The sequence below is a fragment of the Hordeum vulgare genome, chromosome 1H, assembly GCF_904849725.1.
Source record: "Hordeum vulgare subsp. vulgare chromosome 1H, MorexV3_pseudomolecules_assembly, whole genome shotgun sequence".
Lineage (NCBI taxonomy): Eukaryota > Viridiplantae > Streptophyta > Magnoliopsida > Poales > Poaceae > Hordeum > Hordeum vulgare.
Window position 1 is genome coordinate 190,626,126 of NC_058518.1, and position 288,358 is coordinate 190,914,483.

The window sequence follows — 288,358 nt, forward strand, 5'->3', positions numbered from 1 at the left end:
GAACCTTGGTAAGATCATAAATGTTAGGTTGGTTTCCTCTAAAATGTAATAATTAGGTTAGTTAGGTCAAGAATGGCATAAGAACATTTGTTACATCATAAATGTCACAAAGTTAGCTTGTTTTCATCCAAAATGACATAATTAACTTAGTTAGGTCAAAAATGGCATAATAACCTTGGTTAGCTCAAAAAGGTCATATACTTTGCTTATTTTCCTCCAAAATGACATAATAAGCTCAAAAATGTCATATATTGTTCTTCTTCTTCTAACTTTCTTATTCCCATTTTGCAGATTAGATTTACTACATGGAAGCTGGCATTGATGGGTTGCTTTAGTTTTTGTTTTCATTTGAGTTGATGAATAATGTGGAACTATATGTATGTATATATGGAGGAACAATGTAAAACTTTGTATGTTGGTTCTTTCGATGTATGTGCTGTGATTGATGAAGAAATGGCATTGATGAACTTTATACATATATATCATATATGTGTTGTGAACTATATATATGTGTTGTGAACTATATATAATATATGTGCTGTGAAATATATGTATATCATATAAGTGTTGTGAAATAACATAAAATAGACAAAACCGTGATAATATGGGCTCTTTCCCGTCTGCCAGCTGACGGCAAAGGTCTTTGACATCAGCTGGCGGACGACAAAGGGGCCACGTGGCAGATAGCTGTGCAAACTGGGCAACACGTGCCTGGCCCATATGGGTACTTTGTCGTCTGCTGCCCCAAAAAGCAGACGACGAAGGGTTTAACAAAGCAGATGACAAAGGTTTTAAAGAGGCAGACGGTAGATAGCTTTGCAAACTGGGCAGCAGGCGGTTGGCCCATATGGGTACTTTGCCATCCGCTGCCCCAGAAAGCAAACGACAAAGGGGTTAACAAAGCAAACGGCAAAGAGCTTAAAGAAGGCAGACGACAAAGAGCTTCATGAAGGCAGGCGACTAATGTTCCGTTAGCCACCTAATGGAGTAGGTGCCTATCGGCTGCCGTCTGCTTGCACCTCTAACTGACGGCAAACCCCTTTGTCGTCCGGTTTAACTAGTCAGACGGCAAAGAAAGACATTTACCAACGATAGTAGTTGTAGAAGTTTTGCCGACAGGTGGCTGACGGCAAAGGCCTTTGCCGACAGTGGAACACCCCTTTGCTGCCTGCTTTGGCAGACGACAAAGAAGTTGATTCCTGTAGTGAGGGTTGGAAACATACTTAACTTCAACTCCCCGACTATTGGTCATAGTGAAGGCCCTCTTGGTATAGTCCAACAAGCCTTGATGCTTGGTCAACCAATCCATGCAAAGGATGACATCTAAGCCTTGCGACTTCAGGATGATAAGATCTGCCAAGAAGTCTACCCCATTGATATTAATCCCAACTCCTTTACATCCTATCTTAAATCTTAATAACGCACCCAGGGTTTGTACCATTACCAGAATACCCAAAGGTGTGGGCTCCATAATACTCTTTTGTGCAAACTTGATAGTAAAAATAAAATGTGAAGCACCACAATCAAACATAAATGTTGCTGGAGTTGAGTTGACAAGGAACATTCCTAGTTGGGGTTCCTAGGCGGCGACATTATTCACACGAGCCTTTCCGTAGTTGGGGTTGTTGTAGGGACCGGGGTTCTTGGGTTGTGCTCCATGACCTTGTCCTTGATTTGGCGCATTGGGGCACGGTGCATTGGGCTTCTTGTTGGGGCACGTCCTCGAAAAGTGCCAAGGTTGTCCACATCCAAAACAAATGACCTGTTCTGAGTTGCTGTTGTTGGCACCATTGTTGTTGGGATTTTTGTATGCCGACCTGGGGTTGGCATACTTCTGAGGCTCATAGCTCGGACGAGGAGTAGGGGGCCTGACTTGCTGAGGCTGATAAGTGGGTTTTGCTGGGTCCGGTTGCCAAGGGCGAGGCTTCTGGTTGCTAGAGCTGCCCTTGTTGATCATCTTGCATTTCCAAGTGTCTTCCATGGCACGACACTTGTATTCGAGCATAAGAGCCTTGTTCACTAGGTAAAGAAGGTTCAGCAGTCACAAACACCAAGTTGATACGGTAGGGCTTGCTCTAGCCCTTCCATGAAGCGTTCTATCTTGGTTGCGTGAGTGTTGACGTCTTCACTTGCATACCTTGACAAAATATTGAACATCTGTAGTTATTCCTTGATAGAGCCACTTCCTTGCTTCGGCGCTCGGAATTCCCGTTTCTTGATTGCCATACAAGGCGAGTAGCATTTCCTCGACCATAGCATTCAAGGGACAAGGATTTCTGCTCAAGGCATCAGCTACCACATTGGCCTTTCCGGGGTGGTATTGAATAGTGAGGTCATAATATTTGAACAGCTCCAACCATCTTCGCTGCCTCATGTTCAATTCCTTTTGAGTGAAAATGTACTTCAAACTCTTGTGGTGTGTGTATATCTCACATCGTGTCCCCAAAAGGTAATGTCGCCATGTCTTCAAGGCATGAACTACAACTGCCATCTCCAAATCATGAGTGCTGTAGTTCTCTTCGTGAGGGCATAGCTCTCTGGACAGATAAGTTACAACTGTGCCTTCTTGCATTAGGACACCACCAAGCCCGGTCCTCGATGTGTCACAATCTAACACAAATTCCTTATGAATTTCGGGGGTGGCCAAAATTGAGGCCATTGTCAATCTGTTCTTGAGGTCATTGAAGCACTCTTCACACTTCAGACTCCACTTGAACTTCTTGTCCTTCTTCAAGAACCGCGTCATTGGTCGGGCGATGCTTGAGAAACCTTTGACAAACTTGCGGTAATATCCTGCGAGTCCGAGGAAGCTTCTGACTTCTTTCACATTGGTCGGAGATAGCCAATTCATCACAGCTTCTATCTTCATAGGGTTCACCGACAATCCTTGTGTTGTCATCACATGACCCAAGAATCCAACTTCATATAGTCAGAATTTACACTTGTTGAATTTGGCATAAAGCTGGTGCTCTCAAAGCTTGTCCGAGACCATCCTCAAGTGTTGCTCATGTTCTTCATTAGACTTGGAGAAGACGAGTATGTTATCGGTGAAGACAACGAAAAACTTGTGCAGATACTCCATGAATACTTTGTTCATGAGGTACATGACATAGGCTGGGGCATTGGTTAACCCAAATGACATGAACTTGCCCTCGTACATGTCATATCTGGTGACAAATGCCGTATTCAGAATATCTTCAGGTCTAATCTTTAGTTGGTAGTACCCAGACATGTTGTCAATCTTGTAGAACACTTTGGCACCATTCAACTGATCGAATAGGTCCCCAATCTTGTGGAGTGGATACTTGTTCTTTATCGTGACTTCGTTGAGGGAATGGTAGTCAATACAGAGTCTGATAGTTCAATCTTTTTTGGACACAAATAGAATATGTGATCCCCAAGGAGAGGCACTAGGGAAAATAAATCCTTTCCTGAGCTGCTCGGCTAGTTGTTTCTTCAACTCGGCCAATTCTTCAGACCCCATTCCATACGGCTTCTCATAGATGGGTCTTGATCCAGGAATTAGCTCAATAATGAACTCGGTGTCCCTGTCAGGAGGCATCCCAGGAAGTTCATCAGGAAAGACATCCCTGTACTCACATACCACTCGCACTTGGTCCAACTCAATCCCCTAAAGGCAATTAACGTGAGTGGCTTGAGCGGAGGCAGGGTTGGAAACATACTTAACTTCAACTCCCAGACTATTGGTCATGGTGAAGGCCCTCTTAGCATAGTCCAACAAGCCTTGATGCTTGGTCAACCAATCCATGCCAAGGATTACATCTAAGCCTTGCGACTTCAAGATGATAAGATCTGCCAAGAAGTCTACCTATTGATATTAATCCCAACTCCTTTACATCCTATCTTAGACCTTAATACCGCACCCAGGGTTTGTACCATCATGAGACTACCCAAAGGTGTGGGCTCCATACCACTCTTTTGTGCAAACTTGAGAGTAACAAAAGAATGCGAAACACCACAATCAAATAGAACTGTTGCTGGAGTTGAGTTGACAAGGAACGTATCGAGTATAACTTCTGGGTCTTCTTGGAATTCCTCGGTGGTGACATGATTCACACGAGCCTTACCGTAGTTGGGCTGGTTGCATGGATCAGGGTTCTTGGGTTGCGCCTCACAACCTTGTCCTCTATTTGGTGCATTGGGGCACGGTGCATCGGGCTTCTTGTTGGGGCACGTCCTCAAGAAGTGCCCCGGCTATCCACAAACAAAACAGATGACCTATCCTAAGTTACCGTTGTTGGCACCATTGTTGTTGGGATTGTTGTATGCCGGCCTCGGGTTGGCATACTGCTGAGGCTGGTAGCTCGGATGAGGAGTAGGCGGCCTGACTTGCTAAGGCTGATAAGTGGGTTTTTTTGCGGGTCGGTTGCCAAGGGTGAGGCTTCTGGTTGCTAGAGCTTCCCTTGTTGATCATCTTGCGTTCGCAAGTGTCTCCCATGGCACAACGCTGGTCTTCGATCATAAAAGCCTTGTTCACCTGGTCAAATAAGGTTCGGCAGTCACAGACAACAAGTTCATACGGCACGGCTTGCTGGAGCCCTTCCATGAAGCGTTCTATCTTGGCTGCCTGAGTGTTGACATATTCAGGTGCATACCTTGACAGAAGATGGAACTTCTGCACATATTCCTTGGCAGAGCCACTTCCTTGCTTCAGCGCTTGCAATTCCTGTTTCTTGATTGCCATAATTGAGAAGGGATGTGAGCGGTGTGGAACCCTAGCTTGAATTTAGCCCAAGTGATCACACAGTCGCCTTACATGACTTTGAACCCATGCCACCATGCTCTGGCGGCACCTCCGAGACAGTGCGAGACTTAAAGAACCTTCTCACGATCCTCATTGCAGTTGATCAATGCAAGTAGATCCTCAATCGTGTGTATCCTAACATCAGCATCCAAAGGCTCTACAGTCATTGAAAGTTCACGGAGAATTCCTCATGAACTCCTACAGAGTAGTGTGGCCATTGTCGTTCCTGCCCTGCTGCTGGTTATTCACAAGGGTCTGGGTCAACTGCTGCATAGCAGCAGGATTAGCTTGGCTATCCTCCCAGAAAACTTGGAGATACCGAGCTATGGTCATGTTCTCCGATGGAGGTGGTGGCGGGGGAATGTGGACTTGTGGCCGCTCCTGGCAATCTCCATCTTGAGCACATCCTCCAGCCTCCGGCTGCCGGATAGTGCCGCTGGTGCCAGGGTTGCCAAAAGTGCTGGTGCGAGTCGTAGTCACCATTTTGTTTGGAGCAGCCGAGTCAAGCAACTGATATAGGCAAGATAAGGTAACAAGAGAAAATGCACGCCTAAGGGGGTTGGTAGAGTGCAAGTGTGACAAAAAAATGTTGAAAAGACCCAACTCATACCATTAAAATAAGATAGGCGATGTAGTCACTTACATGTTGCCTAAGGCAAAAGAGGGACTTGCAAAGATACAGAAACGATAAAACAAAAAGAAACAGGCAGACATGGTTTCATATGAACCATTACAGGACTCGACTTTGCATGGCTTATCCTACCCTAGGATTTCTCGGATTCAAGTGGTGGAGTGCTCGGTCTCATAGTCACGTTCCTCTGGGTCTTACTCCTGGTCATCGTCTGCAGGGCATCATCTCCCGTCGAAGGGGTCTGAAGACAGAGAGGTTCATATCGACGATGCTTCATCGGTGGAATGATGAAGAGCCCACGATACTCCTTCTCGCTCATACGCTGATGCCGTGCGGGTTCATCTGTGGCTGGGGGTACTCATCCTCTATATGCGATAGCTGGTCGTCCCTCGGGGTTCGATCCTTCTTGATCTTGTGTGTCTTTGCCTTGGCCAGTAGGAGTAGCTTACGAGTGTGGTGAAGCTCCTCGCGGAGCCTCACAGACTGCTTAATTAGGATATGAGCCGGACTCTCGGTGGAGAGACTGAAGTTGGACTAGAATCTGAGTGGTGTTCCATCCTTCGGGGATGGGGTAAACGTACAACTCTCGCCAATATCGTCCTCTCAAAACGGGAAGTGGCGAGTAGCCGGCTCATCAGCCATCTCTAGAATGAGGTTTCGAAGGTGGACAAGTGCCTTCCGTGCAACTGTCTCAACCGCTAGCGCCAAGGTCTCCATCCATTGTCCCTCAAATAACCAACTCGTCGGGGAGTCGTTTGCCTTCACGACCACATCAACATGGTACTCCTTCATGGTGGGATCGACCCAGTGCTCGTGGTAGAGGAAAATGGGTAAACGGTGGAGATGGCACTTCTACAGGATGTCCTCAAGGAGTAGAGGAAAGCCAGATGCTAGCAGGTTTCCGGGTACGACGACCATCTACAAGATCTAAGGGGAGAGTCCAAGTATGCTTTTGAAAGTAGAGTGGAAGAGGCTAGATGTGTAGAAAGTCCTAAGCTTAGGTATTAGGTATAGTCTCGGAAAAAGGGGGTTATCCTATCAGACGTCCATGCTAAATAAGGTTTCCTAGAGTCAACCTGGCTCTGAAACAGCTCCGTGGGGACCCCGACTTATAGGTCGATATCACCGACTGCACTTGTATAGTGATCCGAGAGATCAATACTCACTGAACACACAGAAACTGAATAACAAGAGACTTACATCCATACATACCTTATGTTACAAATAGAGACCTTTTAGGCCGAGTCTTACAATAATAGGGCCTCGAAGGCCGACACACCAACCATAACTAGAAGCGGAAATCTTGATCCCAAGCCATCTGCCTTAAACCCATAAGCATTGTGACTGGGAACGTCCTAGCTCGCATTTTCATCTCCAACGAACCCTCTTCCATATTCCTGCTCTTCCATTCGTGTCAAATTAAATAACCAACGGCAAGCCAATGAGTACTTTGAATGTACTCGCAAGCAACCCATGATATGGAACGAGGCAGTAACAATGCATGATATAGCACTAAGTAGGTAAGTTTTGCGGAAAGTCAGTTTGAGTGCAATGACATGATCAATCTTGTAAAAGCATGCATCAATAAGTTGCATATTTCCATATGAACAAGTTATAGTCATCATCATAAGCCATGGTTGAACGTACCATCTTCAATTCCCATACCAAGTCGTCAGACTTAGCTCAAGTATCATCCTTCTCGTGTTGTCATCTTTTCTACATACTCTCACACGCACTCACACTTGGTTTATGCAAAAACAACTGGACGTACTTTAAGCAGAACCACCCGACTATCCTTGACTGTGGACACGGCTATTCGAATAGTTTTACACTCTGCACAGGTTGCGCGTTGTACCCATAAGACACGGGAAGCTTCTGTGTCATCCACGACTTGCGGTATATCACATACCCGAGGTAAGCACCCAAGCAATGCCTTTCCCCTGGCGATACTAAACAAAGAGTCCACTCGATTGGTACATAGCCCACATGATGTACATCATACGAGCCTTGCTCTAGATCGAATCATCCATGCAGGGACCAATGGGTGTGCCTAGTGCGTGTGAAAACAGCTCACGCTCGCCCTACCTGGCACGACCCCGTCATGAGAGTGACCACTCCACTCCTACCACTAGTAATGCGGGCTCTCTGCTAGCATTGACCAAAGTAATCAACCAAGCCCCGTCCCATAAGGGGTACCGTGGTTGCACATGTAAGGTTGGGACGATCGACAAATCTTAAATCTAACCCTGTTTCCGAAACCACGCACACGAAACCTTTCTCAGTACTCCACTTCTTTATCAAGTGGTCACCCATCTCAACACCATCACCCTCGGCCATTAGTGGCACCCGAAGGGGTTTTCGAAAAGCCTTTGAAAACATTTCCTTCATCGTCACGATGCATATTCCCAACCCTTTTTGTATAGCTACTACTAGCAACTAACTACATCCCACATGCACAACCCTCATAGGTGGTTGGGTCATGCCCAAGTGCAAGTTTCAATGAGGTGTTCCTCAGAGACAACCCAAGAAGGGGGGTCTTTGATCCAACATGAATATATGCAAACTAAGGTGCTATATGACATGCAAATAAAAGTTCCTTTGACATGGTCAAAGGTATGCTTGCCTTTCTCAACAAAGTCTCTGGGGTCTTCGAACTCTTTGGGTCCAACACCCTCGTCAGCCACGTAATCTATCATCGCGATAGTAACAACAATAATAAGAATCACAACAAAAACAGAACACAAAGCTCACTTAAAAAATGTCACCCTACTCTGTAAAATACTAGTTCCACATCTAAAAATATGTGTCCCTGGTTTTGGAGCGAAAAAGGCTTTGAAACCTATTTAAATAGAGGATAAAAATACTTCAAACTAGTTTTTAAAATAAAACTGTGTATAAAAGTTTTTTGTAAAAACTACACGAGTGGTGTTATTAAATACAATACATTTTTACAAGATTTATGGTGGAAAAATAATTGGATTTGAAGGAATATTTTTCTGTATAGAAAATTTGGCAAATGCTAGAAAATAGAAAAAGGAAAAAGGTCACAACACCCTTGGGCTAGACTTGGCCACTAGCTGGGCCGGTCGAGCCAGCGAGCCAACCAGCTAGCCAGCCCAGGCGCGTGTGCCTTCAGGTTTGAACCTGACGCATGAGCCGTGCGATCAGTGACCGGGAGAGGGAGAGGTGGCAAGGCAGAGGCAGATAGGTGGGGTCCCCTTGTCGGGACCGTCTTACACCTCGGGACCGAAGGGGGAGGAGCTCACCGCGTCAGCTCCGTCCACAGCGAGGGAAGGTGAGCGCAGGAACAGACTCCTCGCACTCGCGCCGTTCGGATGGAGGTCGAGGGAGTGGCTGGGTTGTCCGGAGTCGCCGGTGGCGAGGTGGCCACGGCGGAGGGCGTCGGGAGGTGGTTTTTGCCGATGTCCTATGATGGTAAAGGAGCGGGCGAGAGGCGGAGATGTGTCTATGGCTCACTTTGGGTCTCAATGAAGGAGAAAAGGAGGTCGGAGCGGGCCTGTGTCCCGAAATCGATGGAGTCCCGACACGGCGATGCCTCGGTCGATCTCGAGCACTGGTACTCGAGGAGCTCAAGCGGGGCTTTGAGGCGGTCGATTGGAGGGGAGAGAGAGGTTCTAGAGAGGAGGAGATAGTGCGGGGCTCGCCTTATATAGGGAGGCGAGGGTGCACCAAGCGCTCGTGCGCCAGTTAGCTCGTGGCCGAGGCTAGGGTCCACGGGAGGGAAAAATGCGTGTCGGGGTGCTCGAGAACGAGGTCCATGGTGAGAGGAGAGAGAAATGGGGAGCGGGCTGGCCTGCAAGCGCGAGGCCCGCGGTTGACCGAAATAGGCGGCATCGGGCATGCACCGGGGAGGCTGTTGGAGAGGGAGAGAGGAGGGGGTCAATAGAGGAGAGGGTCACGGAAGCCCACGCGCCTCGACTCGCGCAAGGTGGAGGCTTCAGGTGGCCGACCGCATCCGGTAGAGGGCGGCTATAGTACGGCTGGGCACCGCAGCGCGCTCTAGAGCACCCAAATTGCAAGCCAAGCATGCCAATGATTACTTTTGAGGACCAAGCATGTCCAGGAGGTCAAGGGGGAATAAACAAGTGGGAAGAGGCTTTGGATAGAACACAAAGTATTAATGTGACACCACAAGTGTTTCCCTTTTTGAGATAAGCGATGTCACCATGATAAGCATGCTAATTTAATGATTTTCCCTCAACTAAGCTAGTTGGATTTTCACCACTAGCACAAAGGGATCGACGATGATCAAAGTAATAAGCCTCAATAGAATGATACATTTTGTGTATTTCCTCAACTTTTGGAGCAGCAAGTACATCTATTTTTTTGGTGTTTTGAGTTTCCTACCCATAACTAAAGATAGAAAACAACTAATAACAGAAAATAAAAATTATTTAGTGATAAAGCAAACAAGCACACACAAGAAACTAGAAGTACTTAGTAGGTGTGATAGATAGTTTTGCACGGTAATAAAGAACCTGGAAATAAAAGTTAGTTGCTAGTTTAATAAAACAAGAAGAAATTAAATTGTTTAGTAGAAAGATTTTTTGTGTAACACAAGATCAAGATTGTCCATAGGCAATTGAATATAAAATGATAGATACTTATCATATGCAATGAGGGAGAGGCATACGCTAACACACTTTCCGTACCTGGATCATATGCACTTATTCTTGGACCTGTAGCAAGCATCCACAACTACTAGAAGTCCTTAAGTTAAACACAACCATAGCATTAAACATCAAGTCCTCTTTACTCCCATACGCCCACAACTCCCTTACTCAGGTGTAGGCTTATGTCACTCTAGCCACCCACTATAAGCGAATCATGAACATATTGCAAACCCTCCAGAGTGTATCCTTCACGTGTGCTCCTCATAGAAGGCACCTTAGGACAACACGATGTCAACACACAACTCATATCAATAACATCATATCACTATTAGTCCATAGGACAAAAGAAATCTACTTAAACATCATAGGATAGCCACACATCATTGTATAATAATATATAGAATTAACCACCATGTTCAAGTAGAGATTACAGCGGGGAAGAGAGGTTTTACACCGCTGCATAGAGGAGGAGAGAGTTGGTGGTGACAGTAGTGAGGTTGTTGGTGCATATTGCCGTCATGGTGGTTGCCCCTGCGGCACTCCAACGCCACCAGGAGAGAGGGGGATAGAGCCCCCTCCTTCTTCTTATTCCTTTGCCTACTACCTAGGTGGGATGATGGTTTCTCCTCTAATCCATGGCACCCGGAGGGCAGCAGCCCCTCCGGGATTGGATCTCTCTCTCTTTGTTTCTCTCCTATTTTCACGACCTGTTTTCTAGCCCTTCACCATTTCTTTAATATCCGGAGATCCATAACTCCGATCGGGCTGAGACTTTTAGGGTATTTTTATCATGAAAATATCTTCCTTGCGGCAGAAGGAGAGCATCAATCGACTTAAGGGGCGTCCACAAGCCATCAGGCCGCCCTCCAGGCCACGACATGTTCGTTTGTGCCTCCCTCAGGCATCGTGTTGCGTTGATTCCGACTCCCAAAATTCACATATAATCCAATAAAAATATTCGTAAAATTTTATCGCGTTTGTAGTCCGTTTGATATGGATTTTCTACAAAATAAAAAACACACAAAAAACAGGAACTGGCACTAGGTACTGGGTCAATAGGTTAGTGCTCAAAAATAATATAAACTCGTAAATATTTACTCAAAAATTATCCTAGAATGATAATGTAATAGCATGGAACAATAAAAAATTATACATACGTTGGAGACGTATCAGGGGGCCACAAGCCAACAGGGCGCCTGTGGGGACCCCGACTAGCAAGTCGAGTTCGCCGTGCCCAGTGACCCCAAGGATCAATGTTCACTGAAAACAGATACTGAATAATAGAGTCTTACATCCAAGTACTGAAATTATTACATCAAACGACCGGAAGGTCGGGTTCAAGAGCAAGGCCTAAAGCCAAATTAAACGGATACATCGAGTAGCGGAAACACGTAAGGGCTAAGCGATGCCCATGCCATCAAGCCTACACCGACAGGTATTCTGACTTGGAAGCGTCCTAGATCGCAGGTTCGTCTCCGACGGCGTACTCATCGCCAAACTCCGAACCTTCCATGTCTGGTCAATAATATAACCAGTGGCAAGCCAATGAGTACTTTGAATGTACTCGCAAACAGCCCATGATATGAACATTTATAGTGTAAAATAACAGTAACATGCATCTTTAGTGGAATGCAATTTGGTGGAATGATCAGGTATATGCAACAAGTTACAGAATTACTCTTTAAGAACAGGTTATAGATATCATCATATCTGCTAAGGGTTGAACACACCGGGTTCACCCTAAATGCCAAGTCATCGGACTTGTCATAACTCAATGTATTAATGAGGGCTAAACCATCCGGGTTTACCCTATATGTCAAGTCACCGAACTTGATCATATTATTGTGATTATCATAACAACACCTTTCTAACACCACACACACACTCTTGGTTTATGCAGAAACGCTGGACGTAGTTTAAGCAGCACCACCCAACTGTCCTTGACCGTGGACACGGCTATTCGAATAGTTTACACTCTGCAGAGGTAGTACGCTGGACCCACGAGAAACGGGAAACTTCCGTGTCATCCATGACTCGGAGTATGTCACATATACCCGAGGTAAGTACCCGATCATCATCTTTCCCCTAACGATACTAGACAAAGAGGTCCACTCGATTGGTACCCAGCCCACATGTTGTACGTCTTACGAGCACCGACTCTGGACTTTATCAACCATGCAGGGACCAACGGTGTGCCTGGAACTCATAATAATGGTATAGTCGTCCTACCTGGCACGACCCCATCACGAGAGTGACACTGATCACTCCCGCCACTAGTAATGTGGCTCTTTGCTAGTACTGACCAGAGTAATCAACAAAGCCCCGTCCCATAAAGGGGTATCGTGGTCGTACTGGTAAGGTTGGGACGGTCGACACATCATAAATCTAATCCCATTTCCGAAACCATACTCACACAAAAACACCGGTGCATCACTTCACCAAAAGTGATCACCAACTCATCATCACCCTCGGGCATTAGTGGCATCCGACGGGGTTTTCATAAACTCTTTATTTAGCTCATCATCATGCTCATGATAATATGCTCTATCTTTACTTGTCAACATGGTAATAACATGACCCTCATGGGATAGGGTCAAGCTCAGTGCAATGATCTAACTCTACTAGTCAACATGACAGTAGCATGATCCTGGTAGATGGTAAGATCAAGCAAATCATGCTCATGCTCCGAGGAGCCATGTGAATAACATCACTACCATGCAAGTGCTTCAAAGAAGCCTTCGGTACCATCACCACAATGATGAACCGGCATCGTGATCATATGCAACGGTAAAGTACCAACTATACTAGCATGCATCATTTCATATGCTTAAGTCATGGTCAAAGGGCTGCTTGCCTTGGTCTGCTAGGTATCCGGGGTCTTCGAGGTCTTCCGCTCCAGATCCTCCATCACTCGGTAACTCTACCATCGAGAAAGGAATAAACAAATAATAGCTCTCACTAAAACAGATCACAAAGTGCTTTTAAAAATGTTGCAAAGTTTGAATAAGTTCAGTTTATTATTTTGGAAAATGTTTCCTATAGTTTTTATTAGCTAAGCATATTTATTTAAAAGCAAACAGAAGCAAACAAATGCTTTTAATATCATTTTATTATACCAAAATAGTTTCTATTTTTGATAAATGTCAAACACTACAGAATCAATTACTACACATTTTTAGAAAATTACTCGTGGAAGAATCATATTTTTGTACTACCTAAATATTTTTATAAAAATCATTTAAGTTGCTGGATTAAAATAAAAGGAAAAGGCCAGGGGGGAAGATCCAGCCGGCCCAGCCAGCAGGCCTGGCCACCAGGCGCGCGCGGGCCTGGTTCAAACCTGACCTGCGGGCCCCTAGGGTCAACGTCAGCGTCTGCGCGCGCTGGCTGCCCCAGGACACCGACAGGTGGGCTCCACCTATCGGGTCCTACTCCTACCTCCAGCCAGAGAGGAGGAGACGGACGCCGGCGAGGCTGCCGTTGTGCTCAGGCCAATCTAGGAGCGGGAACGGGTCCCTCGTGCCTCCGCCTACCTGCTCGTGGTCGGGACGTCACTGGAGGTCGTCTGGGTCGCCGGCGACGAGGTGACCGTGGCGGAAGGGTTTCGGGTCGGCATCGAACTAGTGGCTAGGGGCACGGATTCGCTCAGGGAAGTTGGGGGAAATGGTCCTGGCGTCAAGGGGAGTCTAATGGGAGGTCGGGCAGCGCAGGAGCCGACGTGTAGCCGGAGATCGACCGGAGCTCCGAGGCGGAGGGGCCTCGGTCGATCTCGAGCACCGGGGCTCTGCGAGCTCGATTGGGTGGCTAGGGGGTGTCTACTGGTTGTGCTCAAGCTGCTTGAAGGGGGTTGGGGTGCTGGGGGGACCTATTTATAGGCCAGCGACGGTGACCCGACTCGGGCGCGCCGGTGACTCACCGTGGCGCGCGTGTGAGCGCAGTGAGGTGCTCGCCGCGAAACCATGGGTTCAGGACGTGGTTTAGGACCTCCTGGTGCATCGGCCGCAGAGGGAAAGCGAGTGGGGTCGAGCCGCAGCGACCGTGCATGCTCGGCCGCGTCGGGCGCGCACGGGCACGCGTCGCCTGAGCTCTTGCGCGAGGGGAAGGGGTCCCTAGGGATAGCTTTGCACTGAATGGTTGTCGGTGGAGCGTTTGGACATAACTGGGGAGGTTGGGAATGGCCGGGGCGTCGTCCTCTTGCTGGAGGCTCTCTGCAGCGCGCCCAGAGCGTAGTTTTGGCATGCCACGGCATGCTGGCGCACTGTGGGGCACTTGGGACGTGTCCTCCATGTCCTGAGTGTTGCTGGGAGTGTGCCTAGCCGTTGTGGGTTAGTGGGAGCTTGAGCTGGTCAAGGGAGCAAGGAACACTAGTGTTGCCAGTACTGCCCTGCGGCTCAAATTGGAGTTCTTGTCACTTGTGCTTGGAGTTGGGGAGGGGCTGATTGACCGGGTGCTCAGGGTGTTCTGGGGATCTAACCCACCAAGTTTGGGGCCTTGACATTGGGTAAAACAGTGGCTAGGAGGGTTTTTATCTTCCTGTCAGTAGGTGTTCGACAGTGACTTGGGGTGCTTCCACTCCACCACTGGAAATGAAACTTAACAGGTTTGGTCTTGGGGTAAAAACATGGGGTTTTACCAAATTTGACCTCCATTTAACAAGTTTGGCTTTGTAAACTTGAAAATGCCTCAAAATGACCAGTATTGTCCTTTACAAAGGAAGTGTGACCAAACAGAGTCTCACAAATCCCATCTTTGGTGTGGAGTCCTCATTTGGGGTGTCAAACACCTTTGCAAAGTTTCAGCTCCATTGGAGAAACTTTGCAATGTAGAGTTGTTCCAACTCTACTCTGGACAGAGAGGGTTTTGGGCTCATTAGGTGCACTTCCCCACCTTGGATCAAGGTGAGATTTTAGGTGAACACCTAATATGGCTTGGGAGGGCTCCTGTAATTTTATGGGAATTTACTGAGATAATTTCCTTTGGAAACATCTCAAAAAGCTAAAATAGACTGAAATGGTTTTCAGGGTTTTAGTCAAATAATATTAATATAAAATAGGGTTGAAAATCTTATATATGGAAAATATATGTCCTTGTGAGCTTCCATGAATTTACTCAGAATTTTCTAAGGCAGGAAAGCAATTTTCCTTGTGGGAATATCATTACTGTCCTTAGAAATAGACATAGATATAAAATAGGAAAATAATATTTTAAATCACCAATTAATGTTTTTAATGAATGAAAATAATATTTGGATCAGATCACCAACTTTGGTTGGAAGTGACACTTGGCTTCATGAGCTAGTAGTGTATCCCAACATGATGAAGGTGATCTTGATATAAAGGAAAAAAGGGTTTTTGAAGAGAGCAAAATAATAAGTTTTCATGGGTTTGAGTCATCAAACAAGCAAGCATTCACTCAAACAAGGGCTGACATTGCACTCACAACATTATTTGAAAAAGTTTTAACAAGCTCTGATTTTTGCAACATAAAATACTTGTGGTGAAAAACAGGGTGTGACAGCGCCCCCCCCCCCCCCCGTCGAGGTCGCGCCCTCTTGGCTTCTAGGGCCCTCGAGGCTCATCCGACCCATATTCTAGTCCTATAAATTCATACTCTCCGGAAAAAATTAGGAGAGAAGTTTTCATCGTGTTTAACAAGACGGAGCCGCTGTCACCTCCTTTTCTTCCTCCGAAGGGTTGATCTGGATTCCGTTTGGGGCTCCAGATAAGGGGATTAGTCGTTGTCGTCATCACCAACCCTTCTCCATCAACACCACCATGATACTCACATCGGGATCGAGTAATTCCTTTTTAGGCTTGCTTGACATCGGTGGAATTGGATGATATTGATCATGTAATTGAGTTATGTTTGTAGGTCTTGATCCCTAGTATCCACTTTGTTCTGAGATTGATGTTACTATGACTTTGCTATGCTACAGTGCCATGATTTCAGATCTGAATCTATTATGTTTTCATGAATATAAGAGTGATTTGGATCCTATCTTGCAAGTTATAGTTACCTATTACGTGTCTTGATCCACATACTCCAAAGTGACAATAATTGGGATTCTTTCCGGTGATTGTCGTAGTTTGAGGAGTTCGTGTATTCACTATTTATTAATTCTTTGTTCCGTGTCTCTATTAAAAGGAGACCCAAATCTCCCTAAGTTTTCAATAGGACCGCACTACCACAAGAGGGTAGGACAAAAGATATCATGCACGTTCTTATCGCAAGCACGTATGACTATATACGGAATACATGCCTACATTATATTGATGAATCGGACCTAGTTCTGTGTCGCTCTAGTGTGTAACTGTTATATGATCAATGGCATCTAAGTCCTTATTCACTGCTGATCCATGTGCTTACACTTCACATATACATGATTTTGCTAAGTTACTATTGTTGCTGCTTGTTAAACCTGCTACTAAATTGTTACTGCTTTCATTGTTACCAAAATTGCTGCTATCACTGTTACTATTACTACATCACTTGGTGTGCTACTAAATATTTGTAGAAAAAGGATATCCCGAGTGTGGTCGAATTGACAACTCAAGTGTTACGTCCAATGAATATTCTTTGGCTCCCCTTGTGTCGAATCAATAAATTAGGGTGAAATACTACCCGTGAAGACTTTCGCGAGCCCCTACACTTGTGGGTCATCAGTACTGACCAAGGTAATCAACAAAGCTCCTTCCCATAAGGGGTATAATGGTTGTACATGTACGGTTAGGACGATCGACAAATATTGAATCACCCCGTTTGTGAAAACACACACTCACAACTTGTCTTGGTGCACCACTTCTTTCTCAAGCGGTTACCTATCTCATCACCTTATCCCTCGGGCATTAGTGGCACCCGACGGAGTTTTCAAAAAGTCTCTGAAATCATTTCTCTTCCAACACCATGCATATCCCCATCCCACATGCGTATCAACAACTTAGAATTCTAACTACTTCCCACCCGCAAAACCCTCATAGAAAGGTAGTATCATGCTTAGTGCAAGTATCAACAACGAGTTAATGGACACAACCCACCATGGTGGTCACGGATTCAACATGTTTCAAATGCCAAGAAATAAAGTGTCATATGACATGCATAAAATGGTTTCGTAGTCATGGTCAAAGAGCTGCTTGCCTGGCTCAACAAAGTCTCTCGGGTCTTCAAAGTCTTCTGGTCCAACTCCTTTAACAATGCAATCTATCGCCGTGATAAAAACGGTCAAAGATAATACCACGGAAATAAAATGGAAAATATAACACTCATTTTTGTAAAAAAACTAGGATGATTATTAGCATTGTGAAAATTATTAGGTTTTAGTTTTGAAGTTTCAAAAATGGTGAAAAGCATTGTAACAAAGAGTTAAAATACTTAACACAAGGTTTTTAAATAAAACATGTATAGAACTATCTTCAAAAATTTCACAAGTGGCATAATCAAATTGGTGGTAATATTGCAAGATTATAGAAATTTTAGTCATGGGATTTGGACAATTATATAGTTGTTTGGAATTTTTGGAAAATGATAGAAAATTGAAAAACAAGAAGGATGTTGTGCCGACTAGGCCAAAACGGCTAGCCGAGTCGGCGCACCCGCGCGCGTTAGGTTCAAACCTCAAAGAAAGGCTCGTGGGTCACCGAGAGGGAAGCCACACTGGGCGAAGCAAAGGCTAATGAGTGGGCCCCCCATGTAGGGGATGTCGTCAACCTATGTCCATAGGGGTGGCGAGCTCACCAGCATTGCTATAGTGTACGGAGGGGCAATCTGAGGTTGGGAATGGAGTAAGGGGACGCCTTCATTCCGGTGGTGGAGGAGATGGATGTTGGGGAGGCCGTGGTCAGCGGCGAAGGAAGAGCGCGACGGAGGTGCTCGGGAAGTGGTCGCAGTCAACGTTCCATGGCTACAACTACACGGAAAAGAGGGGGTCGCATCAGGAGTGCAAGGGAGGACCGAGGAGACAAAAATGAGGGCCGGAGAGGGCTACACCCGGAGATATATGAAGGACCCGACACGGAGGAGCTCCGGTCGATCCTGAACACACAGGCTTCGAGGGATGGAATCAGTGGTGTTGGCGCACGATTGGGAGGGAGAGAGGGGTTCTAGAGGGGAGAGAGGGCCTCGGGGTGGCTATTTATAGCTGGGGCACGAGCTCACTATGCATGATGCACCAACGAGGATGCAATCAAGGCTGGGGTCATAGGAGAGGGCCAGACTAGCTCGGACTATTCATGGGTGTTTTCCACGACCACAGGGAGGGGAGAGAAGTTGAGGGAGGCTTTGCGCGTGTGAGCTCATGCATGGGCTGAGAGGGGCGGCTGCGGGCGCACCCTGTAGAGGTCGCCGGAGAGAGAGGGGCGAGGGGTTCGAAAGATCAGCGGGCCATGGATGCCAAGTTGCCTTGACTGGCACGAGTGGAAGAGCTCGAGGCGGCCGGGGTACATGCAGGGAGCAAACTCCACTCTCGGTTGTCCTGTAGCACGCTCCAGAGCGTGCTTTTGGCTGGCGTGATGACGTCTTTGGCGTGCTCTGTCACGTCCGCTAGTGTCCAGGAGTTGTAGGAGGATTAAACAAAGGGGGAGCATCGGATGCTCTCAAGGCAGGCTAGGAGAGAGGAAAAGCGGAGGGAGAGAGAGAGGAATTGTCTATCCACGGAGGTGCAAGTGAGGTTTCACCCCCTCAATCATGGATTTAGCAGTTGGGGTTGAAATGGAGGTATTCTAGGTCTTAGTGAGGCTGTGGTAAAAATTTGGCGGCAAGGAGAACAAGTTAAGATGGGAATACAATGACTTTTTGAAGTGGTTGGAAGGTGTTTGATTTAGTTTTGGGCAACATAACTTTGCCCACTTACTGTGCGATTTAACATGATCATATTTTGGGTATAAATGAGATGGATCACAAGGTTTGAGCTTATTTCAGCAAAGTTGACAGTGCAAACTTCAAAAACCCTTGAAATAGATAGAATCTGGTTTTTGTAGATCTTGCTAAGAAAATCAACTACCACAAACGCACAACTTGGTATAGCATCCTTATTTGGAGAGTAGAACACTCCTGCAAAGTTTGAGAACAATCAGAGGAACTTGGCAATGTAGAGTCGCTCAAATTTTGTTTTGGACAAATAGGGTTTTGGAATATTTTGGGGGACCAATATACTTGGATTGAGATGGAACTTGGCAAGATCAACACATATACCATGCGTGACTTGCCAGAATATTCCTGGAAGTAATTGAGAACATTTCCTATGGAATATTTCAAAAGGTAGAATTAGGCAAACATGGTTTTCACGGGTTTTGTCCAATATTTTGAACATGTCCATGTGTTGAAACTCTTATATATGGAAAATATATGTGCACTTAGTTACCCTAAGTTTTCTCAAATATTTCTAAAGCAAGAAAACATTTTTTCTCTGTAAAAGACCATTTGTATCCTCAAAAAAAGTTAATTAATTTGAGATAGGGAAATAACTTCTAAAATAATAATTCTATGGTTCTAGGAAGTCTTTTTGTTAACAGGATCCAAATAAAATCTTTGGGGCAATCCATCTACCCTAATTTGAGGACTTGTACTACAAATCTGAATTCAGAGGGTTTTGGAAACTTATTTTAAAGAAAAACATTTTGGAAAAAATGTATCTAATAAAAATAGTTGTAGTTCCTATTTACACGGTATGGTCACTGGAAAGGATTTGGAGCAAGAAGATGAGATTTTAGAGAAGGGGAACTTTTGTGAATAAAACCCAAACAGAAACAAGCATATACCAATCAATTCAATCATCACAAGCACACAAATAGTTTTAGATGGTTCAAGTTTTGTGAAATCATAGTGTGGTGAAGTGGTACAAACACAAGGTGTAACAAACCTACCCCCTTACAAGAATATCGTCCATGAGATTCCGAGACTATGCGCTAAACAGATAAGGCAACTCGGATCTAAGGTAGTCTTCTTCCTCCCAGGTTGCTTCTGCTTCCATGTGGTTGCTCCATTGGACCTTGAAGGACTTGATGGTACGGTTTGGGTGCAATGTTCGGCTTCATCCAAGATGCAAACGGGTCTCTCACGATAAGTGAGGTCTGGTTGAAGATCGATGGCTTCGTGATCGATGTCCTTGTAGAGATTGGGGTGGTCGAGAACTTGGAGGCACTTCCGGAGTTGTGACACGTTGAAAATGTTGTGCACATCCGAAAGCTCGGAAGGTAGCTTTAGATGGCAGGTAACTTCTCCATGCATTGCTGTGATCTGGAAGGGGTCGATGTATCTTGGGGCGAGCTTTCCCTTGACATGGAAAAGCTTGCTTCCCATGAGAGGTCTGACTTGCAGATAAACATGGTCTTTGATGCAGAAGTTCACTTCTAGGTGGTATGAGTCAGGATGGTTCTTCTGTCTTGACTTGGTGGTCTCCAGACGCTCTCTGAGTAGTCGTACTTGCTCTTCAGCTTCATGGAGAATTTCTGGCCCGGAGACTAGTCTTTCTCTGGATTCTGACCATCTGAGGGGAGTACGACACTTGCGTCCATACACCTCTTCAAATGGTGCCATCTGAAGATGGGACTAACAGTTGTTTTTTAGGAGAACTCAGCAAAGGGCAAGCAATCTTCCTATTTGGCACCATAATCGAAAACACAAGCACAAAGCATGTCTTTGAGTATCTGGTTTACTCGTTCTGTCTATCCGCATGTCTAAGGTTGAAAAGCAGTGCTGAAGGATAGCTTGTTTCCCATGGCTTCTTGGAACTTCTATGAGAACCTAGATGTGAAATAAGTACCTCGATCTAACATGATCTCCTTAGGAACTCCGTGGACTCTCACGGCACGGTTGATGTAGAGATTGGCTAACTGGCTTCCATCATAGGTGGTATTGATGGGTATGAAGTGGGTTACCTTGGTCAGGTGGTCGACGTGACCCAAATGGAATAATGTCCTCTGCTTGACGTGGGAAATCAAGTGATGAAGTCCATCCCAACTTTGTCCCACTTCCTTTTGAGCACCTTGAGAGGTTGTAAAAGTCCGGCGGGTTTCCGATGCCTAGCTTTAACTCTTTGGCATATGTCACACTTAGCGACATAAGAGGATATCTCTCTTTTCATGCCATGCCACAAGAATCATTCCTTGAGGTCTTGGTACATCTTGGTTCCTCCACCATCGATGGAATACAGAGTGTCATGTGCTTCTTGCAAATCTTGTTCTTGAGTTCAATTTGGCTGGGTACGCATATGTGATTCCCGAACCACACGAATCCTTGTTCACCCTCTCAGAATCCTGGGGCCTTCCCTTTATTGATCTTCTTCTTGATGCCTTCGATGCGCTCGTGTCTTTCGTGAGCCTTATTGATATCATACTTCAATGTAGGCTTTTCCTTGCGGTTGGCCATAAATCCTAGGGCAAATAGTTCCAATCCGAAGCTTTCAAGTTCTTCATACAAGGCGGGTAGACTTTCCTTACTTATATCATTCAAGGAACAAGCCTTTATGCTCAAGGCATCACCTACCACATTGGCATTTCCAGGTGGTATTGAACACTGTGGTCGTAGTCTTTGATCAACTCCAAGCATCTCCGTTGCCTCATGTTCTATTCCTTTTGAGTGAAAATATACTTCAAACTCTTGTGGTCTGTGTATATATCACCTTGCTTTCCAAGAAGGTAATGTCGTATTATCTTCAAGGCATGAACCACAACTTCCAACTCAATATCATGATTGATGTAGTTCTCTTCATGAGGATGTAGTTGTCTGGATATATATGCTACGACTCTGCCTTCTTGCATCAGAAAAAAACCAACCCCAGTTCTTCATGCATCACAATATATTGCAAACTTCTTATGACTACTAGGGGTGGCTAAAACATGGGTTATTTTCAACCTCTTCTTGAGCCCCTAGAAGCTTTCTTCACACTTCGGCATCCATTCAAACTTCTTCTCCTTCTTCAAGAGTTGAGTCATAGGTCGAGCAGTGTTTGAGAATCCTTCAACGAACTTACGGTAATATCCCACGAGTCTGAGGAAGCTTCTGACTTCCTTCACATTGCTTTGGGATTGCCATTGAGTCACGACTTTAATCTTGGGAGGATCCACTCACTATCCTTGTACCGTTAACACATGACCCTAGAATCCGACTTCATGGGCCAGAATTCACACTTGCTGAAATTGGCGTAAAGTTGGTGCTCTCGAAGCTTATTGAGGACCATCCTCAAGTGTTGCTCATGTTCTTCTTTAGACATGGAGAATACGGGTATGTCATCGATGAATACAACAACAAACTTGTCCAAATACTCCATGAAGACTTTGTTCATGAGGTACATGAAGTAGGATGGCACATTGTTTAACCCAAAGACATGACCGTGTACTCATACATGCCATACGTTGTCACAAATGTCATCTTCGGAATATCTTGGGGTCTTATATTCAACTTGTAGTACCCAGACCTGAGGTCTATCTTCAAGAACACCTTGCGACCATTCAGCTGATCGAGAACTTCTTCAATCTTGGGGAGTGTGTAGTTGTTCTTTACTGTGGGTTCATTGAGAGAACGGTAATCTACATAGAGTCGGATAGTTCCGTCTCTCTTTGACACAAATAGAATAGGTGATCCGCAAGGAGAGGCACTAGGGCAAATAAACCCTTTTCCGAGCTGCTCAACCAGTTGCTTCTTCAGTTCAGCCAACTCTTCGAATCCCATTCTATTGGGCTTCTTATATATGGGTCGTGCTCAAGGCATTATCTCAATGATGACCTCAACGTCACGGTCATGAGGCATTCCGGGAAGCTCATTTGGAAAGATATTCGGGTATTCGCACACCACTAGTAGTTGATCCAACTCAATTCTCGAGAGACAATTGACCCGCGGGGCTTCAGCAGAGGTGTGGTTGGGAACATACTTGACTTCAACTCTTTGGCCATTGGTCATGATAATTGTCTGCTTGGCGTAGTCTAGCAAGCCTTGGTGCTTGGTCAACCAATACATTCCAAGGATGACATCCAAGCCTGGCGAGTCCACAACTATAAGGTATGCTTGGAAGTTTATCCTGTTGATGTTAATCCCAACTCCCTTACATCCTATCTTGGTCCTTAATACTACACCAGGGGTTTGTACCAACATATGACTACCCAGAGGTGTAGGTTTCATACTACTCTCCGGTGCAAACTTTTGGGTAACAAAACAATGTGAAGCACCAGAATGAAACTGAATTTTTGCTGGGGTTGAGTTGACAAGGATCGTACCTAGTATACCATTCGGGTGTTCCTGGGCTTCCTCATCAGTGACCTGATTCACACGACCCTTTCCATTGTTTGGCTGGTTACGGGGAGCTTGGTTCCTAGGTGGCACTTCACGACCTTGTCCTTGATTTGGCACATTGGGGAGCGGTGCATCAGGCTTCTTGTTAGGGCAGTACCTAAAGATGTGTACATTTTTTTCCACACCCAAAACACGTGACCTTCCCGAAGTAGTTGGTCTTGCCACCAGTGTTGTTATTGGGGTTGTTGTATGCTGGCCTGGGGTTGGCATATTGTTGAGGATCGTAGTTCGGACGAGGTGCAGGAGTAGTGACTTGCTGAGGTTGATAGGTCGGCTTTGCTGGGGCTGGTTACCAAGGGATAGGTTTCTGGTTCTCGATCTGTCGACCCTTGCTGGTTGATGACCCACAAGTATAGGGGATCAATCGTAGTCCTTTCGATAAGTAAGAGTGTCGAACCCAACGAGCAGCAGAAGGTTCTGATAAACGGTTTTCAGCAAGGTAATAACTGCAAGCACTGAAAGTAGCGGTAACAAGTGATGGTCTAGTGAGGTGAAACGTAGCAAGCGAAAAGTAACAAGTAACAAGTAGTAGCAACGGTGTAGCAAGTGTCCCAATCCCTTCTGCAGCAAGGGACAAGCCTGAACAAAGGCTTATAGGAGGAAAAACGCTCCCGAGGACACACAGGAATTTCTGTCATGCTAGTTTCATCATGTTCATATGATCTGCGTTCGTTACTTTCATAGTTTGATATGTGGGTGGACCGGCGCTTGGGTACTGCCCTTACTTGGACAAGCATCCAACTTATGATTAACCTCTCTCGCAAGCATCCGCAACTACAAAAGAAGAAACGCATAGACTGGGGTTTAAGCTTCTGTCACTCCAGCAACCCATCATCTACTTACTACTCCCCAATGCCTTCCTCTAGGCCCAAATATGGTGAAGTGTTATGTAGTCGACATTCACATAACACGACTAGAGGAGAAGACAACATACAACATATCAAAATACCGAACGAATATCAAATTCACATGACTATTATCAGCATGACTTATCCCATGTCCTCAGGAACAAAAGTAACTACTCACAAAGCATAATTATAATCATGACCAGAGGTGTAATGAATAGCATCAAGAATCTGAACATAAACTCTTCCACCAAGTAATCCAACTAGCATCAACTACAAAGAGTAATCAACACCACTAGTAACCTTACAAGTACCAATCGGAGTCGTGAGACGGAGATTGGTTACAAGAGATGAACTAGGGATTGAAGAGGAGATGGTGCTGATGAAGATGTTGATGAAGATGCCTCCCCTCCGACGAGAGGAGTGTTAGTGATGACGATGGCGACGATTTCCCCCTCCGGGAGGGATGTTTCCCCGGCAGGATCGTCCTGCCGGAGCTCTAGATTGGATCTGCTCAAGTTCCACCTCGTGGCGGCGGCGAAACCACGAAAAAGCTCCCGACTAATTTTTTCTAGAACGAAACCCTTCATATAGAAAAAGAGGGGGGCCAGTGGGCCATCAGGGAGCCCACAAGCTTGCCATCCGCCATCAGGGGGGTGGCGGTGGCAGGGCTTGTGGCGCCCTGGTAGCCCCCCCCCTAGTATTTCTTTCGCCCAGTATTTTATATATAATCCCAAAAAATTCCACGTAACTTTTCAGGGCATTTGGAGATGTGCAGAATAGTGAACTAAGATTTGCTCCTTTTCCAGTCTAGAATTCCAGCTGCCTGAATTCTCCCTCTTCAAATAAACCTTGCAAAATAAGAGAGAAAAGGCATAAATATGGTACCACAAAGTAATATAACAGCCCATAAAGCAATAAATATCAACATGAAAGCATGATGAAAAATGGACGTATCACTGGTCATCTTGCGCATGCGAGTGTCTTCCATGGCATGACGCTTGTATTCAAGCATGAGGGCCTTGTTCACCAGCTCGAAGAAAGTCCAGCAGTGGCAGACAATGAGCTGATACTATAGTGCTTTCTGGAGTCCTTCCATGAAGCGTTCTATCTTAACTACCTCAGTGCTGACGTCTTCAGGTGCATACCTTGATAGGAGGTTGAAATTCTGCACGTACTCCTTGACAGAGCCACTTCCTTGCTTCAGCGCTCGAAATTCCCTCTTCTTGATAGCCATAATCCCAGAAGGAATGTGCGTAGTGTGGAACTCTTTCTTGAAATCAGCCAAGGTGATCACATGGTCGCTTTGCATGACCTTGAATCCATCCCACCAAGCTCTGGTAGTACCTCCGAGGCAGTGAGAGGCATAGAGAACCTTCTCACGATCCTCATTGTAGTTGACCAATACAAGGAGGTCACGATGGTGCAGATCTAGTCATCAGCATCCAGAGGTTCAGTAGTCTCAGTGATGGTTGGGGGAGAATTTCTGATGAAATCTGGCAGAGTGGAACGACCATTGCTGTTCCGACCTTGCTGCTGGTTGTTCACAAGGACTTGAGCCATATGCTGGATAGCAGCAGTGTTGGCTTGGCATTCTGCCCGGAGAACTTGGAGAAACTGCGGTTTGATCATGTTCTCCGGCGGAGGGGGTGGCGGGGGAATGTCGCCTTCTGGCTTCTCCTGGTGATATCTAGCTTGAGCACACCCACCGGCCTCCAGCTACTTGCTAGAGTTGTCGGTGCTGGGGTTGCCAAAAGTGCTCGTGCAGGTTGCATTCACCATCCTGTTTGGAGCACCCAAGTCAAAAAACTAGAATAGGGAAGAGGGAATAACAACAAGAGGAAAATGCGCCCAAGGGGGTTGATATAGTGCAAGTTTGATAAAACAAAGGTCGAAAGACTTGCATTGAGACACAAACACTAAAACAAACAACAAGCACACATGGTTTCATATGAACCACTACACAGACCCGACTTCACATGAGGGATACATGACCTATTCTACCCTAGATGGTTCTCGGACTCAAGTGATGGATTGCTCGGTCTCGTACTCATGCTCCTATGGGTATTCCTCCTCATCATCATCCATACATGCATCATCTTTGATTGAGAGGGTCGGGGATGAGGAGGTCCATCCCGACAACGCTTTTCCAGTGGGTCCGTGAAGAGCGCATGATAGTCCTTCACACTCATGTGATAACGGTGTGTGGGTGCATCCCTAGCTGGGGGGTAATCCTCCTTTGTAAGCGATAGCTAGGATTCCCTCGGGGGATCCATCCTTCTTGATCCTGTCTGGCTTCGTCTTGGCTAGTCGAAGTAGCTCGCGGGTGTGGTGAAGTTTCTTGCGGAGCTTCACGGACTCCTTAATGAGGCTCTGAGCCAGACTATCGACGGAGAGGCTGAAGTAGGTTTTGAACCAGATTTGTCTTCCATCCTACTTGGATGGGACCAAAGTCCAAATCTCATCAATATCATCCTTCCAAAAAGGAAGGTGGCGAGTAGCCAGCTCGTCAGCCATCTCTGGGATGATATCTCGAAGGTGGATGAGTGCCTTCCGTGCAGCTATCTCGACTGCTAATGCTGGTGTCTCTATATGTGGTTTTTCAAAGAACCAGCTTGTTGGGCAGTCATTTGCCTTCCCAACCACATCAATGCAGTTCTCCTTCGTGGTGGCATCAACCCAGTGCCCATGGTAGAGGAAGCCAGGTGATCGGGAAAACTGGCACTTCTCCAGGCTATCATCAAGGAGTAGGGGAATGCCCGACACTAGGAGGTCTTTGGGTACGATGTCCATCTACAAGGTTTAAGGGGAGGAGTTTGAGTAAGGTTTAGAAAATAGAGTAGAAGAGGTAAGAAATGTTGTAACTCTTAGTATATATGCTAGGTGTAGTTTTTGAAAGGGTTTTTATCCTAACTAATGTTCATGCTAACTAAGGCTTCCTACAGTGAGGATGGCTCTCACCACCTTTGTGGGGACCCCAACTCATATGTCATGGTCACCAAATGCACGTGTATGGTGATCCCAGAGATCAATGCTCACTGGACACACATAATCTTAATACCAACAGTCTTACATACATCAATACAGTCTAATACAAATAAAAACCATTGAGGTCAAGTCTTTCATAGGTAGGGCCTCGAAGGCCAACACACCAAATAAAACTAGAAGGAGAAATCTTGAAAAAAACGTGTACCCATGCCATCTGCCTTATCCCTGCAGGAATTCTGATTAGGATGCGTCCTAGTTTGCTTGATCGTCTCCAACAAACTCTTCATCATACTTTTGATCTTCCATGCTTGGCCAATTAAATAACCAGTGGCAAGAAAATGAGTACTTTGAATGTACTCGCAAGCAAACCATGTTTGGAACAAGCAAAAAATAATGCATGATATATCACTAATAGATGAGTTGCGGAAAGCTAATTTTAAGTGCAATGACATGATCAATCAACTTTTAAAATCATGCATCATGGGGTTGCAGATATCCATATGAACAGGTTACAAATATCAATATAACAAGGGTTTAACATCTCATGTTCATTCATCATGTCAAGTCATCTGCCTTAGCTCAAGTATGTCCTTTCTCATATGCATGCACACCAAGTTAGTGAAAAACAATGGACATATTTTAAGCAGCACCACCCAACTGTCCTTGACTATGGACACGTCTATTCCAATAGTTTTACACTTTGAAGAGGTTGCACACTTTACCCACAAGACTCGGGAAAGTTCTATGTCAAGCCATGACTCGCGGTATTGGTCATACCCGAGGAATGTACCGGAACAATGGATTTCCCATGATGATACTAACAAAGAGTCCACTCATTGGCACACAACCCACATGATGTAAATCACAAGTAACACCCATGCAGGGACCAACAGTGTGCCCGGTGTTTGTAAAAATAGCCCATGGTAGTCCTTTCCTAGCATGACCCTATCGGCTTCAAAACCAGCGTACCTCGGATAGTAGGTCCCGAACTGTGGACCTTGGATCGATGGGTTGCAGGAGAAGAAGGAGATAGTATTTACTCAGGTTCGGGCCCTCTTGAGGAGGTAAAACCCTATGTCCTGCTTGATTATATTGACAATGTATGAGGATTACCGAGTTGATCTACCTCGAGATCATATGCGCTAATCCCTAGATGAGTCAAACTGCCTATGCGGACGAAACCCTCTGGTTTATATAGACACCAGGGATCCCTAGGGTTACATACAACCAACCTTGAGTCGAGGGGCCGACTTAAACTACTAAATTTGGACGATACGCCAGTCTTCGGAGCATTCCTTCCTAAATATGAAGTCGTCATGTAGTCGGGTCTTCAATAATACGACCCATATGGTTGACCTATAAGAGATGGGCTGACCATCCAGGGAATCCTTAGTCCAGGACTCCCTCAGTAACCCCCAAACTTGCATCCAAGGCCAATCTACATGGTCTTCGATAGCTTCTTCCCCTGAGAGTGATCGACTTGCAAGGTGAGTTCCTCCATCCCCTCCAATTTGTGGAACGATGATCCAGTCATTGGCAGTTCTCAATTACTGAAGCATCACGGGGCCCACGGCCTCCAAACTTTCCGCTCGAGAATCGATAGTAGCACTCGATTCCTGTGCGCATTAATGAAGACAAGCAATCTAGCAGTCCCTCATAGAACCACTTCTTGTAACCGCGCGGGGGGGATACTCTTTATAAACACATCAAATTCGTCCTTGGGTGTCCATCACCCCTCGGGCACCACCAAGAAAAACACTAGAGCTCCAGCACCTAGAGCCATGGTGGGTTCCTCCTCGCGAGCCTTTGGCCCCCTCCTAAGAGATTGGCCAAGCTGTTCCCTTTCCCTGCTCCAGTTGCGCAACCTTGAAGTATAAGGATGTCTTCCCACACCGGATCTCGTGCCTATTCGTGTTGGACTGACCTCTGCTAACAATGAGGCCTTTGTAGAGAATTTACCTACCCCGTAAAAGGGTGAAAGGATCTGTTTTGTTTTGTTCCTGCTGCGAGGTCTCGGCTTGCCTTTCTTAACGGACTTAGAGGCGTTGGATTGAGATGGTCGACTGTCCCGCCCCTCAACCCGAGAATTACTCCCGCGATTATGACCCCAAATTACATGAGGATCTGAAGCTTTCAATTGACTCTGAGGACGGAGTATATTACCAGGAAAGCGTCGATGAACTCAAGGTGGCCCTCCAAGCTGACAATCCTGGGCCTCTTCCATCCTCCATAGCACTGAAGAGTAAAACTAGTACACAGAGAGGATCTATACCTCCTGTCATCCCAAATATTCCTTGCTCCAACCCAAAAGCTTGGTGGTCCATGCCCAAACTCTGTGTCGAGCTATAACGGCTATGGCTACATCGACCGAGCACAGGATTCCTGGACAAGGGGCAACACGGAGAACATATCGGCCGCCCCTTAAACCAACAGGTATATATATCAATCATTCCCTTTTTAACAGTAACGATTGCCTTAACTATTCCTAACCCTTAGCTGAAATACTTAGGACACATACGCAACCGTCTTTTCCCGAAGACGTTGCTGAAGTGTCCGACAGTCATCAAAATCTGAGGTCCTGTACCAGCAGAAGAGTTCCGAACACGGACTTGCTTCCTGACGACCCTGCAGAGTTTTCAGCAACTCATTCTGAAGCCGAAAGCTTCATGAGTCACGGGCAGCGAAAGGAGTCCTTGCGCCACCCTATTTTTTCCATAACATGAGCTTAATTGGTTTAATTCCATGGATGCGTTCCTTGGTGTCATGAGAGCCGGACTCGAAGAAGCTTCCAAACTGATGTCGTCCCACCTGCAGGTAAGTCATCAGTTTTTGGTAACCGGAGATAAGTTCAGACCATGTAGCCCCCGAGCGTTAATTTGTCGGTACAAGTGATCTAAGGGTCGAATTAATAGTTTACTATCATGCAGGCTCTAAAGAAAGAGAACGAGAAACAGGCCAAAGATTTTGAGCTAAGCGAGGCCAAATTGCAATTTAGCAAGGTCAACTATTGGGGGTGAAGAAGTTCACTCAAGAAGCACACAATGAGTAAAATTATTTTGCAATGTGATAGATTTCCATGAAATTACCTTTATAACAAAAAACTTTGTCGTAGCACGTGAATCTATAGGCCAATTGCAAAAACACTTAGACATGTCGGAAGACTCTCACATGTATGTCGAATCCTAGCTTGAAGTTGGTCATCGTGTTTTAAAGCGATGTTGTGAGGAAAATAACCAACTCAAGGATGACAATAAGCGGCAAGCCGAAGAGATGAAAACTTGAAATCTCAATTGGTGCAAAGCCATGAAGAGAATCGGAAATTAAAGAGCGGGCTATTCTGTAAGTGAAATCCCAATCCTGGAATGTGATAATTCACTTTTTATTGCGTTGATCGTAACGATGTGCAATTCCTTTTGACCAGGTCTCTTGACTGGTCGTCCCGAGGAAGAGTTGAGCTCTTTCAGGGGGCCTGTTAAAGGAGTTATCCATTGTGCATGAGAGCTAGAAAATCTATGAGGAGTATGGTCAAATCACTATGGCCGAATGAAAGTCCTCCGCAAGGGATGGTTGAGCTTGCTGAGCGTTTCAAGGGAGCCCGGAATTGCTTCGAGCTATGGAAATTTTTGGCCTGCTGCGAAAGAGCTCGAGAAGCATGGGCTATGGTGAAGACCCACTTCACCCAAACGAATCCACAGTAGATGGCCTGGGTTGGGCCGGCAAGGCTGGATGGCAAACAAATTTCACTTCATTTGGTTGATGACCAAGTGATGACCGCCACCCGTCTTTCACAAGAAGACTCTCTTAGATGCTATAATAGATCATATTGACCAATCACCTAGCGTGTGATTATGTGTAGTTTTTGTATTCGTGTATCAAGACACTTCCTTTCGTGTTTGAATATTCTGTCATTAACTGGCCATCGGCTTCTACCTCCCCTGTCAGTAATTGGTCAGTGTTCGGTATTGTGTATCCTATGGTAACAGGTAGTAATTTCCAAGAAGTAGGCTATCCTTCCATGTGGTGCGAATAGACAGAGAGTACATGGTAGGATTATCTTATATTACGATGAGACGTAAGAAACATCTTCCGAAAAAAGTTCCTTTATGGGTTTCTTTCTTTGCGGTACTACAGAAAACGTAGGTGTTATAGATATGTATCCCTGTAGTGTGGACAACTGTTATTTTGGGATGAATAACCCCCTTTTGTGGCGAAGATTTCCGCTTATATGAACCTCATTCATAGGCGACCAAATTGTATCTTAAGAAATGCTAGCTTTGGGCTTCACCCATGTGAGGTACGTATCCGGAAAAACTGGTCGTAATAATCGTAGAGGTGCTCCCTTTACCCCCTAGACGAACATTCGGGAAAGTAGGGGTAAGCACTAGAGCAAGGAAACCCATCATGTCTAGAATCTTAAGTCCAATTGATGCATATAGAGGCATAGATCAATATTCTATCGAGGCGTATATTACATAAAGATATAGGAGAAATAAACACTTTGGTCGGCTTCGCTATCGAAGCCCCGTGGTGAAGTAGGGGTTAGACACTCTATTTATCAAGAATGTATTCCGATAAGTGCTTGAAGCGGTTCGGTTGATTCGAACATATCCTGGGAAAATTTAAGCGATCCTTTAAAAGTAAAACAAGAAAAAATTGAAAAAGGAAAAAATTGTAAGGTTATGAGTATGGTAGCAACATCGATCTAGCCGTAGAAACACCGAAGTCGAGCTACATTCCATGAGTTTGGCTCAAAGCAATTATCCTATGGGTTGCACATGCGATAAGATCCTGCCATCAAAACTTCAACAATTATGAAAGGGTCCTCCCATTTGGGGTTGAGTTTATGCTTTTGCTTCTCGGGGAGGCGTAGGACTAGTTCACCCATGTTGTATGCCTTTTCCGGAACTTCTGTGCTTGGATAGCGCCAAGCCTACTGTTGATAAAATGTTGATCGGTCCTGAACTATATCGCGCTCACCTTCCAATGCATCTAAATCGTCTTGCCCATCAAACTCGGCCTCTCTTCCCTCATATATGCGCACCCGAGGTGCATCGTGGATGATATCACAAGGGAGGATCGCTTTGGCCCCGTACACTACAAAAAATGGTGTGAACCCTATTGAGCGATTCAGGGTAGTACATAGGTCCCATAGCACGGAGTCGAGCTCCTCCAACAAGTGGCAGTCGGATTCTGTGAGAGATAGACAAGCTGCAGTTTGATACCACTCATAATGAGCCCATTGGGTTGTTTGATCTATCCATTTGTTTGGGTATGACGTACCGATGCATAATCGAGCTTAATGCCCAAGTTTGTGCACCAATCTTTGACCTCCTCGACGGTGAAGTTGGATCCATTATCCGTTATTATGCTGTGCGGGACACCATAATGGTGTACGACGCTGGATATGAATTCAATCACCGGCTTTAATTTGGTAGAGCTTGCATGATTTGCTTCAATCCATTTAGTGAACTTGTCCACCATAACTAGGAGGTATTTGTTTTTCTTGGTCCCCCTTTAAGTGGTCCGACCATGTCCAACCCCCAGACCGCAAAGGGCCAGGTGATCGAGATTGTCCGAAGATCTGTTGGGGGCATGTGGTTTTCATTTGCAAAAAGTTGACACCCTACACAATGCTGAACGAGTGTGTGAGTGGATTCTCGGGATGTGGGCCAGAAGAAATCAGCTCTAAAGGCCTTGCTGGCCAGGGCACGTGCAGTTGTATGGTGGCCGCCCATACCTACGTGTACTTTGGCCAAAATCTTCCTCCCTTCTTCTTCAGAGATGCATCGCTCGAGGACTCCCGTGGTGCTTTTCTTATATAGCTTACCCTCGTGGACCTTGTAGGCCTTTGATTGACAGATGATACGTCTCGCCTCTATCTGGTCGTCTCGGATCTCTTTGCGAAGAAGCTCAGCAAGGAAGGGCTCAGTCCATGACGCGATTGCTGCCATGACCTTGTGAGCTAAAGGCATTTCTTCGATTATAGATACGCTGATGATTTGATTGTCCGACTCATATATGGGGGTGTAAGTTGTGCTATACCATCAGTTGCCGTGTTAGTATCCTCATCTTGCCATACCACGAATGGCTTGAAAAGCCTCTCTAGGGAAGTGTTGTGGGGAGAGGGTCATGCTTTGCGCCTAAGCGGGCGAGGATGTGTGTGGCTTGGTTGTTATCCCTCGAGTTTTGGCTCATCAAAGTAAATGGTCCAATGAGCATAAGTGCTATACTCCCTTGGGAGCTCTGCCTCTGTCCATTCAGCAACGAAGTCATCCAACACTTGAAATTTGATGGCTCATCGTGGCTTGTAGGTTATATTGAATGGCAGGAGTTCGATAGCCCATTTAGCTATTCGATCCGTGGCGTCCTTGTTGTTAATGACGTCATCGAGGGAACGTCTTTCTTAAGAAATGTTCCATTTTTAGCGACAAACACTTTGACTTCGGATGTGAGATGGAAGGTGTACCCAACTGTCTCTTTTGGTTATCCTATGAAGGTGCGTTTCTCCGCTTTGGTTTCGAGCTTTTCTGTTTGAAGCTTTTTGACATAAGCATCACATCCCCAAACTTTAAGAAACGAGAACTTTGGTTTCTTGCCAATCCACAATCCATATGGCATCATCTCAATGGATTTAATGGTGCCCTATTTAAAGTGAATGCAACTGTCTCTAATGCATAACCCTAAAATGATAACAACAAATGGGCAAGAGACATCATAGAACACACCATATCCAATAAAGTGCGATTACGATGTTTGGACACACCATTACGCCATGGTGTTCCAGGTGGTGTCAACTATGAAACAATTCCACATTGTCTCAGGTGAGTGCCAAACTCATAACTCAAATCTTCTTGTTACCATGATTCTCCACTTCACTCTCAAATTGCTTGAACTTTTCAAACGTTTCAGACTTGTGTTTCATTAACTAAATATAACCATAAGTACTTAAGTCATTGGTGAAGGTGATAAAATAACGATATCCACTTCGCGCCTCAATGCTCATCGGACCGCAGACATCAGTATGTATGATTTCCAATAAGTCTCTTGCTCGCTCCATTGTTCCGAAGAACGGAGTTTTGGTCATCCTACCCATGAGGCATGGTTCACATGTGTCAAGTGATTCAAAATCAAGTGACTCTGGAAGTCCATAAGCATGGAGTTTCTGCATGCGTTTTACACGAATATGACCTAAGCGACAGTGCCACAAGAAAGTGGTACTATCATTATCAAGTCTACATCTTTTGGCATCTATGTTATGAACATGTGTGTCATCACTATCGAGATTCAATAAGAATAAACCCCTCACATTGGGTGCATGACCATAAAAGATATTACTCATATAAATAGAACAACCATTATACTCGGATTTAAATGAGTAGCACAAGATCCATATATAATGCTCATGCTCAACGCATGCAATAAATAACAATTATTTAGGTTGATCACTAATCCCGATGGTAATTGAAGTGAGAGCGTGCTGACGGCGATCACATCAACCGTGGAACAATTTCCCACGCTTAACCTCACTTTGTCCTTCGCCAACCTCCATCTATTCTGTAGTTCCTTCTTTGACTTGCAAATGTGAGCGACTGAACCGGTATCAAATATCCAAGCACTACAACGAGAGTTGGGGAGGTACACATCAATACCATATATATCATATATACCTTGTTTGGTGTTGGCCGCCTTCTTGTCGACTCGATACTTGGGGCAGTTCCGCTTCCATTTACCAGTCCCCTTGCAATGAAAGCACTCATTCTCTTGCTTGGGTCCAGCCTTGGGTTTCTTCACGGGAGGGTCAACTGCTTTGACACTCTTCTTGGAGTTACCCTTCCTGCCCTTGCCATTTTTCTTGAAACTAGTGGTTTTATTGACCTTCAACACTTGATGTTCTTTCTGAATTTCTGACTCAACGACTTTCAGCATTGCAAATAGCTCGGCGACTGATTTATATATCCTTTGCATGTTATAGTTCAACACATAGCCTTTATAGATAGGTGGTAGCGATTGAAGAACTATGTCAGTGATTTCCTGTGGTGGGAGAACAATTCCCAATTCAGCCACACAGTTGGAATACCCAGAAATATTGAGTATGTGTTCACTAACAGATTTGTTCTCCTCCATTTTGCAAGCATAGAACTTATCGGAGGTCTCATACCTCTTGATCCGGGCATTCTTTTCAAAAATGAACTTCAACTCCTCGAACATCTCATATGCTCCATGACATTCAAAACGTCTTTGATATCCCGGTTCTAAGCCATACAAAATCGCACACTGAACTACTCAGTAGTCATCCAGAGGCGACTGCTAGACGTTCCAAATGTATCTAGTCGTGGGGAGGGGGCGCATGAACAAGCGGTGCATCAAGGACATAAGCATTTTGGGAAACCGTGAAGACAATCCTCAGATTATGGGCCCAGTCTACAAAGTTACTTCCATCATCTTTCAGCTTGGCTTTCTCTAGGAACGCACTAAAATTCACGATGCTACTGCGCGAGCCATTGATCTACAACAAAAATTTGCAAATATTAATTAGCCTATTGTTCAAGATAATGAGTTTAGTTAACATATTACTAAAAAATTCCCACCCAAATTGACATCTCTCTAGTCATTCGAGGGTTACATGATCCAAATCCACAAACCCAAGTCCGATCATCACGTGAGATGAGCTGGTTACATGTTGATCATATCTACTATATGACTCAAATTTGACCTTTCGATCTGTTGTGTTTCGAGGCCATGCTTGTACATGCTAGGCTCGTCAAGTTTAACCCGAGTGTTCCGCGTGTGCAAAACTGTCTTGCGCCCGTTGTATGTGAACGTAGAATCTGTCACAGCCGATCATCACGTGGTGTTTCGAAACGACGAAATTTCGTAACGGTGCACACTCGGGGAGAATACAATTTTATCTTGAAATTTTGGTGAGGGATCACCTTATAATGCTACCATCATCCTAAGAAAAACAAGGTGCATAAAAAGTATTAACATCACATGCAAATCACAAGTGACATGATATGGCCATGATCTTGTGCTTTTGATCTCCATCTCCAAAGAACCGGCATGATCTCCATCGTCACCGGCACAACACCATGATCTCCATCATCATGCTGGCATCAAGGTTGTCATGCCAACCATGCTTTTACTACTACTGCTATCGTTTAGCGATAAAGTAAATCATTACATAGCGCTTAATGATTGACACGCATGTCATACAATAATTAAAGACAACCCTATGGCTCTTGCCAGTTGTCGTGGCATCAACATACAAGTCGATATTAACTATTACAACATGGTCATCTCATACATTAAATATATATCATCATGTCTTTGGCCATAACATATCACAACGTACCCTACGAACACAATTTAGACGTCCTCTAATTTGTTGTTGCATGTTTTACGTGGCTGCTATATGTATCTAGCAAGAACGCTTCTTACCTATACAAAACCACAACGGTGATATGCAAGCTGCTATTCAACCTTCTACAATGACCACTCTGTGGAGTCCGATTCAACTAAAGTGGGAGAGACAGCCACCCGTCAGCCATCTTTATGCAACAAGTTGCATGTCTATCGATGGAACCGGTCTCTCGTACGTGGACGAGTAGGGTTGGTCCAAGCTACTTCATCCCACAATACCGCCGAATCAAGAAAATACTAAGGAGGGAAGCAATCTGGATATCAATGCCCACAAACTCCTTTGTGTTCTACTCGAGATGTCATCTATGCATAGACCTAGCTCATGATGCCACTGTTGGGAAACGTTGCATGGTAAACAAAAAATTTCCTATGCACATACAAGATATATCCATGGTGATAACCATCTACAAGAGGACAGATCAGATCCACATACCCTTGTAGATCGCTAAGAAGGAAGCATTAAGAAACACGGTTGATCTAGTCGAACCTCTTCGCGATCCAAATCGCAAGCCATCCCGCGATCCAATCACGATCTAGTGCTGAATGGATGGCACCTTCGCGTTCAGCACACGTACAACTCGATGATCATCTCCACCTCCTTGATCCAGCGAGGATGGGTGAAGAGGTAGATGAGTTCTCTGGCAGCACAATAGTGTGGTGGCGGTGGTGGTGAACTAATCCGGCAGGGCTTCACCGAGCTCTACCGAACTAATCTAGAGGACATAGACGATCTACGGAGAAGAGGGCAGCACATGGCTTTTTAGGTGGCGGCTGCCCTCAAAACCTCCACTATATATAGGTGGATGGGTTAGGTAGGGTTGTCCTTGACCTCTCCTACAAGGAGGAGGGTTCGACCGAAGTGGGGAAGGAGTCTACCTCCCACATGGGAGGTGGACACCCTAGGGAGGACTCCTCCTCCACCTCCTCCACCAAATCTTGGCGCACGGGGTTCTTGGGGTCGGCTGCCCAAGCCACCAGGGGCTGGTGCGCTACCTCCTAGGCCCATATGCCCCCCGGGGTGGGTGGGCCCCTCTCGGTGGACCCCCAGAATCCTTTAGATACTCCTGATACAATACCGGAAATCCCCGACACTATTTCAAACCCGAGTACCACTTTCCTATATATAAATCGCTACCTTCGGAACATTCTGGAGCTCCTTGCGACGTCTGGGATCTCATCCGGGACCCCGAACAACCTTCGGTCACCAACACACATGACTCAATAATACCGAAATGTCACTGAATCTTAAGTCTGTAGACCCTACGGGTCTGAGAACTATGTAGACATGACCGGGACACTCTCCGATCCATAACCAATACCGTGACCTAGATGCCCATATTGGTTCCTACATATTATATGAAGATCTTTATCAATTGAACCTCTATGTCAAGGATTCAGTTAGTCTCGTATGATGTTCCCTTTGTCCATCGGTATGTTACTTGCCCGGCATTCGATCGTCGGTATCAGTATACCAAGATCAATGTTGTTATCAGAAAGTCCCTTTACTCGTTTCGTAATACAAGATCCCGTGACTAACTCCTTAGTCGCATTTCTTGCAAGCTTATTGTGATGTTGTATTATCGAGTGGGCCCTCGAGATACCTCTCCGTCCTACGGAGTGCAAATCGCAGTCTCGATCCATGCCAACCCAACAGACACCCTCGGGGATACCTGTAGATTACCTTTATAGTCACCCAGTTATGATGTGACATTTGATACACACAAGGCATTCCTCAGGTTTGACCAATAATTAAGACCATATGTCCATATTCATGTTGCATGATCTCATGGTCATAGGAACAGATACTTGACATGTAGAAAACAATAGCAATAAACTAACACACTCATATGCTATGTTCATAGTTTGGGTCTTGTCCATTACATCATTCTCCTAATGATGTGAACCAGTTATCAAATGAAAACTCATGTCTATGGTGAGGAAACCTTGACCATCTTTGATCAACGAGCTAGTCCTTTAGAGATGCAGTAGGGACAATGTGTTATCTATGTATCCACACATGTATTTGAGTTTCCAATCAATACAATTCTAGCATGGATAATAAATGATTATCCTGAACAAGGAAATATAATAATAACCATTTTATTGTTGCCTCTAGGGCATATTTCCAACAGATGTTACAGTGGTCGCACATTCTTGGAAATAGCGTGTGACCTTGCGTGATACCATAAACACTATGTAGGCAATCTTCTGATAGTGTGGGTATCTGGTTTTGCATGGGGTAAGCACTTCAGACACGTAGTAGACCTACCTTTGTATCCGTAGTTGGTGACTCTAGGCCTCCTGTTCTACGACGGGGACTGCACTGACCACTTCATTGGTGGCCGAGATGCATAGCAACATCGGTTCTCCTGTGCAAGGTGCTCCTTGGATGAGGTTGCTGGTGAGCAGCGTTCTGATTTCTCCACAGCAGTCACAAATTCATCGGTCCACTCAAAATTATTGGTATTTCTAAGCAACCTGCAAAGTGGGAGTGCTTTCTCGCCAAGGCGAGAGATAAACCATCTCAAGGCCACCACACAACCTACCGATTTTTGGACATGCTTCAGCTTTGTAGGAACCACGAGTTGTGACACATCTAAGATCTTGGCCGGATTGGCCTCTATTTCTCTTTGCGACACGATGAAGCCGAGAAGTTTGCCTGCTGGGACTCCGAAGACACATTTGTCGAGATTAAGCACTATGTTGTATTCTCGTAGGCTGTCAAATGTATGCCTGATGTCATCTACCGATTGGTCCACGTGCTTGGTATTGACAACCAAGTCATCCACGTGTGCATCTACTGCTCTGAAGATTTGTTTCCCCAAACATGTTTGGATCATGCGCTGGTAGGTGGCCCCCATTTTCTTTAACCCAAAAGGCATTGTGTTAAATCAGAATGGCTCATAGGGGGTTATGAAGGCGGTTATAGCCTGATCGTATTCCTTCATTTTAATATGATGGTATCCGGAATAAGCATCTCGAGGAAACACCGGGAGTCGTGTCTAGCTGTTGCGTCGATATTTTGGTCTATTCGGGGTAAGGGGAAAGGATCCTTAGGGCAGGCCTTATTGAGGCCTTTGAAATTGACACATAGCCGCTAAAATTTGTCCTTGTTTGGTACCATGACCAAATTTGCCAACCAGTCGGGATGTTTAATTTCTCTAATGAACCCAACTTCTAGTAGTTTGGCAAGTGCCTCGCCCATAGCTTGACGCTCTGGTTTGGAGAATTGGCGCAAGGCCTGTTTGACATGTTTGAAGCCTGCTATTTTATTCAGACTGTGTTCGGCCAGCTCCCAAGGGATTCATGGCATGTCTGAGGGGTGCCAAGCGAATATGTCCCAATTTTCACGCGAAAAACTGCGGATCGGTAGTTACTCAGATCGGTAGTTCTCGGGTGTGCCGAATACCATGTCGAGTGTTACTCATCCGGTTTAGCATGCTTCGTTCCCGGGGACGATACCTCCAAAAGTGGTGTTGCTAAGTTCAATTCGAGATCTGCCGAACTGCATTTTTTCGATTGTGTCCTCATAAATGAGGTTTAGACCACTACCACCATCCATTAGAACCTTATTCAGTGGAAATCCGTCGACTATGGGGTTTAGGACTAGGTTGTCAGGTGCTCGGCCTGTACTGGTGATCGACTGGCCGTCTTTGCCAAAAGTAATTGGTGTGTCCGACCATGGGTTTGCCATCGTTACGTTGTGGATTTGATGGAGATCTCAAACAGCTCTCTTTCTTTGATTTTTTCGAGGAAAATGTTTCGTAGATTCTTAGGATCTCCGTGTTGTTCCCTAGTGGTGATCCCGACCATTCCTCCATAGAAAAATTGGGGCCTTTAAGATGGCCTCTCCACTTTTCGTAACTTGGCTGACGACGCAACATGCTCTGAGGCTGTGGGTGGAGCTTGTGTTAGGCGGGGCTGAGTGTATGTGGCAAGGCACGTCCAATAGTGCGTCGAGGACCAAGCTAATCCTTGTTTTGTTCCTTTTTGGTGTCGTTCTGGATGTATTCGGCCCCGTGAATGGGGGAGCATGCCTTCTTCAGGTTCCTTAGGTTTGCTCGATGAGTTTGGGCTCCGTGCACATTTGCTGCATTTGCCAAGTGCTTTCCATGGCGCAATATTTGAGCACCAGGTTTGATAGCTTGGCAAAGGTTTGAACTCGGTGACGGGCGAGGGCGTTAGGGATGCCCTCGTCATGGAAGCGATGCCAAAAGGCATTGATCATCTACTGCTCACCGTGGCCTTCTTCCCTATCATTTTTGAGGAGGAATTTGGCCCAAAAGTGGTGTATTGCTTCACCTAGCCATTGTTTGACCTTGTGTGGGTGTGGTGGACCGAACCCTTCAGAATTTCCCAAGCAATGCTCGAGCTGGGTGGTGGGTGGAATTTTTTTTGTGTTCCCATGAGGTTTGGTTCCGAGACTTTAGTGACTATGTCCCACGCTTTAGCGAGGTTATGTACGGCAGAACCAGAGTCCATTGTTGTGATGAGATCGTGTTGCACTAATTCTAGGTCACGCGCGTGGTCAGCCCATGGCCCCAAGTTTATCTCTGGACGAGATCCGGGTTGTCGATTATTAGAGGAGTTTGGATGTTCAGTAACCGGGATGTAGACTATACTGAACTCTGGAGCTGATGTGGGTGCCTTTAGCCGGGAAGTCAATGGTAGCGACCAAATGCATAATAGGTGGGACATGGATTTCCCTGTCGCCGGGCCTAAGCCCTACTCGACCATAGATCGGATATTGGTCACCAATCTTGGCCATAGATTGGATCCGGTCGAGTAACTCGTGTAGCAACGGAGTCTCGGTGGAGTCTGTACTATTTAAGTGTTCGGGATCGGCCCGCAGTGCCGATCCCCTAGGATCATTCGAGTATGCTCCCAGAGTGTGTTCGCCTGAGCCGAATCTGGGTGTATTGAGCACATAGGGCTCTAAGGCCGGACCAATGGTCAAAGTCACCCCGGTAGCTGGATACACGGCTTCCAAAGTCGAGGCATCGGGGCTCGTGGGCTCCTCGAAAGGAACTAGGAATCTTGTTAACACAAGATCTCCTAGGGGTCGGTGGTGAACTCTAGGCTCCCGAACCTTACTTCCTGACCGGGGGTGAAGCTTCCCACCTGGCTAAGGTGGACGGCTGGATCAACATGCACAACGATGCTTCCGAACATAAAGATCTGATCGAGGACAACGATGTCCTTGTTGCGGATCTCTTAGCAGATGACTAGTCGTCCCATCAATCCTTCTTGTGATCCTACAGTGGAACTCTCAATGAAAACACCAATGTCGGTGTCAAAACCGGCGAATCTTGGGATACGAAGGAGACGTTATTTACCCAGTTTCGGGCCATCTTGTGGAGGCAAAACCCTATGTCCTTCTTGATTATATTGATGGTGTATGAGCTTTACAGAGTTGATCTACCTTGAGGTTGTATGAGCTAAACCCTAGATGAGTTAGCCTGCCTATGCGGACAAAACCCTCTTGTTTATATAGACACCAGGGGTCCCTAGGGTTACATACGACCGACCTTGAGTCGAGGGCAGAGGCGTTGACCTAAACTACTAAACATGGACAATACGATAGTCTTCGGAGATTTCCTTCGTGAATAAGAAATCATCACGTAATCCGGTCTTCAATAATACGACCCATATGGTCGACCTATAAGATATGGGCCAACCATCCGAGGACCCCTTAGTCCAGGACTGCCTCAGACCCGGTCTCGAGAGTGACCACATCACTCCTGCCATTATTAATGTGGGCTCCGTGCTAGTATCGACCAATGTAAGCTACAAAGGCCCATTATGAAATCCCTCGATTATTCTACACCAACCCCTTGTAATTAAGCTACAGTAATATGGGGATTAAGATAATCCATCTTGTTAATCCCAATGCGATCACATTTGGAATCTATCCCTAATTCAAATTCCATTGCAATTCAAATTCCTTTCAAAAGTGGATTTAGAAGTTTTGCAAACTTAAAAATTAAAATCATGCATGGGTTGCAAATATCCCCTAAACTATTATAAAATTGGAACCAACATTTTATGGATTATTTTGGAGTCTCAAAACAATTAAAATTTTGACCAAAACAATTATTAAATGCCCTGTTGCATTTTGCCGTATTCAAATAAACTAAAAAAACCTAAAGATATTGTGCCACTGTATAAAATTTCATTGGAAATTATGGATCCAATCCCATAATTTTTAAAAATTATTTGTGTCCTAGTTAGTAAAAAACAAATAAAAGAAATAAAATCAACGGGAAAAAATAGCCCCGAGGCCCAACTGAGCCTCGGCCCAACTGGGCCTCGGCCCACCAGGCCAACTGGTCAACCGGCCCATATACCCGAGGGGGTATAAAACCCCTTGTCAAACCCTAACCGGCTCATATACCCGAGGGGGTATAAAACCCCTTGCCCCCGTTCTCTCCCTCCTCCCGATGTGGATCGGGGAACCGCCCGCAACACGGAAGCCTCCCATCACCAGCGCCCATGTGTCGCCACCACGCCGCCCTATCGCTGCGAGCACCACGTCACCTCCCCACTGCGCCGCTGCACCGCCACGACCCTCCCGGCGCCTCTGCTTCCCACTACAGCTGCGGGTGAGCCCATCGAGATCCTCCCATCCCTCCTCATCTCCCCTCCGGCCGCCCCTCCACACGCACGCGTGCTCCACTGCGCCAACGCGTCCGCTGGCTCGCCCGCGTCGCACCCCGACTGCCCGCGGCCTGCGCCACCATCTCCTCCCCATGCTACACGCCTGCCCACGCGCGCTCCAGCGCAACACCGCGCACGCGCCCTCCATGCTCCGCTCCCCCTGCCCGCGCCTGGGCCCGCCCTGCTGCCATGGTGCCACCGCTAGCCAATGTTCGCACTCGAGCCGCCTCCGCCCTGTCGCCGTTGTTGCGCCCATCATCGCTGCTGCAGGCCTGAACCGCGAAGCCTTCTGCTCCCATGCAATCTTAGCCCTCGAGGCCGATGGTTGCTTCATTAGGGAGGAGCTGCCTTCTTAGTGGTGGGGCTCATCCCCTCCCTAACTCCAACCCCCACCCGTGATAAGATAATTTGGGACAACCCCCCCCCCCCCCCCCCCCCCGTGTGGATGACAGGATGGGCCCATGCCCCTGCTTATTAGAAAGAAATATGATAAAAAATAATTATTTCAAATAATTAAGTAATTAGTTAATTAACTTAATTAAACTTAATTAGGTTAATTAATCACTATGTTTAGTGAACAGAGTATGACATGTGGGCCTAGGGCCATTAGCACTAACTGCACGTGTTAGATTAATTGAAATAATTAACTTGTCTAATGGGATACATACATGTGGGCCGTGTGCTAAATTAACCTGTTCTAATTAAGAATGAACATTCGTTAACCCTGTGCCTATGACACATGAGTCCCGCTTGTCATTTTAACCAGTCAACATGACTGTTGACTGTTGATGTCACGAGGACATCATGGTGATGTACTAATTAGTATTTTGAATTAAATTAAATATATTTAATTTCTTATATTAATAAAAAGTTAAAATTAATATAAAATAATCTGTAATTGGGATGAAAATATTTTGTACATGAAAGCTGATCAGAAAAATGAGAGGAACCCGGATACGCTGTCCGTTCGTGTGTCACGCGTCCGTAGCATAGCAAACATGGAACTTTTGAAATGTTTTCGCGTGTTCGGTAGTGGCCAAAGACCCGAGAAATACCGTTAGATATTTTCCCGATCCGTCTATGACGTATAATACTGCGTTAGCTCATGCCTAGCACTGCATATTGCCAAGTGATGTATCGTGATCTATCTGTGTGCTTTATATTTATTGTTTCTTCCCCCTCTTCTCTCCGGTAGACGTTGACGCTGACGCGGACGCTGCTCCCAGGTACGACTACCCTCCTGACAACCATCCCCTTTGCCGAAGATCAACAAGGCAAGCAAACCCCCGTTGATCATTCCTATATCGCCTATTATTTCTCCCTCATGCTTGCATTAGATTTTGCGACTATTGTATATACCTCCTATTTTTATGCATAGCTTGTTTTTGATGAAATACTACTTTACTCTACTATCATATGAACTGCTTAGTATAGGTGGCTCAGTGATCCCCATTGACCCCCTTTGTCTAGTTGCCACCGCTTTATCACCAAGTCTTGATCATGTGATCGATGAGCCAAGACCTGTCACATCACTCAGACCCCTATTAGTTGTATGACTGTGTAGAGCTACTATCGAGTACCAAGGGTGACACCTCGTTGCGTACTCCGATGTAAGCGTTGTAGTGTAGTTGACCGGTCGTGGTTCTCGAAGGGTGATTCCTCCTTCACCACCTCTGATAACGGTTCTGTGGTACGACCCATCAAGCTGGTCCATCGAGGGTGATTCCTCCCTAGCCACCTTTACGGTTACATCATTCGGAATCCATCAAGGGTGATAGCTCGGATCCCTCTTATGTTACAACCACACAGTTACATGACCTTACTACTATGTGACAGCCCGAGACCGACGTTCCAGAAGATTCCCCCTTTATTCCATTTTTGTCGTGTGACTTATTTTATTTGTCGCATCATCATTGCATCATTTGCATCATCTGCATTGCATCGGCATCTTCGTTGCTGCCAGTTTTCAAACTTGCATCCGTTGTTAGTTGCCGGTTCTCGTTGTTGTCCGTTCTGAGCCGGACCACACACGCACGCGCCCGCGACATCGTTCGAACCTTGTTTTTAAAAGTGTGTGTAAAAATTTCTCCGATTGGTTTGGATATTGACGTGCGGTCTTATTTTAATATAGGTAGGCCGCCTGTCAAATTTCGTTGCAATCAGAGTCCGTCCGGTACCCGAACGGTCGACCGTAGCGGCACCGTATTCGGTCTACCGTCGGACGTTTATCGGTGTTTGAAAAATCGCGTTGCTGTGCCGCACCGTTTCCCTCTCTTCCCCGGCTAGCCTACTCTACACGACCACTTAGCCCGTCCCGCGTTCAGAATTGTTTGATTCTGACCGCGCGGTTGAAACCGGGGCGAAATTCTGCTAAACCTAGCCCCCTTGTTTATAAATAGACCCCCATGCATTTTAGACAGCAAACCAAATCCCCTCGGGATCTGCGCCCCCCAAACCCTAGCCGCCTCCCACCTGCTCTCTCCTCCAATCTCCAGCCGCCGGGCCCGCGGAGCCCGCGTTGGGCCCACCCGAGCCCATCTGGGCCCGAGATCCCTGCAGCTCTCCTCCTCACGAGCCAGCCACCGCCGTGCAAGCGCCTCCAACCCCGAGCGCTCCTCCCACAAGAGCACCCTCTCGCCACCGCCTGTGCCCCATGCCGCCGGCCAGCCCCGTCGCTGGACCGCCACGCCACCCTTGCTGGTCGCCAGAGTTCCCCCAGGTTCCCTCGCCTGCTCTTCTCCTCCTTCTCTCTCACTCACCTCTCCCCCTCACCTCTCTCCCTCTCCCGTGCAGGTTGCCGGCCCGATCAGGCAGCTGCCCTCGCCCCGCCCTAGATCCGGCAGCCGCCCTCGCCCCCGCCCCAGATCCGGCAGTCACCGAAGTCCGGAGCCCCTCCGTCGGGTCCCTGTTGCTGCGCCGCCATGGCACCTGCCCATGAGGAGCACAGGAGGAGAACGACGGTCGAGTGGCGTCGCCTTTGCTCGCCCAGGCCGGCCTCGTCCCGCAGCGGCCCAGCGCCCCGAGCAGCCGACCCACCTCCACACCGGCCTCGGCCCAGCTCGCGCTGCCCTTGCTCAGACCAGGAGCACCACGACCCGAGGCCCACCAGCGCCCGACCAGCTCCAGCTCCGCCCCCAAGTCTCGGCCCACTCCTCTCCTCCAGATCCGGCCCGAGGTGAGCACCGAGAACTATTCCTCGCCCCAGGCGAATGTTAGCTATGTTGTGCCTAGTTAGTTCGGCCCGTTAGCCTTTTTTCTATTTTTCCGTGATATAATTAATTCCAGATTAATGCTAGATATTCAAACGTCCGTAGTTTTTAATCCGTATGTCGGATCGTGACATATTGTATATGTATCTTGTGTAGATTTTTGCGTAGATTACGAATTTGTAACTTGCATGCATGTTTGACGTAGTTTAGCTTGCCATATGCCTTGTTTTGCGTGCTGTCCTATTATGTTAGCTGTCCCGCCACTACAAGAAATATGTCAACTAACAACCTTCAATATTGGTCACTGAATGGTCATTGATTTCGATTTGTGACCTTTTTATGACCAAAAACAGAAGGTCTAAAGCTGAGGGTTTTTAATGAACTATAACAACCTTTTTTCTGGATTGGTCGTAGGATTTTATGACCAAACAGAAGGTCATTAGTTTAACGACCAAATGATTTGGTCACTAGCAATCTACCCGCACCACGTCAGATCCACCGTGGTAGGCTGACGTGGCAGAATTATGACCAAATGAAAAGGTCGTAAATGAGATTCAGCCCGGTCCATTCCGGTCGTCTACATGGGCCGGGCCCAATAATTTGGCCTTTTATTTTCTGGGATAGAATCTATTATTGAGTAGGTTTTTGATTAGTCCACTTTTCTTTTGGTCCTTGGCCTACTCTTTTTAGTCTAGTTCTTGTTTGGGCCTTGGCCTACTCTTTTTTTAGGCCCAAGCCTTTTTAGAAAAATTCTAATTTGGGCCTTGGCCTACTCTTTTTTTAGGCCCAAGCCTTCTTATTCTATTTCTTGTTTGGGCCTCGGACTTTTTGCTGTCCAAACTAACTTTAGTGCCCAAACAAAATGGTCCAAACAAAACTTAAATAATTGACAACTTCACAGGTGCACAGCTTCACAAAATACTTCATCAGGTTCAAAGGTTCAAATAGAGCAAGACATTGCTTCATCACCAGAATGACCAATCACTTGAATAATTGACAACTTCACAGGTGCACAGCTTCACAAAAACTCATCACGCGTTTCCACCGAGCTCTCAAAGTCCATGCCCAGCGGACTTTCGGGATGGTCCGTCGCAGCCGGCATAGTTGCTTTCTGCCTTGTGACTCTATCAGGTTCATCAGGTTCCAGGATCCTCTTTGTTTGTCCTGGAGGTGGGGCCATCACCCTTCCTGGAGGCATTGCAGCAGATGCTTCTGAGCTCTTCCTCTTCTTGCTGGTTGTCTTCTTAACACCAGGCCTCTTCGTTCTAGATTCCTTCAGTGCCTTGTATAAATAGCATAGAAAAAATTAGATCACAAGATAAATATGTGAGCACAAGGAAACACAGAGCATACAAGAACCCGAACCCTCCAAGCAAGACAGAGTTTGCACCTTAACATTCTTGTGCACTACAACTTCACCCTCCTTAGGATTGTACACTAGGTCATCACTGATAACTCCACTACCTTCTTGAACCCCATTAGTTGTACCTTCTTGTACATCATTTGTTTTCCTAATCATTGACGCTATTGCATCAATGCCAAGGGACTGGAATATCCGATTGTTCCTCGTCATATTTCTAGCCCTAACCTTCTCGTACTCGGTGAGAGGATCCTCATCTTTGCAAGGCAAAGTAAACATAATTATTAGGTTAATTGTTGGAATGCATGGACAGACAGCCAAACATATCTTATGATATTTTATTATCATTTAATCCTACTTATTCAACTAAGGATGAGTAACAACACACATGCACAGCTAAGCCAGCTAATTCAGATTACAACAATACATTTGCATAATAAAATCTGAGGGTATTTTACATCACTAGCCTCCAAGATATTTTACTTAGCATATTACATTTCACTTAGCATATTAAGACACATTTTATAAATCTGACAGTATAACCACAAGGAGCAACTTGCATACCACTGGTTGGCCTCGGGTTTGACCTTGTCATCCTTGACATGGATGATCTTGAGGTGGTGCTTGCAAAATAGAATAAACAACAATCAGATACAACAGGGATAAAGTAAAATGATGCACTTATATCAATAAAGGAAAGCATTTAGACGAGCATGCACATACATGTAATACATGTGAAGCAAACTTGTTGGATCAACAATATAGTGATGTAGTTAATGCATCAGTACTAATACATGTAAAACACTTGGACCAGCATGCACATACACGTGTAGCAATGCACATACAGTTAATGCATCAGTACTAAACTGACAGTTGAAGCAAGCAACTAAATTGAAGCACGTGGACTAGCATGCACATACAAGTGTAGCAATGCATCAGCATTAAAACATGTGAAACAAGAGGTACTAATGTACTAAACTAATAGTTGAAGAAAACTATATATGTGAAGCAATGCATTAACTACTTACAACAATTAGTTTTATGTGTTAACTTGCAATTTTATCCATGTACCTGGAATCATCTATAAGCAAAGTAATTACTCAACTGTATCCCTAATGGAGGCAAACATATGCATTCATAGCAACTGGTTGCCCAATATTTGGTGAATAAAGAAGCAAGCAGTGTGCAAGCAAGCAAGCAAAGTGCATAAGTGCTACTAATACAAGCAAGCAAGCAAAGTGCATAAGTGCTACTAATACAAGCAAGCAAGAAAAAGAAGTGCTACTGATAGAAACAAGCATAGTGCTACTGATAGAAACAAGCATAGTGCTACTGATAGAAACAAGCAAGCAAGGAAGAAAATTGAAGAGGAGCAAGCAAGCAAGTACTGTTGATACCAACCCTAGTAGCTTCTTCTCCAAGTGCTACTGATACAAGCAAGTATTGCTGATGGAAACTCTAATTAACCATGTATGCTAGCAAGCAAGCAAGCCATAGTAGTCAAGGAACATGAACATGAACCCTAACCCCATGAAGCAGACTACCAGAGGGGGATAGAACGAACCACTAGGAATAAATCCCATGAACATGGACAAGAACCTCCAGGAGCTCCTAGATTGACTGAATCCCAACCCTAGATCGACCAGGTGGGGGATGTACCCCCATTTGTTACCCATCACAAATGCAGGACCCCATGATCCAGCCCCATTGATCTAGCCCCATGACAACTACGACCCTAACCCCATGAATCTAACCCTAACCCTAACCCCATGAATGTACCGAACCATCCCAATTGATCCAACCCCATGTACCTTAGAAGAACACATGAGGGGGATCTATCAAACCCTAGAAGATATACTAGAAGAACACATGAGGGGATGTATCAACGGGAGATGGGTCGAGGGGAGAGGTACCTATTGTCGTCGACCGTTGAATATGTAGATGTACCCGCTGTCGTCGTCGATGTAGTCGTAGCCGTCGACGTCGATGTAGATATAGCCGTCATCATCGATGTAGATGTAGCCATCGACGTCGTCGATGTAGTCGTCGTCGGGGAGAGGGGAGAGGGGCGGCCCGGAGCACGGGAGAGGCGGCGGGGCGGCGCGGAGAAGGGGAGGGGCGGCGGAGTGGGGAGAGGAAAGGATCCCGCGTGGGTAGTGGGGAGTGGAATGGAGAGGGGAGTGGGAGAGGGAGTGGTGGGTCCCGCGTGGTAGTGGGAGAGGGAGTGGAGGGAAATTTTGGTGGGGTGGGAGGGAAATTTTTTACTAGTTTTTTGGGGTTTGGAGGCAGACTTTTTCTTTTTCTTTTTTATAAACATTGTAGAAATCATGGTTAAAATCACACCGACTAGTTCAAGAAGACATCAGTACTCAAATTTATATATCTTTTCTAGTTGGCAGGTCACATGTGATCATGCGACACGAAGGTTTCCCATTTTTTTGAATTTTTCATGACCATTTCAAAATGCGGTCGAAACGGAGGGCATGACCGTTCCTACCTAGTGGTTGAATCTATGAAACCTTTTGGTGTTTCTATGATTAAATAGATACTTGTGTACCTAGAAATGATTTTTCGAAAAATAAAGAGCAAACTATAAGGCACCCGCAGTTCAAATTTGACCCGCTTCCACCTGATTCGACATAGATTTGTCTTTTTCACGAGAGATGGATAGAAGCTTATGACACCCAACCATTTTGTCAATTGTACATTAAATATGGCCTAGTATGTTATAAAAATGATTTGGACCAATTTTGGAACAAATATATGTTAGGTCCTTCACAAAAAAACTCATTTCGGGCACTTGAAAAATGAAAAATGAATTTTTCATACAAGGAAGATGAAAACTTCCTTAATAAACATTGTTTGTCATTCCAACATGCACCATTATGCAAAATATGAGACCATTTCAACAAACTATGCCATGAATATGGCCATGAGATTGATCATGTGGCTTGAAAGCCATGAATCTTCACACATGATAACTCATTTGTGTGAACACTTTTTAAAAATAATTGTCGTATTACAAGTTTATTATATTACATGGTAACTTTACCAAATATGATGACATCATGCAAAGGTTTCCCATTTTTTGATTTTGTTTGAATTTTTCATGCCCGTTTCAAAATGCGGTCGAAACGACGGGCATGACCGTTCCTATCTAGTGGTTCAACCTTGGAAACCATTTGGTGTTTCTATGATTAAATAGATACTTGTGTACCTAGAAATTATTTTTGGAAAAAATAAAGAGAAAATTATAAGGGAGCCGCAGTTCAAATTGGACCCGCTTCTAGCTGATTCGACATAGATTTGTCTTTTAAATGAGAGATTGATAAAAGCTTTTATCACCCAACCATTTTGTCAATTGTACATTAAATATGGCCTAGTATGTTAGAAAAATGATTTGGACCAATTTTGGAACAAATAAATGTTAGGTCCTTCACAAAAAAACTCATTTCGGGCACTTGAAAAATGAAAAATGAATTTTTCATACATGGAAGATGAAAACTTCCTTAATAAACATTGTTTGTCATTCCAACATGCACCATTATGCAAAATATGAGACCATTTCAAAAAACTGCGTCATGAATATGGCCATGAGATTGATCATGTGGCTTGAAAGCCATGAATCTTCATAAATGATAGCTCATTTGTGTTAACAATTTTTAAAAATAATTGTTGTATTACAAGTTTATTATTTTACACGGTAACTTTATCAAATATGATGACATAATGCAAAGGTTTCCCATTTTTTTGATTTTCTTTGAATTTTTCATGCCCGTTTCAAAATGCGGTCGAAATGACGGGCATGACCGTTCCTACCTAGTGGTTGAATCTTGGAAACCTTTTGGTGTTTCTATGATTAAATAGATACTTGTGTACCTAGAAATGATTTTTGGAAAAAATAAAGAGCGAACTATAAGGCAGCCGCAGTTCAAATTTGACCCGCTTCCAACTAATTCGACATAGATTTGTCTTTTTCACGAGAGATGGATAAAAGCTTTTGACACCAAACCATTTTGTCAATTGTACATTAAATATGGCCTAGTATGTTAGAAAAATGATTTGGACCAATTTTGAAACAAATATATGGTAGGTCCTTCACAAAAAAACTCATTCGGGCACTTGAAAAATGAAAAATGAATTTTTCATACAAGGAAGATGAAAACTTCCTTAATCAACATTGTTTGTCATTCCAACATGCACCATTATGAAAAATATGAGACCATTTCAACAAACTACGCCATGAATATGGCCATGAGATTGATCATGTGGCTTGAAAGCCATGAATCTTCACACATGATAGCTTATTTGTTTGAACACTTTTTAAAAATAATTGTCGTATTACAAGTTTATTATTTTACATGGTAACTTTATCACATATGATGAAATAATGCAAAGGTTTCCCATTTTTTTAATTTGTTTTGAATTTTTCATACCCGTTTCAAAATGCGGTCGAAACGGCGGGCATGACCGTTCCTACCTAGTCGTTGAATCTTGGAAACCTTTTGGTGTTTCTATGATAAATAGATACTTGTGTACCTTGAAATGATTTTTGGAAAAAATAAAGAGCAAACTATAAGGCAGCCGCAGTTCAAATTTGACCCGCTTCGAGCTCATTCGACATGGATTTGTCTTTTTCACGAGAGATTGATACAAGCTTTTAACACCCAACCATTTTGTCAATTGTACATTAAATATGGCCTAGTATGTTAGAAAAATGATTTGGACAAATTTTGAAACAAATATATGGTAGGTCCTTCACACAAAAACTCATTTCGGGCACTTGAAAAGGAAGATGAAAACTTCCTTAATAAACATTGTTTGTCATTCCAACATGCACCATTCTGCAAAATATGAGACCATTTCAACAAACTACGTCATGAATATGGCCATGAGATTGATCATGTGGCTTGAAAGCCATGAATCTTCATACATGATAGCTCATTTGTGTGAACACTTTTTAAAAATAATTGTCGTATTACAAGTTTATTTTTTTACATGGTAACTTTATCACATATGATGACGTAATGCAAAGGTTTCCCATTTTTTTGATTTTTGTTTTTGAATTTTTCATGCCCGTTTCAAAATGCGGTTGAAACGGCGGGCATGACCGTTCCTACCTAGTGGTTGAATATTGGAAACCTTTTGGTGTTTCTATGATTAAATGGATACTTGTGTACCTAGAAATGATTTTTGGAAAAAATAAAGAGCAAACTATAAGGCATTCGCAGTTCAAATTTGACCCGCTTCCAACTGATTCGACATAGATTTGTCTTTTTCATGAGAGATGGATAAAAGCTTTTGACACCCAACCATTTTGTCAATTGTACATTAAATATGGCCTAGTATGTTAGAAAAATGATTTGGACCAATTTTGAAACAAATATATGGTAGGTCCTTCACAAAAAAACTCATTCGGGCACTTGAAAAATGAAAAATGAATTTTTCATACAAGGAAGATGAAAACTTCCTTAATCAACATTGTTTGTATTTCCAACATGCACCATTATGCAAAATATGAGAGCATTTCAACAAACTACGCCATGAATATGGCCATGAGATTGATCATGTGGCTTGAAAGCCATGAATCTTCACACATGATAGCTCATTTGTTTGAACACTTTTAAAAAATAATTGTCGTATTACAAGTTTATTATTTTACATGGTAACTTTATCACATATGATGACATAATGCAAAGGTTTCCCATTTTTTTAATTTGCTTTGAAGTTTTCATGCCCGTTTCAAAATGCGGTCGAAACGGCGGGCATGACCGTTCCTACCTAGTGGTTGAATCTTGGAAACCTTTTGGTGTTTTTATGATAAATAGATACTTGTGTACCTTGAAATGATTTTTGGAAAAAATAAAGAGCAAACTATAAGGCAGCCGCAGTTCAAATTTGACCCGCTTCGAGCTGATTCGACATAGATTTGTCTTTTTCACGAGAGATTGATAAAATCTTTTGACACCCAACCATTTTGTCAATTGTACATTAAATATGGCCTAGTATGTTATAAATATGATTTGGACAAATTTTGAAACAAATATATGGTAGGTCCTTCAGACAAAAACTCATTTTGGGCACTTGAAAAATGAAAAATGACTTTTTCATAAAAGGAAGATGAAAACTTCCTTATTCAACATTGTTTGTCATTCCAACATGCACCATTATACAAAATATGAGACCATTTCAACAAACTATACCATGAATATGGCCATGAGATTGATCATTGGCTTGAAAGCCATGAATCTTCACACATGCTAGCTCATTTGTGTGAACACTTTTTAAAAATAATTGTCGTATTAGAAGTTTATTATTTTACATTATAACTTTATCACATATGATGACATAATGCAAAGGTTTCCCATTTTTTGATTTTTTTTTAATTTTTCATGCCCGTTTCAAAATGCGGTCGAAACAGCGGGCATGACCGTTCCTTCATAGTGGTTGAATCTTGGAAACCTTTTGGTGTTTCTATGATTAAATAGATACTTGTGTACCTATAAATGATTTCTGGAAAAAATAAAGAGCAAACTATAAGGCAGCCGCAGTTCAAATTTGACCCGCTTCGAGCTGATTCGACATAGATTTGTCTTTTTCACGAGAGATTGATAAAAGCTTTTGACACCCAACCATTTTGTCAGTTGTACATTAAATATGGCCTAGTATGTTAGAAAAATGATTTGGACCAATTTTGAAACAAATATATGGTAGGTCCTTCACAAAAAAACTCATTTCGGACACTTGAAAAATGAAAAGTGAATTTTTGATACAAGGAAGATGAAAACTTCCTTAATCAACATTGTTTGTCATTCCAACATGCACCATTATGCAAAATACGAGACCATTTCAAGAAACTATGCCATGAATATGGCCATGAGATTGATCATGTGGCTTGAAAGCCATGAATCTTCACACATGATAGCTCATTTCTGTGAACACTTTTTAAAAATAATTGTCGTATTACAAGTTTATTATTTTTTACATGGTAATTTTATCACATATGATGACATAATGCAAAGGTTTCCCATTTTTTTGATATTTTTTGAATTTTTCATGCCTGTTTCAAAATGCGGTCGAAACGGCGGGCATGACCGTTCCTACCTAGTGGTTGAATCTTGGAAGCCTTTTGGTGTTTCTATGATTAAATAGATACTTGTGTACCTAGAAATGATTTTTGGAAAAAATAAAGAGCAAATTATAAGGCAGCCACAGTTCAAATTTGACCCGCTTCAAGCCGATTCGACATAGATTTGTCTTTTTCACGAGAGATTGATAAAATATTTTGACACCCAACCATTTTGTCAATTGTACATTAAATATGTCCTAGTATTATAGAAAAATGATTTGGACCAATTTTGAAACAAATATATGGTAGGTCCTTCACAAAAAAACTCATTTCGGGCACTTGAAAAATGAAAAATGATTTTTTTATAAAAGGAAGATGAAAACTTCCTTAATCAACATTGTTTGTCATTCCAACATGCACCATTATGCAAAATATGAGACCATTTCAAGAAACTATGCCATGAATATGGCCATGAGATTTATCATGTGCCTTGAAAGCCATGAATCTTCACACATGATAGCTCATTTGTGTGGCTTGAAAGACATTTGCAACAAATAAGAAGTCACTTAAACCAATATATGAACAAATAAGATACAACAAGTAAGATCAACCAATCTATCAACATACTTGAGTTGAACAAAGATAAAGTCACTTAATCATACATAATTAAGAGATTCTTCTCATCTTGCATTACAACATTGTTACAAAAGAGCAACACACCAACAATAGCATAGTACAGTTACAAACATAGCATAGTGGAGTCACTTAATCGTACATAATATAGAGATTCTGCTCATCTTGCATTACAACATTGGTACAAAAGAGCAACACAGCAACACAACAACACATCAACCATAGCATAGTGGACTTCATCTTCATGTGATCAGCTCATCCATCCAAAATGTCCTTGATCATCTTCAACTTCTCTTGGTTCTTCTCCAATGCCTTCAACTGATCAACAATCTGTATCTTTAACTCATCCCTGCGTTTAATCAGATTCTCAATTCCTTTCTCCAGACCATCAATGTGAAGGTTGAGCACCACAATTTCATCATTAAGTTTGTCCTTCTCCTTCAAATGATTTGCCTTCTGGGTCCTAATGACAACGCCTTGAGCTTCAGCAAGGTTGAGCAGTTGATTCACATCTTCTACTAGTTTGTCATAGTTTGCATCAAGATTTATTTTCTCCTCTGTTAGGTGGTGAATTTTTAGTGAATTCTCCAAATAATCATCCCTCCTAGCACTCTTGCTGTCTTCCAACATTTCCCACAGTTTTAACAATGCATTTTGCATTGTGGGAGGCCACTCTTGGTCTACCCAACCAAAAAAACCACAGTTTTGAGGTGGCTGCAATACAAAATAACCACTACTTCAGCAATACAAAATAACAAGAAAATAACAACCTAGAATTCTGTAATAAACATGCAATGACAGTGCTGTAATAAACAAGCAATGACAGTGTTGTAACAAGCCAGAATCTTTTAGCTAAACTAGCAATGACAGTGCTGTAATAAACAATGACAGTCTGAATATTTGAGCTAAACAAACAATGACATTGATGTAGTAAACACTGACAGTCTAAATCTTTTGAGCTAAACAAACAATGACAGTCTGAATATTTCAGCTAAACAAACAATGACAGTGATGTAGTAAACACTAACAGTCTGAATCTTTTCAGCGAAACAAACAATGACTATCTGAATCTTTTGAGCTAAACAAACAATGACAGTCTAACACTAAAGAACATAGAACTAACCGGCTGAGCACACACTACAAATCTTCTCCCTGTATCAAATCCTTCGAATGCTACGCGACGCTCAGGCGGCAGCCCATGCTCCAACCAAACATCCAGGGCATAATTCTCGATGCCCATGTAGTCTTCGTCGTAGATGCTAGCAGGTATCTAAAGAAGAACCAAAAAACAGAGATAAATCCCCAATGTGAAGAAACCGAAACCCTAAACCTAACCCTAGCTCTACAAATTACCAGGTACATCATGTCGTCCGAGGAAGAGCTGATGTCCAGGCTCGATAGGTCGTTGCTACTCTCATCCTCGTAAACCATGGCACGGCGGAGGTGGTGGCGGCCGGCGAGCTTCGGTGACGAGGGGGGCAGAACGTGAGCAGAGTAGACTGGCTCGGTCGACCAGGTTCGAGCGAGACACAAAGACCGACCGAACCGGTTCGTGCCGACCAGGTTCGAGCGGGCCATTTGTTTTTTTTTTGAAGGTGTCTATGCCATTTGTTTTTTTGTAAGATGTCCCAGACGGCACGTGGCGGGCGGGACGTTGCAGGAACTGTCACATTGTATAAAGAGGGAACTGCCAGTTCATCTCCGTCGTCTCCCTCGTCGCCTCATCTCCCTCGTCTCCCTCGTGGCCTCGTCTCCCACTTCGTCTTCTCGCTCTCACCCGTCGCACCGTCTCCCTCGTCGCCTCGTCTCCCACACCCAATGGAGCGCGCTCATCGCGCTGTCGCTGTTGCGGATCTTGAGGTGCCGAAGCAGGAGGACACGACCGCAACCGCTGTCGCCGCTGCGGAACTTGAGAAGGAGGTGCCGAAGCAGGAGGAAATGACCGCAACCACTGTCGCCGCTGCGGATCTTGAGAAGGAGGTGCCGAAGCAGGAGGACACGACCTCGAGCGGTGCTGCGCAGGCTCACGATGATGAGGTGGGGTTTTTAGATGAGGTTTTCTGGTTTTTTTATAGTTGATTCGTGCTTGAATGCTACATAGATTTATTGAGACTTGGATTTCTTTAATTTTAATCTTGATTTGTGCATGTGGATGTGGTAATGCTTCCCGTTCCCCTGCTTTCATAGTTATCGTTGATACACAGGAGATTTAGCATATATTCAGAGAGTAGAACACGCTCTGCTTTTGCATGTGTTGGCGAACTTTTGAATTTTGTTGGCTTGAATCAACGGAATCTTTCTCTTATTAGTAAAGATTTCACCTTGGTCATGTACTTGATATATACGAACACCCATTCCTAAATTTTGCCTAGGTCTGCCCCCTCTCTTGCATTTTATTGGGATTATTAGTAAGTATTTAATAAGAGTTAGGTTTTGAATTGGGATCTTGATTGCTGCATGTGCTTAGATTTTATTATGTGCCGAATATGTTGATAGATTTGTTGTGGTTATCCCCTCACCGGGGCACGGCAGGGGCTGAGCAGCCCAATAGTGCAATGTTCTGTTATATAAAATGGAGAACAGAGAGAATCGTCTTATGCAAACAGATAAGAAAAGATAATGAAGTGATACATACAAATTGCTTGCAGACATCACATTTTGGATGAAAGCGCTCCTTGTAACAAGTTTTATGGTATGGATGGTTTGCTGACATGGAGAACTGCATGTTTTTGTTGGTAAAGGCAATACCAATGCAACTGCTTAATTAGTACACAAAACAACAAAGAGCTACCTCATAGTCATATATTGGCTGATTCCAAGCATGGCAACAAAAGCACTCTGGATGCCAAACAACTCCCATGCAACTAAGAAAACGTCCATGGCCAATTTCATTGTGACATCCAGCACATGTCCTGACAAAAGAAGTGTATACATAGCATATAGGTACAGAGTACAGATAACTCCCGTAACTGATTGCAATTAGAGTGTTCTGGACCAACACAATATTCTCCTCGCATGCTTTAAGAAACAAATTATACACACTCTCTTGTTATTTTACCAGGTATCTTTGTTATTTTCTTTTGACAGCAATGGCAGATTTCACATACCGAAGGCACTTCATGTGAAGATACAATTCACAGTATCGCACCCAATGATGTCTTTCCGCGCGTCAATAACTGCATTAAATGGTTTATCAAATAAAGACGGGAACAAACCAGGTCTGACGGGTTATTCTTTCATGTCTATGCTGGATATCCAAGTTTCGAACCACAATTTGATTTTTTGAAAGGACATTTAAATCTTTGTATGAAGGATCGAAAGATTTTATAAGTGAAATGCACAAAGGACATACCCAGTGCAGAGAATAGGGTGGCTGATGCAGCAGCACTATGAATGTAACTAGAAGCACATTGTTGAATGCTAGACCTTTTGAATACTCTGTTACATAGTTTGTACTAATCGAATTACTTAAATTGTTCAAGAGCGCGTATGACTCTGTAGGCATGAAGAGGAAGCTCGCCAAGACTGGGTTCAAGAGCCCGTATGACTCTGACTAGGACGACGACGATGACCCGTATGAGGTAATCCCAACTATTTTAGTTCAACATAAGCACTATATGAATGCATGTTGGTGGGCTTTTTAATGAAATTGATGTAGAGAGTGTTTTAATGTTGTTTGTTTAATTAGATTACTGTACATGACTTTTTTGTTTGTTTGTTCATTAAAGTTTGGTAGATGGGAATTATCTGATGTTTGTTCATTGCATAATTCTAAATCAGAAGTGTGTGTTCTGGATCCATAATGCCTATATGAATGCATAATGTGTTCCTGAAATTAATTTGTGTGTGCAGTATAACTCTGGAGATGACGTGGAGCACGGCAACAAAGAGTCCTTCATTGAGAAGGAAGCCAAGAAGATCAGGGAGAAGGGGAAGGCGGCGTACTTCAAGAGGTGAATGTTCACATGCCCATACTGCACCACAAAGCCAAAGCCCAAGGATGGGATTTATGAACACCTTATGTCGCATGCACGCGGTTTATCGACGAGTGCTGCAGACATCAAGACCAGGGCAGAGCATGCAGCCCTCCTGAAGGCTCTAGGTCCCATTTAGTCACCATCCATGATCCTACGCAGTTTATCGATGTCCTTGTGAACTGTTTTACTTTTGCGCAAATGTCCGGTTGTTGTGAACTATGTTGGAATGTTATGGCAGGTTGTTGTGAAATGTTGGAATATTCTACTTTTGATGTTGGGTTTATGTGTTGTATTATGAGTTTATGTACTACAACGATCATGGTAGCTACTTCTATTTTGCTTCACTGATCATAAAGAGTGGGTCGACTGGTTAGCAACAGGCAACAACTCAATTCAGCTTTCTGATGTAGATAGCAACAGCAACAGCTCTCTGATGTAGTTAGCAACAGCAACAGCAACAACTGCCGATGGGTGAGGTGGTCGTGGCGTCAGCACCACCACCGCTGATCACGGCCCCCGTCGGTCGCTGCCCCCATCCCCGTCGGTCGCCGCCGCCCCCATCCCCGTCGATCGCCGCCGCCCCGTCCCCGTCGTTCGCCGCCGCCCCGTCCCCGTCGGTCACCGCCGCCTCGTCCCCGTCGGTCGCCGCCGCCCCCGAGATCTAGATTTGCTCGTCCCTTGTCGGAAATTGGCTAAGTGTTGGCTCCTGTCGGAAATTGGCCAAGTGTTGGCCGTCCCCGTCGGTCCCACTTGTCAATGATAAGAGAGACACGCGATTTAATATAATATACCCCCAAAGACCGGTACCTGAGCAACAGTCCCTCTCTAGCCCAGCGGTAGCAAACACTTAGTGGAAGCGCTCGGTCGTGGGTTCGAGTCCCACGGGAATTAAGCGAGGCTCGCGCATGTTCTTTTCAGTAATTAAGCGAGGCTCGTGCATGTCCCCGGTCAGTCGCCGGCCCCTCACCTGCCTGTCAAATGGGTCCTACCTCAGTGACAAGTAAGCGAGGCTGCTGAGGTGGCTGCGTAACCAGCCTAGTGCATTCGAACTATTTAGTAACGACCATTCATATTGGTCATTATCACCTAGAAATAAGGCAGTGCTAGGTGCTCTCCGCTTTATGACCTTTTGTAGTAAGCAAGTGATGACCTTTCTGATGAAAATGCTCGTTGTTTTTTGGGGCTAGGACCCCTCTAGACAGCTTACGACCAAATGATGTCAAAAGGTTATAGATTTATGACCATTCCTTCCAGCGTCACTGACAAAAGGTCGTTAGTTGACATATTTCTTGTAGTGCGCTTTAATTTTCGTGCGTGTCCGGGTTGCTCAAACCCCGTAGATAAAATTATCATGTTTTAGGAACCCCTTTGCCATGTATTTTAGAGTAGTGGATGGTATTTTTGCATGTAGAAATCCGTAGCTAGTTTATTATACAGTGTCTTGGACTTATTCCTGCATATACCTGTGGCGTTGTTTTTATTTTGCAACCACTCATGTTATATATGTTTTCGGGGTAGAAAAATCCATAGAATTTAACGGTGCATTTAGTTTTAGCTTTTGAGCAAGCTAGTGCGCGTGATGTTTTGCCGTGATGCCCTTTTGTTTATTTTGTGGGATTTAATCCGTGCGTGCTATGATGGGGTTGTCAACTAGAGAGTTGCTCTTGTATGTTTAGTCTAGCCCCTGGTGATTTTGGTTGCAATAGAAATCCATGTTTAGGTTTGGTTTGCTTGCTCTCAACTTGCTAGGAAATAGTGTTGTTTTGGAGATGCTGAAATATTTCTAAGTCTGAGATCTGTTATATTTTGTTGCTGTCTTTGCATGAGATTATCTGGTGATCTGTAGCTCTTTTGAGGTTGGTGCAATGGAGTTAGATGTAGACTTTCATGCCATTTGGAGTCCTGTAGCTTATGGTTTTGCTTCTGTCAATATGCCTTCAGATCGAAAACTGCACGTTCATAAACTGTGGATTTCACTAAGTCTGAAACTGTGTGTGAGAAGCCATTTTGTGACTTCTTTTCCTAGTGATCCATGCTTCCTTGCTAGATGTTATTAGTTGTATGTGGTAGTGCATCTTTCCCTCTATTGTCTCATGCCTTAGTTGAGTATATTGGATTTGTGTAGCTCGTAGTTGTGGGGTGTAGAAAATGCTATGTGGCTGATTTTGGCAGATTGTAGTGATTTCTTGTTTAGCTCATAGTTGTTGAACCGTTGCTCCGTTTGGATCATGTCCTATATGATACTTGCTTAGAATCTCGTGTAGTTTCATATTATCTTGCTGGTTGTGTGTTTTGAAAAGCTCATGACTGTCGTTGCACACATATTGCATTCATGCCATCATATCTTGCGGTGCTTGTATCTTTTGAACCGTAGCTCCGTTGGAGACGTTCTCTATGTGTAAATTGCTTGTAATGACGTGTAGAATCACGTGAACCTATTTGTTTTGATGTTTAACAAACTTTTAAATGCGTTAGTTCATATCTGGACAGAATTACAAATTAACTTATGAGGTCATCTCGGAGATGCTATATGTCATTTCTGACCTCATTTAAAATGCCTAGATAAGTAGATTAATTGTGCTTCACCTCGTGCCATGTGTAACCACATTTAATATTGCCGTGTACCTAATCGGGATAGAACTAAATAACTCGTATGTGGAGTTTCGTCAATATGAATCTCGTTGCATATTGAACTTCACTTTATGTGTAGTATTTGGTTGTTGTGAACTGACATGCTGTGACTTGCATGTATTCAGCCGTTCATGCATCATATGTGTTGTGCGTCGTGTGGTGAATACCTTGTGTTGATTCTTTTTTCCGGTTTCCTCCGTCTCGATAGAGTTCCGCAAGCGTCTCGGAAAGTGAGGACCCGTTCGACTACATCGGTTCGTCTGCTTCACGGAGTCATTCTTCTTCCAAGCGGGATCTCAGGCAAGATGAACATTTCCCCAGATACCATTACTATCATTGCCATGCTAGTTTTATCGCTTCTGTCGATTATGTCTCGTTGCCTACCATCTGTGAAATATCAGCCTCTCAACAATGCCATGAAAACCTTCAACCTGTTCACAACCTAGAAAACCACTGATTGGCTATGTTACTGCTTGCTTTACCATGTGTTAGAGTTGCTAGTTGCAGGTGCAGTTGCTTCCATGTGATAACATGGGTTCCTTGTTATATCACCCTATTAAATGGTATTTAATTTAATGCACCTATATACTTGGTAAAAGGTGGAAGGCTTGGCCTTTCTAGCCTGGTGTTTTGTTCCACCTTTGCCCCCTTAGTTTCGACTACCGCTGTTATGTTCCATAACTGAGCGCTCCTAACACGAACAGGGTTGTTATGGGGACACCCTTGATAATTCGTTTTAGATTAAAGTTGGTTTAGCAAGGCCCAACATTGGTATTACATTTGCCCAACATAATAATTTTGTTAATACTGAAAGCATAGGGCGTCATGAACCCAAGGAGTAATTTCACATATTAAAGGGAGGGCCAGAGCTGATGGTGCTGGTCCAAAATAGAGCAGCTTACTAACGCTACCTGGGGCAACTCGGCGTCTGGCGTGGTAACCATCGCTCTTCCGTCGTGTCCTGAGAACGAGATACGCGGCTCCTATCGGGATCGTCGACACGCCGGGCGCCCTTGCTGGGTTAGTTTTACCTTTGACGAATGTCTTGTGCATCGGGATTCCGGTGATGCTTTTGGTAATCTCAGAGTTGAGGTTTTCCACTAAGGAGTCCGACGAGATCGCGAGCTTCGTGATGGAGGATTTCTTTGCGGCTTGTGGTAATTTGTGATGGACTTGTTGGAGCACCCCTGCAGGGTTAAATCTTTCGGAAAGCCGTGCCCGCGGTTATGTGGCAACATGGAAACTTTGTTTAACGCTGGTCCTAGATAACATGAAGTTAACTCAATTAAAACTTACCAACTGAGTGCGTAACCATGACTGTCTCTTTCGTGAGTTCCTTCTCCGATCGAGGACATGGTGGGGTTATGTCTGACGTAAGTAGGTGTTCAGGATGAGTCATATGATCACCAGTAGTTCACGTCTGCTATGCGTAGATCTTATGATGCTTAGCCGCTTGCTACAGCCTCACCACTTAACCTCACATCACGTATTAAGCTTTGCTAGTCTTGATACCTATGGAAATGAGATTGCTGAGTCCCCTGTGGCTCACAGATTACTACAACACCAGTTGCACGTACAAGTAAAGGTTACTTGACGTGAGCGCATTGATTGTTCATTTGGAGTTGCTTCTTCTTCTTCTTCTTCATCGATCTAGGATGGGTTCTAGGCCGGCAGCCTGGGATAGCAAGGATGGACGTTGTTCTTCTATTCTCGTTTGTTTTCATCCGTAGTCGGACCCTGCTCTTCTTCATGATGTTTATGTATTGTACTAATGTGACTCTGATGTAGCTTGTGGCGAGTGTAATCCAATTCCATATATCACATCTTTTCAGTACATCTACTTGTAATAATATCCATTCTTGTGAATCAATGAGATGCGCTTCTATCCCTGACGAGGCCCTCGTGCCAAATTGAGGATGGGATCGCATTAGGGCGTTACAAGTTGGTATCAGAGCAGTACTTTCCTAGGAGCCCTCTTGATTGATAGAACTTGGCCGAGTCGAGTCTAGTGAAAAATTGCTTCGAGTCTAGTTATATATCGGAGAGTAGGATTCTTTTTTCTCCTCTTCTATGCTCTGGTGAGGAATCTTGATGTAATAATTTATTCTACTGCTCTTGTCACTCAATTTTTTTTAGGATCACGTGGATATTTTTGAAATCTATATGATGCCGATGTGACGGAGTTCTATCTTGTTGCCTCCTGTCTGACTTGATTTCTTTCGGGGAGTTGAGCTCCAGGGGATTCTTGAGCACATCGTTATGATTCAGATTTCTTTGTATCTCAGAACGAAGGATGTTCGTAATTGCATAAATACTAGTAGTGGCGAGATAACCCCGAGGTCCCGAGTACTAGTGCACATTGTTCGGGAGTACTACCATACTTTTTATCGTTGTGATCACGCGGGTCTATAGTAGATGAAGGTCCGAGATTCTGGTTAAGTGTTGACGGATGTGATACACTGGAGGGGTTAGTATAGGAGTTGAGTGATATATTACTCCTTGTATCAGTGGACCAGATTGCATGACCAGAAATTTCGGGAGTTCTTAGGTGGGAATTCAAGTAGTTACTTATCGGACAATCTTCCAACAAATGCATAATGTTAGGTTGGGGTTCGACATCTAGTGGATTCGTTTGTTCACGGTCGTCTTACATCGTTTCTCATTGTGTCTTAAAGAGTCCTGGTAGCTTGCTATGACTCGGGGACGCTTCGTATGTCGTGTGCACTGCCTTGCACAGGATGGCTACTGTAAGGTTCGAGCCCGTGCAATCCTGTCCACAAAAATATCGGACGAAATCTCTCTCATGAGTTTGTTCTGGCTTGTTTCATAAGCCTCTCCCCTTTGTTTTGTTGGAGTATGGTAATTCAAGTTGCTTCGATGTCAAATGGTGATTTCATATCTTTCCAAGAGTTGTTCTCATATTTCTATGGGAATGCTCATTAATTGTGTTGCTCAAATCAAGTTGTCTTTTCAATTCTTGTCAACCAGAGTCATCATATCAATTCCTTTTCAACCGGCGTGCTTCTCTTCAAGTGAATTCTATCCTCTCCAATATTTGCAAGATCAATCTCTCTTTTCTTTCCGGAGATCATCTCATGTGTTCCAAGTTGTCTTTGTTTTCCCCGCCCTCCCACCCTTTTCTCCTCTCATTCAATCCTTATCCAAGTGCCTTCTTTTAATGGTTGCTCCCCCTATCTTTTTCTTTTCTCTCTCATCAAGTGATTCATTGTGAAGATTCTCAGGAGCTTCGTGTTCATCTTTATTCAATCTTGTTATCTTTTCTGGTGAATTCAATTCAGTTATCCGTGTTCATCATATCCTTTTCATCCTTCATTTTTTTGTGTTGGAAATTCTTATCAGCCTATCTTGTTATTCATTCATCTCTTTTCTATCCGGTATGTTGAAGATATCTTAGAGTTTCTTGTTTTCAGATCTTTCATTATTTCGAGGTTTTCAACCTCATCTAGTGATCCTTATACCGGTGCAATATCTCCCTTTCTGAGTATTCTTTTCAACGGTGGTTTCTTTCAGTGGGCCCATAACCCACAGGTTCTTTCCAAGGATCTTTCCTGGCTCTTTTAATATTTTCCCGGAAATCTTTAACTATTTTCAACTATGACGTAAGAATGATTTCCATCAGTCATATTCCTTCTCCAAGATCAATTTGAATTTATTTTCGTCTTTGGCTCAACCTTTCATTCTTCTTTATTCCGGAGTGTCTCATTAGTTCTTGGTGGGGTTCTTCTCATCATTCTCTCCATTGGAGATTGAAGGAGCGTTCTCTCAAATCTTGGTTCATTCTCTTGGAGATTCATCATTTTAGTCTTGTGGCATCATCTTCAATTGTTCCCAATCATGAGTAATTCCTTTCTTGCTATCCAGTGCATTTCTGAGTTGTGTTCATTTCTCGATCCTCCGAAGGCCAGCATTTCAAAAGATTTCTTCGTTCTCAGCTTGCAGCTTTCATTCTCAAATTCTTCTTAATTGTTGTCTCTTTGTTCATCTCCCTATTATTCTGGTGTCTTGTTTAAGTTTTCTTCTCTCAGGTGGCTCATGATCTCTTCATTCTCATGTATCTCCATTCATGCATGGTTGCCTCATTCATTTCAATTCTAACTGGTGTCTCCTTCAAGACTTCTTCAAGTTTGTGCTCATATCTCTCCTCAAGCATTTATAGAAGAATAAGTGGTACGCTAAATCCGTTGCTTGTCATCAATTAAACTTGATGAAGGATAAGCATAACATAATTCTTATTCTTGTTCATGGTGATCTGAATTCTTCTTTCGGAGTGGCTCATGATTTAAATATTTTTCTCAAGTAATTATCTTTCTTTTCCAAAGTTCCAAGTTCTATCAAGTATCTCTTTGAGAAGCTTCATCTAAATCATTGCAAGGACTTTAGTCTTATTCTTTCATCATTTCATTCTGGTGTTCCCCAAGAGGTTCGTCATGGTGGTGCATCAACGTTTCAATTCTTCTCAAGGTGTTATTCAACATTCTTGTGATAGTAGTTCTCATTTTTCTTCTTCGTTCCCTCTTTCCAAGATCTAGTTTATATTCTCCTGTTCCGGAGTTGTGGTGATGTTGCTCAATTGGGTCAATCATGTTGTTCTATCAAGATCATGGTGTTCCCTCGTTCTATTTAGTTGTTTGTTATGAATATTGTCTAATTCTCCCATCTTATCGAATTTCTGCCCCATTTTGCTACCGAAGTGGTGCCGAAATTTTCCGTGAATTCTTGCTTGTTTCTCATATCATTCCTCATCGCTTTGCAACCTTCAAGGATCGTTGGTTTCACTCGTTTGTCAAAGAAGCGATTAAGTTTTTACCTCTTGCTTTCTCATCCTCTTCCCTGTTCATTCTTTGACCTCGGGTCGAGATCCTCTTGTAGTGTAGGAGAGTTGTGACAGCCCGAGACCGACGTTCCACAAGATTCCCCCTTTATTCCGTTTTCGTCGTGTGACTTATTTTATTTGTCGCATCATCATCGCATCATTCGCATCATCTTCATTGCATCGGCATCTTCGTTGCCGCCAGTTTTCAAACTTGCATCCGTTGTTAGTTGCCGGTTCTCGTCGTTGTCCGTTCTGAGCCCGACCACACACGCACGCGCCCGCGGCATTGTTCGAACCTTGTTTTTAAAAGTGTGTGTAAAACATTCTCCGATTGGGTTGGATCTTGACGTGCGGTCTTATTTTAATATATGTAGGCCGCCTGTCAAATTTCGTCGCAATCGGAGTCCGTCTGGTACCCAAACGGTCGACCGTAGCGGCACCGTATTCGGTCTACCGTCAGACGTTTATCGGTGTTTTAAAAAACGCGTTGCCACGCCGCACCGTTTCCCTCTCTTCCCCGGCTAGCCTACTCTACACGACCACTTAGCTCATCCCGCGTTTAGAATTGTTCGATTTCGACCGCGCGGTTGAAACCGGGGCGAAATTCTGCTAAACCTAGCCCCCCTTTGTCTATAAATAGACCCCCCGTGCATTCTAGACAGCAAACCTAATCCACCTCAGGATCTGCGCCCCCCAAACCCTAGCCGCCTCCCACCTGCTCTCTCCTCCCACCTCCAGCCGTCGGTCCCGCGGAGCCCGCGTTGGGCCCGCCCGAGGCCATCTGGGCCCGAGCTCCCTATAGCTCTCCTCCTCCCGAGCGAGCCGCAGCCGTGCAAGGCCTCCAACCCCGAGCGCTCCTCCCACAGGAGCACCCTCGCGCAGCCGCCTGCGCCCCACTCCGTCGGCCAGCCCCATCGCCGGTCCGCCGCGCCACCCTTGCTGGTCGCCGGAGTTCCCCTAGTTTCCCTCGCCTGCTCCTCTTCTCCTTCTCTCTCCCTCACCTCTCCCCCTCACCTCTCTCCCTCTCCCCGCCCCAGATCCGGCAGTCACCGAAGTCCGGAGCCCCTCCGTCCGGTCCCTGTTGTTGCGCCGCCATGGCACTTGCCCGTGAGGAGCACGGGAGGAGAACGACGACCGAGCGGCGTCACCTTCGCTCGCCCAGGGCGGCCTCGTCCCGCAGCGGCCCAGCGCCCCGAGCCGCCGGCCCAGCTCCACACCCGCCTCAGCCCAGCCCACGCTGCCCTCGCCCAGGCCAGGAGCACCCCGACCCGAGGCCCAATAGCAGCGCCCGACCAGCTCCAGCTCCGCCCCCAAGCCTCGGCCCACTCCTCTCCTCCAGATCCGGCCCGAGGTGAGCATCGAGAACTATTCCTCGCCCCTGGCGAATGTTAGCTATGCTGCGCCTAGTTAGTTCGGCCCGTTAGCCTTTTTTCTATTTTTCCGCGATATAATTAATTCCAGATTAATGCTAGATATTCAAACGTCCGTAGTTTTAATCCGTATGTCGGATCGTGACGTATTGTATATGTATCTTGTGTAGATTTTCGCGTAGATTACGAGTTTGTAACTTGCATGCATGTTTGACGTAGTTTAGCTTGCCATATGCCTAGTTTTGCATGCTGTCCTATTATGTTAGCTGTCCCGCTTTAATTTTCGTGCGTGTCCGGGTTGCTCAAACCCCGTAGATAAAATGTTTATGTTTTAGGAAACCCTTTGCCATGTATTTTAGAGTAGTGGATGGCATTTTTCATGTAGGATTCCATAGCTAGTTTATTATACCATGTCTTGGACTTATTCCCGCATATAAGTGTGGCGTTGTTTTTATTTTGCAATCCCTCATGTTATATATGTTTTCGGGGTAGAAAAATCCATAGAATTTAATGGTGCATTTAGTTTTAGCTTTGAAGCAAGTTATTGCACATGATGTTTTGTCGTGATGCCCTTTTGTTTATTTTGTGGGATTTAATCCGTGTGTGCTATGAAGGAGTTGTCAACTAGAGAGTTGCTCTTGGATGTTTAGTCTAGCCCCTGGTGATTTTGGTTGCAATAGAAATGCATGTTTAGGTGTGGTTTGCTTGCTCTCAACTTGCTAGGAAATAGTGTTGTTTTGGAGATGCTGAAATATTTCTAAGTATGAGATCTGTTATATTTTGTTGCTGTGTTTGCATGAGATTATCTGGTGATCTGTAACTCTTTTGAGGTTTGTGCAATGGAGTTAGTTGTAGACTTTAGGATTCTCTAGCATCCGGTGCATTTTCATGCCATTTTGAGTCCTTTAGCTTATGGTTTTGCTGCTGTCAATATGCCTTCAGATCGAAAACTGCACGTTCATAAACTACGATTTTCACTAAGTCTGAAACTGTGTGTGAGAAGCCATTTTGTGACTTCTTTTCCTAGTGATCCATGCTTCCTTGCTAGATGTTATTAGTTGTATGTGGTAGTGCATATTGGCCTCTATCGTCTCATGCCTTAGTTGAGTATATTGGATTTGTGTAGCTCGTAGTTGGGGGGTGTAGAAAATGCTTTGTGGCTGATTTTGGCACATTGTAGTGATTTCTTGTTTAGCTCGTAGTTGTTGAACCGTTGCTCCGTTTGGATCGTGTCCTATATGAAACTTGCTTAGAATCTCGTGTAGTTTCATATTATCTTGCTCGTTGTGTGTTTTGAGATGCTCGTGTCTATCATTGCACACATATTGCATTCATGCCATCATATCTTGCGGTGCTTGTATCTTTTGAGCCGTAGCTCTGTTGGAGATGTTCTCTATGTGTAAATTGATTGTAACGACGCGTAGAATCATGTGAACCTATTAGTTTTGCTGTTTAACAAACTTCTAAACGCGTTAGTTCAGATCTGGACAGAATTACAAATTAACTTATGAGGTCATCTCGGAGATGCTATATGTCATTTCCGACCTCATTTAAAATGCCTAGATAAGTAGATTAATTGCGCTTCACCTCTTGCCATGTGGAACCACATTTAATATTGTCGTGTACCTAATCGGGATAGAACTAAATAACTCGTATGTGGAGTTTCGTCAATATGCATCTCGTTGCATATTGAACTTCACTTAATGTGTAGTATTTGGTTGTTGTGAACTGACATGCCGTGACTTGCATGTATTCAGCCGTTCATGCATCATATGTGTTGTGCGTCATGTGGTGAATATCTTGTGTTGATTCTTGTTTCTGGTTTTCTTCGTCTCAATAGAGTTTCGCAAGCGTGTTGGAAAGTGAGGACCCGTTCGACTACATCGGTCCGTCTGCTTCATGGAGTCATTCTTCTTCCAAGCGGGATCTCAGGCAAGATGACTATTTCCCCAGATACCATTACTATCATTGCCATGCTAGTTTTATCGCTTCTGTCGATTATGTCTCGTTGCCTACCACCTGTTAAATATCAGCCTCTCAACAATGCCATGAAAACCTTCAACCTGTTCACAACCTAGAAAACCACTGATTGGCTATGTTACTGCTTGCTTTACCATGTGTTGGAGTTGCTAGTTGCAGGTGCAGTTGCTTCCATGTGATAACATGGGTTCCTTGTTATATCACCCTATTAAATGGTATTTAATTTAATGCACCTATATACTTGGTAAAACTTGGAAGGCTTGGCCTTTCTAGCCTGGTATTTTGTTCCACCTTTGCCCCCTTAGTTTCGGCTACCGCTGTTATGTTCCATAACTGAGCGCTCCTAACACGAACAGGGTTGTTATGGGGACACCCTTGATAATTCGTTTTAGATTAAAGCTGGTTTAGCAAGGCCCAACATTGTTATTACATTTGCCCAACATAATAATTTTGTTAATACTGAAAGCATAGGGCGTCATGAACCCGAGGAGTAATTTCACATATTACAGGGAGGGCCAGTGCTGATGGTGCTGGTCCAAAACATAGCAGCTTACTAACGCTACCCGGGGCAACTCGGCGTCTGGCGTGGTAACCATCACTCATCTGTCGTGTCCTGAGAACGAGATACACGGCTCCTCTCGGGATCGTCGACACGCCGGGCGGCCTTGCTGGATTAGTTTTAACTTTGACGAATGTCTTGTGCATCGGGATTCCGCTGATGCTTTGGGTAATCTCAGAGTTGAGGTTTTCCACTAAGGAGTCCGACAAGATCACGAGCTTCGTGACCGAGGATTTCTATGCGTCTTGTGGTAATTTGTGATAGACTAGTTGGAGCACCCCTGCAGGGTTAAATCTTTCGGAAAGCCGTGCCCGCGGTTATGTGGCAACGTGGAAACTTTGTTTAACATTGGTTCTAGATAACTTGAAGTTAACTTAATTAAAACTTGCCAACTGATTGTGTAACCGTGAATGTCTCTTTCGTGAGTTCCTTCTCCGATCGAGGACACGGTGGGGTTATGTCTGACGTAAGTAGGTGTTCAGGATCAGTCATATGATCACCAGTAGTTCACATCCGCTATGCGTAGATCTTCCCCCTCTTATTTCTTGTACTCGTAAGTTATCCACCTCATATAATGCTTAGCCGCTTGCTACAGCCTCACCACTTAACCTCACCTCACCTATTAAGCTTTGCTAGTCTTGATACCTTTGGAAATGAGATTGCTGAGTCCCCTGTGGCTCACGGATTACTACAACACTAGTTGCAGGTACAGGTAATGATATTAAGACGTGAGCACGATGATTGTTCATTTTGAGTTTCTTCTTCTTCATCATCGATCTAGGATGGGTTCCAGGCCAGCAGCCTGGGATAGCAAGGATGAATGTCATTCTTTTCTCGTTTGTTTTTCATCCGTAGTTGGACCCTGCTCTTCTTCGTGGTATTTATCTATTGTACTGATGTGATTCTGATGTAGCTTGCGGCGAATGTAAGCCAATTTCATATACTCTTCTCTTCAGTACATGTACTTGTAACGATATCCATTCTTGTGAAACAACGAGATGCGCTTCTATCCCTGTCGAGGCCCTCGTGCCAAAATAAGGATATGATCGCATCAGGGCGTTGCATGGGCCCCTCCGGTATTTCTTTCACCCATTATTTTTTGTATATTCCAAAAAAATCAATAACTTTTTAGGACTTTTGGAGCTGTGCAAAATAGGTATCCTGCTGCCGGCATTCTCCCTCTTCATGTAAATCTTGTAAAATAAGAGAGAAAAGGCATAAGTATTGTACCATAACGTGTATTAACAACCCATAATGCAATAAATATTGATATAAATGCATGATGCAAAATGGACGTACCAACTCCCCCAAGCTTAGACCCCGCTTGTCCTCAAGCGAAAGCCGAGATCAATAAATATGCCCACATGTTCAGAGATAGAGGTGTCGATAAAATGAAATACGGACATGAAGGCATGATGGTTATCTTTAGAACAGCAACACAAATTTATATAGAATATCTTATGCTAGAGTAACTATTTATTCACAAGGTAAAGTATGAATCAAGAACTCTGTTGAGAACTAACAAACTATGATTTCAGTCAATGAAGCAATTCCAATTTATCGCAACGTAGGGAAGAGTCAATATAAGATCTTATAAGGCAAATCCACATGCTCAATCATCTTATGGTCTTTCATAATTGCTAACACTCATGTGGTACCTATGAGGTCAAAGCCTCAATCGGACACAGAGAAAGATAGGGGCTTATAGTTTTGCCTCACAACTATTTACCTCAAGGGTAAAGTCAACAATAATAACTCATGATCACACACATCTGAGTGGATATATTTGTCTAGATCATTCCCCAACACATGATTCTTGCCAAAAGATAAAGGCGACATAAAGGAAATGGTGAAGATCACCGCGACTCTTACATAAAGGTAAGTACTAGAAAGTAAAGGTAACATATAGGCCCTTCGTAGAGGGAAGCATAGGTTGGCATGCACTTTTATAGTTGGATGCGCAATCCCTTAATGCAAAAGAACGTCACTTTATATTGTCCCTTGTGATAAAGAACTTTATTATGCAGTCCATCGCTTTTATTTCATCTATATCACAAGTTCGTATAAATTTTATTTTACTTGCACTAATGAATCACACATATTTAAAGAGAAAATTTTATTGCTTGCACCGATGACAACTTACTTGAAGGATCTTACTCAATCCATAGGTAGGTATGGTGGACTCTCAAGGCAAAACTGGGTTAAAGGTTTTTGGATGCAGAAATAGTATCTCTACTTGATGCAGAAGTTTTTGGCTAATATGAGGTGGAAGCAAGCGACACATGTTGAAAGATCTACAACCATATAACTTCTATTTGGAAGTAAGCAAACATAACTCATTATGTTGTCTTCCTTCTCCAATATCAAGTCCTTAACATATAATATTTTAATGAGTGCTCACAATCATAAAAGATGTCCAAGATAACATATTTATATGTGAACCTCTATTTCTTTATTACTTCCTTCTAATTGGAACACTGACCAATAGTTTTGTTTGTCAACTCACAACAAATTTCAATCGACATACTTTTTATATGTGAAGCCATCACTCCCCATAAGATCATTATTCTATACTTCTTTCTATTTATTTTCCTCAAGATCATAGCAAGCAAGCAAAACCCTCGACTCAAAACTACTCTTTATTATATAACTCTCAGACTTGCTTACATAGGGGGAACATAAAGAAAAACTCAAAACTAGATCACACTAAAACTTTATTCTACTAGATCAAGATATAACTAAAATGATCGAACGAAGAAAAACAAAAAAGTAAAAAATTGTGATGGTGATTCGATATCGGGGAACCTCCCGCAAGCTTGGCACAAGCCAAGGAGAGTGCCCATACCCATGTGTTCAGTTGTCTTTCTTCGGAGGTGGTGATGTGGAGTTGTGGGTGAGGTTGGAAGCTTGTCCTCCATCTTCCAAGGCATGGTCTCACCATCGTGAAAAGATGAACTAGTCTTCGAAATCCTCAAGCCTCCAGCCAAACTCTTTTTCTTAAATCTGTATTCACAATCAAAATATTGGTTTTGCAGGTCATAGAACTGGGGTTGGAGGTTTTCGATTTTTTCGTAAATCTTGAAGACGTGATCCCAGAGGTTCTTCGCATCCAGCCTGTGCATATGGGTAAACTCCGCGATCATCAGGTGATTGGCATTAAGTCCTCGTTCCACCATCCCTTGGCACTTGAAGGCTTGTTGCTCCATTGCTTCGAGGCTTGCCTCCACGCTTCCGATCTTCTTTGGTCCCTCAACATCACGGATGTGCAACACCCCCTCATGCATCTCAATGGTTTGAGGGTGTTGCAGCACCTCCTCAAGATAAGGGTTGATGACCCTCTCAAAGAACTTGTCCTTCAGAGTACTTGAAGAAGTCATGTTGATCTAAATTTGTTAATTTTTATAGAAACAGCTCAAAATGAAAACAGGAGATATTGTGGAGATACGAAGGTCAAGGCCTTCTGGAGATTATACAATGAATTTTTGCTGACCCGAAGGAGTATTCCACAAGAAAACGGAGTCCGAAGGGTGAACGGGGTGGCCACAAGCCTGCAGGGCATGCCCAGGGGGGGTAGGTCGTGCCCTCCTGGCTTGTCGCCTCCTCGTGCACGCTTTAGACTTCTTTAAATTTTCCTAATTTTTTAAATATTCCAAAACTAGTAAAAATTGGCATTGAAAACATTTTGGATTCGGTTTGCTTACCGTAGCACATACCTATTCCTTTTTGGAGTCCGAAACGTTATGATAGGTCTCTCTAATGTACACTTCCGGAGTTATGGTATTCATAATATTGGTTTCAACATTTATGGGAGTACTTGAGATATAATATTTGATTCTTTGCCCATTTACCTCCTTCGGATTTGTGTCTTCGGTGTTGTTGACCTTAATGGCACGAGAATGATATACTTCCTCGATAATCTAAGGCCCTTCCCATTTAGAGAGAAGTTTTCCTGTAAAAAATCTTAAACGAGAGTTGTATAGCAAGACGTAAGCATCTACATTGAATTCACGCTTTTGTATCCTTCTATCATGCCATCTCTTAACCTTTTCTTTAAACAACTTAGCATTCTCATAGGCCTGGGTTCTCCATTCATCAAATGAGCTAATGTCAAATAACATCTTTTCACCAGCAACTTTGAAATCATAGTTAAGCTCTTTAATTGCCCAACAAGCTTTATGTTCTAGCTCTAGAGGTAAGTGACATGCTTTACCATAAACCATTCTATAAGGAGACAAACCCATAGGGTTTTTGTAAGCGATTCTATAAGCACATAAGGCATCATAAAGTATCTTAGACCTATTCTTTCTAGATCTATTAATGGTCTTTTGCAAGATCAATTTAATTTCCTAGTTGCTCAATTCTACTTGCCCACTAGACTGAGGATGATAAGGGGATGCAATTCTAGGATTAACATCATACTTAGCAAACAATTTACGGAAAGACCATGAATAAAGTGTGAACCACCATCAATCATTAAATATCTAGGGAATCCAAATCTAGGGAAAATAACCTCTTGCAACATTTAATAGAAGTGTTATGATCAGCACTACTAGTTGGAATAGCTTCTACCCACTTAGTAACATAATCAACAACAACTAGAATATGAGTATACCCGTTGGAGTTTGGAAAAGGTCCCATATAATCAAAACCCCAAACATCAAATGGTTATATAACTAGTGAGTAATTCATAGGCATTTCCTCACATCTACTAATATTACCAATTCTTTGACATTCATCACAAAACAAGACAAACTTACGAGCATCCTTGAAGAGTGTAGGCCAATAAAAACCAGATTGTAATACCTTCTGTGCAGTTCTATCTCTGGCGTGGTGTCCTCCGTAGGCCTGGGAGTGACACTTGTATAGGAACTGTTTCTGATCATGCTCAGGGACACAATTTCTAATAACACCATATACTCCTTATTTATAAAGGTGTGGATCGTCCCAAAAGTAATGTCGTAAGTCATAGAATAGTTGGTATGTAAAACTAGGCGGTATAAATTTAGCAACAATGAAGTTAGCATAATCAGCATACCAAGGTGCATTGCATGAAGCATTTATGATAGCTAATTGTTCACCAGGAATGATATCATCTATAGGTAGTGGGTCATGAAGAACATTCTCTAATCTAGACAAGTTATCTGCTACAGGGTTATGAGCGCCCTTTCTATCAATAATATGTAGATCAAATTCTTGTAGCAGAAGAACCCATCTAATAAGTCTAGGTTTAGCATCCTTCTTTTCCATAAGGAACTTAATAGCAGCATGATCAGTGTGAACAGTTACTTTGGAATCAGCAATATAAGGTCTAAACTTATTACAAGCAAACATAACTGCTAAAAATTCCTTTTGAGTGGTAGCGTAGTTTCTTTGAGCAGTGTCTAGGGTTTTGCTAGCGTAATGGTTTTCCTAGAACAGCACCAACAACATAATCACTAGCATCACACATAATTTCAAAGAGTAGGTTCCAATCAGGTGGTTGAACAACAGGATCGGTGATCAAGGCTCTCTTAAGAATTTCAAATGCTTCTACACAATCATCATCAAAACCGAAGGGAATACCCTTTTGCAAAAGATAAGTGATAGGCTTAGAAATCTTAGAGAAGTCTTTAATTGAACTCCTATAGAAACCAGCATGACCAATAAAACTTCTTATACCTTTGATATTTGTTGGACACGACATTTTTTCAATAGCATCAACTTTAGCTTTATCAACTTCAGTCCCTCTTTCGGAGGTTTTGTGTCCCAATACAATGCCTTCATTAACCATAAAGTGGCACTTCTCCCAATTAAAGACAAGATTAGTTTCTTCACATCTCTGCAAAACTCGATCAAGGTTACTCAAGCAATCATCAAAATAAGTTCCATAAATCGAAAATTCATCCATCAAAACCTCAACAATATTTTCACAAAAGTCATAGAATATAGCCATCATACATCTTTGAAAGGTAGCAGGTGCATTGCATAAACTAAAAGGCATACTTCTATAAGCAAAGGTACTGAAAGGGAAAGTAAAAGTGGTTTTCTCTTGATCCTCTTTTGACACACGTATTTGAGAGAAACCAGAATAACCATCTAGAAAGCAAAAAATGTGTATGTTTGGATAGTCCTTCTACCATTTGATCAATAAAAGGTAGAGGGTAATGATCTTTCCTAGTAGCCTTATTTAATTTCCTGAAATAAATTACCATTCTATATCCTGTAACTATTCTTTGCGGGATCAATTGATCTTTATCATTAGGAACCACGGTAATACCTCCCTTATTAGGGACACAATGAACGGGACTAACCCATCTACTATCTGCAATAGGATAAATTATACCTGCCTCCACAAGCTTTAGTCTTTCATTTCTTACCACTTCCTTCATTTTAGGATTTAATCGTCATTGGTGATCAACAAATGGTTTAGCATCAGGATCCATATTAATTTTGAGCTCACATAGAGTGGGACTAATGCCCTTAAGATCATCAAGAGTATGTCCAATAGTGGCATAGTGCTTCCTCAAAGTTTTCAATAATCTCTTTTCTTCATGCTCTGAAAGGTTAGCACTAATAATAACATGATATATCTCTTTTTCATCAAGATAAGAATACTTCAGTGTATCAGGTAATTGTTTAATCTCAAACATGGGATCACCTTTAGGTGGAGGAGGATCCCCAAGTATTTCAACAACCAGGTTGTGTTTCAAATAGGCCGCTGATCAAAGAAAATGTTATCTATTTCATTCCTTTCATTCATATGCATATCATTTTCATGGTCTAGCAAATATTGTTCTAAAGGATCAGTAGAAGGCACAATGATAGAAGCGAGACCAATAATTTCATCTTTACTAGGAAATTCTTTGTCATGGGGTTGTCTCTGAAATTTAGACAAACTGAACTCACGATAAGCATCCCCAAAACTTACAGTAACTGTTTCTTTTTCACAATCAATCTTAACATTAACAGTATTCAAGAAGGGTCTACAGAAAATAATGGTACAAAATCATCTTGTGGGGAACCAGGAACAAGCAAATCAGTAGGATAATTTATTTTCCCACACAATACTTTAACATCTCTAATAATCCCAATCAGTGAAATAGTATCTCTATTAGCAAGCTTGATGGTAACATCAATTTCCTCTAATTCGGTGGTGCAATATCATTCATAATTTCTCGGTATAAGGTATAGGGAATTGCACGCACACTATCACCCACATCACATACGCCATGATAACAATGATCTCCTATTTTAACAGAAGCAACAGGCATGCCAACCATAGGTCTATGTTTACCTTTAGTATCAGGTCTAGCAATTCTAGCGGATTCATCACAGAAGTGAATGACATGCCCGTCAGTATTATCAACCAAGAGATCTTTAACCATAGCAATATTAGGTTCAACTTTAATTTGTTCAGGAGGTATAGGTGTTCTAGTACATCTCTTACGAACCACAGTTGAAGCTTTAGCATGTTCTTTTATCCTAACAGGAAAGGGTGGTTTCTCAATATAAGTAGTAGGAATAACAGGACCAACATTATAAATAGTAGTTTATTCTTCAACTTTAATAGGTTCAACCACTTTAACTTCAATGGGAGGATGATATTTAAACCACTTCTCCTTGGGGAGATCAACTTGAGTAGCAAAAGATTCAGAGAATGAAGCTACTACCGCAGAGTCAAGTCCATATTTAGTGCTAAAATCACGAAAAGCATAGGTGTCTATAAACGATTTAACACAATCAAACTTAAGGCTTATACCTGACTCATTACCTTCATCGAGTTCCCAATCTTTAGAGTTGCATTTAATTCTTTCCAATAAGTCCCATTTGAATTCAATACCTTCATAAAGGAACCAACACAAGAAGTGTCGAGCATGGATTGATTATTACGAGAGTGCCGAGCATAAAAATTCTGAATAATAATTTCTCTCGGGAGCTCATGATTGGGGCATGAATATAACATTGAATTAAGCCTCCCCCAAGCTTGAGCGATTCTTTCTCCTTCACGAGGCCAAAAATTATAAATATAATTCCGATCACGATGAACCAGATGCATAGGATAAAACTTCTGATGAAATTCCAATTTCAATCGGTTGTAGTTCCATGATCCAATATCCTCACATAGCCCATACCATGTCAACGCCTTTTCCTTCAAATATAAAGGAAAGGTCTTCTTCTTGACATCATCCTCGGGAAGACCTGCACGCTTAAATAATCCGCAAACTTCATCCACATAGATTAGATGCAAATCAGGATGTAGTGTTACATCTCCTGCATAAAGATTAGTTAGCAATTTTTCTATCATACCCGAAGGAATTTCATAATAAATATTTTAAGTAGGTGCAGCAGGTTCAAGAGTATATCTTTGTGCTTTAGGTTGGGGTGAAGATTCCTCGAACAAGCCCCTCAAAGGATTATTTTCCGTAGTGACAAGTGACAGTAAATTTCAGCACAATATATAATTTTTTCCTTGCCAAGTTCCACTTACCAAAGGCGCTTCACTCCACGGCAACGGCACTAGAAAAGAGTATTGATGAGAAACAAGTATATGGGATCTATCGTTGTCCTTTCAATAAGTAAGAGTGTCAAACCCAACAAGGAGGAGAAGGAAATGACAAGCAGTTTTCAGTAAGGTATTCTCTACAAGCAGTGAGATTATCGGTGACAGATAGTTTTGTGATAAGGTAATTCATAACGGGTAGCAAGTAACAAAGGTAATAATGGTGCAGAAAGGTGGCCCAATCCTTTTTGTAGCAAAGGAAAAGCCTGGAAAAACTCATATATAAGTAAAAGTGCTCCCGAGGACACATGGTTATTTCTGTCAAGCTAGTTTTCATCATGCTCATATGACTCGCGTTCGTTACTTTGATAATTCGATATGTGGGTAGACCATTGCGTGGGTGCTACCCTTACTTGGAAAAACCTCCCACTTATGATTAACACCTGTCGCAAGCATCCGCAAATACGAGACAAGAATTAAGATAAGTCTAACCATAGCACGAAACATATGGATCCAAATCAGCCCCTTACGGAGCAACACATAAACTAGGGTTTAAGATTCTGTCACTCTAAAAACTCATCATCTACTCATTACTTCCCAATGCCTTCCTCTAGGCTCAAATAATGGTGAAGCGTCTTGTAGTCGATGTTCACATGACACCAATAGAGGAGAGACAACATACATCTTATCAAAATATCGAACAAATACCAAATTTGCATGATTACTTATAACAAGACTTATCCCATGTCCTCAGGAATAAACGTAACTACTCACAAAGCATATTCATGTTCATAATTATAGGAGTATTCATAATCATTAAGGATTTGAACATATAATCTTCCACCAAATAAACCAACTAGCATCAACTACAAGGAGTAATCAACACTACTAGTAACCCACAGGTACCAATTTGAGGTTTTGAGACAAATATAGGATACAAGAGATGAACTAGGGTTTGGAGAGGATATGGTGCTGAGGAAGATGTTGATGGATATTGATCCCCTCTCGACGAGAGGGTCGTTGGTGATGACAATGGCCTCAATTTCCCCCTCCGGGTGGGAAGTTTCCCCGGTGGAATAGCTCCACGGGAGCTCTAGCTTGGTTCTATCGAAGTTCCGCCTCGAGGCGGCGAAGCCTCGTCCCGAAAGGTCTGATATTATTTTTTTGTAGTTCAAAATCCTTCATATAGCAGAAGATGGGCACCGGAGGCCTGCGAGGGGACCCACAAGCCTGCAGTGCGACACCAGGGGGTAGGCCGCACCCCCTGGCTTGTGACCTCCTGGTGGGTACCCTCCGGTATTTATTTTTCCCATTATTTTTTATATATTAGAAAACAATTCTCCATAACTTTTAAGGACTTTTGGAGCTGTGCAGAATAGGTCTCTCAGATTTTCTCCTTTTCCAGTCCAGAATTCCAGCTACCGGCCTTCTCCCTCTTCATGTAAATCTTGTAAAATAATAAAGAAAAGGCATATGTATTGTACCATAACGTGTATTAACAGCCCATAATGCAATAAATATTGATATAAAAGCATGATGCAAAATGGATGTATCAGTTACCTATCTCAACACCTTGTCGCTCAGGCATTAGTAGCACCCGACGGGGTTTTCGAAAAGTTTTTGAGATCATTTCTCTTCCGAGACCATGCATATCCCCATCACACTTGCATAGAAACTACATCGCATTCTAACTACTTCACACCCGCACAACCCTCATAGGAAGGTAGGGTCATGCTCAGTGCAAGTATCAACGAGGAGTTATCGGAGACAACCCACGAAGGTGGTCACCGACAAGTGCCATATGACATGCATAAAATGGTTTCATAGTCATCGTCAAAGGGTTGCTTGCCTCGCTCAAAAAGTCTCCATGGTCTTCAAAGTCTTATGGTCCAATTCCTTCATCAACAACACAATCTATCATCGCGATAAAAGTGGGCAAAAATTAGACCATGCCAAAAATAGGGAAAAAACACACTCAGAAAAATGTCAAACCATTTTTGTAAAACACTAGTGGGAGTATTAGAATTGTGTAAATTATTAGGTTTTAGTTTTGAAGTTTGAAAAATGGTGAAAAGCATTTTAACATAGAGTTAAAATACTTAACGCAAGGTTTTTAAATAAAATAGTGTATAGAACTCTCTTCAAAAATTGCACATGTGGCATAATCAAATTGGTGGTAATATTATAAGATTATATAAATTTTAATCATGGGATTTGGACAATTATATTGTTATCTGGAATTTTTGAAAAATTCTAGAAAATGGAAAAAGAAAAAGGTTGTGTGCCTACTCGGCCAAAATGGCTGGCCGAGCTCGCCTAGTCGGCTAAACTAGCCCACGTCAGTCGGCGTACTAGTGCGCGTTAGGTTCCAACCTGACGGATGGGGACCATGGGTCAGCGAGAGGGGAGAGACACAGGACGAGCCAGAGGCTGATGAGTGGGGGCCCCATGTTGGGGTCGTCATCAACCTCTGGTCAAAGGGGTGGCGAGCTCATCAGCGTCACTGCAGGGCATGGCGGGGATATCTGATGTTGGGAATGGAGTCAGGGGGCGGCCGTCATTCGGGTGGTGGAGGAGATGGAGGGTGGGGGGGCCCTGGTCACCGGTGACGAAGGGGCCACGGCCGAGGTGCTCGGGAAGTGGTGGTCGTCGATGTTCCTTGACTGCAACCGCACGGAAAATAGGGTTATCACGTTCGGAGTGCAAGGGAGGACCGAGGGGACAAAATGAGGGTTCGATAGGGGCTATACCCGGAGATCGATGATGGACCTGACGTGGCGGAGCTCTGGTCGATCCCACACGCAAGAGCTTCTATGGATGGAATCAGTCATGGTGGCACACGATTGGGAGGGAGAGAGGGGTTCCAGATGGGAGAGAGGGCCTCGGGGTTGCTATTTAGAGCCAGGGCACGAGTTCACCATGGACCCATGCGCCAGCGAGGATGCAGTCAAGGATGAAGGTCACATGAGAGGGCCAGACTAGCTCGGGGTGTTTGTGGGTGTCGTCCACGACCAAGAGGGAGGGGACACAAGTACCGGGATGCTTTGCGCATGTGAGGTCACGCATTTGCCAGAGGGTCGGATGCACGCGCATGCTGCATAGGTTGTCGGAGTGAGAGGGGAGAGGGGGATGGTAGACCAGCATGCTACAGACGTCAAGGTGCCTCGACTGGCGCAAGGGGAAGGGAGCAAGGGAGCTAGGGGATGGACAAGGAGCAAACTCCACTCTCGGCTGTCGTGTTGCACATTCCAGATCGTGCTTTTGGTATGATGATGCCTTTGGCGCGCTCTGGTACGACCACTAGTGCCCAATAGTTGCAGGAGGATTAAACAAAGGGGGAGGGAGCATGGGATGCTCTAAAGATTGGCCAGGAGAGAGGAAAAGGTGAGAGAGAGAGAGAGAGGAATTGGCTATCTAGGGAGGGCAAGTGGGGTTTAACCCCCTCAATCATGGATCTATACATTGGGGTTGTTAATGGAGGTGATGTGTGTCTCAGTGAGGCTGTGGTAAAAATTTGGGGGCAAGGAGAACAAGTTAAGATGGGAAAACAATGACTTTTTGAAGTTGCCAAAAGGTGATTGATGGAGTTTTGGACAAGATAACTTTGATCACTTACTATGTGATTTAATTGGATCAAATGTTCGGTATAAATGAGATGGATCACAAGGTTTGAGCTTATTTGAGCAAAGTTGACAGTGCAAACTTTTAAAAACCTAGAAATCAACAAAATTAGGTTTCTGCAGATCTAGCTAGGAAAGTCTACTCCCCCAAATGCACAACTTGGTGTAGCATCCTTATTGGGCACTAGCTCACTCGTGCAACGATCGAGAGCAATAGGAGTAATTTAACAATGTAGAGCTGCTCAAATTTGGTTGTGGACAAAGAGGGACCAACCCATTTGGATTGAGTTGAAACATGGCAACATCATCACATATACCATGTGTGACTTGATAAAAATTTCCTGGAACTAATTGAGAATATTTCCTATCGAAATAATTCAAAAGCTAGAAATAGGTAGAAAGGGTTTTGAGGGGTTTTGTCCAATATTTTGAACATGACCATGTGTTCAACCTCTTATATATGGAAAATATATGTCCACTAAATTCCCCTAAATTTTTCTCAAATATTTCTTGCCTAAAAAGGTATTTAATTAAGATATGGAAATAACTTCCAAAATAATAATTTTGTAGTTTTGGTGGGAAATCTTTTTGATAATAGGATCCAAATAGAATCTTTGGGGCAATCCATCTACCCTAATTTGAGGACTTGTAGTACAAACCTTAATTAAGTGGTTTTTGGAAACTTATTTTTAAAGAAAAGCTTTCCCCTAAAGTTTTAGGTCCTATTCACATGGTATGGTCATTGGTCAATGATTTGGAGCAAGAAGATGAGTTCGGAGAGAAGGGAAATTTTTGTGAATAAAACCCAAACAGACACACAAGCATGTAACAACCAATTCAATCATCACAAGGACCCAAAAAGTTTTAAATGCTTCCAAAATTTGTGAAAACATAGTGTGCCAAAGTGGTACAAACACAGGGTGTGACAATGATCCTGTCCGCACTAAGGGCATGCTGGCAGACAATGTTGCTGGTGTTCAAGTGACGACAATAGGTGTTGCTCGTGTCCAGCGCAGACAATAGACATTGCCAGAGGAGAGGATGATCCTTCTCAACAAGAATCCACGTGTAAGTCCTTTATTGCCGAAATCTTTGATTTTATATCTTCATTTTTTGTCTTCTGGAACTTCTGTAAGTTATATTTTCTTGGTGTTGTTGATTTGTCTCCCCTGAGGGCATAGACATGGATGTCAGCATGGACGATATTTCCAAGGATGTCCCCAACGAGGCAAGCCATATTGTTGTGGAGGAGAAAATTGGTCGCATTTCCACCAAGGCAGCCCACAAGAAACCCGTCGCAGGGCTGTCTGCGGAACTGCTGACGGATTTCAAGAGCACTTCTGCTTCAGGAGCGCTTGGGGCAGGCGCATTCGTCATGATCGGGGGTTCCAGCGGAACTACCGCTCGCCCGTCAACGTCAGAGGCACCGCCGCCAAGCTGATACATCAAGGTGGGAGACTTGTAGTTCGTCAGCTTCCCTAGTGATGCATTTTTCAATGCCTTCTCCCAGGGCGAAACCGTCGACGATGCCGTTTCCACCACAAGAGGGGAGGTGAGAATCGACCCTCGCAGTGGAAACGACGATGTCACGGAGCACACCATCCTGTCTTCCCTTGGTGCGGGCTTCCAACAGCTAGAGGCGCATTATGCAAAACACTCAGAGAAGTTGGACCTTCGTGAAACCATCCTTGCCACTGCCGAAGGTTGTTTCTGAGAGCGACTTGCCGACTCGCAAGCCTGGTTCATTGAGAAGCGCAAGGAATTAACCGAGGACCGGGAGGACCTTGCCAAGGACTGAGTCGACTTCATAAACTAGAAGACCCAGCCGGAGAAGATCCTGAAGGAAAAAAGGACTCCCTCACCAATACTGAGTGTGAGAAGATCGCGTGGAAGGTCCAGTTTGACTACCATGAAGAGGAACTTGCTGCCCTGGAGGCGGCATTCAATGCTGGACCCTGAGACGGATCCGTGAGCTGGAGCTGCAGCACAAAGGCACCCTCGAGGAACAAGCACAGGAGCACGCTGGCAAGATCAAAGAGGTCATCGATGCCGCGGAAGATGCTCAATCGATGAAGGTCAAGCTAGAGGGCAAGGTACAAGAGGTAGAACTGGACCTCGCTACTTCCAAACAGAAGACATTGAAGCTTAAGGACGATATCCAGAAGGGGACCCGGGCCTTGGCGGACCTGTAAGCCGAGTTCACCGACAAGGATAAGGAGTTGGTTGTTGTTGTGGCCACCAATGCTCGTTTGAGCACAAGGTTGAGAACCCATGAAGGTTGCCTGGATGTCGCCCAGAGCTGGGAGTGCAGCTTGCTTGAAGAACTCTAGAAAGAGAAGAAGCTGACTGCCTCTACCACGGACGTCTCCAACAAACTCCAAGAGAGCGTTGGGTTATGGATGGAGCAACTTGTCGAAACTAATGGCAGGATTTCCTTCCATCTCGCAAAGATGGGCATGGAGCAGTCCACCTTTTCTGGTGACACCGGAGAGGCTGCGAGCGTGCGGCTATCCATTTTCTTCGGTCAGCTCGTCGACATCATGCTGAAGTATGAAGCAGGGCAGGATCACGAATTCCTTCATGGATGCTATGATTTGTGTCACGAGGCCCTCCACAAGGTCTTGGTGGAAGTCACCTATCACATACCTAAGGTTAATCTGAGTAAGGCCTTATCCAGACTGTCGAAGGGTTTCGACACCAACAAACTTGAGGCCCTTCTTGCCCCGATCTCTGACAAGGCTGGTGATACTTGTGATTTTTGTTGGGTGTTCCATGAAGAGGAATGGGTTATTGCATCACAATGTGGGTAAGTATTTACCTTAGTTATGAAACCAAGGTTTATTGAACCAATAGGAATATCAACCACAATCGTCTTCAACGTCTGCACACGAAAGAACAAACAACTTGCACCCAACGCAGGCAAGACAGTTGTCAATCCTCTTGTTCTTGTTATTTGCAAGCGAGTGAGGTGTGTAGATAGTAATACATAGAAAGATAAAATAAAAACAAGTAAATGGAAGCAAGGTATTAAAGGTTTTATCAATATTTTGTGAATAGACCCGGGGGACATATCTTTCCCTAATGGCATCTCATGAAAAATGGCATACAATGCGTAAACAAATTACTGTTGGGCAATTGACAAAAAAACAGATAGTTATCAATATTCACGACAATGATCATGTGTATATAGGCATCACGTCCATAAACAAATAGTCCGACTCCTGGGTGCATCTACTACTATTACTCCACTCATTGACCGCTCTCCAGCATGCATCTAGAGTATTAAGTAAAATAGAGTAATTCCTGAAGAACAATGACATGATTTAGAGAAAGTAAACTCAAGCAATATGAAAAAAAACCATCATTTTATTCTTAGTATGAGCAACGCAAAGACACATATTGTCCCCTTATGTCACTGGGATATAGAAATTCGCCAGGCTGAGGCTACCACAATACACCTCTCTCACCGAAGAAATATCGACCTAGTTGGCCAAACTATTTCAACAGATCGGAGAGAGTTACGAAGATATCATAGTCATGCACATACGAATCATATAGGTATTTAGAGGACTCTCAAATATTTATAATGAATAATATGGACAAAAACCCACAATTCATCGGATCCCAACAAACGCACCGCACAAAAGGAATTACATCATATGGATCAAAGCGAAGATGCAATGATCATTGTATTGAAGATCGAAGAGTGAGATTGCCATCTAGGTATTGGCCATGGACCCGTAGGTTTGTGGTGAACTACTCACACATCATCATGAGGGCAGCAAGGTTGATTAAGAGGCCCTCCATGATCAATCTCCCCTCTGATAGGGTGCCGGAACGGACTTCGATATGGCCGCCCATCTAAATAGAGACTTGTGGCAGCATAAAAAGTGTTTAGGGACTCCCTCTAATGTTTTTACCGTATAAAAGAATTATAAGACAGAGAACAAAGTAGGGAGGGCCACGAGCGAGGCACAATTCATCAGGGCGACCCCCCCAGGTTGTGCCCTGTTGGCTTGTGGGCCCCTCGTGCCACCTGTAGCTTTCTTCCCATACTCCTCGGTGTTCTTTAGGTCTAGAAAAAAGCACCAAAAATTTTCAGGTCAATTGGGCCTAGTTTGGTATGGAAAACCTAAAAAGTTATAACATGCATAAAATAGCAACTCGCACTGGGCAGTGCGTTAATACAAATTGGTAGATCAATACCCCAAAATTATTCTAAAATGATAATAGATCAGCATGGAACAATCAAAAATTAAACATACGTTGGACACTTATAATGCATGCCCAAGCTTAATTCCTGCTCGTCCTCGAGTAGGCAAATGATAAAAACAAAAAAAAATATGTGACATGCTATCCATTATTTAACCTTATGCATGTATGCTTATTCATAAATGATGAATTAACAAATATTAGCACAAGCATACTTATAGGTATAAACGGCAAAATCATTAGTCCTTCAACTATATGATCCTCAAAGATTGTTTTACCCGTTTCCATCTTATTATATTAGCAAGGCATAGATCCATATTAGCCACATTAATACAAATGTTAAGCACCATGGTGTCCAAGTCAGGCATTTGGATCGTACTTTTTCAATATGCATCAAATTTTTGTTCTTCATGCAATACATGAGCATGAACCAATGGACATAGCCTAAAGGTGGAATAGAATATGGTGGTAGATTTCAAAGGGGTAAAAGTGGAGAAGATAGTCTCACATCAACTAGGCGTACCAATAGGTTATGGAGATGCCCATCGATAGATATTGATGTAAGGAGTAGAGATTGCTATGCAAATGATGCACACGAGCTATGAGTGTATGAAAACTCCACTGGGGTGTTCCCCCAACTTGCTTGCTCATGAAAACCTCGGGCATTTGTGGATGCCCGTCATCGCAATATACAAGCCAAGTTTATGAACAAGTGATTCCCACTAGCATATGAATGATATATAACATGAGACTCTATATGAAGAACAATGTGCCACTTTGAGACAGAAGTTTGGTAAAGGATAGTAGCAAAGTCCCGTCTCTCTTTTTCTCTTATTCATTTTTTTCATTTTGGGCTCATTTGGCCTCCCCCATTTTTACTTTCTCACTAGGAAAATGCTCTACTAATGATGATCATCACACTTTTATTTACTTGCAACTCGATATGAAAATTGATTGGATGATATGACTATTTATGAATGCCCCTGGAAGTGTACCAGGATGTGCAAAGATCTGCCGTGACGTGTATAAAAAATATGATGCATGATGTCTTTGCCACAAATACTATGTCATGTCTATATGATCATGCAAAGCATTATGCTGAAGAACAAACTAGTCATGTGAAGTGACGATGGGATGTGCATGGAAATATCTCGGAATGGCTATGGAAATGCCATGATAGCTAGGTATGGCGGCTGTTTTGAGGAGGATATAAAAATGTTTAGGTGCAAAGCGTGCCATGTCATGGTGTTTCGAAGCACTCGCAAAAGTTGCACTGATCCTCAAGGTGAGAACGGGTGATGCACGGTACCGAAGACACTAGCAAATATGAGGAGGTGAGCTTGCGTATGTCCGTGGTGTCACATTAGTCATGAAGAACTCATGTACTTATTTGAAAGTTTTATTAGTTTTATCACAAATCAAAGTACTACTCGCATGCCCCGAGGGAGAGAGTTGGTAGGAATGAACCATCATGCGACTCTGACTCAAAACAACACTAGGATTTCAACAAGGAATAGAAATTATCACACATCATCACCACACCTTTTCAGTCTATTTATATGAAAAAGAAGTTTAACATCAACCTCTCTAAATTAATAAGAATGCACTCACACCTTTTTTCATATCACCACATCAATATCATTAACCCACAATTTCTCTATGTGTGCTACATGATGGTTTTAATTATCACTTATTGAATACCCATTGTTTTTTATCTAGTCTTATGACCCATGGAAATTACCGCCACTATTTTTCCAGCTCATAAAAAAATATAAGTGAGTACTGAGAGCATAATATTTCTAGAATATCTACATGCCACCGTACTCAAAAAGAAATAAGTGAAGTACTAGAGCAATTACTAATCTCAAAAGATATAAGTGAAGCACATAGAGTATTCTAAAAAATTGTGATGATGTGGTATTTCTCTCAAATAGGTGTGTACAGAAAACTATGATTGTGGAAACTGAAAGTAAAAGCAAACAACGCTCCAAGAAAAACTCATATCATGTGATGAATAAAAATATAGCTCCAAGAAACATACCGATGGATTGAGACGAAAAGAGGGGATGCCTTCCGGGGCATCCCCAAGCTTAGATGCTTGATTCTTCCTAGAATATTACCTTGGGGTGCCTTGGGAATCCCCAAGCTTAGCTTTTTCTACTCCTCAATCCTTTGTCCATCGGTATACAACTTGAAAACTTCAATCACATGAACTCAACAATACGCAGTGAGATCCGTTAGTATAAGCAACATATCAAGTACTTCCACGTGTTGTTATAAGTTAATTCTTATTTTATTTTATCATAGGGTACTATATCCTAACTGCTCCATGGCTGATACCCCTCGATACAATCCATAACATCATCAAAACAAGCAAACTACGCAAGCAAAATAGAATCTTACTGAAACAGAACAGTCTGTAGTAATCTGTAATGAACCTATACTTGTGTAACTCCACAACTTATGAAACCTTAGTACAACCTGAGGATTAGTATAGAAATGTCGTGTAAAACAATTTAGCATAAAAATATATTCAAGTAATATCTAAGAAATTATGCACTCGACGTCAAAGTTTCTGTTTTTTGCATCGTATTAATTCTACTCATCATGCAGATCACCCCAAAGGCTTTCCTTGGCACAAACACTAACTGAAACATAAAAAACAATCATTATAGAGGAAATAATCATGTTATCACAAAAAAAACATAAAGTAAAGATAAAAAATATAGATAACTATTGGGTTGCTTCCCAACAAGCGCCATTATTTTACGCCCCTAGCTAGGCATATTGTGTTGTTTGAAGTGTTGTCATATTTTTTATCAAGATCCTTAATAACACAACCATGGATAATAAGAACAAGAGGAGGCTTGTGAATAGGATATTTGGTTGGGTTTATGAAGTTGGGTGTGAACACTAATCGTTTTGAGATCTTTGTTCCTTTTGGTAGGAGGTTTACTAATGCTCTTCTGAATGTATATGAACTTGGGACGTTTGTTTCTAGAAGTACTAGCATTAGTTTGAGATGGGGTGAAAGCGGAACCCACTGTGTCAATTACCTCATCTATTTTATCAATTCTACTCAAACCTTGTTCTACCCTCTCATCAATAATAGTATCCTTTTCCTTCAAAGTTTTCAAAGACATTCCTACACGTAACCCAAGTTGAGTGATATTGTTATGCAAGTTTTATCTATCCCCTCAATTGGTTCATGAGTAATCATATTTATTTCAATAGCATCAAGCCTTTGCATAACATTTCACAAGGTTAAATTGTTTACATTAACGATAATGGGTAGTGTTCCAACATGACTTTCAACGGCATTATAGGCATCCAAAGTGTGACACATTAAGAAGTTCCCATCTGTGATGGTGTGAAGGAGAAACCTATACCAAGTTTTCACACCAACATAAAAAATTTGGAGCAAGGTAGTAGTGGATAGATTATTAGTTGCTCTAGTTTGAGTGGAGCAAATCATATACAATGCATCTTTCAAACTTTCTCCTCCCCTTTGTTTAAAATTGACAACATCATTATTGGGAGTAACGCGAACAAAGGAAGAACTAGCCATGACTTCAAACAAGAAGACTAGTAACAAGCACAGACAAATATTTTTATATTTTATTATGATACAAGCCAAATAAACCAGAAAATAAAAATAGGAAAAAGAAAATGAAAGTTTTTGTGGACTCACTTGGTAGTGGGCGATGATATTCCTCGGCAACATTGCCAAAATCCTTCCTGATACTTGTGATTTGCGTTGTGTTTTCTGTGAAGAGGAATGGGTTATCGCACCACAATGTGGTTAAGTATTTTCCTTAGTTATGAAACCAAGGTTTATCTAACTAATAGGAATATCAACCACAACCGTCTTCAGTGCCTGCACACACAAGAACAAACAACTTGCACCCATCGCATGAAGAGGGTTGTCAATCCTCTTGCTCTTGTTATTTGCAGGAGAGTGAGGTGTGTAGATAATCGTAGATATGAAGATAATATAAAAACAAGTAAATGGCAGCAACGTATTGAAGGTTTTATCAATATATTGTGAACAGACCCAGGGGCCACAGCTTTCCCTAATGGCATCTCTCATGAAAAATGGCATACACTAGGTAAACGAAATACTGTTGGGCAATTGACACAAAACTGAATAGTTATGAGATATTCATGACAATGATCATGTGTATATAGGCATCATGTCCATAGAAAAATAGGCCAACTCTGACCGGCACCTATTTCTATTACTCCACTGATCGACCGCTATCCAACATCCATCTTGAGTATTATGTAAAATAGAGTAACGCATGGAGAAGAATGACATGATGTCGACAAACTAAACTCAAGAAATATGAATAAACCACATCGTTTTATCCTTAGTAGCAGCAACGCAAAGACACATATTTTCCCCTTCTATCACTAGGATATAAAAATTCGCCAGGTTGAACCTACCACAACACACCTCTCTCACCGAAGAAATATTGACCTAGTTGGCCAAACACTTTCAACAGATTAGAGAGAATTATGAAGCTATCATAATCATGTACATAAGAATCATATAAGTATTCAGACGAGACTCAAATATTTATCACAAGTAATCCGAACATAAACCCACAATTCATCGGATCCCAACAAACGCACCGCACAAAAGTAATTACATCATATGGATCAAAGCGAACATGCGATTATCATTGTATTGAAGATCGAAGAGAGAGATTGCCATCTAGGTACTAGCCATGGAGCCGCAGGTGTGTGGTGAACTACTCACACATCATGTTGACGACTGCAAGGTTGATGAAGAGGACCTCCGTGATCGATCCCCTCTACAGGAGGGTTACGAAATGGAGCTCCAGATGGCTTCCTTCAGAACATAGACATGCGGTAGCGTAAAAAGTGTTTTGGGACTTCCTCTAATGTTTTAGGGTATAAGAAAATTTATAAGCCAAAGAATGGAGTCGGGCGGGCCACGAGGGAGGCACAAGCCACCAGGGCACCCCCCTAGGTCGCGCCCTGTTGACTTGTGGGCCTCCCGTGCGACCCCTAGCCTTCTTCCGATACTCCTCGGTCTTGTTTTGGTCCAGAAAAAATTACAAAAAAGTTTAAGGTCAATTGGGCTTCATTTGGTATGGAAAACCTGAAAAGCCAAAAACATGCAGAAAACAACAGCTCGCACTGGGCACTCGGTCAAAAGGTTAGTGCTCAGAAATAATATAAATTGGTAAATAAATACCCCAAAATAATTATAAAATGATAATATATGAGCATGGAACAATGAAAAATTATAGATAAGTTGCAGACGTATCAGCCAACTCTGTAACCCTAAACAATTAACTTCCTATTTCTGCAATGCGTGTACCGAAAACATTTGATGTGGGTTAATGCCACAACTTTGTATGCAGTACATTCCATATCCTTAGGACAAATAGCTATTTCTCTTTGTGCTCAGTTTTGTACTTGCTTGTTTTAATCCCCATGCTTGGCAGGTATGTCTGTCGGTGTGCACATCGGTACCGTGAAAGCTTAATTACGAAACCTTAGCGGTTTGTCGGTGATGCCACCATCGGCAAGGCCACCTTGTTACCTTTCCCATGGCCGCACAAGATTTTGAGAAGACTAGAAACCAACTGAAGCACGAACAATTCAAACAAAGGCACTTCGCGTGCATGTTTTCTCGTACGAGTACAAATTTTAGTTCGTGGGGAAACATCTCAAATTTCACATCATAGTAAGATTTTGCTTCACTATCTTTTGTTGCTTTTCTTGCCGCAAGATGGTTGTCCCCGTGCTTGTAGGTGTACATACCGTCACTCCCCCTAGAAGACTTGCACATGGGGGCCTCTTCTCCTCCTTGAGAGAAACAAATAAGGGAAAATAGAGTAGGCCAGGAAGCTTGCTGGTCCAGTATCCACAGTGTTCAAGTGGTGAGTGACTACAACATTTTACGCAAAATACACAGTATAAATATGTACTTTGACAAGAGGTTGTGAAATATTTAACTTTATTTACTATGCACAGGGTCATTGCCTCGCTTGCTACAAAGAATTACACGCTTTGTCTCGAGACTTGTACAAAAGTGGCTGACAGGTAACCCAACAACCGTGCCTTGCGGGTGGGAGTCACGAAAACAGCTGGTGTTTATGTGTGCTTTGCATTTGGGTGTTGCTTCCTGGTTTAGTTGTCTCTTTCCGGCACTAGAGGTTTGTCCCACTTGGCAAGGGCTTAGCGGTCTTCTTACTCTTGCTTCCAGTGGTCGAGGTCTCTGGCAGGTCGTCGACGGGCGTGCAACACTCTGGAGCATGCTTCGCGGTGTCCTCGCCATAGTTCTTGTTTGGTTTCTTGCTCTTCCTCTTCCCCCCCGAGAGTTTTACCGGCAGGGTAGAGTGCCATGTCGGCATATATTGCAACTACCTTCCGGTATAGCTTGTCGACACAAAGGACCGCGTCCTTGTTGTCAGCGTGGATGCTGGTAATGCTCATTCGCCATGGCATCTTGAGCATGTTTTAGGCGTGTTGGGATGCCGCCATGTACTTTGCCAGCACCGGTCGACCCAAGACCCTTTTGTGTGACATGAACATCTTGACGACGTCCAAGGTGACCCTTTATGTCGTGAAGTTGATCTCGTTGCCAAACGTCATCGGTAGAGTTATCTTCCCCTTGGGCTGCAGTTTCCCTGGGTTTACCCCATGGAGGGACCCTCTCGGCTTAAGATCCGTGTCGGAAATCTGCGGTCGCTTGATCATGTCGGCAGAGATCAAGTTCAAATTGGCTCCACTATCGACCAACATCTTTGACACCTTGAGGTTGTGAACGGTTGACCAAATGAACAATGGCACGCACCCAACAATAGTAGTGCGGTCGGGGTGATCCTCGGCATCAAAGACGATGGGAGTGTTGGACCATTTGAGTGGTTTACTTGCCTCTGCCCCTGGTTCTGCTGTATTGACTTCACGAGCTCACTGCTTGAGTTGTTTGTGCGAGGAGTACAACGATGTGCCTCCAACAACACACATAGCATCCACAGCCTCCTGGAACTCATGGCCATCAGATCCTTCTACGTCCTCATCGTCTTGGGCTTCTTCATCATCAGATTTCTTGTCTCAGACTCAAGCAGGTTTCTCCTTCTCCTACTTGGCCTTGCCGTGGTGGTTACCACGGTTCTTCTTGCCAGATCAACACGCACCATCTTGGCCCTTCTCCTTGTCGCGCCTTTCGTACTTCTGCTTCTGATTCTCAGCAAGCTGCTCTATTGGGCAGCACTCGGTGATGTTGTGGCCATAGGTGAGGTGAATCTTGTAGTATTGCGTGTCGATCTTCTCTCCTACCCCGGCCTCATCATCTCTGAAGCAGGCGGCAACATCCTTGACGGACCCCTCGGAATTGACCTCCTTGACGATAGTGTAGTTCTTGGCGCCTTCGACATCCATAACTGCCTTGCCCTTACACTTCTTGTTGCGATTCTAGCCCTTCCCCCTTGAAGGCAGACATGTTGTCGTCATTGAATGAGTACACTTCCGTGCATGTGTCCTCCACAAAGAGCATTCTTCCTTCTTCAGCCCGTGCACATCTGCCAGCCAAAGCAAATTGCTCGGTAACATCCCGTATCTTTTTGATACTCATCTCCTCGCCCATTCGGCGATTGCGGGAGTTCGTATGGAATGTAACAATCACCACGGCAGGGTGGATGTCCCGGATGTTGTGATGTACACGGTGAATTACTACATGTGCTTGCGGAGTGTCTCGCCGTCTCCCGAATGGATCACATGCAAATCACTAGGCTGCCCCGGGAGCTTGTGACCCCCATGGTACGCACCAATGAATTGGTTGCACAAATCCGCCTAGGAGGAAATACACCCATCTGCAAGTTCATCAGCCAACTTCTCACGTTGGGCTTGAGCGCCAGCGGGAAGTAGTTGGCGAGTAATTTATCCTCGTGCCCCCGGCAGCCTGCACCTCTATGGTGTAGATACCAAAAACTCTGACGGCTTGATCTTGCCGTCGTATTTCCCGGTAGCTCCGTCTTGTAGCTGCGGCAACTCTGGTGGGTCCATCAAGGCATGGGACATCTCGTCTTGTGCATCGGTCCCATGGGTAGGTTGATGTTGTTGTGAGGACGACTGCACCGTAGGTGCTCCACCTGCGCCGCGTTCAATGGTGGGACTCGTGATGGCCGCCACATGCGAAGGTTCTGCTGCATCTTCCCGGTCATGATTTGCGAAGCTCAGCAGGATTTGGATGGTTGCCTTCTAGTCTTGCATGTTATGTGGGGCGGGCAGGAAATTCAGCAGCAGCTGGTCGTACGCCAGAGCTTCTCCCCTCGTTTTGGGCATAGAGCAATGTGAAGCATGGGTGGTGCCCTGACTCCTCGAAATGCCATAAGGAGTGCCTCCCCGTGCCGTCACCCGTTGTCCACTCTCACAAGGGGGCTGCAGATGTGGTTGGCCATGTGCACCCAAAGATTGGTGCATAGGGGTCTTGTCCGCATGTTGGTCGGGGTCGCCTCCCACGAGGATTTGATTGCGGTGATCTTGTGAAGCACGTGATGGAGGTGCCATCACGTGCATCGTGGCGTTAGCCGTGGCGTTCATTGTCGCCACCGTTGCAGTGCCGCCTTCATACCTCACCGATGCGTCCTAGGACGTCATGATGGGTGGGTCCGGGTCATGGCTCGTGGAGCTCCGAGCGGTGTTGTGGATGGTCTCTTTGTTGTAGAGTGCGCGATGTCCGTCCCCGTCTTTGTTGCCTATAGCGGCAGCCGTAGGAAGCTTGGACGAAGACGGGACGACTTTTGATGCTCCCTTGGCATTCTTGGGTGCGATGGGAGAAAAATTGTCAGAATCGTGACTCAAGTCTTAGAATCTTACGATCTTAAGATCCAAACTAGCCCCTCCGATTCTATGATTTTTCTCATAGAATCTAAGTTTCTACGATCCCCATAGATAAGATTCTACGATTTACGATCCTAGGAACGGAGGTCCGATCTGATTCAGAATCGCGATTCTGACAACTTTGAATGGGAGTTGATGAAGATGATGGGGAAGACAAGCAGTGTTGGAGAAGATTCACGCACCAAATCCCCGCTACCTGGCATGCCAAAGATGTCGGGATAATTTCCCTATGACGATATATGGTGCCGGAAAGGCCCTTTTGCTACAGCTCTGTGGGGACTATGGATGCACAACGAGCATCACACACGGTTGCATGCATAGTAGTTTAGACAGGTTCAGGCCGATCGGAAGCGTAAAACCCTACATCATTAGTTCTGGTGGATCATGTGTTTGTTCACAATACACGTGCGCTCGCCCAGCAAGGATGCTCGAGGGCACCAGCTACGCGTGTAGAATGAATGGAGAGTTGACCCTTATAAAGGTAGCCCTGGACCTTCTTTTATAGTCCAAGGGGTTACCAAATTGGCTAAAATAGTGTTTTCTCAGAAGAATAGTCCACACGATAGCTGCCAAAACTACTTACAATAGCTATAGTGGGAAATACCAAACTCCAACGGACAGAGCCAGATGTATTAAATGCGTCGTGAGGTGGCTCACAGGCAACATTCACCAGAAAAAATTGCCTGTCCTTCTTTGTCATTTGGCGAGCTACCTTTTATTTACTTATCTCACCACGGGAGGGGCGTCATTAAAGTTGTTGCATGTCTCTAACTATTACAGGGGGCCTCTCACTAGGTACACATAACCTATTATCCGCTCGACAACTCAGTGATGTTGACAATCAACCTGGTGAGGTGGCGCACTAGAGATGTTCCACAACAAGGATTGCCTCTCTTTCTGTGTCCTTCGCCAAGCTATGTTTTATTTACTTGACATGTCACTGGACGGCTGTCATTAAAGTTGTTGTGTCTCGTTTTGTTGCTAGACGCTACTGACCAGGTCCACCTAACCGCCTGTCCACTCAACACCTCACTAATGTTGATAATCATCCTGGTGAGGTGGAGCGGGCGGAGATGTGGAGGAGTCTTGTTGGGCGCGATGGCTGTCAGGTCTTCTTCCTCCCAGGAAGGCGGCTTGCCGGGGCCTTGTTTCTGGTATTCCCATGTTGTTGCTTGAAGGTAGAAGTTGTATGGAAAGGTCTTGCCAGCCCGGAGGCCGTGACTGTTTGCTTACAAGTTAGAGTACTAAAGCCCCCATATTTTAGTAGACCGACAGTCTTCGAACTTGAACACTTGTCATTTGGAAATATCATATTTAATACTTTGGAGTTTAGTCCTTAATAGCATTTTCCTATAGCTAGATCTTCCAATTTTTATCTAGGCAAATGTGATCGGACCCGCAAATCACATCTAGGCTTATCTCTCCTAAATAGTTTCACCTCGAGTCATATGCATTCTACTTGACACATTATCTTTGGCATCGAAGACAAATCAAACCAAACATTTAAATTTTCAATCTTATATTTTACCGCGCTTACCGCAACAAATTCTTGGGCTCGTTGCTTCAGTTAAGAGGTAGTGGGTTGTCAGAGCTGATGCATGTGTGCCACGCGTCCCACTAAGATGAAGGGTGAGGGGCACATCCTTCCAAAATTGTCGGACCATTCCAAATTCCATCCACCATATAAATACAAGACCCTCAGATCATTTATTACTCTTACATCTCTCGGCTTCGCTCTCGAGCTCAAAACCCCAAGACCGCTAGAATTCATCATCCCCGAATGAGAAGCACTTAGCTGTCGTAACTTCTTCCTCATCGTACTCAAGACGTTCGCGATTTTATTCGTCTCGCCGCCACTATATCCATATGTTATCACCGAGTTAGGGTGTGGCATATTGAACCGCTTCGCTTCTCCGCCTCGTGGAGTTTTTCTTTGTGTTCTTCACCACGGTAAATAAATGATAGTTTTTACCGCTCATTTCATCCAAAAAATTACCAATATTCTTGAATGTTGTTTTTACACTATCTTTTCGACATCACTCAAATATCCATCTCTATTTGCTCAATGCTTTTGCTTATGTTGAAAATATGGGTTGGTTCCTCATTTATGCAATTTATTTAATTTGCTCAAATTTGATATCACCTTAAATTGAGAAAAAGTGAAAATCTTCGGTGAATGAGGTTAGTATATTTGGACCATATTTTATCTTCAAAATCTTCTAAGAATGCATATGACATCTTCAATTCCCCTCACATCTCTAATTATTTCATATGTATATTCCCGCGGCAGAATCTCTTGGGTCTCATAGTTTGAATTTATTTGCAGACTACATGCAAATACATCTGCACTCACGTCTATCCAGTTCTCACTTACACCAGCCTGTGAAGCCTTTTCCTAAGTCGAAGACAGTGGCGAGAGACAAAACACCTAAGAAAGGTGGGCGCTTAAGACGTGTGAATATAGCCAAAGATCCCCCACCTGCACTCTATGAGTGGTACGTATCTAACCCTAAAGAGAATTATATTCAGTGCAATAACCAAATTCAATGGATCCGAAGATATTGGGCAGAGGAATGGTTTTACTACCACTTTTTCACTACAGAATACGGTGAAAAGAATGCAGAAAAGGGGCCATGGACTAATATTGTATACAAGAATTAGCACCCAAAGACAAAGATTGAAGCCATGAATATTGCCATGTATGGTCAGACCACCTATGCCAAATGGATCTGGATGCCTTTACAATCCGTGGATGCCGTGTCCCTAGAGAAACTTCTGAAGAGGATGCAGATCAGCCTCCTTTCACTGATCCGAAGCCTATGCAGAAATCAAACTCTTCAAAGCCTAAGGGTACAAGGGCTTCAAAGCAAATAACCACAACACCTCAGGCTTCCCGATTAAGACTTGATGAACCAACTGAAGAAGCTGAAACTAAGGATGAATCATGCACTACAAGAAGGATGAGAAGGGAACTTGTTGCTGCTCATGGCATGAACCCATCCATTACCTTGATGTACACTGCCAAATTGATTGAACTTTTTGATGATGAATTCGATGATGATGCTTTGGCTAAGATTATCCAGCAAAAGGAGGAAGAGGCCAAGCGTCTCGAAGATTTTCCTATATTCGATGCAGATATCCTAAACCAATTCATTGATGAATGGTTTCATTGACGCCCTACAGCTTCCTATTGGGCTCAGTGTCACCTTCCAAGGGTTGGTGAATGAAGATCTATCGGTTGTATAGAAGGTTGCTTAGCAATGCGACCAGATTCACCATGAAAATGTTCTGTTCAAGTAGAAAATGCACCAACTGATTGTTGAACAAATTCAAGGCTATCACTTGATGATGGAAGATTTGAAAACTAAGTTTGAAAGGCATCGTGAACACGCCAAAGGTGACCTAATGTGTGTGAAAGAGAAAACTGAGAAGACGATCCTTGTAAGGGCATCTAGTACCACCTCTTGTTGGTTTTGGAGTATTTAAGAGAAATGTGGTTGAGGGACTAATGTGTTTGTGAGAGTTCACAGGATAATACAGATAGAAGTCCTTGATGATTCAGTTTAACCGTCAAAGATGACACCTAAAAATATCCAAAGACATTGATGATTGGTGGTATGCGAGGATTATCGCTTGAAGATAATGAAACATGAAGATGGAGTCTTTTGGTAGTGTTGTTTCTTATTTCATGAGTCATAGGAACCATTGTATTGTTAATTGGGGTCGAGGTGATCGAAGTCAGATACTGACGTGATGCGCAAGAAAAATACCTATGTCTTCGAGTGAAGACAATGAGAGGAAAATCTCTTCCAAAGTTAGTTAAGTGAGCATTGCTTGCTGCCCAAGTAATATTGCCGTGTGAGTCTTTGAAATCCGAGAACTGGAACATGTGTCGGTTGTCCATTGTCTCACGGACATTTCGGTCATATCATATCGGGTCGCATGTTGGCTATAAATAAGCCAACCCTCCACCATAAGTTGGTGGCTGCTGAGAGTTAGATATGTTTGTTCTTGTTTTGGAGCAACCCACCTCAAAGACATTGCGAGAGAGATAACTATCGTAAGAGGATAAATTGAAACACCTAGATCTAGTGTGTTTGAGCATCAACGAAGTTATTCTGTTCTGAGTGAACCGAATACTTGTTACACTTGAAGACTATTGAAAGTGCTAGTTATCGACTATAGGGGGGTGAATAGGCGATTTTTATGAAAAGCTTTGAAATAGTAAATGTATTCAAAGTATGAGAAAGATATACATGATCAAGTAGGGATAACAACCAAGGATCTAAACATAGCATGCAATACAACGAACACATTGACACAGACAAAGCATAGTCATCATGCACACTAAGATATATCCATGATAAACTCAGGCACTATGAAGATGAATCACAGTTAAGAATGTGTTCAGCGAATGACATCGAGTTGATATGAGTATGCTAAGGCTTCATAGTATAATACAGAAAGTAGGAGAGTGAAAGATAGAACCAGTAGCTTGACAAAGACACATAATTTGTTGGACTAGTTTCAATTGCGTGACAAGTGTACGTCTGGTTGGGGAGGCTAAGATTCAACTCTAAAGATCGCATCTTCACCTTGTTCCCCTTGATCCGAGGTCACTTAGACCACGCCCAATCACTCAGGTAAGTCTTTAGGGGAGACTTACAAAACCCATACAAACTTGGTCACCTAACAATCCACAATGATGATTGGATTGTTCTAGACCATGGTCACCCGACAATCCACAATGACTCTTGGATGCACTAGACCATGACGCCTTACTGCCTAGAAGATCTAAGTATTAAAGTCTAATAAGACTTTAGTTCTCTCAGAACAGAATGACTTCGGTGATGCTCAAACACTCTCACTCTAGGTGGTTGGGTTTACCCTTGCAGGATAGTTCTCTCTCTCAATGTATTCAACCTGGGTTGCTCCAAAACAACAACAGTCGTATCTAACTTCGAGTAGCCACCAACATATGGTGGAGGGGGTGGGCTATTTAGATCCAACATGCACTCTGACATGATATGACCGGAATGACCGTGGGTGAATGGCCAACCTACATGTGTTCCATTGGTCAGATATCAAAGACACATGCATCAAAACTACTTGGCCTACAAGCAATGCTGACTCAACCAACTCTCGAAGGGATTTCCTCTCATTTTCTTTGTTCAAAGACATAGGTATTTTGCGTTGAGCATCATGTCAGTGTCTGACTTCGATCACGTCGACCCTAGTTAACAATACGGTGGTTCCTATATATCAGGAAAGGAGAAAAAAAACTACCCAAAGACTTCGTCTTTGCGTTTCATTGTCTTCAAGGGCTTATCTAACCATACTACCAATTGCTTCGACCATCATCAATGTCTTCATACATTTGCAATTGTCGTCGTCGATGGTTAAATCGAATCTCCAGAGACTTCTATCTGTGTTAACCTGTCAACTCTCACAAACACATTATTCCCCGGACCACGTTTCTCTTTAATACTCCAAAACCAACAAGGGGCGGAACTACATGCACTCACTGTCTCCCCCTTTTTGGTGATTGGTGACAAACTGGTTGAAGTTTTCAACGAGGATAAAATATATGAAGATAAAGACTAGGAAATTTTGATTGCAAGATACACAGTGCTCCCCATGAAGATGTGCTAATGAAGATTTTGCGTTGAATGCAAAAGCACATGGTAGGTTTTAATTTGTGCATATCTCCCCCTATATCATGGAATCCGACCACTATGCATTTCAGGGATGTTAATGAAGATAATGAAATGCATAATGAAAAAGGGTGTCTGCAGAATGACTTCAGACGCATATGATAAGATATGGAATAGCTCCAAATGTACAACAAATGGAAATTGTGCAAACTACATCAATACATAAGTTTTCAAGCCAAAACAACAAATGTTCAGAACAAGAGTCGTAAACTTAACAAAATAGCACCACCCAGCCCATATAGACCCCTTTAAATAATATTGATCCAATGCTTCTCCCCTCTGTCATCGAATGACCAAAAAGGGCGAAGACATTAGGCATTACTCGTCCCGAGCATGAGTCGAAGACGACGGTGTAGCACGGTCGGTGGAGGTGGTGCAGAGGAGCCTGGTGCAGTGCGAGTGTGACCTATTGGTGCTGGAGGAGAAGTGACATCTTCAACTTCATCATTAGCAAGTTGGACATGAACGGACGGTGCTGAAGAAGAATAGTCATTGTCTTTGATAGATGGCGTCTTATGCCACTTGTCCATGCGGGGAGGAGGAGCACCGAATCTGAAGTTCTTGTCGAAGCCATCCTCTAAAAGACCATCCTCGGAATCTAGCATTGTTATTGTTTTCCTGGATCACCAGCAAGTCACATGAGCAACATTGGTGTTCTTGGGTAAGAGGTTGTGCATACAAATGATAACTTTAACAAGAGAATGCATTTGTCTTTGTGTCCAATCATGATTATGATCCTCCTTTTGAATCATATTGACTAGAAGCTCTCGATCGTCCATTGCATGTTCTCGTCTGGGTTGGGGCAATTGAGGCAGAGTGCTAGCAGTGGATTCAGTTGTAGTGACACTCGGTTGTGCATGGAGAATTGATACAATAAGCCTTGCTCTGGGTTGATGAGATGGTATGAGAAGCCCTTCCATGTCAGCAGTGCCACTAGTGCCTTGAATAATGGGGTTCTTGCTTTTGGATGGGTAAATGTCTTCATGTATGGCTTCCACATCCGGAAGATATTGTGGGCACCCCGACTTACGAGTCGAGATCGCTGAATGAACTTGATCAGTGATTCCAAAGATCAATGCTCACCGAACACACATATATTGAATATTGAGAGTCTTACATCCAAGTACCGACTTACTACGTCACGTGACCGAACCCACAGATACAACTAGTAGCGGAAATCTTAGGGCTAAGCGGGTGCCCATGACATCAGCCTACACTAATAGTCATTCTGACTGGGAAGCGTCCTCTTTCGCATGGCCGTCTCCAAAGACGTACTCTTCTCCAAACTCTGGTTCTTCCATGTCTGGTCAATAATATAACCAGTGGCAAGCCAATGAGTACTTTTGAATGTACTCGCAAACATCCCATGATATGAACAATGCAATTGAAAGGATAACAAGTAATATGCATCTTTGGTAGATCACATCTTGGTTGTAAATAAACATGATCATGGAGGTGCAACATAAGTTAAATGTTGATTTGAAGAACAGGTTATAGATATCAACATATCTGTCGAGGGTTGAACACTCCGGGTTCACCCTATATGGCAAGTCACCAAACTTGGTCATATCAACTGTTTCATAAAACACCATTTACCACATACTCGCACACACTTGGTTTATGCGGGAACGACTGGACGTAGTTTAAGCAGCACCACCAACTGTCCTTGATCGTGGACATGGCTATTCAAATAGTTTTACACTCTTCAGAGGTAGTACGCTCGACCCACGAGATCTGTGCAACTTCCGTGTCATCCACGACTCGTGGTATATAACATACCCGAGGTCAGTACCCGATCAATGCTTTTCCCCTGACGATACTAGACAAAGAGGTCCACTCGATTGGTACCCAGCTCACATGATGTACGTCTTACGAGCACCGACTCTGGACAGTATCATCCATGCGGGGACCAACGGTGTGCGTGGAACACGTAAAAACGGCATAGGCGCCCTACCTGGAACGACCCCATCACGAGAGTGACTACACACCACTCCCACCACTAGTAATGTGGCTCTTTGTTAGCACCGAGCAGAGTAATCAACAAAGCCCCATCCCATAAAGGGGTAACATGGTCGTACATGTAAGGTTGGGACGGTCGACACATTATAAACCTCTTCCCATTTCCAAAACCATACTCACAGAAATACCCGGTGCACCACTTCACCAAAAGTGGCCACCTAACTCATCATCACCTTCGGCCATTAGTGGCACCCGACGGGTTTTTTATAAACCTTTGTTTTATACCAACATCATGCTCACACTTTTACTATGCTTAGCTCTACTTGTCAACATGGTATTAGCGTGACCTTCATAGGTGGTAGGATCATGCTCAAAATGCAAGTGCTCCGGAGGAGCCTTCTGTAATATCACTTCAATGATTTACCGAATACTTATGATCACATGCAACGGAAATATTTGCTTTACTAGCATGCAATATAACATATGCTCAAACATAGTCAAAGGGCTGCTTGCCTTGGTCAGCTAGGTATCCGGGGTCTTCGAGGTCTTCAAGTGCAACTCCTTCGTCACACGGGTTTTCTATTGTCGTAATCAATAAGAGCAATAAGTAGCTTACGTGAAAACAGATCACAAAGTCATTTTAAAAATGTTGTTTAATTCTGATAAATCCATATTGTTATTTTAGAAATATTTGTCTCTGGTTTTAGTGAAAGAATATTTTTAAAATCAATATAACAGAAGCAAAACTATTCCAAATTAACCCTTTTTATTATTATAAAACGGAATAGTTGTTGCCAAAATTCATCCAATGGTTCTGTTAAATACTACACATTTTTAGAAAAATAATAGTTGAAGAATCATATTATTTCACTGGTTAAATCTTTTTACAAAAATCATTTAAAATCAAGTTTTAAATAAAAAGGAAAGGGCTACAGCCCCTGGCCCGGCCTGGCTTGGGACTAGGCCAGCCCACTGGCCAGCCAACCAGCATGCCCAAGTGTGCGCGCCGTCAGGTTTGAACGTGACGCGCAGGCCTCTGCGGTCAGTGGCTGCAGGGAGCAAGGGAGAGAGAGAGATGGACCACCGATAGGTGAGGCACACCTGTCGGGGTTGTCACCTACCTCTGTCTGGAGAGGAAGACGAGCACGCCGGCGTGGCTACCGACATCCTTGGGCCCTAACGACGACAGGAATGGGTCCAACTCGTCATCGCGTACCTGCTGGTGGTCGAGTCAACGATGGAGGGGCTCTGGTTCACAGACGACGAGGTAGCCGCGGCGGAGGGGTTTCGGGTGAAGGTGCTGGTGGGAGCTACGGGCACAAATTCGCTTGGGGAAGAGGGGGGAAAGCTTCCTGGTGTCACAAGGAGTGCTTTGGTGGGCAGAGGGACGCGAGAGCTGACGTATAGCCGGAGATCGACCGGAGCTCCAAGGTGGAGGGGCCTCGGTCGATCTCGAGCACCAGGGCTCTGCTTGCTCAATGGGAGTGGCTAGGGAGGTGATTGAAGTCTCGGTGAGGTGGAGTGAGGGGTTTTGGAGCGATGGGATGGGTGCTGCCTCTTGAGCTTGCGTTGGTTTTCCCTTGAAGAGGAAAGGGTGATGCAGCACAGGAGCAGTAAGTATTTCCCTCAGTTTGAGAACCAAGGTATCAATCCAGTAGGAGAATCAAGCCAAGTGTCCAGAGTACCTGCGCAAACACAAACGAGCTTGCACCCAACGCTATAAAGGGGTTGTCAATCCTTTCAAGATTGATTTCAAAGTGAGATCTAAAGGCGGAAAGTGCAATGAAGTAAAAGTGAAAGGCTGAAAATATATTGTGAAGTAGACCCGGGGGCCATAGTGTTCACTAGAGGCTTCTCTCAAAATAGAAAATATTACGGTGGGTGAGTAAATTACTATCGAGCAATTGATAGAACCGCGCAAAGTCATGACGATATCTAAGGCAATGATCATACATATAGGCATCACGTCTGAGACAAGTAGACCGATACTTTCTGCATCTACTACTATTACTCCACACATCGACCGCTATCCAGCATGAATCTACTGTATTGAGTTGATGACGAACAGAGTAACGCCTTAAGCAAGATGACATGATGTAGAGGGATAAACTCAAGCCAATGATGTAAACACCATCTTTTTACCCTTGATGGCAACAACACGATGCGTGCTTCGCTACCCCTTCTGTCACTGGGTGAGGTCACCGCACGGTATGAACCCAAAACCAAGCACTTCTCCCATTGCAAGAATCATAGATCAAGTTGGCCGAATAAAACCCACAACTCGAAGAGAATTACAAGGATATGAAATCATGCATATAAGAGATTAGAAGAAACTCAAATAAGATTCATAAATAATATGATCATAAATCCACAATTCATCTTATCTCGACAAACACACCGCAAAAGAAGATTACATCGGATAGATCTCCATGAAGATCATGGAGAACTTTTTATTGAAGATCCAAGAGAGAGAAGAAGCCATCTAGCTACTATCTATGGACCCGAAGGTCTATGGTGAACTACTCACGCATCATCGGAGAGGTCATGGTGTTGATGAAGAAGCCCTCCGTATCCGAATCCCCCTCCGGCAGGGCACCAGAACGTGCCCCACATGGGATCTTGCGGAGACAGAAGCTTGCGGTGGCGCAAAAGTATTTTCGTGGATCTCTCACGCAATTTTGCATTTTTCAGGAATTTATAGGCGGAAGAGGTAGGGCAGACGAGCCACAGGGGGCCCACAAGCCTGCTAGGCGCGGGCCCCCTGGCCGCGCCTAGGGGGATTGTGGAGTCCCGTGGTGGCCTCTGCCTTGGTTCTCACGTCCCCTGCGTATCTTCTCTTCCGGACAAAAATCTTTTCGGAAGTTTTATTCCGTTTGGACACCGTTTAAAATTCTCCTCTGAAAGGGGTCAAAAACACAGAAAAAACAGGAACTGGCACTTGGCACTGAGTTAATAATTTAGTCCCAAAAAAGATATAAAAGGCATACAAAACATCCAAAGTTTGACAAGATAATAGCATGGAACCATCAAAAATTATAGATACGTTGGAGACGTATCAAGCATCCCCAAGCTTAACTCCTGCTCATCCTCGAGTAGGGAAGTGATAAAGACTAAATTTTTGATGTGGAATGCTACATAGCATAGTTGTCCTTTGTAACTTCTTTCATGTGACATGAATGTTCAGATCCATAAGATTCAAAACAATATTTTGCTATTGACATGAAAACAATAATACTTCAAGCAAACGAGCAAGGTAATCAAGAACTTTCGAAATAACAAGGCCAAAGAAAGTTATCCCTACAAAATCATCTAGTTTGGCTATGCTCCATCATCCCCACACAACTAATTTAAATAATGCACAACCCCGGTATTGGCTACGTAATTGTTTTCGCACTCTTACTTTCTCAAACCTTTTACAACTCTCACGCAATACATGAGCGTGATCCATGGATATAGCACTATAGGTGGAATAGAGTGTGGTGGAGGTTGTGAGACAAAAAGGAGGAGATGGTCACATTGACTCGGCGTATCAAAGGACTATCGAGATGCCCATTAATAGATATAATTGTGAATGAGTAGGGATTTCCATACAAAGGATGCGCTAGAGCTATAAGTATGTGAAAGCTCAAAAGGATAACTAGTGGGTGTGCCTCCAACTTGCTTGCTCACGAAGACCTACGGCGATTTTGAGGAAGCCCATCATTGGAATATACAAGCCAAGTTATATAATGAAGTGTCCCACTAGTATATGGTGGTGACAAAATGAGAGGCTCTCAATCATGAAGAATATGGTGCTAATATGAAGCACAAGTGTGGAAAGAGACAGTAGCATTGTCCCTTCTCTCTTGTTCTCTCTTTTTTTGGGCTCTTTGGCCTCTTTTTTTCTTTTTTCTATTTTTTTGTGGGCAACTTTGGCCTCTTTTTTTTTATTTCCTCACATGGTACAATGCTCTAATAATGATGATCATCACACTTTTATTTACTCACAGCTCAAAGCTTAGAACAATGATGACTCTATAGGAAATGCCTCCAGCAGTGTATCGGGATGTGCAACGATCTAGCTTGGCGTATGACGTTGAAACATCTCGCTAGCTATCTTAAGATCATGAAATGGAAATAGGAGAGTGACGACACAAGTCATGAGATGGAACGGTGGGAGTTGCATGGCAATATATCTCACAATGGCTATGAAAAATGCCATAGTAGGTAGATATGGTGGCTGTTTTGAGGACGACATATGGTGGGTTTGTGCACCGGCGAAAATTGCGCGGTACTAGAGAGGCTAGAAATGGTGTAAAGTGAAAGTGCATCTATACCATGGACTCACATTAGTCATGAGGAACTCACATACTTATTGCAAAAGTTTTTATTAGTAATCAAAACAAAGTGCTAAACGGATACTCCTAGGGGAAGGGTTGGTAGGTGTTAACCATCGCGTGACCCCGACTGGAGGACAAACGATGACAATCAATAGATCAATTATGCTCCGACTTCCTAACATAGCGGTTCACCATACGTGCATGTTACGGGAATCACTAACTTCAACACAAGTATTTCTAAATTCACAACACCCTACTAACATAACTCTTAATATTACCAAATCCATGTCTCAAAACTAATTGAGAGGAATCAAACTTCTCTTTCTACTCAATGCACATGAAGATGGAGGTTTTATTGTATCCTCTTTGGGTACCTATCACCTTTGGGACTACTTTCATTGCACAAGCCAACTACCAAGTCACGCACCGTGGTGCTCTAAAAGATATAAGTGAAGCACATAGAGAAAAATGGTCTAGCTCAAAAGATATAAGTGAAGCACAATGAGCATTCTAGAAAATTCACGATGAGTGCATGTCTCTCTCAAAAGGTGTGCAACAAGGATGATTGTGACACAACAAAAAGAAAAGACTCCTACGATACAAGACTCTCCAAGCAAAACACATATCATGTGGTGAATAAAAATATAGCTCCAAGTAATGTTACCGATGGATTGAAGACGAAAGAGGGGATGCCTTCCCCGGGCATCCCCAAGCTTAGGCTTTTTGGTGTCCTTGAATTTGGCTTGGGATGCCTTGGTCATCCCCAAGATTGAGCTCTTTCCACTCTTTATCCCTTTGTCCATGAGATCATCACCCAAAACTTGAAAACTTCACAACACAAAACTTAAACAGAAACTCGTGATATCGTTAGCACAAGAAAACAAACTACCACCTCTTTAGGTACTGTAGCAATCTTGATTTCTATTTATATTGGTGTTAGATTACTGTATTCTCCCTTTTCCATGGCTAGTACCCCCTGATACTATCCATAGTTTCAGCAAAACAAGCAACCAACTCAACAAAAAACAGAATCTGTTAAAAACATACCAGTCTGTAGCAATCTGTATACTTCTAGTACCTCAAAAATTCTTAAAAAGTACGACAGCCTAGGCAAAAGGCATATCAACCAGCAGAAAAAAGAATCAACTCAAAAGATTTTTCTAAATTAAAATGCAAAATAATTTCGTGAGCGAAAAGTTTCTGTCTTTTTCCAGCAGGATCAAACAACCATCACCAAAACTAGTCATAAAGGTTTTACTTGGCTCAAACAGAAAAACACAATCATAACAGAATTATGATGGTGTGGACACAACAAAACAGAAAGAAAAAGATAAATGCATTGGGTTCCCTCACAACAAGCGCTATTGTTTAACGCCCTTAGCTAGGCATAAGGCGATAGAATCACGTATTGTCGTCTTTGGTGCTCAAACCATAAGTAGCCCTCATCATGTATTCATAAGGCAATCTTATTTTCTTTCTAGGAAAATGCTCCATGTCCTTCTTTAAAGGAAATTGAAACCTAATATTCCCTTCCTTCATATTGATGATAGCACCAATAGTCCTTAGGAAAGGTCTACCAAGAATGATAGGGCATGTAGGATTGCAATCAATATCAAGCACAATGAAATCCACGGGTACATAGTTCCTATTTTAAATAATAAGAACATCATTGATCCTTCCCATGGGTTTCTTGACAGTAGAATCCGCAAGATGCAAATTAAGAGAACACTCCTCAATCTCATTAAAGCCTAGAACATCACATAAAGACTTTGGAAGCGCGAAAACACTAGCACCCAAATCACGAAAATCATTGCATTCATAGTTTTTGATTTTGATTTTGATAGTAGGTTCCCACTCATCATGAAGCTTTCTAGGAATAGAAATTTCCAACTCAAGTTTCTCTTCAAGATATTTTATCATGGCTTCGACGATATGATTGGTAAAGGCCTTGTTTTGGCTATAAGCGTGTGGAGAGTTTAGCATGGATTGCATCAAGGAAATACATTCAATCAAGGAGCAACTATCATAATTGAATTCCTTGAAATCCAAAGTAGTAGTTTCATTACTACTCAAGGTTTTAGTATCTTCTACTCCACTTTTAATGCTTTTAGCATCAAGATAGATGGACTCCAAATCATTGGGTCATTTTTCAACCAAAGTGAATTCATATCCAGCCCCATCATCGTCAGGTTTGTCACAAGAAAAAAAAGATTCAACGGGAGTCATACCAAGCAGTTTAAGATCTTCGTGATTCTCATCACAAATTTAAGGTTTAGCAACCATTTTATTGACTAAGGTAGCCTGTTTATTAGAAATCTGGCCTACCAATTTTTCAAGACGAGCAAACTCAGAATTTAGCGCAAGGAATTCTTTGGCCATATCATCAAATTCTTTATTCATAAAAGTCAAAAAAGAATTTTGCTCCTTCAGTTCACTACGGAAGTAACTGTTATAATTGTGTAGACATGATGCCTTTATCAGTAGTTTCAATCTCTTCCAACCTCGCATAGTAAGCATCAAAATCCCTTGGTTGGGCCATACAGGTTTTAGCAGGCAGACAAGCGAACAAAAAGCAAGCAAGAGAAAAGGGCGAACGAAAAAGGCAAATATTTTTGTAAATTTTTCTTTTTCAGAAGTGGGGGAGAGGAAAACGAGAGGCAAAAAAGTAAATGCAAGAGATGAGTTTGGGACACTTACTTGGTTGAGCTTCGCCTAGAACTTGATACTCCCCGGCAACGGCGCCAGAAATCCTTCTGCTGCCTCTTGAGCTTGCGTTGGTTTTTCCCTTGAAGAGGAAAGGGTGATGCAGCACAGGAGCAGTAACTATTTCCCTTAGTTTGAGAACCAAGGTATCAATCCAGTAGGAGAATCAAGCCAAGTGTCCAGAGTACCTGCGCAAACACAAACGAGCTTGCACCCAACGCTATAAAGGGGTTGTCAATCCCTTCAAGATTTATAGCAAAGTGAGATATGAAGGCGGAAAAAGTGCAACGAAATAAAAGTCAAAGGCTGAAAATATGGTGTGAATTAGACCCGGGGGCCATAGTGTTTACTAGAGGCTTCTCTCAAAATAGAAAATATTATGGTGGGTGAACAAATTACAGTCGAGCAATTGATAGAACCGCGCAAAGTAATGACGATATCTAAGGCAATGATCATACATATAGGCATCACGTCCGAGACAAGTAGACGATACTTTCTGCATCTACTACTATTGCTCCACACATCGACTACTATCCAGCATGCATCTAGTGTATTGAGTTCATGACGAACAGAGTTATGCCTTAAGCAAGATGACATGATGTAGCGGGATAAACTCAAACCAAGGATTTAAACCCCATCTTTTTACCCTTGATGGCAACAACATGATGCGTGCCTCGCTACCCCTTCTGTCACTGGGTGAGGTCACCGCATGGTATGAACCCGAAACATAACACTTATCCTATTGCAAGAATCATAGATCAAGTTGGCCAAACAAAACCCACAACTCGAAGAGAATTAAAAGGATATGAAATTATCCATATAAGATATCAGAAGAAACTCAAATAAGATTTATAGATAATCTGATCATAAATCCATAATTCATCAGATCTCGACAAACACACCGCAAAACAAGATTACATCAGATAGATCTCCATGAAGATCATGGAGAACTTTTTATTGAAGATCCAAGAGAGAGGAGAAGCCATCTAGCTACTAGCTATGGACCCAAAGGTCTATGGTGAACTACTCACGCATCATCGAAGAGGTCGTGGTGTTGATGAAGAAGCCCTCCGTATCCGAATCCCCCCTCAGGCATGGCACCAGAAAGTGCCCCAGATGGGATCTTGTGGAGACAGAAGCTTGCGGCGGCGGAAAAGTATTTTCGTGGATCTCTCGCGCAGTTTTGGATTTTTCAGGAATTTATAGGCGGAAGAGGTAGGGCAGACGAGCCACAGGGGGCCCACAAGCCTACTAGGCGCGCCCCCCCTGTCCGGGCCTAGGGGGCTTGTGGAGTCCCCTCGTGGCCTCTGCCTTGGTTCTCACGTCCCCTGCGTATCTTCTGTTCCGAAAAAAACTTTTCGGAAGCTTTATTCCGTTTGGACACCGTTTAAAATTCTCCGCTGAAAGGAGTAAAAAACACAGAAAACAGGAACTGGCACTTGGCACTGAGTTAATAAGTTAGTCCCAAAAAAGATATAAAAGGCATACAAAATATCCAAAGTTTGACAAGATAATAGCATGGAACCATCAAACATTATAGATACGTTGGAGAGGTATCAAGGGGCTATTTATAGGCTCGCGACAGTGAGCCGACTCGGGAGCGCCGGTGATCCACCATGGCGTGCAAGGGCTGTAGAGCGAGGGTGGGGTCGAAACCACGGTCTCAGGACACCGTTTTGGACCTCCAGGACTCCCTCCGAGAGAGAGGAAGAGAGGAGAGGCGAGTTATCATGGCCGCGCTCCTCTAGCGCTTCTAGTGCACGCGGGCACGCGTCGCACCGGCTCTTAGCGTGGGAAAGGAGGGGACCTGAAGGCTGCCTGATGCAGAGGGGCTGTCGGGGGAGAGGAGAGACATGACGAGGAGGCTGGAACTGGCCAAGGGAGTCGCCCCCACCTCGGTTGCTATCTATAGCGCGCCTAGAGCATAGCTTTGGCATGCCACGGCATGCTGGCGCGCTCTGTGGTGCCTTGGACGTGTCTAGCGTGTCCTGGGCACTGGCTTGGAGACGCATAGCCCTTGGAGTCCCGTGGGAGGCTCGACTGGTCAAAGAAAGACAAGGAAATAGGCGCTATCAGCCTTGGTCTGAACTTAAATTGGAGATTTTGGTTTATCTACTTTGAACTAGAGTGGGGCCACTTGACTAGAGTTAGGCATTGATGTCAGACACCTAATCTATGAGTTTGGGAGAAAGGGATTGGGTTTAGCTCAGGTTAGGAGGGGTTTTACCCAACTGTGAGAAGGTGCTCGACATTGGTTTGGGGTGGTTGCACCCCACCACTAGCTATGCAACTTAACATGATTGGGTTTGGTCCTAAAACAAGGGCCTTCACCAAGTTTGAGCTCCATTGGACAAGTTTAGCTTTGTAAACTTGAAAACATTCTTAAATGACCAGATTTGTTCCTTCCAAAGGGAGTGTGGGAAAATCAAGTCCCACAAATCCCTTTTTTCGCATGGTGTCCTAATTTGAGGTATTAGGCACTCCTGCAAACTTTCAACTCCATTGGATAAACTTTGCTATGTAGAGTTTCTCTAACTTCATACTGGACAGAAGGGGTTTTGCAATTATTTGGTGAGCTTAACCACCTTGGATCAAAGTGAATTTTTATATCGGCACCAAATATGGCTTAGGTATACCAATGGAATTTTCTAGGAATTTATTGAGAATATTTCCATTGGAAATATTTCAAAAGGAAAAACAGACATAAAAGGTTTTCAGGGTTTCACTCAAATAATAATAATATAAATATGGCTGAAAATCTTATGTATGGAAAATATATGTCCTTTTGAGTATCTCCAAATTTTCTCATATTTTTCTAAGGTAGAAAAGTATTCTTCCATATAGGAATATCATTTCTGGCCTCAGAAATGGACATGCAAATAAAATAGGAAAATAATTCATAAAATAATTATTTAATGGTTTTGGTGAACTAAAATGGTGCTAGAATTAGATCACCAACTTTGGGTAAAAGCACTCCTTGCCATCAAGGACTTGTAGTGCAACCTAAAGGAGGGCTTTGAATTATCCAAAAAATAAGAGAAAGGTGTTTTGAAAATAATTAGGTCTTGAGAAATGAGATTTTTGATATCACATAATCAAGCATACAATGACAATCATGGCACTTACAACATTAGTTTTGGAAAGTTTTAATAAACTCAGATTTTTTAATTACAAAAAAGTGATAGTGAAAACAGAGTGTCACAGACATATCCCCCTTACAAGAATCTCGTCCCCAAGATTCCTAAGCCAGGTGCTAAAAAGGTACGGAAACTCAGATCGGAGATAGTCTTCACGCTCCCATGTTGCTTCTGCTTCGATGTGGTTGCTCCACTGGACCTTGAAATACTTGATGGTGCTTCTTCTGGTGCAACGCTCTGCTTCATCCAGGATGCAGATCGGCCTCTCACAATAAGTGAGATCTGGCTGAAGTTCGATGGCCTGATGGTCAATGTCCTTATAAAGATCTGGACGGTTTGGCGCTTGAAGACACTTCCGAATTTTGACACGTGGAAGACGTTGTGCACACCCGAAAGTTCCGGAGGTAGCTCCAAGTGGTAAGCAACTTCTCCACACCTTGTCGTGATCTTAAAAGGTCCAACGAACCTTGGAGTAAGTTTCCCCTTGACGTGTAAACGCTTGGGTCCCTTGAGAGGTGTGATGCGGAGGTACACCTGGTCTTCAAGGTTAAACTCCAATTCTCGGGGGTGAGAATCGGCATAGCTCTTCTGTCGCGACTTGTCTGCCTTCAAGTTTTTTCGGACAAGTTGCACCTTATCTTCTGCCTCTTGCAGAACTTCTCGCCTGAAAATCAACCATTCACCAGTTTCGGACTAGTTGAGCAGGGTGCGGCACTTTCGTCCGTACAACACTTCAAATGGTGCAATCTGGAGACTAGACTGGTAGTTGTTGTTGTCTGAGAACTCAGCGAATGGAAGACAGTCTTCCCATTTGGCGCCATGCGCCAAGACACAAGCATGGAGCATATCCTCGAGTATCTGATTTACTCTTTCCGTCTGTCCGCGTGTTTGCAGGTGGAAAGTGGTGCTGAAAGAGAGCTTGGTTCCGAGGGCTTCCTGGAACTTCTTCGAGAATCTTGAGGTGTACTGCGTGCCTCGTCAGATACAATCTCCTTGGGAACTCCGTGGAGACTCACTATACGATGGATATACATACTAGCCAACTGGCTTCCATCATAAGTGGTGTTGACTGGAATGAAATGGGCCACCTTGGTCAGATGGTCGACAATGACCCATATGGAGTTATGCCCCTTGCTTGACCTGGGCAACCCAGTGATGCCGACCTTGTCCCACTTCCATTCAGGCAATTGGAGAGGTTGTAGCAGTCCAGCAGGTCGCTGATGCTCAGCCTTGACTCGGTGGCACATGTCGCACTTGGAAACATAAGACACTATTTCCCTCTAAATGCCATGCCACCAGAATCTTTCTTGGAGATCTTGATACATCTTGTTACCACCGAGGTGAATAGAGTAGTGTGTGTCATGAGCTTCCTGCATGATCAAGTCCATGAGTTCTGCCTTGTTGGGTACGCATAAACGTTTCCCAAACCACACTACTCCTTGCTCATCCACCAAAAACTCTCGGGCCCTTGGCTTCCTGGATCTTCTGCTTGATTCCTTTAATGCTCTTGTTACCCTTCTGGGCCTCCTTGATATCGTCATCCAGCGTTGGTTTGACTTGGAGGTTAGCCGGGAATCTTAGTTCCACTAGCTCCAACCCAAAGCTCTCCATTTCTTCATATAAGGCGGGTAGCCTTTCCTTGAGCATAACATTTAAGGTGGTGGCCTTCCTGCTTAAGGCATCAGCCACTACATTAGCCTTACCGGGGTGGTATTGAATGCTGAGGTCATAGTCTTTGATTAACTCGAACCATCTTCGTTGCCTCATATTCAATTCTCCTTGAGTAAAGATATACTTCAAACTTTTGTGGTCAGTGTATATTTCACATCGCTTCCCTGGAAGGTAATGTCGCCATCTCTTCAAGGCATCCACTACTGCTCCCAACTCGAGACCATGGGTGGCATAATTCTCCTCATGCGGGCGTAGTTGCCGTGACAGATACACCACGACCTTGCCATCTTGCATTAGGACTCCATCGATCCCGGTTTTGGAGTCATCAGAATATATCACAAACTCCTTGCTGATATCTGGAGTAGCCAATACCGGGGCGGTAGTCAATCTCTTCTTCAACTCTTGGAAGCTTGCTTCACACTCCGGCGTCCATTAGAACTTCTTGCCTTTCTTCAAGAGCTGAGTCATGGGTTGAGCGATGCGGGAGAACCCTTCTACAAACTTGCGGTAATATCCCGTGAGCCCGAGGAAGCTCATGACTTCCTTCACATCAATTGGCGACTCCTAGTTGGTTACCGTAGTAATCTTGGAAGGATCGACCGCCAATCCACTTGTCGTCATGGTATGACCCGAAAATCCAACTTCGTTCAGCCAGAATTGGCATTTGTTGAATTTGGCATAAAGTTGGTGCTCTCGAAGCTTCTCCAACACTAACCTCAAGTGTTGCTCATGCTCTTCTTCGGACATGGAGAAGATTAATATGTCATCAATAAATACGACGACAAACTTACCCAGGTATTCCATGAAGACCTTGTTCATGAGGTACATGAAGTAAGCTGGGGCATTTGTCAACCCGAAAGACATGACAATGCACTCGTATAGACCGTACCGGGTCACGAACGCAATCTTGGGTATGTCTTCAGGTCGGATCTTCAGCTGGTAATATCCATATGAGAGATCGATCTTGGAAAATACATTGGCTCCATTTAACTGGTCAAACAAGTCTTCTACCTTGGGGAGTGGGTACTTGTTCTTGATCGTGACCTCATTGAGAGAACAGTAATCGACGCAGAACCTGATAGTCCCATCCTTCTTAGACACGGACAGAACAGGTGATCCCCAAGGTGATGCACTCGAACGAATGAATCCTTTCCTGAGTTGCTCATCCAGTTGCTTCTTCAGCTCTGCTAGCTCTTTGGATCCCATCCTATAAGGCTTCTTATAGATAGGCCTCAATCCGGGCATGAGCTCAATGATGAAATCGATGTCTCGGTCAGGAGGCATCCCTAGTAGCTCATTAGGAAAGATGTTCGGGTACTCCCAGACTATTGGCACTCGGTCCAACTCTTCTCCCCACAGGCTATTAACCTGCGCTACATGAGTGGATACTAGCACAGAGACATACTTGTCTTTGACCCCTTGGTCGCTTGTCATGGTAATAGCCCTGTTGGCACAGTCCAAGATGCTCTGGTATTTGGCCAACCAATCCATACCAAGAATTACTTCCAGGCCTTGCGACTAAATGACGATGAGATCTGCTGAGAAGCTTATCCCGTTGATAACAATCCCGACTCCTCTCCACCCTAGGTTGGTCCTTAACACTGCTCCCGGGGTATGTATTGCCATTTGCCCGTTAAGCAGGGTAGGCTTCAAACCACACTTTTCCGCAAACCTTTGCATAACAAAGGAATGCGAAGCACCACAATCAAACAATATTGTTGCTTGGGTGGAGTTGACGAGGAACGTACCCAGAATGCAGTTCGGGTCTTCCTGTGCCTCTTCTGCAGAGATGTGATTAATACGTCCCTTGTTGTGATACTGTTGATTGCGGGGGGCTTGTTTCCCGCCTGGTGCTCCTTGACCTTGATTTGGTGCATTGGGGTGTGGTGCATTGGGCTTCTTGTTGGGACACTGCCTGGAATAGTGCCCAGTCTATCCACAACGAAAACAGATAACTTGTCCTGGGAGGTTGGACTTGACTCCAGTGTTGTTCAGTGGGTTGAATGCTCGGTTGGTGTTGACTTGCTGCTAAGGCTAGTAGTTCTGGCGAAATGTTGGAGCCTTATACTGCTACTGCCGATAACTGGGTCTTGCTGGAGCTGACTGCCATGGTCGAGGCTTCGGATTACTAGGTTCTCGACTTCCCATCAGCTTGCGCTTACGGGTGTCGTCCATCGCTTGATGCTTATCTTCCAACATAAGGGCCTTATTAACCATATCGCAGAAGGTCCGACATTCACAAACAACCAGTTGATACTGGAGTGACTGTTGCAGTCCTTCCATAAAGTTTTCCAGTTTTGTGGCCTCGGTGTTGACGTCCTCTGGTGCATACCTTCGAAAAAGGTTGAACTTCTGCAAATACTCCTTGACGGTTCCACTGCCTTGCCTTAATGCTCGGAATTCCCACTTCTTAATGGTCATCATTCCGGGAGGAATGTGAGCGGCGCAGAATCCTTCCTTGAATATTGCCAAAGTGATTACTTGTCGTGCTCACATGATCTGGAATCCATCCCACCAAGCTCTGGCCGTGCCTCCGAGACAGTGAGAAGCATAAAGGACTTTCTCATGATCATTAGTGCATTTGACCAGCGCGAGGAGGTCTTCGATAGTACAGATCCAGTCATCGGCATCCAATGGTTCGGTTGCCTCCATGAATATGGCTGGCGTAGTCCACATAAACTCAGATAGAGTAGAGCGACCGTTGCCATTCCCGTTCTGCAGCGGGTTGTTCACCAAGACTTGAGCCAGCTGCTGGATAGCGGCCTTACTGGCTTGCTGTTCCTCGCGGAGAGATTGAAGGAACTGAGCCATAGTTAAGATTTCTGGAGGAGGCGGTGGCGGTGGAATATCGCCTTGCTGTTGCTCGTGGTGATCTCCAGCTTGAGCGTCCCCTCCGGTTCCCTGCTGCTGACCTGAAGAGGTAGAGCCGGGGTTGCCGAAGGTGCCGGTGCGCGTTGAAATCACCATCCTGTCAGGGGAGTAGACAGGTCAATATGCCGAACTGGCCGGAATCATAAGGCATGATGATCTATTAGCTAGGGGGGTTTGGTGTCATGCCAGTGTGAGATTTTTAGACCAAAGATTTTTGGAAAAGCTAACGCATTAGATTAAAACAAGTGATGTAGTCGCTTACAAGCTGCCCAAGGCAGAAATGTGGGTTGCAGCATACATGGTTACACAACACTCATAGTTCGCATCAACCGATACATGATCTCACTATGCTTGGGGAGACTCCTAATTGCCTAAGCCATAATCCTAAGCGGCGGACTGCTCGCTCTCGTAGGCGGGCCACTACAGGGTCTTCGTCTCCATCTTCATCGGTGGTTTTCTTCTTCAGATGAGTAGGAGAAGGAAGTGGTCCATTACGGCGTCTCTTAGTTGGGGAGGCAGTGAGGAGCTTAGTGTACTCTTCCGCGGTCAGGCGGCGACTCTGAATAGGAGTGGCCTGAAGCGGTGGTATTCCTCCTCGTAAGGCAATGGTTGATCGCCCTCCGGGTGCTCCTTCCTTCTTAACCTTGCGGGTCTTCATCTTCTCCAGGCGAAGTAGGTCCTTGACTTGGTGTAGTTCTTGGCGAATCTTCGTTGACTCCATGATCAAAAGGTGTGTCAAAGTGTCGGAGGAGAGACTGAAGTAGGTCTGAAACCTTAGTGGCGTCTCGTCCTCTGAAGATGGATTGAGTGTCCAACTCCCATCTATCCCATCCTTAATAAAAGGTAGGTGACGGGTAGTTGGTCGTTAGCCATCTCTGGAAGGATGTCGCGGAGATGCACGAGCGCCTCCCATGCGGCTGTCTCCACTACCAACATCAGATCCTCCATCTATGGTCCTTCAAAGAACCAACTGGTTGGGGAGTCATTATCCTTCACTATCATGTCCACTTAATATTCCTTGGTGTCGGCATTGACCCAGTGCTCGTGGTAGAGGAGGATGGCCGTGCGGCGTACTTGACACTTCTCGAGGCTATCTCCCAAAATTAGGGGAAAGCCCATCTCCAGAAGCATCTCAGGTACGACGGCCATCTACAAGATGTAGGGGAGAGGGTTAGAATGTTTTGTGGGTGCAGAAAATCTCGGGGATAAAGGCTAGGTGCACTAATCGTCTCAGCTATCGTCCATGCTACCTAAGGCTTCCTATAGTGAGGATGGCTCTGATACCAACTCTGTGGGGACCCCGACTTATGAGTCGAGATCGCCGAATGAACGTGCTCAGTGATCCCAGTGATCAATGCTCACTGAACACAAATATACAGAATATTGAGAGTCTTACATCCAAGTACTGAATTATTACATCACGTGACCGAATGGTCAAGTTCACAAGGTAGGGCCTATAAGTCAAAATCACACAGATACAACTAGTAGCGGAAATCTTAGGGCTAAGCGGGTGCCCATGGCATCAGCCTACACCAACTAGCGTTCTAAATGGGAAGCGTCCTAGTTCACGCGGCCGTCTCTGAAGATGTACTCTTCTCCAAACTCCGGTCCATCCATGTTTGGTCAATAATATAACCAGTGGCAAGCCAATGAGTACTTTTGAATGTACTCGCAAACAACCCATGATATGAACAATGCAATTGAAAGGATAATAAGTAATATGCATCATTGGTAGATAACATCTTGGTTGTAAATAAACATGATCATGGAGGTGCAACATAAGTTAAATGTTGATTTGAAGAACATGTTACAGATATCAACATATCTATCAAGGGCTGAACACTCCGGGTTCACCCTATATGCCAAGTCACCAAACTTTGTCATATCAATGGTTTCATAAAAGACAATTTACCACATACTCACACACACTTGGTTTATGCGGGAATGACTGGACGTAGTTTAAGTAGCGCCACCCAACAGTCCTTGACCGTGGACACGGCTATTCGAATAGTTTTACACTCTACAGAGTTAGTACGCTATACCCACGAGATCTGGGAAACTTTTGTGTCATCCATGACTCACGGTATATAACATACCTGAGGTAAGTACCCGATCCATGCCTTTCCCCGGACGATACTAGACAAAGAGGTCCACTCAATTGGTACCCAGCTCACATGATGTACGTCTTACGAGCACCGACTCTGGACAGTATCATCCATGCGGGGACCAACGGTATGCCCGGAACACGTAAAAACGGCATAGTCGCCCTACCTGGCACGACCCCATCACGAGAGTGACCACACATCACTCGCGTCACTAGTAATGTGGCTCTTTGCTAGCACCGACGAGAGTAATCAACAAAGCCCCGTCCCATAAAGGAGTAACATGGTCGTACATGTAAGGTTGGGACGGTCGACACATCAGAAATCTATTCCCATTTCTGAAACCATACTCACACAAATACCCAGTGCACCACTTCACCAAAAGTGGTCACTTAACTCATCATCACCCTCGGGCATTAGTGACACCCGACATATAAACCTTTGTTTTATGCCAACATGATGCTCATACTTCTACTATGCTTAGCTCTACTTGTCAACATGGTATTAGCGTGACCCTCATAGGTGGTAGGATCATGCTCAAAATGCAAGTGCCCCGGAGGAGCCTTCGGTAACATCACTTCAATGATTTACCGAATACTTATGATCACACGCAACGGAAATATTTGCTTTACTACCATGCAATATAACATATGCTCAAACATGTTCAAAGGGATGCTTGCCTTGGTCAACTAGGTATCCGGGGTCTTCGAGGTCTTCAAGTCCAACTCCTTCGTCACACGGGGTTTCTATCGTCGTAATAAATAAAAGAAATAAGTAGCTCAGTCCAAAAGAGATCACAAAGTCACTTTAAAAATGTTGTTTAATTCTGATAAATCCATATTGTTATTTTAAAAATATTTGTCTCTGGTTTTAGTGAAAGAACATTTTTTAAATCAATATAACAGAAGCAAAACTATTCCAAATTAACCCTATTTATTATTATAAAACATAATAGTTGTTGCAAAAATTCGTCCAATGGTTCTATTAAATAGTACACATTTTTAGAAAAATAAAAGTTGAAGAATCATATTATTTCACTAGTTAAATCTTTTTACAAAAATCATTTCAAATCAAGTTTTAAATAAAAAGAAAAAGGGCTACAACCCCTGGTCTGGACTGGCGTTGGACTGGGCCAGCCCACTAGCGAGCCAACCAGCCTGCCCACACGCGTGCGCTGTCAGGTTTGAACCTGACGCGCGGGCCCCTGCGGTCAGTGGCTGTGGGCAGCGAGGGAGAGATAGATGGGGCATCGATAGGTGGGGCACACCTGTCGGGGTCGTCTCCTACCTCTGGCCAGAGAGGAGGAGGAGCACGCCAGCGTGGCTACCGACGTCCTCGGGCCCTGATGACGACAGGAATGGGTCCGGCTCATCGTCGCCTTCCTGCTGGTGGTCGAGTTGATGGTGGAGGGGCTCTGGTTCACCGACGACGAGGTAGCTGCGGTGGAGGGGTTTCGCGTGAAGGTGGTGGTGGCAGCTACGAGCACGAATTCGCTTGGGGAAGAGGGGGAATGCTTCCTGGTGTCACGCGGAGTGCTCTGGTGGGCAGAGGGACGCGAAAGCCGACGTGTAGACGGAGATCGACCGGAGTTCCGAGGCGGAGGGGCCTCGGTTGATCTCGAGCACCGGGGCTCTACTTGCTCAATGGGGAGGCTATGGAGGTGATTAAGGTCTCGGTGAGGTGGAGTGAGGGGTTCTGGAGCGAGGGGAGGGGCTATTTATAGGCCCGGGACGGTGAGCCGACTCGAGAGCGCCGGTGATCCACCGTCGCATGCATGGGGGTGCAGAGAGAGGCTAGGGTCGAAACCATGGTCTTAGGATGTGGTTTTGGACCTCCGGGACTCCCTACGAGAGAGAGGAAGACAGGAGAGTCGAGCTATCATGTCCGTGAACCTCTGGTGCTTCTGGTGCGCGCGAGCACGCGTCACACCGGCTCTTAGCGTGGAAAGGAGGGCCCCTGAGGGCTGCGATGCAGAGGGGCTGTCAGGGGAGAGGAGAGATAACGTCGGGAGTCTCGAACTAGCCGAGAGAGTCGCCCCCACCTCGGTTGCTCTCTGTAGCACGCCCAGAGCGCGGCTTTGGCATGCCACGGCATGATGGCGCGCTCTGGGGTGCCTTGGACGTGTCTAGCATGTCCTGGGAACTGTCTTGAAGATGCCTAGCCATTGGAGTCCCGTGGGAGCCTTGGCTGGTCAAAGAAAGACAATTTAACAGGTGTTGTCGGCCTTGGGATGAATCTTAAATTGGAGATTTTGGTTTATCTACTTTGAACCAGAGAGGGGCCACTTGACTGGAGTTAGGCATTGATGTGAGCCACCTAATCTATGAGTTTGGGAGAAAGGGATTGGGTTTAGCTAAGGTTAGGAGGGGTTTGGGGTGGTTGCACCCCACCACTGGCTATGCAACTTAACAGGATTGGGTTTGGTGCTAAAACAAGGGGCTTCACCAAGTTTGAGCTCCATTAGACAAGTTAGCTTTGTAAACTTGAAAACATCCCCAAATGACCAGATCTGTTCCTTCCAAAGGGGGTGTGGGAAAATCAAGTCCCACAAATCCCATTTTTGGCATGGAGTCCTCTTTTGAGGTATTAGGCACTCCTGCAAAGTTTCAACTCCATTGGATAAACTTTGCTATGTAGAGTTGCTCTAACTTTATACTGGATAGAAGGGATTTGCAATTATTTTGTGACCTTAACCACCATGGATCAAGGTGAATTTATATATGGGAACCAAATATATCTTAGGGAAGCCACTAGAATTTTCTAGGAATTTATTGAGAATATTTCCATTGGAAATATTTCAAAAGGTCAAAACAGACAGAAAAGGTTTTGAGGGTTTTAATCAAATAATAATAATGTAAATAGGGTTTAAAATCCTATGTATGGAAATAGATGTCCTTCTTAGTGTCTCCAAATTTTCTCAAAAGTTTCTATGGCACAAAAGTATTTTTCCATATAGGAATATCATTTCTGGCCTCAAAAATTGACATGCAAATAAAATAGGAAAATAATTCATAAAATAATTATTTTGTGGTTTTGGTGAACTAAAATGGTGCTAGAACCAGATCACCATTTTTGGGTAAGAGCACTCCTTGCCATCAAGTACTTGTAGTGCAACCCAAAGCAGGGGTTTGAATTATCCAAAATTGAGAAAAAGGGGTTTTGTAAATAATTAGGTCATGAGAAATGTGGTTTTTGATATCACATAATCAAGCATACAAGCATACAATGACAATCATGGCACTTACAACATTAGTTTTCAAAAAGTATTAATAAACTCAGATTTTTGAATTACAGAAAAAGTTATAGTCAAAACTGGGTGTGATAAATATATTCCATATTTATGAGCCGAAGGGAGAAACCTTGTATTTGTTATGTGCTTAATGAAGTGCATGATCCCTGGCGCATCGATCCTGAGCTCAAAGAGATTGATGCTATTGGCATCCAAGGTTCACAAAAATAAGTCTTGAAGATTAAACCTAATCCCATAGACGATATTGTAGATCAATGTCTTCCATGACCCTTCCGAACATGCTTGAGGATGAATGCCCTTTGATTGTCCATATTGTCTGATGAAGAATATGGTAGATAGTCTTCGGCAGATATGGAAGATTATCAACAAACAATATTATGAGAAAATCTATATCTGGGTCGAAAGGGTTCATAAGTGTTAACATTTTAGTCATGTTGGGCTTCGAAATTTGGAATATTCTTTTTGTGGCTTCTTCATAGGCAGCAGATTTTAGATGTAGATCTTCACTTGATGCAGCAAGTGGAGTGGAGGCAAAGAATTCCATAACAGGAGATTTTATATGTTCATCACGGATCATGAAATCCGTAGCCCGTGTCTTCACATCTCATACATAGCCAAAGATGTGGAGAGTTCCAAAAAATTGAAGAATGAATTCTTCATTCCAGTCTTTGTGATCAACAACAAAGGGCAATAGTGCAACATCTCTAAGACAATCTAGGGCATGTTCAAAACAAGGAAGACCACTCATGGATTCCATCCTGAGATGCTTGTGAGGGATGATCATGTTCTGGCCATATAGCACACATATGTAGTAGGTGTGTTATGGTGCACTCCAAAATGATCGGATTGGATATTTTGGCGCTTGTAGGGATTCCTATCAGAATCAAGGAATGTGTTGTTGAGCATAGATTCCTTGACACTGAAGACAAGAGGACGTGCTGGTCTTAACTGCCGAAGACTTGTAAGCCTGGGTATAGGATTTATAACTCTTGGGTGATGAAAGATGTTGAATTCATATTGAGGGGCCCATCCTTGGTGGCGGAACAAGCCTAGAACATCTTGTTGGCACCATCTCCCCTTCTCTATTGTGATCCATGACAATATTGTCAGCATTATCGTCAATCGATAGTGTAGCAAGAATAGGAGGACCATCAGGAGATGGAGACTTGGCTTCGCCTTCAGCATTTGGTGGTTCTGGAGGTGCAACGGTATCATTAGCAGCAATGTCTTCAACTGCTTTGGCTTTGATCTCTGGTTGTTCAGGAGCAACATCTTCAATCCTGAGAACTTCATTGACTGCTGTGGTTGGAGTAACATGCACTTCATCTGCAGGTATGCTTTGCATTGATGATATAACTAGCCTTGGTCCTCAGCAAAACCATTTCAGTGGAAATGCACCATCACTGGTTTCAACTTCTATCGCTTCAAATGGAGATTCGGGTGATCTTTGCACAGGAGTTGAAAGGAGTAGGCAGAGTGCTGGGACTGGCTTCAGACATAATTGGCCATGATGGGTTGCCAATGTCCATATATTCACTATCATCCTGTGGTGGCGATGATACCAGTTGTGCATCTATTTGAGGCACATGTTCAATTTGTCTTTCAACATTGTCTTCTGCAAAAGCAATGACTTTAGAAGTGTCAGCTGCTATGTCCTCAGCTGCGGTGGGTTCCATAGCTGGTACATCTTCTGTTGTTGGAGCCTTTGTGGTAACATACTCATGAAGAACGACTTGCCTTTCAGCATTTTCAGAGTCAGGAGGATCCATGGAGATAAGTGTGACAAGCGCGGGCTCCTCACGAGTAGGTGGAGTGGCACAAGGAGCTTGAGGCGGCTTGGGCAGAACGTGAAGACTTTGTCTTCTTTGTCTTCAACCACTTGATTCGTTGAGCTTTAGAAGGAGGTGCAGGTTTTCACATTCGAGCTTCTGCCTGAGCTTGTTTCGTCTTCTTGCTGGTCACAACAGAGGAAGGAGGAGGTGGTTGAGCCAGGGAAGCTTATTGGGAAGATAATTCCTGGCATTTCTTTCCTTGAAGATCCACATTGAATCAAAGTCAGTGAACCTTGACTTGACCTCTCAATGATTCTTGGGTCAAGTGTGGGGTGGCCAAGTGCTTTTCCCTTTAGCATCTCATTGTGAGCTTTGAACATTTTTGTAGATCTCTGCTTTAGACGCTCAAGAGTGTCTTTGCCACCTTCACAACGATTCTTAATTTATGCCTTTAAGTCTTTCGTGAAGAGTTGATAGCCTTGTATCTACTCAAATGTGAGGTTGTGTACATTGCTCCCGAGGAGAGCCTTTTCATGCCGAATCTTCTCACGTTGTTGCACAACCTTTTCAGCAACAATTAATTCTTCACTCACGAGCCCTTGGAAGGTGACGCTCAGCCAAATGGGAAGCTAAAGGTCTCCGCTGCATGCCCTGTCCTAAATGGCATTGATTACCCATACTGGAAGAACAAGATGTGCATGCATCTTGAAGCCATTGACAACGGCCACTCGTATGTCATCATGGCTCGCATTCCCAAGGTCGGCGAAGGTGTCACTAGTGCTGATGTGAAGATATTTGCTCAACTAGACTAGACCGCCAAGAACATCGTATGTGGTCATCTGACCAAAGAATAGTATGGCCGTGTGAGTGCTCTTGACACTACGAACCAAATCTAGCAATGATTGTCCAAAGTCAATGAAGGTGTCTCATCTCTGAGAGACTCACATGTAGATGTGCTCTGCAACTTGTTCAACCACATCAAGAGGCTTGACAATGAAAATGTCCATCTCACGTTTGATCGACTTACTAATATCTCAAATGAGTTGAATGCTCTCGGCGCCACTGATATCTCCAAACATGATGATGTAAAAAAATATGTATATCTCTTGATAGTTCCTTTGACACTGTTGCTACCATGATCCAAGAACATCCCGTCTTCAAGAGTTTAGACCATGCTGATATCCTTGAGAGGCTGAACACCCTTGGGTTTCAGCAAGGAGAGAAGAGGGAAATTTATGGTTGTAGTTATGTTCTCTCTCATGTCTTGAAGGCAAATGTTGTGTGTTCATCTGAAGAAAAATAATGTGAATGTAGTTACGATGGTGCTGAACACATTGGCAAAGAATTTTGTCTACTCGTAAGGAAGTTTCAAAAAAATTCCAGGTCAAAACACTTTGGAAAATCTTCAAGACGCGACTCCAAGAATTTTGGACAAATGTCTTTGCATGAGACAAGAAGCAAACTTGTCACGAGTTTAAGAAAGTAGGTCACTTGATCTCTGATTATCGTTGATGCGAGAAGGAATCCATGAAGAAGAGAAAGAACTATGATTCTAATGACAAGAAAAGGAAGAACACGCATCAAAAGTCTTTGTCCAAGTCTTCATTGCATAAGAAGAGATCCTCTCGCAAAGCTCATGCTTTCATTGGCAAGGAGATGGACTCCGATGCTGAATTTGAGTCTAAAGCTAAAGAAGAATCTTAGGAGGAGTTTGTTTCTGAAGTTGCTGGTTTGGATATGGCTTCTGGATTCGTAGCACCATTTGTCTTCGACGCCGAAGAAAATGGCCCCCTCATCAACAATGAAGCCAGTGACGATGAGTGTGCTCCAGTGTACTGCTTCATGGCAAAAGGCTCCAAGCTATCCTAAAAATCTTCACGTCATGACTCCGATAGCAAAGACGAATCTAATGATGACTTAAAACCTAGCTATTCGAAACTTTTCAAGATTTCCACTAAGCAACAAAATGCCATGGAGAAAATGCAAAAATATATAAAGAAAAGTGATGACCTGTTACGCGACGAGATGAGTATAAACGAAACTATGGCTAAAGACATGCAAAGTCTTTGTTCAAGGTTGAAGGATCTCAAGAATCCTCATGATATTGTCACAACTAATCAAGAAAAGCTTTCTTATGAATATATTCAGAGAAACAAAGATCGTGATAAGTTGAGAGAAGCTAATGAAGACCTACACAAGGAAAACAACTCACTCCTAGTAGAACAGATGAGTACCGCTCAGGATGAATTTAATGCTCCATGCTTGAAATGCCTCACACGTGAGGCTTATGATTCTACTGTTGAATGCTCGAATGTTTCTAAAGATGCATGATCTTCAACTATATCTATGGTGTCTAAGCCCTCATCTGAGAAAACTATTACTACCAATGATGACAATGACATTTTGAAGACATTGCTTGAAACGGACATGTGCAAAAGTCTGAAGGGACATCGGATTTGGTGTGATGTCCTCAAGAAGACAATCTTGAACAAAAGCGCTAGGAAAGAGGGTATTGGTTTCGAAATAAACACCAACGTCGATGGATATTATTGGAAGCCTGAGCAGTACCCCAAAACCACATGGGTTGCTGCAAAGGGTCCCTTAGTTAATCCATCCACACTATCTAGCTTTAACTGTGCTAATGCTATGATTGTTGATGAATATTTTGAATCCAACTCTAAATTGTTCAAATCTCATAATGGTGAAGTGTTTTCTAGATTTATTGGCACTACCTACAGGAACTATGTCGGCATTCTAGAAATGGGGGTATCCAGACCTGCCTGCCTGCGGCCCAGGGCTGTCCTACTTCATCAACCAAGCATCAACATGCTCGATATCACTCAAGGCAAGGCCCTCGTGAGGGGCCAAGCCTCACGAGGAGGAATGACACCAAGACATGTAGGGGGCTCCTCAGGAACCCCTCTCGAGCGGCGGACATTCCGAGGCAAGGTGTGGGCTCCGGAGTCAAGGATGACGCAAAGGAAGGACAAACGAATCACAGATGACAGGGTCGTGCAGCTTCCCCGTTGGTGCAAAGGAGGGAAGTACGTACGTGGGGCCCGAAGGCATCTTCCAAATGTTTCCACTTCGGTGTAACCAAGCCACCGCCACCGGCGAGCAGGGCGGATGTCAACCCTGCAGCGCGGGCATCCACTTTGTAGGCGAAGACACCTTTAGACAAGGGAGCACGTTCCCTTGTCCCCCTTTAAAATTGGCCACTGTGGGATCCCTTCCCGCCAAAACGATAAGGGAAGAAGATCGGGGACGTCACTTTAAATAGGGGATAGGTTGCTTCGTAGAGGGGGATCGAACCCTGAACCATTTCACTCACCCACCATCGCACCGCTGAGGCCACCTAGCCTCAGGAGGCCGAAGAACGTTCTACTAGTTCATATCTCAACCTCTATGAGAGGCAATCCACAAAAGCAGGAATAGGATTTTACGCTTCCCAGTGGCCCGAACCTGGGTAAACTACTGTTTCCTGTGTCTTCCTTGCCATCGAGTGAGTTCTTTGCCTTGCCCATAGAGTAACGAGCCGAGGAACCGTATCCGCAACACCGTCTCTGCACGCGCCCCTGAGTTCGAATCCTTAGGGTTTTGCGAAGCCCGGAATCCGACATTTGGCGCGTGAGGTAGAGGGCGCGTGTCGGAGCCTCCACGCGGCAGCAAGAGCCAGATCTCGACTCAGTGAATCCATGGCAAATGAAACCTCCAACGACCATCGGTCCACAGCGATGGACGAGGTCTGGGCGAGCAGGGCCGCCCCTGCAGTCGCCTGCATTCTCGGCGGATCACAGGTGCCACCTTCTGCCCGTCACATCAAGCGTTTCCTGTAGTGCGGGGGGACTCACCCAAGGCCCGAGCCCCCGAAACATCGCGTGTGGCCATAGGTCGACATCACCTTCGGCCCCGACGATCACCCCAAGGCTACGACGGCCACCGGGACGCTTCCCATGAATGCAGACTGACCATATTCGGCGTGGCCTTCTCCATGACCTTCATCGACGGCGGCGCAGGCCTCAACATCATCTTAGTGGAGGCCTTCGACGCGCTCTGGTTACCCCAAGAGCGGGTTGAACCCTCAAAGCCCTTCTCTGGGGTGGTCGCAGGTTCCGTCATCCCTGTGGGACGGATTCACCTCCCCGTCACATTCGGGACACGCTCCAACTTCCGCACCAAGCAAATCAACTTCGACATCGCCCACATTCACCTACCGTACAACGCAATACTTGGCTACCCCGCCCTCACACAGTTCATGGCGGTTACGCACCAGGGCTACAATGTCGTTGATGACCCACAAGTATAGCAGATCAATCGTAGTCCTTTCGATAAGTAAGAGTGTCGAACCCAACGAGGAGCAGAAGGCTCTGATAAACGGTTTTCAGCAAGGTAATAACTGCAAGCAGTGAAAGTAGCGGTAACAAGTGATGGTGTAGTGAGGTGAAACGTAGCAAGTGAAAAGTAACAAGTAACAAGTAGTAGCAACAGTGCAGCAAAGTGGCCCAATCCCTTTTGTAGCAAGGGACAAGCTTGAACAAAGTCTTATAGGAGGAAAAATGCTCCCGAGGACACACGGGAATTTCTGTCATGCTAGTTTCGTCATGTTCATGTGATTCGCATTCGTTACTTTGATAGTTTGATATGTGGGTGGACCGGCGCTTGGGTACTGCCCTTACTTGGACAAGCATCCAACTTATGATTAACCCCTCTCGCAAGCATCCGCAACTACGAAAGAAGAATTAAGACAACGTCTAACCATAGCATTAAACTAGTGGATCCAAATCAGCCCCTTACGAAGCAATGCATAGAATGGGGTTTAAGCTTCTGTCACTCTAGCAACCCATCATCTACTTACTACTCCCCAATGCCTTCCTCTAGGCCCAAAGATGGTGAAGGGTTATGTAGCCGACGTTCACATAACACCACTAGAGGAAAAGACAACATACATCGTATCAAAATACCAACGAATACCAAATTCACCTGCCTATTATCAGCATGACTTATCCCATGTCCTCAGGAACAAAAGTAACTACTCACAAAGCATAATCATAACCATGATCAGAGGTGTAATGAGTAGCATCAAGGATCTAAACATAAACTCTTCCACCAAGTAATCCAACTAGCATCAACTACAAAGAATAATAAACACTACTAGCAACCTTACAAGTACCAATCGGAGTCGCGAGACGGAGATTGGTTACAAGAGATGAACTAGGGTTTGGAGAGGAGATGGTGCTGATGAAGATGCTCATGGGGATGACTCCCCTCCGACGAGAGGAGTGTTGGTGATGACGATGGCGACGATTTCCCCCTCCAGGAGGGAAGTTTCCCCGGCAGGATCGTCCTGCCGGAGCTCTAGATTGGTTCTGCTTAAGTTCCGCCTCGTGGCGGCGGAGAATCCACGAGAAAGCTCCACCCTGATTTTTTCCTGGACGAATCCCTTCATATAGCAAAAGAGGAGGGCCAGTGGGCCGCCAGGGTGCCCACAAGCCCTGAAGCCGCCACCAGGGGGGCGGCTACCACGCTTGTGGGCCCCTGGTAGCGCCCCTCTAGCACTTCTTTCGCCCATTATTTTTTATATGTTCCCAAAAAATTCCACGTTGATTTTCAGGGCATTTGGAGTTGCGCAGAATAGAGGACTCAGACTTGCTCCTTTTCCAGTCCAGAATTCCAGCTGCCGGTATTCTCCCTGTTCAAATAAACCCTGCAAAATAAGAGAGAAAAGGCATAAGTATGGTACCACAGGGTATAATAACTGTCCACAAAGCGATAAATATCAACATGAAAACATGATGCAAAATGGACGTATCAACTCCCCAAGCTTAGACCTCGCTTGTCCTCAAGAGAAAACCAAGATCCATAAACATGTCCACATGTTTAGGGATGAAGGTGTCGATAAAACATAATACAGACATGAGGGCATCATGATCACACATAGAACAGCAATACATCATAAAGATTCTTATGGGAAAGTAACAATTCCTTCACAAAGCAAAGCATTAAGCAAAAACCTTACCGAGAAGTAGCCAACAACAGTCCATAGTCATTGAAGTAGTTGCTATTTATCATAACATCAGAAAGAGTCAAATAAGAGCTCGTAAAACAAACCCACATACTCAATCATCTCTTTTGTTTTTCACAATTGTTACAACTCACGTGGTACTCATGGTATCAAAGTTTCAGCTGGAGACAGAGAAAGATAGGGGCTTATAGTTTTGCCTCCCAACCATTTACCTCAAGGGTAAAGTCAATAATAATAAAGCATAAGTACTCATCTCCAAGTTGATATATGAATATAGATCTTTCCCTAGCTTGTGACGGTAGCCAAGACAAAGGAAAAATAAGGAATTGGTGAAGATCACCATCACTCTTTCAAGGGCAAAAAGTAAAGGTACAAGATAGGCCCTTCGCAAAGGGAAGCATATGTTGTCATGCACTTTTGAGGTTAGGATGCGTGTCCTCTTAGTGCGGAGGAACGTCACTGTATATTGCCTCCTCTGATAAAGAACTTTATTATGCAGTCTGTCGCTTTTATGTCTTCCTCATCACAGGTCGTTCAAAGCTTATTTTCCACACACTAATAGATCATACATATTAGAGAGCAATTTTTATTGCTTGCACCGATGACAACTTACTTGAGGGATCTTATTCAATCCATAGGTAGGTATGGTGGACACTCATAGCAAAACTGGGTTGAAGGTTTATGGATGCACAAGTAGTATCTCTACTTGGTGCGGGAGTTTTGGCTAATATGAGGTGGAAGCAATCGTCACATGCTAAGGGATCTCTAGGCATATAATATTGTTTGGAACCAAGCAAACACAATTCATTATGTTGTCTTCCTTGTCCAACATCTACTTCTAAGCATGTAATAGTTTGGTGAGTGCTCACAATTGTAAAAAGTGTCTAAGATGATATATTTATATGTGAACCTCTCTTTCCTTATTACTTCTTATTAATTGCAACAATGACTGGGGTCTATGTTGGTCTATTCTCAACAAGTTTCAATCATCATACTTGTCATATGTGAAACTATCACTTTCCATAAGATCATCTCATGATGTTTCATGCTATCATTCTTTTCATACTTTTGATCACGACACAAAACAAAGCCCTTGACTAAGATACTCTTTATTATATAGCTCGCAAGCTCTAATACATCGGGGGAGACATAAAGCAAAAGACTCAAACTGAACACTAAAGACTTATTCCACTAAGATAAGAAATAAAAACTGAAAAGGAAAGAACTAAAACAAAGGTAAAAGAAAAAGATATAAAGGTTATACGATACCAGGGCAACTCCCCCAAGCTTGGCATAAGCCAAGGGGATTGCCCATACCAATGCTTAGTTGTCTTCCTTTGGTGGTGATGGTGGTGGAGTTGTTGAAGCAGTCTTATCCTCCGTCTTCCAAGGCATAGGTGCTCCATCATGGCAGGATGAACGAGTCGTCGGAATCCTCAAATCTGCAGCCAACCGTATTGATTTAAATTTATACTCATACTCACAGTTTTGGTTCTGCAGGTCATAGATCTGGCCCTGAAGTAGATCAACCCTATCATAGAGTCTGGAGAGGTGCTTCCTGATGTCAATGGCATCCATCTTGTGATTGTTGGTGAACTCCGTGATCATCATGTGGTTGGCGTTGAGTCCACCCTCCACTATCCCTTGGCACTTGAAGACTTGTTGCTCCATTGCTTCGAGCCTCGTCTCCACTCTTACTGTCTTCTTAGGCCCCTCAACATCACGGATGTGCTACATCTTCTCACTCATCTTGATAGAATGAGGGTGTTTCAGCACTTACGTGAGGTAGGGATTGATGACCTTCTCGAAGATCTTGTCCTTAGGAGCTTTCGGGGAAGTCATGACGATGTAGATCTGCAACAGAAACAGGCTCGAAACGGAAACAGAGGAAAACTGCGCGATACGGAGATCAAAACCCTCGGGCGTATATATAATGATTTTTTCTGGACCAGAAGGAGTGCTCCGCCAGAAAACGGAGTCCGGGGGGCACACTAGGTGCCCACAAGCCGTGTAGCCGCCGCCAGGGGGTTAGGTGGCGGCTACCAAGCTTGTGGCCGCCTCATGCGCTCTTCAAACTACTTTTCATTTTTCTATTTTTCCATAAATTCCAAAACAGAGAAAATTTCCTACATAAAAGTTTTGGAGTCCAATTACTTACCGAAACACACACTACTGGAAAAACCTAATTTGCCAACAGCTTTTGGCTTTGCCGTCAGCATTTTCACGGGGCTGACGGCATAGAGGCTTTACCCTCAGCCGAAAATAATGCTGACGACATAGGCGCGGCTGACGGCATAGAAACTCTATGCCATCCGCTCTATCTAAGCCCTCAGCGAGCTGACGAAAAAGGAGCAAAAGACTGACGGCAAAGGGCGGCTAACGGCATAGGGAGGTTCTCAGTCCCACGTTCGACCACGGCTTAATGGGAGCCGTCTATGCCGACAGCCAGCTGACGGCAAAGCCTAACGGCTGTCTATGCCGACAGCCAGCTGACGACATAGTCGGTTGGTTATCCCCCCCGTGCAGGCCACGACCTAACCCCTCTTCTCTCTCACCTCTCCCACCCTGCTCTCCCGACCCGCCGCCATCGTTGACCCTACTCGCCCAGCGTCGCCCCACCCTGCGCCGCCCCTACTCGCCGGCGCCTCCCCGCGCCAGCCCCGCCATCGCCCCGCCCCAAGGCATCGCCCCCCGCGCTGCCCCACGCTCGCCCATACTCGCCGGCGCCGCCCCTACTCGCATCTGCCCCTACCCGCCTCTCCCCCGCGCCGCCCCTACTCGCCTTTGCCCCGCGCCAACCCCGCCACGCCGCCGCCCCGCCCCAGCCCCGCCCCGACTCGCCGGTGAGCTCCTCCTCCCCCTTTTTTCTTTTTTAGTTTATTTTTTCTATGTTAGGGCCTCTTATATTTACAGGATCGCAAAAACATAGGAATAGGAAAAATGTAGGAAAACTATCGGAACTAGTGATTTGGCAGTCGTTGCATGCTTAGGAAAATACATGTTTTGTTGGTGTGGAAGTCGTTTCATGCTTCGGAAAATACTTTGTGGGTTGCAACTATTTAAGAATAGAAAAGGGTTGCATGCATAGAAAATATATTTAGTGGGATTGTAGATTAATTATGTGGCATACATGCATGGTTTGTTCGTGTGGAAGCATTGCATGCTGAGGAAAAATACTTTGTGGGTTGCAACTATTTAAGAATAGAAGATGCATGTGTAAAACTGAGGATTGAAAAACAGAGGAAAAGTACATGAATATGAAACAAATGAAACGTCTGAAATGGAGGCCTTAGTTAGATCCTACAGAATTTGCATTCCTGCATTTTTCCTATGAAAAATCCTTCAAATCAAAGGAGGCCTTAGTTAGATCTGTTAGTAGTGAATTTTTAGTTAAATTTAGTTAGCAATTACTTCGTGGTAGATTTTTAGTTATATTTAGTTAGCAATAGATGTCAGTACATGTAAGTATTAGTTAGCTAGTTGTTAGTATTAGTCAGCTAGCTGTTAGTATTAGTTAGCTAGCTGTTAGCAATAGAAAGAAAATAATAAGAAGAAAAGAAATAGAAGAAGAGAAGAATAACAAAACTTGAATAATAAATTATTAATAATAGATCTTAGTATTAGTTAGCTTAATTACCGCGAGTGCGTATTTGTGTTGATTGAGTTCATTTAAATGTGCAGTAGCTTCTCCGCGAGGGATTGGTTTTCGACGACCTCCCCTGCATTCGAAAGTGAGCACATTTGTTAACTCCTCCTCCACCCCCTTTATTTTGCTCTGTTCCGGCGTTCGTGCTGATGACACTATCTAGCTAGGTATTTTTAGTATTAAAATGCAAAGGTGTTGCGTAACCAATATGTGTCTCCTGTTCAAAAGGGTTCCTGTCATAAATATGCATGCATTTGCATATTTATAACGGTGATTCTTTCGAATTGTCCAACGTTATCCATGGACAGCCTGGGTATGTGTAGATTGGGTCGTTTCCCACGCTTTGCTCCGGATCCAATGCAGAGTTTCGACAGCTCCTCCTTGTTGTTCTCCGGGTACACATCCACTCGGTTAGTTGCCAAGACGTGTATCAGGAGAACAGCGGGGAGGTGCTGCCGAAATTTTGCGTTGGGTCGGGAGCAGAGCATGGGGAAATGACCCAATCTACACATACTCGGGTGGGATTAGGACCAATCTTTACCTAGTAGCTGGTAGGTGTGCATGCCGTGCATCCCAATGTATTAACCATGATTAAAAAATGGCCATAATTAATTTAACATACTTGATGAATTGATAATTTATATTGTTTTATATGTGGATACTATGTAGCTAGCTTGCCAGAATGACTGATCGTGAATGGATGTACACCGGTCACCATAGTCAGAGAGATATGACCGATGAATGGTTGAGCAAAACCTATGAATTCGTGGAAACATCGTTTTCTAAAGGCCAGCCAAAAACATGGTGCCCCTGCACTAAGTGCAAGTATTATTCGCGATAGACAAAGGATGTAATGGGTAAACACCTGCAGATGCCTGGTTTTACTCCCGGCTATACCTTGTGGACATTTCATGGTGAGTCGGCCCAACGTAACAGAGACGAGGTGGTGCGTCGGCGCACTGATGATTATGGTACAGGGATTGAAGACATGGTGAATGGCTTTGATGATGCTCGGAACAAGGACGAAGAGATGGAGGAATCCGCGAAAGCCTTCTATGCCATGTTGGAGTCTTCAAAACGTCCTCTTCACGAGCACACTAAGATTTCTCAGCTAGATGCCATCGCACAAGTAATGGCTTTGAAAGCCTAGTTCAACATTGGAAGAGACCTGTTTGACTCAGTGATGACCCTATTTGGGTGCTTTCTACCAGAAGGTCATATTATGCCTTCAAACCTATATGAGTCAGACAAAATCCTTAGTGCACTCAAGATGCCGTATGAGCAGATACATGCTTGTGAGTAGGGATGTGCCTTATTTAGGAAAGAGTATGCAGACGAAACATATTGTCCATTTTGCAAGTCCTCCAGATATGTTGAGGTAGAAAACGGTGAAGGTGAGAAGAAGCAGAGCAAAATCCCCGTGAGTGTCCTACGGTATCTGCCGATCCTACCAAGACTTCAACAACTTTACATGCTCGAAGATACAACAAAACAAATGACATGGCACAAACATTAAATTAGGAAAGAATTAGATAAACACGGAGTTCCGATGTTGGTACACCCTTCAGATGGTGACGCATGGAAGGCATTCGATAGTATACATAAGGAAAAAGATAAAGAACCAAGGAATTGTCGAATCGCCATCAGCCTCGATGGCTTCAATCCTTTTGGTATAACGGCTACCCAATATAGTTGCTGGCCTGTATTTGTCATTCCCCTCAATCTTCCACCATCATCCATTATGCAAAGAAAGCACATATTTCTGACATTGATAGTTCCAGGGCCAAACTACCCGGGGAAGAATATGAGTGTGTACATGCAACCGCTGATGGATGACTTGAAAGAAGCTTGGGTGAATGGGGTCAACACATACGAGGTAGCAAAGAAAGAGAACTTTCAAATGTATGTTTGGTAGCAATACTCGTTGCATGATCTGCCAGCATTTGCACTTTTTGTTGCCTCGTGTGTGCATGGAAGGTTCCCATGCCCACAATGCAAGGCAGCTCTTAAGTTTCATTGGTTGCCGGCGTGTGGGAAGTATTCCTGCTTTGACTTGCATAGACAGTTCTTTCCTATGGACCATCCATTCAGAAAAGATAAGAAGAATTTCATGAAAGGTAAAGTTGTCAAACACTCAGCACCACCTGCGTTAACGGGGGCACAAATTAATGAACAGTTAAAATCTATGGAGCCTGATCCAAACCGTCCAGGATATTTCTTGGGTTATAATGAGGAACACGCCTGGACCCACAAGCCATGCATCTGGGATCTCCCCTACTTCGAAGACCTCTTACTTCCACACAACATTGACATGATGCACACTGAAAAGAATATCGCCGAGGACCTTCTTGGCACATTTTTCGGCACTGATAAGGGCAAAGATAATACAAAGGCTAGAGTTGACCAGGAGACTCTGTGTGATAGGCCATCACTAAACATGCGAGAACCGAAAGGAAGAAAAAATTGGTCCAAACCACCTGCCTGGTACAATCTTGAGAAGGGAGCAATAAGGGAAATCCTCTTGTGGGTGCAAAAAAAGTTGTTGTTCCCCGATGGGTATGCTGCGAATCTAGCGAGGGGAGCGAGCATTGAAAAAATGAAAATTTTTGGGCTCAAGAGTCATGATTGGCACATATGGCTTGAGCGGATAATGCCGGTGATGTTGCGTGGCTATATCCCCGAGGCTGAATGGCTAGTATTGGCTGAGTTGAGCTATTTCTTCCGTGTTCTTTGTGTTAAATAGTTGTCGCGTGCCTTGATAGATGACATGGAAGAGTTGGCGCCTGAGTTGCTCTGCAAGTTAGAGAAGATTTTTCCATGGGGCTTCTTTAATCCGATGCAACACATGATTTTGCATCTCCCAACTGAGGCAAGATTGGGTGGCCCTGTGCAAAATCGTTGGTGCTACGTAACTGAAAGAATGCAGAAGACACTTCGAGGAAAATGTAAAAATAAACATATAATTGAAGCATCGATGGCCGAGGCGTTCATTACCGAGGAGGCAGCAAACTTCGTAACAGCACACTATGATGCCACTATGCACAGCTTGCATAATCCAAAGCCTCGGTACAATCTGGGCGACCCCAAACGACGTGAGTCCAATCTCAGCCTCTTCAAAGGGAAGCTCGCACCTTCCGGTGTGGGAAAACCAAAGTTGCTGTGCGTCGAGGAGTGGCGCACACTAACGATGTATATATTGAACAACTTAACAGAAGTTCGGCCATACATCGAGTAAGTGCTCTGTACATTGTTTCACAACTTTTAACAAGTTTTGGTCTAACAACTATTATTAATTGATACAGTCGATACGTCGAACAATTCTCGAATGGTGTTGCAATCAAAAAATAATCCATTCTCGAGTATGAACTTCTTGAAAAGACATGAGGCGGCTATCCCGGTTTCATCTCTTGGTTCAAAAAAACGGTACCTCCCTTATATATAATCAATGATTTCCTTTGTTGCTATTACTCCTGAGTAACACACCAAACTCTATCTTTTCTTAACTTCTAGGCTAATTCAGATGAGCAAGTCGACGATGAATTGAGACAAATAGCTAATGGTTTTGACTTTAAGGTCCGTACATTTCAGAAGTACAACATCAACGGGTATCGCTTTCGTACTGCTAGCAAAGAGCTTTCAATGCCCGATCGAAAAACAAACAATTCTAGTGTGTCTGCTATAGGCGAGGGAGGTGTCGAGTATTATGGAAGACTTGAAGAAGTCTACAAACTTCATTATTATGGTGAAAATCCTCCGAACGTTCTTGTCTTCAAATGCCATTGGTTTGATCCTACTAAGACAAGACGGACTCATGAACATCTTGGGATTGTCGAAATTCGACAAGACATGCAGTTAAGCGGTGCCGATGTCTATATTGTGGCTCAACAGGTCACCCAAGTTTTCTATCTGCCATACTGTTCTCAAAGTGTTAAGAACCTGGAAGGTTGGTATGTCGTGTTCGATGTGCCGCCACATCTTAGACCACCTCCCCCAAATGAAGACGATTATGAACCTCAAATTGACCCAATAACATATGATGGAGAATTCTTCCAAGAATCACGTGGCGTCAGAAGTCGTACCCGAAACTGCTCTACATCCACCCTAAACACGGAGGAACAAGACTCACGTTATGATGAGGAAGAAGTGGAAGTAGAAGAAGTTACCAATGCCGATGAGCTATCAATGCTTGATCGGTTACAAAAAGGGCTTCCACATGATGTCCATGGACCCGATGACGATATCAGTCATGACGACACGTGTGATACTGATGATGATTTTGCTTGAATTGACCATGGAGAAGAGACAGATGATCCAGACTATTAGTACTTTGTATGCATCCAAACATTGTTGTTTAATTATTCAATTATTAGTTGAATTATTCATGTATTTATTTTTGTTCATTTATTTATTGTCCTTGAATTTGTACTAATTATTTAACTATTTATCATTACAGGTGGTGAGACATCGCAGGCGGGGATAAGTTGAGGATAGCACCTGGGCAGCTACGGAGAACTTTGTTGCAGAGATTTGCCGAGGAGCCCCGTGGGAGAGGCATAGGAAAGAAGAGAGGCAGAGGACATGGTCGTGGGAGAGGGAGGTTGCATGATAGGAGCCAGTCGCCACCACCCTCGGCTACTTCTGTCTCAGCCACTTCACCCTTGCAGACGATGGTGTCACCGGTGCGGGATCCTCCCGTCCAGGAGCAGACATCGATGCAGGGGGCTGAGGCGGAGGCTGAGGCGGAGGGTGCTGAGGCGGAGGCTGAGGTGGAGGGTGCTGAGGTGGAGGGTGCGGAGGCGGAGGGGGCTGAGGGGGCTGCCAGCAAGTCGGTCTACCAACGTGGTATGACACGAGTTCCAGACCGATTGGAGTTGCAGCACAGGGCGTTCATTAAGCCAGATGGCGAGAAGTAAGTTGATATATATTGTGTACCTTATATCATTATATTTCACTAGGTAGCTAATGTCTTTGCCTTATCATTATATAGGGGGTGGGATTACCTGCAGAATACCCGGAATCCAAACTGCCTCCTTGGTGCTTTACTTAGGGAGCACTTCCCCGGGATAGTGCAGTTGCCCGGTGAGGGTATGGTTCCCGAGCCAGGACTCAAGTGGAAGCACTACCAAGCCGATCTACTCTCGGAAAACACACATGTCAATGGTGTTGTTTGCGTGAGCGTGGCCGACAAGGTGTTGGCTGATTTTTGGGTAACTATTATTTTACCCAATAAAAAGTATACAATGTTATATATTGTTATTTCCTTCCAAATCATTTCACTATTCATCTGTGCATCTATTTGGCATAATTGCAGAGTTACTTTAGGGTCGAGGAGGGGACGGAGGAGGTGGCCAAGAAGAACCTCGTGAAAGAGTTCAAGAGTTTATTGAATAACACGAGGCATGAGCTGCGTGTTCAGGCTATTCAAGATTGGTACGCCAAGCAAGGGGAGCCGAAGACAAAGACTGAATGTCGATGGATTTTCCTTGATAAGACCGAGTACATGGAGGTATGTACATTTCAAAGATCAATTCTTAGGGCTAGTTAGGTCTATTTAGTTATAATACTTAGTTTCATTCTTCATTAACTTACATTCACAGGTGCCCCCGAGATGGTTGGCCGATAAGATGGATTGTTGGGAGATGATAGTGGACAGGTGGTGCACACAGGCTTGGTTGAGCACCCACACTATGGCCAAGGACCGTCGTGCCCAATTGGTTGGTGTGCCACACCACCAAGGCAATGCCAACATCAAGCAATACGCCAAAAAATGGGTATGTGTGCCTTGTTTTGTTTCATCAATAATTCATTTGTTCATGATTTTTGTTGTACTAATTCTTTGTCTCTTCGTGTAGGCCAAACACAATAACCAGCCCGAGCCTGAGGGATACGCCGCATTTAGCATGGCCCATAAGGGCTCGTACAAGACGGCGAAGGCATATTCTGAGGGTGATGGGCCGTCGGCGTACACAAGCCTATCCGCCTACATAAAGATGACATCTTATTCTGAGGTGGTCAAATAGCTGCGCGGGCCTGACTTTGACCCGAGCCAGAATCCTATCGATCCAGAGGCGATAATGATCTCTGGTGGCGGTAAGAGTCATGGCACGCTGGCCATGTGTGATGGCTTCGTCCCTATCAGTGAGACTCTATCTCAGATCAAGGCGAGGCAAACGAGCTCCCCTCCTGTAATACGGCAACGCGCGAGGTCAGTTGATCTTGCCATCGAGGTTAGTTTTCTTCATTTATTCTTTCGTTCTTTTGTCCCTGGATGGGTGACGAAAATTCCTTTTGAGGAGTGGTTGTAGGCCGCGCTTATGAAGGAGAGGGAGGCCACCAGGCTCTTGTTGGAGGAGAGGGACCGGAATACGCAGAGGTTGCTTGAGGAGGAGAGGGCATGCAATAATGCCCATGCGAAGGCCATGCACGACTTCGTTGCGGTAAGTCAGTTGTGTGAAAGCAAGGCTATGTGTGAGACGCAACAAGGTTATTTCTTTGACTCCTCAAAAACTAATTTGCAGGCTATGTGTGAGAAGCAAGGTTTGCCGCCCCCTCCGCCGATGCCTTCTCCGGTGGGAACGAAGAGTACCCTTTCAATGAACAAGCTTGCACAGTCTTATACCATTGTCTGTTGTCGTGCTAACCACATATTTTAACTCTTGCCTTGTTGCAGCATCATTCCAGAGTTGAATCCCACGATCCCTTTACTTCTCCTGGTGAGAGCCCTAGCAACCCAGCGACCAACGGAGATGGAGCTTCTCCTCCGTTTCTTGGCATTCGGTAAGTTATTCCTCTCCTTCTTATTCTTCTTATTGTTTAGATCAACTTAGATTATGCCATGCTTTAGTTAGCTTAGTAAATTCTAGTTGATATTAGCCATGCTTTAGTTAGCTTAGTAAATTCTAGATGCTATTAGAGCTCAAAAATGACATAATTAGTTTAGAAAGTTTTAAAAGAAACCAGAAGAGAAGAACAAACAAGAGATGAAGAAATAAGAGAAGAAGAAAGAGGAGAAAAAGATAAGTTCTCTTCTTTCTTTCTCTCCATCTTCTTCTTCTTCTTCTTCTTCCACTTCTTCCACTTCTTCTTCGTGTTCTTGTGCTTCTTCTTATTCTTCTTATTCTTCTTCCACTTCTTCTTCTAATTGCTTAGCTTAATTTAGATAACTTCTTTCTTATTGTATTCTTCTTCTAACTTCTTTCTCATTATGCATATTTTGATAAAGCAGCATGGCATATGGATGGATGCTCGAGGGACTTTGTAATGCACTTGTGTAGTCTTAGATGAACTTTCTAATGCACTTGTATTTGTGGATGCACTTGTGATGCTTTGTAATACTTTTTGATCTTGTTTGCACTTTAATTACATATATTCGTGTTATTTGCACTTGGTGATGCACTTGTGTTGTGCTGTTTGCACTTTGTGATGCACTTGTGGTGCTGTTTAGGGGCTGGGCAAATATATATATGTTGTTGTTTGTATCTATGTTTTGCAAATGCAGGGAATTAACAGAAAACAAATATGAAAAAAAGCAGAGAGGGTCTTTGCCTACAGCTTACTAACGGCAACGGCTTTGCCGTCGGTGGACTGACGGCAAAAAAGACACGTGGCGGCAGCCTGTGTATCATGGCAACTCTGGGAATACCAAATTTTCCCAGATTTTCCGCTTTGCCGTCAGCTATGCTCCAGCTATCGGCAAAGAGGCGACCAAGGGGACCCAGGTTTTTGGCTTTGCCGTGAGCTTTGCTACGGCTGTGGGCAAAGAGGGGACCTAGGGGACCCAGGGGTTTCGGCTTTACCGTCAGCTTTGCTACGGCTGTGTGCAAAGCCTGCCGTTAACCTTCTAACGGGGCTCGGCCTGCGCCGTTGCCACCATTGCTCTTTGCCGTCAGCCTGTGCCACAAAGCTGATGGCAAAGTATTTGCCCTCGGTCGACCTTCAGCTGACGGCAAAGAAGGTGATTGCCGATAAAATCTTGGCCGGTTCCTTTGCCGAGAGCACACTGACGGCAAAGCCATTGCCATCAGTTAAACTCTCCTTTGCCGTCAGCTCTGACTGTCGGCAAACCAGCAGATTCCAGTAGTGACATACCTCTTCGTTTTCAGGGTCATAAACAGGCTGATAAACATCCCTTTTGTACTCCTCTGGAGTTATGATATTGATGATATTGGTCTCAACATTTATGGGAGTACCAGAGATATAATGCTTGATTCTTTGCCCATTTACCACTCTAGGAAATTTACCTTCCGTGTTATTGATTTTGATGGCACCGGAACGATATACTTCCTGGACAACGTAAGGACCTTCCCATTTAGAGAGAAGCTTGCCTGCGAAGAATCTCAAGCGAGAATTGTATAGCAGGACATAATCACCTACATTGAACTCTCGTTTTTGTATTCTTTTTTCGTGCCATCTCTTAACCTTTTCCTTGAACTACTTGGCATTCTCATATGCGTGGGCCCTCCATTCATTTAATGAGCTAATATCAAACAACCGCTTCTCACCGGCAAGTTTGAAATCGAAGTTGAGCTCTTTGATTGCCAAATAAGCTTTGTGTTCCAGCTCAAGATGTAAATGACAGGCCTTACCATAAACCATTTTATACGGCGACATGCCCATGGGATTCTTATAAGCAGTCCTATAAGCCCATAGTGCGTCGTCAAGTTTGCTAGACCAATTCTTTCGATATATATTGACAGTCTTTTGTAAGATCAATTTGATCTCCCTATTACTCAACTCCACTTGACCACTAGACTGAGGATGATAAGGAGATGCAACTCTATGGTTGACATCATACTTAGCAAGCATCTTGCGGAAAACAACATGAATGACGTGTGAACCGCCATCGGTCATCAAATATCTAGGGACTCCAAATCTTGGGAAAATGACTTCTTTCAGCATCTTAATAGAGGTGTGATGATCAGCATTTCTAGTGGGGATAGTTTCTACCCACTTTGTGACATAATCAACAACGACTAAGATGTGAGCGTACCCATTGGAACTCGGGAAGGTTCCCATATAATCAAACCCCCAGACATCAAACGGTTCAATGACAAGTGAATAGTTCATAGGCATTTCCTGACGTTTACTGATAATCCCTATTCTTTGGCATTCGTCACAAGACAAGACAAACTTACGGGCATCTTTGAAGAGAGTGGGCCAATAGAAACCTGATTGCAATACCTTATGAGCAGTTCTATCTCCAGCATGGTGTCCTCCGTAGGCTTCGGAATGACACTTCTGCAGGATATGTCCCTGTTCATGTTGAGGCACACAACGTCTAATAACACCATCTAATCCTTCCTTATAAAGGCGAGGATCATCCCAAAAGTAGTGTCTCAAGTCAAAGAAGAATTTCTTCTTTTGCTGGTAGGTGAAACTGGGTGGTATGTATTTGGCTAAGATATAGTATGCGTAATCAGCATACCACAGTGCACTATGTGAAGTGCGGATGACACTTAATTGCTCATCAGGAAAGCTATCATCAATAGGTCGAGGGTCATCAAGGACATTCTCTCGCCTGGACAAGTTATCTGCTACAGGGTTATCAGCACCCTTTCGGTCAACGACGTGCAAATCAAATTCCTGTAGCAGGAGAACCCATCTGATTAGCCTAGGCTTAGCGTGCTTCTTCTCCATAAGGTACTTAATAGCAGCATGATCAGAGTGAATAGTGACTCTGGAGTCAACTATATAAGATCTAAACTTTTCACATGCAAACACGACTGCTAAAAACTCCTTTTCCGTAGTGGCATAGTTTCTTTGGGCACTGTCTAGAGTTTTACTAGCATAGTGAATAACATTCAACTTCTTGTCAACTCTTTGTCCTAGAACAGCACCAACAACATAATCACTAGCATCGCACATGATTTCAAAGGGCAAGTTCCAATCAGGTGGTTGAACAATAGGTGTGGTTATCAAGGCCTTCTTAAGTATTTCAAAAGCTTCCTCACAATCCTCATCAAAAACAAAAAGAACATCCTTCTGCAAGAAGTTGGTAAGAGGCCTAGAAATCTTAGATAAGTCTTTAATGATCCTTCTATAGAAACCAGCATGACCTAGGAAACTTCGTATACCTCTAATATCTGTGGGGCAAGGCATTTTCTCAATTGCATCAACCTTAGCCTTATCAACTTCAATGCCTTCCTTAGAGATTTTGTGTCCTAAGACGATGCCTTCATTAACCATGAAGTGGCACTTCTCCCAGTTCAAGATGAGGTTGGTATCTTTGCATCTCTGTAAGACTTGATCAAGGTTGCTCAGGCAATCGTCAAAGGAAGAACCGTAAACGGAGAAATCATCCATGAAAACCTCAACAATCTTTTCACAAAAGTAAGAGAATATAGCCATCATACATCTTTGGAAGGTGGCATGTGCATTGCATAAGCCAAAAGGCATACGTCTATAAGCAAAGGTACCGAAGGGGCAGGTGAAAGTTGTTTTCTCCTGGTCAGATTGTGCAACGGGTATTTCAGAGAAACCTGAATAACCGTCTAGAAAGCATAAGTTTGTGTGTTTAGATAGCCTTTGTAGCATTTGGTCTATAAACGACAAAGGATAATGGTCTTTACTGGTTGCCTTGTTCAGTTTCCGGAAGTCTATCACCATCCTATAGCCAGTAATAATCCTCTGTGGGATTAGTTAATTCTTATCATTAGGAACGACGGTGATACCTCCCTTCTTAGGTACACAATGTACTGGACTTACCTAATCACTATGAGCAACAAGATAAATGATTCCTGCTTCCAGAAGCTTTAATATTTCTTTCCTCACGACCTCTTTCATCTTAGGATTTAATCTCCTTTGACGATCAGCAACTGGTTTAGAATTAGGGTCAGTTTTAATCTTGTGCTGACATAGAGTGGGACTAATACCCTTAAGATCATCAAGAGTATATCCAATAGACTCACGGTGCTTCCTCAAAGTTTTTAATAACTTCTTCTCTTCGTGATTAGAGAGGTGATCACTAATAATAACAGGATATATCTCCTTCTCATCAATGTAGGCATACTTAAGAGTATCTGGTAACTATTTTAGCTCGAACACAGGATCACCCTTTGGTGGGGGAGGATCCCCAAGCAGTTCAACAGGGAGATTATTCTTGAGAATAGGATATTATTCTAAAACAATTTTATCTATCTCATCTCTTTCATCCATATGCATATCATTTTCATGCTCAAGTAGATAGTGCTCTAATGATCCGTAGGAGGTACGACAATAGAGGCAAGAGCAATGATTTCATCCCTACCAGACGACTCTTTTTCATGGGGTTGTCTTCCAAACTTGGAGAAGATAAATTCATGAGACACACCCTCGAAACTAACAGTGACAGTCTGTTTAATGCAATCAATATGAGCATTGACAGTGTTGAGAAAGGGTCTACCAAATATGATGGGACAAAATCTATCTTGTGCAGTAGCAAGGACGAGGAAATCAGTAGGATACTTTGTCTTACCACACAGGACTTCTACGTCTCTCACAATTCCCAAAGGACAGATAGTGTCTCTATTAGCTAGCTTAATAGTGACATCAATGGGTTCTAACTCAGCAGGTGCAATCTCATCTTTGATTTCATCATATAGGGACGAGGGTATTGCACTAACACTACCACCCATATCACATAAACCATGATAACAGTGATCTCCTATCTTGATAGAAACAACGGACAGGCCAACTACAGGTCCGTATTTGTCTTTCGCGTGATGTTTAGCAATTCTAGCGGAGTCCTCACAGAATTTGATAACATGCCCGTCTATGTCTTCGGCTAAGAGATCTTTGATAATAGCAACACTAGGTTCAACTCTAATGTCCTCAGGGGGTGCAAGTGGTCTAATGTAACCCCTACGTATCATAGTTGGAGCTTTAGAATAATCCTTTTTCCTAGCAGGGTAAGGTGGTTTCTCATCGTAGGCACAAGGAACAATAGGATCAATAAAGGCAATGACTTTCTCTTCAACTATATTGGGTTTAACTATGTTGACTTCTACAGGAGGATGATACTTAAACCACTTCTCTTTGGGAAGATCAACATGAGCAGCAAAAGATTCACATATAGAAGCTACTATCTCAGAGTCAAATCCATACTTAGTGCTAAAATCTCTAGAAGTGTTTGTTTCAACAAAAGATTTAACGCAATCAAACAGGAAATTCATACCTGACTCCTTACCTTCTTGAAGCTCCCAATCTTCAGAGTTACGTTTGATTCTTTCCAATAAATTCCACTTGTGGTCAATATCCTTCTTCATAAAAGAACCGGTACAAGAAGTGTCAAGCATGGTACGATCTTCATGAGAAAGCCGATCATAAAAGTTTTGAGTGATAATTTCTCTCGAGAGCTCATGATTGGGGCATGAATATAGCATTGATTTAAGCCTCCCCCAAGCTTGAGCTATGCTTTCCCTGTCACGAGGCCAAAAGTTATAAATATAATTCCGATCACGCTGTACTAAATGCATAGGATACTTTTGATGAAATTCCAATTTCAACCGATTGTAGTCCCATGATCCAGTACCATAACATAGCCTATACCATGTCAACACCTTATCCTTCAAAGATAAAGGAAAGACTTTCTTATTTACCTCATCCTCGGGCAAACCTGCAAGCTTAAATAAACCACAAACTTCGTCTACATAGATTAGATGCAAGTCTGGATGTGATGATCCATCTCCTGTAAAAGGATTAGCCAGCAGTTTCTCAAGCATACTCGAACGAATTTCATAAAAGATATTTTCAGTAGGTACCTCAGGTTGAGGAGCAACTCCTCGCGCTTCCGTTCATGGTGAAGATACCCCGAACAAACAAAGGCGCTTTACCTCCCCGGCAACGGCGCCAGAGAAGAGTCTTGATGACCCACAAGTATAGGGGATCAATCGTAGTCCTTTCGATAAGTAAGAGTGTCGAACCCAATGAGGAGCATAAGCCTCTGATAAACGGTTTTCAGCAAGGTAATAACTGCAAGCATTGAATGTAGCGGTAACAAGTGATGGTGTAGTGAGGTGAAACATAGCAAGTGAAAAGTAACAAGTAACAAGTAGTAGCAATGGTGCAGCAAAGTGGCCCAATCACTTTTGTAGCAAGGGACAAGCCTGAAAAAAGTCTTATAGGAGGAAAAACGCTCCCGAGGACACAGAGAATTTCTGTCATGCTAGTTTCGTCATGTTCATTTGATTCGCGTTCGTTACTTTGATAGTTTGATATGTGGGTGGACCGGTGCTTGTGTACTGCCCTTACTTGGAAAAGCATCCCACTTATGATTAACCCCTCTCGCAAGCATCCGCAACTACGAAAGAAGAATTAAGACAACGTCTAACCATAGCATTAAACTAGTGGATCCAAATCAGCCCCTTACGAAGCAACGCATAGGCTGGGGTTTAAGCTTCTATCACTCTAGCAACCCATCATCTAATTACTACTCCCCAATGCCTTCATCTAGGCCCAAAGATGGTGAAGTGTTATGTAGTCGACGTTCACATAACACCACTAGAGGAAAAGACAACATACATCATATCAAAATATACCGAACGAATACCGAATTCACATGACTATTATTAGCATGACTTATCCCATGTCCTCAGGAACAAATGTAACTACTCACAAAGCATAATCATAATCATGATCAGAGGTGTAATGAGTAGCATCAAGGATCTAAACATAAACTCTTCCAGCAAGTAATCCAACTAGCATCAACTACAAAGAGTAATCAACACTACTCTAGCAACCTTACAAGTACCAATCGGAGTCGCGAGATGGTGATTGGTTACAAGAGATGAACTAGGGTTTGGAGAGGAGATGGTGCTGATGAAAATGTTGATGGAGATGACTCCCCTCCGACGAGAGGAGTGTTGGTGATGACGATGGCGACGATTTCCCCCTCCGGGAGGGATGTTTCCCGGCAGGATCGTCGTGCCGGAGCTCTAGATTGGTTCTGCTCAAGTTCCGCCTCGTGGCGACGGAGAATCCACGAAAAAGCTCCACCCTGATTTCTCCTGGACGAAACCCTTCATATAGCAAAAGAGGGGGGCCAGTGGGCCGCCAGGGTGCCCACAACCCCTGTAGCCGCCATGAGGGGGCAGTGGCTACCAAGCTTGTGGGCCCCTGGTAGCGCCCCTCTGGCACTTCTTTCGCCCAGTATTTTTTATATATTCCCAAAAAATTCCACATTGATTTTCAGGGCATTTGGAGTTGCGCAGAATAGAGGACTCAGACTTGCTCCTTTTCGAGTACAGAATTCCAGCTGCCGGTATTCTCCCTCTTCAAATAAACCTTGGAAAATAAGAGAGAAAAGGCATAAGTATGGTACCACAGGGTATAATAACAGTCCATAAAGAGATCAATAGCAACATGAAAACATGATGCAAAATGGACGTATCAGTCGTTAAGATGCCCGGGAGCGACGGCGTACTCACCTTCGTGGGGACAACAAGGATGCCTCTCGGGTGCTCAACCTCTCCCACCAGGCTGCAGCCGTGGCGCGTGCCAACTTCTGGGGCGAGATGCACACCGCGGAGAACCCGGGGGATGTCCACGATGTTGCGCCCGTGAAGAAGAAGCACTTGTTCTCCCAGGACCAGGCGGAGATGAAGCATGTTCCGGTGCATGAAGGAAGTTCGTCCGCCACCTTCACCATCGGCACGAACCTCCCCCAAGACCAAGAGAAGGCGTTGGTGGACTTCCTCAGGGCAAACAATGCCGTGTTCTCCTGGAGAACCTCTGACCTAGTGCATGTCCCGAGAGACGTCATTGAGCACCACCTCATGGTGTGCCGAAACACACGTCCAGTGAAGTAGTAGGCAAGGAGGCAAGCCTTGGAAAAGCAGGCATTCTTCTCTTAGGAGGTGTGCAAGCTGAAGGAGGCAGGAGTCATTTGAGAGGTGCGCTACCTTGAAAGGGTGGCCAACCTAGTGGTAGTCCCGAAGAAGTGCAGGAAGGAGTGCATGTGCGTCGACTTCACCAATCTCAATTGGCCTGCCCTCAGGACCCGTTCCCACTACCACGTATTGATCAGATCGTGGACTCCACCAGGGAGTGCGACCTCCTGTGCTTCCTGGATGCCTTCTCAGGCTACCACCAGATCAAGATGGCGTTGGAGGACGTTGAGAAGAGAGCTTTCCTCTCCCCGTGCGGGGTGTACTGCTATGAGTCCCTGCCCTTCGGGCTGTGAAATGTCGGGGCAACCTTCGAGCAGCTAATGCATATCGCCCTGGGAACGAAGCCCGGGAGGAACGCAGAGGCCTATGTCGACGACATCGTAGTCAAGTCAAGACACACAAGAAAACTGGTGGAGGACCTGGAGGAGACCTTCGTCAGCCTTCGGGAGGTGAACCTGATACTCAACCCTGAGGAGTTCGTCTTCGGGGTCCCATCGTGCAAGCTGCTCGGTTTCCTGGTATCGCACCAGGGAATCGAGGCAAACCCAGTGAAGGTCAATGCCATAAACAAGCTGATTTGCCCACCACCCTCAAGGAGATGCGAAAGTTGGTGGGGTGCGTTACCTCTTTAGGTCACTTCACCTCCAAGCTTGGCGAGCTGGCCCTGCCCTTCTTCAATATCATGAAAAGGAAAGGGCCCTTTGAGTGGAACCCGGAGGCCGACGCCGCCTTCGACGAGCTCAAGCATTACCTCCCAAGCCCACCGATCATGGTGGCGCCTTGCCCTCGGGGGCCTCTTCTTCTTTACCTCGCTGCCAGCCCCACTCTGCCAGCGCTGCATTGGTGGCACTAAGAGAGGAACAAACCAGCAAGGGTGTTACCCCGGTGAGCCCAAGCAGGCCCGCACCCGCGGTGCGTGGGAGTTCGCTGGACTCACGAGCTCCAAATCCCTCGCAAGCAGGGGAATCAGAAGCCCAGATTGAAGGATCGTGCCATAAGGAGCTCGGCCCTCCTGAGGCCCTAGACGACGAAACATCCCAACCCCCTAAAATCGCCGAGGAGCATGCCGCCCCGGGTGGACGCACCCTCGTCAAGCACCCAGTGTACTTTGTCAGCACGGTATCGCGGGACGCGCGCTCGCGCTACCCCATGCACCAGAAGCTCCTTCTAGCGCTCCTCATTGCCTCGCGCAAGCTGCATCACTACTTTCAAGGGTACCCAATCAAGGTCGTTATGCCTACCCCTTAGAGAAGATGCTGCACAATCCAAACCCAGTGGGAAGGGTCGCGAAATGGAACATCGAGCTTCAGGCCTTCAACATCGAATTCAGGATGAACAGGTCATCAAGGGAGTGGCCCTAGCTGACTTCGTGGCAGAGTGGACGGACTCACCTGACCGGGGGCTGGAAGGGAGCCAATCCCTTACCCTGGTGTGGAGGCACCCGAGGGATGTACCATGCACTTTGAGGAAGCCTTCACGCGGAAAGGAGCAGGGGCTGGTGTCCTGCTCATTTCCTCGATGGGAGACAAGCATCGCTACGCCATACAACTCTGTTCCCAGCATGGGTTAAAGGTCTCCAACAACATAGCGGAGTACGAGGGCCTCATTGTCGGCCTCAAAGCAGCGGTGGCTTTGGGGGTCCGTGCCTCACCATGATGGGCGACTCTCAGCTCCTCGTCAACTTCTCCAACAAAGAGTACACACCCAAGGACGAACAGATGGAGGCATATCTACAAGTGGTACGTAAAATTCAGAAATGCTTTCAGGGCGTGGAGCTGCAGCACGTTCTGCGAGGCAAAAACAAGGAGGCGAACGACATCGCCAAAGGAGCTTCGCATCGCGAGGCTCAAGAACCAAGCGTCTTTGAGGAGTGACTCTTCTAGCCTTCCGCGACACCGTCGCCTGAGCACCCGATACCACACGGACATGAGCTCCCCCCGGAACCACCTTCAGGGGCTCCGGACTGCAGTCAGGCCTCGGGGGCTCGACTGCTTTTGGCCCTGGATGATTGGATGCAGGAACTTCGAGCGTATCTGCTCGACACACATTGCCGGAGAAGGAGGAAGACGCGGAGCGTATGGCGCGACAAGCATCGACCTACTGCATACGAGACGACGCCTTATACCGCAGGCGCCCGAACAACGTCGTGCTGCGGTGCATTTCCACGGAGTAGGGGCGCGAGCTACTGGCCGACATCCATGGAGGGGACTACAGGCATCACTCCTCTACGCGCATGCTCGCAGGTAAAGCGTTTAGGTCAGGTTTCTACTGGCCTACAACGCTGGACGACGTCACCGAGCTAGTCAGGTCTTTAGAGGCCTGCGAGTTCCATGCCAAGCAGATCCACCAGCCCGCGCAGGGCATCCAGACCATCTCGCTTTCCTAGACCTTTGCGGTCTGGGGGCTGGACAAACTGCGGCCTTTCCCGCGGGCGACCGGGGGCTTCTGCTACCTCTACGTCACCATCGACAAATTCACCAAGTGGGTGGAGGTGGAGCAAGTGCGCACCATCCCCGTGGGGTGGGCCGTCAAGTTCACCAAGGGCCTCGTGAGTCGCTTCGGCGTCCCCAACCGCATTATCACCGATAACGGTTCAGAGTTCACCAGTCAGTTCTTCAAGATTTATTGTGCTAACCTCGACATGCAGATATGATATGCATTGGTGGCCCATCCATGGAGCAATGGCTAGGCGGAGCATGCCAACGCGGAGGTCCTACGGGGTCTCAAAGTGAGGATCTTAAAGAAGAAGCCCAGAGCTTGCGGCTCGGGTTGGGTGGACGAGGTCCCATTGGTGCCGTGGTCCATCTGCACCACCGCAACCAAATCCACCTCCCTACAAGCCGCAAGGTACCAACAGGCCTTGAGGTGCTACCACTGCCGCAACATCTGCTCCAGGACCCTCGAAGTCCGCGATCTCGTCCTGAGGGGGGTCCAATCCAGACAGGTCTTGCATAAGCTCTCGCCCATGTGGGAGGGCCCATTCAAGGTCATCCACGTCTCCAGGCCAGGCTCCATGCGTCTGGAGACTCCAGAAGGAGTCCCCATCGAGAACGACTTGAACATCCAACACCTCCGCAAGGTCTACCCATAACAAGTCTGCACCGCCTCTACATCGACCCTGCATCGTCCTTCAATTCTTCCGGAACCTACTTCATCCCATGACACTCTCACCTAATAACGAGCCGAGGCTGTATATGCACAGGGCCCCCCGAGGACGCGGAAGGGGTCCATCCCATGCCTAGTGGGGAAGACGGAGGAAATCAACACACTCCAGCAATGACTCCAGAAGCTCAGGCCCCAATGCCTCGGGGAAAGGGACACTCGCCAGGCCAAAGCGTCCTCGCGACCTCCCATGTACACCCCCACCGTGAAATTCTCATGTAATAGCGAGCCGAGGCTGTATACGTCCAGGCGCCCCCGAGGACGCGGAAGGGGTCCACCCCACGCCTAATGGAAGCCCTATGCTCAGCGCTAGGGGCGACGGAGGCGGACAATAGATCAGGCCCGGACGCGGCTTGCATTTGCCTTTTTCTGATTTTGATTTGCTGATGTTTATGAAATCAAACTCGGGGCCCACCCGCTCGTAACCCATGAGCGGGGGCTGGGGGGGGCTGGTGCCGGCACCTTGCCAAGGCCTTGGTGCCCGGACCCTCGCGTGACACTCACGGACGAGTCGGCAGAATCATGCCATCTGATACTCGCTCAAGAGTCCCATTCATGGCTCGGCGCACCGCCCTGGAGAGGAAACACATTTGGTCTTTTCTTACGACAGATGTTTCTCTTGGGATAGCTTGAGTGCCTAGGGGGGCTCCTGAGCACCGTGCCTCAGGAGCCTTACCGTTCACAAAGCCACTTGGCACCCTGTTGCCACGGCCCCGCCCCGTGAGGAACTACCTTGGTAATGGGCCGCGCCTCACGATGGCAGGGACATGAGCGGGACTAGGACCTGCCGATGCACAACTTCCTGAATGCAGATTAGGGATCTCCAGAAAACAGAATTCGCGAGGGCCTTTTGGACGTCTAAGGGGGCTCCGGAGCATCGTGCCTCAGGATCCATACCAGTCACAAAGCCACCTCGTACGCGGGTACAGGGGCCTTGTTCCGCGGGGGATGACCTTAAAGGGTCGTATCTCACGGCAGGGAAATGTGCGGGACTGTGATCTGTCAACGTGGAGACGCTTGAATGTCTAAGGGGGTTCCTGAGCTTCACGCCTCACGATCCTCACCGGTCGCAAAGCCACTTGACCACCCTGGTGCCATCCAGGCGATCCGGTTGGTATCAGGGGGTCAGGGTGTTGCCAAGTGAGGAGCGACCTTGGTAACGGGTCACGCCTCTCAGCGTCAGGAAAATGTGCGGGACTGGGACCTGCTGACATAGAGCATCGACCCACTTCACCCAGAGCAAGGATAAATCAACCGAACAACAAGCACCCCGAGCACCACAATCACACGTCACAACGAAGAAGTTCACTGCAAAGCATGCCAAGCTAAGTATCCAAACCAACAAAGAAGCAACAATACTAACAAAAGAGACGGCTGCCCAAATCTGTTACATGCCCGAAAGGCCTATTCTTGTTTTCATGGACGTAGGACCAAAATCAAGGAGGAGATAGCTGTCAGCGTTCTGGGAACGACGGTACCCAAACCTGTCTGCCTAAGGCCCAGGGCTGGCCCACTCCATCAACACAAGATCGAGTGGAACGGCACCACCCCGGACAAGGCCATCACGAGGGCCGGAGACTCGCGAGTAAGGGCGACATCGAGACCCGCATGAGGCTTCCTCAGGACCCCTCCGGAGTGGCAGATATTCTGAGGCAAGGCCAGGCCTCAGGAGTCAAGGGTTACGCCAGGGAAGGTCAGGCGAGCAGTAGATGGTTGGACGGGATAGTTTCCCCTTTACTGCAAAGGAGGTGGGAGCGTACCAGGGCTCCAAAGGCGTCTTTTAAAGGTTTCGCTTCCGGTGCAACAAGACCATAGCCTCCCGCTGGTAGGTCGAGCGTCATCCCTGTGCCCACCTCTGCACGGCTGGTAGCTTTCGACAGGGGAAGCATGTTCCCTTGTCCCCACCAAAATTTGGCCGTTGTGGGATCCCTTCCCGCCAACGATAAGGGAACAGGACCCGGGCCTCCACTTTAAATAGAGAGAGTAGGATACTTGAGAGAGGGGGTTCATTTAGACCAGAGGCAGACGAAAGAGAGTTCATCCCTAGCGTAGGGCAGTACACCTAGCCACTTGGCCTCCGGAGGCTCGAGAGTACTGTATTAGTTCATCCACCAACCTCCGTGAGAGGCAATCCACCAAAAGCTGGATTAGGGTTTTACGCTTCGCAGCGGCTCGAACCTGGGTAAACTGTTGTGTTCTATGTTCCCCTCACCATCGAGTGAGTACTTTGTCGTTTCCATCAAGTAGCGGGCTAGGTAAGGTCGAGCCAGGAGAGATCGCCGTACACGCCCCTATGTTCGAATCCTTCTGGTTTTGCGAAGCCCGAAATCCGACAACAACTAGCGATGGAGATCCCGGAGGAGGGCTGTCGCCGTAGACGTTCGACACCCGCACAACGACCCTCAGTCTATGTCCTCCTCCTCCTTCAAAGGCGTCGCATGAGCGGACAGGCAGTGCCGCGCTTGGGGGCTTATCCCCGAGGTCCGGGCACGGCGGCGGGGGCAGCTCATCGTAGCTGCTATCGCTGTTGTCGTTCGGGCTCCTTCCTGAGGGGGTGTTGCTGGTGCTGGAGGCGCGGCGCCCATCGCCGGAGACGAGCTCATCCACGGGATCGCCGCGGCCGGCGTCCCCCATGCAGCAACCCAGGCGCTCGCCCTCGTCCCCGAAGATCAAGATGAAGAGTGTCGCCTCCCTGTCGTACTTGAAGTGGAGGTAGCGCCTCCCCTTGAAGCCTCGGGCATAGGCGACCGCCTGCCACCTGCGTTCATATACACGTAGCCGCGGGGGTGACATCGACCTCCACCCAAGACGCCCCGCCATAGAAGCCATCGGCCTGCAGCTAGAGGCCCAAGAGCCCGCCGGTCGGCAGCGGCTTCATGAAGAAGCTTGGGACCTGGAACCAGGTGATCTCCGGCATGTCCACCCACGTGACGAACTCCATCGCCGTGTCGTCTTAATGGAGTCGCGAGCGCGGTGGCCGGTTGGTCACCACTGACTTACCATCTCGGTCGTCTCACGCGCTCGCGCTCGCTGGCGCACCAACGGCACCGCCGATAGTGATTCAGGGAAGGGCGGAGCCACGGCCGCGCATGCCGGAAGACTGCATCGACACCGCGGCGCACTTCCGGGGGCGTCCTCGGCCCCTTTTGGTAGGTGGGCAGCAAGAATATCACCGGAAGTCTTCCCCTTCTCTGCGGCGGAAGACCTCCTCACCGACGCCATGCTGAGAGAGTGGAAGGCTCAAGGTGGAAGATGAAGAAGACTCAGATGATGTGAGCCTTATCGCCCTTGCCGGGTTAAATAAGAAGCCGATACTGAACTGGCATCCCTTCATGTCCCCATGCCCGTGCAGTTCATGAGGGGACGCATGCGCATGGCGTGTGCACACACGCCGCCACCAAGGAGCAATGATAGCTGGAGCAGCATACAGGCGTCACATCAGTTTGACCAGGCGCACTTCTGGGCGCCTCGAGAACTGGAGTGTTGCCACTAGGCTGCGCGGTGCTCGTGTGCAGCCTAGTCCGGAGAACTTAAGGGCCCGCGACGCTTCAGACTGCCCCTAAGGCTTCGCCACGAAGCAAGCCCAGGCATGCCTTGGGCCCAGGGGCTACTGTCTGCATTCTAGGAATGGGCGTACCGAGACCTGCCTTCCTGCGGCACAGGGCTGGCTTACTTCATCAACTAAGCATCAAGAGGCCCGACGTCACTCAACGCAAATCCCTCGTGAGGGGCCAAGCCTCATGAGGAGGAACAACATCAAGACCTGTAGGGGGCCTCCTCAGGACCCCTCCAGAGTGGCGGACATTCCCAGCCAAGGTCTGGGCTATGGAGTTAACGATGAAGCAAAGGAAGGATAGGCGACTCACAAATGACAGGGTCGTGCAGCTTCCCCGTTGGTGCAAAGGAGGCAAGGACGTACGCAGGACCCGAAGGCATCTTCCAAATCTTTCCACTTCAGTGTAAACAAGCCACCTCCGCTCGCCAGCAGGGCGGACGTCACCCTACAGCGCGGGCAGTCACTTTGCAGGCGAAAACGCCTTTAGGTAGGGGAGCACGTTCCCCTGTCCCCCTTGAAAAATTGGCACTGTGGGATCCCTTCCTGCCATAACAATAAGGTAAGAAGACCGGGGCCGCCACTATAAATAGGGGATAGGTCGCTTCGTAGAGGGGGATCGAACCCTGAACCATTTCACTCACCCACCATCGCACCGCTGAGGCCACCTAGCCTCAGGAGGGTGAAGAACTTTGTACTAGTTCATATCTCAACCTCTACAAGAGGCATTCCACAGAAGGAGGAGTAGGGTTTTACGCTTCACAGCGGCCCGAACCTGGGTAAACTGCAGTGTCCTGTGTATTCCTCGCCATTGAGTGAGTTCTCTGCCTTGCCCATTGAGTAACGAGCCGAGGAACCGTATCTGCAACGCAGTCTTCGCACGCCCCTGAGTTTGAATCCTTAGGGTTTTATGGTGCCCGAAATCCGACAAACGGTTCACCCATGAAGAGGATCTAGTTTCCCAAATGTCTCCTTGGGAAGCTTCCTATTAACATCATGACGACATCTCCCAAAAACAAACACACCCGAGATCAAAGTTTTCGAGAAGACAAATGTCTTCATTTGACCGTACTAACAACAATGTTTTGCACGAAAGGTCTAAAAAGACTCATGAATATGACCACTATGGCTTGAACCGTTATGTTCATACAACTAAGAACTTTTATGCATATTCATTGAGTATAGCAACCCTCTTTTGAAATATGCTATTAGGTCAACATTGTCTAATTTTTCTGATGTTTCTTTACGTCTAATTGCTTCTAAGCCATCCCTTCAGATGTGGATGGTTAAGAAGGACTACCTCTTCATGCATCATTGTGTCTCAAGACAGGATGAAGCTTAAATCAATGGTTATCTCTAGAGTCCCGAAAACACTCTTGACTAGATGCAAGATAAACATGCAAATGGTTTTTACCATTTAAATCGTACAGTTTACTTGCCACTTAGTACTGTAATATCCTCAACAATGCATGTTATACGTGCATGCTTTGGTGAGCAAGACTAATTCTCAATACAGCAAGATAAATCCAACTCCACTGAATGGAATATGGACAGTGGAGGCACTAGTTTCATGACTGGAGATCGAAGCCTATTGACGGAGTCAACTCTTCAACCTCCAAGCAAAGATCACATCGTCTTTACCGATAGAAGTAGCATCAGAGTATTGGGACTGGGTAGAATTGTTATCACAAGGGATCGACGCATGTACAATGTGGTGATGGTCGCATCCCTTGGTTACAACTTAATGTCTTTCTCAATGCTTTGTGATCATGACATGCTCGACATATTTAACAAATTCTGATGCGTTGTACTAATGGCCTCTTACAAACACAAAGTCTTCGAAGTTTTTCGAAGAGGTGATCTATACATGGTAGACTTCTCTGCAGGACCACAGGTTGCCATTTATCTTCTAGTAAAAGGTTCATAGTGTTGGCAATGGCATATAAGACTAGGACATGCTGGTATGAGGATTTTGAATATTCTCACCAAAAATAAGCATATCATTGGTGTGGAGGGATTCAAGTTCAAGAAATAACACCTATGCAGTACGTCTGAAGCTGGGAAGATGACCAGGGCCAAACATCGTTCGAAGACAATCATGATGACTTCTAGTCCCTTCGAGCTACGCCACCTGGACTTATTCGGTTGTACTCACTTCTCCACTTTCTCTACCAATGAAAACTTATATAGCTTCGTGATTTTTTATGGTTGTTCTAGTTATGCCTAGGTGCACATCTTACTATACAAAACTGAAATGCAGGACGACTTCAGGCACTTTGCAAATAGGTGCATGAACATCTACAATGTCAAGATCAAGCATATCAGGAGTGACAATGGCACGGAGTTCAAGAACACTGGTCTTGAGACATATCTTGACACTCCTGGTGTCACCCATGAGTTCTCTACTCCGTACACACCACAACAAAATGGTGTTATGGAATGCAAGAACAAGACTCTCATTGAGATGGCTCGCACTATGCTTGACGAATACAAGACACATCGAAGACTATAGCGTGAAGCCATTGACACTGCTTGCCACATCATCAAGTGGGGTATATCCTCACAAGTTCTTGAAGAAATCCTCATATGAGCTGCTTACTGGTAGGAAGCCCAATGTAAGTTATTTCAAAGTCTTCGAGCAAGATACTGGATAAGAGATCCACACCACACTTCTAAATTTGCACGGAAAGCACATAAGGGTTTCATGCTTGGTTATTGATTCACACACCTACAGAGTCTTCAACACTTCTCATAATGAAATTGTTGAGACTATATATGTGTGTTTTGATGAAACAAATGGCTCGCACAAAGAGCACCTGCATCCTATGCTAAATGAACTTCCGCCTGAAGAAACTATGAGGCTGATGGGCATTAGTGAGATCATACCTCAGGAACCGGACGTTGTGGAAGTCATCACTCCTCCCTCCACCCAACACGAAGACAATATTGCTCCTGAAGATAATGTTGCTCATGAAGAAAATGCTCAGCTTCAGGAATAAAGAATTTGTCCTGCTCATCCGCGAGTTGCCAATGAAGTTCAAATCGAGAAGATTCTTGACAACATCAACGCACCAGGTCCTCTCACTCGCTCAAGAGCTAACCAATTGGCTGTCTTTTCTGGGAATATTCTTTCGTTTCTATCTTAGATCCCACAAAAGTAGATGAATCCTTCATGGAATAGGAATGGATTCAAGCAATGCAAGAAGAGCTTCGTCAATTCAAGATCAACAACATATGTGAACTCCTCAAGAAGCCAGATCCATGCAACATGAATCAGGCCAAGTGGCCATAAACAAGGCTCGACTTGTATCTGAAGGCTATACACAGGTTGAGGGTATTGATTTCCATGAAACGTTTGCACTTCACTACTGGAAAACAATTATTTGCCATCTGCTGCTTCTTTGCCGTCTGCTGGCTGATGGCAAAGACCCTTTTTGCCTTGAGCTACCAGAAACCGGACGACAAAGAGAAGGCTGATGCCAAAGGTACTATTTTCCATCAGCCAACTCTTTGCCATCTGCCAGCTCACGGCAAAGAGCATGCAGGCAGACGGCAAAGAGCATGGGCGGCCCACCCCGCAGCCCCTCTCTCCCCCCTAACGGACACTTTCTTTGCCGTCTGCCTGCATGCCCTTTGCCGTCGGGAGGCGGACGGCAAAGAGGATGCCCCCCTAACGGCCGTTAGCCCCACCCCCACGCGCCTCTCTCTCCCCCTAACGGACACCCCGACTCCCCTCTCTCTCACCCCCGACACCACCACCGCCGCCGCGCCCTCGTCCGGCCTCCCTGCGCCCTCCTCCTCCCCGGCCGCCTTGCGCCCTCCTCCTCCCCGGTCGCCCTGCACCCTCTCCACCGTCGCCCTGCGCCCCCTCCTCCACTCCGGCCGCCCTCCACCCTCCTCCACCGCCGCCCTGTGCCCCTCCTCCTCCCCGGCCGCCCTGCAACCTCCTCCACCGCCGCCCTGCGCCCCCTCCTCCACCCCGACACCCCTCTCTTTCACCCCCGACACCACCACCGCCGCCGCGCCCTCCTTCGGCCACCCTGCCCCACCGCCGCTGTTGCCGACGCCACCCCCACCCCAGCGCCCCACCCCACCGCCGCTGCCCTCCTCGCACCCCTAACGTGCCCCTCCTCCCCCTGCTACCCTCCTCCCCCTGCGGCCTCTCCTCCCCTTGCGGCCCTCCTCCCCTCGGTTAGTTTTCTTTCTTCTTTTTTTAATAGTTTTTGTTTAATTAGTTATATGTTTTACTAAGGTTTTGGCTTAGTTTTTGTTTAGTTTAGGTTCCATTTTAGTTTAGGTTTAGTTAGGTTAGGTTCCTATTTAATAAAGGAGAAAAGTAGAAGAAGAAGAAGAAGAAAGGAGAAGAAGAAGAAGGAGAAAGGAGGAGAAGAAGAAGGAGAAAGAAGAAGAAGAAGAAGGAGAAAGGAGAAGAAGAAGAAGGAGAAAGGAGAAGAAAAAAATAAGAAGAAGAAGGAAAAGAAGAAGAAGGAAAAGGAAGGGAAGGAGAAGAAAGAAGAAGAAGAAGAAGAAGAAGAAGAAGAAAAATAGGAGAGGAAGAGAAGAATAAGAGGAAAAAGAAAATAAGAAGAAGAAGAAGAAGAAGAAGAAGAGAAGAAGAAAACTACAAGAAGGAGAAGAAGAATAAGAGGAAAAAAGAAAAAAGAAAAAAAAAGAAGAAGAAGAATAAGAAGAAGAAGAAGAAGAAGAAGATAAAAAGAAAAGAAGAAGAAGGAGAAGAAGAATAAGAGGAAAAAAGAAAAAAGAAAATAAGAATAATAATAATAAGAACAAGAAGAAGAAGAAGAAGAAGAAGAGAAGAAAAGAAGCAGAAGGAGAAGAAGAATAAGAGGAAAAAAGAAAAAAGAAAATAATAATAAGAAGAAGAAGAAGAAGAAGAAGAATAAGAGGAAAAAAAAAGAAAATAAGAGTTAGGTCACATATTTTTTGATTATCTTATAAAAACATCATATTTGTGTTGATCGGGTGAATTTCAATGTGCAGTTGTTCGACGACCTCCAGGTGCGTTGGACGAGCTCCGCCCCTACGTTTTTTGGTGAGCACAAATGACTTGTCCTCCTACCCCCTTAATTTGCTCTGTCCCGGTCTTCGTGTCGATGAAACTTGCTAGCTATATATAGGTTTCTTCAATCATGAGTATGCGTGACCAGTATGCGTCTCCCGTTCGAAAGGGCGACATCTATAAATATGCATGTCTTTGCATATTATAACCGCCATCCTTTCGAATTGTCCAACATTATCCATGCACAGCCCGAGTATGTGTAGATTCGGTTCGTTTTCCCGTATGTTGTGCTCTGGATCCGATGCGGAATTTCGTCAGTGGCTCCCTGTTGTTCTCCGGATGCACATCCTCTCTGTTTATTGCGGAGACGTGTAACAGGAGAACAGCGGGGAGGTGCTGCCGAAATTTTGCGTTGGATCCGGAGCAGAGCATGGGAAAAAGAACCCAATCTACACATACTCGGGTGGGATAAGGACCTATCTTTAGCTATTACCGTGTAGGTTGCCTGGACGTAATAAAAATGGCGAACCTGATTAACCGATGAATATAAATGCTAAATTACATATAAATATATTTCTTCTGTCTTTAGTAGCTACGCAAGATGTGTGATCGTGCGTGGATGTATACCGGTCACCCTAGTCAGAAAGAGATGACGAAAGAATGGTTTGTAAAAACAAAGGAATTTGTGAAAGCCGCATTCGCAAATGGCCAGGAAAGAAACTATTGCCCTTGTCCTGGATGCGACAACTATAAAAAGATGACAGAGGCTGTAATGATTAAACACCTGCAGAGGAGGGGTTTTAAGCCTAATTATACGGTATGGACATTTCATGGTGAGTCTATACAACGCACAAGAGCTGAGGTGGTCCGTTGTCGCACGGACGAGCATGGTACCGGGATCGAAGAGATGGTGCAAGACTTTGATGATGCTCGGGATTCGGAAGATGAGATGGAGGAATCTGCAAAGGCCTTTTATGAAATGTTGGAGTCTTCAAAACGTACTCTCCTTGAGCACACTGACCTCTGTCAGCTGGATGCAATTGCACAAGTAATGGCTCTGAAGTCTCAGTTCAACTTGGGAAGAGAATGCTACGACGCGACGGTGACACTATTTGGACATTTCCTACCCAAAGGCCATGTCATGCCTACAAACCTGTACCTATCGGACAAAATACTTCGTGTACTTAAGATGCCCTATGAGAAGATAGATGCATGTGAGAAAGGATGTGTCTTATTTAGGAAGGAGTATGCACACTTGGACTATTGTCCCAATTGCGAGTCTTGCAGGTATCTTGTGGTAGACAACGGTATGGGTGAGAAGAGGCAGACCAAAATCGCAGTTAGTGTTCTTCGGTATATGCCAATCGTACCAAGACTTCAACGTCTTTTCATGGTCGAAGAGACAGCCAGACAGACGACATGGCACAAATTGGGCAAAAGAACCGAACTAGATGCGGATGGGACTAAGATGATGGTACACACATCAGATGGGGAAGCGTGGAAACATTTCGATGGATTGCATCAGCATAAAGCGGCAGATCCAACACCCATTTAGATGTTCCCGATGTCTCTATTACGGCTCAACAGGCGACCCAAGTTTTCTATCTACCGTGGGCATGCCAAACGGATAAGAATCTGGAAGGTTGGTATGTTGTTTATGAAGTGCCGCCCCATGTCACACCACCTGTCCCAAATGAACAGGATTATGAACCTCACATTAACCCAGACACATATGATGGAGAATTCTTCCAAGAAACATGTCTTTCCAAGAAACATTTCAAGAACTGTCGTGCTTCACCCAAGAACATGGAAGTAGGCAGCGACAATGAATCTGACTCCAGCCCTGAGCCGGAACCAGAAGACCTGGAACTCGTAGAGGTTACTGATGCGGATGACCTGTCAATGCTTCAACTCTTAAAGGAAGGCCTTTCACAATTTCACACCGTTGAACCCGACGAGCACGTCATTCATGAAGACATGCGTGATAGTGATGATGATGATGCATTTATTGATGATGATTATTAGTTTGTAACATTCACAACTTAAATTATATATATTTTAATCTTTATTATTCATGTACAAATTATTATTCATGTCAGTTATTCAATTTTTTTATGTTGTACTAATTTCTTTTAATCTTTATCATGGCAGGTCACCAGGTGTGGAAAGATGGTGGGCGCTGGTCCAGATCGCTCGACGGGTTCTTCCCAGGCGCCCCGCGCGAGGGGTGGTACTTCCCTTCCACCCCTATCTCTCCGTAGAGCCTTGGCAGACAGTCTGTCGACACCACCCGTGGGTTCTTCTTCGTCGGCGGCAATGCCCACTGGGAGAGGTGCTAGTCGGGTAGGGAAGAAGGGGAAGGGTACACGGAGAGGTGGTGGCCGCGGAAGATCCAGGAGGACTGTTGAGCCGTCCTCACCACCACCACCAGCTCATTCACCCGAGCATAGGACTAGTATGGTCGACCCATTTCCGGAGGAGGCTACAGGGACTCCGTTCCAAGAGCCTGTTGTTGACGGGCATTCGTCCCATGAGACTCCGGTCCAGGAGCATCCTCGGGTCGAGGTGCATTCGGCCCAGGAGCAGCCGGAGGAGACTACAGTTCTGGAGGCTTCACCCGACGTGGAGAGGCCCGGATCGTACCGAGTTGCCGGATTGGACCGAGGGTCCGGGTGGCTCAGGGGGCGGGGATGGCGGGGATGAGCTTACGGATAGTGAGGGCGATGTGCAGGTGGACGGGGCCACCGTGTACAAGCGTGGTAGTACACGTCTCCCGGTCGCGCCGGCTAACCGCGAGCAGAGGCCGGTGATTAAACCTAAAAGTGATATGTAAGTACATTTACTCTTTTTTTAGCTTTTGCCTTCAAGTTTGTTCAAATATCTAATGCGTTGACCTTATCATACTGCAGGGGATGGGTACACCCTCTTGGAGTCCGCAGGCCGAACTCCGTCCTTGGTGTGCTTTGCCGGACAAATTTCCCGGGGTTTGTCACGTTGCCTGCTGAGGGTCAGGTTCCTACACTAGGATTTTCCTGGGAGCAGTACCAGGCTGCACAGGCCCCGCCGGAGGAGATTATAGATGGTGTCTTGTGCCACACGAGGGCCGAGATGGTGATCAAGAGCTTTTGGGTAAAGTATCCTTTTACAGAATCTAAAATTAACAATATAGCTAATTATCGTACTAATCGGTGTTTTCACGTTTGATTGCAGACCTTCTATAGGTGTGAGGATGGATATGAGGAGGAGGCGGCCAGGGTTCTAGAGGCCGAGTGTAGGTGGTTACTACAGAACTTGCGCCACGAGGCTCGGCCGCAGGCTATTCGAGATTACTACGCCACGCGTGGTATTAAGAAGCAGAAGAAGGATTGCCGCGGAAAGTTTCTGAAGAAGGAGCAATACATGAAGGTAATTACCTATTCTTAAGTCCTTCTACGTAGTTTTCTTGATTTCATTCATAGGCGTAGCGCTGAAAATTCTTTCTAATAACTTATAGGTGCCCCCGAGATGGTGTGCGGATAAGATGGATTGTTGGGAGGCATTGGTTGATGAGTGGTGCACAGGCAGCTGGCGAGCCGTCCACGAGAATGCAAAGGATCGGCGTAGCCAAATAGTTGGTGTGCCACATCATCAAGGCAGCGCCAACTTACTTCAGTTTGGAGGAAACTGGGTATGTGATTTGCTTCATGATTCATGGAATTCATTATTGATGCTAATATTTTGTTCCTCTCTTTTAGGCGCATCACAATAAGACAGAGATGCCACACTTGTACGACCTTTATGGCATGGCCCATACTGCCTCGTACAAGAAGGCGAAGGAATTCTCTGAGTCTGACCTGGATGATCCCAATAACTTCACCAACATATCATCCCACTAGAAGCTCGTGGCATACAGGGACGCGGGGAAGGCTACGAAAGGGGATGACTTTAACCCTAGCCAGGAACCTTTGGATCCAGAACTGGTGATGATATCTGGTGGTGGGAGGCCCCATGGCTCGATATCCATTGGAGATGGGATAATATGTTGTCCACTCACTCTTCCGGAGATCACGGCGCGCCAGTCGAGCAGCTGTCCTGAGATAACGCGTTGTCCACGGCCAGTCGAACTTGCCATCGAGGTTAGTTGTACGGACTAAGAACACTTTCATCCATTTCATTATGTGTGTCACCATGGATCATTACTGTGGTAACGAGGAATGGTGTTTCAGGCTGCTCTTCAGAAAGAGAGAGCGGCAAAACAGGCTGCTCTTGAGAAAGAGAGATTGGCAAGCCAGGCTGCTCTTCAGGCTGCTCTTGATGAGAGGGACCAGACCACGACACGATTGATTGAGGAGTAAAGGGCCCGGAATGAGGCGGGTCAACGGGCCTTGTACGAGCTTTTTGTGGTATGTTTTTTCACATTAGCCAAATCATGTGTGTAATGTATGTTTCATTACTAACTAATACGACCCACTCTTCAGGGTCTGTGCGAGAAGAGCGGTCAAGTCCCTCCCCCGATGCCCGTCTTCTCTTTGATTGGCACAGTGAGTTTCATTATAAAATAGTATTAATAATTGAGTGTAATCATGCTAACTAAGACATTGCAAAATATCTTTTCTGCAGAATAACTCCCGAGCGGCATCGCACGACCCTTCTCCAGGCAACCGGCTCCAAACGAAGCCGCCGCGAGCAACCGTGGTGTTTCTCCTCCTTGATGACCACTACGGTAAGTTTCTCTTCTCCTCTTTCATATTATCCTTGCTTTAATTTCCCCAAAAAGACATAATTATCCCAATTAGGTCCAAAATACCATAACAACCTCAAAATGGCATAAGAACCTCAGTTAGCTCATGAATATTATATACTTAGCTTGTTTTCCTCTGAAATGAGATAATTAGCCCATTTAGCTCCAAAAATACATAATTAGGTAATTTAGCTCCAATAAGAGGAGAAGAGGAGAAGAGGAGAATAAATAGGAAAAATGAAAAGAAAGAAGAAGAAGAAGAGAAGAAGGAGAAGGAGAAGGAGGAGGAGGAGGAGGAGGAGGAGGAGGAGAAGGCCAAGGACCTTCTAGTCCTTCTCTTCCTTCTTCTTATTTTCTTCTTCTTCTCCTCCTGCTCCTATTTCTTTTCCTCTTTCATATTATCCTTGCTTTAATTTCCCCAAAAAGACATAATTAGCCCATTTAGCTCCAAAATGCCATAATAACCTCAAAATGGCATAAGAACCTTGGTTAGCTCATGAATATTATATACTTAGCTTGTTTTCCTCTGAAGTGAGATAATTAGCCCATTTAGCTCCGAAAAGACATAATTAGGTAATTTAGCTCAAAGAAGAGGAGAAGAGTAGAAGAGGAGAAGAAATAGGAAAAATGAAAAGAAAGAAGAAGAAGAAGAGAAGAAGGAGAAGTAGGAGGAGGAGGAGGAGGAGAAGGAGGAGAAGGCCAAGGACCTTCTAGTCCTTCTCCTCCTCCTCCTTCTCCTCCTTCTTCTTGATTTCTTCTTCTTCTCCTCCTCATCCTCTTTATTTTCCTCTTTCATATTATCCTTGCTTTAATTTCCCCAAAACGACATATTAGCCCATTTAGCTCCAAAATGCCATAATAACCTCAAAATGGCATAAGAACCTTGGTTAGCTCATGAATATTATATACTTAGCTTGTTTTCCTCTAAAATGAGATAATTAGCCCATTTAGCTCCAAAAAGACATAATTAGATAATTTTGCTCCAAGAAGAGGAGAAGAGGAGAAGAAATAGGAAAAATGAAAAGAAAGAAGAAAAAGAAGAAGAGAATAAGGAGAAGGTGGAGGAGGAGGAGGACGAGGAGAAGGAGGAGAAGGCCAAGGACCTTCTAGTCCTTCTCCTCCTCCTCCTTCTCCTCCTTTTCCTCCTTCTTGATTTCTTCTTCTCCTCCTCCTCCTCCTCTTTCTTCTCCTCTTTCGTATTATCCTTCCTTTAATTTCCCCAAAAAGACATAATTAGTCCATTTAGCTCCAAAATGCCATAATAACCTCAAAATGGCATAAGAACCTTGGTTAGCTCATGAATATTATATACTTAGCTTCTTTTCCTCTAAAATGGGATATTAGCCCATTTATATCCAAAAAGACATAATTAGGTAATTTAGCTCCAACAAGAGCAGAAGAGGAGAAGAAATAGGAAAAATGAAAAGAAAGAAGAAGAAGAAGAAGAAGAAGAAGAAGAAGAAGAGAAGAAGGAGAAGGAGGAGGAGGAGGAGGAGGAGGAGGAGGAGAAGTCCAAGGACCTTCTAGTCCTTCTCCTCCTCCTCCTCCTCCTTCTCCTCCTTCTTCATGATTTCTTCTTCTTCTCCTCCTCCTCCTCTTTCTTCTCCTCTTTCATATTATCCTTGCTTTAATTTCCCCAACAATGACATAATTAGCCCATTTAGCTCCAAAATACCATAATAAGCTCAAAATGGCATAAGAACCTTGGTTAGCTGATGAATATTATATACTTAGCTTGTTTTCCTCTAAAATGGGATAATTAGCCCATTTAGCTCCAAAAAGAAATAATTATGTAATTTAGCTCCGACAAGAGGAGAAGAGGAGAAGAAATAGGAAAAATGAAAAGAAAGAAAGAAAGAAAGAAGAAGAAGAAGAAGAAGAGAAAAAGGAGAAGGAGGAGGACGAGGAGAAGGAGAAGGCGAAGGACCTTCTAGTCCTTCTCCTCCTCCTCCTTCTCCTCCTTCTTATTGATTTCATCTTCTTCTCCTCCTCCTCTTCTTTCTTCTCCTCTTTCATATTATCCTTGATTTAATTTCCCCAAGAATGACATAATTAGCCCATTTAGCTCCAAAATACCATAATAAGCTCAAAATGGCATAAGAACCTTGGTTAGCTCATGAATATTATATACTTAGCTTGTTTTCCTCTAAAATGGGATAATTAGCCCATTTAGCTCCAAAAAGACATAATTATGTAATTTAGCTCCAACAAGAGGAGAAGAGGAGAAGAAATAGGAAAAATGAAAAGAAAGAAAGAAAGAAGAAGAAGAAGAAGAAGAGAAGAAGGAGAAGGAGGAGGAGGAGGAGAAGGAGAAGGCGAAGGACCTTCTAGTCCTTCAACTACTCCTCCTTCTCCTCCTTCGTCTTGATCTCATCTTCTTCTCCTCCTCCTCTTCTTTCTTCTCCTCTTTCATATTATCCTTGCTTTAATTTCCCCAAGAATGACATAATTAGCCCATTTAGCTCCAAAATACCATAATAAGCTCAAAATGGCATAAGAACCTTGGTTAGCTCATGAATATTATATACTTAGCTTGTTTTCCTCTATAATGGGATAACTAACCCATTTAGCTCCCAAAAGACATAATTAGGTAATTTAGCTCCAACAAGAGGATAAGAGGAGAATAAATAGGAAAAATGAAAAGAAAGAAGAAGAAGGAGAAGAAGAAGAGAAGAAGGAGAAGGAGGAGGAGGAGGAGGCGAAGGAGAAGGCCAAGGACCTTATAGTCCTTCTCCTCCTCCTCCTTCTCCTCCTTCTCCTCCTTCTTCTTGATTTCTTCTTCTTCTCCTCCTCCTCCTCCTCTTTCTTCTCCTCTTTCATATTATCCTTGCTTTAATTTCCCCAAAACGACATAATTAGCCCATTTAGCTCCAAAATGCCATAATAACATCAAAATGGCATAAGAACCTTGGTTAGCTCATGAATATTATATACTTAGCTTGTTTTCCTCTAAAATGAGATAATTATCCCATTTAGCTCCAAGAAGACATAATTAGGTAATTTAGCTCCAACAAGAGGAGAAGAAATAGGAAAAATGAAAAGAAAGAAGAAGAAGAAGAAGATAAGAAGGAGAAGGAGGAGAAGGAGGAGGAGGAGGAGGAGGAGAAGGCCAAGGACCTTCTAGTCCTTCTCCTCCTCCTCCTTCTCCTCCTTCTCCTCCTTCTTCTTGATTTCTTCTTCTTCTCCTTCTCCTCCTCTTTCTTCTCCTCTTTCATATTATCCTTGCTTTAATTTCCCCAAGAATGACATAATTAGCCCATTTAGCTCCAAAATGGCATAAGAACCTTGGTTAGCTCATGAATATTATATACTTAGCTTGTTTTCCTCTAAAATGGGATAATTAGCCCATTTAGCTCCAAAAAGACATAATTTGGTAATTTAGCTCCAACAAGAGGAGAAGAGGAGAATAAATAGGAAAAATGAAAAGAAAGAAGAAGAAGAAGAAGAATAAGAAGAATAGAAGAAGGAGAAGGAGGAGGAGGAGGAGAAGGAGCAGGCCTAGGACCTTCTAGTCCTTCTCCTCCTCCTCCTTATCCTCCTTCTCCTCCTTCTTCTTGATTTCTTCTTCTTCTCCTCCTCCTCCTCTTTCTTCTCTTCTTTCATATTATCCTTGCTTTAATTTCCCCAACAATGACATAATTAGCCCATTTAGCTCCAAAATACCATAATAAGCTCAAAATGGCATAAGAACCTTGGTTTGCTCATGAATATTATATACTTAGCTGCTTTTCCTCTAAAATGGGATAATTAGCCCATTAGCTCCAAAAAGACATAATTAGGTAATTTAGCTTCAACAAGAGGAGAAGAGGATAAGAAATAGGAAAATGAAAAGAAAGAAGAAGAAGAAGAAGAAGAAGAAGAAGAGAAGAAGGAGAAGGAGGAGGAGGAGGAGGAGAAGGAGAAGGCCATGGACCTTCTAGTCCTTCTCCTCCTCCTTCTCCTCCTTCTCCTCCTTGTTCTTGATTTCTTCTTCTTCTCCTCCTCCTCATCTTTCTTCTCCTCTTTCATATTGTCCTTGCTTAATTTCCCCAACAATGACATAATTAGCCCATTTAGCTCCAAAATACCATAATAAGCTCAAAATGGCATAAGAACCTTGGTTAGCTCGTGCATATTATATACTTAGCTTGTTTTCCTCTAAAATGGGATAATTAGCCCATTTAGCTCCAAAAAGACATAATTAGGTAATTTAGCTCCAACAAGAGGAGAAGACGAGAAGAAATAGGAAAAATGAAAAGAAATAAGAAGAAGAAGAACAAGAAGAAGAGAAGGAGAAGGAGGAGGAGGAGGAGGAGAAGGAGAAGGCCAAGGACCTTCTAGTCCTTCTCCTCCTCCACCTTCTCCCGCTTCTTCTTGATTTCTTCTTCTTCTCCTCCTCCTCTTCTTTCTTTAATTTCCCCAACAATGACATAATTAGCCCATTTAGCTCCAAAATACCTAAATAAGCTCAAAATGGCATAAGAACCTTGGTTAGCTCATCACTATTATATACATAGCTTGTTTTCCTCTAAAATGGGATAATTAACCCATTTAGCTCCAAAAAGACATAATTAGGTAATTTAGCTCCAACAAGAGGAGAAGAGGAGAAGAAATAGGAAAAATGAAAAGAAAGAAGAAGAAGAAGAAGAAGAAGAGAAGAAGGAGAAGGAGGAGGAGGAGGAGGAGAAAGAGAAGGCCCAGGACCTTCTAGTCCTTCTCCTCCTCCTTCTCCTCCTTCTTCTCGATTTCTACTTCTTCTCCTCCTCCTCCTCTTTCTTCTCCTCTTTCATATTATCCTTGCTTTAATTTCCCCAACAATGACATAATTTGCCCATTTAGCTCCAAAATACCATAATAAGCTCAAAATGGCATAAGAACCTTGGTTAGCTCATGAATATTATATACTTAGCTTGTTTTCCTCTAAAATGGGATAATTAGCCCATTTAGCTACAAAAAGACATAATTAGGTAATTTAGCTCCAACAAGAGGAGAAGAGGGGAATAAATAGGAAAAATGAAAAGAAATAAGAAGAAGAAGAAGAAGAAGAAGAGAAGAAGGAGAAGTAGGAGGAGGAGGAGGAGAAGGAGAAGGCCAAGGACCTTCTAGTCCTTCTCCTCCTCCTCATTCTCTCGCTTCTTCTTGATTTCTTCTTCTTCTCCTCCTCCTCTTATTTCTTCTCCTCTTTCATATTATCCTTTCTTTAAATTCCCCAACAATGACATAATTAGCTCATTTAGCTCCAAAATACCATAATAAGCTAAAAATGGCATAAGAACCTTGGTTAGCTCATGCATATTATATACTTAGCTTGTTTTCCTCTAAAATGGGATAATTAGCCCATTTAGCTCCAAAAAGACATAATTAGGTAATTTAGCTCCAACAAGAGGAGAAGAGGAGAAGAAATAGGAAAAATGAAAAGAAATAAGAAGAAGAAGAAGAAGAGAAGAAGGAGAAGGAGGAGGAGGAGGAGGAGAAGGAGAAGGCCAAGGACCTTCTAGTCCTTCTCCTCCTCCTCCTTCTCCCGCTTCTTCTTGATTTCTTCTTCTTCTCCTCCTCCTCTTCTTTCTTCTCCTCTTTCATATTATCCTTGCTCTAATTTCCCCAATAATGACATAATTAGCCCATTTAGCTCCAAAATACCTAAATAAGCTCAAAATGGCATAAGAACCTTGGTTAGCTCATCACTATTATATACTTAGCTTGTTTTCCTCTAAAATGGGATAATTAACCCATTTAGCTCCAAAAAGACATAATTAGGTAATTTAGCTCCAACAAGAGGAGAAGAGGAGAAGAAATAGGAAAAATGAAAAGAAAGAAGAAGAAGAAGAAGAAGAAGAAGAGAAGAAGGAGAAGGAGGAGGAGGAGGAGGAGAAAGAGAAGGCCCAGGACCTTCTAGTCCTTCTCCTCCTCCTTCTCCTCCTTCTTCTAGATTTCTACTTCTTCTCCTCCTCCTCCTCTTTCTTCTCCTCTTTCATATTATCCTTGCTTTAATTTCCCCAACAATGACATAATTTGCCCATTTAGCTCCAAAATACCATAATAAGCTCAAAATGGCATAAGAACCTTGGTTAGCTCATGAATATTATATACTTAGCATGTTTTCCTCTAAAATGGGATAATTAGCCCATTTAGCTACAAAAAGACATAATTAGGTAATTTAGCTCCAACAAGAGGAGAAGAGGGGAAGAAATAGGAAAAATGAAAAGAAATAAGAAGAAGAAGAAGAAGAAGAAGAGAAGAAGGAGAAGGAGGAGGAGGAGGAGGAGAAGGAGAAGGCCAAGGACCTTCTAGTCCTTCTCCTCCTCCTCATTCTCTCGCTTCTTCTTGATTTCTTATTCTTCTCCTCCTCCTCTTATTTCTTCTCCTCTTTCATATTATGCTTTCTTTAAATTCCCCAACAATGACATAATTAGCCCATTTAGCTCCAAAATACCATAATAAGCTCAAAATGGCATAAGAACCTTGGTTAGCTCATGCATATTATATACTTAGCTTGTTTTCCTCTAAAATGGGATAATTAGCCCATTTAGCTCCAAAAAGACATAATTAGGTAATTTAGCTCCAACAAGAGGAGAAGAGGAGAAGAAATAGCAAAAATGAAAAGAAATAAGAAGAAGAAGAACAAGAAGAAGAGAAGGAGAAGGAGGAGGAGGAGGAGGAGAAGGAGAAGGCCAAGAACCTTCTAGTCCTTCTCCTCCTCCTCCTTCTCCCGCTTCTTCTTGATTTCTTCTTCTTCTCCTCCTCCTGTTCTTTCTTCTCCTATTTCATATTATCCTTGCTTTAATTTCCCCAACAATGACATAATTAGCCCATTTAGCTCCAAAATACCTAAATAAGCTCAAAATGGCATAAGAACCTTGGTTAGCTCATCACTATTATATACTTAGCTTGTTTTCCTCTAAAATGGGATAATTAACCCATTTAGCTCCAAAAAGACATAATTAGGTAATTTAGATCCAACAAGAGGAGAAGAGGAGAAGAAATAGGAAAAATGAAAAGAAAGAAGAAGAAGAAGAAGAAGAAGAGAAGAAGGAGAAGGAGGAGGAGGAGGAGGAGAAGAAGGAGAAGGCCCAGGACCTTCTAGTCCTTCTCCTCCTCCTCCTTCTCCTCCTTCTCCTCCTTCTTCTTCATTCCTTCTTCTTCTCCTCCTCCTCCTCTTTCTTCTCCTCTTTCATATTATCCTTGCTTTAATTTCCCCAACAATGACATAATTTGCCCATTTAGCTCCAAAATACCATAATAAGCTCAAAATGGCATAAGAACCTTGGTTAGCTCATGAATATTATATATACTTAGTTTGTTTTCCTATAAAATGGGATAATTAGCCCATTTAGCTCCAAAAAGACATAATTAGGTAATTTAGCTCCAACAAGAGGAGAAGAGGAGAAGATATAGGAAAAATGAAAAGAAATAATAATAATAATAAGAAGAAGAAGAGAAGAAGGAGAAGGAGGAGGAGGAGGAGGAGAAGGAGAAGGCCAAGGACCTTCTAGTCCTTCTCCTCCTCCTCCTTCTCCCGCTTCTTCTTGATTTCTTCTTCTTCTCCTCCTCCTCTTCTTTCTTCTCCACTTTCATATTATCCTTGCTTTAATTTCCCCAACAATGACATAATTAGCCCATTTAGCTCCAAAATACCTAAATAAGCTCAAAATGGCATAAGAACCTTGGTTAGCTCATCACTATTATATACTTAGCTTGTTTTCCTCTAAAATGGGATAATTAACCCATTTAGCTCCAAAAAGACATAATTAGGTAATTTAGCTCCAACAAGAGGAGAAGAGGAGAAGAAATAGGAAAAATGAAAAGAAAGAAGAAGAAGAAGAAGAAGAGAAGAAGGAGAAGGAGGAGGAGGAGGAGGAGAAGGAGAAGGCCCAGGACCTTCTAGTCCTTCTCCTCCTCCTCCTCCTCCTCCTCCTTCTCCTCCTCCTCCTTCTTCTTGATTCCTTCTTCTTCTCCTCCTCCTCCTCTTTCTTCTCCTCTTTCATATTATCCTTGCTTTAATTTCCCCAACAATGACATAATTTGCCCATTTAGCTCCAAAATACCATAATAAGCTCAAAATGGCATAAGAACCTTGGTTAGCTCATGAATATTATATACTTAGCTTGTTTTCCTCTAAAATGGGATAATTAGCCCATTTAGCTCCAAAAAGACATAATTAGGTAATTTAGCTCCAACAAGAGGAGAAGAGGAGAAGAAATAGGAAAAATGAAAAGAAATAAGAAGAAGAAGAAGAAGAAGAAGAGAAGAAGGAGAAGGAGGAGGAGGAGGAGGAGAAGGAGAAGGCCAAGGACCTTCTAGTCCTTCTCCTCCTCCTCCTTCTCCCGCTTCTTTTTGATTTCTTCTTCTTCTCCTCCTCCTCTTCTTTCTTCTCCTCTTTCATATTATCCTTGCTCTAATTTCCCCAATAATGACATAATTAGCCCATTTAGCTCCAAAATACCTAAATAAGCTCAAAATGGCATAAGAACCTTGGTTAGCTCATCACTATTATATACTTAGCTTGTTTTCCTCTAAAATGGGATAATTAACCCATTTAGCTCCAAAAAGACATAATTAGGTAATTTAGCTCCAACAAGAGGAGAAGAGGAGAAGAAATAGGAAAAATGAAAGGAAAGAAGAAGAAGAAGAAGAAGAGAAGAAGGAGAAGGAGGAGGAGGAGGAGGAGAAAGAGAAGGCCCAGGACCTTCTAGTCCTTCTCCTCCTCCTCCTCCTTGTCCTCCTTCTTCTCGATTTCTACTTCTTCTCCTCCTCCTCCTCTTTCTTCTCCTCTTTCATATTATCCTTGCTTTAATTTCCCCAACAATGACATAATTTGCCCATTTAGCTCCAAAATACCATAATAAACTCAAAATGGCATAAGAACCTTGGTTAGCTCATGAATATTATATACTTAGCTTGTTTTCCTCTAAAATGGGATAATTAGCCCATTTAGCTACAAAAAGACATAATTAGGTAATTTAGCTCCAACAAGAGGAGAAGAGGGGAAGAAATAGGAAAAATGAAAAGAAATAAGAAGAAGAACAAGAAGAAGAAGAAGAGAAGAAGGAGAAGGAGGAGGAGGAGGAGGAGTAGGAGAAGGCCAAGGACCTTCTAGTCCTTCTCCTCCTCCTCATTCTCTCGCTTCTTCTTGATTTCTTCTTCTTCTCCTCCTCCTCTTCTTTCTTCTCCTCTTTCATATTATCCTTTCTTTAAATTCCCCAACAATGACATAATTAGCCCATTTAGCTCCAAAATACCTAAATAAGCTCAAAATGGCATAAGAACCTTGGTTAGCTCATCACTATTATATACTTAGCTTGTTTTCCTCTAAAATGGGATAATTAACCCATTTAGCTCCAAAAAGACATAATTAGGTAATTTATATCCAACAAGAGGAGAAGAGGAGAAGAAATAGGAAAAATAAAAAGAAATAAGAAGAAGAAGAAGAAGAGAAGAAGGAGAAGGAGGAGGAGGAGGAGAAGGAGAAGGCCCAGGACCTTCTAGTCCTTCTCCTCCTCCTCCTTCTCCTCCTTCTTCTTGATTTCTTCTTCTTCTCCTCGTCCTCCTCTTTCTTCTCCTCTTTCCTATTATCCTTGCTATAATTTCCCCAACAATGAGATAATTAGCCCAATTAGCTCCAAAATACCAGAATAAGCTCAAAATGACATAAGAACCTTGGTTAGCTCAAGAATATTATATACTTAGCTTGTTTTCCTCTAAAATGGGATAATTAACCCATTTAGCTCCCAAAAGACATAATTAGGTTATTTAGCTCCAACAAGAGGAGAAGAGGAGAAGAAATAGGCAAAATGAAAAGAAAGAAGAAGAAGAAGAAGAAGAAGAAGAGAAGAAGGAGAAGGAGGAGGAGGAGGAGGAGGAGGAGGAGAAGGCCAAGGACCTTCTAGTCCTTCTCCTCCTTCTTCTTGATTTCTTCTTCTTCTCCTCCTCCTCCTCTTTCTTCTCCTCTTTCATATTATCCTTGCTTTAATTAACCCATTTAGCTTCAAAATGCCATAATAAGCTAAAAATGGCATAAGAACCTTGGTTAGCTCATGAATATTATATTCTTAGCTTGTTTTCTGCTAAAAATGACATAATTAGCTGAAAAACATCATATTTTGTTTTTCTTCTGACTTTCTTATTCACATTTTTGCAGATTGGATATACTACATGCATGGAAGCTGGCATTCATGGAGTTGAACAATGTCGATGGATGAACTTTATATGTATATCATCTAGTTTTCATTTGAGTTGATGAACAATGTCGAACTATATGTATATGTATATATGGATAAATAGTGCAATACTTTGTATGTTGGTTCTTTCGATATATGGGGATGTAAATTGATTTATATGTATATCATATATGTGTGGTGAATTATATATATGTGTTGGCAAGTATATGTGTGGTGAACTATATATCATATATGTGTGGTGAATTATATAAATGTGATGTCAAATATATATATATATATATATATATATATATATATGTTGTGAAATAATATAAAACAAAAAAAACAGGTACTATATGGTCTCTTTGCCGTCTGCCAGCTGATGGCAAAGACCTGTGCCATCAGCTGGCAGATGGCAAAGGTGCCACATGGCACCCAGCTGTACATCCTGGGGTGTCTATATAGGCTCTCTGCCGTCTACCTCCAGGTGGGCAGACGGCAAAGAAGAGGGCACAGAGGAGGGGGAGGAGGAGGCAGACGACAAAGAGTGGAGGGGGGGAGGAGGAGGAGGCAGACGGCAAAGAGTAAGGGGGAGCAGACGGCAAAGAATAAGGGGGAGGCAGACGGCAAAGAATAAGGGGGAGGCAGACGGCAAAGCCTCCGTTAACCCCTAACGAAGGCAACGCCTGTCGGCTGCCGTCTCGAGCACTTTGCCGACTGCTCCTAAGGAAAGCTGACGGCAAAGAGCTTTGTCGTCCGCTTTGGGGGGACAGACGACAAAGAAGGTCCTATGCCGTCGTAGGCTGACGCAGAAATTTTTCCGGCCGTGAGATTCTTTGTCGTCTGTTGTTTTGTCTTTGTCGTACGGGATTTAGTCTTTGCCGTCTGTGATGGCAGACGGCAAAGAAGCTGATTCCTGTAGTGCTTGTTGTTAGACTTGACGCCATATGCATATTGCTTGCTTATGATAACCACTATGATATATGCTTATATATAATGGATGTCAAAAGTGGATTCCTCTGTGGTAAAATTGAAGAAGTATATGTTGCTCAAGCACCATGGTTTGAAGATCCAAAATACCCTGACATGGTCTACTGGCTCAACAAGGTCTTGTATGGCCTCAAGGAAGCTCCAAGGGCTTGGTATGACACACTCAAGGAATTTCTCAAGGACAAAGGCTTCAAACCTGGTTCACTCGATCCTAGTCTCTTCACTACATCGTATCACTACTAGAAAAACGGCTATAACTAGTATGAACATTAATGCCAGACCATGTATGTGGTGCGCCACTGCTATATAACAATCGCGCACGAGATACAGGTGCGTCATTATTGGCCATATTACTAATGGCGCACCTGGTGTTCGGTGCGCCATCACTAGTTTTTGTCCTCGCCCCACACACTTCCCAGACTTAGCAGTGGCACACCAGGGGAAAGTGCGCCATATCTAGTTTTAACTACTAATGGGGCACCACACCCACGGTGCGCCACTACTAACATTTTTTTTTCAATTTTTTCTTTCAAAACTAGTAATGGCGCACCACACACCAGGTGTGCCATTAGTAACCCTGGTTACCAATGGCGCATTCTTATGTGGTGCACCATTGCTAACCCTCCCCCACTACAACCCCTTCCCTCCCATATCTCCACCCCCGAAGGCCGGCCCTAACCACCTCCCTCCGCCGCCCGGTCCTCCCCTGCCGATTGATCGAGCGCGCTAGGGTTCATCCCCCGCCGCTCGGTCCTCGCCTCCTCCCTCCGGCGAGCGAGGGCCTCCTCCTCCCTCCGACCCAAGCCATGCTGTTGAGGGGGGGGGGGTAACCATGCTGCTGTGGGGGGTAGCCATGCTGAGGAGGGTACCCCTGTTGCGGAGGGTATCCATGCTACTACGGGGGGTACCCGTGGCCACCCGATGGGTACCCATGACCACCACCATGAGCACCGGCAACGCCGTGCGTGATGTTGGAGATGAGCCCCTTCTCCCCATCACTGCCACCTGCTCCAGGTGCAGGAGGGTACGCCTCCCTTTTTCATTTTTGTGTGGGAGAGGCATCAATGTTGACGAATATAGCTCTTCATAATGATGAAAGTTGCAGGGCTAATGATGCTAATGATAAAGTGCTTTTGAGTCATCTTTAAACTTGACGAGTGTGCTTAAGGATAATCAAGTAATGTGTAATAGAGAGAGATGTGCTAATGGTGTGAACACATGGAAGAAATGGTTTATTTTCTGGAATTTGTACATGTACACCGGCGGGGTATGTGATATCCTGATGAAGGAATGCAATGCATACTAAATATTCAAATTGCAATACTCCATTTCAGCCTATGGTGTTTAAGCTTTTTTGCTGGAACCTATGGTGTTTCAGGCTCTTCTGCATATCTAAGTTACAGATGGTTCCCTATCTAACAAAAATGAGTATAATATGACATAGTTTGTGATCCAGTCTCCTAAATGTGCGCGTTCATGCTTCTCATATCCTTGTGATGGTTGGTTGCTCAAGTTTATTTTGACTGCCTCATTTTCATTTTTCTAAACCCTATCAATAGCTCCCAGCTTGTCAGTTGATTCCTGATAAACTTGAGCAACCAACCTTTCTGCGTTGCTCCAGTTATGCTTCATTTTCATTAGTTGCTGCTCCCACTTTGTCAGGTGGTTGCTGGTATGCTTGGTCTGATTGTGCATCATTTCCGTATGTTTCCGGATGAGCACATTCTGTATCAGCCGCGTCTATTTTTTTAGTTAACTGCTCATAGCATCCCTCGACATGTATGCCAGGAAGACGTCCCTGAAACAAAGCACATCTCCGCGTCTCCGAAAAATGGCACGTCTGAAACTCACTAGTTTCGTTACCAGTAACTACAGGTCTAAAACTCGCTATGGCTTCGTCATTCAAAGAGAACAAAATCACCTTCACCATACTTAACTCGGGAGGTTCTATGAATAAAAATTAGCAAACTCGAGCCTTTTTGATCAATCAATGAAAGAAAATCCGAACCAATTATTATCTGACAAATATGAAAGTAGAATGCTCATGTTCTTTATTCTTGTTCATTCATGCTTTTCCTTTTTGGTACTTCCTTGCACCGAAAGAGTGCTCTTCATGTTTGGTAGCTTTGCTTGTATTTCTGAGGTTTGGTCAGCTTAATGTTTTGCCGGAATGTTGATTCATTTCAATTCTGGCAAATTTCAGGCACTCCATATGTCCACTTTTTAGTAAATGTCATGCCCAAATTTTCTCTGTTTTAGGAAATGTCGTGTGACGACGAATTCGTTATGTGCGAATACTGCCAAGACAAGCGCGGCCTTTGCGACACGCCTTTCCTAGTTGATGATAGGCCCTTCAGCATCATGTTGGATGAGGACTTCGAAGTGGATACACTAAGTCACAACGACAAGTCTTTTTTCGTAATTAAGCATGACTTCTTTTGCTTCAACTTATAATTTTTATTTTTACTATTCTACTAGCGTATCTCGTGGCATGCAAGACATTATGTGTTGGATAATATTGGTTTCAGTACTGAAATAAATATGGAGGTAAAGATAGTTCACTTGAGGACCGAGCATGGTTATACTTTTGCCATAAAATTGTACAGTGCAAACACCTACTCCTTTTTTGAATGCAAAACTTGGGTAGCACTAGGCAAGGCTTATGCATTTGAGCCTAATATGCTTATCACCTATGATATTCGTCCGGAAGATGAAATTGAAGGTAATATCGACATCTGGGTCGATGTGCAGACGCCTCCAGTTCTACCATTATGTGAGTTTCTCAACCACATTTATTAAGTAATTTATATTGTTTATTTAAAAATAGTTGACAACTTATTTCCATTGAAAGATTATTTTCATTCTTCAAAAAATGTATGGAAAATGGTAGACATAACCTATTACTACAATGATGAAGCAGAATTAACTTGTAAGGAGAAACATCATCTTGTCCAATTTATCAATCATCTTGAGAATTACAATACCTATCAGCAAACTCCCCAACATTATGGTCAATATGTGCCACTAGTGCACGTGGTGAACTACGGTAACATTCATGGAGATTGCATGGTAAGATTTTCTACTATTACGACATCCATGCATCTTTTGCATAAATTCTTGTCAAACTAAACTACATTGCTAGCTACAAAGCTAATACTATGTTTTTGAATAGAAAATCCCAGAAGATTTTGTGCCTCCTCTGATGTTACCAAGAGGTCGCGTTGATGTTATGATGATACGACCAGCACGGCCAGGTCAGCCTAGGTATCTGACTTACTCCTGTCCATACCGGATTTCAAAAACCGATGAAGTCATGACAATCAAAGATTGGAAAAAATGTATAGTCTATCCTAGAGAGCTACTTGGAAGCAACATTGTGAGTAGGCCAAGAATTGGAGACAAGATGATCTCCATTCTCCATAATGGAGAGTCAGGGCCTATCTAGTTTTATGATATTCTACCTAAGCAGAGGAGTAGGTCCTAGGTACAATGTGTTATTATGTGCTACAATGTGTTAATGTGATGATGTGCTACAATGTATTAAATAGTATTGGTGGTAATGACTATGATGATTATTAGCTATTTTCGAGATGATGTGATGATGTGCTACAATGTGTTAGAGTTGACGATGATGAGGAGGAGGAGTTGTGATTATTACAAGTGACCAACTTTTCTTATATGATGTCTCATTGACTATGATGATTACTTCTACGTCACTATATATGTATCGCTATTTTCGAGATGATGTGATGATATTTTATGAAACTATTATATATAGTATGTATCACTTACTTCTACATCACTTATATATGTATCACTATGATGAATTGTATTCGGAGACTAATCTTTTATTGTATTCGATAAATCTACTGATTATATGTTGTGTTGTCTATATTATGTGTCGTAATGTATTTTGTAACATGTGCAAATATCAGAAAAGCAAAAAATAATAATTCCTAATATTCATAGTAGTGGCGCACCATCTAAAAGTGCGCCATTAGTAACCCACAACAGTGGCGCACTTCTGGGCCTAGTAATGGCGCACCAGGTGGTGCGCCACTGTTATGTAGATTAACAGTGGTGCACCAGGAGTGCACCATTACTATTTATTAGTAGTGGCGTGATAATAGTGGCGCACCTATAGTGCGCCATTAGTAGACCAAATAGGTGTGCCACTAATAGCCTTTTTTCTAGTACTGTATGATGTTGAATTATTTATGTCAAATTTTTGTGGATGACATTATCTTCGGCTGCACTAACAATCAATATAGTGATGAGTTTAGCTTCATGATGCAAGAGCAATATCGAATGTCGATGTTGGGAGCGCTGAAGTTCTTTCTAGGGCTTCAGATTCAACAACAACCAAATGGAATCTTCATATGTCAGGAGAAAGTCCTCAAAGATTGCCTCAAGAAATTTGGTATGCAAGATTGCAAGGGATACAAAACATCAATTCCAAAAAAACGCACATCTCTGCATTGACAAAAATTGTAAAGATTTTGATCAGAAGGTATATCGATCCATTATTGCATCTTTGTTGTATCTATGTTCATCGAGGCCACACTAATTGCTTAGAGTTTGTATGTGTTTCTGATTTCAAGCAGCACCAAATGAATTGCATCACCTTTCTGTGAAGCTAATACTTCAATATTTGGCTCACACTCCTACGATAGGATTATGGTATCCAAAGGGCTCGAAAATTCATCTCATTGGCTAAATATTCAGATTCATATTTTGCTGGTGACAGAGTTGATCGCAAGTCTACATCAGGCACTTATCACTTTGTGGGTCGATGTCTTGTATGTTGGTCTTCGAAGAAGCAGAACTGTGTATCTCTCTCCATTGCTAAAGCCGAATACACTAATGCTGGCACTTGCTTCACTCACTTTCTCTGGATGAAGAAAACACTCAAGCACTACAACATCAATAGGAAGTAAGTAACACTATACTATGACACCATCATTTCCATCGTGATCATGTGTTGAAGGGAGACATCATCATCGAGCTTGTGAAGTTAGACAAGCAATCGACTGATATCTTCCCCAAGCTTTTGGATGTAAAGAGATTTTCAAGTTGCTGTGTGAGATAAATATCTTAGAGTCCTCAAATGTCTAGTAAATGCACAAACATCCTAATGCTTATGCACTTTGATGACTTTGGTGCACAACACACGAAGTAATGTATGTCTTCGACTCCTGAAGACATACACTCTAAGTGTGAATATATTCAGAAATAATATGACTTCAAAGTGCCAAGGTTGTTGTACGTGCGTTTGGGTCAAACATTATTATAAGATGGGCAACACCATTAACCTTACTTGAAGACAATATTTTTATCTTTGCACTTTTATCTATGTCTTCAAGAAACCAAGTTTATCTTCGAACTCGTTGCTTGTCTTCGAACTTGAAAACTTTTCATTTGGATATATTGTATTTCATACTTTGGAGTTTAGTCCTCTACAACATCTTGCCTATAGTTATATCTTCGAATTTCTATCTAGGAAAATGTGATCGGACCTGGAAACCTCATCTATAATTATTTCTCCTTAAAACTGTTCAACTCTAGTCATATGCATTCTACTTGACACGTGTTGATTCTCTTCACGGTATCCTTGGACATCAAAGAAAAATCCAATCAAATGTTTGAAATTTCATTCTTATCTTTTACCACCTTTGTGGAAACATATTATCGTGCTCTTCACTTCACTTAAGAGGTGGGATGTGAGACGTGATGCATGCGTGCCACACGTCCCACTAAGCCGAAGAGTCAGGGGCATATTCGACCACAATTGTTAGATCATTCATAATTCCACCCTCCTCATAAATACAAGACCACCGACTCATTTATTACTCTTACCTCCCTTCCCTTTGCTCTCTAGCTCCAAAAATCCTAGCGATGTAGCTTAGCTATCGTGACTTCTTCGTCGTCGTACTCACATCGGCCACGATCTTCTTCGTCTCACCACCATAGTAGTAGTCTGTCACCACCAAGTTAGGGTGCGGCAGGTTGAACCGCTTGGCTTCTCTGCCTTGTCGAGTTGTTCTTCATGTTACCCACTTCAATAAATAAACACTCATTTTTTACTACTCGTTTTTTCCAAAAAAGTTACCAAATATTTTTGAATGTTGTTTTTCCACTATCTTTTTGAGAGCACTCAAACATCCATATGTATTTTCCCAAATGCCTTTACTTATGTTGAAAATATTGGTTGATTTGTCATTTGTGCAATTTCACAAAATTGCACAAGTCTGAAACCACCCTGTCTTGAGCGAAAGTTAAAGTCTTCGGTAAATGAGGTACATGTCCGTGGTAGAATCTCTTGGATCTCATAGTCTGAAATCATTTGCAGAATACTTGCAGATGCACCTGGAGTCAGCTGGAACTAGTTATCACTTACACCATCATGCAAAGCTTTTGCCCAAGTTGAAGACTATGGCCTGAGATAAAGTTCCTAAGAAAGGTGGGAGGCAAAGACGTTTGAACACAAACAAAGATCTTCCACCTGCACTGTAGAAAGGTACAAGTATGATCCCGAGTAGAGCTATAGTGAGCGCAAGAAACAAATCGAATTGATCCAAAGATATTGGGCATAGGGATGGTTTTACTTAAAAATACCTTTCTCACTGCAGAATACATCGAGAAGAACGCAGAAAAGGCCCCCTGGACTGAAATCGTGTAGAAGAATCTGCACCCGAAGACCAAGGCTGAAGCCGTCAAGATTGGCTTCTTCCCATGTATGGTCAGGCCACCAATGATAAAGCATACAGATCCCTCTAGCATCCCTGGATGCCGTGCCGCTGGAGAAACATCTCAAGAGGATGGAGATCAACCTCCTATCACTGATACAAAGTCAACATAGAAAACAAAGGATTCAAAGGCTTCAAAGCCAATCGCCACAAAACCACAGGCTTCCCAATCAAGGGCAGCTGAACCAATTCAGACTAAGGATGAATCACGCATTACAAGAAGGCTGAAAAGGAAAATTGTAGCTGCTCGTGGCATGAATCCTTCTGTCACCTTGGTAGACAATGCCAAATTGATTGAACTATATGATGATGAATTTATTATAAATCTTTGGTGCGGCATATCCAGCAAAAGGAGGAAACGGTAAAACGTCTTGAATACTTGCCTCTATTTGATGCTAATATCCTCAACCAATTAATTGAAGAATGGTTTGTTGAACCCTCAACCCCCATTGACGCCCTACAGCTTCCTGTTGGGCTAAGTGTTAGCTTCCAAGGGTTGGCCAATGAAGAATTTTTTGTTGTTCCGATTGCAGTTCAGAAACTTGACAAGATTTGTCATGAAAAAGCTATGTTCAAGAAGAACATGGACCAGCTGACTCTTGAACAAATCCAGGGCTATCATACGATGATGGAAGATTTGAAAACTAAGTTTGAAAGGCGTTGTGAATATGCCAAAGGTGCCCTAGGGCATCTGAAAAGGAAATCTGAGAAGATGATCCAAGCCCATAATGAAATGCTGAATATAAAAGCACTTGGCGAGCAAACTCATGACCAAAATTTATTGAGAGGTCAAGGCAAGCTTCTATGACTTCGAGCGAGTCTCCACAAACAAGGCAAGCCACACCAGGGATTAACTTCCCGACAGGCTTCTCTGGCACAAGAACACCTCCTCCTTCCTTTCTTGTGACCAGCAAGAAGATAAAATATGCTAATCCCGAAGCTAGAAAATGCAAATCTACGCCATCTACTAAAACTCGTCCTACAAAGAAGTTGAAGACAAAAATGAAAATTCTTCAAGCTCGACCCAAGTGCCCAAGCCCCCTCAAGGTACATCCATCACTCCACCTACTCATGAGGAGCCACTGCTTGTGATGCTTATCTCCATGGATCCTCCTGCCTATGAAAATGCTGAGAGGCGAGTTGTTCTTCATGAGTATGATGCCAAAGAGGCACAAATAATTCGAGATATATCAGTTGTTAACGCCACCACAGCTGAAGATGTTGCTTCTTCTAAAGACAATGTTGTAGAAGACTCACTGCCTCAAATTTATGCACCATTGGTACCATCACCACTACCAAATTTCAGTGAACATGTGGGAATTAGCTACAATCCTATGCCAATTGTCCCTAATGTGTTCTGGGAAAAAGTACACCCGAACACCCCCATGCATGAAGCCATTCCTCACAATCAGCCTGCTCCTTTTTTAACTGTTATGCGACAATCACCCGAGTCTCCATTGGAAACCTCGAAAGTTCAAGGCCTTGAACATGTGTCTCCACTCAAGGAGCTTCACAAAGTACCAAGTCCTATTATATCTTTTATGACAAGCATACCCAAAAATGAAGTGCATGCTAACCCGACTACATCACCAGAGGAGATTCCGAGGATTAAACATATTGCTCCTGAACAACCTCAGAATGAAGCCAAATTAGTCCAAGACATTGATGATGCAATTTTTGTTCCACCTCCAAAAGCCCCACTCATTACGATCACAAAGGGTGAAGCCAATGCTCCATCTCCTGATGATCCTCCTCCTCCTGCCATGCCATCAACCACCGACAACTCTAAAACATTTCCATGGCTCGCAATAGACAATGATAGATGGTGCCAACAAAATGGCCCAAGATAGTTTCTCTAACAAGAATGTGTCCTCAATATGAATTCAACACCAACGTCGCCCAAGGGTTACGAATCCTATGCCGAGGCTTCCAAGTCTTCAGCAACAAGGACAAGCACATCCTATTGTCTTCAGTGTCACACAGTTCAGACTCAACAACGCATTCGTTGACTGTGATCGAAATCTTTACAAGCATCACAAGATTCAGTTTGGTCAGTTCAGGAGTGCTCCAAAACACACCTACTATATAGGTGTACTATAAGGCCAGAACAGGATGTTTCCCCACAAGCAGCTTAGCTTCGAAGCCATGAGTGGTCTTTCGTGTTATGATCTAGCCCTCAATTGTCTTCGGGATTTGGATTGTTGCCCTTCGTTTTTTATCATGGAGACTGGAATGAAGAACTCATTCTTCAATTTTATACAACTCTCCACATATATGGATTTGGGAGATATCTAAAGACATGGGTAATAGACTTCATGATCAGGGATGAGAAAATCAGGGCTCCTATAATGTAATTCTTTTCCACCACTCCACTTGTTGCATCAAGCAAAGATCTTCATCCAAAATCTACTGAATATGCTGAACCTACAAGAAGTATCTTCCAAATACACGAGCCCAACATGACTGAAATGCTGACACTCATAAAGCCATTGGCACCGAATGTAGACTTGCCACAACATTGATTGTTGACGATCTTCAGTATTTGACACACACTATCTACCATACTCTTTGCCATACTATATGGCCAATAAAGGGGCATTCTCCTTCACGCAATGTGGAAGTGGCATTGAAGACATTGATGTACAACATAGTCTATGTCATCACGTTTAATCTTCATGACTTATTCTTGCGCACCCTTGTAGCAAATGGTATTAATTTCTTTGAGATCAATATCTATGCACCATGGATCATGTGCTTTATCAAACGCCAAACAAACACAAGGTATCTACCCTCATCCCGCAACCATTGTATATACCTCCTGGACATGGAAGTCATTCATGAAGACATTTACCCATCTGTTAGTGCATCTAGTACCACCCTTTGTTTGTTTTGGAATATTCAAGACAAATGTGGTTGAGGGACCAATGTGTTTGTGGGAGTTTACAATTTAACACGAAGAGAAGCCCCTGGAGATTCAGTTTAACCATCGAAGACGACCCCCAAAAGTGTCCGAAGACATTGATGATGGCTGAAGCCATTGGTGGTGCACGAAGATAATCGCTTGAAGATAATGAAACACGAACATGAAGTCTTTTGGTAGTTTTATTTCTTCTTTCCCGATTCATAGGAACCACTGTACTATTAAGTGGGGTTGATGTGATCAAAGTCATACGCTGACATAATGCTCAACACACAATTACCTATGTCTTCGAGCGAAGACAACGAGAGGAAATCTCTTCCAGAGTTGGTTGAGTCAGCATTTCTTGTAGCCCAATTAATGTTGTCGTGTGTGTCTTTGAAATCTTACAGTTGGAACACGTGTCGGTTTCCCATTGACTCAGGATCATTTTGGTCATATCATGTAGGGTTGCCTGCTGGCTATAAATAGCCCACCCCGTCCACCATATGTTTGTCATTGCTTAGAGTTATATATGGTTGTTGTCGTTTTGGAGCAACCCACCTGAAAGACATTGAGAGAGAGAACTATCTTACAAGGATAAATCCAAACACCTAGTGACAGAGTGTTTGAGCATTACCGAAGTCGTTTTGTTCTGATAGAGTTGAAGACTTGTTACACTCGAAGACTATGATCTTCCAGACGGTTAGGCTCATGGTCTAGTGTATCCAAAAGTCATTGTGGATTGCCGAGTGAACAGGGTCTAGATCAATCCAAGAGTCATTTTGGATTGATGGGTGACCAAGTTTTTACGGGTGTCGGAAGTCTCCCCTGATCAGATCTACAGTTGTCACAACAACTGGAATTGGTCCAACAAATCATGTGACTTCGTCAAGCTACTGGTTCTATCTATCACTCTCTTACTTACTATACTTTAGTATGAAGCCATTGTTTGATCATCTCAACTCGAAGACAATCACGGAAGACATTCCCAACTTCCATTTATCTTCCCACTACCTACGTTTATGATTGATACATCTTAGTGTGCATGATGACTATGCTCTATATGTCTGAATATATTCGTAGTATTGCATGATATGCTTAGATCCTTGATAGTTATCCTGATCTGATCTTGTATCACTTCCTCTTAACTTTTAACACATTTACTGTTTCTAAGCTTCTCATAAATATCGCTTCACCTCCCCCTCTAGTCGATAACTAGCACATTCAATTTGTATCACAACAAGGCACTCCCTTGTTTTGTGTTTCGGTTTAACCACCTAGATTTTTAGCTATGTCGACTGCATGGATAATCAAGACCTGTGTTCTGTGCCTAGTATTTGATGGCACTGATTACCCATACTGGAAGAACAAGATGTGCATGCATCTCGAAGCCTTTGACAATGACCTCTGGTATGTCTTCATGGGTGGTATTCCCAAGATTGGCGAAGGTGTTACTGCTATTGATGTGAAGAGATTTTCTCAACTGGACTCCACCACCAAGGACATCATGTGTGGTCATGTGACAAAATGATAGTACGGTCATATGAGTGATCTTGACACCCCGAAGAAAATCTAGGAATGGCTATCCAAAGTCAATGAGGGTGTCTCATCATAGAGAGACTCGCATGTAGATATGCTTCGCAACCTGCTCAACTACTTCGAACGGCTTGACAACAAAAATGTTCAGCTCACGTTTGATCGTCTCAGTGATAACTCAAATAAGTTGAATGCTCTAGGCTCCACGGATATCACCAAACATGAAGTTGTGAAGACGCTATTGAGATCTCTTCGCGGTTCCTTTCACACTCTTGCCCTCATGATCCAAGAACGCCATGCCTTCAAGGAATTGGATCCTGCTAATATACTTGAGAGGCTCAACACTCACGAGTTCCAGTAAGTTGAGAAAAGGGAAATTTATGGTTCCAGCTATGGTCATTCTCATCCACTGAAGGCAAAAGCTGTGTCTTCATCTGAAGGCGAATATGAATGGAGTTTTTATGGTGCCGAAGACTTTGGCAAAGAACTCAAACTGTTTGTACGGAAGTTCCAGAAGTTTGCCAAGTGAAGATGCTTCGGAAATTCTTCAAGGCGTGACTCCAAGAAATCTCGCGAAATGTCTTTGCATGACAGCAAGAAGCAAGCCTGTGACAAGTGCAAGAAACTAGGTCACTTCATCACTAATTTTCCTTGATGGGAGAAGGAATTAAGAAGAAGACCAAGAACTACGATTCTGATGACAAAAAGAAGAAATAGGCTCACAAGTCTTCATCCAAGTCTTCACCTCATCAGAAGAGTTCCACGTCACATACTTTCATTGGCAACAAGATAGATTTTGATGCTGAATCTGAGTCTGAAGTTGAAGAGGGATCTAAGGAGGATTATAATTTTCAAGTTGCTAGTTTTTCTATGGATTCTGCATTTTTCGCCTCATTTGTCTTCGACCTTAAAGATAACAGTCACCTCATCAATGCTGAAGCCAGTGACGACGACAATGCTCTAGCCTACTGCTTCATGGTAAAAGGCTCCAAGGTCTCCTCAAAATCTTCGTGCTATGACTCTGATGCAAAAGCTGAATCTAATGATAACTTGAAACCTGGCTATTCTAAACTTGTGAAAATTTCTACTAAGCAACAAAATGCTATGAAAAAATGCAACAAAATCTAGAGAAAAGTGATGACCTTTTGCGCAACGAGATGAGATTGAATGAAGCTATGGCAAAAGATATGCCTTCTCTTCGTTCAAGGTTTGAGGATATCCAAAATCTTCATGATTCTCTCTCAACTGATCATGAGAAGGTCTCTCTTGAATATCTTCAAAGAAAGCTTGATCTTGAGAGGTTGAAAGAGGCTCATGAGGATCTTCGGAAGGAAAACGACTCACTCCTTGCTGAACAGATCAGTACCGCTCAGGATGAATTTGATGCTCCATGCTTGAAATGCCTTGCTCGTGAACTTAATGATTCCACTATTGGTGGTTCAAAGGCTTCTGGAATTACAATATCTTCAACTATAACTGTGGTATCTGAAGCATCATCTGAGGAAACCATTGATATCACTTATGACAATGACAGGTTGAATACATTGCTTGAGAAACAGGTGTATAAAAGTATGAAGGTACATCAAATCTTGTATAATGTCCTCAAGAAGATAATCCTGAACAAAAACCCTAGGAAAGAGGGTTTTGGTTTCGAAAGAAACCTCAATGCTGATGGAACTTACTAGAAGTTTGAGGAGTACCCCAAAACCACATGGATTGTTGTAAAGGGCCCTGGTTAATCCAATCATCATTGATGAATCTTTCGATTCCAACTATAAATTATTCAAATGACAAATGGTGAAGTATTTGCTAGGTTCATTGGTACTAACTGCAGGAATGGTTCACCCATAAACAAGATCTGGGTCCCAAAATGTATTATTGAAAAGCTTCATGTGAATGTCACGATGACATCTCTCAAGAAGAAGACATTCCCGAGATCAATGTCTTCGAAAAGACAACGGTCTTCATATGATTGCACTAACAACTATGTTTCATAGTTAGGGACTCAAGAGACTCGTGAATATGAGCACTATGGCATTAACCATTATGTTCACTCATCTAAGAACTTTTCTGCATATTCATTTGAGTATTCTAACCATTAGGGAAACACTACCTAAATTCTCTGATGTTGCTTTACTTCATATTGCCTCTAAGCCACCCCTCGGGATCTGGGTGGTTAATACGAAATAATATCTTCGTGCAACATCGGGTCCCTAGACAGGATGAAGCCTACTCGAATACTATCTCTAGAGACCTGAAAATAGTCTTCTCTGGACACAATAGAACTAATGAAAATGTTGTTACCACTTATATCCTCCAGTGTTACTGTTACTTACACTACAATATCGTCATCAATGCATGATATTGTTGCATGCCTTGGTGAACAATACTAATTCTCAATGCAGGAAGAATAATCCAGTCCAACCGAATGGCTCATGGATAGAGTATGCACTAGTCACATGACTGATGATCGAAGCCTGTTGATGGAGTCAAATCTTCGACCTCCAACCAAAGATAACACCATCTTTGCTGACAAAAGCAGCAGATAAGTACTGGGATTAGGTAGACTTTCTATCATAAGGGATAGGCACATGGGAAATGTGATGCTTGACAAATACCTTGGTTACAACTTAATGTGTGTCTCAATGGTTTGTGATATTGACATGCTTGTCATATTTGGCAAATTCCGATGCATTCTACTAATGGTCTCTACCAGAACCAAAGTCCTCGAAGGATTTCGAAGAGGTGATCTATACATGGTAGACTTATCTGTAGGACCAAAGGTCGCCACTAGTCCTCTAGAAAAAGCTTGAGAATGCTGGCTATGGCATTGAAGGCTTGGACATGCTGGTACGAGGAACTTGTATACACACGCCAATAAGAACCATATCATTGGCATCGAGGGTGTCATATTCAAGAAGGATCATCTATATGGTTCCTGCGAAGCCGGGAAGTTGACGAGGGCCAAACACCCCACAAAGACTATCATGACGACTTCTAGTCCCTTGGAGCTGATACACATGGACTTATACAGCCCTAATCATTACTCCACCTTCTCTACCACTTCAAATCGATATGGCTTCATAATTTTTGATGATTACTTCAGATATACGTGGGTGCACATCTTACTTTATAAGACTGAAGTGCATGATGTCTTCACGCGCTTTGCAAACAGTTGCATGACCAAATACAACAACAAGATCAAGAATATCAAAACTAACAATGGCACAGAGCTCAAGAGCACGGGTTTGGATACCTATCTTGAATCCCTTGGTGTTAGTCATGAGTTCTCTGCTCCATATACACCACATCAGAATAATGTTGTGGAGCACAAGAATAGGACACTCATAGAGATGGCTTGCACTATGCTTGATGAGTACAAGACTCCACGGTAGCATTGTACTAAAGCCATAGACACTACATGCACATCATCAACATGGTATATCTTCACATGTTTCTCAAGAAAACCTCATACGAGCTACTCATTTGTATGAAACCCAATGTAAGTTATTTGAAAGTGTTCGGTGTAAGATGTCGGATTAGAGATCCACACCACATGTCTAAGTTTGCACTGAAAGCACATGAGGGTTTATTTCTTGGTTATGGAAGGATTCACACACCTACAGAGTCTACAACATCTTTCACAATAAAATTGTTGACACTATAGATGTGCGGTTCAATGAAACTAATGGATCGCAAAGAGAGCACCTCCCACTTGTGCTAGATGAACTTCCATCAGATGAATATATTAGGCTAATGGGCACTGGTGAGATCATACCTGAGGAACCAGAAGTTCATGAAGCCATTATTCTTTCACATATCCATCACAAAGACAGTTATGCTCCTAAAGATAATGTTGCTAACGAAGACAATACTCAGCAGTAGGACCAAAGTCGTCGTCCTGCTCATCCTCTAGCTGCAAATGAAGTTCAAATCCAGAACATGCTGGACAACATCAATGGACCAGTTCCTCTCACTCGCTCAAGAGCTAACCAATTGGCTAACTTTTGTGGGCACTTTGCTTCTGTGTCTATCTTAGAGCCCACGAAAGTGGATGAAGTTTTCATGGAATTAGAATGGATTCAAGCCATGTAAGAAGAGCTTCATCAATTCAAACTCAACAAGGTGTGGGAGCTAGTCAAGCATCCTTATCCATGCAAGCACAATATCATCGGCACAAAGTGGATCTACCTCAACAAACAAGATGAATCAGGCCAAGTGGTCAAAAACAAGGCTTGGCTTGTCGCTCAAGGCTACTTACATGTTGAGGGTATTGATTTCTATGAAACATTTGCACCCGCTGCTAGACTTGAAGCCATACGCATATTGATTGCTTATGCTAACCACCATGGTATATGCTTATACCAAATTTATCTGAAACGTGCATTCTACCATTGTAAGGTTGAGGAAGAAGTATATGTTGCTCAAACACCAGGGTTTGAAGATCCAGTACACTCTGACATGGTCTACAGGCTCAACAAGGCGTTGTATGGACTCAAACGTGCACCAAGAGGTTGGTATGACACACTCAAGGGATTCATAAAGGAGAATGGCTTCAAACCTGCTTCACTCGATCCTACTCTTTTCAATAAATCATATGATGGTGAACTGTTTGTATGTCAAATCTATGTTGATGACATTATCTTTCAGATGTACTAACAATCGATATAGTTATGAGGTTAGCTTAATGATGCAAGAGCAATATTATATCTCTATGATGGGAGAGCTCAAGTTCTGTCTAGGGCTTTAGATTCAACAGGAAACAAATGAGATCTTTATATCACATGAGAAGTACCTCATGAATTGCCTCAAGAAGTTTGGCATGCAAGATTGTAAAGGCTACAATATGCAAATGCCAACAAACGGCCTCCTCTGAACTGATGAAAATGGTAAAGATTTAGCTTAGAAGGTATATCGCTCCATGGTTGACTCTGTATTGTACGTATGTGCATCTAGGCCAGATATAATGCTTAGCGTTTAAATGTATGCCTTATTGGAAGCGGCACCAAAGGAATCGCATCACCTCGCAGTGAAGGGAATACTTTGATATTTGGATCACACACTAATACTAGGATTATTGTTTCCAAAGGGCTCGAAGTTTGATATCGTTGGCTATTCAGATTCAGGTTTTGCTGGTGACACAGTTGATCGCAAGTCTACATCAGGGAGCTGTCACTTTCTTGGTCTCTCAAGTTTGTTGGTCTTCAAAGAAGCGGAACTGCATCTCACTCTCCACTGCTGAAGCCAAACACATTGATGTTGATGCTTCTTGTACACAGCTTCTCTGAATGAAGCAAACTCTCAAGGACTACAACATCAAGGAGAATAAAGTACCTCTCTACTACCACAATGAGAGTACTATGAAGATCACCTACAACCCAATACAACACTCGAAGATAAAGCACATTCAGATACAACATCATTTTTATCGTGATCATGTGTTGAAGGGCGACATAGTCATCGAACCCGTGAAGTCAAAAGAGAAATTGGCGGATATATTCATGAAACCTTTGGATTAGAAGAGGTTTTGCAAGTTGCTGTGTGAGTTAAATATCTTAGAATCCTCAAATGTCCAATGAATGGACACACATCCTAACGCTTATGCATGTTCATGACTTTGTTGCACAACACATGAAGTAACATACGTCTTCAACACATGAAGACATACACTCTAAGTGTGAATACATTAATGAAGAATATGACTTCAGAGCGCCACTACAATTGTGCGTTGTGTCTGGGTCAAACATTTTTATACGGTGGGCAACGCCACCAACTCCTCTAGAAGACATTGCTTTTTTCTTCGTATCCATATATGTTATCATGAAATTGAGTTTGTCTTCGAATTTTATGGTTGTCTTCGAACTTGAACACCTGTCATATGAATATGTCATATGAGACATTATGGAGTTCTGTCCTCAACAACATTTTGCCTATAGGTATATCTTCAATTTCGTATCTAGGCAAATGTGATCAGACCATTACACCTCATCTATCCTTATCTCTCTTAATACTATTCAATTCCAGTCACATGCATTCTAATTGACACGTGTTGATTCTTTTTGCAGCATCGTTGTATGCTGAAGAGAAATCCAACCACAAGCTTAAAAAGGTTTTCACTCTTATCATTTTACCGCCTAAATAACCAAAAATCCCTCGCCTCGCGTAAAAGATCGGAGGTAGTGGGTTGTCAGACGTGTTGCATCCTTTCCATGTGCCCCATTATGTCGAAGAGTTGGGGGCAAATCCATCCAAAAAAATTAGATATTCCTGTTCCAACCCCACATTATCAATACAAGACACACAACTCAATAATTAATCTTGCATATTCACCTCCGCCTCCAAAAAAACCCTAGCTCCGTCACTGGATTTCATCGTCTCATGAGAAGAAGCTCTTGGCTGCCATGACTTCTTCGTCGATGTAACCACGCCGGTCGCGACCATCTTTGTCCGTCGCCGCCTTAGCCATCTACCACAACCAAGATAGGGTGTGGTAGATCGAACTGCTCAGCTTCTCTGCCTCATCGAATAGTTCTTTACGTTCTGCATAGTGGTAAATCAATAGCTGATTTTTTACACTCGTTTGATCTTAAAAGTCATCATATATCTTTGAAAGTTGTTTTTCCACAAAAGTTTCGGTAGCTCTCACCAATCCATCCCTATTTTCTCAATGCTTTTACTTATGTTGAGATTCTGGGTTGATTTCTCATTGTGCAAAGTCCCAAACTTGTACAAATCAGACACCACCTTGTCTGGAGAAAAAGTGAAAGTCTTGGGTGACCGAGGTCAATATCTTTTGACCATGTACTTATCTTCAAAATCTTCTTACAATGCATATGACCTCGCCTATTCCCTCGCATCCCTAATTCGCTGGTATATGTCCGCGGCAGAATCACTTGGATCATAGTCTAAATTTGTTTGCACACTACATGCAGATACATCTAGAATCACCTACAGCCAATTCTCACCTGAATCAATCTGTGAAGTCTTTGACCAAGTCGAAGACTATGCCCAGAGACAGGACTCGAAAGAAAGGTGGAAGACACAGACGTCTGAATACTGCCAAAGATCTTCCACCAGAACTATATGAACAATACAAGAATGATCTAGAAGAGAGTTACCACTAGCGCAAGAACCGGATCCAATGGATTTGAAGATATTGGATCGAAGAATGGTTCAACTACCTCTTCGTCACTGATGACTATGCCAATAAGAATGATGAGAAGGCCCCATGGACAGATATCATCTACAAAAATCTGCGTCCAAAGACAAGGGCCGAAGCTATCTAGATTGGCTTCTACCCATGCATGGTACCGCCTCAAATGCGAGAGAAACCAGATCCTTCAAGTATCCTTGGTCGTACTATGGCAGATGGGTCATTAGAGAAAGAGGATCTGCCTCCTCTAACTGATCCGAAGCCTATGGAGAAAGCAAAGGCTTTAAGGCCTAAGGCGCCAAAGGCTTATAGGCCAAGAACTTTACCACAAGCCTCAAGATCTAAACGAGCTAAACAAGCTGAGACTGAGGAAGTGTCTCACATCAATAGGACAATGAAGCAAAATCATGTTGCTGCCCATGGACCGAAGCCATCCGTCTCCTTGATGGATCCTGCTAATATGATTGAACTATATAATGATGAGTTTGATGATGAAGCTCTGGCAAGGCTGATTCAGCAAAAGCAGGAAGAGGCCAAATATCTCGAAGACTTGCCTCAAAATGATGCAGCCATCATAAACAAGTTTTCTAACCCCTGCTTACCATCGAGGCCAAACAGATTCCAATTAGACCAAGAGTCACATTTGATGGGCTGGTGAACGAAGAACTCACTGTTGCTCAAAATGATGTGCAACAGTGCACGAAGATTCGCCATGAGAAGGCTCCCTTTAAGAGCAACATACACAAGCTCCCAGCTGCATAGATTCAAGGATATCAGCTCTTTATGAAAGATTTGAAAGCAGAATTTGAGAAGCATTGTGAAGTTGTCAAAGGCTCCCTTGAGCATCTCAAGAAGAAATCAGCGCATATGGTAAAAGCTCACAACGAGATGCTGAAAAGAAAAGTGCTTGTCCAGCCTGCTCTTGACCCGAGAATCATTGAACGGTCAAGGCAAGGCTCTTTGTCTTTGAGTCATCCTGCATCTACACAGCAAGTCATGCCAAGTATTGTCTTCCCAACTAGCTTCTCTGGCACAAGAACACCCCCTCCTTCCATTGTTGTAACCGGCAAAATGACAAAGCAAGCTGAGGCTGAAGCCACGATATGCATGTCTGTCCCTGCTTCCGAAGCCCATCCTACAAAGAGGCTAAAGACAAAGAAGATAAAGTCTTTGGGTTCAGCCCAAGTGCCCAAGTCCCCTTGAGTTACTTCTGTTACACCACCTCCATGTGAGGAGCCCCTACTTCTGACGCCTATCTCCATGGCTCCTCCTGCCTCACAAAATGTTGAGAGGCAAGTTGTTCTGCATTAGTCTGCTACCACAGAGGCTCATATAACTGAAGATGTATCATCTGGTGACACCAGCACAACTGAAGACAATGTAGCTGACGCTGCTGAAAACATTCCTTCATCCGAAGACAATTTTGAAAGAGAGACTCACCCCATACCCCAACTAGATGTGTAACTGTAAGTGCATCTAGTGCCCCTTAGTGATTTTGGTGGATTGAAGACTTATAGGTTAAGTATCTAATGTGTTTTTAAGTGTACACAGGATCTATAAGTCATTGAGGAGTTTGAGATATTTGAAGAATATCGACCCCTAAAAATGTATGTCTTCAGTTGAAGATATTGGTCTGAAGCTGAAGAAATGAATCGCGAAGAATTTACGATGAAATGGATATTCCTCATGAAGATATTGATATTGAGAAGATCGGTGGTTCCTGAAGAATATCGTTCTGAAGAAATTGAAGCGTGAAGATTTTCGTTTTCTATTTTACTTTCTTCGCATTTGATGAATAGGAACACCGTACTGTTAAAGGGGGTCAAAGTAACACTATGGAATGGATTTCCTCATGATGCTCAACCCAAGCCAAATCCTACTAAAAGCCTCAAGTGAGGAATATGAGTAACATGAGGACTCTCACAGTTGAGAGTCCCGACCGTTTCGATAAGCCACGCCAAGTCACTGATCTTATCCACTCCAACGGTCATATTATTTAAGGGCATTAATGTCAAATCATGTCGGGATGCTCCTGGGCTATAAGTAGCCGCCCCCCACAACCACTAGCTGGTTGGCTGCTCCGTTAGAAACTGACACTTGTCATAAGAGCAACCCAATTCCTCAGAGCTTTCGAGAGTAAATCATCAGTGAGGAAATACACCACCCACCGAAACCACAAACCAAATCTAGTGATTGAGCATCACTGAAGAAGTTGTTCCTGTGTGGGACTGAAGCCTTTTACCTTTGAGGACTGTGCATCCTCCAGACGGTTAGGCGTCATGGTCTAGAGCAATCCAGCAGTCAATTGTGGATCGCCGGGTGACCGAGTTTGTGAGGGTTTGGAAGTGTGCCCTGAAGACTTACCACGAGTGTTGGGCGAGGACTGTGTGTCCTTAGCTCAAGGAGAATACGGTAGGGACTGTGTGTCCCGGGACTAGGTGTCCTTTGGTTTAAATACCAAGCCGCTCCAAACCAGATGTACAACTGTCACAGCAGTTGGAACTGGGTCATCAACTACAGTCTTCACCAAGAATCGGGTTCTAATTCCTCAACTCTTTACATTCTCTGTATTATGTGTTGACGACTTTCACAGTGACTGTTTGAAGAATTTGCTGAAGACTCTCTCTGAATTTCCTCAACCCCAAATTCTTCACTTGAGTAAACCATCATCTGTATTCTGAGTGCCTGCTTGTTGTGCACTCTGTTTTCATAATCTTCACTCTATAATACTGCTGTTGTGAACAATTGCACAACTGATCCTTAACTGTTTCCGCTGTAAGTTAGTCATCAGTGAGGAATTTCCTCAAAAGGAATTTCCTCAGTGATGAAATTCTAAAAATCTCCTATTCACCCCCCTCTAGTCGATATAACGCACTTTCAATTGGTATCAGAGCAAGGTACTCCCTTGTTCTGTGTGATTTTGGTTTAACCACCTGGAGTTTTAGTTATGTCGACTGCAGGCATGTTCAAGGTGACTGCACCATGTCCCACCTACGAAGGGAAGAACTTTCCTTTCTGGAAGAACAAAATGCAGCTGCATCTACAAGCAATTGACAATGATCTCTGGTATATTGTGGAAAATGGTGTTCCCCTCGTTTCTACCAGTGTCACTGCAGCTGATGTGAAGAGATTTAAGAAACTCGATTCTCAAGCGAAGAACATCATCTGTGGCTATTTGAGCCCAGGTCAGTTTGGAAGAGTAAGTGCTTTGGGATCTGCAACACTGATCCGGGAGAGATTGTGCAAGGTAAATGAAGGAGTATCAACCCAGCGTGACTCTCGTGTTGATATTCTTCGCAATCTCTTCAATCGCTTCAAGAGACATGACAATGAATGCTGCCAAGACACCTTTGATCGCCTCACTGATATATCCAATGAACTACAAGCACTGGGAGCTCGAGACATCACTGATCACGAAGTTGTGAAGAAACTGCTGAGATCCTTGGATTCCTCATTTGACACTCTAGTTCTGATGATTCAAGAAAGACCGGACTACAAGATGCTAGATCCAGCTGATATTCTTGAAAGGCTGAATACTCATGAATTCCAGCAAGAAGAAAAGAGAGATCTATATGGACCAAGCTATTCCAGACCACGAGCACTGAAGGCTAGAGCAATTTCCTCATCTGAAGAAGAAACGGATGACAGCAGTTGTGACCCTGAAGAATTTGGACAGGAGCTTGCAATGCTTGTGATGAAATTCCAGAGATTTACACGACGAGGACAGTTCGGTAAATCATCAAGAAGAGACATGAGGAAATCAGAATCTGCATCTGAGGACTACAAGAAACGGACCTATCACAAATGCAAGAAATCAGGCCATTACATTGCTGATTGTCCTCGCTGGGGAAAGGAATCAAAGAAAAAGAAATACAAGGATGACAGTTCTGATGACTCAAAGAAAAAGAAGAAATCTTCAAAATCCTCATCATCAAAGTCCTCTTCACACAAGAAGACTAGCTTCAGGATGGCTCGGGCACTTATTGGCAAGGAAATGGATTCCGAGGCAGAATCAGAAGAATGTGATGATGAAGAAGGCTCTGGAGAAGATTCAGAATCCGGACAGGCTAGTCTTGCACTAGCAACCAATTTCGTCAGCAAGTCAATCTTCAATCTTGAAGAAAATGAGTGCACCATCCATACTGATGACTATGCTGATGACTTCGCTCCAACCTATTGCTTCATGGCAAAAGGTTCAAAGGTATCACATAATGCCTCCTCCTCTGATTCAAGTGACTGTGAACATGATGATTACAAAATACCCAGTTACAGTAAACTTGCCATCATTGCCACTAAAAAACAAACTTCTCTGGAAAAGCTTCAAAAACTGCTAGACAAAAGTGATGATCTGTTGAATGAAGAAATGAATCTTAATCAAATCCTCGCTGATGACATGAAAAATCTTCAGTCTAGATTTGATATTCTTCAGGATCGTTATGATACACTCCTCACTGATCATGAGAAGTTTTCCTACGAATTTCTTCAAAGGAAGCTTGATCTTGAGAAGCTGAGGATGTCTTACGATGATCTTCGTATGGAAAATGATTCATTACTAGCTCAACAGATCAGCGCTAGTCAAGTTGAATTTATTCCTCCATTTCTTAAATGCATTGATCGTGAAACTGCTAATTCTTCACCAGAATCTTCAAATGCTACCACTGCTACAGATTCTTCAACTGCACCTGTTGTGTCAATTTCCTCACTTGAGGAAAACACAAATGTCACTGATGAAAATGCAGGGTTGAAGGAATTGTACGTGACAGGCATGTACAAAAGCCTCAAAGGACATCAAATCCTTTGTGATGTGCTCAAATAGCAGATCTTGAACAGGAACCCGAGGAAAGAAGGAATTGCCTTTGAGAGGAAATTGAATGCTGATGGATCTTATTGGAAACCTGAGCAGTATCCCAAAACCTCATGGGTTGCTGCTATTGGGCCTCCTTTTGATCCATCTAATCTAACTGGCTTCTCGTGTGAATTCTCCTATTCCTCGGATGAGTCATTTGATTCCAACTATAAACTGTTCAAAAATCAATCTGGTGAAGTATTTGCTAGATATGTTGGAACTAACTGCAGGAATGGCTCTCCTCTGAGGAAAATCTGGGTTCCCAAAAGCTTTCTTGAAAATCTTCAAGTGAATGTCCTCATGACATCACCTCTGAAGAATTTGAACCCCAAATCAAAATCCTCAGGAGGACCAAAGTCTTCAAGAGGATCAAAATCCTCAACTGGTCAAAACTATGCTCGTACCCATGCTTCTGCGTCTAACATGCAGGGAAACTACAAGGAATATGATTATGAGCGCTACTCCTCAAATCATTATGTCCATAAATCCTCAAATCAGTTCTCTGCATACTCATATGAGTACTTTAACCCCCCTACTGTTAAGAGAAGTGCATTAGCTTCAATGCAACCTTTCTCATATGGTGCTCGCAGGATGTTGAACGCTTTGCCACCCCTTCAGATGTGGGTGGTGAAGAAATCAAACTAATCACTTCTGCGGGCCAGGTCTCCAGATGAAAATCATCATCTGAAGAATTTGCTGGAGACCTGAGGAAATGCTTGATAGGACGCTAGCTAATGATTGATGAAATAGAAATATTTCACACGTCCTTAGATTTCTGTTATGATGAAATTAGTATCATATTCTTCAAACTTGAAGCATATGAGATGGTAAGCTGTACTAATTCATCTGCAGGATGACAAACCCAAAAATACTGAGTGGGTTCTCGATAGTGGCTGCACACATCACATGACTGGTGATAAAAGCCTACTGATGAATATGGCACTAACTCCATCACCTCTGAAGCAAATCACATATGCTGATAAAGGTAAAAGCAAGGTATTGGGACTTGGCAAAGTAGTTATTTCCAAGGATAGGCATATGGACAAAGTGATGCTTGTTGAATCCCTTGGTTTTAACCTCATGTCAGTCTCGATGCTTTGTGATCTTGATATGATTGTTATCTTTGGTAGATATAGATGTGTAGTCATCATGGAATCTGACAGATCCAAAGTCTTCGAAGGTGTAAGAAGAGGGGATTTGTACATTGTTGACTTATCTACAGGTCCTCAACCAGCCACTTGCTTACTAGCAAAAACCTCAGAAGGATGGCTGTGGCACCGAAGACTAGGTCATGCAGGCATGAGGAATTTGCACACACTTGCGAAGAAGAAGCATGTCATTGGCATCGAATCAGTCAAATTCCTCAAGGATCACCTATGTGGTGCTTGTGAATCTGGGAAAATGACCAGATCCAAGCATCCCTCCAAAACCATCATGACCACTACCCGTCCATTTGAATTGCTTCATATGGATTTGTTTGGACCTACTCACTATGCAACACTAACCAATGCAACATCTCTATATGGCTTTGTCATAGTTGATGATTATTCCAGATACACTTGGGTGCATATCATAGTGTATAAAACTGAAGTGCAGGAAATCTTCAAATGATTTTCTTCAAGGGCCTCGACGAACTTCGGCATCAAGATCAAACATATTAGGAGTGATAATGGAACCGAGTTCAAAAACACTGGTCTTGATGATTATCTTGATGAACTTGGTATTACTCACGAATTGTCTGCTCCTTATACTCCTCAACAGAATGGTGTTGTCGAAAGAAAGAACAGGACTCTGGTTGAAATGGCAAGAACTATGCTTGAAGAATATCAGACTCCTCGTCGCTTCTGGCCTGAAGCAATCAACACTGCATGCCATATCATCAACAGGGTATATCTTCACAAATTCCTCAAGAAAACCTCATATGAACTCCTCACTGAGAAGAAACCCAATTTAAGTTATTTCAAAGTCTTCGGTGCAAAATGCTGGATTAGAGATCCTCACCATGGCTCAAAATTTGCACCTAAGGCACATGAAGGTTTTATGCTCGGTTATGGAAAGGACTCGCACACCTACAAAGTCTTCAACAACTATCACAACAAAGTTGTTGAGACTGTAGATGTGCGGTTCGATGAAACTAATGGCTCGCAAAGAGAGCAATTGCCTTCTGATCCAGATAAACTGTCCCCTGAGGAAGCGATAAAGCTTAAGCCAACTGAAGACATTGTTCCAACTGAGGAAATTGAAGAAGAAATAATCCCTATCGCTGACAGAAACCAAGAAGATGCTCCTGAGGAAATTGCAACAACACTACTTCCTCAGCCCAGACAAAATCCTCAACCAGCTCATCCGAGGATTGCAAATGAAGTAGAACTTGACAAAATCCTCAACGACATCAACGCGCCAGGTCCTCTCACTCGCTCAAAAGCTTCTCACTTAGTTAACTTTTGCGGGCATTTCTCTTTTGTATCTATCACAGAACCCTCAAAAGTAGCTGAGGCTTTTCTAGAACCGGAGTGGATCCAAGCCATGCAAGACGAACTTCTTCAATTCGAGCTGAATGACGTATGGGAGCTCGTCAAACGACCCGATCCTCGCAAGCATAACATCATCGGCACCAAGTGGATTTTCCGAAACAAGCAAGATGAGGACGGTCAAGTGGTGAGGAACAAGGAACGACTTGTAGCCCAAGGCTACACCCAGGTTGAAGGAATAGATTTCGATGAAACCTTTGCACCTGTTGCTAGACTTGAAGCTATTCGAATTCTACTTGCTTATGCAAATCATCATAACATCATCTTATATCAAATGGATGTGAAAAGTGCATTCCTCAATGGTAAGCTTGAGGAAGAAGTATATGTTGCTCAGCCCCCAGGTTTTGAGGATCCAAAGAATCCAGACAAAGTCTTCAGACTCAAAAAGGCTCTGTATGGCCTCAAGCAAGCCCCTCGGGCATGGTATGATACATTGAAGGAATTCCTCATGAAGAAAGGCTCCAAACCTGGTTCACTCGATCCAACTCTTTTCACAAAATCTTATGATAATGAACTGTTTGTATGTCAAATTTATGTTGATGATATCATATTTGGCTGTACTGACAAAAGATACAATGATGAATTTGCCTATATGATGAGTGAAGAATATCAGATGTCTATGATGGGGGAGCTGAAATTCTTCTTAGGACTTCAAATTCGTCAACAAAACAATGGAATCTTCATATCACAGGAGAAATATCTCAAGGATGTTCTGAGGAAATTCGACATGCATGAATGCAAAGGTGCCAAGACTCCAATGCCTACCAACGGTCACCTCGGTACTGAAGAAAATGGTAAAGATTTCGATCAGCAGGTATACCGTTCTATGATTGGCTCTTTATTGTATATATGTGCATCTTGGCGAGACATAATGCTTAGTGTTTGCATGTGTGCACGTTTTCAAGCAAAACCAAAGGAATCACACCATAAGGCTGTGAAACATATTCTTCAATACTTAGCTCAGACACCAACACTAGGATTATGGTATCCCAAGGGCTCCAATCTTCAACTGGTAGGGTATTCTGATTCAGACTATGCTGGTGACCGTGTGGATCGCAAATCAACTTCTGGCACATGCCATTTCCTCGGAAGATCACTGGTTTGCTGGTCCTCAAAGAAGCAGAACTGCATATCACTCTCCACTGCCGAAGCTGAGTACATTGCTGCTGGTTCTTGGTGTGCTCAATTACTATGGATGAAGCAAACCCTCAAGGACTACGGCATCAACATGAAGAATGTGCCTCTCTACTGTGACAATGAGAGTGCTATCAAGATTGCCTATAACCCAGTACAGCACTCGAAGACCAAGCACATCCAGATTCGTCATCATTTTCTTTGGGATCATGTCCTCAAGGGCAATATCCTCATCGACCATGTGAAGACTGATGATCAACTGGCTGATATCTTCACTAAGCCCTTGGATGAGAAAAGGTTTTGCAAGTTGTGGTGTGAGCTAAATATCTTAGAGTCTTCAAATGTTTTGTAAAAACATGCACACATCCTAACACTGATGCAAAGTTGATGACTTAGATGTGCAACACATGATGAAACGATTTTCTTCAACCGATGAAGAAAGTCACTCCGAATGTGAAGAAATTAACGAAGAAATTGATTCTCAGAGCCCTACAACAATTGTACGCGGCGTCTGTAATCAACATTCTTATATGGTGGGCAACGCCACCGCACAATGTGAAATTCCTCAAGTTAATTTTCTTCAAATGATCAAATTCTTCACAATGCATTTTTCTTCAAAAGAGTTGTTCTTCATTGTGATGATCTATTGCAAAATCTTCAAAAACACTTGATGACTTTCATTTGCCTAGGTAGACTGTGATTTCTAGTCCTCAACAGCATTCACTTATTGCTATTTCTTCAAGTTGATGTTTTTGCTAAGTGAATGTGATCGGACCCTATTTTCCCTCTATGCTATACTTATCCAGTCTATTCAATTCTTCATATGCATTCTACTTGAAACTTTGTTCAAAATCCTCACTGCATCCTTGCGAGCTGATGATTTTGTAACGAAAATCCTCAAATCTTCGAAAAATTGTTTTCTTCAAAGGAACAGTAACTGAACCCCCACTTCCCACGATTGGATAGCCACGATCTCCACTATCTCCACCGCATCGTATGGGAGCTACAAGTGTCCTGCGGAGACGTAGAGGCAAGCGCTATTCGGTCCGAAACTTTCGCGCCAAACAGTAACTTTCGGGCTATAAATATGTCCTTAACCCCCTCGGTATCATCTTCTTCGCCTCATCGCTCTCCTACCACAGCACACCGAACCCTAGCGCCCCCGCTGGTAGTCTTGTCGCCGGCAAGGAAGAGCTTCACTGCCTCAACCTTCTCGCCGCCAGGATCACGCCGGAGTCAGAACATCTACTTTCGCCGCCGCCGTAGGCGTCCTCTGCTGCCAAGTTAGGGTGCATTGGACACTTGACCGAAGAACCTCTCCAACACCACCTTTTTGTGTTCTTCGTTCGCACCTTCCAGGGTAATTATATCCCATTTTTACAACAGATTAGATCTAAAATTTTACCTCTCCCTTGTGAAATCTGTTTTTCTTCAAGATACGATGCGCACATGATTCCTCAAACACTATCCATCACCACAATCATTGATGAACTAGCTAAGCATCTAAGATTTTCACGAGATTCCTCAATTGTACGAATTTTCGGATCTGTACAACTTTGGAACCCAAGAACAGAATGCTTAAGCAAATTCCTCAACCACTGGTTATATTCCTCAAACTGTCAAACTTTTCCTTTTTCTTCAAATCTGAGAACGCATATGACCTCTCCAAATTCCTCGCAACTATACTCTGTTCACAGGTACACACATGTCAGCTGATGAATCTCTCGGTTCTCATCACATTAACTCATTTGCAGCGTTTCTGGAAGAACCTCTTCAAGGCTCATCAGAATCCTCAAGAGTTCAAAATCCTCAGATAGTTCCTCGTCTGAAGAAAATGGAGGAAGAAAGGAAACAGAAGGGAGGAAAGAAACTGGAGCAGAACACAGCTGTGGACATTCCTGATGACATATACCTGGACTACTGCACGCCTGATGATGAACCTGAGACTATGCCTAAAAGAAAGATTAGGCTGCAGAAAATTGAACGCAGATGGGCAAAGGAGTGGAAGGAGTACAGGTTTGTGACTCCAAAGTATGCGAAGAAATTCGCCTTGAAGCCTACTGGCAAAAGGGCCCCACTTGAGGATCATCAAGTTGCTCATCCCTCAAGTCTCATGACACTTGATGACTACCCAGAGGAAAAAGAAAGGCATCTCGCCAAGCTCAAGAAGCAAGCAGAAACAGCAGTGAAGAAATTTCATGAATCTTCAGCTGCTGCCTCCGGTGCTGCTCATTCCTCAGCAGCAGAAACCTCAGGCTCCGAGATTCCTCAACCAAAGTCTGTGCCAGCAAAGGCAAAAGCTTCAAAACCTCAAGAAAAGTTTGCACAGGCTTCAGTCACCAAACCCTCAGCTCCAAAACCCTCGGTTCCAAAACCGTCCACACCAAAACCATCAGCGCCAAAACCCTCAGCACCAATCGCATCCACACCAAAGTCCTCAGCTCCACCTCCAAATCCAGTACAGAAGAAAGTCGTGAAGACTACGACTGCCAGCTCCAGCTCCTCACTCCCAGCTGCAACTAGCTCGGAGACAAAGTCTTCAACTCCTCATGTGAAGACTTTGGCTACTACTGAACCTGCACCTCTGCCCAGCCCAAGCAAAATCATCACAGTCCCGTCTGCATCAGAGGGAAGTGAAGAATATGATGATGAAACTCTGGAAGCCATCATCAAGAACAAACAAGAAAGGGTAGCACAAGCATCAGGCAGTGCTATTCCTCTGGCGATGGACCCCAAGGTCCTCCTCGATTTCATAAATGTGTGGTATGAAGACCCAAACACACCCATTGATGATTTGAAACTTCCTCCTGGTGTCAGCCAGATGGTGGCTACTTTCGTAAACGAAGCCAAGTGGAAGGAACAGAAGGCCAAGCAGGCAAAGATTGCAAAGGCCAGAAAGGAGAAATTCCTCAGGCAAAATGTTCTCAAACTGACGCCTGAAGCATTGGTGTCCACCCAGGCAGAACTGCAAGTCTTGACTGACAAGTGTGAGAAACTGTCAGATCGAACAAGCATCAAAAGCAATTTCATCAAGCTAGCCACTAGTGTTGTTGATGACTACAACAGACGTAACCCCCCACCAGCACCAACTCCTCAGCCCCTGGTTGAACAGCCAAAAGATGCATCTCCTGTTGAGGAGGAAATTCCTCAAGCTGAGGAACAATACCAAGAGCGCCGTGCCGATGAGCCGGCCATTGAAGAAATCATCACTGAGACCGCTCGTGATGAAACTGCTACCGATCCAGCTGCTTCACCAAAGCAGGCTGATGACTATGTTCCAGCTGGTTCCTCACTGCCAGCTGAAGAATCTGTTAAGAATACACCTTCCCCAAAAACTTCAAAGGTGAAGAAGTTAATCCCGTCTGCATCAGACGCGAAAAAGACAAAGGGCTGCTGAGAAGGAAGCGAAGAAGAGAAAAGCTTCCTCAGCAGAAGAAAAGATTGAGGCAAAACGCCTCAAGGAAATTGAAGAATCTGCCCCACTGGACCCGGTGCCTCTTAATGTTGCACACTCATTTGAAATGGTCGTCGTTGGTGACCACACTACGAGGGCAGATGAGGAAATGAAGGATGCTGCCTCTGAGGAGCATACTGATGAGAAAATACAGATTGATGACAGTCCTCAACCTCATATTCCTCAGAAAGAGACTACTGAAGCCTCAGCTGCAGCAGCTGATGAATCTGCTTCTGCCACAAAGTCAGCTGATGAAAATCAAGCTGAAGAAAATGTCCAGTCTGAGCAGGCTCCTCCCGCTGAACAAGCTGATCAAACTCCTCAAGCTGAGAAGGATGAAGAAATTCCTCAGCCTGATGCTCCGCTAGAACAAGAAATTCCTCATCCTGAGGAAACTGCTGAAGAGAATGTTCCCGCCCCTGACAATGAATTCATTGTCCTCAACCCAGAATCTGCCATGGTTGTTTCCCCTCCGATTCCTCAGCACAATCTCAATCCCGTTCAGCGCCTGCCATTCTCGAAGAGGCCAAAGTTTCAGAAAGAGAATTTTTTTGAGGAACGTATGTATTTCATCGGAGAGAATCCTTATGACAAGCCTCAAATGAGGCATCTGAAGTTTTGGACAAGGACGCAGATGAACTACTATGCTTCTGTGCTCTGTGGCCGCAACAAGATATTCCAGCACAGGCACATCAGAAGGTGGATCACAACCACAAATGGGTCAAACGCCAGTTTGGTGCCATTGTGCAAACCCTCACTGAGACACAGAACAGTGTGAAGCTTAATCATCACTATCTGCATGAGGTTTTTGATCGCACCTGGGCTACCCTTGCACATCTGAAGACCCAGACTGAGCTTGAAGAATTGAACTTTGAGCAGGACTTTGACTAGTCGTGGCCTCCCAAGAAGAAGTTCAGGCCCATTCCAGTGCCATATCTTGAAGACAGCTCCTTCTCGTCCTTCCGCACTGCTGAATCTGATGAGGAACAACTTGACACCGCGACAGGCCCAAGGAAGAAGACTACACCCAAGAAGCGCCAAGGATCTTCCTCAACTGCCAAGCAATGAAGTCTTCACGGGTGTTAGTCCTTAGTTTGTCCCTTTTTGTCCATTGATGACAAAGGGGGAGAAACTTGACAGTTAGTCTTCAAACGGGATTTATTTTTGGGGCTTATGAACTATACTTAAGTTACAAACTCTTGGCTCTTCTGATGTTTTTATGTAATGAGTTGTAACTTAAGCCCCATGGTACTCTGACACTTTTGAACGTTTTTCTTCGCATGCTTATTCCTCAAGTTTTAATGCACGCATGCTGAAATTCATCAGATACCACTTGCCATCATGCATCCTCATTCTCTTCATATGATATGTTATATGTATGCATGATTTACAAGATTCAGGGTGAGATCTCCATGATATAAATCATCAATGTGCATATGCCATAAAAGCAAAATCCTCAAGGTATGCACATCTTCAGGGGGAGTCTCTGTGAATCTTGTTTTCAAATTCCTCAAATGAGTATTTACACTTCATATTCTTGATCCTTGTTGAAGACTTAACCTAATTGTCATCAACCACCAAAAAGGGGGAGATTGTAAGTGCATCTAGTGCCCCTTAGTGATTTTGGTGGATTGAAGACTTATAGGTTAAGTATCTAATGTGTTTTTAAGTGTACACAGGATCTATAAGTCATTGAGGAGTTTGAGATATTTGAAGAATATCGACCCCTAAAAATGTATGTCTTCAGTTGAAGAACTTGGTCTGAAGCTGAAGAAATGAATCGCGAAGAATTTACGATGAAATGGATATTCCTCATGAAGATATTGATATTGAGAAGATCGGTGGTTCCTGAAGAATATCGTTCTGAAGAAATTGAAGCGTGAAGATTTTCGTTTTCTGTTTTACTTTCTTCGCATTTGATGAATAGGACACCGTACTGTTAAAGGAGGTCAAAGTAACACTATGGAATGGATTTCCTCATGATGCTCAACCCAAGCCAAATCCTACTAAAAGCCTCAAGTGAGGAATATGAGTAACATGAGGACTCTCACAGTTGAGAGTCCCGACCGTTTCGATAAGCCACGCCAAGTCACTGATCTTATCCACTCCAGCGGTCATATTATTTAAGGGCATTAATGTCAAATCATGTCGGGATGCTCCCAGGCTATAAATAGCCGCTCCCCACAACCACTAGTTGGTTGGCTGCTCCGTTACAAACTGACACTTGTCATAAGAGCAACCCAATTCCTCAGAGCTTTCGAGACTAAATCATCAGTGAGGAAATACACCACCCACCGAAACCACAAACCAAATCTAGTGATTGAGCATCACTGAAGAAGTTGTTCCTGTGTGGGACTGAAGCCTTTTACCTTTGAGGACTGTGCATCCTCCAGACGGTTAGGCGTCATGGTCTAGAGCAATCCAGCAGTCAATTGTGGATCGCCGGGTGACTGAGTTTGTGAGGGTTTGGAAGTGTGCCCTGAAGACTTACCACGAGTGTTGGGCGAGGACTGTGTGTCCTTAGCTCAAGGAGAATACGGTAGGGACTGTGTGTCCCGGGACTGGGTGTCCTTTGGTTTAAATACCAAGCCGCTCCAAACCAGATGTACAACTGTCACAGCAGTTGGAACTGGGTCATCAACTACAGTCTTCACCAAGAATCGGGTTCTAATTCCTCAACTCTTTACATTCTCTGTATTATGTGTTGATGACTTTCGCATTGACTGTTTGACGAATTTGCTGAAGACTCTCTCTAAATTTCCTCAACCCCAAATTCTTCACTTCAATAAATCATCATCTGTATTCTGCGTGCCTGCTTGTTGTGCAATCTGTTTTCATAATCTTCACTCTGTAATACTGCTGTTGTGAACAATTGCACAACTGATCCTTAACTGTTTCCGCTGTAAGTTAGTCATCAGTGAGGAATTTCCTCAAAAGGAATTTCCTCAGTGATGAAATTCTAAAAATCTCCTATTCACCCCCCCCTCTAGTCGATATAACGCACTTTCAGTAACGACTAAGATGCGGTCCTTTCCGATTTAGGGAACGAGGCCCCAAAATGGAAAGAAGCGCATCTAAGCATTTCACAAGCACGATAACATAGCAAATACCTAATAATAGAATGACAAATAGGGAATCATCTGCCATCTCATAGATAAAATCAGAGTTTACAACACACATTTATTCAGACAAGGTAGTTCCTCTACGGACTACATAACATGAGAAAAGTCTATGCTACCCTGCATGCTTGCCCATTATCACGACCACGCCTCAGTCTTCTGGATAGTTCGCGTACAAGGGGTCGTTCTCCTCATCATACTGCCACGCCAGCTACGTGCCCTCGGGATCACGTGTGTCGGGCGTACCTGTACGTATTGGGGTGTTGAAGTAATCTGTGAGCCACACGGACTCAACAATCTATGACATTGGTGCCAGAACTAGTCAAGTTATTAGGTAAGGAACGTTCAGTGTTTAGGTTGCAGCATCCTAAGCATATATGGTGGCTAACTTACGTAGAACAAGTTATTGAAGGTGGTCTATACTAGCGGGCGAAGGCTAGCTGATCATTAAGTGCTCCTGAACACCTACTTACGTCAACCATAACCCCACAGTGTTCCCGATCAAAGAAAGGTCTTCGAAGGGGACAGTCACGGTTACGCACACAGTTGGCAATTTTATTAGATTAGGTTCAAGTTATCTATAACCGGATGTTAACAAATATTCCAAGTTGCCACATAACCACGGGCATGGCTTTCCGGAAGATTAAACCCTGCAGGGGTGCTCCAACTACTTCATCACAAACAGTCATGGGCCGCAAAGTAATCCTTTATCACGAAACTCATGATCTCGTCGGATTCCTTAGAGGAAAACTCCAACTCTAGGGAGAACCAAAGCTTCACCGGGATTCCTATACGCAAGATATATCGCTAAGGTAAGACAAGACTAGTAGGACCTCCCGTCGTGTCGACAATCCCAACATAACATCATGCATATGTTGGAAGATTGTCCTATAAGTAACTACTTGAATTCCCACCTAAGAACTCCCAAAAGTTCTGGTCATGCAATCTGGTCCACGGATACAAGGAGTAATATATCACACAACTCCTATACTAACCCGTCCAGTGTATCACATCCGTCAACACATAACCAGAATCTCGGACCTTCATCTGATACAGACCCTCGTGATCACAACGATACAAAGTATGGCAGTACTCCCGAACAATCTGCACCAGTACTGGGGACATCGGTGTTATCTCGCCATTACTAGTATTGAAGCAATTACGAACATCCTTCGTCCTGAGATACTAAGAAATCTAAATGATAACGATGTGCTCGAGAATCCCCTAGATACAATACACAACTCCCCGGAAGAAATCAAGTCAGACAGGAGGAACCAATACACAACTCCGTCACATCAACATCATATAGATTCCAAAAATATCCGCGTGATCCTAAATTTTTTTGAGTGAGAAGAGGAGTAGAATTAAATTATTACGTCAAGATTCCTCACTAGAGCATAGAAGAGGAGAAAAACGAATGCTACTCTCCGATATATAACTAGACTCAAAGTAGTTTTTCACTAGACTCGACTCGGCCAAGTTCGATCAATCAAGGGGGCTCCTAGGTCGGTACTGCACTAATACCAACTTGTAACGCCCAAGATGCGACCCTATCCTCTATTTGGCACGAGGGCCTCATCAGGGATAGAAGCGCATCTCGTCGTTTCGCAAGAATGGACATCATTACAAGTACATGTACTGAAAAGATGAGATATATGGAATTGGCTTACACTCGCCACAAGCTACATCAGAGTCACATCAGTACAATACATAAACATCATGAAGAAGAGCAGGGTCCGACTACGGACGAAAAACAAACGAGAAAAGAAGAACGACGTCCATCCTTGTTATCCCAGGCTGCCGGCCTGGAACCCATCCTAGATCAAAGAAGAAGAAGAAGAAGCAACTCCAAATGAACAATCAACGCGCTCGCATCAAGTAACATTTACCTGTACTTGCAACTGATGTTGTAGTAATCTGTGAGCCACAGGGGACTCAGCAATCTCATTTCCAAAGGTATCAAGACTGGCAAAGCTTAAAGGTGAGGTATGGTAAAGTGGTGAGGTTGCAGCAAGCGACTAGGCATTTATATAAGGTGGCTAACTTACGAGTACAAGAATAATAGGGGGTTGATCTACGCATAACGGACGTGAACTACTGATGATCAAATGAATCATCCTGAACACCTACCTACGTCAGACATAACCCCACCGTGTCCTCGATCGGAGAAGGAACTCACGAAAGAGACAGTAAAGGTTACGCACTCAGTTGCCAAGTTTTAATTAAGTTAACTTCAAGTTATCTAGAACCAGTATTAAACAAAGTTTCCACGTTGCCATATAACCGCGGGCACGGCTTTCCGAAAGATTTAACCCTGCACGGGTGCTCCAACTAATCCATCACAAATTACCACAAGCCGCATAGAAATCCTCGATCACGAAGCTCGCGAGCTCGTTGGACTCCTTAGTGGAAAACCTCAACTCTGAGATTACCCAAAGTATCACCGGAATCCCAATGCACAAGATATTTTGTCAAAGGTAAAACTAATCCAGCAAGGCCGCCGGACGTGCCGACAATCCCGATAGGAGACGCGTATCTCGTTCTCATTGCACACCGGATGAGAGATGGTTACCACGCCAAACTCCGAGTTGCCCCGGGTAGCGTTAATAAGCTGCTCTGTTTGGGACCAACACCATCAGCACTGCCCCCCTGTATTATGTAGAATTATTCCTCGGGTAGCGCTAACTCCCTATGCAGATTATTATTAAGTGATTAGCAAATTAACACCAATGTTGGTTACTGTCGGACAAGTCTTAACACTACACGATTTATCAAGGGGGTCCCCATAACAACCCCGAACGTGTTAGGAGCGATCAGTTATGGAATCAAACACCGGTAGCCGGAAACTATGGCGGCAATAACGGAACAAAACACCCGGTAAAAGTCTAGGCCTTCCGTTATTTACCAAGTATATAGGTGCACTAATTAAATAACTGATTTAACATAATGATATCAAACTCATGTTATCACATGAGACAATTGCACCTGCAACTAGCAACGCTAACATTAGTAGCTGAGCAAGCCTACTTGTCCATTCTATATTTGCTAGGACGGGAAAGTGTTTGGGTTTCATGGCAATATCAGGAGGCAATTATTTCAGTGGTAGGCAGCGAGCATATGACGAAGGAAACGTGAATCTAGCATAACAAATTTAGAGATGGAATCAAGGTCATATCATCTTGCCTGTGATGTCTTCATCTTGGAACTGCTCGTGTTCATCCTGCACGTACTCTCCCGGATCCACGTGATCACTCTCCGATCCCGGTGCTACCAACATAAAAATAGCATCCAATGAACAACAGCACAACAAGATGCAACAAAAACAGAGATGCATGCTACAATTTCATCCCATGCATCATGTGTTTGTTGCATCTTGTTGTGTTGTTGTTCATTGGATGCTATTTTTATGTTGGGTAGCACCGGGATCGGAGAGCGACTACGTGGATCCGGGAGAGTACGTGGAGGACGAAAAAGAGAAGTTCCAAGCTGAAGACATCACATGCAAGATGATATGACCTAGATTCCATCTCTAGACTTGTTATGCTAGATTCATGTTTCCTTCGTCATATGCTTGCTGCCTACCACTGAAATAATTGCCTCCTGATATTGCCATGAAACCCAAACACTTTCCCCTCCTAGCAAATATTGAATGGCCAAGTAGGCTTGCTCAGCTACTAATGTTAGCGTTGCTAGTTGCAGGTGCAATTGTCTCATGTGATAACATGAGTTTGATATCATTACGTTAAATCTATTATTTAATTAATGCACCTATATACTTGGTAAATAACGGAAGGCCTTGCCTTTTGCCGGGTGTTTTGTTCCGTTATTGCCGCCATAGTTTCCGGCTACCGGTGTTTGATTCCATAACTGATCGCTCCTAGCACGTTTGGGGTTGTTATGGGGACCCCCTTGATAAATCGTGTGGTGTTAAGACTTGTCCGGCAGGACCCAAGATTGTTGTTAATTTGCTAATCACTTAATAATAATCTGCATAGGGAGTTAGCGCCACCCGAGGAATAATTCTACATAATACAGGGAGGGCCAATGATGATGGTGTTGTTCCCAAACAGAGCAGCTTATTAACGCTACCCGGGGCAACTCGGAGTTTGGCGTGGTAACCATCGCTCATCCGGTGTGCCCTTAGAACGAGATACGCGGCTCCTATCGGGATTGTCGGCACGTCGGGCGGCCTTGCTTGATTAGTTTTACCTTTGACGGAATATCTTGTGCATCGGGATTCCGGTCATGCTTTGGGTAATCTCAGAGTTGAGGTCTTCCACTATGGAGTCCGACGAGATCGTGTGCTTCGTGATCAAGGATTTCTATGCGGCTTGTGGTAATTTGTGATGGATTCGTTGGAGCACCCCTGGAGGGTTGAATCTTTCGGAAAGCTGTGCCCACGGTTATGTGGCAACGTGGAAACTTTGTTTAACACTGGTTCTAGATAGCTTGAAGTTAACTTAATTAAAACTTGCCAACGGAGTGCGTAACCATGACTATCTCTTTCGTGAGTTCCTTCTCCGATCGAGGACACGGTGGGGTTATGTCTGACGTAGGTAGGTGTTCAGTATCATTCATTTGATCATCAGTAGTTCACGTCCATTATGAGTAGATCATCCCCCTCTTATTCTTCTACTCGTAAGTTAGCCACCTCATATAAATGCTTAGTCGCTTGCTGCAACCTCACCACTTAACCATACCTCACCTTTAAGCTTTGCTAGTCTTGATACCTTTGGAAAAGAGATTGCTGAGTCCCCCGTGGCTCACAGATTACTACAACACTAGTTGCAGGTACAGGTAAAGGTTACTTGTCGCGAGCGCGTTGATTGTTCATTTGGAGTTGCTTCTTCTTCTTCTTCTTCTATCTAGGATGGGTTCCAAGCCGTTAGCCTGGGATAGCAAGGATGGACGTTGTTCTTCTTTTCTCGTTTGTTTTTCGCCCGTAGTCGGACCTTACTCTTCTTCATGATGTTTATGTATTGTACTGATGTGACTCTGATGTAGCTTGTGGCGAGTGTAAGCCAATTCCAAATATCTCATCTTTTCAGTACATGTACTTGTAACGATGTCCATTCTTGCGAAACGACGAGATGCGCTTCTATCCCTGACGAGGCCCTCGTGCCAAATTGAGGATAGGGTCGCATCTTGGGCGTTACAACATGCCCAAGTGGTATCGTCGCTAATCATGAAAGTAGGGAATATATGGAAATTGTCACACCTCCAAGGCCTGACGTGCCTGAAGACAAACCTCACTCTCCGCCTAGTCCATTTCCAACTCTTGTGGCAAGATTACTTGAATCACCATTCTCACCAATGGAAGTTGAAGCCGTTGAACGGGTGACACCTCTCAAAAGGCTTCGCAAAGGACCAATGCCAGCCAAATCTTTGATGCAAAGCATTACCCAACATGAAGTGCGCGTGACTCTGACTGCATTAGTCGATGAAGTTCTCAAGCTTGAAGATGTCGCTCGTGACCAGCCTGAGATCCATTCCAAAGCAGCTGAAGGCATTGCCATTGATGACACTGTTGCACGTGTAGAACCACCAATTGTTGATGGCGCCGCGAATGCTACATCTCTTTATGGTCCTCCTTTGCCTACGACGCCATCAACCAATGTCAACGGTTACAATATTGTGATGCCTTGTAGTAGGGCAGGAGAGATGGTGCCCATGGAACGGACCAAGCTTGTGTCACCACCCAACAGAATGTGTCGGCAATATGAATTCAATATCTTTCGCCGCCTACAAGTTATGAATCCTATCCTAGGCTGGAAAGTCTTTGAAAATTTGGACTAGCATGTCCTCTTGTCTTCGGCATCAGGGAGTTCCATCTCGACCAAAGATTCAATCAGATCATTTCTAAAATGCACCACAACGCACATACTATACATGTGTGCTCTATGAACAGAACATGATTTTCCCCACAAGCATCTCAGCATGGAAGCCATGAGTGGTCTTCCTTGCTTTGAGCAAGCCCTCGATTGTCTTTGAGATGTTGGGCTGTTGCCATTTGTTGTTGATGATGAATACTATAATGAAGAGTGGTTTCTTCATTTTTATGCAACTCTCCACATCTCTAGCTATGGACGAGATGTGAAGACACGGGCTATTGACTTCATGATCTGTGATGAGCATGTCAAAGCTCCTGCTACGAAATTCTTTGCCACCACTCCACTTGTTGCATCACGCGAAGATCTTGATCCCAAGTCTACTGCCTTTGAAGAAGACACAGTAATCATCTTTCATGTACGGGAGTCCAATATGACTCAAATATCAATAATAATGAAGCCTTTGGTTTGAGATGCCGATCTTCCTACGCCATTCTTTGTTGATGATCTTCAATATTTGTCGAAGACTATCTACCATATTCTTCGTCACACCATACGACCAATTTAAGGGCATTCTTCTTCAATCAAGATGGAAGGGGCATGGGAGACTTTGATCTATAGTGTACTCTATGGCATCAGGTTCAATATTCAATACTTATTTTTGAGAACCATGTCTACCAATAGCATCAATATATTTGAACTCAAGATCTACCCACCATGGATCATGCGCTTCATTAAGCGACGAACAAATACAAGGTTTTTGTCCTCTGCTCGTAATCATGGAATTTATCTTCCGTATGTGGACGTCACACACAAAGACATTTATCCATCCAGGAAATAATCCCATAATTGAAGGCACAAGTGTCACTTATGATGTTGAAGGACTTCTCATACCATCTAACCAGCAAGGGCAAGGCATATTGGCTTCATTCGATGCCCACACCCAAGTGCCACTTCAACTGAAGCCGTAGCTAGAACTCTGCCACAACAACCCCAACTAGAAGGGAACGTGCTATGAATGATAGAGAGCTTCTTGTTTCTCTTATACATAAGCAATATCGTTAGAGTGAGTGAACGTGGAGACAAATGCATGCTTTGTTAACAGATATCAATCGCATTCGCAACCACTCCGCCAAGAATTCCTTTGTTGCACATGAAACTTGCATGCATTGTTGGAATACATTGTCTCTCTTGGCTCCGGAGAAAGATATTCATGAGGAGGGCTTTTACAAATGCTTCAAATTTGGTGCCCCTCCTCCTCATACTGAAGAAATGGTGCAAAAGTAAGACCCTTATAAAGATAGGTGAACATGGATTGTAAGACCCTTATAAAGATAGGTGAACATGGAGAAACAAGTTGATAAAGTAGGATGACCTACATACTCTTGTAGTAAGCTTGGATTCAGTAGGCCGAATATGATGGCGAGCAAAACATTCTTGGTGGTATAATTGACTTTATCAATTAGTTGACATGGTTTGATGTTTTTACCATAAAGACTTGGAGTAACGAGTAAAAGTTCTTATTGGACTTGAGATACGGGTTAAATAGATAACCTTAATGGAGTATGAGTGATGTATGGGGCCACATGGTTCGGAGTAAATTCGATTTAGCCCGACGATCACGATCCTGATACCATGTTTCTCGGCGGATAGCAAGTACAAGTACTTGGAGTCGTCGAATTGATTTACGAACCTGTATAAGCATGGCCTTGGAGATTAGTTGGCCATGGTATTGGAAGTTGGTGGATATACTGTGACGTAATACTTGCAATAATATGTGGAGCATGAGGACTTTAAGTGATCATGTAGAACCCCATCAGTATAGGAGATGTAGCAGTGATGGGTCCAATGATGATCGACCAGATTGAAGGACCACTTGACCGGATTCGTAGAAAGGAAACAAGATCTTGGATTGGTATACTACGTGTTTCCTTAATATATAAATGCAATACCCTGTCCATTGGACGATCTAGCTAGACATTTGGATTTGTGATGTATTAATTGAAGCTTAGGAGCTTGTATGCCTCCCCGAGGTTCTTGCATAGGAATGAATGTGCAATGTAGATATATCATACTTGTGGTCTTGGGTTTAGTCCCTCCCTTAGACCCTGGAGTCGACTAGCATGACTGGTGTGCAGTTGACTTATGTGAGATGGTAACTTTGACGGAATATGGTGGTTTTTGTCCAAAGTAAGAGGTCAGATTATTGGCATCTAAGGAATGTTCTTAGGATAATATGATAGATGTACACTCACGTCCTAACTTCCTTGAAACCCCAAAGCTTCACCGAGCCATAAGGTGATCGGATTATGACCATAGGAAACGACTCTAAGTTGTTGGAATATGGCCAGTACTCGGCCCGACCACCACCCATCATGTCTATGACGAACATGGGCATGAAGAAACAAGATCGTGTTGGACCATGAACCTCTCGTCCAATGACCGCCATAGCAAGTACCCGCCCTCCTCACATGTCTCATGAGCACTACACTTATGTGATGCATGGGGGAAGTAGGTTGTTATCCTCAGGGATGACATACTTATTCACCCAACAGGAGGTGAACACGTTAGTCCTCTTTGGACGAGCCCCGGGAATGCCGATCGCCATGCCCCTCGAGAGTAAGGTGTTATGTCGAGAAGGTGGGCTTCTCGAAGCAACCCCAAGGCCGCGAAAGTCTATCCTACCCATGACAAGACGAAGAACCGCCATTGTTGGGAAAACCACGACAAGGAAGAAGAAGCAATAGAAGTCCACCACTACTCCTGCGCCAACTACATCAACGATGTCAAGAAGCCTCGACAGTTCAAGATGATGAAGCCTTTCGACAGCGAGAGAAACCATAGAGCTTCTTCTTGGTACAAACCAAGGACGGGAGTTCTAATTGGATCATGGTGAAAACCTGCTAAAGGTGATTCACCCGCGTGTCGTGCTCCAGACCTTAGGTACTGGATGACTGGTCTATACTCTTGGGTAGCAAGCTCATCCAGGACCCCTCATGAACCTTCCGAGATGGTAGAACCTGTTGGAAACACTGAGTCTCTGAGCTTAGACTCATGGACGAGACCCAACCCACACATGTTACCTTGGCACCTATTCCAACCTTTGGATACGCATGCAAGTCAGCCACTTGCAGAACTTAGTGCACCAAGCCCTTGACCCTCCGTCAAGCCTAACTTATTGCTAGGACCCGCTCATGATCAATAAAGGACGTGCATAGCATTCAAAGTTGTATCATCAAGCACCTCAAAACCCACAACAACAACATGGGGACGCGAAGACTGCCTCCAACTTAAAATTCAGTATCTCTCCAACGCCTAAACTAGAAATCTGGAGGACGATATTTTCTTAAGGGGGTAAGGTCCGTAACACCCCATGTTATAACTCTCCTAACTAAATTAACTTATTTTAAAAATTAGGACCAATTAAATTTTTTATGACTCATTGTGATGCTTGATGTTATTGCTGCTTGTTTGCTGGTTTGCTTGTGTTTAAATCCCAATTTTCCTGCTACTCTCTAGACTCACCTCCTTGACCCAAATCCTTGCCTAATAATCATGCCACGTGTAAAGGACCAGCAACTATTTTACCAAATATTATTTTGACCAAAAAGAAGTTCATTGATTTAAGCTTTCAAAAACCCTTAGTTGGGATTTGTACTACAAGTTCTCAAATTAGGGAAGTTATTTTGCACCAAATATTTTATTTAAAACTCTTTATCAAAAATACTTCCCAAAACCACGAGACTATTATTTTAAAAGCTATTTTCCTATTTTATTTAAATACCTTTCTGTGAGGCCAGAAATGGTCCCTTATGAAGGAAAGTTTTTTTATTGCTTTCAAAATATTTGAGAAAATTTAGATAAACTCAATGGACATATATATTCCATATATATGAGTTTCAACACATGGTCATGTTCAAAATATTGGGCAAAACCCTTCAAAACCCTTCCTGTCTATTTCAAGCTTTCGGAATATTTCTATAAGAAATATTCTCGATAAATTCCTGTAAAATTCTAGCATGTCACATATCATATATGTGATGATATTGCCAAGTTTCATCTCAATCCATGTTGATTTGATTCACTTAATTATTCTAGCACCCTATCTGTCTAGATCCAAATTTGAGCAACTCTACATTGCCAAGTGTCTCCAATTATGCTCAAATTTAGTGGACATGTTCTAATACTCCAATAATGCATCCACACAAAGTGGTGCATCAAGGAGAATATAAGAACTTATCCGAAACCCTTCAAAACCTTCTCTGTTGAATTCTAGCTTTGGTAAACTTTACATTATAAAGTTTCTCCAATTGATCCCAAACTTTTTGGGCATGCTTTAATGCTCAATTAATGCCCCCACACCAAGTTGTGTATTTGTGGGATTAGATTTGCATGGTTTCATAAGCAGAAAGGCATTTCTTCCCATTTCATTGATTTTTCAGGTCTACGTTGGAAACTTTCTCCACCAAATCCCAAATTTGGTGTCCAAGCTTATTTTCATCTATTACGTGATCTTGTTAAGTTTCATATCAATTGGAATCCATATGGCATCCCTAACATCCATTAAACACCTTGTGTGCATTTAACAAAGTTGCTACTTTCGCCCCTTCCACTATTTCCCTTGAGCTTACATGCTTACCACAACTCTATCTAGTTCTCTTTTACCTCCAGTAACCTTCTCATGGCCTCTGGTCAATTATTGGAGGGTGACTCCATGTACCTACCCCTCATTTTGACCTTGGCAGCATTGTTTTACGCCTCTTGCTATGCATATTCTTAAGCTAAAGAGCCCACCTCTTTCCAGAGATCCCCTAGCGTGCTAATGCATCATTTCACACCAATATATGGCATGCTCATGTAGGAAAAATGAGTAGCACATCTGAAACTTGATTTCTGGAGAAATTAAGCTTTGAACAGCAAGTACTAGCTACCCTCCTTTGCCTGAGCTAAAACTTGACATTATTCTAGTCTTTCCATGTATAAGGCTTCTAGACATAGTTTCATTCCTAGAATCCTCCTTTAAGTTGCCTCATTTACAACCTTAAGTTTGCTGCTGCAAACTTAATTGCAGTCAAACCCGAGTCTATCCTAATCCACTTGGGTCCAAACTTCACTAGTACTTCGTGCCACGCATGCCATGCATGCTTGACACCTTCGTGTGGCCAAGGGGTGGCCCTGGACACGAAGTGGGGTGGTGACCACCTCCCTAGCATGCAAAAACGGCGCTCTGCGCCTTGTCTCCTTCCTACAGCTCGTACCAGGACGTGGCAGCATGTCTCACAGCACCGGGAGATTCCCTTTGACCAGTCCTGCCCCTCCCCGATGCCACCTCGCCTCCAAAACGCTCGTGGATCGCGTGCCCACCATGCCTAGAGATTACCAGAGAGCATCCGTTGTCCTTCTTGTCTCCCCCTCTCCATATGGCTCTCCCCGAGCACCCTGAATCCTCCTCATCAACCCCTTCCTCCCTAGCAGCCTCCTAGACCTCCCCTTCTTCCCTCGCGAGCTCTCCTCCCTTCCCCATGGTCGCAAGGTTCCGCCTTGGCCTCTTCTTGGGCTTGCTCGCCCCAGGGCTCCCCTTCGGCCCTGACCTCCGCGGGGTCCTACCCTAGCTGCCGCAGGCCCCTTCCGACGCTGCCGTTACTCCCCGGAGCCCCGCATGGCCTGAGGACAGTGAGGGACGCCGCACTCACCGTGGCCACTTCGGCCAGATCCGTTCTAGCCCGCCCCTGCACTCGGTAGGCAGTGAGATGGGAGCGGCGCAGCCACTGGACACATCAGGAGCGCCGGCCATCGCTGTGGGCTGCCGGAGCCGTCGGGGGATGCGATGGTTGCTGGATGTCCTCCCTCCGTGTCATTCCCAGCTCGAGCGGGAGGATGGAGATGGAGCTGACCGGCGGGGCTCGGCTGTAAGCGGTGCACAGCCAGGACCCAGTTATCAGTGGAGGCGGCTTCCGCGGGGTGCACCTCCGTGTAGAGGAAGCATACTCTAGGGAGTACGCCTTTGGCATGGCCAACCTCCTGCGTGCCAGGCCGAGCCACTGGGCCGGCCCGCTTCCTCCCCAGCACTAGTGGGCGCAGGTTAACTCCTGTGAGAAACCTCCTTTCATTCTATTTCTTTTATCAAAAAGTTCAAAAGTCCATAAAAAATTCATATGGATTCCAGATCTGATAATTCAAATTTCTACACGTTCCTAAATTCAAGATTTATCCAGATATGTGCATTGAACATTTTTCCAAAAGACTTTTCTGTGGGGTTAATATTCAAATGCCCATTTGAATATTTCAAACACCACCTTACAAAAATCCTAGAGGATTCAAATCAACTCCAAATGGAGTGATTCCAATTTCCAGAATCTTCTAATAGCATGCACTAGTTTTCAAGCATTGGTCAACATTTTTATCTGACATGTTTCTGTTGCATTAAATGAATAGCTCCTTTTTGCTATCTATCCAATCTTAGAAAATCCCTAGAATATTCATATCCACTCCAAATCCAGTGAAACAACTTCCTAAATGATTCTAAAATCATGATGTGTTAAATGAGTGCCTCCAGTCATTTTTAGCAGAATGTTTTCTGTAGGCTTCTTAAAGGATCACCTATTCCTCGTTTCGTCCATTCAAAAATACGAGATGATCCAAATATCCTAGGGCAAGTTTCAAGTATTTTTCTTATGACCACAGAGGTCCAAGAAAAATAAAATTCCTATTTATATAACACTTTTGTTTCTGCTTGTTGTGTGGCTTAGTGTGATTGTTTCCCATGATAGTTGACAGAGTAGATGGAGTACTCGGAGTTGGACCGGAAGACCTCGAAGACCCCGAGGACTTATGTGAACAAAGGCAAGCAGCTCTTTGACCATGTGTGAGAAAATGTTTTATGTATACCATGTGGATTATTTTATTCCGATGCATATAGTCATGATTAATCAGTACACCCTGGCACGCTGTTACCGATGGCTCCTCCGGAGCACTTGCATTGAGCATGAACCTACCATCTATGAGGGCCACGTTGATAAATGTTGACATGTAGATAGTAGTGCTACGCATATGATGAGCATATGCATGGTGATGGTAACACATAGGTGATATCAAAGGTTTTACGAAAACCCCATCGGGTGCAACTAATGCCTGAAGGTGTTGGTGTTGAGCCGGATGACCACTTGAGAAAGAAGTGGTGTACCGAAAAGGTTTTGTGTGAGTGCTTACGAAAATGGGATTAGATTTAGGATGTGTTGACCGTCCCAACTTTACATGTGCGACCACGATACCCCTTTACGGGATGGGGCTTTGTTGATTACTTTGGTCGGTGCTAGCAAAGAGCCCGCATTACAAGTGGCGGGAGTGATGTGGTCACTCTCGTCACGGGGTCCAGGTAGGTCGACTATGCCGTTTTTATGTGTTCCAGGCACACCGTCGGTCCCCACATGGATGATACGGTCCAGAGTTGGTGCTCGTAAGACGTACATCATATGGGCTGGGTACCAATCGAGTGGACACTTTGTCTAGTGCTGTCAGGGGAAAGGCATTGATTGGGTACTTACCTCGGTATTGTTTTATACCGCGAGTTGATGACATGGAAGTTTCCCGGATCTCACGTGTACTGTGTGCAACCTCAGCAGAGTGTAAAACTATTCGAATAGCCGTGTCCATGGTCAAGGACAGTTGGGTAATCCTTGTTAAACTACGTCCAGTCGTTTCCGCATAAACCAAGTGTTTGTCTGCGTTTGTGTGTGTGTTTGTATTAAGGTGTTATCTGAGTAAGATTATATGTAAGTCTGGAAGCATGGCATATAGGGTGAACCTGTGGTGTTCAACCCTCTGCAGATATGTTGATATCTGTGACATGTGTTCATGATTACCATGTAGCTTATGATGCATGTCCATACGAGTATATGACCATGCTCACTTTTAATTAAAACTTTCTTTCCGCAAAGGTTGCATTCTTATGCTAGTTCATGTTCCTTTATTACTTTTTTCACGTCATGGGTTGTTTGCGAGTACATTCAAAGTACTCATTGGCTTTCCCCTGGTTATTTCATTGAAGAGGTATGAGAGAACAGGAAATAGTGAAGATTTGCTTGGTGACGTTCTTGCGAGCTAGGACGCTTCCCAGTCAGAATGCTTGTAGGTTAAGGATGATGGCATGGGTTCACGCTTTCGACCAATATCTCCGGTATTGGTCAAGTTTGGTGTGCTGGCCTTCAAGGCCCTATATACGTAATACTTGACCGCAATGGACATTTATTGTATCAAACGGTATGTATGGATGTAAGACTCTTGTTATCCAGTTTATGTGTGTTCGGTGAGCATTGATGTCTGGGATCACTGAGCACATTCATTCGGCGATCTCGACTCATTGGTCGGGGTCCCCACAGAGCTGGTATGAGAGCCATCCTGACTGTAGGAAGCCGTTAGTTAGCACGGACGTTAGTTAGGACAAACTGTTTTCCAGACCTTTCAAAAGTACTTACAAAACATGTATCTTTCTCACCTCTCCTAAATTTTCAAAAGAAGCAAAGGTTTTGCCTTAACACTTTCGACCATATTCTCTTGACACTCCTCGTCCACTTTTTCAAAACTTGCAAATGGTCGCTAGCACCCTCGTGCCCCTGATCATCAGATTACTTAGCATCCTCGTGGGTAACATGGAAGGAGGCAACCTTTCCGAGCGATCACCCACATACTCGGAAGACAAGGATGGAAATGCTACGACCAGACGACACCAACAAAAGTACCTCCATGAGGAATGAGGACATCGAGACCCAGAAGATGGCGACACCCTCAACATTTTTCTGGGGTGATGCCACCTACACGTACGATGATCAGGACATAATATGTACAATACCATGATACGCACTCCTGATAGAGCAACCTTGTCATTATCAATGATTGAGTGGACCACCACCGGTGGATGAGAACCTCACCATTGGTCCGCCTCACCTTAGTGATCAAGAAAATTGTTCCCTTCATCTCCCGCCCTAGGTGTCGATATTGTGATCAACATGACTGACGGGTCGTAACTCTATCATGCCTTGCCAATGTCATTGCATGAAGGTCGTCCACTTGGAACTCTCGAAGCCTCATAAGACATGAAGACAATGATAAGACTGCAAAGTCACAGAAGACCTTGTCAACTACAGCCATGAGGAACCACCTTTGTCACCGGCACACCACACGAGAGGTCATCCAGAACTCTTTTCAGCCCAATCCGAGTCGTTTCGGCAAACAACAACAAGACGCATGGCAATGCCATAAGAAGACCGAGAAGATGAAGTGGACTCCTCTTCGGAGCACGAAGCTAGCACGACTGTCGAGACTGAGGACCCCTAGGGTAGGATAAGTCGTGAATCCCCTATGCGAAGTAGAGTCCGTGAAATGGTTCATATGGAACCATGTTGTGTATTGCTTGTTTTTGTTGCTTGTGCTTTGATGTAAGTCGCACTAAAACAAGCACGCGATTATACCACCTGCCTCATCTTGATGTTTGAGCTGACTGTGCAACACTTGTTTGATTGCACCTGCACTATAGCACCCTTTGGCACTCCCCTCTATGCTCCTCCCTCTCCCACACCTTTCTTGACAACTGGTGACCAGCCAAACAAGATGCACGAAGGATCAACTTCGACAGGTGACTGACACTAAAGACACTGACTATAACGTGTTCAACCATACGCGACCTGTGAGAGACAAGCTTTCCCTCGAGATTGGAAACCCGTTCCTAGGCCAAACTAACCTCCACAAGCTCTTGCTCAAATTTCTGGTCACGTGCCTAACACACGTATATGGCAGAGCATCGTTGAGCCCCGATAAAACCCCGCTTAGCACTGGGTTCTTTATGGAACAAATGATCACGGTGAACAAGCATCCATCAATCTTAAGCACGCACCCAAACCCCAATGCCATATTAAGGATCCTTCCGGGATATATGATTTGTAGGCAATGCATGTTGTGATGATGATTTGTATCTTGAGGATATATATAGACTATCTTGGGGATCGTAAGACCCTTATAAAGATAGGTGAAGATGGAGGAACAAGTTTATAAAGTAGCATAACCTACATACTCCTGGAGTAAGCTTGGATTCAGTAGGACAAATATGATCACGAGCAAAAGATTCTTGGTGGTATAATTGACTTTATCAAGTAATTGACATGGTTTGATGATTTTACCATAAATACTTGGAGTAACGAGTAAAAGTTCTTATTGGACTTGAGATTCGGGTTAAATAGGTAATGTTAATGGAGTATCAGTTATCTATGTGGCCACATGGTTCGGAGTAAATTGGATTTAGCCCGACAATCTCGATCATGATACCATTTTCTCGGCGGATAGCAAGTACAAGTACTTGGAGTCGTCGAATTGATTTACGAACCTGTATAAGCATGGCCATGGAGATTAGTTGGCCATGATATTGGAAGTTGGTGGACATACTATGACATAATCCTTGCAGTAATATGTGGAGCATGAGGACTTTAGGTAATCATGTAGAACCCCATCGATATTGGAGTTGTAGGAGTGATGGGTCCAGTGATGATCGACCAGATTGATGGACCACTTGATCGGATTCGTACAAAGGAAACAAGATCTTGGATTGGTATACTACGTGTTTCCTTAATATAGAAATGCAGTACCCTGTCCATTTGAAGATCTAGCTAGACATTTGGATTTGTGGTGTCTTAATTCAAGCTTAGGACCTTGTATGCCTCCCCGAGGTTTCTTGTATAGGAATGCACGTGCAACATAGATATATCATACTTGTGGTATTGGGTTTAGTGCCTCCCTCAGACCGTGGTGTAGAATAGCATGAGTGGTGTGGAGTTGACTATTGTGAGATGGTAACTTTGACGAAATAGGGTGTTTTTTGTCCAAAGTAAGAGGTCAGATTATTGGCATCTAAGGAATGTGCTTAGGATAAGATCATAGATATTCACTCACGTCCTAAGTTCCTTGAAACACCAAAGCTTCACCGAGCCATAAGGTGATCGGATTATGACCATAGGAGACGGCTCTAAGTCATTCGAATATGGACAATACTCCGCCCGACCACCACCCATCATATCTATGGCGAACATGGGCATGAAGAAACTAGATCGTGTTGGAGCACGAACCTCTAGGACAGTGACAACCCATAGCAAGTCCCCGCTCTCCTCTCCTGTCTCATGAGCACTGCGCTTACGTCATGCTTGGGGAAAGTATGTTGTTATCCTCAGGAATGACATACTTATTCACCCAACGTGAGGAAGAACACCTTATAGTCCTGTTTGGGTGAGCCCCAGGAATGCCGATCGCTATGCCCCTTTGAGACTAAGGCGTTATCTCGAGAAGCTGGTCTTCTCGAAGCAACCCCAAGGCTGCGGAAGTCTATTCTACCCATGACAAGTCGAAGAACCTCCACGGTTGGGAAAACCACGACTAGGAAGAAGAAGCAATAGAAGCCAACCACTGCTCCTGCGCCGACTACATCAATGATGTCAAGAAGCCTCGATGGTTCAAGACGATGAAGCCTTTGTACAGCGAGAGACATCAGAGAGCTTCTTCTTGGTGCAAACAAAGGACGAGAGTCCTAATTGGACCATGGTGAAAACCTGCTAAAGGTGATTCACCCGCCTGCCGAGCCCCAGACCTTAGGTACTGGATGACTAGTCTATACTCTTGGGTAGCTAGCTCATCCAGGAACCATCATGAACCTTCCAAGTGGTAGAACCTGTTCTAAACACTGAGCTCTGAGCTTAGACTCTTGGACGACACCCAACCCATACACATTACTTTGCCACGTATTCTGACCTTGGGATAGACATGCAAGTCAGACACTTGCGAGAACACTTATTGCACCAAGCCCTTGACCCTCAGTCAAGACTAACTTATCGCCAGGACCCACTCACGGTCAGTAAAGGACATGCGGAGCATTCGAAGATGTATCATCAAGCACCTTAAAACCCACAACAACAACGTGGGGACACGAACACTCCCTCCAACTTAAAATTCAGCATCTCTCCAAGGCCTAGCCTAGAAATCTCGAGGACGAGATTTTCTTAAGGGGGTAAAGTCTGTAACACAGTGTGTTTTCAGTATCCTGACTAAATTGACTTATTTTAAAAATTAGGACCAATTAATTTTTATGATCGATTGTGATGCTTGATGTGATTGCTGCTTGTTTGCTGGTTTGCTTGTGTTTAAATCCCAATGTTCCTGCTACTCTCTAGACTCACCTCCTTGACCCAAATCCTTGCCTAATGATCATGCCATGTGTATAGGACCAAAAACTATTTTACCAAATATTATTTTGACCAAAAAGCATTTCATTGATTTAAGCTTTCAAAAATCTTTAGTTGGGATTCGTACTACAAGTCCTCAAATTAGGAAAGTAATTTTGCACCAAATATTTAATTTAAATCCCTTTATCAAAAAGACTTCCCAAAACAACAAGATTGTTATTTTAAAATATATTTTACTTTTTTATTTAAATACATTTCTATTATTCCAGAAATGGTCCCTCATGAAGGAAAGTTATTTTTATTACTTTCAAAATATTTGAGAAAATTTAGAGAAACTCAGTGGATATATATATTCCATATATAGGAGTTTCACACATTGCCATGTTCAAAATATTGGGAAAAACCCTTCAAACCCCTTCCTCTCTATTTCAAGCTTTTGGAATATTTCTATTAGAAATACTCTCAATAAATTCCTGTAAATTCTAGCATGTCACATATGATATATGTGATGATCTTGCCAATTTTTATGTCAATCCATGTTGATTTGATTCACTTAATAATTCTAACACCCTATTTGTCCAAATCCAAATTTGAGCAACTATACATTGCAAAGTGTCTCCATGTGTGCTCAAATTTGGTGGACATGTTCTGATACTCTAATAATGCAACCATTGTTGGAATTATGCCCTAGAGGCAATAATAAATAAGTTATTATTATAATTCCTGTATCAAGCTAATCGTTTATTATCCATGCTATAATTGTATTAAATGAAGACTTAGATACATGTGTGGATACATAGACAAAAAACTGTCCCTAGCAAGCCTCTAGTTCGCTAGCCAGTTGATCAAGGATAGTCAAGGTCTTCTGACTATGTACAAGATGTTGTTGCTTGATAACTGGATCACATCATTGAGTGAATCATGTGATGGACTAGACCCAAACTAATGAACATAGCATGTTGATCGTGTCATTTTGTTGCTACTGTTTTTTGCGTGTCAAGTATTTATTCCTATGACCATGAGATCATATAACTCACTAGCACCGGACGAATGCCTTGTGTGTATCAAATGTCACAACGTAACTGGGTGACTATAAAGATGCTCTACAGGTATCTCCGAAGGTGTCCGTTGAGTTAGTATGGATCAAGACTGGGATTTGTCACTCCGTGTGACGGAGAGGTATCTCGGGGCCCACTCGGTAATACAACATCACACACAAGTCTTGCTAGCAATATGACTTAATGTAAGTCACGGGATCTTGTATTACGGAACGAGTAAAGAGACTTGCCGGTAAACTAGATTGAAATAGGTATGTGGATACTAACGATCGAATCTCGGGCATGTAATGTACCGAAGGACAAAGGGAATGACACGCGGGATTATATGAATCCTTGGCACTGATGTTTAATCGATAAGATCTTCGTAGAATATGTAGGATACAATATGGGCATCCAGGTCCCGCTATTGGATATTGACCGTGGAGTCCCTCGGGTCATGTCTACATAGTTATCGAACCCGCAGGGTCTGCACACTTAAGGTTCGGCGATGTTTTATGCATATTTGAGTTATATGGTTGGTTACCGAATGTTGTTCGGAGTGCCGGATAGGATCACGGACGTCATGAGGGTTTCCGGAATGGTCCGGAAACGAATATTGATATATAGGATGACCTCATTTGATTACCGGAAAGTTTTTGAGCATTACCGGGATACCGGGAGTGGCGAATGGGTTCCGGATGTTCACCGGAGGGGGGGGCAGCCCACCTGGGGGAAGCCCATAGGCCTTAGGGTGCCGCACCAGCCCTTAGTGGGCAGGTGGGACAGCCCAAGAGGCCCTGTGCGTAGGAGATAAGGAAATCAAAGGAAAAAAAGGGGATGCGGGAAGGAAGAGAAGGACTCCACCTTCCAATCCTAGTTGGACTAGGATTGGAGGTGGACTCCTCCACCCTTGGTTCGACCGACCCCTTGGGGATCTCTTGAGCATCAAGGCAGGTCCCTCCCCCTCCCTCCTATATATATTGGGGTATTAGGGCTGATTTGAGACAACTTTGCCACGGCAGCCCGACCACATACCTTCACGGTTTTTCCTCTAGATCGTATTTCTGCGGAGCTCGGGCATAGCCCTGCTCGGATAGATCACCACCAACCTCCGGAGCGCCGTCCGTCTCTCTTGTTGGATCAAGAAGGCCGAGATCATCGACGCGCTGTACGTGTGCTGAATGCGGAGGTGTCGTCCGTTCGGCGCTAGATCGGATCGTGGTACGAAGAGTACGACTACGGTGATTTGAATCATGAAAGCTGTTCGAGTACATCATCCGCGTTTCTTAACGCTTACCGCTATGCGATCTACAAGGGTGCGTAGATAGGAAATCCCCTCTCGTAGATGGACATCACCATGATAGGTATTGCGTGTGCGTAGGAAAGTTTTTGTTTCCCGTACTACGTTCCCCAACAGTGGCATCATGAGCTAGGTTCATGCATAGATGTCATCTCGAGTAGAACACAAAAGTTTTTGTGGGCGGTGATGTGCGATTTGCTGCCCTCCTTAGTCTTTTCTTGATTCTGCGGTATTGTTGGATCGAAGCGGCTCAGACCGACATTACTCGTACGCTTACGAGAGACTGGTTTCATCGCTACGAGCAACCCCGTTGCTCAAAGATGACTGGCGAGTGTCAGTTTCTCCAACTTTGGTTGAATCAGATTTGACCGAGGAGGTCCTTGGAGAGAGGTTAAATAGCAATTCATACATCTCCGTTGTGGTGTTTGCGTAAGTAAGACGCGATCCTACTAGATACCCATGGCCACCACGTAAAACATGCAAGAACAATTAGAGGACGTCTAACTTGTTTTTGCAGGGTATGCTTGTGGTGTGATATGGCCGGCGATGTGATGTGATATACTGGATGTATGAGATGATCATGTTGTAATAGTTAAAATCGACTTGGACGTCGATTCTACGGCAACCGGCTGGAGCCATAGGGTTGTCTTTAAACTAACGTTTGTGTTTGCAGATGTGTTTACTATATTGCTAGGACGTAGCTTTAGTAGTAATAGCATAGCATACACGACAACCTCGATGGCGGCATGATGATGGAGATCATGATGATGGGGATCATGGTGTGGCGCCGGTGACAAGAAGATCATACCGGTGCTTTGGTGATGAAGATCAAGGAACACTTGATGATGTCCATATCATGTCACTTATGAATTGCATGTGATGTTAATCCTTTTATGCACCTTATTTTGCTTAGAACGACTGTAGCATTATGAGGTGATCTCTCACTAAAATTTCAAGACGAAATTGTGTTCTCCCCGACTGTGCACCGTTGCTATAGTTTGGCGTTTCGAAACACCACGTGATGATCGGGTGTGATAGACTCAACGTTCACATACAACGGGTGCAAAACAGTTGCACACGCAGAACACTCGGGTTAAGCTTGACGAGCCTAGAATGTGCAGACATGGCCTTGGAACACATGAGATCGAAAGGTCGATCATGAATTATATAGTTGATATGATTAGCATAGGGATGCTTACCACTGAAACTATCCTCAACTCACGTGATGATCGGACTTGAGCTAGTGGAATTGGATCATGAACCACTCAAATGACTAGAGAGATTTACTTTTTGAGTGGGAGTTTAGCAAGTAATTTGATTAGTTAAACTCTAATTATCTTGAACATAGTCTAAGTCCACTTTGAAAATATTTGTGTTGTAGATCAATGGCTCATGCGACAGTCACCCTGAATTTTAATACGTTCCTAGAGAAAGCTAAGTTGAAATATGATGGAAGCAACTTTGTAGATTGGGCTCGTAATCTTAAGTTGCTCCTGGAAGCTGGGAAGAAGGATTATGTCCTTAATGCTGCGCTAGGAGATGAACCACCCGCCACGGCTGACCAAGATGTTAAGAATGCTTGGTTAACAAGCAAGGAGGACTACTCAGCAGTTTAATGTGCAGTCTTGTATGGCTTAGAGCCGGGACTTCAACGTCACTTTCAGTGTCATGGAGCATATGAGATGTTCCAGGAGTTGAAGTTTATCTTTCAGAAGAACGTCCGGATCAAGACGTATAAAACCTCCGATAAATTCTATGTTTGCGAGAGGGAGGAGAATTCGTCTGTCAGTGAACATGTGCTCAAAATGTCTGGGTACTCAAACCGTCTAGCTGAGCTGGGGATTGAACTCCCGCAAGAGGCTATCACTGACAGAATTCTTCAATCACTGCCACCAAGATATAAGGGCTTTGTGTTGAACTATAACATGCAAGGGATGAACAAGTCACCCGGCCAGTTATTCGCGATGCTGAAAGTCACAGAGTCAGAACTCCGTAAAGAGCATCAAAAGTTGATGGTGAATAAGACCACTAGTTTCAAGAGAAACGGCAAAGAAAGAAGGGTAACTCAAGGAAGGGCGGCAAGCCTGTTGCCATTCCGACGAAGAAACCCAAAGCTGGAAATAAGCCTGAAACGAAGTGCTATTATTGCAAGTGTATGGGTCACTTGAAGCACAACTGCCCCAAGTATCTGGCTGATAACAAGGCGGCCAAGGAAAAATCAGGTATATTCGATATACATGTTATTGATGTGTACTTAACCAGCTCTTGTAGTAGTGCATGGGTACTCGATACCGGTTTTGTTGCTCATATTTTCAACTCGAAACAAGAACTGCGGAATAAGCGAAGGCTGGCGAAGGATGAAGTGACGATGCGTGTGGGAAATGGTTCCAAGGTTGATGCAATCGCCGTCAGCATAGTTTCACTTCGGTTACCATCGGGATTAGTTATGAACTTCAATAAATGTTATTTAGTGCCTGCGTTAAGCATGAACATTATATCTAGATCTTGTTTATTGCGAGACCGTTACTCGTTTAAGTCAGAGAATAATGGTTGTTCTATTTTTATGAGTAATATATTTTATGGTCATGCACCCGATGTGAGAGGATTGTTCATATTGAATCTTGATAGTGATAATACACATATACATAACATTGAGACCAAAAGAGTTAGAGTTAACAATGATAGCGCCATGTTTTTATGGCACCGCCGCTTAGGTCATATTGGTGTAAAGCGCATGAAGAAACTCCATATCGATGGACTTTTGGAGTCACTTGACTTTGATTCACTTGACACATGCGAACCATGCCTCATGGGCAAGATGACTAAAACTCCGTTCTCCGGAACAATGGAGCGTGCAAGTGACTTGCTGGAAATCATACATACTGATGTGTGTGGTCCGATGAGTGTGGAGGCACGCGGCGGATATCGTTATTTTCTCACCTTCACTGACGATTTGAGTAGATATGGTTATGTCTACTTGATGAAGCACAAGTCTGAAACATTAGAAAAGTTCAAACAATTTCAAAGTAAAGTCGAAAATCATCATAACAAGAAGATCAAGTTCCTACTGTCTGATCGTGGGGGTGAATATATGCGTTTCGAGTTTGGTGCTCACTTAAGACAATGTGGAATTGTTTCATAGTTGACACCGCCTGGAACAGCACAGCGTAATGGTGTGTCCTAACGTCTATGATGTCTCTTACCGATTTGTCGTTATCGTTTGGGGGTTATGCATTAGAAACAGCGGCATTCACTTTAAATAGGGCACCATCGAAATCCGTTGAGACGACACCATATCAGTTGTGGTATGGCAAAAGACCAAAGTTGTCGTTTCTTAAACTTTGGGGATGTGATGATTATGTCAAAAAGCTTCAGCTTGAAAAACTGGAACCCAAAGCGGAAAAATGCGTCTTCATAGGTTACCCAAAAGAGACAGTTGGGTATACCTTCTATCTCAAATCCAAGGGCAAAATGTTTGTTGCTAAGAACGGAGCTTTTCTCGGGAAGGAGTTTCTCTCGAGAGAATTGAGTGGGAGGAATATAGAACTTGATGAGGTTGTCGAACTTCTAATCCCTGTGGATGGTGGCACAGGGCAAGGGGAAACCCGTGTTGTTGTAACGTTGGTTGACGAGGAAGTTAATGATGATGATCATGAAACTCCGGATTAAGTTCCTGTCGGACCTCGCAGGTCGACGTGACCGTGTACTGCTCGAGAGTGGTACGGTAATCCCGTCTTACCAATTATGTTGTTGGACAACAATGAGCCTGCGAATTATGAAGAAGCAATGGTGGGCCCGGATTCCAACAAATGGCTGGAGGCCATGAAGTCTGAGATAGGATCTATGTATGAAAACAAAGTGTGGACTTTGGAAGTACTACCTGAAGGCCGCAAGGCTATTCAGAACAAATGGATCTTGAAGAAGAAGACGGACGCTGAAAGTAATGTGACCCTTTATAAAGCTCTACTTGTGGCAAAGGGTTTTTCACAAGTTCAAGGAATTGACTACGATGAGATATTCAATTATGAAATCTGGCAGATGGATGTCAAAACGGCGTTCCTTAATGGTTTGCTTAAGGAAGAGTTGTATATGATGCAACCCGAAGGTTTTGTCAATCCTAATAATGCTAACAAAGTGTGCAAGCTCCAGCGATCCATTTATGGACTGGTGCAAGCATCTCGGAGTTGGAAGAAACGCTTTGATGAGGTGATAAAGGCATTTGGGTTTATACAGGTGGTTGGAGAATCCTGTACTTACAAGAAAGTGAGTGGGAGCTCTGTGGCGTTCCTAATAATATATGTGGATGACATATTACTGATTGGAAACGGCGTGGAGCTTTTGGAGAGCATAAAGGATTACTTGAATAAAAGTTTCTCTATGAAGCACCTAGGAGAAGCTGCTTACATTCTAGGCATAAAGATCTATAGGGATAGATCAAAACGGCTAATAGGACTTTCGCAAAGCACGTACATTGATAAAGTTTTGAAGAGGTTCAAAATGGAACAGTCCAAGAAGGGGTTCTTGCCAGTTTTGCAAGGTACGAGATGGAGTAAGACTCAGTGCCCAGCAAGTGATAAAGATAGAGAGCATATGAGTACTGTCCCCTATGCTTCAGCCATAGGTTCTATCATGTATGCAATGTTGTGCACTAGACCAGACGTTAGCCTGGCCATAAGTATGGCATGCAGGTTCCAGAGTAATCCAGGAGTGGATCACTGGACGGCGGTCAAAAATATCCTGAAGTACCTGAAAAGGACTAAGAAGATGTTTCTCGTATGTGGAGGTGACAAAGAGCTCGCCGTAAAAGGTTACGTCGATGCAAGCTTTGACACAGATCCGGACGACTCTAAGTCGCAGACCGGATACATATTTATTCTTAATAGGGGTGTGGTAAGCTGGTGCAGTTCCAAGCAAAGTGTCGTAGCTGATTCTACATGTGAAGCCGAGTACATGGCTGCCTCGGAGGCAGCTAAGGAGGGTGTCTGGATGAAGCAGTTCATGACGGATCTTGAAGTGGTGCCGAGCGCACTGAATCCAATAACCCTGTTTTGTGACAACACGGGTGCCATTACCTTAGCAAAGGAACCACGGTTTCACAAGAAGACCAGACACATCAAACGGCGCATCAACCTCATCCACGACTACGTCGAGGAGAAGGCCGTGAATATCTGCAAAGTGCACACGGGTCTGAATGTGGCAGATCCGCTGACTAAACCACTTCCACGGGCAAAGCATGATCAACACTAGAACTATATGGGTGTTAGATTTATTACAATGTAATTCACATGACGATGTGAGGACTAGATTATTGACTCTAGTGCAAGTGGGCGACTATTGGAATTATGCCCTAGAGGCAATAATAAATAAGGTATTATTATAATTCCTGTATCAAGATAATCGTTTATTATCCATGCTATAATTGTATTAAATGAAGACTTAGATACATGTGTGGATACATAGACAAAACACTGTCCCTGGCAAGCCTCTAGTTGTCTAGCCAGTTGATCAAGGATAGTCAAGGTCTTCTGAATATGTACAAGATGTTGTTGCTTGATAACTAGATCACATCATTGAGTGAATCATGTGATGGACTAGACCCAAACTAATGAACATAGCATGTTGATCATGTCATTTTGTTGCTACTGTTTTCTGCGTGTCAAGTATTTCTTCCTATGACCATGAGATCATATAACTCACTGGCACCGGAGGAATGCCTTGTGTGTATCAAACATCACAACGTAACTGGGTGACTATAAAGATGCTCTACAGGTATCTCCGAAGCTGTCCGTTGAGTTAGTATGGATCAAGACTGGGATTTGTCACTCCGTGTGATGGAGAGGTATCTCGGGGCCCACTCGGTAATACAACATCACACACAAGCCTTGCAAGCAATATGAATTAATGTAAGTCACGGGATCTTGTATTACGGAACGAGTATAGAGACTTGCCGGTAAACGATATTGAAATAGGTATGTGGATACTGACGATCGAATCTCGGGCAAGTAACATACCGAAGGACAAAGGGAATGACATGCGGGATTATATGAATCCTTGGCACTGAGGTTCAATCGATAAGATCTTCGTAGAAAATGTAGGATCCAATATGGGCATCCAGGTCCCGCCATTGTATATTGACCGAGGAGTCCCTCGGGTCATGTCTACATAGTTCTCGAACCCGCAGGGTCTGCACACTTCAGGTTCGGCGATGTTTTATGCGTATTTGAGTTCTATGGTTGGTTAATGAATGTTGTTAGGAGTCCCGGATAGGATCACGGACGTCACGAGGGTTTCCGGAATGGTCTGGAAACGATTATTGATATATAGGATGACCTCATTTGATTACCGAAAAGTTTTCGGGCATTACCGGGAATGTACCGGGAGTGACGAATGGGTTCCGGATGTTCATCGGGGGGGCAGCCCACCCGGGGGAAGCCCATAGGCCTTAGGGGTGCCGCACCAGCCCTTAGTGGGCTGGTGGGACAGCCCAAGAGGCCCTTTGCGTAGGAGATAAAGAAATCAAAGGAAAAATAAAAAAAGGGGAGGTGGGAAGGAAGGGAAGGACTCCACCTTCCAATCCTAGTTGGACTAGGATTGGAGGTGGACTCCTCCACCCTTGGTTTGGCCGACCCCTTTGGCCTCTCTTGAGCCTCAAGGTAGGTCCCTCCCCCTCCCTTAGATATATACTGGGGTATTAGGGCTGATTTGAGACAACTTTGCCACGACAGCCCGACCACATACCTCCACGATTTTTCCTCTAGATCGTATTTCTGTGGAGCTCGGGCGGAGCCCTGCTGGGATAGATCACCACCAACCTCTGGAGCGCCGTCACGCTGTCGGGGAACTCATCTACCTCTCCGTCTCTCTTGCTGGATCAAGAAGGCCGAGATCAACGTCGCACTTTACGTGTGTTGAACGCGGAGGTGCCATCCGTTCGGCGCTAGATCGGATCGTGGGATGAAGAGTACGACTACGGTGATTTGAATCACGCAAGCTGTTCCCCTACATCGTCCGCGTTTCTTAACGCTTGCCATTGTGCGATCTACAAGGGTACGTAGATCGGAAATCCCCTCTTGTAGATGGACATCCCCATGATAGGTATTGCGTGTGCGTAGGAAAATTTTTGTTTCCCGTACCACGTTCCCCAACAACTCTAATAATGCAACCACACCAAGTGGTGCATCAAGGAGAATAGAAGAACATATCCCAAACCCCTCAAAACCTTCTATGTTGAATTCTAGCTTTCAGAAACTTTATATTATAAAGTTTCTCTAATTGATCCCAAAATCTTTTGGCATGCTTTAATGCTCAAATAATGCCCCCACACCAAGTTATGGATTTGTGGGAATTGATTTGCATGGTTTGATAAGCAAAAAGGCATTTCTGCCCATTTCATGTGGTTTTCAGGTCTACATTGGAAACTTTCTCCACAAAATCACAAATTTGGTGTCCAAGCTTATTTTCATCTATTATGTGATCCTGTTAAGTTTCATGTCAATTGGAATCCATCTGGTAGCCCTAACATCCATCAAACACCTTGTGTGCATTTCCCAAAGTTGCTACTCTGGCCCCTTGCACTATTTCCCTTGAGATTAAATTCATACCACAACTCTCTAGTTCCCTTTTACCTCCAGTAACCTTGCCATGGCCTCTGGTCAATTATTGGAGGGTGACTCCATGTATCTATGTGATAGCCTGGCTTATTAGGGATGATAGACTACTCATATAAATAAGGAATTCCTTCTTGCTTGGCTTGGAGTAGTTCTAGGATGGGTGACCGACCGGGAAGTTGATCCCGGGTGCACACGAGTGAGGACAAAGTGCGCAGAAAAGACTAGTATTGATATGTGGGGTCAGTCTAGATCCCGCCAGGAGTAACGACAGCCGGCGGGTGTGTTCGGGGCGTTACAAGTTTGGTATCAGAGCCGACCCTCACGGTTACACGGATGTTTGCGGACAGGTGTGCACTCATCTTATTCATGGTGTTTTTGACCCGTCGTGGCACACGACATGGTACATGTACTGGACTGGATGCACAGACGTTTGTACCAAGAGGGAACGCTCCTGTGGCCCGACGAGGACGTCGGTTCCTCTGGGTGGTGGTGTATGTGATAGCCTAGCTTATTACGGATGATAGACTACTCATATCAATAAGGAATTCCTTCTTTTCCGGGAGCCCGTTCGAATAGAACTCTCAAGTTAAGCGTGCTTGGCTTGGAGTAGTTCTAGGATGGGTGACCGACCGGGAAGTTGATCCCGGGTGCGCACGAGTGAGGACAAAGTGCGCAGAAAAGACTAGTATTGATATGTGGGGTCAGTCTAGATCTCGCCAGGAGTAACGACCACCGGCGGGTGTGTCCGGGGCGTTACAATCTACCCCTCATTTTTACCTTGGCAGCACTATTTTACCCCTCTTGCTATACTTTTTCTTAAGCTAAACCCCCACCTCTTTCCAGAGATCCCCTAGCATGCTAATGCATCATTTCAACCAAGATATGGCATGCTCATGTAGGAAAAACAAGCAGCACATCGGAAACCTGATTTCTGGCAGAAATGTAGCTTTGAACAGCAAGTACTAGCTACCTCCTTTGCCTGAGCTAAAACTTGGCATTATTGTATTCCTTCCATGTATAAGGCTGCTGGACATAGTTTCATTCCCAGAATCCTCCTTTAAGTACATTCATTTCCAACCTTAAGTTTGCTGCTGCAAACTTAATTGCAAACAAACCCTAGTCTAACCTGTGCTTCGCCAGTGCTTCGCGGCAGCACTATTTTACCCCTCTTGCTATACTTTTTCTTAAGCTAAAGCCCCGACCTCTTTCCAGAGATCCCCTAGCATGCTAATGCATCATTTCAAACCAAGATATGGCATGCTCATGTAGGAAAAACAAGCAGCACATCGGAAACCTGATTTCTGGCAGAAATGTAGCTTTCAACAGCAAGTACTAGCTACCTCCTCTGCCTGAGCTAAAACTTGGCATTATTGTATTCCTTCCATGTATAAGGCTGCTGGACATAGTTTCATTCCCAGAATCCTCCTTTAAGTACCCTCATTTCCATCCTTAAGTTTGCTGCTGCAAACTTAATTGCAAACAAACCCTAGTCTAACGTGTGCTTCGCCAGTGCTTCGCGGCACGCATGCGATGCATGCTTACCACCTTGGTTTGGCCAAGGGGTGGCCCTCGACACGAAGTGGGATTGTGACTACGTACGTGGCATGCAAAAACGGCGCTATGCACCTTGCCTCCTTCCTTCAGCTCATACCAAGCTGCTGCAGCATGTCACAGAGCACGGGGGGATTCCCTTTGACCAGGCCTGCCCCTTCCCGACACCATCTCACCTCAAAAACGGTCGTGGCACGTGTGCCCATCGTGCCCAGAGATCGCGAGAGAGAATCCGAGATCCTTCTCATCTACCCATCTCCATATGGCTCTCCCCGAGCACCTTGAACCCTCCAGATCAACCCCCTCCTCCCTAGCAGCCTCCTGGACCTCCCCTTCTTCTCTCTTGATCTCTCCTCCCTATCCCATAGCCGCAAGGTACCGCATCAGCTTCCGCTCGGCCTCGCGCGCCCCAGGACTCCCCTACGGCCCTGACCTTCACGAGGTTCTCCCCTAGCTGCCGCATGCCCCTTCTGACACCGTCGTAGCTCCCCGGAGCCCCGCGTGGCTCGAGGCTAGTGATGGTCGCCACCCTTGCTGCGACCACTTTGGCTAGAGATGTTCCGGACCTCCCCTGCGCTCGCCAGGCAGTGGGATGCGAGCGGCATAGCCCGTGGTCCCATTAGGAGTGTCGACCATCGCCGGGGCCACCCGGAGAGGCTGGGTTATGCGTCGGTTGCTGCATGTCCTGCCTCGCCATCGTTCCTAGCTCGAGCGGGAGGTTGGAGATGGAACAGACCGGTGGGGCCCTCCTATAAGTGGTGCAGAGCCAGGCCCCATCCATAAGTGGAGGAGGCTTCCGCAGGGTGCGCCTCCCCACGGAGGAAGCGTACTCTAGGGAGGGCCAACCTCCTGCGTGCCAGGCCAAGACGCTAGGCTGGCCCACTTCCTCTCCAGTGCCTGTCGGCGCAGGTTATCTCTTGTGAGAAACCTCCTTTCATTCTTTTTCTTTTATCAGAAAATTCAAAAGTCCATAAAATTTCATATGGATTCCAAATATGATGATTCAAATTTCTGGTTCAATGTAGCTTTGAACATCAAGTACTAGCTACCTCCTGTGCCTGAGCTAAAACTTGGCATTATTGTAGTCCTTCCATGTATAAGGCTGCTAGACATAGTTTCATTACAAGAATCCTCCTTTAAGTACCCTCATTTCCAACCTCAAGTTTGTTGCTGCAAACTTAATTGCAATCAAACCCCAGTCTAACCTGATAAACTTGGGTCCAAACTTCACCAGTGCTTCGTGGAACGCATGCCCTACATGTTGACACCTTGGTTTGGCCAAGGGGTGGCCCTCGACATGAAGTGGGGTGGTACCTACCTCCGTGGCATGCAAAAATGGTGCTATCCGTCTTGTCTCCTTCCTGCAGCTCATACCTAGCCGCTGCAGCATGTGTCAGAGCCCCGGGGGATTCCCTTTGACCAGTGATGTCCCTCCCCGACACCATCTCACCTCCGAAACGCTCGTTGCATGCGTGCCCACCGTGCCCATAGATCACGAGAGAGCATCTAGGATCCTTCTCATCTACCCCTCTCCATATGGCTCTCTCGGAGCACCCTGAACCCTCGAGATCAACCCCCCCTCCCTAGCAGCCTCCTGGACCTCCCCTTCTTCCCTCTCGAGCTCTCCTCCCTACCCCATGGCTGCAAGGTGCCGCCTCGGCCTCCGCTCGGCCTTGCGCGCCCCAGGGCTCCCCTTCGGCCCTCACACTCACGGGGTCAACCCCTAGCTGCCGCATGACCCTTCCGACGCCGTCGTTGCTCCCCGGAGCTTTGCGTGGCTCAAGGCAAGTTAAGGGTCACCACCCTCGCCGCGGCCACTTCGGCTAGAGGCATTCCAGACCTCCCCTGCTCTCACAAGGCAGTGGGATGGGAGCGGCATAAGCCGTGGCCCCATCAGGAGCGCCGACCATCGCCTAGGGCAGCCGAAGCTGCCGGGGCATGCGTCGGTTGCTGCCTGTGCTGCCTCCCCATCGTTACCATCTCGGGTGGGAGGTTGGAGATGGAGTTGACAGCCGGGGCCGGCCTGTAAGCGGTGCAGAGCCAGGCCCCAACCATAAGTGGAGACAGCTTCCACAGGGTGTGCCTCCCCGCATAAAAAGCGTACTCTGGGGAGTATGCCTTTGGCGTGGCCAACCTCCTGCGCGCTAGGCCAAGACGCTGGGTGGCCCAAATCCTCCCCAGCGCCAGTGGGCGCAGGTTACCTCCTGTGAGAAACCTCCTTACATTCTTTTTGTTTTATCAGAAACTTCAAAAGTCCATAAACAATTCATATGGATTCCAAATCTGATGATTCAAATATCTACAGGTTCCTAAATTCAAGATCTTACCTAATATGTGCATTACAGATTTTTCCAAAAGTCTTTTTTGGGGTTAATATTCAAATGCCCATTTGAACATTTTAAACACCACCTTACAAATATCCTAGAGGATTCAACTTAACTCCAAATGGAGTGATTCCAATTTCCAGATTCTTCTAATATCATGCACTATTTTTGAAGCATAGTCAACGTTTTTATCGGGCATGTTTCTGTTGGAATAAATAAATAGCTCCTTTTTTCTCTTTATCCAATGTTAGAAAATCCCCAGAATATTCATATCCATTGCAAATCCAGTGAAACAACTTCCTAAATGTTACTAAAATCATGCTGTGTATAATCCAGTGCCTCCACTCATTTTTAGCAGAAAGTTTTCTGTAGGCTTCTTAAAGGATCACCAATTCCTCCTTTCGTCCATTAAAAATCCATGAAGATCTAAATCTCGTAGGGAAAGCTTGAGGTATTTTTCTTATGACTAGAGAGGACCAAGAGAAATAAAACTCCTATTTATATAGCACTTTTGTTTCTGCTTGCCGTGTGACTTACTGTGATTGTTTTTGACTATAGTTAACGGATTATATGGAGTACTCTAAGTTGTACCAGAAGACCTCGAAGACCCCGAGGACTTATGTGAGCAAAGGCAAGCAGCCCTTTGACGATGTCTGGGAAAATGTTTTATCCATGCCATGTCGATTATTTTTTTTCGATGCATATAGTCAAGATTAATCTGTACACCCCGACATGGTGTTACCGATTGTTCCTCCGGAGCACTTGCATTGAGCATCACCCAACCGTCTATGAGGGCCACGCTGATAAATGTTGACAAGTAGATAGTAGTGCTACGCATACGATGAGCATATGGAAGGTGATGGTAACACAGAGGTGATATCAAAGGTTTTACGAAAACCCCGTCGGGTGCCACTAATGCCCGGAGGTGTTGGTGTTGAGCCGGATGACCACTTGAGAAAGAAGTGGTGTACCGGAAAGATTTTGTGTGAGTGGTTTCAAAAATGGGATTAGATTTATGATGTGTCCACCGTCCCAACCTTACATGTGCGACCATGATACCCCTTTATGGGACGGAGCCTTGTTGATTACTTTGTCGGTGCTAGCAAAGATCCGATATTACTAGTGGAGGGAATGATGTGGTCACTTTCGTGACGGGGTAGTACCAGGTAGGTCAACTATGTCGTTTTACGTGTTCCGGGCGCACCGTTGGTCCCCGCATGGATGATACAGTCCAGAGTTGGTGCTCGTAAGACGTACATCATGTGGGCTCGGTACCAGTCAAGTGGACTATTTGTCTAGTGTCGTCAGGGGAAAGGCATTGATCGGGTACTTATCTTGGGTATGTTATATACCACGCACAGAAGTTTCCCGGATCTCGTGGGTACAACATACAACCTGTGCAGAGTGTAAAACTATTTGAATAGTCGTGTCCACGGTCAAGGAGAGTTGGGTAATCCTGCTTAAACTACATCTAGTCGATTCCGCATAAACCAAGTGTGTGTGTGTGTGTGTGTGTGTGTGTGTGTGTGTGCTTGTGTGTGTGTGTAGTGTTATCTGAGTAAGATGATATGACCAATCTGGAGGCTTGGCATATAGGCTGAACCTGTGGTGTTCATCTCTCCGAAGATATGTTGATATCTCTTGCATGTGTTGATGATTACCATCTAGCTTATGATCCATTTCCATACAAGTAAATGACCATGATCATTTTTTATTAAAATCTCCTTTCCTCAAAGGCTACCTTTTTATGCTAGTTCATGTTCCTTTATTACTTGTTCCACATCATGGGTTGTTTGCGAGTATATTCAAAGCACCCACTGGCTTGCCACTGGTTATTTCATTGACCAGGTATGAGAAAACAGGAAATGGTGAAGAGTAGCTTGGTGACGTTCCTGCGAGCTAGGACGCTTCCCAGTTAGAATGCCTGTAGGTTAAGGCTGATGGCATGGGTTCACGCTTTCGACCAATATCTCTTCTATTGGTCAAGTTTGGTGTGCTGGCCTTCAAGGACCTATATAGGTAAGACTTGACCATAATGGTTGTTTATTGTATCAAACGGTATGTATGGATGTAAGACTCTTGTTATTTAGTTTCTGTGTGTTCTATGAGCATGGATCTCTGAAATCACTAAGCATGTTCATTCGGCGATCTCTGGAATCACTGGTCCCCACACTTATCATATGCATCCAAAGTCTTATGCAAATGCCGGTTTTTTCATTATGCATGTCACTATTTTCAGGAACCATTTAAATGCATAGTGATTGGATTCCAAGATATAGGGCGAGATATCCACCAACTATAACATGCCATGTGCTTTTGCATTGAAAGGAAAATCTTCATAAGAACATCTTTAGGGGGAGCTCTCTATATCTTGCAATCATAATCTCCAAGTATTTATCTTCACAAATTTTTATCCCCTTCGACAACTTCAACTAGTTTGTGATCAATCACCAAAAATGGGGAGATTGTATGTCCAACTAGTGCCACCCTTTGTTGGTTTTGGAATATTGAAGACAAACTTGGTTGATGGACTAATGTGGTTGTGAGACTTTAGAGGTTAACATAGATAGAAGTCCTTGTAGATTTGGTTTAACCATTGATGACGACCCCCAAAAATGCCCGAAGACATTGATCATGGCCGAAACCATTAGTGGTGTGCAAAAATAATCGCTTGAAGTGTGGGGACCCCAACTCATAAGTCATGATCACTGCATGTACGTGCATAGTGATCCTAGAGATCAATGCTCACTGAAGAAACTTAGAAACAAGATTCTTACATCCATCACATGTCGTTTTACTCAAATATGTCCTTTATGGCCATGTCTTATAAACTCATAGTGGAAATCTTCATCGATAGAGTGAACCCATGTGAGCTTCCTTAACCCTACAGGCATTCTGACTAGGAAGCGTCCTAGCTCGCATGGACGTCCCCAAGGTACTCTTCATAATATCATGTTCTATCATGCCTGGCCAATTAAATAACCATTGACAAGCAAATGATTACTTTGATTGTACTCGACAGCAACCCATGTTTGCAACAAGCAATAATAATGCATGATATCTCACTAAGTAGGTAAGTTGCAGAAAGCTATTTTTTGGTGCAATGACATGATCAATCAACTTGTAAAAGCACACATCAGGTTGCAGATATCCATATGTACAAGTTATGGACATCAACATAAGCAGGGGTTGAACATCTCATGTTCACTCATCATGTCAAGTCATCTCACTTAGCTCAAGTATCATCTTTCTCACTCACACACACACACACCAAGTTTGCAAAAAACATAGGACATAGTTTAAGAAGTACCACCAACTGTCCATGATCGTGGACACGGACATTTGAATAGTTTTACACTCTGTAGTGGTTGCACGCTTTACCCACAAGACTTGAGGAACTTCTGTGTCATCCATGACCCGTGGTATATTAGATACCCGAGGTAAGAACCTGAACAATGCCTTTCCCTTGATGATACTAAACAAAGAGTCCACTTGTTGGTACATGGCCCTCATGATTTACATCATACAATACTCGCTCCAGATCGTAGCATCCAAGAGGGGACTCCCGGTGTCTCTCAAGACAGCCCATGGTTGCCCTACCAGGAATGACCCCATATCGAGAGACTGACTCGGCTCTCCCGTCACTAGCAATGTGGGATCTCTGCTAGTATCGACCAAGGTAATCAACAAAACCTCGTCCCATAAAGGGATATCATGGTCGCACATGTAAGGTTGGGATGGTTCGGAGTTCTTAAATCTCTCCATTCTCGAAAACACACACACAACTTGCCTAGGTACAACACTTCTTTCTCAAGTGGTTACCTAGCTCAACAAAATCTCCCTCCTGCATTAGTGGCACCCGATGGGGTTTTAAAAAAATTCTTTGAAACAATTTCTTTCCGACACCATGCATTTTGCCATCCCACTTGCATAGCAATTACTTAGCATCCTAACTAATTCCCACCCGCGCAACCCTCATAAGAAGGTAGGGTCATGCTCGGTGCAAGTATCAACTAGGAAAGTAACAGAGGAACCTACCAAGGTGGTCACTGATCCATCGTGATTCAAAAGCAACGAAATAAAGTGCCATATGTCATGCATAAAATGGTTTCATAGTCATGGTCAAAGGTCTGGTTCCCTGGTTCAGCAAAGTCTTCGAGGTCTTCACATACTTTTGGTCCAACTCCGAGAACTTCGCCTACTTCGTCAATTACCGTCACAAACACCCACAATAAGCAACACAACAAGCATAGAATTAAAAGTGTTCGAAAATGGGAGTTTCATTTTTCTTTGACACATCTAGTCACAGGAAAAGTACCTAAAGTTTCTCTTATGGATTTGGCTGACTAGAGATTTTTTTAATGGAGGAAATGGAGGCATTGTTGATCCTATAAGAAGTCTAGAGAAAAAATATATTATAAAAATGATTAAATGCACCTACTAATTGGGCATGATATTAGAAGTATCTAGGAATTGGTTTCACTAGACATGGAGTTGGGATGAATTTCTTATGATTTTCCAAAGATGGATAAAATGGAAAGATGGCCCATTTGTTAGGTTCAACATAAATATTTTATGGGAAAAATGTTAAACATAGCTAGATAATTAGGGAATAATTTTTAGAGTACCTAGAATTTGGCATCACTCTATTTGGAGTTGATTTGATGGTTCTAGGAATTTTGAAAAGTGGTGTTTGAATAATTTGAATTTGAATTTGAATTTGAACACTGCAGATTTGTTCTTAGGAAAAATGTGTTGGATATATTTTTGGATATACCATGACTTTAGAAACAATTAGGAATTTGAATTATAAAATTTGGAGTTGAATTTAATTTATTATGAATTGTTTGGTTCCTCTAGAAAAAGAAAAGGGCAAAAGAAATTACCACAATGGCCTAAGATGTGCACTGGGCGCCACTTAGTGCCACAACACACTATGCCAGCCTAGTTGCTCGGCCAAGCGAGCGAAGAGGCCATGTAGGAGGCGTACTCATTGGAGTGTGCCTCCTCTCGAGAAAGGCGGTACACTTTGGGGAGCTTCCACTTAAATAGGGGGTCCCAGGGCCCTCAGCCACTGATTCACGAGCCCTGATGGCATGTCTCCTCCTACCTCCCGCTCAAATAGAGGAGGGGTAGAGGAAGTCGACCAAGCCCACGCCGGTGCCCCGTCCCGGTGGCTCCGGCCACTGTTGTGTGCAGTGCGGTGGGCCGCATGCGCCCGGGCTGTCTTCGATCCCTGTGGAGGCCGAGGTCGAGCGCATTTTCCATCACGGTAGTCGAGGATGTTGGCCAATGCGGGCAAGGTGCCACATCCATGGAGAAGAAAAGACGGAGCACGGAGGATGTTTACGATGATGGAGTGAGTGCCCTGATGAAGCTCAAGAGAGAAAAGGGGCTCGAGGAAGCTCGAATTTGAACGAGGGGCTACCGGCAAGGCTTCGGCTATTGTCGCCGATGTAGAGAATGAGAAGGCGATTGGGGAGTGCTGGGAGGTTTGTGCAAGGGAGAGACTGCAGAGAAGGGGTCTAGGGTGCTCGGGGTGGGAGGAGAGAAAGCAAGAGGGCAATGGAGTGGGGCTCGGGTGCGCCTCGGATGCTCTCGGGCGCCCTCCCTTGGCTGCATCCTAGCGTCGGAGAAGGGCATGGGAGGTCAAGTGGCATCACGTGGCGCGCGCTAGTGCTCTGTAGAGGTCGGACATGAGCTACCCGACAAGGAGTGAGGATAGAGTGTTGATTTTGCATGCAAACAACATGGTCACCACGCAAGGGCCTGTCCAGGATGACGTTTTGGTTGGCCAAATATGTCTCCCGTGTAAGGCACGCATGGGAAAAGCCCCTAGTGAAGTTTGGATCCATATGGGGTTGGGTGGAGTTGGTTTTGGCTCCAGGTAAGTTTGCAACATCAAACTTGGGAGCTATCTCACGGGCTTCTACTTAAGAGAAAAGGAGGTAACAAGTTTTCTGGGTGGCGTAGGTATGGATGGACTATATGTACACAAATTTTCATCCCTAGAACACAAGCATATAGGGTTGTTGCAGTTCAATGCTATATTTGATACCAAAACTTAGGTTTTGATGAACTACTCATTATTTCCATATGAGCATGCCATATTTGGGTTTCGTTATATGCGGCAGCATGCAAATGGAGTTGTGGTAGAGCTTGTGGGCATTTGCATGAACATAATAGAAGAAGAGCTGAAAGAGAGGTATTATCATGGTAAAAAGAGAGGCAAAATGATGGAGTTAGTCCGCCCAATAATTGAGCAAATAAGAAAAAAAGTTAGTCGGGGTAAAGTAGGGTTACAACATACTTTGGTAAAACATTGGAGGCAAGGGGAATCTTTTTGGGTCAACTTTGTTTGTCCACAAGCTTATCGTTGAAACTGTTTGATGCTATGCAAGGGCATTTAGGTGTATCCAGTGGCCCTGAGATTTATGAGGGCTAAATGGTAAGACCAAATGTTCTTGAACACCAAATTTAAGATTAGTTGATGAATGTTGCCAATGTGAACTTGATAAAACCTAGAAATCTGCAGAAATTGATTTCCTTAGACCTGGTCATGCACAACTATTCTCCTTATTGAGCAATTGGTGTTGTAGCATTATTTTGGGATTTGAGCATGCCCAAAAAGTTTGGGACCAAATGGGGATACTTGACAATGCAAAATTTCCCAATTCTAGAAATCAACAGAAATTTGTTTGAGGGGATTTGTACAAGTGGATCTATTCTCCTTGATGAACCACTTGCTGTGGATGAATGATTAGAGGATTAGAATATGTCCACATAATTTGAGCACAAATGGAGGTACTTGGCAATGTAAAGTTGCTAAAGCTTCGATCTGGACAAAGACGGTTTTGGAATATTTTGGTGAATCAAAACTATTGGGATTGAGATTAATCTTATCAAGATCATCACATATATCATGTGTAACCTTCTAGAATTTTCTTGGGATTATTTGAGAATATTTCTTACATAAATATTTCAAATACTTGAAATAGGAACAAAAGGTTTTGAAGGGTTTTGTCCCATATTTTGAACATGACCATGTGTTGCAACTCTTATATATGGACAATATAGGTCCACTGAGTTTCCCTAAATTTTCTCAAATATTTTGGAAGCATAATTTTTTCCCTATAAAAGACCATTTTTGGCTTCAAAAAAAGGTATTTAAATAAAATTGGGAAATAACTTTTCAAACAATAATTTTCTGTTTTTGGGAAGTCGTTTTGATAATAGGATCCAAATAAAATATTTGGGGCAAAACTTCTTCCCAAATTTCAGGACTTGTAGTAAAAATGTCAATTGAGTGGTATTACAAGCTGAAATCAAATAAATACTTTTGGTTAAATTAATACTTTGTTAAAATAGTTTTGGGTCCTATACACATGGCATGGTCATTGGGCAAAGATTTGGAGTAAAAAGATGTGTCTTGAGAGCAGGAGAATTTTTGTGATTTAAAACACAATCAAGCACTCAAGCAAATAGCAATCAGTTCAAGCATCACATCACACAAAAAAAGTTTTTTATTGGCCCAAATTTTTGAGCTATATCAACTTAGTCAAGATAGGCAAACCATAGGGTGTGGCATACCTAATTCCGTTACAAGAAACTCGTCGCCAAGATTCCTAGGCAAGGCGTTGAAGAGATACGGAAATTTAGGTGTGGGGTAGTCTTCACATTCCCATGTTGCTTCTTCCTTGATGTGATTTCTCAAGTGGGTCTTGAAGCGCTTGAGGATACCGCTTCAAATGCTTCTCTTTGCTTCATCTGAGGGTAACGGGGGTTCTGGAAAGGGTCTGGCTTGTGTATGTATTCTGAAGTCGGAATACGTGGCAAAGTTGTGTGTGTGTGCTAGTCCTGGGAATGCTCATGTTGGTTAGTGACATCTAGATGTATCGTGTTAGGATAGAAGGGTCTAGGTTTTGGTGTATGTTCCCATCGACAGGGAAGTCCTTGACTTACTTAGAGGAGGTGATATTTAGACATAGGTGGTCTTGATCCTCGAGAGTGTTGAAGCGCTTCAATGTAGGCTCCTTGCCGAGATCTTCCACTTGGCTGAGCTGTCCAGGTATGTTCTTTAGTCATCTTCGGCCATTTGTCTTCATCTATACTGATGCACCTTTCCGGCATGTCTTCGAGTGCTTGGTCTTCTAGCCTCTTCATAGCCACGTGTGGAAAAGTCTGGGTCGAGTCTCATCCCAAAGTCTAATTTTAGAGACATTGTGTTAAGACAGGTTCTACCACCTAGGAAAGATTTGAGAAGGGTCCTAGATGAGTTGGCTACCAAAAGTATAGACTAGCCATCTAATCCCCAAGGTATGAGGCTTGGCAAGTGGAGTGAGCCAGCTTTGACAGGTGTTTACCATGATCCAGTTAGGATCACGTCCTTGATTGGTCCAAAAAGGGGATAGTAACAAAGTCATGACAATCGTTCCACTCTATTCCACGCATGTGAAGAGAGTAGGGAAGTCATGCCTATCGTACACCATCAAAGTGGTCAGGGGCGATGTCAACTCCTCGGATCCTTCCTAGTCTGGAATGGATAGGTGACCACTTAAAACAAGGGGCTCTTCAATTTCTCTTGATGTCCAAAGGCTTCATCATGCTTGAACGTCAGTACTTCTTAAAATAGTGTGGCTGATGTAGCCGGCAGAGGAGTTCTGGTTGACTTCTATTGCTTATTATTCATCTGCGTTGCTTCCCAACCGTAGTGGTGCTTCATCTTGTTCAGTAAGCATGCCTTCTGCTACACGGAGGGTGCTTCAAGGACTCCAACTTCTTCAAGGTGAGATCTTACACTTGAGAAGCATGGCAATCGGTACTTCTCGGGCTTATCCAAATAGGACTAAGGTATTCCTTCTCTTCTTGGGTAAATAAGTATGTCATTCATGAGGACAATAGCATATTTCTAAGTATGACACAAAAACATTGTTCATGTGATATGTGAGAGGAGCCAAATTTGTTCCACATGGTCACTTCTCCAGGGGTTGGTGGTCCGTTGAAATCTTTTTCTTTGGGTCCACCATAGTCTAATGACTTATAGCCAAGGCCTTTTGTCGGGGATATGACCATGCGGTATAACCCGCCATTTGGGCCGTGTTAGACTATAGGTGACACTTCATATATATACGCAATGGGCTGTAGAAAGGACAAAAGGATAGCAAGAAGACTTACCAACTAACCCACCTAGTGGCTGAGTACCTGAAGATGGCGACTCAAGGCCCACGAGGTAGGAGACATCAGATGCCTTTCTAACTTGGGAAATAAGACAATGTAGAATTGTAAAACGTCATGGGCATTTATTGGCTCAGAATCTGTTGTAAACACGAGGCCCCTACCTATATATAAAGGGGAGCCCTCGAGCCGAAAAGATCAAGGAAGAACTCACAAGAGCTAGGTTAGCTATTCCGCATCCTTGTAATCGAGATCTCCATCAATATAGACACCAAAGGAGGACGTAGGCTTTTACCTCCATTGGAGGGGTCGGACCTGGGTATATCCATCTATCGTTCCCGATCAACCCCTTCGATTCGCCACACAACGATGATGGCCTCACCTCTAAGTCCTTTCACGGGGACATATGTCGTGACAAAACATTTGGCGCCCACCGTGGGGCAATCACAAGGTGGAGTTGATTTCTCGGAGGGAGCTCTTCCAAGGTTCAAGAGCTATGTGGCAGGTTGTATGACAAAGATTCGAAGAGGCAATATCTACATCGATGATTCAAGCTGCGGTTCCGATGCCGGCCCAATCGAGTACGGGTACCGGGTCCCTATCGGCAAGATCCACATCTTCATCGGCAAGGTAAATGAAGCGACACTTGAGCCGGACATGTGCACCAACATCGTCGAGCCGGCTCGCAGCATTCGACCCGTCCCATGTAGAGTCGGCCGAAGCCGTGCCTTCGTGGATAACATCAGGTTAGTTCATCCTTTAAAAAATGAGAACAATGTAGGCCTAGGCAACAACAAGTGGAAGCGGCCCGAAGGCGACTCAGAATATGCGGTCAGTACCAACAGGAGTTTCAATAACCAGCATCGAAGCGACCATTCTGGAAAGGTTCATTAGGCAAATAAGGCGCACAACTACGACGATGCGTTGGGGCACCTTGCCCCAAGCATGGCACTCAGGAGAAGCCGACTAATCATTCATGGGAAGACTGTTATATCATGCGGGATTTCCAGAACCGAGTTCTCGAGAAACTCCAAGAGGAACATCCGGGTCAGAATGCCCCTGGTGGGTCATCTGGGATCTCAAGCAGCCAAGTAGTGGTCAGTATCATGTCTTCACCACCAATACTTGCAAACAAGACACAAAGGTCAGAAAGAGAGCTATCAGCATGGCTGAGCCGGCGATTCCGGAGTATCTCCCTTGGTGTGAGGAGCCGATCACCTGTTGCCGGGTGGATCATCCCCCTCGGATCGACAACCCTAGAGATCTGGCCCTGGTGTTAGCGACTCAAGTGGGTGGCTATACCCTCACAAAGCTCCTCTTGGATGGAGGAAGCAACATAAAAAAACTATATTTTGACACCTTTCGGCGGATGAACCTCCCCGATTGCAGTTTGGAAACATCAACCACCGTTTTTCATGGCATCATCCTCGGGAAGTCGGTGTACTCGGTCGGGCGGGTTAAGCTTGACGTGGAATTTGGTGATGAGAATAACTACAGGGTCAATCCTTCGACTTTCGAAGTGGTGAAGATACAGAGCCCTTATCACGCTCTCTTTGGAAGGTCGGCTTATGCATTCTTCATGGCTCGCCCGTGTTATGTCTACCTCAAGCTCAAGATGTCGTGTACCAATGGCACTATCACGGTCAGACTTGACAGGAAGAAGGGTCGAGAGTGAGAGAAAGGCAACCTACGCTGAGTCGACCTGCGCTGCCTAGGAGTTAAAGTTTTACACGGCTAATGTTGACACGATTGACATGAGTCCTCTCAAGAAGCCAACTACTAGGTCCGAAGAACCTCTCAAGTTTAAGAGAACCAAATATACCAAACATATATACTTTGTCCCAGCGACTCATCAAAGCAGTTCGCCATTGGTATCGGTCTGGATCCAAAATAGGAAAGCACGCTCATTGAGTTCATCCATGATAATTGGGACATCTTTGCATGGAAGCCTTTTGACATGCCTGGAGTGTCGAGGGAACTCGCTGAGCACCCTCTTAACGTGGATCCAATGATGAAACCAGTATGGCAATACCAATGCCATTTTAACAAGGAGAGACGTAAGGCTATCCGAGAAGAAGTAGCCAGGCTCCTAGCTGCCGGGTTTATCTTTGAAGTTTTTCACACTGAATGGCTGGCTAACCCGGTGCTTGTCCTGAAGAAGAACGACACCTGGCGCATGTGTGTTGATTACATAGATCTCAACAAAATCTATCCCAAAGATCCTCTTGCTCTCCCGCGTATTGACCAGATAATTGACTCCACGATAGGTTGCGAGCGATTATGCTTTTTGGACGTAGACTTAGGTTATCAGCAGATCAAAATGGCAAAGAAGGATCAGGATATGAAGACTTTCATAACCCCTTTGGGTGCCTTCTGCTATGTCTCTATGCCTATCAGGCCTGAGAGCAGGGGAGACTTACCAGCGATGTGTGTAGAATTGCCTTCACTCACAGATGAGGCGCAACACTCATGCTTATGTTGATCACATAATAGTGAAATCTCGGAAGAAGGAGACACTCTTGGAATATCTCAGGGAGACATTTGATAACCTTTGAGTGTACCAGATGAAACTTAACCCGACAAAGTGTGTCTTTGGGGTCCCTGTGAGCAAGTTGGTGGGCTTCCTGGTGTTTGAACGAGGCATTGCATCTAACCCTAAAAAGATCAAGGTGGTCACTTCACTGGGTAAGCCGGCTAACATAAACTAGGTTTAAGGATTGGCGGGCCGTATCACAACATTCAGCCGGTTTATAAGCTGCCTGGCGGAGAAGGCAATCCCTCTCTATCAGTTGTTGAAAAAGATGGATAATTTCGTTTGGACTGATGCAGCCAACGAAGCCTTTGAAGCCCTCAAGGAGCAGTTGGCTGAGCCACTGGTTTTAGCCTCCCTGACTAACAAAGATCCCATGCTCCTATACTTGCCAACTCAAAGGCGGTAAGTGTTGTAGTTGTTGTCGAATGGAAGGAAGAAGGAATGGAATATCTGGTTCATCGGCTAGTCTATTTTGTAAGTGAAGTCTTGACCCTATCGAAGCAGCGATATCCACATTGGCACAAACTAGTCTTTGGGGTCTTTATGGCAAGCCGTAACTTAGAACACAACTTTCAAGAGCATTGAATCATTGTGGTCTGTTCAACACCCCTTGGCGATATCATACAAATTTGAGAGGCCACTTGATGAATCGCTAAGTGGGCAATCAGACATGGCCCACATCAGGTGAAATACATGCCCGAACGGCCATTAAATCCAGAGTGTTGGTAGATTTCATCAATGACTAGACAGAGTTACAAATTCCAGAAGACAGGCCAAATAACACGTACTGGACCTTACACTTTGATGGTCCAGGCGATTAGAAGGATCCCGGGCTCGGGTCGTGATTACTTCTCCACGAGGTGACAAGTTCTGCTATGTTTTACGACTCATGTTTCCCTGTACTAACAATGCAGCTGAGTATAAGGCCCTCTTGCACGGGTTAAGTATGGCCAAGGAAATGAACCTCAACCGGGTGACGTGTTTGGGCAACTCAGATTTAGTGGCGCAACAAGTTTCACGGACCTGGGATTCTAAAGATCCCTTGATGACGTCTTATCGGTTTGCAGTTAATGAAGTGGTGGGTTATATTCATGGCTATCAAGTCAATCACATAGATCACCGTCTCAACGAGTTGGCGGACTCTATACCGCGACTTGGTTTTCAATGGAAGCTAGTCCCTGCCAATGTATTTTTGGATGTCCTTCACAACACCTCAGTGAAATTACTGTTTGAAGAGTATATAGCTATTCTGGACCCAGAATCACAGCTAGTGGCGGCTCTTTGAGCTACCCCAGACTGGACGGTACCATATTGGTCTTATCTCACTCGAGGAGAATTCTCGAGTGAGGAATTCAAGGCCCGCCAAATAGTTCGACGATCTAAGTCGATGACCTTTATTAAGGGCGAGTTACATCGACGGAACAACACTCGCGTATTTCAACGTTGTGTATCCCCAGCAGAAGGGCAAGAAATTATCATTGAAATCCATTCTAGTGATTGTGGACATCACGCCGGCTCAAGATCTTTGGTGGCAATTGCTTTTCTCCATGGGTTTTATTGGCTAACGGCTCATGGAGATGCAGAAGACCTCGTACGCAAGTGCGATGGATGTCCAAAGTTTGCTCGATAGGCCTATGTGTCAGCTCAAGATTTGTGCATGATCCCAGTTACATGGTAGTTTGCATTCTCGGGCCTTGATATGGTTGGTCCATTCAAAATTTCTCTAGATAAAAAGACCCACCTATAGGTGGCGGTTAATAAGTTCAACAAATGGGTTGAGGCAGAACCTGTGAGCAATGGCTATGCGGAAACAACGATCAAATTCTTGAAGAAGTTAATCTACCGTTTTGGGTATCCTCATAGAATTAACGTGGACAATGGCTCCAACTTATACAAAGGATCTATGGAGCATTTATTTGAGAAGGAGCACATCCGGCTTGACCTGGCAGCAGTAGCGCATCCTCAATCCAACTGGCAGGCTGAAAGAAAAACCAGGAGATTCTGAGAGCAATCAAACCCCGGCTAATGGTCCCGTTAAAATGTAGCCTCGGTTATTGGGTTGAGGAACCCCCTTAGTACTCTGGAGTATCAATACAACTCCAAAATGGTCCACTGGATACATGCTTTTCTTTCTGGTTTACGATGCTAAGGCGGTATTACCGAGTGATATTTTTCATGACTCTCCTAGAGTCGCTGCTTATGTTGAGGGCGACAATGAACATGCACGACAAGATTCTTTGGATGCTTTGGAGGAAGAGCGAGACTTACCAGCAACTAGGACAACCATATACTAACAAGACCTATGTCGGTATCGTAGCCATAGAGTTCAAAGCCGCACCTTCTGTCGGTGCACTAGAGACTAGGGTCCCTTGTGCCCCAGACTTGTGCACGGACACCAGTAACGCCCCCGATAGCAGCACACGAGGAAGGTTGGTGGGAAGACAAACCAAGACCCACCGAGGCCACTCCCTCCCCTCCCTCCGAGGGCGTGCAGTACGAGGGCTCCAGATGCAAGACCCCGGCAAGCCCTCCTTGCCGGAAAGATTGGCAAGACCCCGACAAGCCTCCCTTGCCGGGAAGACTCACAAAGACTGGCGAGACCCCCCGCAAGACCTCCTTGCCGGGAAAGTGTTGAAGCCCCGAGCAATCCCTCCTTGTCGGGAAGATGACCAAGTCATCAACCAGGACACCAGGCCAGCAAGCCCCTTCCACTCGCCAGGTGTCCTCCCCCGTTTCTACCACAATCCGACTGCTCCATAGCATCCTTCATGCGCCAGCACAAGGTCTAGGTTTCGATTCACCTTTGTACGTGTTGCGACCACCTTGCGGTAGGTCAGAGGTCAGACAAGGCATTTACAACCCCTGACACCAGCGTACAAGAAGAGAGGTGAACACTGTTCACTGTACCACCCGTGAGCACACTGTTGGTGACCCCTTGGCCTATAAAAGGAGGAACAAGGCTCATTCTAGAGAGGTTGGAATTTTTGGGATCAGAGACCCCCCTAATCACCATCTAAGTTACTGTAGAAAATCACCCTATAGTAAACATCCAATACGAAATAAGCAGGAGTAGTGTATTACCGCCAAGCGGCACGAACCTGGGTAAAGGACCTTGCCCGTGTTGATTGCTAGCTCTGCTCTCGGCGTCTCCCTCTCTCTCGCTGCCGAACGATCAAGGGACTTCTCGAGTTTCCCATAGGTGTCGGTTTCCCAACATCTTTGGCACGCTAGGTAGGGGGCAGTGGTTGAGAGCTTTTTCGCGGATTCAAGCAAGTTCCGCGCCAGATCTTGGGAAGTTGAGCACACCATTGCAGTCCCTCAAAGCAGGGCGCAGCGATGGTCGCTCTACTTCGCCACGTCCTGCTAACGCATGGGTGGGCACTCCACTGCGATGAACGCAGGCTAGGGAGATGGAGACGTGGAGCTTGAAGGCATCAGGCTGATGCGTGCTACGTCAACAAAAGTCCTTCCCCGGCAGTGGTGCCAGAGATCCTTCAGTCGTCTCTTGAGCTTGCGTTCGGTTTTTCCCTTGAAGAGGAAAGGGTGATGCAGCACAGGAGCATTAAGTATTTCCCTCAGTTTGAGAACCAAGGTATCAATCCAGTAGGAGAATCTCGTCAAGTCCAGAGTACCTACGCAAACACAAAAGAGCTTGCACCCAATGCTATAAAGGGGTTGTCAATCCCTTCAAGATTGTTTGCAAAGTGAGATCTGAAGGCGGAAAGTGCAACGAAGTAAAAAGTGTAAGGCTAAAAATATGGTGTGGAGTAGACCCTGGGGGCCATAGTGTTCACTAGAGGCTTCTCTCAAAATAGCAAGTATTACGGTGGTTGAACAAATTACTGTCGAGCAATTGATAGAACCGCGCAAAGTCATGACGATATCTTAGGAAATGATCATACATATAGGCATCACGTCCGAGACAAGTATACTAATACTTTCTGCATCTACTACTATTACTCCACACATCGACCGCTATCCAGCATGCATCTAGTGTATTGAGTTCATGACGAACAGAGTAACGCCTTAAGAAAGATGACATGATGTAGAGGGATAATCTCAAACCAATGATGAAAACCCCATCTTTTTACCCTTGATGGCAAGAAAATGAAGCGTGCCTTGCTACCCCTTCTGTCACTGGGTGAGGTCACCGCACGGTATGAACCCAAAACCAAGCACTTGTCCCATTGCAAGAATCATAGATCTAGTTGGCCAAACAAAACCCAGAACTCGAAGAGAATTACAAGGATATGAAATCATGCATAAGAGAGATCAGAAGAAACTCAAATAAGATTCATAGATAATCTGATCATAAATGCACAATTCATCGGATCTCGACAAACACACCGCAAAAGAAGATTACATCGGGTAGATCTCCATGAAGATCATGGAGAACTTTGTATTGAAGATCCAAGTGAGAGAAGAAGCCATCTAGTTACTAGCTATGAACTCGTAGGTCTATGGTGAACTACTCACGCATCATCGGAGAGGTGATGGTGTTGATGAAGAAGCCCTTCGTATTTGAATCCCCCTCCGGCAGGGCACCAGAACGTGCCCTAGATGGGATCTTGCGGAGACAGAAGCTTGCGGCGGCGAAAAAGTACTTTTCTATGATCTCTTGATTTTTTGTGGAATTTTTGGGGATATATAGGCGCAAAACCTAGGGCAAAGGAGGTCCAGGGTGCCCACAAGCCTGAGGGCCGCGGCCTCCCCCTGTCCGCGGGGTGGGGGCTTGTGGGGCCCCTGGGGCCCCCCTGCCTTGGCTCTCAAGTCTCTTGATCTTCTTCCGTTACGGAAAAAATCTTTTCGGGGATTTTATTGCGTTTGGACTCCGTTTCAAATTCTCCTCTGAAAGGTGTCAAAAACATGGAAAAAATAGGAACTGGCACTTGGCACTGAGTTAATAAGTTAGTCCCAAAAAATATATAAAGGTATGAAAAACATCCAAAGTTTGACAAGATAGTAGCATGAAACCATCAAAAGTTATAGATACGTTGGAGACGTATCAAGCATCGCCATGCTTAACTCCTGCTCGTCCTCGAGTAGGGAAGTGATAAAGAATGAACTTTTGATGTGGAATGCTACCTAGCATAGTTGTCCTTTGCAATTTCTTTCATGTGACGTGAATGTTCAGATCCAAAAGATTCGAAAAAACAATAGTTTTCTATTGACATGAAAACAATAATACTTCAAGCAAACTAGCAAACTAATCATGAACTTTCAAAATAACAAGTCCAAGGAAAGTTATCCCTACAAAATCATATTGTATGGCTATGCTCCATCATCCTCACACAACTAATGTAAATCATGCACAACCCCGGTATTGGCCAAGTAATTGTTTTTGCACTCTTACTTCCTAAAACTTTTTAGAACTATCACGCAATACATGAGCATGAGCCATGGATATAGCACTATAGGTGGAATAGAGTGTGGTGGTGGTTGTGAGACAAAAAGGAGGAGATGGTCACATTGACTCTGCATATCAAAAGGCTATGGAGATGCCAATTTAATAGATATCAATGTGAATAAGTAGGGATTGCCATACAAGAGATGCACTAGAGCTATAAGTATGTGAAAGCTCAAAAGGAAAACTAGTGAGTGTGCATCCAACTTGCTTGCTCACGAAGACCTAGGGTAATTTTGAGGAAGCCCATCACTGGAATATACAAGCCAAGTTATATAATGAAGATTCCCACTAGCATATGGTAGTGACGAAGCAAGAAGCTCTCAATCATGAAGAACATGGTGCTATATGAAGCACAACTGTGGAAAAGGATAGTAGGATTGTCCCTTCTCTCTTTTTCTCTCTTTTCTCTTTTTTTGGGCTCTTAGGCCTCTCTTTTTTTGGGCTCTTTCGCCTCTTTTTTTTATATCCTCACATGGTACAATGCTCTAATAATGATGATCATCACACTTATTTACTCACAACTCAAAGCTCAAAATGATGATGACTCTATAGGAAATGCCTACGGCAGTGTACCGGGATGTGCAACGATCTAGCATGGCGGATGACGTTGAAACATCTCGCTAGCTATCTTACGATCATGCAATGGCAATATGAGAGTGACGGCACAAGTCATGAGACGGAACGGCAGGAGTGGCATGGCAATATATCTCGGAATGGCTATGAAAATGCCATAGTAGGTAGGTATGGTGGCTGTTTTTAGGAAGGCATATGGTGGGTTTGTGCATCGGCGAGAATTGCGCGACACTAGAGAGGCTAGCAATGGTGGAAGGTGAAAGTGCATCTATACCATGGACTCACATTAGTCATGAAGAACTCACATACTTGTTGCGGAAGTTTTTATTAGTAATCGAAACAAACTGCTAAATGCATACTCCTAGGGGAAGGGTTGGTAGGTGTTAACCATCGGGCGATCCCGACCTCAACACAAAGGATCACAATCAATAGATCAAATATGCTCCGACTTCCTAACATAGCGGTTCACCATACGTGCATGCTACAGTAATCACTAACTTCAACACAAGTATTTCTAGATTCACAACAACCTACTAACATAGCTCTTAATATTACCAAATCCACGTCTCAAAACTAATTGAGAGGAATCAAGACTTCTCTTTCTAATCAATGCACATGAAGATGGAGGTTTTTGCATCCTCTTTGGGTACCTATCACATTTGGGACTACTTCCATAGCATAAAGAAAACTACCAAGTCATGCACCGCCGTGCTCTAAAAGATATAAGTGAAGCACATAGAGCAAAAGTATCTAGCTCAAAAGATATAAGTGAAGCACTATGAGCATTCTACAAAAAAACACGATGAGTGCATGTCTCTCTCCCTCAAAAAGGTGTGAAGCAAGGATGATTGTGACACAACAAAAAGAAAAGACTCCTACAATACAAGACGCTCCAAGCAAAACACATATCATGTGGTGAATAAAGATATAGCTCCAAGTAATGTTACCGATGGATTGAAGACGAAAGAGGGGATGCCTTCCCGGGGTATCCCCAAGCTTAGGCTTTTTGGTATCCTTGAATTTGGCTTGGGATTCCTTGGGCATCCCCAAGCTTGAGATCTTTCACTCCTTATCTGTTTGTCCATGAGAACATCACCCAAAACTTGAAAACTTCACAACACAAAACTTAAACAGAAACTCCTGATAACATTAGCACAAGAAACAAACTACCACTTCTTTTGGTACTGTAGCAAACTTGAATTCTATATATACTTGTGTTGGGCTACTGTATTCTCACTTTTCCATGGCTAGTACCCCTCGATACTAACCATAGCTTCATCAAAACAAACGACCAACTCAAGAAAAAAAACAGAATCTGTCAAAAAGAGACACGTCTGTAGCAATCTGTATACTTCGTATACTTCTGGTACCTCAAAACATCTGAACAATTATGACTGCCTGGGCAAAAGCCATATCAACCAGCATCAAAAACAATCACCTAAAAAGCTCTTTCTGAATAAAAATGAAAAATCATCTCGTGAGCTAAAAGTTTCTGTCTTTTTCCAGCAGGATCAAACAACCATTACCAAGACTAGTCATAAAGGTTTTGCTTGGCTCAAACACAAAAAGAAACACAAAAAACACAATCACAATAGAATTATGATGGTGTGGACACAACAAAATAGAAAGGAAAAGATAAATTCATTGGGTTGCCTCACAACAAGCGCTATTGTTTAACGCCCTTAGCTAGGCATTGATAATTCAATGATGCTCACACAAAAGACAAGAATTGAATCACAACGAGAGCATCATAAAGCATGTGAAAATCACATCTAAGTCTAACATACTTCCTATGCATAGGCATTTTATAGGAAAACAGATTGTCAAGACAACCAATAGTTACCATATGCAAGGAAGAAGAAAGAAACAATAGCAATCTCCACATAACGAGAGGTAATTTGGTAACATGAAAGTTTGTACCACAGTATTTTCATTTCTCATAGTGATTACATGTGGGATCATATTCGAATTCAACAATGTAACTATCACATAGGATATTCTTTTCATGATCCACATGCATGCAAAGTTGACGCTCTTCAAAAATAGTGGGATTATCATCAACTAAAGTCATGGCTTCTTCAAACCCACTTTCAATAATATTGCAAATATCATATTCATCATGAGGCTTAAATTTTTTTCAAGATCATAAGAAAAATCATTGCCCCACTCATGATTATTGCAACAAGTAGTGGACATAGCAAAACTAGCATCCCCAAGCTTAGGGTTTTGCATATTTTTAGCATTATTGTCACTAATAGAATTTATAGTGAAACCATTGCAATCATGCTTTTCATCCAAGGAGCCCTCGTGAATGACTTCATAAATATCTTCCTCACAGTTTTCAGATTCATGCATCTCAAACAAAACTCCATAAAGATAGTCAAGTGCACTCGACTCACTAGCAATTGGATCAACATAATTGGATCTCTTGAAGAGATTAGCAAGTGGTTGAGGATCCATATCACTAGATTTTCAACAAGCGAAGATGCAAGCATATTGAAGGCACATGGCACACAAGCGAACAGAAAGCAAGCGAGAGAAAAGGGCGAACGGAAAAGGCAAACGGAAAAAGTCGAACGAAAAAGGGAAATTGGTGAAGTGGGGGAGAGGAAAACGAGAGGCAACTGGCAACCAAAGTAAATGCAAGAGATGAGTTTGCGACACCTACTTGGATGAGTTCTTGACTTGATCCTCCCCGGCAACGGCGCCAGAAATCCTTCTGCTACGTCAACAAAAGTCCTTCCCCGGCAGTGGTGCCAGAGATCCTTCTGTCGTCTCTTGAGCTTGCATTGGGTTTTTCCCTTGAAGAGGAAAGGGTGATGCAGCATAGGAGCAGTAAATATTTCCCTCAGTTTGAGAACCAACGTATCAATCCAGTAGAAGAATCTCGTCAACTCTAGAGTACCTGCGCAAACACAAAAGGGCTTGCACCCAACGCTATAAAGGGGTTGTCAATCCCTTCAAGACTGTTTGCAAAGTGAGATCTGAAGGCGGAAAGTGCAACGAAGTAAAAAGTGTAAGGCTGAAAATATGGTGTGGAGTAGACCCTGGGGGCCATAGTGTTCACTAGAGGCTTCTCTCAAAATAGCAAGTATTACGGTGAGTGAACAAATTACTATCGAGCAATTGATAGAACCGCGCAAAGTCATGACGGTATCTAAGGCAATGATCATACATATAGGCATCACGTCCGAGACAAGTAGACCGATACTTTCTTCATCTACTACTATTACTCCACACACCGACCGCTATCCAGTATGCATCTAGTGTATTGAGTTCATGACGAACAGAGTAACGCCTTAAGCAAGATGACATGATGTAGAGGGATAATCTCAAACCAATGATGTAAACCCCATCTTTTTACCCTTGATGGCAACATCATGATGCGTGCCTCGCTACCCCTTCTGTCACTGGGTGAGGTCACCACACGGTATGAACCCAAAACCAAGACTTCTCCCATTGCAAGAATCATAGATCTAGTTGGCCAAACAAAACCCACAACTCGAAGAGAATTACAAGAATATGAAATCATGCATAAGACAGATTAGAAGAAACTCAAATAAGATTCATAGATAATCTGATCATAAATCCACAATTCATCGGATCTCGACAAACACACCGCAAAAGAAGATTACATCGGATAGATCTCCATGAAGATCATGGAGAACTTTGTATTGAAGATCCAATTGAGGGAATAAGCCATCTAGTTACTAGCTATGGACCCGTAGGTCTATGGTGAACTACTCACGCATCATCGGAGAGGTCATGGTGTTGATGAAGAAGCCCTCCGTGTTCGAATCCCCCCTCTGGCGGGGCACCAGAACGTGCCCCAGATGGGATCTTGCAGAGACAGAAGCTTGCGGCGGCGAAACTACTTTCGATGATCTCTAGATTTTTTGTGGAATTTTTGGGGATATATAGGCCAAAACCTAGGGCAAAGGAGGTCCAGGGGGCCCACAACCTGAGGGCCGCGGCCTCCCCCCTGGCGGCGGGGTGGGGGCTTGTGGGGCCCCTGGCCCCCCTGCCTTGGCTCTCAAGTCTCTTGATCTTCTTCCGTTAAGGAAAAAATCTTTTCAGGGATTTTATTCCGTTTGGACTCCGTTTCAAATTCTCCTCTGAAAGGGGTCAAAAACATGGAAAAAACACGAACTGGCACTTGGCACTGAGTTAATAAGTTAGTCCCAAAAAAATATATAAAAGGCATGCAAAACATCCAAAGTTTGACAAGATAATAGCATGAAACCATCAAAAATTATAGATACGTTGGAGAGGTATCAATGCAACACTCCGGGACAGTGCACTGCTGTCGAGGGTGTGGCTGGGGGCTTTGACGAGGCCTCCGGCGCATACCCCGGCCGACGCACCTCTTTGAAGTGATTCATAGCCGTCGAGGATGTGCCAATAGGCCCCGAAGCCCAGGCACACACTCCAGCGAAAATGTTTTTCCCCCTGGAAGCGTCGCGTCACCGCCAAATATGCGCTCGGGGTCTCCGTCGACATGGACTGTCAATACAAAGAAAGGAGCTATGCTCCGGCAACCCCCTTTATATACGATAGTCAAGAATTATTGGCAAGGAGCTTGCCGAAGGGGAAGTTGCCGGGGAAGTATGGCCTCCTGCTTGCCGGGGATCTGAGTCCCCAGTAAAGGACCCAAACATTGTGGGAAAAGTGTCGCGGCATGACAGATAAGTGATAGATATTCCAGATGAGATTTCAAAGTAGATAGGTTGTTTCCGTTCTGGAAGTTCCCAAACCTTGTTTGAGAAGCTTGCGCGTAGATGGAACCTTGTCGGGATCAGTGCACCTTGGTTCTGTTTCGAACTAGTTCAATGACCTAAACATCCATAGAGCGCCTTCACATTGTTTCGAACCCGTTCAACAGACCAAGCCGCACTCGACGATCTAACAGTTGCACTGAGTGCGGGTAGGAGCCTTGCTGGTAATGTCCCCTCAAGCGAACTGCTAAGGATTCATTCCTCAAAGCACTAGCGGCAGGACCTTCCAGAAAATGCAAAAGGTGTATCATACAAGGGAAAGGATCTGATGCAAGGGAAACAACGTTTCATTCATTTGTTTGAAACAAACTCAGACATATTACATGAATGATTTTTAGTACTCTAATCTATGATACTGTCTTTTGGCGAGGGACACGCTTGCCGGGCAGAAGTTCAAGAAGACAAAAAGGCAGAGCTTGCGACACGGTCAAGGCTGGCTCCTGCAGGACCAGCACTGTGACGACGAGAAAGGGACCAGCCTTGACAAGCACCACCTGGCCCCTCTAGCTTGATACCAGAGGGCAGGGCATAGGAAGGGGCGAAGGATCTGGAGCCTGCAAGCGACCTCCTCCAGGATCCGAGGCATCAACACTAGCTCCGGTGAGGTGGCCCAAGCCAGGGGTGATGAATGTTTCAGGAGTTCTTGGATTAGCAAAAGCCCCTCGCAAACTTCCTAATTTATTTGGCAAGGCGCTTGGGGCTAGCTCTCCTCACTCTAGAAACCGCCGCCCCTCTTGCCCAATCACCCATGATCACGGGCGAATAGGGGACCGCTCTGCTGCACCAATGCATGTGGGGGCGGGCCCTGTCACGACTGCGGACTTTAAGGCCACGAACGCCACTTGCCTGACCATTACTACGCATGCCTCACGCGTGGCAGTAACGCGTCGGGAGGTGGGGAGGCCACTGTCTGCAAACTTCACCACCTCGCGCGCTTGATGCGCGACGTGGGGAAAGGCCGTTAGCAACGACTCCAAAACTACATAGACCCTACCATGGAAGCCTGTGCACTACTTTGGGCCTGGCCCGGCAACGCCCACCACACGTGCGTGTCCCACGCCCGGGGATCTTGTCGGTGCACTAGAGACTAGGGTCCCATGTGCCCCAGACTTGTGCACGGGCACCAGCAACGCCCCTGGCAGCAGCACACGAGGAAGGCTGGCGGGAAGACAAACCAAGACCCAGCGAGGCCACGCCCTCCCATCCCTCTGAGGGTGTGGAGTACGAGAGCTCCAGATGCAAGGCCCCCGGCAAGCCTTACTTGTCAGGAAGATTCGCAAGACCCCGGCAAGACTCCCTTGTCGGGAAGACTCACAAAGACTAGCGAGACCCCCGACAAGCCCTCCTTGACGGGAATATAACCAAGTCATCAACCAGGACGCCAGGCCAGCAATCCCATTCGGCTCGCCAGGTGTCCTCCCCCATTTCTACCACAATCCGACCACTCCAGCGTATCCTTCATGCGCCAGCACAAGGTCCAGGTGTCGATTCACCTGGGTATGTGTCGCAACCACCTCGCGGCAGGCCAGAGGTCAGACAAGGCATTTAGTGCCCCTCACACCACCGTAGAAGAAGAGCGGTGAACACTGTTCACTGTACCACCCGTGAGCACACTGTTGGTGACCCCTTTGTTTATAAAAGGAGGCCCAAGGCTCATTCTAGAGAGGTTGGACGTTTTGGGATCAGAGACCACCCTAATCACTAGCTAAGTTACTGTAGCAAATTACCCTACAATAAACATCCAATCAAAACTAAGAAGGAGTAGGGTTTTAAGCGTCAACCGGCCCGAACCTGGGTAAAGGACCTTACTGTTGTTGATCGCTAGCTCCGCTCTTGACGCCTTCCCTCTCTCTCCCCGCCGAATGATCCAGGGACTCCACGAGTTTCCCATAGGTGTCAGTTCCCTGACACCTTCCAAGAGGGCAACTTGATAAAGCTGTAATTGCTCACCTACGGCCTTATTATACTTAGATCCACTCGCTCATTACTTCTCGAACCTCCCCCAATTTCTGTACATACTTCTATAGTTTCGAACATAATAAAGCTGGCATCCACTAATCTCGGGTCCTTTGTCATTTTGAGCCTACAAGTTGAGCATGAGTCCTTATTTTTTCAAAACATGTTACTCGGGGGCTAGTGGTCAAAACAAGTCATCATGATCAATGGAATAAAGCCGGATTATCTGAACTCCAGATGTTTTGAAGTACAAGCATTGACTCATGTAATCCTATGTTGGGCTTTTCTATTGGCCATAGGTCACTTGGTGGCTTCCAACTCATCTAGTTCAACTTTATCACCCTCTTGATCCGGCAAAGACGCAACAAAATGGGTAAACTGGCATGTATGTTTGATGCGACTCCGATCAGCTGGCTCCATGTACCCTTGACTAGTCAATCCACTATGGACCCTGAACTAACAAGGTTAAAACATTGGCTTGTCACATGAGAGACAACATGTAGAAGCTAGGATAAACCATGGGTTATCATACCCACTTCAATGGAGCAAGACCTGAGCCTCCAAAGGCTATTTCCTTTTATCGTGTCTCCCTGGGTTATCATAAGTGTACATAGGTTCTATAAGTCGCTGATTAGTTTGAAATATTCGATGACTATCGGCCCCTAAAAATGTAGATCTTCGGCTGAAGAAATTGGTCTTCTGTTGAAGAATTGAATCGCGAAGAAATTGCGATGAAATTGATATTCCTCATGAAGATATTGAAGATGAGGAATTCGGTGTGTCCTGAAGAAAATCAATCTGAAGACTTATAAGCATGAAGATTTATTCTTTCTGTTTTATTTTCTTCACTCTTGAGTGATAGGAATACCGTACTATTAAAGGGGGTCCAGGTAACACTTTGAAATGAATTTCCTCATGATGCTCCAACCCAAGCCTAATCGTACCAAAAGCCTCATGTGAGGAATATGAGAGACATGAGGATTCTCATAGTTGAGGGTCCCGACCATTACCGCAATTCGCGCCACATAACTGATCTTATCCACACCAACGGTCATATTATTTAAGGGCATTAATGTCAAATCATGTCGGGATGCTCCCAGGCTATATATAGGCGCCCCCCACAACCATTAGCTGGTTGGATGGTCCGTTAGAAACTGACACTTGTCATAAGAACAACCCAAATTCCTCAGAGTCTTCAAGAGTAAATCATCAGTGAGGAAATACCCCAAACACCAAACCAAAAACCAAAACCAAGTGATTGAGCATCACTGAAGAAGTTGTTCCTGTGTGGGACTGAAGCCTTTTACCTTTGAGTACTGTGCATCCTCCAGACGGTTAGGCATCATGGTCTAGAGCAATCCAGCAGTCAATGGTGGATCGCCGGGTGACCAAGTTTGTGAGGGTTTGGAAGTCTGCCATGGAGACTTACCACGAGTGTTGGGCGAGGACTATGTGTTCTTAGCTCAAGGAGAATACGGTAGGGACTGTGTGTCCTGGGACTGTGTGTCTTTTCGTTTCAATACCAAGCCACTCCAAACCAGATGTACAACTGTCACAACAGTTGGAACTGGGTCATGAACCACTGTCTTCACTGTGAATCGAGTTCTATTTCTTCAACTCTTTCAATTACTCATACTGTATGTTGAAGATTTTCATTATCACTATTTGAAGAATTTGCTGAAGACTTTCTCTGAAATTCCTCAACCCCAAATTCTTCATGCAAGTTAATCCTCACCAGTTTTCTTAGTGCCTGCATACTGTGCAAACTGCTTTTCATATTCTTCACCTTGAAAACTGCAGTTGTGATACTTTGCATCCCTCATCCTTTGTTGTTTCTGCTGCAAGTAAGTCAATAGTGAGGAATTTCCTCAAAAGGAATTTCCTGAGTGATGAAATTCTAAAAATCTCCTATTCACCCCCCTCTAGTCGATATAACGCACTTTCAATTGGTATGAGAGCAAGGTACTCCCTTGTTCTGTGTGATTTTGGTTTAACCACCTAGAGTTTTAGTTATGTCGACTGCAGGCATGATCAAGGTTACTGCAGGATGTCCTACTTTCGAAGGAAAGGACTTTCCCTTCTGGAATTCCAAGATGCAGATGCATCTACAAGCTATTGACAATGATCTCTGGTATATTGTGGAACATGGTGTCCCTATCATCACTGCTACTGTCTCTGCTGCTGATGTGAAGAAATTCAAGCAACTTGATTCTCAAGCGAAGAATATCATTTGTGGCCATCTGAGCAAAGGTCAACATGGCAGAGTGAGTGCTTTGGGCTCAGCAAAACTAATATGGGAAAGGTTGTCCAAAGTAAACGAAGGAGTATCAACCTAGCATCATTCTCGTTTTGATGTTCTTCGCAATCTCTTAAATTGCTTCAAGAGGCTTGACAATGAAAGTTGCCAAGATACCTTTGATCGCCTCACTAACATATCAAATCAACTGCAAGCAGTGGGAGCTCGAGACATTACTGACCATGATGTTGTGAAGAAACTGCTAAGATCTTTGGATTCTTCGTTTGATACTTTAGTTTTGATTATTCAAGAAAGAGCAGACCACAAGATGCTTGATCCTGCTGATATACTCAAAAGACTCAATACTCGTGAATTCCAACAAGAAGAAAAGAGAGATCTATATGGACCAAGATATTCTAGACCTCGTGCATTGAAGGCCAAAGCAATTGCCACATCGGAACAAGAAGACTCGAATGGCAGCATTGGTGATCCTGAAGAATTTGGACAGGAGCTTGCAATGCTTGTGAGGAAATTCCAGAAATTGGACAAGAAGAGATATGAGGAAATCAGAATCTTCATCTGAGGACTACAAGAAAAGAACCTTCCACAAATGCAAGTAATCAGGTCACTACATTGTTGATTGTCCTCGTTGGGTGAAGGAATCAAATAAGAAGAAATACAAGGATGAAAGTTCGGACGACTCGAAGAAAAAGAAGAAATCCTCAAAGTCCTCATCGCACAAGAAGACAAGTTTTAGAAAATATCGGTCACTTATTGGCAAAGAAATGGATTTTGAGGCAGAATCCAAGGAATGTGATGAAGAGGAGTGTTCCGATGAATACTGAGGATCTAGACAGTTTTGTCTTGCACTTACAACCACATTCGTCGGCAAGTCAATCTTCAACCTAGAAGAAAATGACAACACCATCCACACTGATCACTATGCTCATGACTTCGCTCCAACCTATTGCTTCATTGCAAAAGGTTCAGAGGTACCGAATGATGCTTCCTCCTCTGATTCAAGTGACTGTGAACCTGATGATTATAAAAAACTCAGTTATAGTAAACTTACTATCATGGGTACTAAACAACAAACTGACCTAGAAAAGTTTCAGAAACTGCTAGACAGAAGCGATGATATGTTGAATGATGAAATGAATCTTACCCAAATCCTCACTGAAGATATGAAAAGTCTTCAGTACATATTTGATAATCTTCAAGCTCGTCATGTCACACTCCTTGCTGATCATTAGAAACTTTCCTATGAATTTCTTCAAAGGAAACTTGATCTTGAGAAGCCGAGGATTGCTCATGATGATCTTCGTATAGAAAATGATTCATTACTCGCTCAATAGATCAGTGTTGCTCAGGCTGAATTCATTCCTCCGGGTCTTAAATGCATCGAGCGTGAAACTGCTAATTCTTCACCAGAATCATCAAATGCTTCTATTGCTACAAATTCTTCAACTGCTCCTGTAGTATCAAATTCCTCACTTGAGGAAACCAAAAATGCCACTGATGATAATGCATGGCTGAAGGAATTGTATGTGACAGGCATGTCCAAAAGTCTCAAAGGGCACCAAACCCTTTGCGATGTGCTCAAAAAGAAGTTTTTGAACAGGAACTCGAGGAAAGCAGGAATTGCCTTTGAGAGGAAATTGAATGCTGATGGATCATACTGGAAACCTGAGCATTATCCCAAAACCTCATGGCTTGCTGCTAAGGGGCCTCCTGTTGATCCATCCAATCTAACAGGGTTTGCATGTGAATTATCCTATTCCTCAAATGAGTCATTTGACTCCAATATAAATTGTTCAAAAATCAATCTGGTGAAGTATTTGCTCGATATGTTGGATGTAACTGCAGGAATGGAACACCCCTGAGGAAAATCTGGGTCCCCAAAAGTTGCCTTGAAAATCTTCAGGTGAATGTCCTCATGACACCACCTATGAAGAATCTGAACCCCGGATCAAATTCCTCAGGAGGACCAAATTCTTCAAGAGGATCAAAATCCTCAACTGGTCACAACTATGCTCGTGCCCGTGCTAATGCTTCTAACATGCAGGGAAATTACAAGGAATATGAATATGAGCATTATTCTTCAAATCATTATGTTCATAAACCCTCAAAGAAATTCTCTACATATTCATATGAGTACTTTAACCCCCCTACTGTTAAGAGAAGTGCATTAGCTTCAATGCCCCCTTCTCATATGGTGCTCGCAGGATGATCAATGCTTTACCACCCCTTCAGATGTGGGTGGTGAAGAAATTGAACTAATCACTTCTACAGGTCAGGTCTCCAGATGAAAATCATCATCTGAAGAATTTTCTAGAGACCCGAGGAAAATGCTTGATAGGACGCAAGCTAATATTGATGAAATGAAAATATTTCACACGTCCTCAAAATTAATGTTTATGATGAAATTCCTATCTGATGAAATTGATATCATATTCTTCATGTGTGAAGCATATGAGATGGTAAGTTGTACTAATTCATCTGCAGGATAACAAACCCAAGAGTACTGAGTGGGTTCTTGATAGTGGCTGCACGCATCACATGACTGGTGACAAAAGCTTGCTGATGAATATGCCACTAACTCCATCACCCCTGAAGAAAATCACTTATGCTGACAAAGGTAAAAGAAAGGTATTGGGACTTGGCAAAGTGGCTATTTCCAAGGACAGACACATGGACAAAGTGATGCTTGTTGAATCCCTTGGGTTTAACCTCATGTCAGTCTCAATGCTTTGTGATCTTGATATGATTGTTATCTTTGGAAGATATAGATGTGTTGTCATCATGGAATCTAACATATCTAAAGTCTTCGAAGGTGTTAGAAGAGGGGATTTGTACATTGTTGATTTCTCTACAGGTCCTCAACCAACCACTTCCTTACTAGCAAAAACCTCAGAAGGGTGCCTATGGCATCGAAGACTTGGTCATGCAGGCATGAGGAATTTGCACACGCTTGCGAAGAAAAAGCATGTCATCGGCATCGAATCAGTCAAATTCCTCAAGGAGTCTGGGAAAATGACCAGATACAAGCACCCCTCGAAGACCATAATGACCACTACTCGTCCATTTGAATTGCTTCACATGGATCTATTTGGACCTACTCATTATGCCACTCTAACAAATGTAGCATCTTTATATGGCTTTTTTATAGTTGATGATTATTCCAGACACACTTGGGTGCATATCATTTTGTATAAAACTGAAGTGCAGGAAGTCTTCAAATGATTTTCCTTGAGGGACTCGAAGAACATTGGCGTTAAGATGAAACACATGAGGAGTGATAACAGAACATAATTCAAAAACATTGGTCTTGATAATTATCTTGATGAACTTGGTATTACTCATGAATTGTCTACTCCTTATACTCCTCAACTGAATGGCGTCGTCCAAAGGAAAAACAAGACTATGGTTGAGATGGCACGAACCATGCTTGAAGAATACCAGACTCCTCGTTGTTTCTGGCCTGAAGCAATCAACACTACTTGCCATATCATCAACAGGGTATATCTTCACAAATTCCTCAAGAAAACCTCATATGAACTCCTCACTGACAAGAAACCCAATGCAAGTTATTTCAATATCTTCGGTGCAAAATGCTGGATTAGAGATCGTCACCATAGCTCAAAGTATGCACCTAAGGCACATGAGTGTTTTATGCTTGGTTATGGAAAGGACTCGCACACCTACAGAGTCTTCAACACATATCACAACAAGGTTGTTGAAACTATAGATGTGCGGTTCGATGAAACTAATGGCTCGCAAAGAGAGCAATTGCCTCGTGATCCAGATAAGTTGTCTCGTGAGGAAGTAATAAAGCTCAAAGCTACTGAAGACATTGTTCCCACTTAGGAAATTGCTGAAGAAGTCATTCCCAATACCGATGAAAATCAAGAAGACGCTACTCAGGAAATTGCTCCAGAACCAATTCCTCAGCCTAGATGAAATCCTCAACCATCTCATCTGAGGATTGCAAATGAAGTAGAACTTGACAAAATCCTCGATGACATCAACGCGAGGTCCTCTCACTCGCTCAAAAGCTTCACACTTCGTTAACTTTTGTGGGCATTTTTCCTTTGTATCTATCACAGAACCTTCAAAAGTTGCTGAGGCTTTCATGGAACCGGAGTGGATTCAAGCCATGCAAGACGAACTTCTTCAATTCAAGTTGAATGACGTATGGGAGCTCGTCAAACGACCAGATCCTCGCAAGAACAATATCATCGGCACCAAATGGATTTTCTGAAACAAGCAAGATGAGGATGGTCAAGTGGTAAGGAATAAGGCACGACTTGTAGCCCAAGGCTACACACAGATTGAAGGAATTGATTTCGATGAAACTTTTGCACGTGTTGCTAGACTCGAAGCTATTCGAATACTACTTGTTTATGCTAATCATCATAACATTATCTTATATCAAATGGATGTGAAAAGTGCATTCCTCAATGGTAAGCTTGAGGAAGAAGTATATGTTGCTCAGCCCCGAGGTTTTGAGGATCCAAAGAATCCAGACAAAGTCTTCAGACTCAATAATGCGCTCTATGGTCTCAAGCAAGCTCCTCGGGCGTGGTACGATACATTGAAAGAATTCCTCGTGAAGAAAGTCTTCAAACCTGGTTCACTCGATCCAACTCTTTTCACTAAATCCTATGATAATGAACTATTTGTGTGCCAGATATATGTCGATGACATCATATCTGGCTGTACTGACAAACGTTACAGTGATGAATTTGCTTACATGATGAGTGAAGAATATCAGATGTCTATGATGGGGGAGCTGATATTCTTCTTAGGTCTTCAAATTCGTCAACAACGCAATGGGATCTTCATATCACAGGAGAAATACCTCAAGGATGTTCTGAGGAAATTCGACATACATGAATGCAAAGGTGCCAAGACTCCCATGCCTACCAACGTCCACCTCTACACTGACGAAAATGGTAAAGGATTCGATCAGCAGGTATATCGCTCCATGATTGGCTCTTTATTATATTTGTGTGCATCTAGGCCAGATATAATGCTTAGTGTTTGCATGTGTGCACGTTTTCAAGCAAAACCGAAGGAATCACACCATAAGGCTGTGAAGCATATTCTTCGATACTTAGCTCACACACCAACACTAGGTTTATGGTACCCCAAGGGCTCAAATATTCATCTTGTGGGATATTCTGATTCTGACTATGCTGGTGACCATGTGGATCGCAAGTGAACTTCAGGCACATGTCATTTCCTCGGAAGATCATTAGTCTACTCGTCCTCAAAGAAGCAGAACTGTGTTTCTCTCTCCACTGCCGAAGCTGAGTACATTGCTGCTGGTTCATGTTGTGCTCAATTAATATGGATGAAGCAAACCCTCAAGGACTACGGCATCAACATGAAGAATGTGCCTCTCTACTGCGACAATGAGAGTGCAATCAAGATTGCATACAACCCAGTACAACATTCGAAGACTAAGCACATCCAGATTCGTCATCATTTTCTTCGGGACCATGTCCTCAAGGGCAATATCCTCATCGAGCATGTGAAGACTAACGATCAACTAGCAGATATCTTTACTAAGTCCTTGGATGAGAAAAGGTTTTGCAACTTGCGGTGTGAGCTAAATATCTTAGAATATTCAAATGTTTTGTAAAAACATGCACACATCCTAACACTTATGGAAAATTGATGACTTAGATGTGCAACACACGAAGAATCGATTTTCTTCAACCAATGAAGAATATCACTCTTAGTGTGAGGAAATTAATGAAGAATTTGGTTCTCAGGGCCCTACAACAATTGTACGCGGCGCCTGAAATCATCGTTCTTATACGGTGGGTCACGCCACCACCCAACTTTGAAATTCCTCAAGTTGATTTTCTTCAAAGTTGTTTTTCCTCAAATATGATGTTCTTCAAAGTTGATTTCATTCAAACTTGTTTTTCTTCAAAGCAAAAATTCATCAACATGACGCTTGTCACAAAATCCTCAAGTTAGTCAAAATCTTCAAAAACAATTGATGATTTTCAGTTGCCTAGATATATATATGTAGACTGTGATTTCAAAGTCCTCAACAACATTCACTTATAGCTATTTCTTCAACTTGATATTTCACCTAAGTGAATGTGATCGGACCCTACTCCCCTTTATGCTATACTCACCCAGTCTATTCAATTCTTCATATGCGTTCTACATGAAACTTTGTTCAAAATCCTCACTGCGTCCTTGTCAGCTGATGATTTTGTAACAAAATCCTCAAATCCTCAAAAATGTTTTTTACACTTTAACTGAACCCCACTTCCCACGATCAGATAAGAACGATCTCCACCGCTTTAAACGGTTGCTACACGTGTCCTGCGGAGACAAAAGGGCACGGGTAGTTCAGGCCAGAAGAATCGGCCGGACAGTTTTCACCTGAGCTATAAATATGTCCTTACCCCCTCCGGTCAAAACTCTTCATTCTCTCTCGACCTCCTCTCCACTACAGCAAATACCTAGCGCCACCGCTAGAAGTTTCGTCGCCGGTGAGGAAAAGCTTCTCTGCCTCGACCTCTCCATCGCCAAAATCATGCCGGAACCAGAACGTCTTCGTCCGCCGCCGCCGTAGCCGTCTTCTGTCGCCAAGTTAGGGCGCAGTGGACTCGCACCGAAGAGCATCTACTGCCACTTCTTCTTTTGTTCTTCGTGCGTGCTATATAGGGTAAATAAAACCCTATTTTTATTGTCTCTTTCAATCTACTATTTTACCTTAGATTCGTGGAATCTGTTTTTCCTCGGTGTCTATCAGTCTCTATTCCTCAAACACTGCTTATTCCTCAAACTGTTGATGAATTTCACTAAGCAACTAAAAGTCTTCACGAGATTCCTCAATTGTGCAAATTTTCGAATCTATACAACTATGGAACCCAGTATTACAATGCTTAGAAAAATTCCTCAACCCACTCGTCAAATTCCTCAACTTTAAAATCTAAGAACGCATATGACCTCTCCAAATTCCTTGCAACTATACTCTGTTCAGAGGTACAAAATGTCAGCTAATGAATCTCTAGGTTCTCATCAACTTAACTCATTTGCACCGTTTCTTGAAGAAAATCTGCCAGTGTCATCAGAATTCTCAAGAGTTCAATCTCCTCAGCAAAAGCCTGAGCTAAAGAAAATGGAACATGACAGGAAGCAAAAGGGTGGCAAGAAGCTCGAACAAAACACTGCCATTGACATCCCTGAGGATATATACTTGGAATACTGCACACCAGATGAGCAAGAAACAATGCCCAAGAGGAAAATAAGGCTCCAAAAGATAGAACGTCGGTGGGCTAAGGAGTGGAAGGAATAGCGATTCGTCACTCCAAAGTACGCGCAGAAATTCGCTCTTAATCCACCCGGCAAAAGGCCTCCTCTCGAGGATCATCAGGATGCCCATCCTTCAAGCCTCAAGATGATTGATGACTATCCCAAGGAAAAGACAAAACACTTTTCAAAGCTTTAGAAGCAAGCAGAAGCTGCCTTGAGGAAATTTAATGAAGAATCTGATGCTGCCGTAGCCACCTCCTCAACCGCTGAAACTTGTGGCACGACCATTCCTCAAGTGAAGCCTGTGCCACAGAAATCAAAGGCTTCAAAGCCTAAGGAGAAATTGCTTCAGAAGGTTGCGCATGCGTCTGCGCCAAAACCCCGAGCAACAACACAGGCTTCAATGACTGAACACCAGCAAATTGTGAAGCAACTGCCTACTGTCTCCAGCTCCTCTGTTCCTTCTACAACGAGCTCAAAGACAAAGTCTTGACCAACACCATTGAAGACTAAGATGACTGCTGGAAGAGGAAACAGACCCAGCCAAAGCAAAGTCAACAAAGTTCCTTCTGCATCAGAAGGAAGTGATGAATTTGATGATGAGACACTACAAGCAATCATCAGGAACAAGCAGGAGCGGGTCGCTCAAGCTTCAGGAAGTGCCATTCCTCTGACCATGGACCCAAAAGTCCTGTTGGACTACATCAATGTTTGGTATGATGACCCCAACACACCCATTGATGACTTGAAGCTTCCCCCGGGCATCAGCCATATGGTGGCCACATTCATCAACGAGGCCAAGTGGAAGGAAACGCAAGCCAAACAAGCAAAGGCTGCAAAGCTGAAGAAGGAGAAATTCCTCAGACAAAATCTCCTCAGTATGACGCCTGATGCTCTTGTGTCAACCCACGCAGAACTAAAGCCTTTGACAGACAAGTATACCGAGCTACCTCATCGTCAAAGTCTCAAGAACTATTTCATCAAGTTTGCAACCAGCGTAGTTGATGATTCCAATAAGAACGCTGCCCCTCCAACAAAACCACAATAGCCTGAGTGTCACGCCCAAGATGCGACCCTATCCTCAATTTGGCACGAAGGCCTCGTCAGGGATAGAAGCGCATCTCATCGTGTCGCAAGAAAGGATATCGTTACAAGTACATGTACTGAAAAGAAAAGATATATATACAGAGTTGGCTTACACTCGCCACAAGCTACATCAGAGTCACATCAGTACATTACATCATCATCAAGGGTAAGAGCAGGGTCCGACTACGGACGAAAACAAACGAGAAAAATAAGAACGACGTCCATCCTTGCTATCCCAGGCTGCCGGCCTGAAACCCATCGTAGATCGATGAAGAAGAAGAAGAAGAAGCAACTCCAAATGAACAATCAACGCGCTCGTGTCATGTAACCTTTACATGTACCTGCAACTGGTGTTGTAGTAATCTGTGAGCCACAGGGGACTCAGCAATCTCATTTCCAAATGTATCAAGACTAGCAAACCTTAATTGGTGAGGCATGGTTAAGTGGTGAGGTTGCAGCAGCGGCTAAGCATATATTTGGTGGCTAAACTTACGAGTACAAGAAATAAGAGGGGGAAGATCTTCGCATAACTGACGTAACTACTGATGATCAAACGAATGATCCTGAACACCTACCTACGTCAGACATAACCCCACCGTGTCCTTCATCGGAGAAGGAACTCACGAAAGAGACAGTCACGGTTACGCACTCAGTTGGCATGTTTTAATTAATTAACTTCAAATTATCTAGAACCAGTGTTAAACAAAGTTTCCACGTTGCCACATAACCACGGGCACGGCTTTCTGAAAGATTTAACCCTGCAGGGGTGCTCCAATTAGTCCATCACAAATTGCCACAAGCCGCATAGAAATCCTCAATCACGAAGCTCGCGATCTCATCGGATTCCTTAGTGGAAAACCTCAACTCTCAGATTACCCAAAGCATCAACGGAATCCCGATGCACAAGATATCTCGTCAAAGGTAAAACTAATCCAGCAAGGCTGCCCGGCGTGTCGACGATCCCGATAGGAGACGCGTATCTCATTCTTAGGACACGACGGATAAGCACAGCGTACGGTGCCCTGATAGAAATCTCCCGAGTTGCCCTGGGTTGGCCCCGCAAACGGCTCTAGTTTTGGACCAGCACCAATAGCACTGGTCCCCCTGTATTATGTGAAATTACTCCTTGGGTTCATGACGCCCTATGCTTTCAGTATTAACAAGTTATTATGTTGGGCAAATGTAGTACCAATGTTGGGCCTTGCCAGACCAGCTTTAATCTAAAACGAATTATCAAGGGGGTCCCCTTAACAACCCCGATCGTGTTAGGAGCACTCATTTATGGAACATAACACCGGTAGCCGAAACTAAGGGGGCAAAGGTGGAACAAAACACCAGGCTAGAAAGGCCGAGCCTTCCACCTTTTACCAAGTATATAGGTGCATTAAATTAAATTGCATTTAATATGGTGATATAACAGAGAACCCATGTTATCACATGGAAGCATCTGCACTTGCAACTAGCAACGCTAACAACATGGTTAAGCAAGCGGTAACATAGCCAATCAGTGGTTTGCTAGGTCGAACAGGTTGAAGATAATCATGGCATTGTTGAGAGGCTGATAGTTAACATATGGTAGGCAACGAGACATAATCGGTAGAAGCGATAAATCTAGCATGGCAATGATAGTAATGGTATCTGGGGAAATGGTCATCTTTCCTGAGATCCCGCTTGGAAGAATAACAACTTGGTGGAGTCGGCAAACCATCGTAGTCGAACGGGTCCTCACATTCCGACACGCTTGCGGAACTCTATCGGAACGGAGCAAACCGGAAACGAACATCAACACAGATATTCACCACACGATGCACAACATGATGCACAACCTAATATGATGCATGATCAGTTCAATGATGCAAGGGATGGCATGGCAATTCACCTCACGCAAACTCTACACATTAAGTGAAGCTCGATATGCAACGAGTTGCATATCGACGAAACTCCATGTTTAATTATTTAATTCACTCCCGATTATTTAACACGCAATATTAAATGTTGTTAACATGTCAAGGGGTAAAGCGATGATCCTACGTGTCATCCTAGTCGATAGCACGCGGGACTTAGAACGGAGCTACGGCACAAGAGACATGCGACACGATATATTATGCCATGAATGCGTCATGCATGCAAGTTACAACATCACGGCAAGAAGAGAAAGAAGCAGGTGTCGCCACGGCGAGCGAAAGGGAAACTATGGCGGCAAGACGGAAACGATGCCACGGCGACGTTGCTATCCTGATAACTCGTCGAGATATCGTGCCAACGAATAGGAATCATGTGCGGCAACGTTAAATAAGGAATGGGGTGATCCCGCTACCGGGTTCCCATGTGTCGGGGCTCAACGAGAGGAACACGTGCAACGGCAACATAAGGTGCAAACATAATCATCTCATACATCACATGAATACGGTTCTCAGTATACCTTCGACGCGTGCTATTCGAAGCGGTTCGGGTCGTAGCGGACCAACGGTCGTCGTGGAAGTCGTGGTCGTCGTGGAAGTAGTCGTACACGCGCCGATAGTTGAAGTAGTGGTACACGGTCTCGTCGACGGTAGTCGTTCGCTCGGCGTCGTGGTTCTCGGGTCTTTGGCGACGTCGAGGAAGACGAACTCGTTTCCGGGGGTCGTCGAGGGTGTTGTGGTACTCGCGGTGAACTTGTCGTCGACCCACGACATGTGGGGATGGTGCTCGTGGCGACGCGAGCGGCACCACAGCAAAAATGCAACGGCGCCGGCAAACAACGACAAGCAGCAAAGCAGTAACATGCATCAGGTAGCTACTAGCAACATCTAGTAGCAGCAACAACATCTAGGCAGCAGCGAGAGCACCGCAGCGACATCACCAGCGACTAGCAGCTAAGAAGCATCAAGCAGCAACGACAGCAAGTAACAACAGCAAGCATCCGGCACAACAGCAAGCAATCGGTAGCGGCTAGCGGGCCACAGCAAGAGCAAGCACGCAACAACAACTAGCATGGCGCAGCAGCAGCTTACACAGCAGCACATCGGGCACCAGCAGCAAAGGCCAGCGGCACGGTGACGACGGCAACAGGGGGATGCACCGGCGGCGCGGTGAGGGAGGAGCGGCGACGAGCAGCTCGGGCATGGAGGCGAGCGCGCGGGGAACCTTGGCGGGCGATGCACCGGGTCGAGGCAAGGCGAGCTGATGCCATGGCGAGGTCGGGGACGCGGGCTTCGGGCTGGGAAGCGCGCGGGGCACGGGGAGCTGGGGGCGCGGAGCGGCCCGCGGGGAACGGCGGCACACGCAACGGGGAGAGCTACGAGGCTCGGGGCTAGCGGCGAGGCTGCGCGGCGAGCAGGAGCTGGCGCGCGGGGGAAGAGGCGGCGCGCGGGGAGGCGAGCATGGCGGGGCGGCGCGCGGCGTAGGGGAGGCCCTGCTGCAGGGCAAGCCGGCGGGGGCAGGAGGATCCATGGCGGCTCGGCGAGGGAGGCAGGGATCGGGCAGGAGGAACACGGGGACGAGGGGGAGGCTGAGACGGTGCTCGGGGGAACGAGGGGATCGGCAGGCTCGCTAGGGTTGGGGGGAGCTGCTCGGCCTGGGCCGGCTCGGCTGGGCTCGCTCCCCCTATGTTTTTTTTAAAACCTTTTTTTTTAAATCAGACAAGTTTTAACTAAAGAAGAGGCTTTTAACAAAGAAAAGGAAAAAAATAATAAAGAAAATGCCTTTGCTCCTTTAAAATAAACCCCAACTCTAAAAATAGATTGGGCTTTTTATTTTATTCTTTAAATAAAAAGAGGTTTTATTTTATTCGTCAAAAGGTGTTTATTTTTGTTTGTTAAAATAAAAGCTTTTTAAAAGAGAAAAGAAAATGAGACGGTTTAAAAATAAAACAAAAGGAAAAATAAAATAAAAACCCAAGGGTTGCCCCACATTTAATAAAATGACATTTTAAAAGAAGACGAATTTTTTAAAAGGGGGGTTAAGTCTGAAATCCTTAGCAAAACCACAAAAACGAAATAAGAGTGAGAGAGAGGGGGAGTTTCTACCGCACTACGACTCGGTGATCACTCGACAGACGATGCAAGATGCCATGCATGATGCGGCGATGCAACCTAAATGATGATGCGACCAACAAAATGAAATAACCACACGACGGAAACAGAATAAAGGGGGAATCTTCTGGAGCGTCGGTCTCGGGCTGTCACACTGAGATAGAGGAAGAACAAACCACCCCTGCCGAGGAAATGCCTCAAGAAAGCCATGCTGATGCACCGGCTATTGAGGAAATAGCTAAGGAAATTCCAGCTGATGCATCTAAGCCAGCTGATGAATCTGCTCCAGCTGAAGAAAATGCTTTAGCTGAGGAAACTGCTTGGCAGGTACGACTCTGCCTCCTGAAGAGAAAATGCCTTCACCAAAATCCTCAAAGGTGAAGAAAATGACTCCGTCTGCATCAGACGTGAAGAAAATTAGGGCTGCAGAAAAGGAAGCTAAGAAAATAAAAGCTTCCTCAACACCAGAATGAACTGAGGCCAAGCGCCTCAAATCTCTTGATGGAAATGCTCCTTTGGATGTTGTGCCTCTCAAGATTGGTCCATCCTATGAAATATGCCCTTCAAGAGCGAAGGTAAGGATCACCCGATTGATGAGGAAATGAAGAGTGCTGAGTCTGAGGAACACACTGATGAGGAAATTCAAATTGATGACAGTCCTCAGACATTCATTCCTCCTGAAGAACCTGCTCAAGGATCAGCTGCAATAGCTGAAGAATTTGGCTCCTCCTCCAAGCAAACTCCTCAAGCTGAGGAAAACCAAGGAGAAAATCCTCAGCTCAAGGAAAATCCAAATCCTGAGCAAAACCCTCAACCTGAGGCTTAGCATGAAGAGATTCCTCGTCCAGAGCAAAACCCGCAACCTGAAGCTCGGGCTGAAGAAAATCCTCACCCTGAGGCACAGGCTGATGAAATTCCTCATCCCGAGGAAAATGCTGAAGAAAATGCCCCTGCACCAAATACAGAAACTGCTATTGTGGTTGTCAGTCCGGAGACTGCCATGATCATCTCTCCTCAAGGGAAGCAGCAAAATCTTCATCCTATGTAGCATCAGCCCTTCTCTATGAGGCCAAAGTTTCAGAAGGAAGCGTTCTATGAAGAACACATGTATTTCATCGGAGAAAATCCATATGAAAAGCCTCGCATCACACACATGAAGTTTTGGACAAGGACTCAACTCAACTATTATGCATCTGTGCTTTGTGGAAGAAACAAAATATTTCAGCACATGCATATTCCTCATGTTGAGCTTGAAGAAATTCCTTGCTTCGCCCCATTACTCAATGTTCTTCATGAAGCAGGACTGCTGCCACTTTGCACTGATATCTGCGATTGGAACAACGACATCATTCTTCAATTCTATGCAACTTTGCACATCTCTGGAGATCCAACAGATATCAACACTTGGGTGCTAGATTGGATGATGCAGCACATATACTTCAAGGCCCCTGCAAATGAGATGCTGCGAGTACTTCCTGTGTCAATTCCTACAAAACATGTCGTGAAGATGTATGATGAACGGGACCAGCCCAATAAGCTGATGGAAGTCCTCATGAAGCCTTCGGCCAAGGAACAACCACAAAGAATGACTTTCCTGGTCCAAGATCTGAAGTATGAACCCAAGACTATCTACCGGATTCTGTACAGTGTCCTTGCTCCAATCAAGGGCCATGATGATGAAGAAGAGTTGTAGGCATCATGAAGAATACCCTCTTCAACATCATCCATGGCATCCCCATAAACCTTCACGATTTCTTCTTGAGGACTCTAGCTGACAATGCTATGTCACCTTTTGACCTGAAGATTTACGCTCCATGGATCTTGAGATTCATTAGACGCAGGTCAGGCATCAACTATCATGCTGATTTCAGTAATAACATTGGATATATGCCTCCGATCAGAGTCAACAAGAAGACATTCAAGCCAGTTGAAGGAAAAGGCAAGTCTGTGACCGATGAAGGCAGTCGGCCCCATGATGGCCAGTTTCGTGAACTAGATGCATATTCTTCATGGGATGATACTGAAACACAGCCACCCAGCCCAGGTGCCCCACTGGTGATGAATAACAGAGAGCTACTCCTCAGTCTTCATCAAAAGGTCGATCGCAATCACAAGTGGGTCAAATGCCAATTCGGCGCCATCGTGAATACCCTCAATGAGACTCAGAATGCAGTGAAGATTAATCATCACTATCTTCATGAGGTTTTTGATCGCACCTGGGCTACACTGGCTCATTTGAAGACTCCGACAGAGCTTGAAGAATTGGAGTTTACACAGGACTTTGACTGGTCATGGCCACCAAAGAACAAATTCAGGCCTATTCCAGTTCCAGACCTTGAGGATATCTAGTTTTCTTCATTCCACACTGCAGAATCTCATGAAGACCATGAAGACACTGCCACTGGCCCATGGAGGAAGCCCGCACGCAAGAATCCTCACGCGTCTTCCTCAACTTCCAAGTAGTGAAAGTCTTCAAGGGGCGTTAGCCCTCAGTTTTGTCCCTTTTCGTCACTTGATGACAAAGAGGGAGAAATCTGAGAGTTAGTCTTCACGCGGGATATATTTTGGGGCTTATGAACTTTATTAAGTTACAAACTCTTGGCTCTTCTGAAGTGTTTTTATGTAATGAGTTTTAACTTAAGCCCGATGGTACTCTGACACTTTTGAACGTTTTTCTTGACATGCTTATTCCTCAAAATATCAATGCACGCATACTGAAATTCGTCAGATACCATTTGTCATCACGCATTCTCAAATTCTTCATATTATATGTCATATGTATGCATGATTTACAAGAATCGGGGGGAGATCTCCATGATATAAATCATCAATATGCATTTGCTGTGAAAAGCAAAATCCTCAAGATATGCACATCTTCAGGGGGAGTCTCTTTGTATATTGATTTCAAATTCCTCAAATGAGTATTTACACTTCTTATTTTTATCCCCGTTGAAGACTTAACCTAATCGTCATCAACCACCAAAAAGGGGGAGATTGTAAGTGCATCTAGTGCCCCTTAGTGATTTTGGTGGTTTGAAGTCTTATAGGTTAAGTATCTAATGTGTTCATACGTGTACACGGGTTCTATAAGTTGCTGAGGAGTTTGAAATATTCGATGAATATCGACCCCTAAAAATGTAGATCATCGGCTGAAGACATTGAACCGCGGAGAAATTGCGATGAAATTGATATTCCTCATGAAGATATTGAAGATGAGGAATTCGGTGTGTCCTGAAGAAAATCAATCTGAAGACTTTGAAGCATGAAGATTTATTATTTCTGTTTTATTTTCTTCACTCTTGAGTCATAGGAACACCGTACTATTAAAGGGGGTCCAGGTAACACTTTGGAATGAATTTCCTCATGATGCTCAACCCAAGCCTAATCCTACCAAAAGCCTGCAGGGCAAGCCGGCGGGGGCAGGAGGATCCATGGCGGCTCGGCGAGGGAGGCAGGGATCGGGCAGGAGGAACACGGGGACGAGGGGGAGGCTGAGACGGTGCTCGGGGGAACGAGGGGATCGGCAGGCTCGCTAGGGTTGGGGGGAGCTGCTCGGCCTGGGCCGGCTCGGCTGGGCTCGCTCCCCCTATGTTTTTTTTAAAACCTTTTTTTAAATCAGACAAGTTTTAACTAAAGAAGAGGCTTTTAACAAAGAAAAGGAAAAAAAATAATAAATAATAAAATAAAGAAAATGCCTTTGCTCCTTTAAAATAAACCCCAACTCTAAAAATAGATTGGGCTTTTTATTTTATTCTTTAAATAAAAAGAGGTTTTATTTTATTCGTCAAAAGGTGTTTATTTTTGTTTGTTAAAATAAAAGCTTTTTAAAAGAGAAAAGAAAATGAGACGGTTTAAAAATAAAACAAAAGGAAAAATAAAATAAAAACCCAAGGGTTGCCCCACATTTAATAAAATGACATTTTAAAAGAAGACGAATTTTTTAAAAGGGGGGTTAAGTCTGAAATCCTTAGCAAAACCACAAAAACGAAATAAGAGTGAGAGAGAGGGGGAGTTTCTACCGCACTACGACTCGGTGATCACTCGACAGACGATGCAAGATGCCATGCATGATGCGGCGATGCAACCTAAATGATGATGCGACCAACAAAATGAAATAACCACACGACGGAAACAGAATAAAGGGGGAATCTTCTGGAGCGTCGGTCTCGGGCTGTCACACTGAGATAGAGGAAGAACAAACCACCCCTGCCGAGGAAATGCCTCAAGAAAGCCATGCTGATGCACCGGATATTGAGGAAATAGCTAAGGAAATTCCAGCTGATGCATCTAAGCCAGCTGATGAATCTGCTCCAGCTTAAGAAAATGCTTTAGCTGAGGAAACTGCTTGGCAGGTACGACTCTGCCTCCTGAAGAGAAAATGCCTTCACCAAAATCCTCAAAGGTGAAGAAAATGACTCCGTCTGCATCAGACGTGAAGAAAATTAGGGCTGCAGAAAAGGAAGCTAAGAAAATAAAAGCTTCCTCAACACCAGAATGAACTGAGGCCAAGCGCCTCAAATCTCTTGATGGAAATGCTCCTTTGGATGTTGTGCCTCTCAAGATTGGTCCATCCTATGAAATATGCCCTTCAAGAGCGAAGGTAAGGAGCACCCGATTGATGAGGAAATGAAGAGTGCTGAGTCTGAGGAACACACTGATGAGGAAATTCAAATTGATGACAGTCCTCAGACATTCATTCCTCCTGAAGAACCTGCTCAAGGATCAGCTGCAACAGCTGAAGAATTTGGCTCCTCCTCCAAGCAAACTCCTCAAGCTGAGGAAAACCAAGGAGAAAATCCTCAGCTCAAGGAAAATCCAAATCCTGAGCAAAACCCTCAACCTGAGGCTTAGCATGAAGAGATTCCTCGTCCAGAGCAAAACCCGCAACCTGAAGCTCGGGCTGAAGAAAATCCTCACCCTGAGGCAGAGGCTGATGAAATTCCTCATCCCGAGGAACATGCTGAAGAAAATGCCCCTGCACCAAATACAGAAACTGCTATTGTGGTTGTCAGTCCGGAGACTGCCATGATCATCTCTCCTCAAGGGAAGCAGCAAAATCTTCATCCTATGTAGCATCAGCCCTTCTCTATGAGGCCAAAGTTTCAGAAGGAAGCGTTCTATGAAGAACACATGTATTTCATCGGAGAAAATCCATATGAAAAGCCTCGCATCACACACATGAAGTTTTGGACAAGGACTCAACTCAACTATTATGCATCTGTGCTTTGTGGAAGAAACAAAATATTTCAGCACATGCATATTCCTCATGTTGAGCTTGAAGAAATTCCTTGCTTCGCCCCATTACTCAATGTTCTTCATGAAGCAGGACTGCTGCCACTTTGCACTGATATCTGCGATTGGAACGACGACATCATTCTTCAATTCTATGCAACTTTGCACATCTCTGGAGATCCAACAGATATCAACACTTGGGTGCTAGATTGGATGATGCAGCACATATACTTCAAGGCCCCTGCAAATGAGATGCTGCGAGTACTTCCTGTGTCAATTCCTACAAAACATGTCGTGAAGATGTATGATGAACGGGACCAGCCCAATAAGCTGATGGAAGTCCTCATGAAGCCTTCGGCCAAGGAACAACCACAAAGAATGACTTTCCTGGTCCAAGATCTGAAGTATGAACCCAAGACTATCTACCGGATTCTGTACAGTGTCCTTGCTCCAATCAAGGGCCATGATGATGAAGAAGAGTTGTAGGTATCATGAAGAATACCCTCTTCAACATCATCCATGGCATCCCCATAAACCTTCACGATTTCTTCTTGAGGACTCTAGCTGACAATGCTATGTCACCTTTTGACCTGAAGATTTACGCTCCATGGATCTTGAGATTCATTAGACGCAGGTCAGGCATCAACTATCATGCTGATTTCAGTAATAACATTGGATATATGCCTCCGATCAGAGTCAACAAGAAGACATTCAAGCCAGTTGAAGGAAAAGGCAAGTCTGTGATCGATGAAGGCAGTCGGCCCCATGATGGCCAGTTTCGTGAACCAGATGCATATTCTTCATGGGATGATACTGAAACACAGCCACCCAGCCCAGGTGCCCCACAGGTGATGAATAACAGAGAGCTACTCCTCAGTCTTCATCAAAAGGTCGATCGCAATCACAAGTGGGTCAAATGCCAATTCGGCGCCATCGTGAATACCCTCAATGAGACTCAGAATGCAGTGAAGATTAATCATCACTATCTTCATGAGGTTTTTGATCGCACCTGGGCTACACTGGCTCATTTGAAGACTCCGACAGAGCTTGAAGAATTGGAGTTTACACAGGACTTTGACTGGTCATGGCCACCAAAGAACAAATTCAGGCCTATTCCAGTTCCAGACCTTGAGGATATCTAGTTTTCTTCATTCCACA